This window comes from Camelus bactrianus, chromosome 10 (genome assembly GCF_048773025.1).
Source record: "Camelus bactrianus isolate YW-2024 breed Bactrian camel chromosome 10, ASM4877302v1, whole genome shotgun sequence".
In the NCBI taxonomy this organism is placed as follows: Eukaryota; Metazoa; Chordata; class Mammalia; order Artiodactyla; family Camelidae; genus Camelus; species Camelus bactrianus.
The window spans coordinates 13,679,403-13,918,412 of NC_133548.1; the positions used below are offsets into that span (position 1 = coordinate 13,679,403).

The following is a 239,010-nucleotide window of genomic DNA, read 5'->3' on the forward strand; positions in this document are numbered from 1 at the left end:
ATTTGCAGCAACATGGATGTCTCTGGAGAATGTCATTCTAAGTGAAATAAGCCAGAAAGAGAAATAAAAATACCATATAAGATTGCTTATATGTGGAATCTAAAAAAAAAAAAAAGAACATAAATACAAAACAGAAACAGACTCATAGACATAGAATACAAACTTGTGGTTGCCAGGGGGGAGGGGGGTGGGAAGGGACAGATGGGGGGTTTGAAATTTGTAGAGACTGACAGGTATATGTAGAATAGATAAACAAGATTATACTGTATAGCACAGGGAAATATATACAAGATCTTGTGGTAGCTCACAGTGAAAACGAATGCAACAATGAATATATGTATGTTCATGTATAACTGAAAAATTGTGCTCTACACTGGAAATCGACACAACATTGTAAACTGACTATAACACAATTTAAAAAAAAAAAAAGAAACAGAGGGAGCAGCCCCCCTGAACAGCATTCTTTGACACCAGAATTTATTAAATCCTGTAGGTCCTCTAACAACCTTCTGAAGCTGGTATTGTTACTGTCTCCATTTATAAATGTGCAAATTAAGACTCAACTAGACTAAATGACCCATGACTGATTAATTAAGCAGGACATTTAACCCTACTCTTCTAATTCCATCCTGCACAAAGTGGCTCTTTCTAGAGCAAAACAGAGCAAAGGAGGAGAGAGAGGACTGACCCTGCTAGACAGAGTGGACGACGTGCCAAAGTGTTCTCCCTGACTCTGCTTCCCATCACCCCAGGCTGCCATCAGTCCTCGGTCCTTCAAAACTTCCTGGTCCATCCTGCCTGGTATCCATTAACTCAACTTTTGTCAGGGAGTTCTGAGGTGGTAAGAACCCTGAAAGCAGAACTTAGGGAACCAGGATCCTAGTCCCCACCTTGCTCAAGACTTCTTGGGTGACTTTGGTAAATTCTTTAATCTCACTACATTTATTTATTCATCTGCCTACTGAGAGCATGAAATGAAGGAATATGAGTAACGTGCCTTGAATGTCGTAACAGAAAAGAGACTGAATTTCATCAAGCACCTTGTTAGCGACAATAGATGAATTATCTAGCGCTATTATCACCTGTGTGGATGAGACACCTGAACATTCAAGAGGCGCCCTCAACCTCTTGTAATTTTCCTGAACGAGCCTTTTGTGATCCCCTTCAGGGTAGAGATTACAACTTACTTTTATTTGTATCCAGTGCCTCACTCATTGCAGACACTCAATAAATATTTAATGACTGAAGGATTGTGAAAACACGTGGCTTATTCTTCCAAAAAGAGCTAAGAAGACAGTTGTCATTACAAACATCAGACTGGAGATGCAAAGCCTGTGTTAGATGCTACAAGATGGGACATCTCCCAGGTTCCAGGCTCGGAAGATTCCTTGGAGTGTCACTTCTCCCCTGAGGTCCCCTTGACCCCAAACAGTTTCCTCATGGCATTTGTCACCTCATTGTTCCTCAGCGTGTAGATGAGAGGGTTCAGCAAAGGTGGCATGACGATGTTAAAGAGGATGACAAGTTTGTCTGCAGCCAGGGTGGTGGAGGGACGAATGTACATGAACATGGGGGGCACAAGAACCAAAAGGACCGTGATGATATGTGAGCCACATGTGGACAGAGCCTTGCGCCGGCTCTCAGATGACCGGCTTCTCAGGTTCAGTAAGATGACCACGTAGGAGGTAATAAGGACGATGAAGGACACCAAAGAAATCATGCCACTGTTGGCCACCACAATGAGCCCCACCACATAGGTGTCTGCACAGGCCAGCTTCAGCAGGGGATGGACATCACAGAAGAAGTTGTCAATCTCACTGGGCCCACAAAAGGGCAGCTGGACTGTGAGGAGGGTCTGCAGGATGGAATGCAGGAAGCCAGCCACCCAGGAGGCCCCCGCCAACAGGCCACGCTTCCCCCGATCCATGATGGTCGTGTAGTGCAGGGGCCTACAGATGGCCACGTAGCGGTCATAGGCCATGGCTGTGAGGAGGAAGATCTCAGTGCCACCAAAGAAGTGGGCAGAGAAGAGCTGGGTCATGCAGCCATTGAAGGAGATGGTCTTGCGCTCGACGAAAGTGTCCGCAATCATCTTGGGTGTGGTGGCGGATGGATAGCACATGTCGGCAAAAGACAAGTGGCTGAGGAAGAAATACATGGGAGCATTCAGGGTCTTGCTGGCATTGATGGTGATGATGACCAGAAGGTTCCCCAGGACGGTGAGCACGTGGAACAGGGAGAAGACCAGGAAGCACACGTGCTGCATCTCTCGGCTCTGGAAGAGGCCGAACAGCACAAACTCTGTCACATTGTTCTTAGTGCCCATGGATTCTCTGCACCGAGCACTGGACAAGGTGGTTAGCTCTGCAAGGACACAGATTACACGAGATGAGAAAGCTTCCCAAACCCAGGAGTCAGAAAATTGTATTCAAATCTAATAATGACCCTGGTACCCTATTTAAACTGAGGGAGAGGGGTTCCCCACATCTAAAAGAACTTCCCAGACACCAGTTGGGTGTCCTACAATTCAACTCAGTTCTGACTCTACCTAGAGATAGTGTCAGATCCCACAGGGTAATGGCTCAGCCCTATAAGACTGCCTCCCACTCTCAGATGCCAGTTGCAAACCTGTGTTTCTGACATAATGGTTATAGATTGGAGGTTTCAGTGACCTCCTCAGTTAATTTGCTTGAATTGCCAACAGAACTTAGAGAAAGATTTTACTTACTAAACTACTGGTTTACTACAAAAGGATATAACCCAGAAACAGCCAGGTGGAAAAGATGCACAGGGCAAAGTATGTGCAAGGATGTGGAGATTCCATGCATCTCTCTGCCCAGTCTCCACCTGTTCAACAACCTGGAAGCTCTCCAAACCCCATCCTTTTATGGAGGCTTCATTACATAGGCATCGTTGATTAAATCATTGGCTATTGCTGAACAATTCAACTCCAGCCCCCCCCCCCCAGGTCTGTGCCAGACATGGACTTAACTCCTTGTTCATATCAGCTCAACCACCTTTGGAAATTCATTTTATTTATTCCCTCATTTTACATTGGCAGGATCTAAAACTCACAGAATTATTTTCTCAAGGTAACACACTGCAATAACTAATGTTCATAACTCCTCTATGCCAAAGCTAAAACACAGTATGCGGGAAGTATTTTGTTATCTAGAAACGGTGAGGTTCCATGCAGTGTCTACCGTAGAACGTGTACGGTGTCAGAACAGACCAAAGACAGACCTGGGACAATAATGAAAGCACATAAAACAAATGAATAAATAAATGAATAGATCTGAATACATAAACTAATGTCTCAAAGAAGTAATTTGGGAATAAAAGATTATAGGATTAAAAATGTATTAAATTCAACAAATTTGTTGAGCCCCCTAAGTGTCAACAAATACTGTCACTGATCCTAAGTGCCTAGGATCATATCAAATGCTTTTACCAACAGGGCTGTTTTAAGGATAAAATAAGATTTTTCTTAACGGGGGAAGATGAGAGATGTTGACATTAGGAAGCTGGGCTTCAGACTTTCTCTTCTGTGTATGTCAATCAGTAAATTTGGAAAGCTGCCATAAATTCTACTAAACACAGCAGCAACAACAGGTAAATGCTGGATGATTATTAATGGTTCGTAATTAAAGGCAGGTTGGTAGAGTGTGGAGACAAAGGAAAGGAAATCCCACAAGACTGAGCACTGGTTTTGATACTGTGGCTGCAAAAAAATAAAAAGTCAAATGACATTTATAAATAGCAGAACAGTAAAGAGAATCATATTTTACAAGGACTTAGATAACCTCCAGACCCTGCATTGCCAGGAAACGTAGGGTCCTGGAAAAGGTTCACAGAAGATTGGGAGGAAGAATTGAAATGTCTGCAGCATAAATTCATTGAGGTTGGCACAAAGGGTTTACATTCAGAGGCTTCTACCACTCGTTTCTACCTCCAAATCGAGGCCCCAAACATACTGCTTGTCCTCAAGCAGCTGGATCTACTTCAAGATGCAATCAAAAATGAGAATAATAAGCAATGACACTACCAGAATCAGAATGAGGAAATCATTGTCATGGACCGAGACATTCCCCAGGCTTATGAAGCATCTCCTTTTCCCAGAAATTTCCCAGCAGAAAGTATATGTATTTAACAGCAAAATTCTTCTTCTACTCCTGCTAAAATTCCAAAAATGGTTTACATTTATCCACAGTACAGAGAGGAGAGAGAGCCCTGGAAATAGCCAGCCAGTTCCTGCCCCTGAAGGAGAAGGCTATACCCCAAAATAATATAATCATTGTACACACTCCAAAAGAGACTTTGGTAGCAGACAAATAACCTAACCATTATTTCACACAAAAAAATTCTGCCATGTTTTGTCTTTCTCTAGTCTGACAGTAAGGGTACAACATGCACATTGTTTCTATCTGATCTTTTGGCAATACTCAAAAAAAAAAAAAAAAGCCAACAAGGACATTAAGATAAAATGCCTGCACAGAATTGCACAGATGGCGTTCAGGCCATCATCTGAACACTGCTCAGGGAGGCAGCATCATAGTCAGCAAGAACCAGGCACTAGAGCCAGATGCTGTGGGACCGAATCCCACTTCCGCCACTCCAGCGCAGCATGTCACTGGGCAGTTACTTCACCCCTCAGAAACTCAATTTCCTCGTAGGTCAGATGGAAGTAATGATACATATCCCCTAGAATGTCATTGTGGGATAATGTAAGAGTGTCTAGGTCAGTGCTCGGCCCAGAGTCAGTGCTCAGTAAAGATCAGCTGTTATTAGACCTCAGCGGTCGCACGTCAGACTCAGGTGGGAGATTGGTTTACAAGGGCAATGCCGTAGGATTTATTTCCAAGGTTATGTGCCATTTCCATTAATTTCAAGACATTTTTATTAGATTTCAAGTACATAAAACTTGGGATGTCAAGGCAGTTATCCACCAGCTCTTGGCGCCAACTCCTCTAAGGATAAAGCGACAACAAGGTGCTTGGGTGGTGCAAGTCAGGATTAATTCTCTCTTCCCTTCCACTCAAGGGATTCTATTCTGACCCAGACTCTCCCAAAGAAAATCATCATCTTCATCATCATTATTATCATCATTTCTATTTTACTTTTATGGTTTGTAATATAAAATAATAAAATAATGCACGCCTTATGTTATTTAATCCCCAAAACACTTCTATTATGCATTCACTCTTCTTATCCCCATTTTACAGATCAGGATAATTAGTCTCAGAGAGATTAACTAATTAGCCCAAGTTCATTAGAGATACTTTGGAAAGTAGAGAAAATACAATTCAAAATTAGAAATCATTACTGCTATGGTGAGTTTGTTTTGGTCGTTTTCTTTCAGTTATGAAAACATTTTTACAAATTTGAATGAGATGTATACATAGTTTTATATTCAGCATTTTCCCTTAATACTTTTCCCCTTAAGCCTTTCCCCAAGGTGATACTTTTCAAGAGACGTTTTCAATGGTGTGTTATGTAAAAGTACCCTAACTTATCTGACCATTTCTTTATTATGAGTTTTCATGTTACTCCCTATTTTGTACTCTAGTACATGACCTTCCTCTGTAAATATCTATACAGTTTTCCTTAAGATCAATTCCTTAGAGTGGGAAGACTGAGGTGAAGGGCATGGACATTTTTTAGGGTCGAGGGAGAATCTCATCCAGCTTGGAGACCACATCATTTGATATTTTGGGGATTAGAGAAAAAACTAATAAAACAAGAATGGTCATTAACTCCCAGCCCAGACTGCTTTTCCCCAACCTAAACATTTCAAAACACCTTCAACTTCTCTAAAGGCTCATTTCTCTCATTTCCTCCTCTCTGGTACTCTCCAAATTCCTCACACCATCCTTAAGCTATAAACACACCTTTGGACCCTGCAGTCTGTGAGGACCTCAGCAAGACTGAGTGGAGTGCAAAAGGGAGGTCTCACCTCCTGCAGCTCATGATGGAGCTGCTACGGGTCAGGCACAGCTCCTGGGCTTCACGCATTACCCTCGTCCACACTCATCACAACCCTTGACAGTAACTGTCAACACTCTCACTTCAGAGATGAGGAAAAGGAACCTCAAAATTTCAGTGTTTAAGTGACTTGCTCAAGGTCCCCAATAGCAAACACCGTAAGAGGAATTACAACCAACTCTGGGAGACATTTGTAGACCTGACTGTCAGACAGTCCTCCCTGGTACAGTAGTGTCTTCCCACCCTCTCCCCTTGCAATGCTTGTTTGCTATACCCTCCGACCTTCTCTAGTCGCACACGACTGAAAGATTTCAGAGAGATCAGCATTGACTTGACTGGGCTCAAAGGAGGCAGCTTGACACCATGAAAAGGGCACAGGTCTGGAAGCCAAAAGACCTCGGTTTCAGCCCAATTTTGTCACTTGGTAGCTGAGTGACATCAGCCAGCTCCCTCCCTCTGCCTGGCGCTCTATTTCCCCATCTCTGCAACATGACAGTAGGACCAAGTGCTGTGACTTTAAGCTGGAAAAGTTGAAGTCCACCCAAAAAATTAGTTTCACTGATAACGATCACCAATAGTTGATGAATTTAAAGATAACTAGAAAGCAAGTAGGCGCCCTTATGTGATCACTCATTCCTTTCACAGCTTTGCCTGAGGGTTGGTGGGGGCTGAGGTACGGGTTTTCACATCTGTCATACCTCACGTTGTATTTGCTCTCACACCAGTTTTCAGCTACGTTCTCTGTCTTGAAAGAGAAAGGAAGTCTGTAATGCAATTTAGAAACTCCTCTACCTTAGAAGATTAAATGTAAGTAAGTCTTTTAAGAGGGTTTCAAGCTTCAGACATCTGAGGAGTCATTTACAGGAAAGACCGCCTTGTCGGTGGGCTTGGGCTTGGGGAAAGGGTGTCAAGACTGTACCTCAGTGAAATTTGCTCTAATTTCCAAAAAGTTAATGTGGTGTCAGGGACCACACACCAGGACAGCCCATGGGAAAGGCTGGGGAACTCAGTCTGTTCTATAAACTCTGGTCCTTCCATTCTCCTGTGTCCTCAGCAGCCCCCAGCCATGGTCTGGGCATTCATATGGCAAATCTCTAAATAATAACGTGTGTGTAAAAGCACTCTATGTGTCTGAACATCTCCGTAAGTAGAAGGAACAGTAATCATAGCACCATGACTTTTGCTTGCCTTTATTAAGCAATGTTGTATGCCAGGCCCTGGGCAGAGCCCTTCAAATGCATCATCTCATTTAATCTGCTCACCACCACTTGGAGGAAACAACAGTGCTTGTTCCTCTTTCTTAGATGAGGAAAATGTGGATTACAGTGACCGAGAGACTTGGCCAAGTTCTCAGGCAGTGAGGGTTAGAGCCAGACATGCAACCCAGCGTAACTGGTTTCAAACTCTTAAGTCACTATACAGCACTCCTGACTGGGGACGTTGGTGCATCTGACCAGCCAAAGAGAACACGTTCTCAGCAGCTAAGGGGTGAGCAGGAAAATGACTGAAGGAGAAGCAGTCTAGCGATGCCCTGGGGAATCTGAAAATACATCAACTCACACTTGATGCATTTGAAGGCAAGAACCTGAGAAATACTCAGATACTGTACAGCAGGACATTGATCTGGGTTTTGAGGACAAAACAGAGAGCGGGCAGAGAAAGTGAGGATGTCTGTTTTCTACAAGGGTCCTTGGTCAGTTCAGGTTTTTTCGCAGCCATAGAGTCCCTCAAAAACCAAGACTGCACGACAACTGACCTTAGTGAGCTCCACCCTCCTCGCTGAGCAGTGGAAGTCAGGACTCTGGTAGGAGAAGTGAAGGGTTTCAGTAAACTTTTAAGCACAGAGGGTTCAGGGATTCTCGTGTGGAATCGCCCCAGGCAAAGCCACTACCAGACTTGAACACCTCTGCCTCGGAAGTCATAGCACATTCATGCTTAGCAAAAGTACCTTGAGATTTGCTAATGAGACCCCAGGGGCATCCCAATTAGAGGAGAGGGACACAGAGACAGCCATACCCCTTGTCACACTAAGGGTGGTTCAGACAAACTTCGGAGGCCAAGGACGTGGCTGTTTTCATCCTGACTTTGGGTTGCTATGACGACCCATCCCCAACTTACTCATTCAACAATATTTATTAAGCAGTGGCTGTCAGCAGGGCATAGTTATGTGCCATCTATTTGAGGAAATGAGCTGATGTTAAATATAAGCTGATCTGTTTTTTATTGTTGGGTTCTTTTTTTTTTTCCTTAAGTAGCAGGAACAAGTTTGAGCCAGCCTAGCTCCTTGACTGCTATGTATGTTAGCACAGCATTTTGAAAAGTGTTTCCACCCTGTGAGTAGGGCAAGCAGACAAGGGGCAGTAATATGGTGCTTAAAAGCACAGACCGAGGAGTTAAGTTGCCTTGTTTAAAGGCCAACTTTGTCACCTGGTAGATACAGAGCTTTTAACAAGTGGCTTACCATCTCCATTCTCCCACCGGTAATTTTTTTCTTTCTCTGATTTAAATGAATCAATATAAAATATTAACACCACCGCCACCGCTGCCGCCGCCACCACCACCACCGCCACCACCACCACCACCACCACCACCTGGAAGATACATAACCACCCCAGCAATTGGGAATATAATTCAAAATTTTAAAAATCAGTAAAAACATAGATCTAAAAAAAACACATGAGCCACCTTAACCTAACTGATATTTATAGAGTACCACACCCTAAAACTGAAAAATACAGATTCTTTCAAGTATACATGGTACACTCACCGAGACAAACTTTATATTGGACTTCGAAACAAATTTGAATGTACGTGTAAAAGGAATGGCATCACTCACAATGGAATTAAATTAAAAATCAGTAACAATTAGATATCAAGTAAAAACCCAAGTATTTGGAAAATAAACAACTTGTAAATTATCCATTGATCAAAGAAGAAATCACTTTTTAAAAAATTAGAATGCATTTTAATTGAATAATAAAAATACATGTGAAATTTTATGGGATGCAACTAAGACGTTACTTAAAGAAACTTTACAGTGTAAAATTTTCATATTAGAAATGAAGAAAGATCTAAAATCTATGAACCAAGTTTACAGCTTAAGAAATATTTTAAAAAGAGCAAATGTAAATACAAGGAAGGGAACAAGAAAGATAACAGAAATTAAATGCATAGAAAATTTAAAAACAGGAAAAATGATGGGCAAAAGCAAGATAATGGGTCTTTGAAGACGTCAAGAAAACCAGTAAGTCCCTAAATAGGCTGCTGAAGAAAAAACCAGAAAACACATAATTCTTTTATATGAGGAAGGAAAAAGATTAGCACTACAGATTTTGCAGAAAATTAAGTATAATGAAAGAATATTATGAACAATCTTAATTTTAATATCAATGTCATTTGTTGACCTAAAGCCATCAAATTCTACAACTTAGGTGAAAACAGTAAATTTCTAGAAAAATACAACTTACCTAATTGACCCTAATCTGAATAGCCCTATATTTGTTAAATAAATTGAATTCATAGTTGACAAACATTACACACACCAAAAACCTCCAAACCAACATGATTTCATTGGTTTCATCAAACACTTAAAGAAATAACACCAGATTTACACAAATGCTTTCAAAAATAGAAGAGAAAACCTCCCAAGTCATTTATGAGACCAGCATAACTCTGCCACCAAAACCTGACCAAAAAAAATTTTTTAAGAGAATCACAAACATCACTCCTGAACATATATGCAAAAAAAAATCCTTAATAAAACATATTTGAATTAAATGCAGCAATGTATACAAAGGATTATATATCATGACCAAGTGGGATTTATCCCAGGAATGCAAGATTGTTTTAACATTCAAAACTGAGAGAGGCATTTCAAGAGGGCAATGTAGAAAGACCCTGAACTTACCTCCTCCCACAGACACACTGAATCTACTGCTACATACAAGACAATTTCCTCTGAAAAAGACCTGGAAACTAGCTGAGCAACTCCTTCACATCAGGCAAATAAGAAAAAGGTCACTTTGAAGCCAGTAAGAAAGGCTGGGACACAGTCTCTCCATAAACCCCATTCCAGCACAGACCCACAATCAGAAGGGAACTCACAAGACTGGGGCTTCTCCCTGAGGAGTGAAGGGTTCATACCCCATACTGGACACCCCAGCTTTTAAGACCTGTACCTGAGAGACAAGCCCCCAGCACATCTGACTTTGAAAACCAACAGAACTCATGTCCATAAGACCCAAACTGCGAAACAGCTCTGAAGGGGCTCATGGCAGACTCACCCACTCCAGGGTCCAACTCAGAAACAGCCATTTGGGAGGGGAGGTTACAGCTCAGCCGTGGAGTGTGTGCTCAGCATGCACAAGGTCCTGGGTTCCATCCCCAGTACTTCCATTAAAGATAAATAAATAAATAAACCTAATTACCCCCTCAGAACAAAGCAAAACAAGACAAAATTTTTAAAAAGGAAAAGAAAAGAAACAGCCATTTGGAAAGTGCTCAGACTTTATGTAAAAGAGATTTATTTGCTAAACCTAAAGCATCAGCCAGAGGGGCAAGGGCCCCCAGGACCCTCTCTAGGGATGGTGGCTGGTGGGATCTATTTTTACACTTGCCCTCTGCCTTGCTAAAGCCAGAGGACACCATCTCTCTTTTTTTTAACTCTAGACTTTTTTCCCAGCAGGCGCCATTTTTACACTTTCTCTTTGTCGCACTCCAGAGCACCAATACTCCTGGGGAGGTGGGGTGTGGATTTAACACCCTTTTAGTGCCTCTGTTTTTGTGGCTGCCACCCAGGGGGTACCCCTTGATCACCTGGCTCTGGAGATCACGGGGCCTTGCACTCCTGGGTCCCGTGGGAATGTAATAATCAGAGACACAGTTCTTGGCCAACTGCCACCCCACCCAGGGCACTGCGCAGATAGCAGATGGAAACTCATTCCCAGACTTTGTGATAAAGAGGCCTATTTTCTCGTTCAGAAGATTTGGCCTGAGTGGGCAGGCTTCTAGTCTGGCACATTTCTACGCGTACATGGGGCTGCTCTTGGGGGACATAGCACAAGGGACATCATCTTTGCACACCCCCTGCCTCACTACAGCTTGCCTGTATCTTCCTGAAAGGACCATTTATATTTGTCTGGAGCCCCAATTTTTGCAACTGTCACCCAGGGAACACCTCCAGATTGCCTGGCTCTGGTGGCCAACAGGGCTTATGCTTATGATCCCACAGGACTCTACATGTATTTGCATAAAATATGTGTTCTTTTTTTTTTAAAGCTGCTGCCTGAGGGTTTGGCTTGCAGTCAGCTTCAGTCTAGGCACTGACTGAGATCCTCCTGTTTGGTTTCACCCAACGCAAGTGCTCAGCACGCACGAGGCCCTGGGTTCCATCCTCAGTGCTTCCATTAAAGATAAATAAATAAATAAACCTCATTACCCCCTCAAAACAAAACAAGACAAGACAAAATTTTTAAATTTTGGCAGGGATAATAGGAAGTTTCCATCGTATGTTGGCACACCCTCAACTACGGGGTGATTTTAGCCAAAGTTATCTGAGTTCACTGAATCCACATAAAACAGGGCAATAATTCTTCCTCCAGTGCCCACATTCCATGATGCCCTGAATATGGTAGTTATGACTAGGTCACTTCTAACACTGTGTATGATTCTCCAGAGTAGGTTTTCACCCACCATGAGAAAACCACCATTTCTAGAAGATACACAATGGTGCCCATTTATGTTATTCGTCCTGTTGCCAACACCTGGCTTTTCAGACTTTTTCCAAGAGAAGCCATATCTCCATCTGATCTCTCTGCTTCCCAGAACACCGCTGAATGTGGATGTTGAGCAAAGATACAAAGTAAGGGAACCAAGGAGATGTCTCCTGAGATGGCTTCTCAACTGGTAAAAGCCCTAACACCTAGAATTCTTAGAATGACTTAGGATGACCATGTTTCACCCGATTCGCTTGATGTGAACCACATGCATAAACAAAGTACAGAACGTCTAGTTCTAAACAAGTCACACTTTTTTTTAATTACGAAGAAGACTCTGAATGCTATGAGCCCCATGGCACAGTCTGAAATCGTAACAGAAAGAAGCAATCGTGGCCTCGTCCCAAAAAGTGAGGCAATTTCAAACCAGGCTGAGTCAACATTTCATGTTCAAGAGAGTCCCCCCCAATTGGACATGCTACATTTTCTGAGGCACGCCTTCACTCTCATTGATGAAGTTCCTGCCCTGACCCTCTGGACTTGAACTTTAGCCAAAGACTTGCCTCCGCTTTCCCTGTTCAGAATGGAGGTCATTTCCTAAAGTTTTCCAATCCATAACCAAGCCACAGGAGACCTGGCTACAACCAACCAAGAAAGAAGTGTAAGCATAGTATATGATAGTGGTTTTTAAACTTTTTGGGGATTTTAATACTTTTTATCAACATAAACATATAAAATAGATTTTTAAAAAGAGATAATCAGTTGTTTTGATTGAAGTCCCACACACGCCTGTTCGGCTGCCTCGTATCCTCTCCTGCTCTGCTCCTGCACCAACCCCTGTGGTACCTGAAGAATCCTGGACTCAATCCTGGCTCACAAACAGCTGGTACAGAAAAAGCATCAAGGGCTTTGGAAGCGTCTTTCACCTTCAGTTTCCTCAGCTGCAAAGTGAGCATTGTTCCCCCGACAGGGCAGTGACCTCCTGAGATTTAACTTTAGGAAATTTAGAGGAGGATGCTCAGTTCAGTTTTCTGATTCTTATTTTCTGATCTGTGTGATATTCTTAAGAATTGTGCCATTTTCAGCATTATGTCAGTAGGAAAATAATCTCTTCTTGGCGGACGCATTGGGTTTTGACCCCAAGGATTAGGTGACTCTCCCAGCTCAACGCCCAGGTTTTGGCTCCATGAGAAGAGGGGCCTGAGCAGACAGAAGCATCATACCTTCCTGCTTTCCTGCCCTCCACTTCCAGATCTGGGTCTCAGGTCCCGGTTTTCTGTGGACCCAGGAATACAGTGTGAACCTATATAGCATGAAGGCAGTTCATGCTACATTTTTAAAAATACTTTTTATTTACTCTGAATTGATTCCAGGGGAGAAAATCTGACAATTAAAAAAAATTATCAGGCCTCAGATTTGGAATTCAGAGACTTAGATGTGTTTATGTCCTGGTGATCTTTAAGAAAAGCAGAGGAATATACAGAGAGAGCAGGAGCTTAGAAATCAGGCAAATGGGTTTGAACTCAGGCTTTGTGGGTTAGTAACTCTGTGACCTTGATCAAGACACTGACCTACCAAAGATTCAGTCTCTTCGTCTGCAAAAGAGAGGATGCATACCCATCTCACCAGAGTGTTTTAGGGTCAAATGAGATAAAATACATGAAATCTCTCAGTTCATTGTAAAATACACACACACACATACATGTTGCTTCTTTGTTTATAAACATTATTCTCAGAAACAATGTAAGGAATGATTATTGATTTGTCTTAAGTGATGTGATATCAGTGTATTATTTAGAAAATTGAGACAAAAATAAAGCTGTAATAACTATTATTCACTTACAGTGTGAAGCACCAATGATTTCCAGAAATTTAATTGACCAAATATTTATTAAGTTTTACTGTATGTCACTTAAAGCAAGATACAAAGATAAATATGATTCAGGCCATATTCTCAAGAGTGGCATTCTGATGGAGGAAAATGAACACTGAAATAAAGCTAGTAAAGGCCTTACGGGATCCCTGCTGAGTGCTTTGGGAGTTCAAACAAGGAAAAGGACATATCCAGATAGGATGATCATGGAAGCTTCCCAAAGGCAGCAGCATTTCAGGTGCACATTGGAAGGTAGGTCAGATGTTGACCAGTAGAGATGGGAAAATATTTTAGATGGCAGGCACTAGGGGATGTTCAGAAAACAATGAGCTTTACCAGAGTGTAAGTGAACATCAAAATAGAACATTAAGAGTGGGTCATGCCTTAAGGTTGTTACAAGTCAAGTAGGAGTTTGTGGTTGATTCAGAAGGCAATTAGGGAGTCACTGAAGACTTTTGAGGAGGGGTGGTATATTCTTCTAAAGTGGGGTGATGGTTACATACAGTAGGACTCAAAAAAATGATTGAAGTATCATAGGACAAGAAGTGAGGACCCAAGGGCAGTTAAGTCCATACTGTAATCACCAGGCAGCTCCAGAATGAGGCATAGATAGGAGTGGGGTGCTCACAGCTAGAGAGCGACAAGGCACTGTGGCTGTGTAAGAGGGCAGGTTATTGGGGTGTGTTGTTGGAATGGCTGAGAAACTCAAGAAGGTAAGAGGCTGAAGACAGAGAAAATTAACGGGCCAAACAAAAGCATAAGGAAGGGAAACATGAGAATTAAAAAGACAGACAGGTATGAACAGAAGAGAATTTTAAACATCAAAAAGTAATGATACATGGAAAATAAAACTTGTGCCTGAGTAGATATCATTGACTAGTGTTTTCAAATCACTTAAAATCTCCTTGTGGTTCCATCTGATTCCTTGAACACCTGAATATAATGATGGCATGAGTTCATGGGAATCTCTATCAAAAGCCAAAATACTTCCTGTTCTGAGGACCAAATCCTGCTAACTCAGCTTGGCCTGCCCAGAACCCACTGGACAAATCCTCCTATGTCGGCTCCATAGAATTTCTAAGCATTGGCGTGACCCCTACTTCCTTCCTAAACTTTCACCTCCCCAAATCCAAAGGTCAGGCTCTTCAAACACAAAGGGCACTCAGACACTGTTCCCCGAAGTAGGTCCTTGTCCTCTCCCACCGACCTCTTCATTATTCCCAGAGGGCGCCTGGGTTTCTGGAGCGTTTGTTCTCTCGAAACTAGCCAATCTGCCTCAAGGTCACCATCAAATGTGGAAGTGCAGCACCAGAGGACCCCCTCCTAGACTTTATCCTAGAGACCCCATCAGTCCTATCCAAGCCCATAAAGATGAGGGAACTGAAACTTAAAGAAAGAAGGTGACTGGCCCAAGGCCACCTGGCCACTTAAAGGTAGAGGCAGCATGGGATCTCGGTGCCACAGTTCCCCGTCCCTTGCCCCTCCTGTTTTCCCTGACTAAATCCCCTATTTCTTGTCCCAAATCACTTTCCTCCCCATCAGTCTCCTCATGGCGTTTTTGACTTCAGCATTCCTGAAGGAGTAAATGACGGGGTTTAAGAGAGGTGTGACCACCGTGTAGAACACGGCGACTACCTTGTCTGCAGGGAGGGTGACACAGGGCCTCATGTAGACAAAGGAACAGGGGATGAAGAACAGGGCCGCCACTGCAACGTGAGAGGCGCAGGTGGAGAGGGCCTTGCGCCGGCCTTCTGAGGTCTGGGTCCTCAGGGACTGCAGGATGACCACGTAGGAAGCGAGCAGCCCAGTGAAGCTGGCCACGGAGATGGACCCGCCATTGGTGATGACGAGTATGCCGATGAGGAAAGTGTCCGAGCAGGCCAGCTTCAGCACCGGGTGAACGTCACAGAAGTAGTGGTCGAGGACCTGGGGGCCGCAGAAGGGCAGCTGGAAGATGAGGAAGGTTTGCCCGGCAGAATGCAGCAAGCCCCCACCCCACGCCACCCCCACCAGGAGGCCACACGCGCGCCGGCTCATGATGACAGTGTAGTGCAGGGGCTTGCAGATGGCCACGTAGCGGTCGTAGGCCATCACCGTCAGGAGAAAGATCTCGGCGCCACCAAAGAAATGGAGGAAAAATATCTGTGTGATGCAGCCCTTGAGGGAAATGACTTTCCTCCCCAAAAAAGAATCAAGGATGAGTCTGGGGACCGTGACAGAACAGTAACAGATCTCCACAAAGGATAAATAGCCAAGGAAGAAATACATGGGGGAGGTGAGCCCCCTGCTGGCCATGATGGTCACCACAATGAGGCCATTACCGAGCACAATGGCCGTGTACGTGAGGAGAAACACCACAGAAATTAACTTCTGCACATCCCGGTTCTGGGAAAATCCCAAGAATATGATTTCAGTCACATTGCTTGTAGCAGCCATGTTTTAAGGCGCTGGAGCTGAGACCTGCAATCACAGAAATCAAAGGTCGCCTCAATAATGAGAAACATCCTTTTCAGGTCTTGAGGACAATTGTCATTCTACTCTCTCTTGAGTCCCCTCTGTACCTTGAGTGTCTCCAAACACGTCCTCATTAGGGAGGAGGATACAGCTTAGTGGTAAAGCGCATATCTAGCATGCACAAGGTCCTGGGTTCAATTCCCAGTACCTCTGTTTAAAAAAATAAACAAATAAATAAACCTAAAATTATCCCCCCCCATTTAAAAAAATGCTCTCCTTGAGACAAATAGACAAAACAAAGGTCATCAGATGCTTGATATTATTCCCAAAATAGCATCTCAGTTTGTAATAATGCTTCCTTGAAGCGTTTTCCCTGATTCAGGCACATGCAATAGCTGACGAATCCTTATGATAAAAATAAGAGGAAATTTTATACATAAAAATTGAAACTCAGAGAGAGCTAGTCACTAATTCAAGGCCACACAGCTCATTTTTTAACTGAAGTCTGTATCTTTCAAAATGTAGATGTTCCTATTACATAGCCTAGCCCTGAAGTGTGCACTTGTATTTGGCTGCATGATAAGAGTTTTGATCAGTCTTGCCTCACACCATAATGTGGAACAAAATTTCTGCTGCCACTGCTAGGGTTTTTCAACCTTAGTTATTCTACAATTATTGAAACTAGCCTAGCTTCCTAACAGGCATGAGAGAGACTCTGGCTGAAAGGGGAAAGGACAGTCATCAAGCTTCAACCACTGTCCTTGGGGGTGGATACGGAGAGGAGGAGATGTGAGTCGGTCTTCAGGGGGCTCTGAGGACTGACGAAGGGTAATCAGACACAGAAAATCCACAACCACAGTTCTGAAGTCGTCACTCCCTCGGGGTGCAGCAAGCCCTCCCAGCAAAGCTGAGGGTCCCCTGAGTTGATATTCATACACCTCACAGCCAGCTTGCAGTCCAGGCCAGCCTGTGCCCGTCAACCTGGTGACAGGAACACCAGGTTTGAGGTCAGGAGACATGGCTTCAACACAACCGTTTAGTAGCTGTGTGACATTAACAAGTCTACCATTTGCCTCCATGCCTGTAATTTTCATCTGAAAAACAGAAATAAAAATACCTTTTCCATGGTGCTGTTGTGAGAACTGAATGAGCTCACAAGTTTTAAAACAAATAATAATTGTATAACAGGATAATTGATAAGAGTATCAGAGAATAACTGATTTAAGCTTTTACTCCGCCTTATCACCCTGTTAGTGCAGAATGTGATGGGGACTCATTAAGGTGCTCCTGCTTCAGAGGCAGCTGTGACACCCACCTTTGTTTGTATAGACTTGCAACATCCTGGGATTCTGATTGAAGCATCTCACAACTAGCTTATGGAATAGTGGGCTATGTAACAACACAGGGCCGAATACGCTGTGTGATGTGCTAAGCCAGTCACACAAAGAAAAAGACCGCATGAGCCCACTTGTATGGTGTCCACAGAGTAGGAAAATTCACAGAGGCGGAAAGTAGAAGGGTGTTCACCAGAGGCTGGGAGGAGGGGGAAAGTGGAGTTAGTGTTTAATGGGTGCAGGTACAGAATTTCAGTTTGCAACAACAAAAGGAGCTCTTGAGATGGATGGTGGTGATGGTTGCACAGCGATGTGAATGTTCTTTAATATACTGAATTGTACACGTAAAAGTGGTTAAAGTGGTACGTTTTATGTTATTTGTATTCTATCACAATTAGATAGATAGATAGATAGATAGATAGATAGATAGATAGATAGAGATTTATAGATAGATAAACTCAAATGACTCACATTTCCCTTTCTCCGTGCCCACCTCCAAGAATAATGGTGGAAGCTTGGCAACTTTGTCCTTTCCCCCCCTCCTCTCTCGTTTTTTAGCTTCTTTCTTATGCTTATTAGGGAGCCTGGTTCGTTTCAAAGGTTGCAGAATAACTGAGTTTGAGAAATTCTAGCACTTGTGGAGTGAAAGTCCACTCCACATTATGGTATAAAGCAAGATGGATATGACACCCTTGTTATGCGTTCAATATAGGCACACTTCAGAAGTAAGAGAGACAGTAGAAGAACCTACATTTTAGAAAATACAGATCTCAGTTCAAATATGAGCTGTGTGGCCTAGGGCAAGGACTAAACCTCTCTGAGCCTCAGTTTCCTAATGTATAAAATAGACATAAGACTATACTCGCGTTACTGTGCCCTTCCCTTACCTCCCCATCAGGCTCCTCTATGTATCCAGCTGATTCTCCTGCCATGGGCCAGTATTTCACACTCAGGATGCTTAGGCAAAGAGCAGAAGTTATAAGCGGGCATGTTTCACCTCAAAGCAAAGATGGCTGTATTAGAAATAGAAATATTTTTCACAAAAAATTAATTTCACAAATAATCTCTGTGAAATTTAGCTTTGAAAGTAAGTGCTCCCTGACTCTATAATTGCTTCTGATTTGGGGTGTCAGTGAGAGAGGGTGTCTCAGAAGATTTGTAAGGACCACTTTAGCTTTCGTATTTTAAAAAAATTAGTTGTATTTTTCTTTCCAAGTTGTTGAATGCTAACAGAGAAAGATATATATTTGGTATAATCAAATTTCACTAAAAAGTTAAACTTTTAAAGTCTTTATAATGGAGGAAAGAAAAGGAAATTAACATCTATCAAAACTCTGAGTGGGGGGAGAGTATAGCTCAGTGGTAGAGCGCATGCTTAGCATGCATGAGGTCCTGGGTTCAATCCCCAGTATCCCTTCTAAAAATAAATAAATAAGTAAACCTAATTACCTCCCACCACAAGATGAAAAATAAATTAATTAAAATTAAAAAATAAATAAACTTAAAAAAATACTCTGAGTAGAAATGGAAAATATTTGAGAAAGGATTTCATAAAAAGGTTATCAGACCTGTAAGCTATTGACAGTGGCACTGGCATTTTACCTGTGGGATAACGTTAATTCTGACTTTTTAATTGGCAGGACCAAGGAAGAGATTCTGAAAAATAAGTATGTGCTCTTATGAGACAGTAAGTAACTGCACATTTCTAAGGTTTGTGGCAAGAAAACCCAAAGAAGGATGAACATAGAAGCTAAAGATAGGTTGGCCCCAGTAAACAACTTCTGTGAAAATTCAATCTGATGCTTATCTGTGGTTTCTCATTATACCTTTCTTATTATAGAACTCCATGTCCTGGGAGTTCTGAAAAATAAGACTGGTCTGAACTGTGCCTCAGAGTTATCTGAGAGGCTGTATCCCAGGCTTAAGTCTTCAGTAAGTCCACAGAATAAAACATATTTCTCAACAAAAAAAAAAAAAAGAAAAGAAGAAGAAGGAGGAGGAGGAGAGGGAGAGGGGAGGGGAAGGAGGAGGAGAAGAAGAAGAAGGAGGAGGAGGAAGAAGAAAGAAAGAAGGAGAAGAGGGAGAAGGAGAAGAGGGAGAAGAGGAAGAAGAAGGAGGAGGAGATGAAGGAGAAGAAGGAGAAAGGGGGGGGGAGGACAACAAGGAGGACGAGGAGATCTGACTGCCCTGCTCTTTTCCAGCACTCCTTTTCTCCTACGTTTTCTCCAAAGATATTCTACCACCAGAGGGGTCAGATACAGGGCTTCTCCTTGCTAGTTTCCCTTACTGAGTAAATAAACTGTTAGATTTGGAAGGAAGTTCATGAACTCCTCCTCTTTTAGAAGGGAATCTGGGCCCAGAATCACACAGCTGTTTGGTGCAGAGCCCGGTAAGCTCCATGAATCCCCATCCAATACTTGCTCCATTGCTTATCTGATCCGTGGACTGCTCCCCCTGTACTTACCCAAAGTCCACTTCCAGATTGGAGGGAGAACATGGAGAGAGAAGAAAATCATGTTTATAACAGAAGGCAAAGCAAAACTGAAGAGTAAGATCCAAAAAAATAACAGTAACAGTGTGAACAAGAGTGTGGTCTGACTTCAGTGTCCCATCTTCCTCAGGTGTAACTTCTGCCCAGACAGCCTGTGCAGACCTTAGAGGTCCTGGAGAGGAGAGGGCGCTGCAGGTGTCAGCCAAAGCAGGTGGCCAGGGAAAGGGCCTTTGCAAGATCTGCCTTGGTGACTAGGGATCACAGCTCCAGCACTTGTCACCAAGGGTTATTTATTCTCTAGCTATTTCACATACATCTGTCTGGTCTCTCCAACAAAAGAGAATAGAACCTTTTGAAGGCTTTTACAGTGTCTCATACCCACTGCTGCACCTTACAGGGTGGGGGGCTCAGCAGAGTTAATAAGTGTCTGAGGTTTGATTCCAGAATCTCCCATCTGCTACTACATCTATTTCAAAACCAAGGTATCATTGTGGCGTCCTATAAACACCACAGAAGATAAAGTATATCCTCTCTACTGGGGGTATCTAGTGTTAAAAAAATAATAAGAGCTTCCTTTTGAAAAATATTCCAAATTATAACCCCATAGAGACAGCAAATGAGCCTACCTTGAATATTGTTCGTTGCCTTGCTTCTTAACTTTATCTTCTGAATCTTTTGGAGTCAGAAAACTGATTCATTTCCACAAGTCACCCCAGGAAAACAGAGATTTTTGTTTCACGAACACAAAGAAACATGGTGTGTTAGTGCTCACTGATCTAAAACTTGGAAATTTGGGGCAAAGATTGGCCCTCAACAAAATTTGAGTTTCTGTGCAGTGTAATCTCCACTCAGGCTTGAAGACAGCTAATGCTTTCATTTCTTCATGGTAGGAGTTTCTAGACATGAACATGTTTAAGCCAGGTCTCTTGAATTTTTCCAAAGCATGACTCGACAATTAATTGAAAATTGACTTTTCAAAGATCTCCACACTGACTGTGTTCCAAGTGGCTCTGGGAGGGTGACTGTGACATCTGCTCTAAGCCAAGCCACAGAGTCACTTTCTCACCCTGTCACTGAAGGAAGTTGGCAGGAGAGATTTAGTGGGGTGATATCTAAAGTCTGCCCCACCAGCTGAAAGAGAGCAAATCTAGAAAAGACTGCCCAGGTATGGAAGTGCATGGAAGCCGGAGTAACAAAAATGAAAGGTGCCAATGTGTGTGAAAGACTCTGCCTGAGTCTTTGTGGAAGACTTCACATGGCTCATGGTAAAGGCTCAGTGAATAAACTGAATCTGTTCCACACAGAAAGGCATTACTTAACACTTACCTTCCTCTTTGGACTCACCGGGTGCCATCAGTGCCACCACCTACATGTGCCAACTCCAGCACTTAATAACTTCCTCGTGAAGAAAATTACAAGGGACTAGATCTACCCTAAAAACCATCAAAATGAGGATTTAGAAAAATATTTGCTGGACTCTGAAGCTGTAAGTATTTAAAGTGAATGCAATGGAAAATTGAGACGAGAGAACTGAATTCCCTGACCTTTTCTAACATCTCCTGTCTGGGGAATTTCTGAGAACAGCAAATGTCAACTTCCCAGTCACTTCCTTTAGAGGTTAAAGAATCTCTAGTTAATCCAATTATAATGTCGGGACTCCTACTTGTGCGTTATGATTAGCAATTTCTTGTCCTGCCCCCTAGAGTATTCCCTCTGCATCCTCAAGCAAGTGATGGAAGACAATTCAATATCACATCATCCCTCTGTCCCCACCACAGACATGTTGGGCAGACTTTTCTTTCTAGCACCTCACATATAGTCAAAGTATACTGCAGAAACTAGTATTCCCATTTGACAGGTTAGGTAACTGGGGCTCAAAAAGATTAAGAGAATTGTTCAAACCTATACAAATAATAAATTGTTCTATTGTGTCAAATGATTAGGTGTAACATCTCCTGTCTATACAGAATATGTCACCAGGAGCTGGTGCCCCATTAGGAAGCAAAGAGATCAGCAGGAGACGGAGCTACAACATACCCCCAGTCTGCTTTTGCTCTGTGTAGCCACGCTACTTCTTCAGAGTTTTGTGTCTTTGGACAAGTGAATTATGAAACAATGGTATGAGTGTGGCATCTTCCCATAATGCATCTGAACTACTGCAAGAACTCAAACTCTATTTTTAAAGCCCCAGTAATTCTTGCAAAGGAAACATGTTAAATTCTTCTGTATGTACATCAATACCTTCCTCCATAACTTATTTGTTTCAAACTAAATGGCATTGGCTATTGCCATAGGCTCAGCCTTTCTCAACTTCTGACTAAAATATCTCTGGAAAAGAAAAAAAAAATGTTGCAAAACCACAATATTATTAACATCTGGCTTACATCCAGAACCTGGAAAGAACTTCTAAGAGTAACAGTGGCTGATGGAATGGAATGAAGAGATACAAACAATGGCCCATGCATGCATTTCTCTTGACCTAAAAATGTAGAAAGAGAGCACTTTCTTTCTGCCCCAGTTTGCACCTTCCTGTCATAGACCAATGCACATGTGTGCACATTGCACACATACACATACACATGCACACACAACATTTGCTTTGAAAGGTGGTAGAAATAATTAGTACTGGGTTTGTTTTAATTTTTCTAGCTTTATTGAAGCATTCATGACAAGTAAAATTTGTACATATTTAAAGTATAAAATCTGATGATCTGATACACATGTAAGTTGTGAAATGATTACCACAATCAAGCTAACCAAACAGAAAATCTGGAGCTGAGGACTACAATGAGTGAAAAGAAGAATTCAATAGAGAGCATCATTATAAGGACTGATCAAGCAGAAGAAAGAATCTGTGAAACAGAAGACAGAACCTTTGAAATTACTCTGTCAGAAAAAGAAGTTTAAAAAGAAAAAGAGTGAGGAATATGACAATTACATCTCAATAAAATTTGAAGGGAAAATAAAATAAAATATTATGTGATTGTAAAAGTCAAAAAAAAAAGAGTGGAGAAATCCTATGTGAATAACAGGATATTATTAAAAGAAATGATCTGTAAATTAACATAGTCCAGGAAGGAGATGAGACAGAGAAGTATAAAAAGGTCATTTAAAGAAATGGTAGTTGGGAATTTCCCAAGTCTGGGGAGATATTTGGACATCCAAGTTAATGAAGCTAATAGGTCATCCCCAAATTTCAATACAAAACAATCTTCTCCAAGTCCATTATAATAACAACTGTTTACAACCAAAGACAGAAAACATTTTGAAAGCACCAAGAGAAAAAATATTTCTCTCATACAAGGGATTTTCATGAGGCTATCAGTAGATTTCTCAGCAAAAAACTTACAGGCCAAGAGAGAGTAGGATAACTCAAGAAGATACATGCCCCTCAATGTTCATAGCAGCACTACTTACAATAGCCAAGACATGGAAGCAACCTAAATGTCCAAGGACAGATGACTGGATAAAGAAGTTGTGGTATATTTATACAATGGAATACTACTCAGCCATAAAAAAAAAAATAAAATAACGCCATTTGCAGCACCATGGATGGACCTGGAGAATGTCATTCTAAGTGAAGTAAGCCAGAAAGAGAAAGACAAATACCGTATGATATCACTTATATGTGGGATCTTTAAAAAAAAAAAAAAAAAAAAAAAAAGGCAAACAAACTTACTTATAAAACAGAAACAGACTCACAGACATAAAAAACAAACTTATGGTTTCCAGGGCGCAAAGGGGGTGGGAAGGGATAAATTGGGAGTTCAAGATTTGAAGACATTAACTATTATATATAAGATAGATAAACAACAAGATTATGCTGTATAGCACAGGGAACTATATTCAATATCTTGTAGTAACTTATGATGAAAAAGAACGTGAAAACAAATATATGTATGTTCCTATATGACTGAAGCATTTTGCTGTACACCAGAAGTTGACACAACATTATAAACTGACTATACTTCAACAAGAATATATTTTTAAAAAGAAGAGAGTAGATAATACAGGAATACCCCCATTTTATTGTGTTTTACTTTACTGTACACCACATACACACAGTGGAATACCAGTCATGAGAAAAAGGAAATTGTACCTTTTGCAACTTCACAAACAGTCCTTGAGGGCATCATGCTGAGTGAAATAAATCAGAAAGAGAAAGACAATACCTGTACGGCCTCACTGTACACCTTAAATTTACACAGTGTTGGATGTCAACAACATCTCAAACAGCTGGAAAGTTTTTAAAAGGACACAATTTTTTTAATTTTTTGAAACTTTAAAATACTGCTGAAGAACACAAAGGAAGATGTCAGCAAATGGAAGAACAAAACATGGTTTAGACAGGAAGACTTATATTAAGATATTCTTTCTAGATAAGTTTGTAAATGTAACACGATATTAATCAAAACAATAAGTTCTTTTGGGGGGATATAGAGCAGGAAGAGAAGCCAAACTAAATCCAAAGTTCACACTGGGAAACAACATCCTCTAGCCTTCTAGATGTTAACATATGTATAAAGCTTCCATAAAAAGCCACAGTGTGGTCCTGGCTCTTCTAGGCGGCATCATCATCATCATCATCAACATCAAACTACAAAGTCAAAAACAAATGACAAACAGGGGCAGGAAGAGGATCTATGGATCTATAAGTCATATCATAAATGACCAATCTTTACACGTAAATAGTTCGTGAAATATAATAAAAAGAACCACAATCTAAATACAGATGGGGAAATTATAAGAAGAGCTTACAGAAAATAGAAATAGCTCTTAAACATATGAAAAGATGTTCAACCTCATTTGAAATAAGAGAAATGTAAATGAAAATTATTTGACCTCCCACTTTTGCAACTATTGGATTAGCAAAATCCCAAAGTCAACAAAACATTTTACAAGAAAGACAAAATTGTTGGTGAGAGTGCAAGTAAGTATGACTGGTATGGAGGGCAGTTTGGTAATATCTATCAAACCACAAATACCCACACTCGATCAAGCGGTTTTATTTCTAGAAATATATCCTAGTTTAGCTGCACCCATTTACATCAAGGTTATTCACTGCAACATTTTGAAACAATCCAAATATTTCTCATCAGAAGATTGCTTAGGTAAGTGATGGCACATCCACTCAATGAATATGACAAAACTACAGGAAAAGAATGAGGAGGTTTTCCTTGTACTAATACAGAAAAATCTCCAAGACATATTGTTTAGTAAATAAAGCAAGTTTCAGATCTGTTTACATAGCATATTGTTGTCAATTTAAAAGGCAGAGATAAACGAGAACATATATAAACTAGTATTTGCTTAAAGAAACTCCAGAGAAAAACAGAAAACTAAGAGAAGTGTCGATCTAGTGGGGACATGGGAATGGGGAAAGGAATGGAATAAAACTTTTCACTTGCATACCGTTTTCTTTTTTTTTTTTTTTTTGGTGATGTTGTTAAACCTTATGAATATATTGTCTATGCACAAAATTAAATTTAAAATTTAAGTAACTTTAAAAGAAAATATAAATTACACTATTCTTAATTTGGTAAGATAATCTAAACAGACACGATGGAAGAAACGAAAAGAAAAAAACTGCTAAGTATTACCGTGTAGAAATATAAAGCTTTAAACATTAAAAGATTTGTAAACAAGACTCAAAGCGAAGTAAACACTAAAACTGCCCTCCTCACTCACAAAAAGAAATGCAAATTAAACAAGATGTCTATCTAATTTGCAAAATGTTATAACTTTATGCTTTAAAATCGTTTCTGACATCAAAAAGTTTGCAATAATAATAATACAAAGACTTCCTGTATATCCTTAATCCAAACTCCCTAAATATTAATATTTTGCCACATTTTCTTTATCATTCATTATCTCAGTTGAAAATAAGCCAAGTTTTTCTGAAATGTTTGAAAGTTGATGATAATGCACATTTGCCTTAGGTATCTTAGTAATTCCTCAATCTAAGGACATTTGAAGATACAAACACACTACAATTATCAACATCAGGAAATTAATTGTGAAATCATCTGCAGTGCTTTACTGGCTCATGGCCTTCATCCGGCATGCATCCAATCAGGGGTCACAGGTTGTATCTGGTTATCATCTGTCTGTAATCCAGAAACATTCTTCAATTCTTCTGTCTGGCACTTTAGAAGAACACAGGCCAGTAATTTTGCAGAATTTCTTCAGTTAGCATTTGCCTAATATTTTGTCATGATGAGACTCAGGTTATCATATTTTGGTAGGAATAACACAGTAATGAGACTGTGGGCCTCACCAGTCTCTGTCCTGATGGTGTCAACTTGCAGTAATTGTTTAAGGGAGTGTCCTCCACATTCTTCCACTGTAGAGTTACATTTTTAACTTTTGCAGTCAGTAAGAATGTTGTGGGGAAGTACTTTGAGATTGTTTGACATCTTATTTCTCACCAAGAAAACGGTAAATGATAATGTTCATTCTGTCAGGACTACTTTCACAAGGAAGATTAAGTATAACAACCTTTCTAAGAATCAATTTAACATTTTGCAGCAAAAGTTGCTATACCTTTTAAAACAAAAAAAGTTACTATAGCAAGTGAGCTTTTAAAAAAAATCAAAGTAGATTTAAAATTTTATATCCATGAATATTTAACCACAGTGTTATTTAATTAGTAAAAAATTAGAAATGATCTAAAACATCTAACAAAAAATAGCTAGTTAAATAATAGTACATCTATAAGAGAAATATTTTACAAGCGATTAGAATTAAGTTGTTGAAGATAGAAATCAGTTAGAATAACTCTAGAACTAACAAGTCCTGGGACCTGTCCCCCATCCCTTCTGCCCCTTCAGTTGGGATGCAGCATCATTCTAAATCCATGAAACACCACCAAGACTCAGCCTCTATTTCTCACCTAGTTTCATTGTCCTGATCCACAGCCTTCTCATGGCCTTCTTCACTTCAGCATTTCTGAAGGAGTAGATGACAGGGTTGAGGAGTGGGGTGATCACTGTGTAAAACACAGCCACCATCTTGTCCGCAGGCAGAGTGGTAGAGGTCCTCAGATAGATGAAGATGCAGGGCCCAAAGAACAAGGTGACCACAGTGATATGGGACCCACAGGTGGAGAGGGCCTTGCGCCGCCCCTCAGAGCTTTGGTTCTTCACATGGAGCAAAATGACCACGTAGGAGGCTACCAGGACCACGAAGCTGATCACAGACAGGGTCCCCCCATTAGCAACAATCAGGAGACCAATGAGGAAGGTGTCAGAACAGGCAAGTTTGAGCAGAGGAAGCACATCACAGAAGTAGTGGTCAATCACATTGGGGCCACAGAAAGGCAAGCGGAAGATGAGAAGGATTTGAGCCAAGGAATGCACAATGCCCCCCGCCCATGCTACTCCCACCAGGACAGCGCACACCTGCCGGTTCATGATGGTGGTGTAGTTGAGGGGCTTGCAGATGGCCACGTAGCGGTCGTAGGCCATCACAGTGAGCAGGAAAATCTCAGTGCCAGCAAAGAAGTGGATAAAGGAAAGCTGTGTCATGCAGCCCCAGAAAGATATGGCTTTCCTTTCAGCCAGCAAATCTGAGATGAGCTTGGGGACTGTGGTAGAGGAGTAGCAGATCTCCACAAAGGACAGGTAGCTGAGGAAGAAGTACATGGGGGAACCGAGGCTTCTGCTGGTCATGACAGTGAGCACAATGAGCAAATTGCCCAGCACAATTGCTGTGTATAAGAGCAGAAATATCACAAAGCAAACTTTCTGCACATCCCGATTAGGAGAAAGTCCCAGAAAAATGAATTCTGTCACATTGCGTGTGTCAGCCATGAAGTCACCACTAGAAGGCAATAATTTGGGTAGGGTGACCTGAAATGATACAAAAGACCACTTTGTTAAGCAGGTGAGTTGCATAATAATCCCCTGTGTATTTGAAATGCTAGCATTGAAACTGCAAATTCGGAGTCTTCTCAGAGACAGGAAATCCATCTTCCCAATCCATAGACCCTACAGTCAGTGGCCCTCTTCTCTCAGGACATTCCGGAAATGCAGCACTTGACACACTGACTTGGAATTGTTTTATGTGATCATCTGTCCCAGAAAACTGAACTTTCTCGGGGCAGAGATTGCAGCTTGTTCAACACTCCATCTCCAGTGCTAACTGAAGCACCTCTACAAAAGAGCTTTCAGTGAATGAACACAGAATGAGGGAATAGTAGATACAGATCTTCCCTTGCCTTTGTAGCACAGTATTTGGTACATTGCAAGCGTTCAGTAAATACTGCAAGAACAAAGGTCCCCGAGGACCAAGATCACACTTTTCTCCATCCCTGAATCCCATATCTAGCACTATGCTCGCCTTAAGCAAAGACCAAACCGATCTGAGAGCACTTTGTAAAATGCCATGGGCTTCCTGGCACCATTCCCTTTACCTTCAAAGTGGAACTGTAATCATCACATGAAAAAGAAGTGCATGCTCACAAGACAAAACTCACCCCAGTGTTTCTGTGGCTTTGCTGTTCTCACCACAGTTCCTATTTCTGTCCTGACCACAGATATGCAAATAATGCCCTGAGAACAGCCACCAGATCATGCAGGTCTCCCAGTTTTTCAGTCTGAAAGCAGTAAGGCCAAGCTGTCAACCAGAGCTCCTGCCTCTCAGAAGTTTCCAGATAGAGGATCTGCTCCTCCTGCAGCCTTGGGCTTAGGAATGGTGAAGACAAGACCACTGGGTCTACTTCACCTGATTTAAAACAAAAGAACACAATAGAATTGCATCCTATGTATTCCACAGAAAAATAAGAATTCTGGCAACTCAGCCTTGAGTTCACTCGGCTTAAGAGATACCAGGGGGAAGGCATGATGATCAAGTGAGAGAAGACTGGTCCCCAGAGAGCCATGCCTTTCCCTTTCCTAATCAGGCAGCTTACCTCGTGGGAAGCAGGACCTGGATACTAACAACTCAGACTTCCTTGTAGGTAACATAACTTCAGAAATCAATAGAAAATGTAAATTACTTTCACCCAGTGTCCACAGGGCAGCTGGGCTGTGCGGCTCTGCGCTGTTCAGTGGTCAGTTAGATACAGCTCTGGCTTATCATGGACTCAATTATGTGGCTTTACATGAAATGACACCACTGAGAGGATGGATCCAAGGAATACGGGCGACAAGTATCAGAAAACTGAAATAGCACTTCTCCTTGGCTTTGGTGTGGATGAAGGTACAGGTATTCCCCACTTTTCAAAAGTTCACTTCGAAAAAGCCACCTCACTTTTACATTAGTACCTGTTTTTTTGTGTGTGTGTGGACAGAAGGAGGATCCAAAGAGGATTTTTGGTTTTATGGAAAAGGGTAAAAAGCAAAAACAGCAGTGTTTGTCTTGCAGAGTTACAGAGCCCCCCCCCCCCGCCCCCAGCGGTGAGCCGCACTGCCCAGCTTCTCAGCATCAAGCTGCAGTAGCCTTCAGCTGTGACTGTGAGCATCCGTGCTTTATCCTGATTTGTTTTGTGTATTCATTAGCCGGATGCATCCGAAGGTTATCGTCTGTTCGCTTTACATCATTTACGTTTACAAAATGTCACGTCCTAAGGACAGTCTCCTTTTGGATAGCAGGAGAAATGTGCACAGATCGGTGGTTCTCAGTCAGGGGCAATGTCTCTCCTAGAGGACACTTGGCAATATCCGGAGACATTTTTCATTGTCACAAACTAGGTGGAGAAGAGAGCCTACTGGTATCTAGCAGGTAGAGGTCATGGTTTCTAGGACACATCCTACCAGGCACAGGACAGCCCCCCACAGCAAAGAATTATCTGATCCAAAATGTCAACAGTGCTACTGTCGAGGTACCCTAGTAGAGATATAACAGAATTTCTTCTGAGTTGAGTGGTACACGTGAGTGTATCTGGCACAGATTTTATACCATGTATTAGTGTGACCTCCTTTGCCTGGCAAAGAAAGAAAGCTGCCTTCTCTACTTCATCCAAAACTCTGTCCTCAAGTCTCAATTCAGTAAGCAGGTAAGGAGGCTGTGTTTCAGCAACAAGGGGACAGCCAGGAGAATGAAAGAGGCAGTCGCCAGGTGCCCCAGCATCAGAGAAGCAACAAAACCGCCCTGGAAACACTGGCCTCCAAATTTCTTGCTGAGCAAGCTAAAGTGTTATTATGGCTTAAACCAGGGCCTGGCAAACTTTTTCAGGAAAAGGTTAAATAGTAAATATATAAGCTTTGCAGACCGTACTGTCTCTGGCACAACTGCTTAACCAGGCCACCCTAACACGAAGTAAAATAGTGAGCATGACTACCGTCCAATAAAACCTTATTTATGGGCACTAGAACTTGAAGTTCATGTAAGTTTCATATGTCACAAAATACTATGCTACTTCGATTTTTTTTCAAGCACTTAAAAATGTGAAAGCCTTTCTTAGCTCACAGGCCATATGAAATGGGCTGGATTTGGCTTAAACCATATACCAGTGCTCAGATAACAACTGTCTAGAAAGGGAATGGTCCTGTAAAATTGTTCAGATTAACGTATTATGATAGGGGAGGACATATCTGACCCCATATTAGATCTGTTCCTTTAGCTCTAACCCTGTGCTCTGTTTCCTGGGCTGAGTCATGCTGGTTCTGCACCTTTTATAAAAGAATGTTTTCTGTAGCCTGAAATATACATTCAGCATCCTCAAGGCTCTACCCTTTAAGGGTACACTTTTCCATTCATATAGAAGTAAAAAGTTGCAGAACAGGGAATAGCAGTTGTCTTGTTGGCGGTTTACAGGGACATGATGACCTGACCCACATGGACAGCTGTAGGAATAAAGGATTCCAACACCAAGAAGTTTGCAACAACCAACCATACCCCCTCCCCCTTTTCAGTATAAAAGGAGCCTGAATTCTGACTTGGAGAAGATTGTTCTCTAGAACATTAGTTCCCTATTTTCTCAGTCTGCTGGCTTTCTGAATAAAGTTATTATTCCTTCCCCCAATACCTCACCTCCTGATTTATTGGCCTGTCGTGCGGTGAGCAGAACAAGTTTGGACTCAGTAACAATACTAATGGTTAACGATAGTTTTATTGTATTTCACCTTCAGAGACATTTCCCTTCTAACAATGCCTTCCTCTTGTGAAATAAAGCTTCTACCATGGAATTTCAGATATTATAATCATATTAATGTGGCAGGGGCTCCAATGAAGTAGAAAAGCCTTCCTGGGAGTCCAATAAGATCACATTGATGGGGGAGACAAAGCAAAGTGTAATCTTCTGTCTCCAGGTGCCACAGTCTTTCCACAAACCACAGCACGCTAACACCACGGAAAAGTGAATGAGCCCAAAGTTGTACAGGTAGAAGATGACACGGTGGGAATTCAAGTTCAGATGTTCCTTGCTGAAATCTGTGCACCTTGCACTATGGATCACCAAAGAAGAGAAGGAATTTTCAGCATTTTCCAAAATAGGCACAGTGAGGAAAGGGCTATGACTGATACCACGGAGTATAAGGAGCCCACTAAAATACAACACAGCACCCAACGTTGTAAACCGCCTACAGCGTCAATTGAAAAATAAAAAGAAAATAAAGAAAATAAAATTTCCTCAATTATAACCCCCCCCAATAAAATAAAATACAACATGGCATTACCTCCTCAGGTCTTACATGGAACAAGGTAGTATATGAGAAACCAAAAATATATGAGGTGCAAATACAATCTCAGATTCTCCATTAAGAATGCTAACAAAGTAGCGTTTCTAACTTAATCGCACTCACATTATGACTTTAAGTAGTGTTTCTTCTGTCATTACTGCTCAGGCTTATTGGGGAGCTTTTTCAGATTTTCATTTTTATTCCACTCCTGAATTCACTTTCTTACCCCACAACCTCCTCATGGCGATTCTCACCTCTGCGTTTCTGAGTGTGTAAATGATGGGGTTCAGCATGGGAGTGACCACTGTGTAGAACACGGCCACCAGTTTGTCCTCAGTGAAGGTGGAGGGTGGTCGCATGTAGAGGAAGATGGCAGGACCAAAGAACAACATGACCACTGTGATGTGAGAGGCACAGGTGGAGAGCGCTTTGCGTCTTCCCTCTGCTGAGTGGTTCCTCAGGTTGACCAGGATGACAACATAGGAGGACACCAGGAGAAGGAAGGAGAAGATAGAGAATAATCCACTGTTGGCCAACACAATAAGCCCCTCCACAGAGGTGTCAGTGCAGGCAAGCTTGAATAAGGGATGGAGGTCACAGAAGTAGTGGTCAATCACATTGGGACCACAAAAGGATAATTGGAGAGTGACAACAATCTGCACCATAGAGTGAAAAATTCCCCCCAGCCAGGAACCAGCCACCAGATGGTGACACACAGGCCGGCTCATGATGGTTGTGTAGTGAAGGGGTTTGCAGATGGCCACATAGCGGTCATAGGCCATCACCACAAGCAAGAGTATCTCAGTGACCCCAAAGAAGTGAAAGAAGAATATCTGAGCCACACAGCCCTCCAGGGAGATGGTTTTAATCTTGGCAAGTAAGTCTGTGATGAACTTAGGGACAACAGTGGAGGAATAGCTGATCTCCACCAGGGACAGGTAGCTAAGGAAGAAGTACATGGGGGAATGCAGCCTCTTACTGACTTTGACCATCAGAACGATGAGACCATTGCCCACCACCGTGGCCACGTACACAGGAAGAAACACCACAAAGCACACTCTCTGCACCTCTGGGTCCTGGAAAAGGCCGGTGATGATTAACTCGGTCACATTATTTGTATTTGCCATGGAAGTGATTCATAGGTACTGGGCAGGAAGTAATCAGAAACCTGCAATGAAACAAATACTGGTTGTAACCAATTCACCTCGTTCATAGCAAGTGAGACAGTGCAAACCACTTTACAATACAAACGTAGCGCGGACTCATTCATTCAGCCAACGTGTGCTCAATCAGCATTACAGATGACCACTCTAACAATTTTTATATTAGCAGATTAAGGCTCAGAGAAATGGTTATTTACCCAGGATCACACAGAAAGTAGCAAATTCTAGGACTCAGAACCAGACTTTCTGACTTCAGTCTGGGTTCTTTCTAATCCACTGTAAGATATTCTGAATTTGGGGAGCCACTCAAGTCCAGCACCCACATTTTTACCATCTTTATTGTATCTTGATAGCTCTCTCTTAACAGGGAATCTCCATAAAACACTTCTCCTGGATTCCTTCACTTCCCATAAATTTTATCTATAAACCCTCACACTTTCTCCCCAATCTTGCTGCCACCACCTTCACGCCTGCTGTCAGCCGATGTCTAAATTACCAAAGCCACTTAGTCTCCACAACCTCCCACTCCATCCATCGTGCACTCTGCAGCCAGAAAGTTGTTTCCTAGACCCTTCTTTCCTCAGATCCTCCACTGCTTGGGAGTAAATGGGGGAAACCCTGAGCTCCTCTGACTTACTGTTAAAGACTTTCATAACCTCACGCTCTCACTCACTAAACTTCCACTCACCTCTGTTTAATTCAGGGTCCTCTCCACATCCCACAAGCCCACTCTCCTCACTTCTACCACAGAGACCCCTTTCACCAGAAATGCCCTCTCCTTGTTCCTTCCAGTCCTACCCACCTTCCAACCCCAATTCCAGGCTTACGTGTTCAGTGAATCTTGCCATTAAAACTCCAACGCATATGTATCTTCTCTTCTCTGAGCATTGAAAAAATACTTTGGTGATTTTCCTTAAATGCGTATCAAATCAGTCTACTACTCTACCTAAAATCTATCAACACTTCCTCATTGCCCACAGCACAAACTCCAATAGTCTTAGCATGGATTCCAGATTCGTCCTAAACTGGCCATCGCCTATTTTTTTTGCAACCTTATTGTCATCCCTTAAATGCACATTATACAGCTATTTCCCAGTCCAAAATTTTCTTTCTCCTTTCTCTGTGTGAAATATTCTCTTCTTTCTAGATTGTGTGAGGAACCTCATTACCATGGGAATAATATATTCCATCCTTTGTTCTCTTACAGTAGTACTGTATCACAATTCTTTTTTAGCAATTAGCAGATTCTTTATAATTATGGTACTGTTTTTATATATATGCTACCAAGAAATACACTGTCCTAGTATTCAAAATTATCTGCTTGATATTTTTCTTACATCTTTATTATTAATTGCATTTTAGTTGACAATAATAGCTAGTACTTCAATAGCATCATATGTCACACATTTTTGAGTTGTAATTAACATACACTAGTCCATTTGTTTCAGGGATACAACATAGTATCACCACAATAAGACTAGTAATCATAAGTCACCATACGAAGTTGTCACAATATTGTTAACTATATTCCCTCTGTATACTCTACATGCCTGTGACTTACTTACTTTACAGCCGGAAGCTTGTACCTCTTAATACCCTTCACCTGTTTCATTCATCCCCCCCACACCCTTCCCCTCTGGCAGTCACCAGTTTGTTCTCTGTATCCAGGAGTCTGTTTCTGTTTTGTTTTGTTTGTTCTATACTCATCAATTAATTCCCAGAACAAACCTGTGTTGTGACTATTATAATTAACACCCCTTTTTACGTAAGAGGGAAAAAATAAATAAACACAGTTAAGTGAATTAACTGGCCTAAAGCTACACAGGAGTGGAGCCAGGATTTCAACCCAAGCAGGTGAACCACAGATCCTGTGCTCTTTGACCAGTATCTATACAACTTCTAGGTACACAACACGTCAGGGAAGAGTTAAAATTAAACATTCCCTTTTGTAAGAAGTCCAAGGTATATTTATCCGCCAATACAAATCTTTCTTGTATGAGTGTGAACTCAGTGGTTTTGGATCAACTAGAGAAACTAAGGAAAGTATTCTAGGACCGTTCTGAGAGATCACTCAGAGGCACGAGAGGGATCACAAAAGGTCCAGTTTTTCCAGCCTTCACCCCTAATGGAAGGAATAACTGATAGCCATTCTCTTTGTGGTTTTTTGATAAAGTACGGTTTATTTAACCATTCTCCTGTGCTGGACATTTAGATAGATTTTTATTGATTACTATAATCCTCACTATAATTAATATCTTTGTACAAATAAAGAGTTCACATTGATTATTTACAAAGTATCGGACACTGTTTCAAAATTTTACATATATCTAAAAAAATCTAAGTCTCATAGTTTTCTTTGGGGTTGGGGATTACTTTGTGCATATTTGTGTAAATATATCCATAAGGATTCTTGGTATAGGTGAAACTGCTGAATGTAAAGCATGCACAGTTTAAGCTTTAATAAATGTGTGATAGCCATTCTCTTTAAAAACCACATCTTCCTTTTCTGTCATCTCTGCCTTTCAGTGTTTATTCCTCTCTCTGCTACCCCACCTCTTAGCCCATTTCCACCATCTCTCCCGCTGGGCTGGCAAGAAATATCTCCTCTCTCCCCACAAGATTCCCTCAGCTAGAATCTGGGGGGGGGGGGGGGGGGATGTGACCAGTATATAAAAGCCTAAATCAGCCTTTGAGCATGTAGTCTCTACATCAGGTAACCTGCTGGGCTCTGGACCAGAGCATCATGATAGAATGCCAACAATGGCCAGAGGAAATATAATAGAAAGCTTCATATGCCAAGTGACTGATCTCAGAGTGATGTAATGAGGCCCCCATTCCAGTCCCACTTCCTAACTCCCAAACAGTACCTCACAGAATCCCAAAATTGTAAAGAACTTTAAATTCATCAAATTTCATGTTTTGTGTAATTTACCACAATAAAAATAAATAAACAAACTGAATTCATTACTCCCTTCCCCGCCTCATGAAAATAATCTTCAAACCCAACCAGATCATTTAACAAATGGACACTTGCAGCTGTAAGAGAGGAACTGACTTGCCCAATATCCTATGGCCGTTTAGAGACTTGGCACTTTACTTCCAGCCATGTCACCTACCTATCGGTAAAAAATATCCGGTGTGGTTCCTCCTGCCTTGGAGTGAGGAATTGAGTCAGATGGATCTCAGATGCACTCAAGTATCTCCAATTCAGCATGAAGTTAGCCACTCTGCTGGAATCGATCATTACTCAAAGAGATGATCTGGTTTGGTGAAACTACGATGGGATGGAGAATTGAATTCCTCTCTGGGCATCCTGGTCCCTGTGAAGCAAGGTGCCTTGGCTAAGATTACCAACTCAATTGATTTTTCACTGAGGTCCTCCAGTGAGCAAAGTCCTGGTCACACGCAGCTAAGCCACTGTGACTGGAGCTGAAAAGACTTAGAGACCTTTTACTGCGACCTCCTTTGCTTATAGATGAGCTGACAGAGGCCGAGAGAGATTAACTGGTTTCCCAAGACACACGCTAGTTATTCGCCGGGTTTCAGAAATCAGTGTTCTTTCAGCATTGATGACTAGGTGCTGGTTGCTACTGCCACTCAGGGGTCAAACTTTGTCTGCAAGAACAAATCACCAACAATCCTGGGAGCTTTTAGAAAACAAAGCAGATGGTGTCTAAGATGAATCACAAAAATAAAAGGGGGGAAATTCAGGGGATCTGGATCTGGGTTGATAACTGGATTCATAATACCTAGGAAATAACCAAATGCTACAGAAATCAGCAAGCCCAGAGATTTTAAATCCTGATTTTCATTGAAAAAAAAAAAACCTACGCACCCAGTGAAACTCCAAGTGTTGTAATTAAATGCTTAGATCCTTCAATAAGTTAAGATCCTTGAATACATTAAGCCACACACTATAATCAAGGAAACAACTTCCCCATGGAATTTCTTTTCTCTAGGGTAAAACTTTGTCTAATAAACCTTGACTTAGGAAAGGTTCAAAATCTTTTCAATTAGCTTAGTGAGATTTCCGTAAAGTTTTGTACCCAGTAATGAGCTCGTAAGAGAAGAAAGTTGAAAGAAAGACAAAAAGGGAACATTTTTTCCAGAACGGACTGCTGAGAATGAAAAGGAAAATTAATAGAGAATAAAGAGGACCGAATAGGGAGCCAGGACCCCTAGGCATTCACTCTGGTTCAGTAATTGATTAACTATCTGTCTTAATCACGTTGTTCCGCCTCTGCACCTCTCACACTCTCCTGTTTTCACTTCCAGATGAAATGATTGAGTTGGGCTAGACTATATCCATTGTTCTTTCCAATTCTAACATTTACGTATGAGTTGCTTAGACTCCCTGTGCCTCAGCCTCTCCATCAATAATAATGGTGATAATAATATAATAGAGTGAGAATTTCCTCAGAAAGAGATGCCATTCATCCATCCAGCCATTCATACTTTCACTCAGTGAATGGTATTGTGTCCTTTATATGCAGAGCACTGCTCTAGGTGCTAAAGATTTGGCAGTGAAAAAAAAAGTCCTTAAATCAAGGTGATTACACCCTTCATATTCCCACCAAGATGATGGAGGTAAAAATAATAACAACAATATAAGCAAATAAAACTTGATATGCAAGCCAATCGTTAATAAGCCCTATGAAGAAAAACAAAACAGGTTAAGGAGAATAGAGATTGCTAGTGGTAGTAAGGAAAGGCCGGCTCTTGTCAAGATCTCTGCTGTTATGAGAATAAGGAAGGGGACATGGGAAATATAAGGAAGCCAGTTAGGAGAACATCACAATAACACAGCCAATAGATGTTTATGTCTTTGCCAGGACTGTAGTATTGAAGATTTTAAGAAGTGGTCATATTCTGGACATTCTGAAAGCACAACTAGATTTGCTGATGTCTTCATTGAGAGGAGAGAAAGAAAGAGAAAATTCAAGAATACCTCCAGGTTAGACTTGAGCAATGAAAATTGAGTTACCATTACTGAGACTGGAATTACCATAGGAAAAGCATGGGACCTGGGAAGATTCAGAGTATGGATTTGGACATGTTAAGTGAAGTTTGCTTTTCAAAACACCAGTAGAGATGTTGACATGATAGTTGAATATATGAATCAAAGTTCAGGGGCAAGGTCAAGGTTGAGCTATAAGTTTGAGAGTTATAAACACATGAATGGTATTTAAAGCCATGAGACTCAATAAGATCTCCTTAGAGACTCAGACAGAATTAGCATGAGAACATAGCCCTACGGCATGCTGATGTTAAGAAATCGGAGGAACAAGAAAGAATCAGCAAAAGAAAAGAAAGGTGGTTAATGTGGTAGGGAAGGAACCAAGATGGTGGCATAAAGATAAAGTGAAGATATTGTTTCAAGGAAGGAATGGTCAGTTGGGTCTAATGCTGCAAAAAGTCGTTTTAGGAAGCAGTGAATCATAAAACAGGAAATCCCCCAGGCACAGTTCATTCCTGATCCATAGGTTGAGAGGCCAAGGCGAAGGGCTAGCTGAGCACAGCAGGTGACTGCTACTAGTGCCCCCTTCCTTCCAGCCACCCTGGCATCTCTGTGGGGACATGGGGTGGTGAGCATATGGCCATGTGAGGATGGGTTAGAAGAGCTGATTAGTGAGCGATGAGATTAAAAGTAGTCAGCCACAGAGGAACCAGGGTATTGAGGCACAAGAGCAATTTTGCCCCTAAGCCAGAGTAGTAACTATAAGTTTGTAGCACAAGTAAACACTGAAAAGCTGTAGGTGTATGCTGCCCAGTTTGGTAGCCAGAAGACACTTGTAGTTATTTAAACTTGCTAATTAAAATTAACTCAATTCTTTAGTCGAACTAGGGATATTTCCAGTGTTCACTAGCCACATGGCTAAGTTCTGCCATATATCAGCGCAGATACAGAACATTTCCATCATCACAGAAACAGAACATTTCCATCATCACAGAATGTTCTGTTCGCACTGCTGATCTAACCACAGCAGCTTCAGAAACAGAATGTTTACCTAGAACTTCATGAAGCTTCATGAAGACAGGTACCTTCTTTGTCTTAAGTATTGCTCTGTATCCGAGCAGTTAGAAAAATGCCTGTCTTTTTGAATAAATTATTAAATAAAGCAAAAAACCCTGAAATGGTTGAAAGATTAAGTAAATTATTCTACAGTTGGATTCTGTGATGTTACCAAGCCCTTACAGATCACCTTTATGGAAAAAAATGTTTAGTAAGCAGATGTGTTTTTTGAGATATAACTGACATATAACATTATATTAGTTTCAGGTGTACAACATAATGATTTGATTTTTGTGCTTATTATGAAATTATCACTACAATAAATCTAGTTAATATTCATCACCACACATAGTTTAAAAAAATGTTTATTGCCATAAGAACTTTTAAAATTAACTCTTTTAGCAACTTTCAAAAATACAATACAGTCATATTAACTATAGTCACCATGCTGTACATTACATCCCATGACTTTTTTATTTTATAACTAGAAGTTTGTACCTTTTCACCCCCTTGACCCATTTTACCCAACCCCTACCCACTGCTTCTGGCAATCACTGATCTGTTTTCTGTACCTGTGAGTTCCGTTCTGTTTGTTTTCTTAGATTCCATATATAAGTAAGATCATAACAGTATTTGTAGTTCTCTGTCTGACTTACTTCACTTAGCATAGTGGTCCACTCACGTTAGGTGAGTCCACTAGGTCCACTCACGTTATTGCAAATGGCAAGATTTCCTTCTTGTTTATGGCTGAATAATACCCCATTGTATGTATATACAACATTTTTTTATCCATTCATCCATGACAGACACTTCGGTTGCCTCCATGTCTTAGCTATTGTGAATAATGCTGCAGTGAACATTAGGGTGCATAAATCTTTTTGAGTTAGTGTTTCAGTTTCTTTCAGATAAATAGCCACAAATAAAATTGCTGGATCATATGGTAGTTTTATTTTTAATATCTTGAAAAACCTCTATACTGTTTTCCATAGTGACTGTAACAATTTACTTTACCACCAACAGTGTACAAGGGCACGCTTCTCACCATATCCTTGCCAACATGTTTTTTCTTGTCATTTTTCTGACAATAGCCATTCTAAAGGATGTGAGGTGGTATGTCAATGTGGTTCTGTTTTGCATCTCCCTGATAATTAGTGATGTTGAGCACATTTTCGTGTACCTGCTGGCCATTTGTATGTCTTCTCTGAAAAAGTGTCTAATCAGACCATCTGCCCCTTTTTAATCTAATTGTTTGGGGGTTTGCTATTGAGTGGTATGAGTTCTTCATATATTTTGGAATTAACCTCTTATCAGATATATGATCTGCAGATATTTTCTCCCATTATGTGGGCTGCCTTTTTATTTTGTTTATGGTTTTCTTTTCTGTGCAGAGGCTTTTTAGTTTGATATAGATCAACTTATATATTTTTGCTTTTGTTGTCTCTCCATTTAATGTCAAATCCAAAAAATATTCACCAAGATTGATGTCAAGAAAGATTTTTCCCTTTGCTTTCTTCTAAGAGTTTTAGTTTCAGGTCTTACATTCAAGTCTTTAGTCCATTTTGAGTTAATTTTTGTGTATGGTGTGAGAGAGTCATTTAGTTTCATTATTTTGCATGTGGCTGTCCAGTTTTCCCAAACCGTTTATTGAAGAGACCATCCTTCCTCCATTGTATACTCTTGGCACCTTTGTTGTAAATTAATTGACCCTATATGTGTAGGTTTATTTCTGAGCTCTCTATTCTGCTCCATTGACTTATGTGTCTGTTGTCACACAAATACCATACTATTTTGATTACTATAGCTTTGTAATATAGTTTGAAGTCATCGTGTATAATGCCCCCTGCTTTTTTCTCCTTTTTCAAGATTGCTTTTACTATTCTGGGTCTTTTGTGGTTCCACACAAATTTTACAATTGTTTGCTCTATTTCTGTGAAGAATATCACTGGAATTTTAATAAGAATTGCTTTGAATCTGCAGATTGCTTTGGGCAGTATGGACAGTTTAACAATATTAATTCTTCCAAATCCTGAGTAAAGTATATCTTTCAATAGATATTGAACCGTTCTTGCATCCTTGGAATAAATCCTACATGATTAGGATGTATGATTCCTTTGATGTATTGTTTAATTCAGTTTACTCTAATTTTTTTGAGGATTTTTGCTTCCAGTTTGATCAGGAATATTTATCTGTAATTTCTTTTTTTTTTTTTTTTTTTTTTTTTTTTTTTTTTGTAATGCCCCTTTCTGGTTTTGATATCAGGGAAATGCTGACCTCTTAAAATGAGTTTAGAAGTTCCCCCCCTGTTCTATTTTTTGGAAGAGTTTGAGTGAGGTTGGTATTCATATTTCTCTAAATGTTTGGTAGAATTCACCAGTGAAGCCATTTGGTCCTGGATTTTTGCTTGTTTGGGGAAGTTTTTGATGACTAATTTAGTCTTTTTACTAGTAATCTGTTCAGGTTTCCTCTTTCTTCCCAGTTCAGTCTAGGTGTATGTTTCTTAGAATTTATTCATTTCTTCCAGATTGTCCAATTTGTTGGCATATAATTGTTTATAGTAGTTTCTTATGATCCTTTTATTTCTGCAGTATCAGTTATAACATCTCTTTCATTACTAATTTTATTTGAATCCTCTCTCTTTTTTCTTGGTGAGTGTAGCTAAAGGCTTTTCTGTTTTGTTTATCTCTTGAAAAAAACAGTACTTAGTTCCATTGATCTTTTCTATTCTCCTCTTTGTCTATATTTCATTTATTTCTGCTCTGTTATTTCTTTTACTAACTTTGGGCTTCATTTGTTTGAAATCTTTCTTGTTTCTTGATTAAGGCATTTATTGTTATAAATTCCCCTCTTAGAACCGCTTCTGTTGCATTCCATGATTTTAATTTTTTTAATTACAAAATAAATTTTGTATAATAGAATGCTTCAGACAATATGCCAATCTTAACATCCATTCTCCCTTTTCTCTTTAAAAGGAGAACAGACTAAAACCTTGATTTTTAACAGAAAACAATTTCACACCGAATAAAATATTAGAATTTCCAGTCTCCCTTGTAATTAAGAGTGACCATGTGACATATTTCTGTTGAATAAGATGAAAGCAAAAGTGTTATGTGACACTTTTGAAACCTCTCCTAAAAACAAAAGTGATCAGTTTATCCTCTCCTCTTCCCCTTTACAGCCTCCTATGATATAGAGGAAATACTAGAGCTGTGCTGTCTAATATGGCATTCACTAGCTACATGTAGCTTTTTATATTAAAATTCAGTTCTTTGGTCTCACTAACCACATTTCTGCAGCTCAACAGCCACTACCATATTGGACCTCACAGATAAAGAACATCTTCAGTGTCACATAAGTTTTACTGAACAGTCTTGATATGTAGTATTAGATGCTCTTCAAGGTCATGAGGTTGAATCTACATGCTGAAGATAGCCGACTCTGAATTTCTGATAATATTGATGAAACACCCAAAGGTGTTGGACTTTTACTTCTGTATTTCTATAGTTCTCTCTCATTAAGTTGCTTTTTTTCCTACTGTATGCAGTCAAACCTATATCTAATATATGTATATATAAATAATAAATCGGTAAAGAATAAAAAATTGTATGTGTGTAGTAGTTTTTAGCCCTCTACCAACTTGTCCTTAATGAAATTATTTTATATTTATTGTGTAAAAAATACATTTTGGAGGGTTTCTTTCTTCCTTTCTTGATGCTGTGGCAGAATCAAAGGAGAGCTAACTAGCACAGTGTCCAACACTAAGTGGTATAACCAGAATTTTACTACTTCTGTGAATTAAGTAGACATTTTTAAATTTAAAAACAATATCTGGCTCTTAAAACAACTGAAAAGATGTTTTCCTTTGTCTCCTATGTTTTTTCCAGGGAGACTGTAACAAAGTAATTAGCCCTCAGTAGACTCACCCTCAGTAGGTAAAGTAATCCCTCAGAAAATCGACAATCTCATTAGAGCAGATGTTATCTGTCCATGAGTATCCAAGGCTCACAGTGTATTGATGATGTATTCCTAGCTTTCAATGAGGAAACAAAAGGTGCGCATGAGTGAGAGGCTTCTATCACAGCCTGCATCCTAAAGTCCTAGTCTGATACAATACAATCAAGGTAATAAGAAAAGGAATGGTAGCTGCACTGAGTTTAGTTCTGAACCGAATGCTTTCAAATATATATTACCAAAATATAAGTCATTCAGCATAAAAGATAGTGAGGCCATGTTGATAGTCAAATCTATTTAACAAATATTTATTGAACACCTACAATGTGCCAGGTACCATGCTGCTACACACTCAAAAGCAATTAAGAAACAGAGACTGTTTAGCCCAAAGAAGCCTCAAAACAAAAGGATTTAACTGCCTTTGACTTTTACCTGCCTGAAACTTTTGTTAGGATGTAATCAAGTGTATCCCCTCAAGACAGAAAGAAGTGCCATGTAGTCATCACACAAATGAAATGAATAATCAGCACTCATTATAATCACGATTATGATAGCTACTATTTGTTGAGTCCATGATACCAACCCTATACCATTCTTTTCTTAAACCTTTATGAATATTATCTTTTTTAATATTCAGAACACATATGAAGTTCATACTATTGTTAATCTTATTGTATTTATGATAAGCAGGTGTAGGGTGAAGTAAGTACTTCAATCATGGGTTGTGGGAGAGGGGCAACAGGAAGAACGTGATGAATTTCAGAGCCTGAGCTCTTCAGATTTTAGCAGGAAGAGATTCACTCCACACCATGAGACAAGCTCATTAAAAAAAAAAATCTGTAAAATGTGATCTAGAAAGGGCTGCTTATTCACAAGTGCTTACAAAGCACCAGGTGAGAGCATGATATTTAGAGCTGCAAAGAAGAGACAGTGGATAGTCCTGCCCTGGAGAATTCACAGTCTAATGAGAGAGAAAAACAAACAAAATAATACAATCAAAGTGATACGGACAATGATAAAATTATGTAAAAATTGTCATGGATAGGGGACACAAGTTCAACCCAAGGAGGAGGAAGGTCAGACAAGGACTCATAAGGGAGGTGACTTCAACCTAGGTCCTAAAGGATGTATAGGAGTTTGCCATATGAAAAGTGTGGCAAAGCAGTTCCAGGAAGAAGTGGTATTTTTTCAGGGCTTATTGGTGGCCATCCATGGGCATGATTACTGGGGACAATGAGGGAAGTGGGGAAGTTTCCCTGGTGCATTTAAAACCACCATTCATTACATGCTCCACCAGCACCTAGGAGAAAGGGAAAAGCCCTTAAGGCCTAAAGCATACAGTGATATTCCATGCCTCTGCAAGGAAGCTGCCCACATCATTTCCTCCAGTCCTCAAGGAGAGCTGGAAGGATGGAGGGAAAATGCAAAGACAGTCTGTAATTCCGAAGTCAATGGGGGCAAATGTTATGATATTCTCTAAATTTTTCACCATGATTAAGAGTCTGGTGAGAGGAATCTCTGAGAGAGAAAATAATAATGTAGGCACAGACTGTCCCATCCTGTTTCAACCAAAAAACACTAAGAGGCATGATAAAAAGTGGACTTGGCCTGATCAATCAGAATAAAGGACAGAAGTGCAGAGTAAATCTTCAGTATTATCTGCTTCCTCTTCATCCTTAAAGTTAGGTCTGATAAAATTTTTTTTACATTCTATATTTATTTGCATCTGGATAAGGCTAAAAGGGATGTCTTTTTCTTTAAAATGTTCGACTTGATCTTTCCCTGCTGATAGCTAGAATCTATACTGTTATCATCTTCTTTTCTAACTATGGAAGATGGACATTGTGAGAGGAGATCGAAGGACTATTGTGCCAACATGTCACAAGAACTGAAGTTGCTCCTGGGACCTTTCTGGGGCTTGTGATCAGGTGATCTAGAGCACAAGATGTCAAAACCACCAGAAGAATAGAGAAGTCCCTGGATGCAACTTCCCGTTTTCAATTTCCACACTTGTCCACATTAGAAGAGTAGATCAGATTGGTGCCCTCCTTCTCAAGTATCCCCTGATAATTCCTCTGGCTTCCTTTTTTTAACTAAATATAACTTATTATCATTAAGGAGGTTGAACAAAGAGGGGAGCATGAGGAAAGACGAAAGGAAGGAAAGAAGAGAAAAAGGAAGGGGGTAAGGAAGGAATGCAAGGAGATCATAGGACTAAGTGATCTATAATTTGATTTAACCTATAAAATACTTATTGAAATGTTCTCCTTTGTATTTGCACTTAGTTTGAGCCTTAGTGTTTCCTAATCCCATGATATTGCGGGAGATAATGAAGCCAATCTGACCTCTGTCCTTGGAACAATACCAGAATACACTAGGGAGTCTTTAGTTACTAAAGAGAACCATAGCAGCAGTAACATTAAGTCTTTACATTTGTTTCTGCCATTCATGAATGTCCCACTAAAATTAAAATCCACTTCAAGAACAGAAAAATCAGACACAATTTTTTAATCACTTTCTCATTTTCACTCCATCCCTGAGTTCTCCTTTTTGCCCCACAGTCTCCTCATGGCGATTTTCACCTCTGCGTTTCTGAGTGTGTAGATGATGGGGTTCAGCATGGGGGTGACCACCGTGTAGAACATGGCCACCAGTTTGTCCTCAGTGAAGGTGGAGGGTGGTCGCATGTAGAGGAAGATGGCAGGACCAAAAAACAACATGACCACTGTGATGTGAGAGGCACAGGTGGAGAGGGCTTTGCGTCTCCCCTCTGAAGAATGGTTCCTTAAGTTGACCAAGATGACAATATAGGAGGACACCAAAAGCAGGAAGGAGCACAGAGCAATTAAGCCACTGTTGGCCAACACAATAAGCCCCTCCACAGAGGTGTCGGTGCAGGCAAGCTTGAATAATGGCTCGAGGTCGCAGAAGTAGTGATCAATCACATTGGAGCCACAGAAGGGCAATCGAATGGTGATAAGAATCTGAATTATGGAATGAAAAAAGCCCCCAAACCAGGAACCAGCCACCAGATGGTGACACACAGGCCGGCTCATGATGGTTGTGTAGTGAAGGGGTTTGCAGATGGCCACATAGCGGTCATAGGCCATCACCACAAGCAAGAGTATCTCAGTGACCCCAAAGAAGTGAAAGAAGAATATCTGAGCCACACAGCCCTCCAGGGAGATGGTTTTAATCTTGGCAAGTAAGTCTGTGATGAACTTAGGGACAACAGTGGAGGAATAGCTGATCTCCACCAGGGACAGGTAGCTAAGGAAGAAGTACATGGGGGAATGCAGACTCTTACTGACTTTGACCATCAGAACGATGAGACCATTGCCCACCACCGTGGCCACGTACACAGGAAGAAACACCACAAAGCACACTCTCTGCACCTCTGGGTCCTGGAAAAGGCCAGTGAAAATTAACTCAGTCACATTATTCGTAGTGGCCATGGACGCCACTTGAAGGTGGATCAAAGAGAAGAGACCTGTAATGAAACAGACACAGCCCTAACACCAGTCCTTCATGTCTGTGTAGCACGTTGGTGGAACTGTTGGTGGAACTCCTTCACACATGATATCTGACTGGTTAATTTATTTATTTGTTTATTTGTTAATACATTAAATGTTTGTTCATTCGGTGCCCAGTGGTCCACTCTATGCAACACCAGATTCAATCCACCTCACAAAAACTCTGTGATCTCCATATTACAAGTGAGAAAACTGAGGCTCCGAGAGATTGTGAATCAGCCGAGCCTCCTAGTAAGAAAAGGATCCAGAACAAGAACCAGATCATTTTATTCTAACCAGTATGTTATTTCAAGAAACCACACTGAAAAAATAATTACCATTTGGGGGAGGGTATAGCTCAAGTGATAGAGTGCATGCTTAGCATGCACAAGGTCCTGGGTTCAATCCCCAGTACCTCGTCTAGAAATAAATAAACCTAATTACCTGCCCCCTGCCAAAATAAAATAATAATAATATTAATAATTAATTGATTGATAATTAATAGTAATAACATTTTCAGCATTAATAACCATCCATATTAATGACTAACAGTTATCCCAGCCCCATCTGCCTTTGTGTTAAAAATTCTCAAGTGAATTTCTGCTCCTGAGTCTCATCTCTTGTTTTCTCCTTTTATCCCTGAGAAATGCCAATCTCACTGATATTTCTTCCTTCCTAAAGAGTGTCTTCAATATTTTCTTTGGATGAACTATATAAGTTTCTGAATTACTTCAGTCTCTATGGCTTCACCCAATCTCACACCTTCATGAATTTTTACAAACTTTTTTTTAAATGTTTGACACCTGTGGTGGAAGCAAACTTCTGGAAGTTGTTGAGGGTATAACTCACCATCAAACAATAATTCAAATACAATAAACAGGGATTCACCAGTTTGCTGGTTTCTGTCTTCCAGTTTTCCTGCCATTGGCAAAGATTTTTGTCAGCAGGAGGTGAGGATTTATTTTAATTCAATTTTCTTGACCAAATGTTTTATTAAGCATCTACCACGTGCCTAGGTGATTCAGGACCTGTGAAAGAAGGAAGATGGCTCTCACCCTCAGGAAGCTTGCAACTTCATGCAATTAAACAGCACATTTATGAAATCCTGAGAGTTTTCTCTGCTTGTAAAATTACTTTGAAGAATCTCTTATTCCTCCTATTTTTCCTTCTGCTGCCTGTGCTTCCATGCTGAAATAGATTAATTATCTCCTTCCCCCCAGTTTTTCTCCTAATAAGAATTTGAAGACAGGGTAAAATATGCTGAGAGAATCCTCAGGAAGTTAACTGGCTAAAACAGGAGAAGAAATGGGCCATTGCATGGCGTAATAAAAAAGAGGAGGGGCACCCACGAAGAACAACTGAGCAGGCGAGATGAAGCATCTTACTGGTGCAGGGAAATGGAAAGAAGAAAGGCATCAAAAAACACCCAAAGAGGCTGTGAAATGGTCTGGTGGCCTGGAGCAAACTAAAGCACGTGGTCACCTGGCGTTCCCCACGTTCACTGTCATCCCAGCAACCACAGCAGCAGAGACTGCTGCCCTGTATTCAGCTTCCACTGAGTGTTGGACGGTGGTGAGCATGTTACAGTCATCTCCTTATTTAATTCTTCCTGTACAGCTCTGAGAAACCGCAATTCAGAGAGGTTAGGTTACTTGCAACAGAGAAACACAACTTAAGAGTGATTCAGTCAAGGCTGACACCCAGGCTTAACCAGAAAGGGAGGGAGAGGCTTCCTCAACACAAGTATTGGCTGAACTGGGGGAGAGAGCGAGCAAATCGGGACTGGAAGGAGCAGACATGAGTGACATTTTTCTAGTGATCATGAAAGAACTACATACCCTCCCTTGTGCGGCTCAAAGGGAAACCTAGCTTTAGTTACTGGCTCAGTCTCTCATGCCACAATATTGTTACAAGTGTGCCTGATCCTTGGGTGAAGAAATGTATCTACATACCTTACAGTCCAGAGTAGACACCACAGTCTTGGTGTAGTGAGGGCTAAAACAGGACGAAGACGCTCAAGAAAGACATAGGTCTGTTCCACCCCATTTTCCTCCAGTAGCCAACAAAGTTGGAGGAAGGACTAGGAAAGCAGTATTAAATCCTCAGGGGGAATTCCTGGAGCCCTTTATTGGTGGGCAATGGAATAAACAGTTAAATAAGTAACATCAAACTTCTTAATTGCCTCCAGAAGTAAAGAAAGCCAAATTTTAGAGAATAAAGCAACACCCAGGTTTCATAGAAAGTGATGCCTTCCCACGTGCCTTGTATGTCTATTTAACCTAGTCCAAGCCACCGTCATCTCGTGGCTGGGTTACTACCATAAGCTCCTAACTGTTCTCCCAGCTTCTACTCTTCTGTCCTGAGGTTTATCCTCCAGAGAACAGAGTCAGCAAGATCCTCTCAAAAGATCAATCAGATTGTGTCTCATACACACATTCTCAACAGAGGAAAAACAAAAAACAAAACAAAAAAAATCCCTACTAATGTCTTTCCTGGGTCCCACAGGAAAAACGGCTACAGAGTCCCCCTCACGGTCTATGTGACGTGGCCACTTACTCTTTCCTTGGTCAGTTATCCCACCTCTCTGCCGTTTTCTCAGTGCTTTTCAACTGCAGAATGTAGGGCACTATGGGGATTGTCAGGAAATCATCCTAGGGTCCCGACCAACGTGTAATGTCGTGGCATAGGAGAGAACGGTTGGTAAACTGCAGCTAAAAGTGATGAGCTTTTTGTTAAAATACCCGACTTGACCTTTCCATTCGGATAGCTAGAATCTATGCCATTATCATCTTTCAGTAGAGGGATCAGTCCCAGGTTCATGGATCTCTGAAGGGCTGAGGAAAACAACACAAGAACACCTAGTGGAGCTGACTCACTCTCCCCACGGACTGGTCTAGAGTAGTTGTTATAACAGAGAGCGTTGCAGGTGACCGCCGCATCTTGGCTCTGTCAGCCACACACCATGGTGTCCTTGTGAACAGGTTTTCTTATTTTCTTGGACTAGGGTAACAGTTCATTCTTGACACTGTGGTTGAAAAAATTAGATATGAGATAAAATATATACAGCACTTTACAGGGTTGCCTGGCAAACAGGAAGCTCTCAATAAATGGTAGCTATTATTAGCTCAGACATCCTAGTATTTGTTCACATTTCTCGCTGCTTTCTCTTTCCCCCTTGCCCAAGAGAAAGACAGTTAATTGGTAACTAATTACCTCATCTTCCTGCCAGAACTTCCCCCAGAAAAGCCCTCACTCTAAGGTCAAGGATTACAAGGTAACCCATGGATTATATGTAAGAGTCTAGGTAGGTGAGTAATGGTCTAGACCCTAACTAGGTAGAATTTCATCCTCTAACATAAAAAGCCCCAGCTAGAGAAATCTGACCAGGACGAGGCAATAAAGTGACAGAGAGCCTGGAAGACCTATTACGAGGCACTCAAAGCCGCACCACTGAGGTCTCATTCCCATGACTCACTTTGGGTCCCCAAGCAGTACTTCGTGGAACCCCAGAATGGGAATGCCAAAAAAAATTAGTTAATATCCTGTCTAGTCCTCCCCTTACAGAGGCAGAAACTGAGGCTCATGGCGGGGAAGTGACTCAGCCTAGATCACATGGTGGTCTGGAGCCTCGTACTCACCTGTGACATCCTCTGGGCGTGGCATGACCTACCTTGTTGGGTAATGTTCCGTCTTAGAGCGAGGAGTTGAGCATGAAGGCTCAGGAAATGTTTCTCCCTCCGTGGCAAGAACCCTTCACTCAAAGGGATGTCCTGGGCTGGGGAGACAGAAGGGGTGAGCCCTGGAGCACAGGGAGGCTCTCCTCCCAGCAAAACTCTCCCACGGGGCTTCCTCCTCTGCAGTGCAGACCCCCAGTGGTCCGAGCAGCTTCATCTCAGCTGAGGCACCAGGCGAAACTAAGGAAACTTTAGAGGCGAAAAGAGATTGGTAGACCGTTCATCCAATCTCCTTAGTTTACCCTCGAAGCAGCTGAGGGCCAGAGAGTTTTACTGGCTTCTCGGAGTCACACGGCTGCTTATTGGTCAGGTTGCTGGGTGCTGTCTCCGAGATACTGGGATTCTTTCTCGTGATTTTGATTTTGCGATTGTTGTTGCCAACTAACAGTGTCAGTTTTGCTACCATACAACAAAACTCCATAGGTTCCACAACCTTTTAGAGAACAAATAGCCTATGGCGATGTGAATAAATCACAAAAGGAAGGATTCAGGAAATCAGTCCCATGGCCAATCCTTAGATCAGCAATTTAGGAACAGAAAAATAGCTAAAGAATACAGCTAACCAGTAAGTTTTAGGTCCTGTTGTTGGTTTAGAAAACCCACTTACTCTCTAGAAGACCAAAGAATGTTTTTCAATATTGAGATGCTTGAACTATTTAAAATAAATTGAGCCACACGCTGTGATCAAGGGACCAAATTCCCCACAGAATTTTTTGTCTCTAGTGTGAAACATTTCCAAGAACCTGAGTTAGGAAAAGATTCAAAGTGTGTTCAAATTAATTCACTTAGAGAACTTTGTGAAGTTATAAATATCCAGTAATTGTGCACTGAGAGAGGGAAACTGAAAATATGACATTAGGAGAGTTTTTTGCCCCAATTTTCTGAGTTTCCATGGGTGTATGAGTCTGAAGGGAGAAGCGAAGAAAGGGCTGGCCAGGTGGGAGCTGTGAATGGGATGAATTCAGGCAAGCTCCTTCACCTCTGTGGTTTGCAGTTTACAGACATAGAACAGAATTGGACTAGATTATCTTTCATGTCCTTTCTAACCCTGACCGTCTATGCTTCAAGACCACTTAGACTTAAATACCCCAGAAGTGATGATGATTCATTGCCATTTACTGGGTACCTACCGTGTGCCAGGCACTATACCAGACACTTTGCAGCCATTATCTCCAATAGTCACGGCAATCCTGCAAGGCAAATTTTCTTATTGAGCACTTTTTGTTTCCTCCACAGCATCTATTTTCCTCTCTTCATGACAAAACCACCGAGATTTTGCTTTGGAGAAACCACACCACCCAGATCCCAGCCACGTAATGCGGGTGATGCTGTTCACCTAGAGACGGGTTTTGACTGGTTTAAGCAGGTGTCCATAAACCACCCCCTGAGCACAATATTAGTTCAGGGATGGAAAGTAACGCAGTCAGGAAGACAGGGAGACATCTGAGGGATTCACAGGAAAGCAGCTTACTCTGTCTTGGGCAGAACATATCAAAAGAGACAGATATATTTGCCTGAAGTGGTTTCGAGTGAGTCTGTGAGGTCTAGAACCGCAACAGCACATTTGTGACAAAGAAGAATCTTGAGCTTCCAGACACCCAGCACGTGAGACCTAGAAAGGCAGTCAGTATCACAAAAGGAAGGGTGAGGAGAGGGCAGAGTAACATTTGAGCCACTGCATCAAGTCTGTCTTGGAGCCTACCTTGCCTCGGATCTTTTCAGTCACAGGAGGTAATGACTTCCATTATTTTTTAAAATACATGGAATAGGATTTTCTGTCAGTTGAATCATAAAGAGTTCTAACTGGTACAATCTTATTATTTTTATCTTACTATTGGAATTCTGTGTCTAAGACTACCTATTTACTCAAGGTTACCCAAAGGTTGGGTTTATAGCTCTTCTCTCTCTCATTCCCAAAAAGTATTGTGACAAAAATGAGAACAAGAAGATGAAAATGCCTAAGTGCAAAAGTGAAGGTGTATTTAAACACGGGTAATATATTCATAAACAAGTGTTACTGTTTATCTCTAGGAGTCGTATTATAAGCGTGCTTAGAAATCTTTATTACTGGTAGCTTCCAAATGTGTCTCTGAAATAATATGTATGTGAAAAAACAATCTTTTAAAAAGTAGATTATTCCTAAAGATTCAGGAAATACTCTCTACAAAATAAATAAAAACTGCCCTGGGGAAAAAAAAAAAGGAAACAGAAACTTGTGACTCCCAGAACATAAATATAAACCCCAGGTTTGGAGATTATACTGTGCAAACTCAGGAAGGAAACATAGGTTAAAATCTCATAGGATTCTTCATTATGAGTTCACACTAATGACAGTCTCCTCCCTCCCACACCTGTTTCTGGTCATCGTAGACTGGTGAAAATGTCACCCACAATAGTCTCACGAATTCTCGGAGCTGCACCATTCTCTAACTTGAATTACACGTTGAGAAGAAGATGCCAATTCTTGGGTGCCATATGGGATGGCTTCTGTACTCATGAAGAAAGGAAACTTCTGGAACAAATTAATAGCACTGAGACACTATATTGCCATGACTTTAAAATTTTCAAAAAAAAAAGTTTAGTTTTAAAAGCAAGCATAGCATAATGGAGAGACTGCATCAGGAAAAGATGGTTTCAGATTCTATTTCCACCACTTCGTAGCTTTATAACCTTGTACAATTTAGTTAACAGCTTTTAGTGTCAGCTTTCTCACCTGTTAAATCGGGGTAATAACACATACCTTCAGGATTGTTAGACTATGGAATGAAATAACCTGTGTTAAAATGTTTATCTAGAAAATGCTTGATACGTGGTAGGTGTTCCATAAATGTTAATTAGGATTTTTAACTTTCGTAGGTGGACTATTACCCAGTTTAATGTGTAGGTCTTTGTGTCAAATTTTATAGGGGAGGCAGCACTAAATGAAAAATCAAATTAGTAGCACCAAAAATAATTACCAGTATTTCTTTGATGAAACAAAGTGTCTGATAAAAACATTTCTTCCTCCTCTTTGGTGGCAGATACTGCTAATACTTCACTTCCTTTATTCTCTTCTAATCTTGCTCACAGGAAAATAGTCACCTTCCCAGGCTCCCATACAGTTAGACATGACCTTATGATCCAAGTCTGGTCAATGAAGTGTGAGCAAAGTAACTGGTGGAGCTTTTGGAAATTTTTTTAAAGAGGTCATACTTAATTGGTGTGCCCAATTAGCACCTAATCTTATAATGTAGACCAACAGTGTCATGTAAAAAGTCCAGAGACACACACATACATATGTGGACACTTGCTTTATTACAAATGTGCACGGAAGAGCCATAGATGAAGGACACGCTTTACAATATATAGTGTTACTTTGACTGGCTATCCATACGAAAAAAAAATGTATCTTGGACCCTCCCTCAGAGAATACTCAAAAGTTAATTGCAGGGGGGTTTTAGATCTAAATTTGAAAAGTAAAACAATAAAGCATCTAGGGATTAATGTAGAGGAATATATTTCAAACTTGAAATAGGGAAGGATTTCTTAAAGAGGACACAAGTGGTATTATTGTCTTTTTCTTTAAGATACTGTAAAAAAAAATCAGAGAATGGTAAGTTATAAATAACAGAATTTTTTTTTTCTTACAGTTCTGAAGCCTGGGAAGTCCAAGATCAAGGTATCAGCAGATTCAGTGTCTGGTGAAGACCCAGTTTTGGGTTCACAGAAAGCACTTTGCTGTGTCCTCACACCGTATAAGGGATGAGCGCTAGGGTTTCTCACGGGGGCTCCACCCTTATGACCTAACCACCTCTTAAAGGTGCCACCCCCAATACCATCACATTGGGGGTTAAGATTACACAGATGAATTTTGAGGGACAAAAACATTCAGTCCATAACAACTATCATGATGAAAAAGATCAATAAGTTAGATTATGTTAAAATAAGAACTTCTGTTCCTCAAAAAATACCATTAAATGAGAAAAAGCAAGTTATAAAATTGGGAAAGGAGACAATATATATGTAGAGATAGAGACAGAAACATATATAGGTATGGCAAGGGGATTGTACCAAGATTATATAAAAAGGACTTCTACAGAAATAGCAGGAGAGATAACCTAATAATGGAATAAAAAACAGAACTTCATACAAAAACTATCAAAATGGCATGAAATTCATGAAACAGTGTTTGATATTAGCAAAATTCTAATTTGAAACAGTAAAATAGGATGGGCTAGGGAATGCATATAGAGATAGACATAAGTTATTCATAATGTCTAACACTGGGATTACATTTTGGTTTACAGGAATTTACTTATTAAACTAACTTATTAATTAATACTGAATAGGTCATGCATGGAACAATGATGACAGTCAGTCTCAAAACAACAATCTTAATTACTTCAATGCAGTTAAACCAAGGCCATGAGAACAAATCCAAAGAAACCATGCAATGCAACACAAAGTGCTTATAATAATGCAGGACACAAAGTATTTAACCAGTGGAATCCATTGTTGTTCAGTTTAAAAATGGGTACCAGATGTGAAATTCGAGGTGGTCTACCTCCAGGGACCATAAGAACCAGGGGACTCTGTTCTGAAAAGTCCCCTCCCAGCGGGTCCCCACACTTGATCGATGCAGCGGGGAAAATTATGTGAATCTTTAGTAGGAACTTTCAACAGAGGAAGCAACTGGGAAGGCTCAAGGGAACTCATTTCTCAGGACAGACACAGAGAACGCAGCATCCTCCTGGTATCAAGACGCCTTTCTTTCTCCTTCTCAAGCCGTAGACTTTGGATTTGAAAGAGCCTTAGACCAGGGCTCTTGGCTGAACTTACACTGAGCTGAGGAACAACTCTGGATCCCAGGGAGAGTGTAAGTTAACATTTTTTTAACATTTTTTATTGATTTATAATCATTTTACAATGTTGTGTCAAATTCCAGCGTTCAGCACAATTTTTCAGTCATTCATGGACATATACACACTCATTGTCACATTTTTTTCTCTGTGAGAGTTAACATTTGAAATGGTCTCAAAGTCATATATTTCTATGGTATCTACCCTCTGTCCTTACTGGTTTCTGAGCACCTACCGAGAACCTAACAGCATAAAACAGCTTTGCTTCAAGACAGATAACCTTTGCTTTTGACCAAGGCAGCAGTTCTAAGGAATGAATGGGGGACAGACGATTTTTCGAAGCAACATACATGCCCTCACCTACAGAAACCTAAGACTGTTGGAACAGGAATCGTGTTTGGAGGGGTCACAGCCTGACAGAGGATTCATGGGACCCGGACGTAGGGAAAAGATGGGAAGATTTTCACACTCTCCAGGGAAATAAAGTCACTTTTATTACCTTTCTTCTTGGAGTTATATTTCCCATCTCTATGATTTGTAGGGTAAAAAAATTAACATTTCTTAAGTACTTCCTATGGCACAGACTCTAGTATTACTAAGCTTTATAGATGTTAGCTGTTTTAATTCTCGCACCAACTCTATGAGGCAGGAACTGTTTATCCCTATTTTACCTGTGAGGACAATGATGAAGTAGATAAAATTACTTAGTTAAAGCCACACAGATGGTCATTGCTAGGGCTGGGGGTTGAAAACCCAGCTCTACATGATAAGCATTTGTGCTTTTAGACGTATTCCATTCTAGACAATGTTGCGGGGGGAATAGAGTGGGTGCCTAAAACTAACCCATCTAGAAAGATTTATAAACCAGAAACTCTTATTTCCTTTCTCCCCCTCTTCTTCCTTCCTATAAAGTTTACTCAGTATCCAATGCTTGTGTGCTAGTCAGTTCAAGAGTCAAGGACTGAGGATCTACACAGTCTATTGGGAGAAACACACAAGTAACCTACAAGCTGATGGTTTAAATATTATGATTGAAATAAAAAGCGGATACCTGGAGGGGTCAAAAAGTTCCTCTACTGGAGACTTCCAGAAAGCCACCTCTTTCAGGAAAAGTCTGCTGAATTTTTTTTCCCCCAGGGATTCAGCATTTAGTCAAAGGGGTGGAATTTAGCATTTGGTGAAGCCTAGAGCCTCATCCGTTGGGTGTTGCCTCCCTCCTTATTCAGCTACAGACTGACAGGTACTAGTGCCTTTCACAACGTAGAGCAATCCCTGCCTCATCACAGCTCCACACGGTAGGGACCATCGGGGTCGGGAAGGTGAGACGAAGGATCCTGCCGGAGTCCCAGACTCCGGCAGGATAACGGGAGAGTCTGAATATGCTTCTCCACCATCTGAACCATTTTCTAAGACTGTGCCTACCCCACAGCAGAAACCGCTGTTTGGTTATAAAGCCAGCGGCTCTTGCAACAGCACGGATATCAGGAGTCCGCTAACTTATCCCAGAGTGTTGGTGTCTGTCTTGGTTAATTACATTCTGTTGTTCGGATTGGTTAAAGTAGCGATGCCCGTCCCAGAGACCCTAGAACAGTATAGAAGGTCCCAAAGCTATTATCGGTATTTTTAAAAGGCCAATGGAAATAGACCATTTAAATGACAGAATGTAGCACAGGCTAAGACATATCAAGGTTGAAGCTCTGCTCCACCAGCGAGTAGCTATGTGATTGTGGATAAACTCAGTTTACCTTTCTGGGTTTTATTCCTTACGTGAATAGTGGGACTAGTTTTCCCACTATTCTTCTAACTAGAGTTACAAGAATTAAATTGGATGGTATAGTCAAGCACCTCAGTAGAGCACTGTGTACTAAAAACAGAATACAAGCCACACTGTCATTTTAAATGTTTTGGTAGCCACATAAGATGCAAAAGAAATAGGCAGAATTCACTTTTGTAATATTTAAGCATATTTTGTTTAACTCAAAATGTCCTAATTATTATGTCAAAATATTTTATATCACTTTAGCTTTGAATTTAAACTTAAATAAAATTAAAACTCTGTTTCTTAATCACACTGTACACGTTGCAAATGCTCAGTAGCCACAGTGGGCTACCACACCACACAGAACAGACCTAGTAGGCACTCACCTAAGCCCTGTAAGGAGAGGTGGGGACAAAACATGGCTCCAGCAGACCAGGAATTGAGGGATACCAGGAAACTGCTGGCAGTTACATTAGATGTGATCAAGGCCTCATGTTTATGGAAAGAAAGAAAGAAAAGAAAGAAAGAAAAGAAAGAAAGGAAAGAAAAGAAAGAAAGAAAGAAAAGAAAGAAAGAAAGAAAGAAAGAAAGAAAGAAAGAAAGAAAGAAAGAAAGAAAGAAAGAAAGAAAGAAAGAAAGAAGAAAGAAAAGAGAGAAGAAAGGAGAGAAAGAAGAAAGGAGAGAAAGAAGAAAGAAAGAAAGAAAGAAAGAAAGAAAGAAAGAAAGAAAGAAAGAAAGAAAGAAAGAAAGAAAGAAAGAAAGAAAGAAAGAAAGAAGAAAGAAAGAAGAAAGAAAAGAGAGAAAGAAGAAAGAAAAGAGAGAAAGAAAGAAAGAAAGAAAGAAAGAAAGAAAGAAAGAAAGAAAGATAGATAGAAAGAGAAGTCTTATTTTCAGAGACATGGATACTGAAGTTGAAATGACATGATGACTGAGATTTGCATTAAAATACGTTGGAACAAAAAAATAATGAAAAAGAGATGCATGAAGCATTGTGCTAAAACGTTAATCATTTTTTAATCTGAGTAAAGAATATATGAGCTCTTATCTCCATTTTGTACATATTTGAAATTTTTCATAATAAAACGTAAGTACTGGCAATCTAGTTGGAAAATAAAAAGGCATAATTCAGTGAGGACTTCCTATATGCTGGGTTAGGTCTGGTATTTGAAACAAATCTCTGAAGTAGTCGGTAGCATTTCCATTTGAAGGATAAAGAAACCGCGTTTCAAAGAGTTTAAATTCCCTGACAAGCTAATGGAAACAGTATTTGCACTCAGACAATAAAAAAAGACACACATTGTCTTTTTCTTCATACATCTTCTGGTTCAAAGGAATACAAAAATAATGAAAGAAAGAAGCCACATTAAATGGCAGGAATTCTTTGTATTGAAAAGATCATCCCAAATTTCACGATGTAGCATCAAAGCTGGAGGCGCCCTTGGTGTTCATGCAGTCACCCCAGTGGCCAAAGACGCTAGGCCTCAGCGACCTTGTCCCAGACCTTGCAGGTGGTCATTGTCACAGGCATATATAAACCACTCTGAGGACTGTTATCTCCCCATATCCTAGAACAACTAATGTCAGCTCATATGAAGTCTTGAGCATCTTGCAAATGGTAGTTCCCTTTTGTGAAGCCTCAAAGCATTTCCCCCAACTTTTAAACATAGAGTGACAAAAAGTGAATTCCCAGAATAATCTGAATAATGTGAAATAAGAGGAAGTCCATCAGGCTGTCAGTAATTTGGGAGGCCAAAGAGCCACATGAATGGCTAGTTACAGCCCAGGTCTGACTTAAAGTTGTACGTTTGAAGACATACTTTTGATATCAAGTGTGCATGCGTATGTGTGTGTGTGTGTGTATTTACATAGATTCCATAAATCAACAGAAATATAGGAAAAGAGCATCCCGGAGTAACGAGCATGGAGGTTATCACTTAGAATTTCAATTTAAAAGGAAGATACTTAAATTCTCAAGCAGCGGAAAGCAGAGGCCGCGGAGTGTCTTCCCGGATGCTGAGGGGCCAGAGGCAGTGGCGAGTCCCAGTCCGGCCGCCGGCACCGCCATGAACTCGGCCGAGGCGGAGTTCCTGGCCGAGAAGGAGCTGGTCACCATTATCCCGGACTTCAGTCTGGACAAGATCTACCTTATCGGGGGCGACCTGGGGCCTTTCAACCCTGGGTTACCCGTGGAATTGCCTCTGTGGCTGGCCGTCAACTTGAAACAAAGACAGAAGTGTCGGCTGGCTCCTCCCGAGTGGGTGGACGTGGAAAAGCTGGAGACAATGAGGGATCGTGAACGAAAGGAAGACTCTTTCACCCCGATGCCCAGCCCTTACTACGTGGAACTCACCGAACTCCTGTTAAACCATGCTTCGGACAGCATCCCGAAAGCAGATGAGATCTCAGGGATGTGTGGGACACTCACATAGCCAAGCTCCGGGTGTCTGCTGGCAGACTGGTGAGACAGCAAGTGCCACGCTGGACAACCTGACCTTGATGGAGGTCAACACCAGCGGGCTTTTCTTCACTCAAGCGCTCAATCACATGTACAAACTCCGCACAAACCTGCAGCCTCTGAAGGTGCCCAGTCTCAGGCCTTCTAGGGAGACTCCGGTTTGTAAAGGCCTCGTGTCTGCCGGCAGGAGGCTCGCCAGCTGGTGAGTGAGTGCTCAGGGTACGACAGAGGTACTCATATTTCTGGAGCGCAAGAACTACTTCTGAACATGTGGGGAATAAAAAGCGCCGTGAAGCAAGGAATGGATTTATAACGTTGGGAAGCAACAGGCTTGCGCTTAGCCCCCAAGACGCTCATTAATTCCCCGTCCGTATCTAGCAGCCAGCTGTCCTTGTATAGGGGCGGAGGAGAAAAAGAGCTTTGGCAAAACAAGTTATTTTCCCCAGCAGAGCCTCAGGTCTCCTGCACAGAACTGTCACAGGCAGGTGAGTGTTCACTGATGTCAGGCCTTGCTTTTAAAAGAGCCGTGGTAGGAGTGGCAATGGTGGCCTCAGCCTTTTTTCTTTCTTGCTATTGATCACTTGGACTCAATTTAGAATGTCCTACAGAGGTTATTCACACAGGATAGCAGATGAGTGGCTGGTGACAGCGAGCCATGTCCATCATCTGAGCCCTGAGACACAGTAAAGATGGATCGGCCCAAATCTCTGTTGGGTTCACTTCCTGCATAGCTACCCCCTGACAGGGCAAGCCAGGTGGCTAAAATGGCCTGACTGACCAAACAGAGAGGTGGGTAGCAGGCAGCTGTCAGCTTCAGCCCAAGACGCTGCACGTCTCGTTCTCTTGTCTACTCCCGGGTCGGGTCTAAAGGGTGGCTAGTCATCAAGGGGAAAGTCAGGGAAAAATTAATTCCGTGTTACCGAGTGCAAGGGTGAAGCTGAAACGCGACACCAGGAGGAAAAGTGGGGCCTGGGACGTGGCGCTGGATGGACCGTTACAGGTGGCGGTGGCTCGAAAGGTATTTTACTTTCTCCCTAGGAGAAAGACAAGCAGCTGCAGCCTTCTGGAATGGCCACGTTCCCTGTAGAAAGCGCCTGACCTGGAGAGGGGAGTGATGGTCTAGTCGCGCTCGCGTAGGTTCAGTGAGCAGCTGTTTGCGGCAGTAGCAGCGTAGGTCAAAGGCAGCGGCATGCCAGCTCGGGGGCTTTTTGAAGCGTGTATGTGCCTGATCAACTGAGCGTAAAGAGTACCTGCTGGTCTCTGCCCTTCAGTGTTTCGAGCTCAAACCTCAAGTTACTTGAGCACTTTTTCTCCAGCACAGAGTGGTACCCAGCTGTCCCTCCAACAAACAGCTGGTGGCTCTTACCTGAACACTGAAGGGCCCAGACGTGGAGGCATTAGGACCCAGAAGACCTAGTCCCACCTTGTCCACTCACTCTTATGCAGAATCCTTCAGAGGTACTTTGGAGAATCTTCTAGCATGAAACAAGTTACTGTGTAGGTTCACGAGCTGTGCGTGTCTCAGATCTCACCCCGAATACCCTTCGCTTAAAACTCGGCTGAGATACAATCCAATCTGTCTGCGTGTTTTACCTGTAAAGCTATAGAATTGTTGAGCTTTTATTTTTGATGGGCTTTATTATAACATAAAAAAAAAAGATTTTTGTCAACAAAAATAAATAAATAAATAAATTCTCAAGCAACTAAGGTTCAGACAACTGATAATTAAGTGGAGAGCCTACTCCATTCCTAAATATATTTAAAATCTATTAATTTTTCTTCTCTCTCCTCTTTCTCCCTCCATTCCTCCCTCAATCTCTAGTACTTTTAAGAAGTGGATTATGCCAAAACCAACATCTTAATGGAGGAATTCTATAAATAATTGTTTAAAAATAATAACCATACTGTTATGGCATTAAGTGCCCAAATCTAATTATCCTTTATACTTTTTCCCGTAGGTAAAGCCACACAGTGTTTCTCTCCTGTTAACTGCCCAGATTCCATGGAAAATAATGTTACTGAATTTATCCTCATGGGCCTTTCCCAAAATAAGGAAGTACAGCAGCTATGCTTCTTTTTGTTCCTACTGTTTTATATGATTCTCACGACTGGAAATTTTTTCATTATAATGACCATTCAAAGGAGCCCAAGTCTCAACTCTCCAATGTACTTCTTCCTTAGCTTCCTGTCCTTTGTCGACATCTGCTATTCCTCTGTTATAGCCCCCAGGCTGATTACTGACTTTCAAGCCAAGGTCAAAAGAATCTCTTTTGTGGGTTGTATGGTCCAGCTCTTTTTTGTCCATCTATTTGGCTGCACGGAGATCTTCATCCTCACGGCGATGGCCTACGACAGGCACGTAGCCATCTGTAAGCCTCTATGCTATTTGACCGCCATGGACTGGAAGGTCTGCTCCACACTGGTGGTGTCTTGTTGGTTAGGAGGGTTTCTGCATACCTTTATCCAGACCATGCTCACTGTACAACTGCCCTTCTGTGGCCCCAACCTGATTGACCACTACTTCTGTGACGTCCACCCTTTACTGAAGCTGGCTTGCACAGACACGTACGTGGTGGGGCTCATTGTGGTGGCCAACAGTGGCCTGATTTCACTCAGCTGCTTTGTCATCCTTGTGGGCTCTTACATCGTCATCTTGCTTTCCTTCAAGACCGCTGATCAGAGGGGAGGCGCAAGGCCCTGGCCATGTGCACTTCCCACATCACTGTGGTGATCTTGTTTTTCGTCCCTTGCGTCTTCATCTACTTGAGACCTTCCACCACTTTTACTGAGGACAAGATGGTGGCTGTATTTTACACCATCATCACACCCATGCTGAACCCTCTAATCTACACCCTGAGAAACACAGAGATGAAAAATGCCATGAAGAGACTGTGGATCAAGAGGTTTGGGGGAAGAAATACGAGAGATCCTGATGGGAAGTTCAGTGGGACTGGCACAGTCTCAGTTGTACCGATTTCCAAAAGAGTTGCTGGAAATGAGTCCATCATCATCCCTTAATCCTATCTCACAAATAAACAATTTGTATTGTATATTAATATCATAGAAAGAGTCTGGATTTGAAATGCAAAGATCTAGTTTGGATAGCCTACTCTACCAACCACGAGTAGGTTGACTTTAGAGATATTCTAAAGCTACTCTTATATCTGATGAGAGATAGTCCCTTCTGGGTGCCCTGGGTGGAATAAACACTGGTACAGAGAAATCTGACAGCCACAGTCTATTTGCTTACATATAGTGCTGTTGTCTCTGAGCAGGAGCCTCTAAGTGGTGTGGTATTATCATAAAGGAATGACACCAAAAATAAATGCTGGAGTTGATTTCACTGCCCTTTGCCTTTCCTGTGTCCTCACTTGAAGCTAGAGATGAAGCTACATTTCCCACCACTTCCCAGGGTTACACGAAGAATCAGACAAGAGGAAGTGGATTGAAATTTTGTCAGTGGTGGGAGCCGCATTCACTGATGTTGTTACTGTTAACTTGGCAACCCTAGACGTCTAGACAACACTCATTCGAAGGATTCATTTTGAGGTTAGAGGTTTCTCTCACATAATTTTCTTTAAACATTCCATAAACAGAAGTTGTTTATATGACATTACAGAAGCAGCTAAACTGGACTCAGAATTTTTAAAAAACATATTCAGTATAGGGCTATCTGAGCCAAGGAGAGGGTTTGTAATGGATGTTGCGGTGAGCCACGTAGCCTCCTTCAGGAGAGAGGTGCGCACTCCCTCAGCTGCCAGGAGGGATGGTTGCTCCTAACTCACTTCATTCCCCCGGATAGTGCCTTACCCCAGGGGAGCCCCAGTATCATGTCCTCTTCCTCCAGCAGGCTGGATCCAAGACTAGTCTACTTGCTGGGCAGAAAGACTTGAGCCTCTTGCCTCATCTTGAAACAACTCTGAAGGGTAATCCCAGCCTTAAATCTCCTTGGAGGACCATCTAAGATCCTTTTTGTAATTGTATCATGATTCAGCTTCCTCTGCCCAATTCTGCTCCTTTCACACTTTTACAAACGTTGATCTTGGGAGCACGTCCTGATAAATGTTTACACACAAACTCAATCTCAGAGGTGTTTCCTAGGGAACTCAACCTTTGACACAGATTTACAATAAGAAGGAAAAAACGTATGCAGATATTAAAATAATTGAATTTTTTTGGCATGACTTGAAGAGAGGAGAGTTCTTTCGAGCAGGCTTACCTAACTTGTATAACAATAGCATGAATGTACCAAAATGTACATTTTAATTTTTCAGATACAAGGTAAATTAATGCAATTGATTTATATCTAGCTGACTAGCACCTTCATAACCTCTCATCATTGAAAACCAAGAAATCTGAACAGTTCTGAGTGAATTGAGTGAGTGATCTTTTTCATTTTTCTCTCCTGATGAGTGAGGGAGTAAATCCTGGATTCCTCCAAGAATCGGTTGAGGACTTTAAAATTTTCAAGGAAGATGCTTAAAAAAATAAAAAGCGCAGGGGCTCCAACTGCTGTGTGCTGATTGTTTCTGTCCTCCCTTTTTTCTCCTACCCTTTATCAAGAGCACAGTAGTAGCTAATATTTTAGGACTCAGATCAGATAATGATTGACTTGACAGCATCCCACAGAACTATGACTACGTGTAGAGAATATAAACATTTTATACAAAATGAGGGCAAGGGTAGATTCTGAGCAGCATCACGGTGAAGTCCTGAACACTCTCTGTACTCCAGACCACTCTCCACTCTGATTCACCATGGTCTATGTCCCCTGAGGTGAACTTCATAGATGGCTGCAGTGGGTTCCCCTACACTGTAATAAATAAAAAGAAAACTGAGAAAAGACATCACTCCCTCGATCTTCTTGCCACATTTTTTACTTGTCGGCCAAACTGCTATTTGCCTCCACAAGTCTCAAGACCTCAGGAGAGCTGTAACATTGTTTGCCACTGAGATTGCTGTAGTTTTCAGCAATGACCCTGGGCGTGAAATTTTCCTCACTCAGATCCAAATAAAGTCAGCCCTCTCCAGAAGTGGGTGTGTGAGTGTGTGTGTGTGTGTGTGTGTGTTGTGTGTATGTATATATATATATATATATACATACACACATACTCCAACATAGTAATGGTGGTAAGTAAATCACTTATAACTCTAATATAATGGCTAAAACAATAAAAATATTAAAAATAACTAACTACAATAATTTTTTAACAGACACACAAGGTAAAAAGATGTAAATTGTGACATCAAAAACAAATGTAGGGGTTAGTAAAAATGTCAAGCTTTAGCATACATTTGAACTTAAGTTGTTATCAGCTAAAAATAGACTCTTATAAATTTGTTTTATGTAAGCCTCATGGCAAACACAAAGCAAAAACCTAGAGTAGACAAACAAGAGAAAAAAAAGGAAGGAATCTAGGCAAATCACTACAGAAAATCATCAAATCACAAAGGAAGAGCACAAGAGAAGAAAAAAGGAGCAAAGGTGTCACAAAACAGCCAGAAAACAATTAACAAAATGGCAATAGTAATTCCATACCAATTAATAATTACATTAAATACGAATGAACTAAATTCTCCAATCAAAAGAGATAGAGTGGATAAGTGAATTAAAAAAAAAAAAACCATGAGCCAACTACATGCAGCTTATATCCCTTCAACTTTAAGGACACATAAATGGAAAAGTGGAGGAATGGAAAAATATATTCCATGCAAATAGAAACCAAAAGAGCAGAGGCTGCTATTCTTAGATCAAAAAAAAATAGACTTTAAGTCAAAGAATGTAGCAAGAGAAAAAGTACATCATGATACAGTAATAAAGGAGTTAATATGTGGAATCTAGCAGAGAAGGAACCAGTGGTTACAGTCGGGAGAGGGAAGGGGGAGGGGCAAGATGGAGGTGGCGGGTTAAGAGGTACAAACTATCAGGTATAAAATAAGCTACAAGGATGGATTGTACAACATGAGGAATATAGCCAATATTTTATAATAACTGTAAATGGAGTATAATCTTTAAAAGTTGGGAATTACTGTATTATATGCCTATAACATAATATTGTACATCAACTATATTTCAATTTTTAAAATATGATATTGTAAAATAAATACATAAATACATAAATAAAATTTTTCTTAAATATATGTGGAATCTAAAATAAAAAGTCAAACTCAGAAACAGAGTAGAAAAGTGGTTTCCAGAGGCTGGAGGATGCAGGAAACAGGAAGAGGTTGGTAAAAAGATACAAATATTCAGCTGTAAGATGAATAAAGTCTGAGGATTTAATGCATAGCACGGTGACTATAGTTGACAACACCGTATTGTATAATTGAAATTCGCTATGAGAGTATAACTTAAATGTTCTCACCAAAAAAAAAAAAAAAAAAGGATACATGGATACATACGTGAGTTTGCTAAGTGATAGATGTGTCCATTAATTAGACAAGGGAATCTTTTCACAATGTATATGAATATCAAGTCACCACCATGTGCATGTTAATTATCTTACAATTTTCTTTGTCCATCATACCTCAATAAAGCTGAAATAAAAAATAAAATGTCAAATAGGAATTTTAAAAATGGTGCTAAGGACTGAATTGTGTCCATCAAAAATTCATTGGTTGAAGCCCAAATCGCTAATGCGATAGTATTTTGAGATGGAGCTTTTGGGAAGTAACTGAGGTTAGAGGAGATTATGAAGGTAAAATACTTGTAATGGGATTAACAGCTTTATAGGAAGAAGATTCTCTCTCTCTCTCCCTCTCCCTCCCTCTCTCTCTCTCTCTCCATCATGTCAGGACACAGCAAGAAGTCAGCCTCTACAGGCCAGGAAGATGTCCTTACCAGGGAACCAATTCCACCAGCACCTTGACCTTGGGCTTCTAGCCTCCAGAGCTATGAGAAATAAATCCCTGTTGTTTAAGCCACCCAGTCTGTGATGTTTTGTTATGGCAGACCAGACTGACTAATGCAAATGAGCACATCTAAGTACACTGATATTGAAAGAGCTCTGAAATGTACCATTAACTTCAAAAAAAAAAATAGTTGAAAAACAGTCTGTGTAATATAATAGCATAGATATAAAGAAAAAAGTGTTTATCAAATCTGTGTCTTCTCAGCTGTTTCCACTAACCCGCCATAACTCAGATAATGGCTTCTTTGCATTTAATAGAGTAAGTTCTCTGCTGCTACAATGATCATCAAGGGAAGAAAAAAAGCCAATTAGTTTCCTGTTCTGTGAGTTGGATGATCAGTCAGTCCTCCACTTTCTAGAGGCCACCCTCAGGCTTTATGGCAACCTCTGGCAACTAATTATGCCCTCAGGTGCTGAGGCAAAGAGTTAGGAAAAGTTTGCAAAGGAGCAAATTAGTGTCACCCCTTGGGGATTCTTCAGAGATGACTAAGAATTTCTTTTACCTCCTTGAGATCCCTGGGAGCTTCACGTAAGTAATTAAAGGCATGATTGAAGACTACAAGAATACATCTCTACTAGATGTTCAAACTGCTAATGAGCCAGAGCTCACATACTCCCGTAACCATACGGCGGACCCAAACCTGGACACAGCATCTCCCAGCATCCCTGTTAGGTCCACCAAACCATACGTTTAGAAGCAGCTGGGTCACCACGCCAATGCAGGAAAACAGAAGCCATTTCTTTCACATCTTCTCCTTCCCCAGATGGGTGGCTCTGGCAGGGAGGAGGATACCACCTTTATGGACTCCCTGCTAGGAGCCGGGCACTGTGCTAAGCCCTTGATCCACTGGCCTGCCCAGCGTGGCACAGAACGCCAGTGCACACCAAGACCCACGGTCCTCTCCTTCCTGGGTACGTGGCCAAATGCGACACCCCTTCCAGTGGAGTGTGGATGGAAGTGCCACACCTGGCCAATAGAAACCTCCCACACACTGTCTTCCAGTTCCCTTCCTCATCACCCACCTGGGCAGTGACACTCTGGGTGACCTTGACAGCCTTGGATTAAAGATGGCCTGTACCGGCCTACGTCCTTGAACAGTGCAGGCCACATTAAAGTGTGACATGGGTATGAGCTGTCACAATCTCGTAGTTGTTCGTTGTAACACTAGTCACTTTACTTAACTCATCCAATCTATGTCACTCTCTGTAAAATACAAATTAAATCACCTTTTTTATTTACCCAACTAATGGCTCAAGGACACTCCTGCCTTAATAGCAGAAATTCCTCAACCTCTCACATAATGCCAGACCCCATCTCCATCCCAAATTGTCCAAGAACAGGCCAGAGGGCTCCTGCTTCCAAAGACCATGCGGGGAACAGAAGAATTTAAGCTCGGTCATTACCATGTAAGCAGTTCTGCATGACCTGATATATGTGTGCTGACGCCCACAGCTAAGTCATAGTTAGAGTCCGTCCTGGAGCTCCAAGGTTGCAGTTACTTTTATTTTTTCATTGTCACAGGTTCAGCTGGTGCTCCCCTGAAACCCGTTCGTTCAGGATAGCTGAGATGTAAAGAGTGGTTAAGGCCTCAAGGACTTGTTGTACAAAACCAAGCCCCATACCCACCCAACTCCATGCTGAACCTACATCACCAAAACTGTTCCCCCTTACCCTCATGGTGGGCATCCTCTTGGGCTTTTAATATTCTTTTATGCTGATGGATCATGGTCAGTGTCACCATGAACCACCAAAACAGATTTCCTTAACTGCAAATCTCAGAGACCAAAAGCACAGGGGGTGGGGGGTTGGAATTTAGCTGTTTCCTTCCCAGAATGCCCCTTAAGCAATTTGCATGAAAACTGTGCACACCAAGCGGAGAGGCAGTTTATGCTTTGCCTCAGGAAAGACGTAATAATCATAAGTACCTATACTCACTACATCTGCGTAATTAAGCAGGGCACTCAGTTAACTTCTCAGAACAAAGACATCTACTCCAAGGAAACTTTCTCCCTCTGCCTATATAAATCTGGAATTCTGCACACACTGTCTCGCTTGAAGCTGTGACTAAATGCTATTACTCTCATTTTGCAGATGAAGAACCAGAGGTTCAAAGAAGTGGAGTGGCTTGTCTGCAGTCTCACAACTAGCAGGTGGTCAGCTAGGACACCAGTCAGGGCCACCTGACTCCAAAGCCTAGAGCAGGTTCTGAAGATCAGGAATCTGGGAGCGGCTTATCTGGGCGGTTCTGGCTCAAGGCCTCCCAGGAGCTTGCAGACAAGCTGTTGGCCTGAGGCAGCAGTCATCTGAAGGCTTGACAAGGGTTGGAGAAGCTGCTTCCAAGATCACTTGGCTGTGGGCAGGAGCATCAGCGCCTCCTTATAGAAATCTTCTTATAGGGTTGCTAGTGAGAGACAGAAAGACAGACAGACAGACAGACAGAAGCTGCAGAGTCTTTCAGAACATGATCGCAGAAGTAACGTAACATCACTTCTGCTGAATTCTCTTGGTCATGCGGGCCAACCCTGGAACAATGCAGGAGATCAGTGGCACAGTGGGGTGTGGACACCAGGAAGTAGGCAGCACTGGGGGCCTTCTGGGTTGGAGACCACATGGGATTTTTTTCCCCTTCTTTTTCTTATCTAAATGTCCTAAATTTGTTTTACCGTAAACATATATAATAAATTATAGGGGGAAAAGCTACCAGCTGCTAGCAAGGGCATTTTCCTTCGCCCTGCTGTTGACTTGAATGCATCCCGTATTCACCTCCGTGTTCCTTTTCCAATCCTGTTTTCCTCCATCGCCTGTTCACACCCTAACGGAGGATCGCTTTCTCAGCCTGGTCCTCTGGCGCCATCTCGTGGCAGCATCCAAAACAGCCGTCCTTGGCTGACAGCTGTTAACTCCTGGGTCAGATGGTCTTACCTGCCTACAGGAAGGTGACTTTGGTAGGATGTAACTATCATTTATTGGGGAAAGCCTAGGGTCTCTTTTTCCCCTTCAGTGGACGCAGGGATCTTCCACATTCATCCACAAAGGGAGCTGTGGGATCGCAGAAAGGATGGGAGGGCTATAAGAACTTTGGGGGGCAGGGCTAGTCCGCTTTTCTCCCTGCCTCCTTCTGCTCTCCAGATGCCGACAGGACCCTCCACCCTGGCAGACCCTCGCTCAGCCAGGAGCGAGAAGGTGGTCCCTTGTTTCACAGCTCAGCATCTAATCTCCAAAAACTAAGCTTTCGCTTTAACAAGCCACTGGCCACAGGAAGTACTCAAAGAAAGCCTGGGTTCACGCTCACTTTAAAGAGCTTTGTAAAACTGGACAAATATATTCTGAAATATGTTGTTGCTTATTGTATTGAGTCAAGAAGGGGAGAAATGTTAAGACTAATAAAAACTTTAGCCAAGTACTCTGTACTCATTGGGAAAAATTATAAAATGTAGGCAGGTAAAAATAAAACTAAAAGCCGCCTGTAACCCCACCATCACATTATTCCGGAGTTGTTCTTGTCTTCTTATGCACGTGTCTCATTTTTTAATGGAATTATTCCCTTATGGTTCCATAAATTGCTTTTCTCACTTCCACTTTAGCTGTTATAAGAGCCCAGGTGATCACTTGATTTTTATTTCCCATGATATCTCAGTTTCTAGGCTCCAAAGGGTAGTCTTTTTTTTTTTTCATCTATGTGTAATTTATTTTTTTAACATTTTTTATTGATTTATAATCATTTTACAGTGTTGTGTCAAATTCCAGTGTTCAGCACAATTTTTCAGTCATTCATGGACATATACACACTCATTGTCACCACAAGGGTAGTCTTTTATCAAATTAAGTGCTAGAAGCAGGAGACACTTGAGTGTCGGGCTAGATTTGGAACGAGTGCTGTCACTTCTGTGCACGTCCATGGTCCGAGGCAAATTGCACAGCCTTGTCTTAAGTGCAAGAGGAGAGGGGATACGTCAGCCCACCAGCATCACCCATCTCAGATCCACCCATCTCTCTGCAGATTCCCTGCCACAACCCTCCCACGTCACCATCATCTATTTCCAAAACCAGTGCTAAACCAGAGCCTCTGACAGACTTCCCTGCTTCCAGCCTCCCCTCCTGCATCTCTTTCTTCCTACAGTGACCAGCACCATCAGGACTCTTGTGGAAACCCTGATGGCCTCCCGCTGGCTGTCGACTAACCGCCCATCTCCTGACCACGGCTCACGAAGGCTGACTCGATCAGCCCCTGACAACCTCTCCGGCTTCATATGGTGCCCTTTGCTCCATCCCCAGCAAGGGCCCCAAGTCCATGGTCTTCTCACCACTCTTCAAAGTGCCAAGTTCATTCCCGCCTCCAGGTCTTGGCACACGCTGGCCCTCCTGCCCACGCCCTCCGGGGCTGCCTTCCCATTCCAGCCTCCACATGTCCGCAGACACACGTTCGATTCCTTCTTAGTTTCCTGTCTCTCCCGTGGGCCCTTAAATTCCACAAGGGCTGGGATCATGCCCGTTTTGTTCACAAACGTCTATCCTGAGGGCCCACTGCTGGCCTATGGTAGATGACCAACACAAATTTAAGCTGATAAATAAATAGCTACACTTACTGGGTGTTTAACGTGCCCTGGGCAATATGCTGAGTGTCTCAGCACGTTACCACATCAAGATCATAACCACGTGCCCACGTGCAGAAAACTTACCTGCCGTCTTCTTTCTTCCTGAACTTATCCTCTGCAGGGACATGACGCTGAAGCCTGGAAACTGCCCCGCAGAAGGTGTAGCAGTCAAAACACTCGGATGGATTCAAAACACATGTGGAAGATGCCCTCCTACGGAACTGAGGCTCTGAACTTCCTTGGCTCTAATAGGACGTCCACCTGCACCCACCTCTGCTCAGGCACATGGCGCTGTGTATTCAACAAGCCACAGATGCTGCCCGCCAGACACTCCAGGCAAACTTCAGCTCTCTGCACATACTGCTCATCAAAAGTAGAAAAGTTCTATGATTTCCACTTAGTTGGGGCAGGGAGAGAACTAAAAGCTCGGGCCTCCAAACTTTTGGACCCGCACCATCCTCTATACCATCATCCGTGCAGAAGCATCTCTTTCAAAGCAAACTATTTTCTACCCTCAGTGAGGGGAATAATCACGTCTGGAATAATTACACTGTCGTGTGCTCCAGATCTGTGCTTTTCTGCCTCATCAGAAAAATAATTACAGCAACAGACCTCAGGCAGACCTGAACAGACGAAGGGAATCCATGCCTGGAAAAGTGACCTGACTTCACCCAGGATTTCACAGTAAACAACTCAGGAATGTGCTGGAATTGTCACTGGTTATTTTGCAGTTGGCAAGCAGGCCAGCATTTAGCCTGTCGTCTCCAGATGGTTGGGACAGGCGAGGAGGACGACAGATAAAGAAAGAAAGGGAAGAGGAAGACAGAGATTGAGAGGGTGCAATCGGCAAGGCAAACGAAAGGTCTGATGTGACCCCTTCCTGATCTGCCCGATGGCACTGGCCGCTGAGGACCTAGTGCAGCCTGGAGGGAACATGTCTCCCATTGAACGTGCTACATGGAGCGTAGCCTGTGCTGTGGAGGAAATCATACCTTTTACTTTTATTACCCAGCCAAGTGTCTGGGGTGTCCTTCCTTCCATCCTGCTGTGGTCACTCACCCTTGCGACCTTCATGCTGTTTCCATCCAAAGACAGTAGTGAAGGCAAACGTGTGTGTATATGTCTGTGTGTCTGTTTACTTACGTACATACATACACACATACACACGCCTGGTGCAGCATCTTAAGGGTGAGACAGTTAGTCAACCAGGCATACAGTCCCAGGGCTGTCCCTTGCCAGGGTCATCAGCCACCACCTCCCCTCATCTCCCCCCTCCCCGCATGCTCACATCCCAGCCCCGCCCCTCACCGAAGTCCCTACCGTCCTCCAAGCAAAGCATGCACACCACCCCACCGTTTTGCTTCCCTGTGTCCTGCTGCGAAAATTCCGCTCAAGATTCTGCTCATGCGCCACCAACTCTTATTCTCCAGGGGTCCCTGCCACCTGTCCCTTCCAACCTCCTCTGGTATTTCTCGGGCTGCGTTTTACATGTGCATCACACGTGCTCCCGGACCCTCCCTCTGGACGGTCCACTCCTTACAGGCAGGACTTGTGCTGCACTTCCCTCTGTCTCCCCGACAGGCCGCAGGCGTGGGTACTGCCGTCCAGACAGCCTCTCTTCCCTTCCCCTCGAGCAAAAGTTGCCCCGCTGTCTCCCTGACACGGATTAACAGCTCTGCCCCATTGTGTGACAGCCACGAGCTGGTGCGTCAGGGCATGAGATGCTAATTTTCTCCATATTTCCCCCATCTAAGATCCTGAAGACTTTATTCACACACGTTGGCTGTCTGTCTCCTTTTATCAGAATGTAAGTTCCACGGGGCAGAGATTTCGGTCCACTTTGTTTGCAGTTGAACCCTCAGCCACTGAGGAATCGTGGCCAATGCACAGTAGGCACTCAGTACATCACTGCAGAATGGATTCACTGGTTCCAGAAGAGGCGGGGTGGGGGGTATAGCTCAGTGCTGCAGCGTGTGCTTAACATGCATGAGGTCCTGGGTTCGATCCCCAGTACCTCCGTAAAGAAGAAAAATAATAAAAATTCTATTTTTTTAATCTCAAAACAAAATCATCTCAGTCTGTTTAGACTTTGCATCAAAGGCATAAGGGAGTGAGATGAAAGGAAAACTACCACAGAATCCCAGCTATTCTGAGATTCCCTGAATCCATCAACCAAAACACTCTCTCAAAACCCTGGAGGCTTGTCTACGGCAAGGATGCACGACCAAGTGGTGCCTGTCCACCTGCAGACCCACACATCCGACCTCCGAGAGCACACGCAGTCACATCTTAGCTGCGCACTCACTTCTCCCCGTCTCCTCTCCACTTAACACCCCGGATGTGTGTTTTGTGTGAACTACGTCCCCCTCAGAGTTCATATGCTAAAATCCCAACCCCAGTGCCTCAGAACACAACTGTGTTTGGAGATGGGGGTCTTTCAAGAGGTAATTACGGTAAAATTAGGTCATTAGGGTGAGTTCTAATTCGCTTCAACTGGTGCCCTTTTAAGAAAGGAGACTGGGACACATAGAGGGAAGACTGTGGACAGACGCGGGGAGAAGATGGTCGTCTACAGGCCAAGGAGAGAGGCCTCAGGGGCAGCCTGCCTGCCAATGCCTGGATCTCGGACTTCTGGCCTCCGGAACCGTGAGTAAATAAATTTCTCTCGTTTAAGCCCCTCAGTCTGCCGTACCTTGTTACACCGGCCCCAGCAAACCGAAACCATGTGGAAAATCCCGCGGGAAATGTGTTTTTGTTAAAGGATGCCCCAGCTGGACGCAGGTCAGCAAACTGCTCGGTAAATGAAATGGTGGGGGTGTCAAGTAAGGGGGGGGCGGGGGGGACCAAACAAACAAACAAAGGCATAATGTGCTGACACTTTTTTATATTTGGTATTTGTAAGTCTTTTTAAAAAAATTTTTTTCAGGCCATTTTTTTTCCTTAAAAAACAAACAAACAAAAAAAGCAACCGACAGCAATGCTCTGTACAGGTATAACAAACATTAGAAATATGCATCATTCCAAAATAGTTACAAGAAAATTACAGTTTGAGAGTCCACACCAACACAGCCTATTCATAGGTGCCCCCAAGGCGGGGAGAAGCCACGGCATGTTGAGTACGCGGCTGCTCCACGTAGCCTGAACTCAGAGCGTGGACTTTGGAGGCAAGTCAACACCAGTCACCCACACTTGTTTAGTTCAACAAGTGCAATCCAGCATTTTGACAGAAAACCAGGCTTTTTCATCCCAGATGAAAAGCAGACATTAATCAGCTGCGGAGCTGGCCCCCGACCCCCAGGAGCTTCTGACTCGGGGATGCCCAAATCCAGGGGAGTCAATTATGCCAAAATCTAGCTGGAGGTCTTTCTATGGCCACAGGGAACAGACCCAAGCATCCTTTCCTCCTGGTGCTAATCATCACTAAATTCACCTTTGGAGGCAAGATGTCCCTGCTCTTGGGAGAAGATGTCAAGGGACTAAATCCCCTAAACCAACTAGTCCCACCCTGGCTGGCTCTCTGTACGCGGTTGTCAGATACTGAGCAGGCGCATTCACACCCTCCTCCAGTCTTCAGTCATCGTTCCTGGGAGGGTTTGGGGCAGGAGCTCAAAAGCACTGCCTCTTTTCTGTGACCAACCTCCAGCCCGTGTGTCCTTTATATTTACACATTCATCTTCCCTTTTCAATCACTGTGCTATAAATACCCTCACCACCCGCCTTGGCCCGTCCCCAGGCCTCTTCAGGATGCAGAGAAACATGGTGACCTTCGTGTGACCTGCCCATTTGGAACCCAGACCTCTGCACCGCAAGCCTTCCTCCCAGGACTGAGAGTGACGTCGGAGAGCAACTTGTGGCGCTGCTGCTCATTTCCCAAGCTCAATCCGGGCGGAAAGGCGGAGGATCTCTGTTTTTTGCATTTTTATACAATATGTTTATCATTATTGTTGCTTTTATCTTTTAAAGGAATCTTTCAAGTCCTTCCCTCTGACTTGATGACGTGGGCAGGGCGTAGTATCCATGTGGGATTTGACAGCTAGACACCCATCACCATGGTTTTCTGACAAACTGGAGTGGGAAAGGGTGTGACCCATGGAACTGCTGCCTGGAAGAAGTCTGGGAACTCTCCAAGATCTGCGTGCGAGGGGCAGACCAGCATGACGGTTTGGAAGCCACCCGCCCAAACCCAGCTTCACTCCACACCCCGGGAACAGCATGGTTTCCCTGATTCAGACCTTCTGAGCCAAAGGCCTCTTTGAAGTGGAGTCCAGGGGACCCAGCCTGGCCTGGCCAGCCCACTCCTTGAAGGGCCCGATACTGAACTGAACTGCTTACGACCCAAGAGAACAAAGGATTCAGCCAAAAAGTGCAATTTCTGCTCGGGAAGTAAGGTTGTCCCAACACACGACACCACCATCACCACCTCTCCTTTATTCCTTTAAGTACCTCACAGGGAAAGGGAGATGAGAGGCGTACAGCACTCAACCTCTGAGCCAAGTCAAGGGTCTTCAATACATTGTGGTTCATCCTTCATAACCCTAAGATACTCATTCTCCCTGTCCAGTCAGTCATCAAAGTGCCGGCGAGCTGAGGAGCATGGCAGGGTCGGGAGACGGGCTCTCCCAGGCCAACCATGGCCGGGGCCCTCGGAGGAGACCCCACTCCCATTTCCAGTAGGACACACTGTCCTAAGTTTACAGCAGGATCTACTACTGTGGAAAATGGCCACGGAGCTCCGGGGACCTGGTAATTCCTTCATAAGACCTGGACACTTCATTGCCTATCAGAGGATAAACTCAACACATCTTCAAAATAGAACCTGAGCCACAGTATAAAATAAAAAGAAACAAATCCTGTCATGTTAATGCCTTGAGAAGTTTACAGATTATGTACCAATAAAATAAATCCACATAAATTCAGAAATTCTTGGTAGAGACACAACTGAAAGCCAAAAAACACAATTAATCTACAGGTTTTTTTTTTAAAAATCAAAGTAATTACAGCAGCAGTAGAGTGAAAAGAGGTTTTAAAAATAAAAATTACATCTTTGATACAAATTCGAACTTTGTACACCTCATTTCAAAGGAATGACTGTTTTAAGAGTTTAGTGTATATATATATGTATATATATATATACAGTAGATACGGATATGTGTCATTGCAAATACAGACTAAAGCCAGTAGACTTTGAGGAAAGAGGGATTAATCTGACACTGTTTTCACACGCAAGTGTTCACAGATTGCCACGCTTTTAAAACACACACACACGCAACGCACATGGACACACAGAGACACATAAAATGCCAACCTGAGTAAAACGTGACTACCTACCAAGAGAGCCTCATGAATCACTAAGTCACATATTGCACCTTTAAATAATCCTTCTTACCAAACACAGAAATGAGAAAAAAGGTGGAGCGGGGATGACAAAAGATTATTGTGTCACCATGGGGTTCCTCTGTGTCCCCCCACAGAAATTCCTCGGCGGGGGATATTTAGTTTCCACTTGCACTCAACCAGTGGGCAGAAAATGTGGCCATCTGAAGCATCTTTGGGGAAGAAGAGGAGGGGAGAGGGGGAGAAAGAAGAGAACACAAAACAGGGGATGGGGAAGTTGGGGGGTTACGGGGGGAGACCTCCTCTAGATGAGGACAGGAATGTTACTGAGAAGGCTGAACCTCTGATACTAGACTACTGTTTAAATATTCCGCCTGTTCCAATTATGAGATTCAATACAAAAATAGAGATATCTACCGAGTTTTGCCTGTGGAAGCACAATTCAGAAAAGGCACATGTTCAAATAGAAAACCCAGGCAGAGGAGGCACCGGGTACCCCTCCCTCCATGATAAGCATCCACAATTACGTAATTTTCCACCAGCTAGATTCCAAGATACAGTAGGTAAAAATAGACCTCTGATACTTAAAATATATTCAACCCAACACAATCCTGGCTTTAGCGTGTGAATCATATAAAATAGTCTTTTAAAAAAAAAAATGTCTTGGAAAAGAAAAAAGAAAATCATAGCTCACTTTTCCTGGTGTTCTGTAATTCTCAAGAAAACAAAAACAGAAACAAAAACAAAAGTGAACCCATCCTGTCGGTAATCAGGAATGTAGATGATTCGCTCGCCACCCATTTACAGCCCGACAGCCCCAACTGCTCATCGGTCGTGTTTGACATGCGCAGCGTCACACTTTCAAGTTAGTTCTAACGAAACAGAACAAAGAATTAGGATATTAGACATAGAGAAACACGTCAACATCGGGGCATTTCCCTTCGCTGCGGGTGTGATGGTCTGGTTAAACTCCAGAAAGGTTTTTCCTTTGGAATTAGGCAATGTAACCGTTTGTCTTTCCAAATGCGGTCACTGGTGCGAGGTTTTCATAGATTGTCATTGCGGTCGTGTTCTGGTAGATGAGATCCACTTTTGAGTCCTTCTGGGATCTGATAATATCCAAAACACACTGATTGAGGAAAACATACTGGTCCTGTTAAAAAGAGAAAGAGAGAAAGCAAATGAGCCCAGGTCCCAGACATTAGTACCCCTCCAACCCTGCCCACTCCACAGAGAACACTTCCAGGTAACATGTGTCCAGAGGTAATAACATTCTGGTGAAATCTGAAACCACAGACGGCAAGATTCTCACCATTAATGATTCTCAACCAGGGGGCAGGGCACACTCCCTACAGGTCCCTTCCCCAAGAAGAAGGACCAGAATCTTGAGGGAAAGGCAAAGAAAGAACGTGGAGGAAATAACCCACACGTACATTCACTCAAAAGTCCAACCAGATTTTCTTGGCTAGTGAGGATGTGCAGAATGAGGAGTACACTCAGTAGAGGGGTGGGTTAAAGGGGGATGATCGAGGTTGAGCTGGGCGTCCCCCACCCACTGGGGGGTGGGGGGGGAGTGGAGAGACTGGAGTAACGGATCAGGGTAGCTCTTAAGGTAAGCACATCAGAATGTACAGGTGGCCACTAAAAAGAGGAGGAAGAGGTTATGCTGACACAGAAAGACATCCACACACTGTAAGAGGAAAAAAAAATCATCACAGGGCAGCATCATGTATAAAATAGGACCCAAGTTTTAAAATATGCTCCGTGCGTGTGTGTGTGTGTGTGTGTGTGTGCGTGTGCACATGTGGTCTTTCACAGATGTCCATAAAGAAGCCTGCAAAGATACATGTAACCGCAAACCTTGGCTACCTCTAGGGAGTGGGACTGGGAAAGAAAAAGTAAAAGAGAAAAATGTCCTCAATATAACCCTGTACTGTTAAATTCTTCGATATGAACAAATTTATGTTATTTTCAAAATATTTTTTAAAAGGATGAGAGAATCTGTAGGCAGGTATAAGATTTCTGTGTTCCTCAAAAGCAAATAAAAGACTGAGAACTATGATGCTATGTCAGAAAAAAAGATTATCTCTCTTCCGACCAGCATAGGAGGTGACTTCCACCCTTCCCACCACAGCCAGGCTGCTCAGCCCGAAGCACGCAATGTACCCAGGCCTCTAGGACACTCCCTGCTGGACCCAGAAGCACAGCGCATGTTCATAAAGTTGTAAATTGGTACACGGTGATGGCCTGATACGAGATTAGTATTCTGCTCTCATCCTGGTCAAGGTGGACTCAGCCCTACAGCTTTGAGGAAGGCTATTTCTCATCTACTTGCCAGGAATATGCCTTGAACACATTATTTATCAGGAACATTTCAGGGAAAGCCAAACCCAATAGTTCTACACAAGCAACACTGTAGATGTTAAGCATGCATTTTCTCAGTTGGTCACCATCCTCCTGCAGCCATGATCATTGAGGATCTTTAACAGTTACAAGGCGGGGTGAGGATACATTGCTGTGTTAATGCTTAAAGCAGAATTATGCTATTTCATATCATTAATATTTGATAAGTCCATTTCATTAGCTTATTTTAAGGATGGTGGTGGGTGGGTATAGCTCAGTGGTAGAGTGTATGCTTAGCATGCACAAGGTCTTGGGTTCAATCCTCAGTACCTCCATTAAAAAAGAAAAAAAAATTTAAAAAAAGGATGGTTAGGCCTTCTTAGAAACCAAGAGTGAAAAGACCACTTTTATGAGTTTAAACCCAAAGCCAAAGTTCAGAGACTTGCTAAGTTGGTGAGCCAGTGGCAGCAAGGTGAGAAATCTTGATACCATCCCAGTTTGCAGCTCCATCGCTGCTATCAGTACCACTGTGTCACTGTATCAGGTGGTTCAATCCCATAGCAGTTTAGGATCTTAAAAGAAATAAAGTGCTACTTCACAGCCGAGAGCCAGAAAGATCTGGAAGGTGGAATGTTTTAACACACGTGTGTGACCCGATGCCACGTTTAAAACACGAACAGGAAGGGGGAACTGTCCAACACAGGTGCTGGCCTCACCTCTGTCTGCACCATTAAAGGCCTGTGCATCCGAAGGTCGTACACAATCCCATACACGTCCACGGTGTTCTCATTCTCGATCTGGTAGATGAGACGGTCGATGGCAATGAATGTGCCCGTCCTCCCGACCCCAGCACTGAGTAAGAAAGGGAAATGAGCACATCAGCACGGGCTCTCTCTGCCGTAAAACTCTCCAGTTCCCCCATCTGTGTGCACACTTGCTCTCCTGCGTTATCAGGGTTCGAAGGGCAAGCCCAGGACTGTTAACCATCGGCCCAATGGAAACCTCTGTGAGTCAGATTGTACTAGCTTGGAACTAGGGCCCAAGTCCTAAAGCTACTTCCAAGTCCAAAGCCACGAATAAAACACCTCGTCAGAGCTTCTTGAATCTCAGTCCCATTCAAGTTGCCACCACAGTCGAGGATGGCAAGTTCCATCAATTTATTCCCCATAGGACAACAAGGGCCCTCCTTCCTTCTGTCCTAAATTAATTCCTTTCGCTTTAAATCTAACTTCTTATTGTTGTTGAGGAGAGGGTGGTGAATTTTTTCTGTTAAGGACCAGATAGGAAGTATCCTCAGCTTTGCAGACCAAGGGACCCTTTCTGCCACTGTAGCACAAAAGTAACTATAGACAACATGTAAACAAGCGGGCATGGCTGTGTTCCAATAAAACTTTATTTCAAAAACAGGCAGCCAAGTAGACTTGTGGTCATGGTTTTACGGGGATATACTTATCTCCAAACTCATCAGATTGTACACATTCATTGATGTACGATTTCCATATGTCAAAAAAAAAATATTCTTGGGAGAAGGTATAGCTCAAATGGTAGAGCACATGCTTAGCATGCGTGAGGTTCTGGGTTCAATCCCCAGTACCTCCTCTAAAAATAAATAAATAAACCTAATTACCTCCCCCAACAACAACAACAAAAATTCTCAAATAGATAAAATGAACTAGAGCTATGTGTTCCAACACTGTTAAATAACAAACCAAAATGCTAAAGAAAGCAGGCTGCAGAATAATGTAGACATTATAAAATCTGGTAAAAGTTTAAAGCTATATAAAACTATAGAGTTACATACGTATGTAATAAAATACGAAAGCACACAAGAGAAGAATAGAGATTAACTTTAGGACCACATTCACCTATGTAAGCAGGAGAAGGGGACAGGAGACTAGTAAGCAGAGACTTTAATTGCATCTGTAATGTATTATCAACAAATAAACATATATCATGCTTTATCAAATTATTGTTATTCTCTATATTTTTTGTAAGGTTGAAAGAGTTCATAAGAAAACATTATAAATAAGAAATAAATTAAAATATATTATGATTTAAAAAAAAATACCAAGCAAGCAGCCGAACTGGCCCACAGGCTACAGTTTGCCAACCCTTGTTCTAAAGTCTCAAGACTTAGGGAAGAATTTACAATAGCCAAGACATGGTCCCTATTTGGTCCCTATTTACAATAGCCAAGACATGGAAACAGCCTAAATGTCCATCAACAGATGACTGGATAAAGAAGAGGTGGTATATTTATACAATGGAATACTATTCAGCCATAAAAACCGACAACATAACGCCATTTGCAGCAACATGGATGTTACTGGAGAATGTCATTCTAAGTGAAGTAAGCCAGAAAGAGAAAGAAAAATACCATATGAGATTGCTCATATGTGGAATCTAAAAAAATAAATAAATACAAAACAGAAACAGACTCATAGACCTAGTATACAAACTTGTGGTTGCCAGGGGGACGGGGGGTGGGAAGGGACTAGGATTTCAAAATGTAGAATAGATAAACAGATTGTACTGTGTAGCACAGGGAAATATATACAGGATCTTGTGGTGGCTCACAGCGAAAGAGAATGTGACAATGAATGTACGTATGTTCATGTATAACTGAAAAATTGTGCTCTATACTGGAATTTAACACAACATTGTAAAATGACTATAAATCAATAAAAAAAAAAGTTTAAAAAAAAAACAAGAAATCCATAGTCCCTTATCCAAACCTTTATTGAATTTGTAAAACCTACCTACCGCAGTCCCTCTTAGGCTTTTTTTCCCCCAAAGTGTCCATCTTTATCATTACATTTGAAGTCCGTCACGCACGGAGCGCCACCTGCGTACCTGCAATGCACCAGGACTGGTGACTCAGGAGGGCTCTGCTTCATGTAGTCACGAACAAGGTACCGAAAGTTGATGAGCAGGTCAGTGGTGTCGGGAACACCGTGGTCAGGCCAGGAGGTGAAATGGAACTGACGCAGAGGGTGACTCTCACTTGTCTGGATCTAGAAGCCAAGAGAAGCGGTGAGATCCAGAGAGGAAGGCAAGCAAGATCCAGCAGCATCTGAAGGCTGAACTGCTCACAGTGAAAGCAACCAAGGATAAGCCAGTCTGTTTAAAACAGGTGAAATCTACAGACATAAGTATGACATCGTAAGGGATTCTCAATGGTTGTGAATCGCATTATTCATGTGGGCCGTTCAGTGCATGATTAACTGCTCTGACAGCATCTCCAGAGGAGGAACTGAAATACTGAGGCCAGAGCCTTTGAGACACAGCAATTAGTACAGAGTTAATAGCTGATACACTACAGCAGTGAGACTTATGAGATCTTTAAGGATAATTCTCATAAACCAGAGCCCAACCCACAACCCCCCATAAAATTCAACTCCACTGAATCTACTTCCAGGCTTTTCTTTCCATAATGTGCAAAAGTTTCATCTCCTAGTATGTTTCACTTAATTACACTCTAATTTCCCCTCATGGTAATTATGCATTCTCCACAGCCATCCCCTCTAATAGCTGAATAATTACAATGACCAGATAATCTATAGTTTAGTTACCTATTCTCCAAAAGCTAGATCTTTGTTTGCATGGTTTCCAAATTTTCCCTCCAGTATGGATAATGCTCAGATTCATCTTTCTAAATAACAAGGCTTCTGCTGTACTTAAGATTATTTCTTTAGGACAGATTCTCAAACTTGGAACCACCAGATCAAAAAGGAACAGATATTTTTATACCTTTGATGTAAACTGCAAAGGGTTATACTAATTTACATGGCCATCAAAAGATATCAGTGTCACTCATGACACGACTTCTATTTTTAAACACCCTTCAAAATATAAAAAGGATATATAAACTGACTTCCTAGAATGCCTACATAACTTAATTAGATTTGCTTTCATAACTTTTTGAGGGATGGGAGGCCATGTGTATATGCCCTGGAATCTTATTAATGTAACTGTCATCATAAACTGTTTCAACAGCAAATGGCCACTCCTGGTGTCATATTTCCAGCCAAACAGTCCAAAAGGGCCTTGTAACAAAAACTCTATGAGCAAGTCACCTGGAAGTGGACGGAAAGGAGTTACAGATGCTGAGCCATGCTCTTAAGATTCACTTTAAGAATATATGTGCAGTAAAAAAATTTTTTTAAAAAGTTCTATCAAGCCATGAAGACATGGAAGAAACTTAAAAGACCTATTAGTAAATGAAAGAAGCCAGTCTGAACAGGCGACAAACTGTACGATTCCAACCAAACAACATTCTGGAAAAGGCACAGCTACAGAAACAAAAAAAAGATCATGGTTTCCAGGGGTTCGGGGAGAGGAAGGGAGGGAGGAATGAACAGATGAAGCACAAGGGATTTTTAGGGCAATGAAATTATTCTGTATGATACTATAGTGGTGGCTACATGTCATTATGCATTTGTCAAAGCCCATAGAATGCACAACATCAAGAGTGAACCCTAATGTAAACTGTGGACTTCGGTTGATAATAATGTGCCTATGTTGGCTCATCGATTGTACCAAATATGCCACACTGATGAGGGATGTTGAGAGTAGGGGAGTATATATGGAGGGGGGGGGGGTTTATGTGAGGACTCTCTGTATTTTCTGCTCAATTCTGCTGTGAACCTGAAACTGCTCTAAAAGAATAAAGTCTATTAAAAAAGTTTTTTCAATTTTTTTAAAATTCATTTTAAGAATAACCTATGAACTTGTCCTTAAGAAAGTAAAGCTAAAGGGTTGCCCTAAAGGATAAGCAGATACAAATTGTTTTATTCTGTAGAGAAGAAAGCAAAAATATTTTTCTGATGCATAAAGAAAATTGGTTAATATCAACCGAAAACGTACCACCCCAAAATTAATATATGTTAATTTTGTGTAAGACCTATCCATCTGGACCTCTTACTTACATTTTTCACCGTGAAGTCTCTGATGGTCCATTCTGGAAGGACAATTTCTGACGTCATTGCCACAGTTATGTCCCCGTAGTCCTGAGCCTGCTTGGAGGGCCAGTACTCCTCACATTTGGTCTAGAAGAAAATTGCATTTTTATACAAGACTCCGATCCCATCACCTGCCATCACTGAAGCCTCCCAAGGGAGACCAGATACTGAAAACTAGCATCAGGGTTGAATTCATCCCTTAGTTGGGTTCTATCTGACCCTTGGAATTTGGGGATTTTTTTAAATTTACAGTTCCTGCCAACTCTTTCACATCTGGGAGTTTTCTCGTAAAAATCCAGATTTCTGGCTTCTCTTGAAAAATCAGAAGACCTGACCAACACTGAGCCCCCATTTCTGCATGAAAACTGATTTACAGGTAAGCAGCAGCTGCTCCTTCACAGGGGACCCCAAGCTCACCCAGCTCTCCAGGCCCCACAGCGGCCACTCCACTAACTGCTCGCTGAACTACACTTCTCCAACTGACCCACAACCCTAAGCAGCAGAAGAAATGAGAACCTTTCCCAATTCTTTTTTTTAAAGACATTTTTAAAATTTTTTTTATTTTTTAATTTGGGGGTGGGGGGTTAGGTTTATTTATGTATTTTTAGAAGAGGTACTGGGGATTGAACCCAGGACCTCATGCATGCCAAGCTCTACCACTTGAGCTATACCTCCCCCCCAATACTTTCAGATATACACTAACTGCAGCACAAATATACAAACACCAATAGAGAGAATCAGGTTACATCACTTGGGAGTATTTGATTTTTATAAAGTCAGTGGGCAGACGTGAACAAAAATAAAAATCAGGAAACAACTGCTTCCTAAGAATACCTGAATGCCCATTTGGTAATTGACTTTTTCAAAAATGGGAGGTTTGTTTCACTTTAAAAAGAGCTGCCTGGTAATAACATACAATGGAAAAGAATCTGAAAAGAAAAAATACATATGCATGTATATGTATAGCTGAGTCACTTTGCTGTACACCTGAAACTAACATTGTATCAACTACACTTCAACAAAAAAAATTTAAGAATAAATAAAAGAATGCCTGCTTCCCACCTCCAGAGAAACTGCCTCTGGCCCAAGGATCTGTTGTTTTGTTTTTTTTGTTTGTTTTTTTTTTTTTCAAAGATCCTGGTTTCTGGACCACCGCTCCAAGAAAGAACACAGAACTGGAACACTCATGGAGTTTTTGCCCAGCTTGGTCTCCTAGCAGCTGGATTTATGTTGCTAACCTCATAGGCAAGTTCTTAAACTCAAGCCTCAGTTTCCCCATCTATAAAATAAGAACACCTCACAGGGATGTTAAAGCTAAAAACAAAACAGATGGAGAATCTAGTGCAGAAAACACACTGGCTTCCCTCCCCTTTCACCCAGGCAGGAACATCCACTTCCCTCTCGACTTAAGACGAACAAGGACCCATCTAAATTCATCTTCTTGTTCTCTGTTCATTTAACCATGTCATTTTCATTTATCTAACAGATATTTATGAGAATGTTCCATGTGCGAGGTCCTGGGCTCAACAGCACCAAAAGGTTTATTTGCATTCATAAACAGTCGCCTTTCGTTTTTATAATTACCTGTTCTAATGCAAGAACCTTCTGAATCACAAGTAAACAAGAGGGTGGGAACCCCCTCTTACTGTTCTTCATTACCTTCCCCTCCCCAACTCCAGCCCCTAGCGCAGGGCCTTACACACACCTGGGGCTGGATAAACATCAGCTAAGTTAAGGTGAAAAAAAAAAAAAGGACTTAAACAACATCCAGTGGGTTCCCACAATCACCTGGACACCGCTATTCAGCGCCTGCACCCGGGGGCAGTGGAAGCAGCAGCATCGAGAATTATCGGAAATGCAACTCTGGGGTCCAGCACAGACCCTCTGAATTAGAAACTGTAGGCGGAGCCTCCTTCCCGGTGATGCTCATGCACGTTAAAGTTTCAGAATCACTGGCTTGGGGACTCGATTCCTGTCCTACTCAAGTAACGAACCAACATGAAAAGACTCACAGAGCACAAGAGATCCTACTCCTCAGGCACAGACTTTGTGAATTTAGCCCATGTTCTTCAATTCTCCTCGATATGGAAACAAAGGATTTTATGACTAGAAGAAAATCTTGTCTTTGATGGTAGTGGCTGAGGGGGTGGATTCTGGGCCATCACAGGGGAGCGGGAACTGCTGAGACTTACCTGGCAGTAAGTCTGAAATTTTGCATAAAGAAAGGGTCCTGATGCTAAAACCTGTTTGAAAATCACTGGGCTGATCAACTTGGTCATCTCAAATTGACACAACATTGTACACTGACTATACTTCAGTTATAAAAAAAAATTTTTTTAATAAAGCAACTCAAAAAAAAAAACTGTCATCTCACAGATGAGAAAGCTGGTTGCTTGGAGACGCAATGGGCTTGCGCTCAGTCCCAGAGGTGAAGCAGAACAGAGCTGTACCACGAGTTCTTCCATTACACTAACCCAACTCCTGTTTACTAACAGGAGCAGTGACTTAATAAATGGAGAATGTTGCTAGTTGTCCACAAAGGAAGGTAATGATAAAATTAATTTTTTAAATTTTTTTTTAACTTTTCTCTTAGAGGAGAAAAAGACAGAAAACACATTTCTAAGAACAGTGGTGCTAATGTTTGGCAGATTTTTTTTTTTAAAGACAAATGATTTTTAAGACATTTACTCTTCCACCATAGTAAGAATGAATAAATAAACTGAACTGAACAATAACAAAAATAAACGCTACTTACCCTTCCCTGTTCCACACATTTGGTCAACATGACAATGGCGTAGACATTTTTCTCCCAAACCATACGCCAAAAATCTTTCAAAGTGTTGGGTAAAGGTCCTTGCGTGGCAATAAAATCTTTCTTGGAATGGTAGCCCTAAAAATGGAAAGCAGCACATCTTCACCCTCAAAGAGACAGCAAGAGGAGCTCCAAGGACTTCATCCTCAGCAGCCAGCGCTACGAGAACCCCTCCCCACTTACAGGCATGTAGTTGGCGTTGATGTAGTCGTCAGCTGAATGGGTCTGGACTGAAAGTCTGACACGGGAAATGTCATCTGTGACATTCAAAGAAAAAAGGTCCTCATTAGAAGTGTACGTTTGAGGTGAGTTGCACACAAGAGAAAAAAAGAGGTAGAAAATGTCACACCTTAAAGTTGCAGAGCTTGGCATTTTACATACATGACCTGATTTCATTCTCACAGTCACCAGATGTGACTGTGGCACAGAGGAGGTACACGGTGACCTGGGCAAAGCCAGGAAGTGGCAGAGGCAGGGTTCAAACTAGGGCAGCCTGGCACCAGGGTCCAAGCTCTTAACCACCCCAGACGGCCTTCTCAGACAGAGCCAATTATTAGCATCCTTGGGTATGTGCCATGAGCCAGGGAAGGCCCTCAAAATTGTTATTTATTCCTCAAAAACCACCCTATAAGCTTCCGTGCCCATTTTACAGATGAGGAAACTGAGGGTCAGAGAGACTAAGTGACTTCTCCAAGCACTTTCATCTGGTGGATGGCAATCAGAATCCACATCCAGTGCCCTATCCACTGTGGCAAGGCAGATACTCAGGTTAAGCTCTTCACACTTCTGAAACCGAGCAGGACCCTATGGGGCTTTCCCAGGACAGAACAACGCCCCCTACCCCCATGTCCTCTGCCCACCTCTTGTCTGTAGAAAATCTTTAGTCAAAGAATAAGTTTAATCAGAGAAATAAGAACATATAGAAACAAATGGAAATAGTCAAGCAAAACAAAATAAAGATAGTTTAGACATTAAACAAAGTCAAGGACCTTTAGTTCCTCCTCAAGGGCGATAGAAAATATTCTGAGCCACATCCTTTGAACTGTTTTATAGATACTGAAACCCCCTCCGGGTGGAAAAGTTAACCACATGATGACCAGACTGTAGCCATGACATAAGCTGCCACAATTCCAAGAACTGGCCTCAAAGAAATGGGGACAAATCGACCCTGGGACTGAAGACTAACAGTACTTAAAGCTATCGAGATGATGCTGATCAGACCAAGGCATGACTAACTTCAAGATGACTGTCAGAACTGACTGCTGTTCTGCACGTAGCCCCTCCCTCCTCCCTCCGCCGACACACCCCGAAACTCCCCTTTAAAAGCTCTTGCCCAAGGATCAGCGAGGCAGGAAGAGGGGAGTTGGCCTCTGGACATGAGTCCACCCTCCTCTAATTACTGGCCTGTGGAATAAAGCAAACTTCCCTTTCTACTAACACTTGCCTCTCAAGTATTGGCTTTCAAGCAGTGAGCAGCCAGACCTGAGTTTCAGTAACATTTTATTCTCATAAAAAAGTTGTTATAAAAAGACAGTCCCAAATTCAAGAATAAACTGAAGACTACTATAAGTAGAAGGATCTAAAACATAAAACTCTCATGTTTTCTATTTACCGTCACCTTAAAAAGTACTCACACCAACTCGCCCAACCCCAGAAACGAAAGAATATCCTTAAAATTTCAAATGTCGTGCTGAGCTATGTTTCTCTGTCTTTGACTATCCACGATCTCTCCCTCCCCTGGACAAAATAATATAACAATTCTAAACCCAGTTACCAACATGAAGCTCAGCCTAAAATATTCCTGACAAAAAAACAATATCCAAACTCTGGATCTGAAAAATCTCCACAGACGTTCACAAAAACAGGCCAACACCCCTGAATTAACCCCAGAAGGGCAGAGCGGAGGCAGATCTCACCAGCCTGGTTTCTCTCAGAACGTGAGTTAACGTCCACTGTCCACACAAGGGGGAAAATGAAGACAAAGAAGGGAAGAGCCAGAAAATCCTGAATCTACGGAGAAATTAACGTTTTGGGCCAGGAAGGAAACACACAGCTTCAAGTAAAACAGACAATGCCTCTAAAGGTCCTAATGTAAAAATTATCAATAAAGCCTATAAATTTCAGCTAAATCTGAACACAGCTATGACCTACTGATCCTTCTTTCTGGGCCCTAATTCCCATCCAAAAGAGAGACTGCAAAGAACGTGCCACGATGAAGGGTTTACCTTTCATCCTAACAGATGATGAGTAAATAATTCTCACTTTAAACTCAATTTGTTGCCATCCCTGTCAGTAAGGCTACAGACATTGTTAATTCTCGAAAACAGGAATGAATCCAAACAGAATTCATTTTTAGGCGTGGAACATACTAGGCCAACCAGAGACATGTCTGGACGAGCAGAAGGTGTTAATTCCCCGCCTGACCTCCTGAGTGAAGCTGACAGACGTGGTCCAAGGTTGGTTCCATCACCACGATCTGTGTGTCTTTGGATAAATCACCTAACCACTCTGTGCCTCACTCTCCTCATCTGCAAAACGAATATTCTACTACTTATTTCATAAGGTTATGGCGAGGATTGAATTCAGTGGCACAATAGGTGACTGATGAATGGTTGTGGAAGTGGCCAGTTAGTATCCGGATTACCCTCCCCTCGACTCTTAGAGATGTGAGGCCAGTGACAGGAAAAAGGGAACGATAAGGTGGGAAAAAAACAACTTACAGGGCAGAACGTTATTATAGCGATTCTTTCCCCTGTTCTCAGCCAGTTCAGCTGCAAATTTAGGTAGACTGATTCCAACATGCTTCAGATCCTGGAAACAGAATACATGAGTTATCCATTTATTCCATGTTCAAATATTATTCATCCCGAGCAGAGAATATGAGAGAAAAAAGTGGGAAGGCAGAGGGGGGATGGGTTACGTTATGTCCCCCAAAAAGGTATGGAGAAGTTCTAACCCCCGGTACCTTTTTTTGGGGGGGGGGGATAGAGTCTCTAGATTATTATGAAAGGATCCTTCCAGTATGTACACAGGACCCAAAAATACCAGTTTATCCCTCCCACTCATCCCCCCACCCCCACAGGCATCCCGGCAGTAACAGAGCTCCTTCATGGTACCCAGGAAAACCGCAAAACTGCTGGAGAAAGACATCTATGCGCCTGTTTACACACTTCACATACTCGGAGGCAGCGGGCTAAAGATCTCCCAACACAGCGGTCTGTTCATTTAAGGTCATCAACCAGAGACCTTCTCCCAAGGCTGAGAGAGAACCTCATCTATTCCTTCCTTTACAGACGCGGACACTGAGGCAAGGGCCCACGTCAGTGGTTCTCACATCAGAATTACTGCGAGGCTTTAAACACCACAGCTCTGGGGCTCCAGTCCGAGTCAGAAGGTTTGCAAAGAACCAGCACTTATGAATCTTCTTTGAAATTATAGCTTTTTCAGATGTAATCACAGTAAGACGAGGTCATACTGGAGTGAGGGCCCTTAATCCAGTATCACTGATGTCTTTAGAACAGACATTGAGATACAGACACATGGGGAGACACGGGAAGACGGAGGTAGGTGATGGGGTGATGCTGCCTCAAGCCAGAACGCCGAGGGCTTCCACAAGGTGGATGACACAGGGGGGACCCTCCCCCAGAGGTTCCGAAGCAGGCCCTCAGGGGACACACAAGGGCATCTCCCTCCCCTCGAAGGGGGCGGCCTCCCACCCAAAGATTCACCACAAAACAGAAATAGGCAGTTTTCCACCTTTCAGGAAAAGCATGAAGCAAGTAGAAACACAGTCTGTACAAGCACGTACTTCGTATTCTTCTGCAAACCCACAGTTGGAGTCGGCTTGCTGTTTCTTAAAGTAGGCCTCGAAATTCTCCACTTTGATTAACTTGGATCTGGGAAAACAAAACAGCGTCTCAGGGTTTTCTGCATTCGATCAAGTTCGTACTCAAAATAGAAAAATACAAGTTATTTAAAAATAAAAAAAGCAAATAGTCTACTCACTTTTTAGGTCTTCATCATAGAAAGGGAAAAAAAAAATAGAATTCAGAAATTAGAATTAATTAGATTAGAAAAAAAGACTCAATTTTCAATTAGAAAAAATGACTCAACCATGACTCTGCAGACGATAGTAAACATCTCCCAAAATGAAGAAAAACTACAGTATAATCGGGGGCAGTCGGTATAAAGTTATTTACAAAACACTGAAACATAAATCAGGAAATCTGATTTCTAGACCCTGTTATTTAACTGACTGGCTTTGTGATTTTGGGCAAGTTCTCTCCTCCTAGAACTTGATAACCACTTTTTTTTTAAATCACAAAATGTAAGTTTCTTGGTAGAACAAGACAACTCCGGTGTGGCTTGCCACAGCAGAACATGACAAGGAAACCAGCTTCAGGAGATTAATAAACACAGACTCCTTGCAGAATAACAGAGCTAGTAAGGACTACCGGTTGACTAGGGCCAAACGTGCCAATCAGGAAAAATGACATCAGGTTCCATTAAAAAAAAAAAAAATCAGAACAGTCACTGAGCAGATTGGGGGGATTAAGTGTCTTAAAGCCACAACTCTAGAGACTTACTTAATCTGAGAAAAGGACACGTCATTGTTCTTTGCATCTTTCCTGTTTTGAAAGAAAAAAAGGACCCGTTAGACCAAAACAGTTTAATTCTGGGCTTTGTCCCCTTTGAGTAACTACAAAAAGCCTTTTCTCTGGGTACTAGTTCACAGGCGACATTAGATCCTACTCACAAATGCTAAGTGTAATGGTCTAAGCAGCAAATGCTGATTAAACCCCGTGAAGTCACTCTCCTGTATACCGTCTAACAGCATCCAAGAATCTCACTCAAGCAACTTGAAGGAATTTTTCTGGGTAAATACATTATCAGCAGTATTACCCTACTGTAAAGCCAGACTTGTTATTTTATTCTCTGTTTTTGGTTGGTTTTTCGTTTGTTTGTTTGTTTGTGGGGTTTTTGTTTTGAGAAAGCCTTTTTGATAAAGTTAATGGAATAAACCAGAAAATATACCTAGTGTTGGCAAGGGAGCAGAGCACCTGGCACCCTCCTGTATTGCTGACAAACCCCAAATTGGTGTTTTAAAAACACACACACACACTTTCTGGAAGGCAGTTTCGCAGTAAGTATCAAAACTGAAAACATGCCTACCCACTGATCCAGCAACTACCCAGCTTGGAATTTAGCCGAAAGCACTATTCATGAATACACCCAAAGATTTAGGCAAAAGGATAAGTAACTATGGGAAAAAAAAAAAAAAAACCTGAAAACATCAGGAAACTGGTTGAATAATTTCCACACACTTGAACATTTGATAGGCACTTAAAATGAAGTATTGAAGTTGTCACTAATGTCTTAAATGAACAAAGCTGGCCAGAAAATAATGCGTATAATATGATTCCGTTTGTGGGTATGTCTGTGTGTTTCGGGTACTAGTTCACATCAACATTGAGAGCAGTTGTATGTGGGTGTGACTATGGATTAAATATTTTCTCTGCTCTTCTGTATTTTTTTGTCATAAACATGTATAACTTTTATTTTAACAAGAAACAATAAAGCTGTTTTTGAACACCCTCCCTCACCAAAAAAAAAAAAAAAAAAAAACTCATAATCTAATGCAAAAAGCTGGAACACAGGCACTGCCTGTCAACCCACCAGGGCAAGGTGGAAGCAGGAGACCAGGCGTAGGACACTTTAGAAACCCTGGGCCAGAACGAAATCCCCCTGGCTGGCAGCACCTGACGACAGCGAATGAACCCCAGCTGATACACAGACTTCATGCCCCGCAAAGTCAGGCAAGAGGCTGTGCGATGAAGAGCAAAGACCAGGTTCAAGTCCATGTCCACACTTCCTACGCTCAGCTGCTGCATCCTTGCATACAGGGCTTAGGAGACACAGCCTCATGCAGGAGAGAATTCAGGGAAAGCACAAATCCAGTGCTCAGAACAGAGCTGTTATTTTTACTGTTTAACTGCTCACAAGGAGCAAGTGTACAGATAAAACAGTAATAGCATACAAGGCACGAGACAATGCCGAATCACTTCATTTAATGCTCCTCAGCGTCATGAGTTAGGCACTGTTACCACCCCCGTATCACAGATCATCAGAGACATTAAGGCCAAGCCCCCTAACAGCTAGTCAAGACGGAGTGTGTGTTCAAACTAAGCTAACTCTAAAATGACATCTATTAACACCCTGGTTAACCTAGAACACCTGTTTGAAAGCAACACCTTCCACTGCAGTGTTCACCACGACCTGATGCTTTAAGGCCCCCCAGCTCCCGGGCTGAGATAAAATAAGACTGGCCAGATGGTGAAGACTGTGGATGACGGGGACCTGGGGGCTCATGACAGCATCCCTCCCAATCGTGCAAATGTCTGAAACTATTCGTAATAAAAAAAAAAAAAAAAAAAACTCCCTTTAAAAGTAGGGTATTATTATTAATATAAGCAAGAGTCACCTTTTCTTTCTCCAGAAGATGAAGCCGCCCACAGCCACAATGACCAAGGCACCAAAGATGCAGCCAAAAACTGCTCCGCAGATGACACCTGGGAAAAGTCCAAGAGGGAGGTACTTCAAGAGATGCTCACGGACCATCAGTCTAGAGTCAAGAGTATGAGAGAGAGAGAGAGAGAGAGTGTTTGTGTGAGTGTGAATGTGTGTGTGTGAGTGAGTGAGTGTGTGTAGCAGAGGAGAGGTAAACAGCTCTGGACTTAAACTTGCACTTGGGAGCGAGTTCTCTGCTCCCAGCCCACCACTAACTGGGTGGTCTTGAGAAAGTAGCTGTTCCTCGCCAGGCTGCAGTTTCCTAAACTGCAAATAGAGGGAACTGAGCTATCGGGCTGTTCTTACCCACTGCTTTCTCTCTGCAAATGAAACTGTGTGCAGCAACCCCGTGTATAAGAGACAAAACCAGGCAGAAACGCTCTTGCTGAGGTCGGGGAGGGAGGGGCGGGGAGCATCTTAGGACTGAGCTCTTTGGTGAAGTGACTACTGCCTGAAAACCCCAAGATGAGATGTTCCACTGCCAACTTTTTGAGACTCACACCCACGTACAAGCAGAAGTAGCTACAGCACATAGTGACATAAAACCCATCTGTTTCCAGGGAAAGGCTATGGGGACCCCCTGAACTTTGAGGCTTCTTTTTTGAAGCCAACAACCACTGAGTAGGGAAACCAGACACACTAATGAAGCTGTCTGTCAGTCTGTCTCTGGCCTAAAGGTAGGGGACGTACCCTCCTTGGGTCCTTAAAGCTCCTAAATCACTTTGTTCTGGTTGATAAAGTACAGGAGCACTTGGCGAGGAGTCCAAGCCCTGCCTCGAAGGCACTGTGCAACCCTGGACAAAGACACTGTCCCTCTCTGGGTCTTAACAGCCTCATTTCTAAAAGGAGGGTTGGACGAGACGATTTCCTTGTCTCCTTCTAATCCTAATATTCAGGGGTGCCGCACACTAAAAGTCACATGCGTGTCTGGCACGTGGGCACACAAATGACTACACGGAGGAGAAAGGACCTGCAGTCTTTGCAGACTGGAAATGCAAGTGGGATTCAGAGAAGGCAGTGTGGTGGGCGGGGCTGTGGGGACCTCAAAAGAGGAAGCTGAGCTGGGTCCCAATGGCCAAGTGACATCTCAACTTCTGAGAGGAGAGACTGGGCTCTCCAACCCACTTGGGGCCCCAGGAAGGCGTGCAGACACCCATCCTTCTGCAGACACTGAAAGCAAAAGCCCAGTGAATTGCTAACAGCACTGATGCTCCTCTACCTGGATCCTGGGGCAAGAAAACAGCATCTGAATAGCGACTGAAGGACACATAGCTCTCGGCCCCATCGATGAGTCCGTCACCATGAGGGTTGAAGGTAATATTGGTGAAGCCAGCCACAGAAGCCCTGTGGGACGACAAGAGGAAAAAGAGGAGGCTGGAACGTGTCTGACACCCAAGGCAGGTAAAGCTTTGCACCTCCGGGCCCAGCCCCCAAAGAGCAAGGACCCCTAGGCGTTACCGATAGGAGCCCAGAGGCTCCAGTTTCCCGTTGTAGTAGCCGTGCGTGGTGGACTCATTCCCAACGTTGACTTCGTATTTCAAGGCTCCGGACAAGCCCGGAGAACGCCTCTTCTCCTCTGTCGTGATGAGGTAAGTCACATACGTATCCGAGGCCCCCTTTTTGAAGTCTTCGTATGTATATCTCAAGACATCTTCTGATGGCCAAATGTCTAAGAAAGGTCCACAGAAGGAAAGGGGTAAGAAAGTGATTGCAGAGATTTAAGTCTCCCGGGTATCCACTAATGACCTTGGCTCTGGGTGATGGTAGGGACAGGTACCATCCCTCATGTGTGCGCTCCCTGCCAGGTTTTCCTTATTGCTATGTTCTAAGTGCTTTGGTTACATTAACTCATTTAATCTCCATAATAACCTCATCACATAGGTTTACTACCCCCACTTTACAGATGGGAAGATGAAGGCACAGAAAGATAAAAGGACCTGGGCCCAAAGCTGCACTGTCTATAAGGTGGAGTCGAATTTCTAACCCAGACGATCTGACATGGAGCGTGTGGCCTCATCCACCACAGACTGGTACTGGCCAGACTGGTCACTGTGCAACACGGTCCCCCTCATTCGGCAAAGGTCTGAGCTTGGGATCTGCTGAAAATCTTCACAGCGAAAGGACAAGTATTTGAAACAGACCCAAAACAAAAGACAGAGGGAAAGAGATCTCAACATCTCTTTTTGGAATTTTGCCGCAGGTTTGTAACACCAGCAGATCCCTTGTCTTCCCGGATCCCGGCAGCCTTGACAGTGTGTCTGATCTCTGTCTTCCTCGAGAAGACGAGGCCACCATCACAGGCTGAGAGACTGGGCAGGGCCGGCACTGCATTTTCCACAGTTAAAGAATCACCAAAAACAGCAGCACTTGGCACTTTAAAGCCGGACCTGAGGCAAAGCCCCCACACACAGCTAACAAAGACACCCTCAAACATCCCCTTCTTCCTTCCAAGGGAGGTAATGGAGCCCTTTAAGGGAAAGCAGCCTTGAATCCACCTCCTCTCTCAGCTATGGCAATGCTCTCTGCAACTTCCCACTACCAGTGCAAATCCTTTTCTCTTTTCTTCCAAGAGAAAGTCACTCTTTGAGGATGATTTGAGCATGTGCCTTTGTGTGTGTGTGTGTGTGTGTGTGAGTGTGTGTGTGTGTGAATGACAGACTTGGTTAAGACTAACATTCTGCCACCTAAAAGACCCTATGAGGCAAAAAAAGATGAAAAATCTAGATCCGAGGTAAGCAAGTTACAGCCACGGGCCAAATCCAGCCAGCAACCCGTCTTAGTAAATATTGGAACAGTCACACTCACACTTTGCATATCTTCTACAGCGGCTTTCACGCCATGATGGCAGAGCTGACAAGCTGAGGAGACTGCAAGCTTGCAAAGCTTGGAGTATTTGCTGTCTGACCCTTTAAAGTTTGTCAACCTCTAACCTAACTCATCAGGCAAATGGCTTACCCCCACCCACCCCTGGGTGAGTGCCAAAGTGTGGGCCGCAGCATGAAGACATGTGTCCGTCCCACTGACGGGTTTCCGTGGCACAGAAATGGGGCCCGGTCACGCCATCATGCCCTGGCTGTTTAACCCGTAATGACCTCTCCTTACCTTTGCCGGTGGTGAGAATGAGAGCATAGGCTTTGATGGGTCCGTGGCTGGCTTCAAATTCGCTGAATTTGACCTTCACCGAATTGTGACTGATAGACGTAATATTAGGGGACCCATCTGGAGAAGGGGGGTCTGAGATAGAACAGAACAAAACACGATCACCCAACACGTAAAACCAAAGAAGGAACAAATGTGTTAAGGAGAGAATTTGCTGCAGGGTCCCCCTCAAGTTCTGCCCTTGCTCTGGAAGCTGCGTGCTGGGCTCATGCAAAGCTCTTCCAGTGCAGAGGGCAGGGAAGGGAACTGGTGGGGAACAGAGATGGTAGATGCTGGGGGAGCCTGCCTAGTTCACAAGGACCCCTCCAGTGGGTCCAGCCGCACCCCCGGGGTGGTGTCCTGGCAGCCTTGTTTGTAGACCATAACCTGCCTTTTCTATCTTCCCTCCTGACCCAGAGGGGCCAGGTTCCTTATCCTGAGAAAGGGGCGGGATGGGGGGGTAGCGGGGAGAGACTGTGTGGGTGGAACTCTAAAATGGGGACCTGGGAGCTGCACGTGGGCTCGGCACTGGGATCGCTCCGCTGAGAACAGGGATGGAGCAGACGACAGAGGGAAGCAAAGATAACACACAGGGGACACACCTTCTCCCAAGACCTGGCTGCACTCCTGCCTGTGCCCTTCACACTCAAGTCCTCAGTTTTGCTGGGGCTGGTTTAAAACTCCACCCAGAGAAACTCACCCGACCTTCTTCCCAGAAACCAGAAAAGCCCACACAGGAGAGGGTCTTCCCTGGGAGACCTTCGTGACCATGGGCCTCACCCTCCTGAGCTAAGCTTGGGGAGCCACTCTCTGAATTGACACACAAGGAAGAAAAAGCTGAATTATAGGTGAACCTAAGTTTGTCTCCCACATAGTTTGTTTTCATTGTTATAACCAAGATTCGGGGAGACTGAGAAAACTGAACTCCAAAAAAACCACAATGCAATTCTCCAAACATACACAATCCAATATTGCAACCACCGCCACACGGAGCTGCTCAGCCTCGAACAGTGACTGGTCCAAGTTTGGATGTAAAATATCTCACTAATAACTTACTCTACACAAGTTACATGTCAAAATGACAACGTTTTTAATATACTGAGTTAAATAAAATGTGATCAAAACTCATTTAGCTGCTCCTTTTTACATTTTCTTAATATGGCTCCTAGAAAAATTTTAATTATACAAGAAGCTCATATTATTTTCTTTTTTTAACTTTTTTAACATTTTTTTTAACTGAAGTATAACTGACTTACAATGTTGTGTTAGTTTCTGGTATATAGTACAGTGATTCAGTTATACATATATATATATATATATATATATATATTCCTTTTCATATTCCTTTTCTTTACAAGTTACTACAAGCCATTGAATATAGTTCCCTGTGTTATACTGCAGAACCTTGTTGTTTATCTATTCTGTACATGGTAGTTTGTATCTGCCAATCCCAAACTCCCAATTTATCCCTACCTCCCCCTTTCCCCACTGGTAACCATAAGTTTGTTTTCTATGCCTATGAGTCTCTTTCTGTTTTGTAAATAAGTTCATTTATGTCACTTTTTTTTAGATTCCACATATAAGTGATATCATATGATATTTGTCTTTCTCTATCTGACTTACTTCACTCAGTATGATAATCTCTAGGTTCATCTATGTTGCTGCAAATGGCAATATTTCATTCCTTTTTATGGTTGAGTAGTACTCCATTGTGTATATATACATTTTCTTTATCCATTCATCTGTTGATGGACATTAGGTTGCTTCCATGTTTTAGCTACTGTAAATAGTGCTGCTATGAACACTGGGGTGCAGTATCTTTTCAAATTGGAATTTTCTTTGGATATATGTCCAGGAGTGAGGTTGCTGGATCATAACTGTATTTTTACCTTTTTAAGGAACCTCCATACTGTTCTCCACAGCGGCTGCAGGCTCGCATTATTTTCCATTGGACAGCACAGCTCCAGACCATGCTTCCACATGTTCCTGTGTCTAAGTGTCAACTGCCTCAACAGAGACTTCCTAACCAGGGCTCCAACATTTCCTAGCAGCTCTATGCCTTTTAGCCACCAGCAAAGAGTCCTCACCCCAAGACTGCCCAGTTGGCAGGCTAGCTCACCCACCTCCAAGCCTGGAAATCCTTTGCTTCTCACTGCTTACATCAGTCCTGAGCTCCAGGGGCCCTGTCTTCATACCCCATACCCCCAGGACATCAACAAATGTTGGGTAAAAGACCATCACGCCAACGCTCCGAGATTTGCCCATCCTTCAGCACTTCCTACCTCTTAGAGAAAACACAGCTCCACTTTTACGTTAAAAGACACGTTAAATTTGTACATTTAAAAAGCATGCTAAATGTGTACATAAAAATTCATCTGAGGAAAGGGAGATACAGATTAAGGAGTGAGAAAATCACTGGACTAAATGGTAAGTGGTCATTATGCACCTTAACCACACATGGCTCAGCTTCAGAAACAACTAACTCTGACAAGCGCCTTCTCTTCATGAGGCACTGTGCTCAGCTCCGGTGATATCAAATTAAACACAGTTTATGTTCCTTAATAGCTTAGACCCACTGAGGTGACATCATAAAACAGAGAACTACAAAAAAGTACCTACAAGGTTCATGGTTTCTATTATGTTCTACAGTGCTGCAGAAACACAAAGGATTCTGACCCAGGGCCATCATAGACAGTTGTGAGCTACACAAGTCCAAGGAGCCCCATGCACACAGTAGACTATATGAACAATGGCCCATGGAATTGTGCAGTGCACAACCTGAGCAACCACACACGGCAGCTCTAAAGTGGTCTTTCACACATATTGTATCATCTAATTTGTATAACAGCCCTGTTATTTCCCATTTTTTACAACTAAGGAAAACAAGACTCAGAAAGATTATGCATCTTTTCTGAGATCACGCAGCTCGCAAAAGGCAGACTTTATAATCAAACCCAGGTCTGCCTAAGTCCAAGGCTCTGTCCATAGACTCCCTCAACCACTTTCCAAGTCAGTGTCCCTGAAGAAGGTTTTCCTTCTTACTTTTACCACTAATTCTTCAGAAATTATCCAGAAACATTCTGATACCCCACAGGAAATGTGGAGTCAAAAAGCACAAAGCAAAACCAACTCAACCAAGGTGATCTAAGACATAACTTTGGCAAAGACATGGGGAGCAAAAGATAGATAAAAATGAAGCACAGAATGAATGTAACGAAACAGAAACAGACTCACAGACAAAAAGAGAACAAACTAGTGGTTACCAGTCAGGTAAGGGAGGTGGGAGGGGCAAGATAGAGGCAGAGGATTAAGAGAAACAAAATACTGTGTATAAAATAAAAAGTGACAAGGATATATTGTACAGCACGGGAAATATAACCAATATTATATAATGGAGTATAATCTATAAAAATCATGAATCACTATGCTGTACACTTGAAACTAATATAATATTGTAAATCCACTCTACCACAATTTTTAAAAAAAGGAAAGAAGCAATTTCTTCCAAGTACAAAAAAAAAAAAAAAAAAACAAAAAAAAAAACCAGATGGTCACAAAAAGATTATCTAGAGGGATCCTCTGTGCAGTGAATAATCCCATTTCCCAAAACGGCTGGGGAACTTGTTAATACAGATTCTAGGGAAATGTGACTCTTGAATGAATATCTGATAACAGTGGGGAAAAAAAAAAGTAGCGTTAAATTTTTTAAGTGTAATGCTTAATAGTAATGCGGTTATGCTTGGAAGAAGGAGAAAAGGAGTCCCTATGTTGCAGCAGTACATGCTGAAATATTTACAAATAAAATTACAGAATAACCAGGACTGGTCTCAAATAAATACAGTAAGGGAGGAGAGGATATAAATGAAGAAAGATTGGTTAAGGGCTCACAAACATTCATCTGGGGGATGATGGCTACACGGGTTCCATTAAACTGTCCTTCACTTTCGTGTATATTTGCACATTTCTGTAAAAAAGCTTTGTTTTAATAGAGTAGGAGAACTTACTACTTAAAAGAAAACGTGGCAACAAATTATTCTGTAAAGCAAAGGAAACCTCTGGAATATAAAAAAAATAGTTCCCTCTTACTAGATTTCTACAAATTCTATAGAATATATAAACTAGACTTCTGTAGAACTGGGTCTATACCAACAGAAGCAAATATTTTAGGATACATTTTTTTTAAATAACAGGTTTCTAGGTCCACACTTGCAGACCCTGCGGGTCAGCTTTCCCGGGGTGCCCACAATGCCACCCGGCCACCCTGCCCTCCGTGAACCCCACCTGTGATGCCAGTGAGGCAGGTGTTTTGGGCGGGCAGTGTCGTCCTGTTACAGGACAAGGCAAAGACGCTGATGTTGTACACGGTAGAAAAATTCAAGTATGTGACCTCCGTCCTGTACTCAGAGCTGTTCTCCGAAGAGCAGCTCTCCAGGGACGTCAGATTCTTCCAGTCTCCACTGCTGACCTTCACCTTGAAGCCTGTGTTGGTGCCGACAGGGCAGTTCCACTTGAGGACTAAAGTTGGCTTTTTGGGGACCACTTCACAGTGGAAGGAGGCTACTGGTGCAGGATCTGCAAATCAAGCACAGCACATCACATCATCTAATTTAATAAAAAAAAAAAAAAAAAGAAAAGATTCTGGGGCTTTTGCCTTTGCAAACACTGAGCCTTGGGGAGCAGCAGAATCCTCGCCCACTGGTGATGAGAAAATAGCCGTGGGATACAGTAGAAGAGGCAGGGGCTGACCTTGAATCAGGCCTTACTAATTGTGTGACCTTGGGTCAGTCCCCCAACTGCTCTGAGCCTCAGCTGCAGTCCTATTCGAGGATTAAATGAAACAGTGGCAGGCTGGGCGAGAACAGGGCTCCGCGAGAGGTAGCTACAACACACGGGGTGGCAGCAACTCCTTCACCTGCGTCACCTCATTTGGGGGCCCTCTTGACAATCCTTCTGGAACAGGAAGAGCTAATACTGTCCCATTCTGCAGATGAATCAACTGAGGCTAAGAGAGATTAAGCAATTTGCAAAAAAGAAGGTGCAGATCAGTGATGAAGCCAAAACTGGATCCCAGATTTTTTTCTAAATCCAGCTCCAGGGCGCTTTCTATACACACAACGGGCTGAATAATCAATGGTAAATGGTATCAGTTTCTTTGTCTTTAAAATAGGGTATTATTTGTCTCCACCTATCTGAGGGCCAATAGAGTTTTACTGAGGGCCAACCAAAAACTGATACAAAGGGAAAACTCTGTGCCCATGCACTGAAGGAGAATATTATCATGGCTTTAATGGTGCAGTATTTGAACGCAGGAAAAGCTACAAGGAGTCACCTAGTGCAACTCCCACATTCTCCACCTGACCCCTGGGAAGGTAACCTGGCCAGTGCACACCTGTTCCCACAGCTCTTGTTCCATCCACCCTCAGTCATAAATGCTTGTGTGTATTTTTTCCCCTCCTGCTCTAGGGAAGCCACCCACATGCCAAAAGTCAGAGTCTAGACCAGATGGATGGAGCCTGAGTTAGCAGAGGTAACTCAAAGCTGCAGGGATTCTTCAGCCACTCCACATGCAAGGTCAGGGGTCAACAAGGTGCCAGGTCCCACATTCCCAGGGAGGAGGATCCAGTGAGACCCCTGCCCTCCCTTCCAAATCAGCCTGAAGGCACTTGAAAGTCTTGGCCTAAGGAAGAGATGAGGCAGGTGCAGAGAGGGTGGGGAATGAGATGGTTCAGAAGTGATAAATGCACCAGAACTGCGAGCAGAAGTACTCATAACCACCCGCCAAACATTCTCCAGGTTACCCTCTGAAAGCTCCCTCCCTCAGTTAAACACAGGGTTCCTCTTTTCTTTATCACCCTTTTTGCATTGAGACATAAGGATCAAAAAGGGTAAAAAAGCTGACATCTGTTTTAACAATATCATCTCTGTCTTCTTCAGTGTAAAAGCCCAGCTATGCACCTGCACTACAAGCCTGGACATCTCCCGCACCCTGGCCCAGCCTTCTCGGGCCTCACTTCCAGCCCCTCGCCCTCCTGCTCCCCTGGATCCACTTCTGCCACCCGGACCTCCTGCCCGTTCTTCAACACAGCAGGCACACTCCAGCCTCAGGGCCTTTGCACTGGCTGCCCCTCTGCCTGTAACACTCTGTGCCCTGATATCCACATAGCTGGCTTTTTTCTTCCTTCAAATCTTTGCTCAAAAGTCACCTTTTCACTGAAGGCTTCCCAAAATAAACATCTCATTTCCCCTGTCCTTGTTTATTTCCATCTCCTTAGCAGTAATCATTATCCAATAACTTGTTTATCCAATAACTTACTTATCTAGTTTATTATGTCTTCTCCACCAGAACAAAAGTTCCATAAAGGCAGGGATTTGTCTGTGTCATCTAACAGTGCCTGGCAGAGAGTACGTGCTCAATACAAAGCTGTTGACTGAATAAATGATGGGGTTAAATAAGACGAAACTAATAAACTAACAGGATCCTCAGAAAGCTCAGTGTCTATTATCACACCCCACACAAAAACTAATCAACTAAAGTTTACTACGAGGATCTACATGCAGGACCACATCACACAAGGTGTCCAAGACACACCTGGGACTACGCACCTGTACAGAATGACTGCCAGCCAGGTGCCAGTGACTCGGTGACATCCCCCACCTGTGTGAAGATCTCTACTGTGTATGAGGAGCCAGGTGTCAATTCGGTGACCGTAGCACTGGTGATGCCGAGGCCCGTGACTATTTGCGTTGTGTTGCCGGAATTTCCATCCTGATTAATTAGAAGGCGGTAGGTGTACCTGGAAGAGGCTTCATCAGAGTTCTGCCACCTTAAGGTTGCTGCTGTGGTGTTGGTACTTATTTTAATGTTGAACACATCACTGGGCCCTTAGTTTAAGGGGGGGAAGAAAAGCATGGGTTAGCTGGAATTCCAGGACCATTTTATTAACTGCATCTAAAAATAGCCTGAAAATTAATTAATTTAATTTAATCTAATAAAAAATAAAAAGAGCCTAGCTCCTTTTGGGAAAGAATAAATAAAGTTTATATTTGCTGGCTCAAAAGATGGAAGGCTTCCCAAAAAGACATTAAGAAAATAATTATACAGATTAAATCTCAAAAGAGGAAGGTTTTTCAGGTTTCTTTTAATACTTTGAGTTTATCTGAAATACATTTTCAAGATGGAGTTTCCTATCTGTTTTTGAAATATGATTAATGAAAGAGAAAAGTATATGAAAAAGATGTTATAAACTACCATCTCTACCATGTATTTAGGTCAAGTATTTGCAAAGCACCTCCCTCACTGTTACACTCACAGCACCTCATCTGAACAGCGTCTTCCAATGCCAACACGACAAGGTGACCCCCTTCTAGTCTGTTTTCCCAAGGAATGAATGCAATCATCAGGTTTTCCCTGCTTGTGGGATCACTTTCTGCTTCTGAAGACAATTCCAAGTCCTCGTGGCTCAGCACCAGTGCGCCACGAGCATAACAAAAAGTTTGCTGACACCAATGTTTTCAGCACACAGTTTCACGTTCTACCTGGAGCCTTGGAACCCAAGAGCCCCTCACCCCAGCATTTAACCAAAGCTCACTTCCTATCCTCCAAGTGAAAGTCGGGGGGAACACTCCCTTAGGAGGGCGTCCTAAGACACTTACGTGTGTACTGTGCAGTGGAGCTGGAGATCCCCTGGACATGGTCCACTGCTGGGAAGATGGTGATGTTATAGAAGGTGCCCGGGATCAGGTCCCTGAGCGTGATCCCTTCGTAAGAACTGTTTGTCCAGTTAGAGCCATGCTCTGACTTTATAATTACACGGTAGACGTAATCAGAAGCATTGTCTGTATTCCTCCACTCCAGCTGCATGCCAGTCGTGCTGACACTGACCACGCGGATGTCAAACACTGCACTGGAGTCTGTTCGGAGGAAAGGAAGGAAAAAGAGAAGTCTGTAAATGACCATCATAATATCCAGCTCTATTCCAAAGTGTCTATCAAGAGAACTTCCTCTTTTGTCATCAGACTCTCCAATGAGTTCACAAATGGCAAACTCCAAAACTTTGGTGAAAAACACACACGCTCAGTTCTTCCAAGAATTTTGGCTGTTCCATAATAGATGAACCTACCAGTGCATTCTACCGGTTTTCTGGTCTTTTGCTTTTGTCATAAAGATGCCCCATTTCAGGGGTCTTCTGGGGTGGAAATCCTGTTCAGTTCCTTGACCTGAGTGCTGTGACCAGATGGGTTCAATTCATCGAACTACGCACTTAGGATACGTGTGCTTCTCCGTGTGTGTATTGTATCTCAATAAAGTTTTTTTTAATCACTCCCTCAAAAGTAAATATCTTTCTATTAACATAGTCAGGCATACTGAAGAGAAAAACTGAAATGGAGAGTTGGCACTTACTAAGCGGGAGCATCTGAGGCTGGAATTGGGAAGGGAATGAAGCACACGCGCCCCGCCCTCAGAGCTGGGAGTCAGAAGCGAGGTCACCCGCGTGAGTCCTCCGGGGACTGTCCTCAGACCACCACACCTCCCCACCCTGAACCAACTGTAAGATAATTGCACAGAGCGAGGCCCAGGCATAACCAGCCCTACAAGAGGGCTTCTTTTCTGCCCTTGCTTTCACAACTTTTTTCTCTTGACCAGTAACCCAGGTCACCTCTAACAAGAGGAGTTGGGTGGATAAAGAGAAAAGAAGGAAACAGTTTCACTGTAAGATCCTTTTTTTTTTTTTAATTTTGCACCACATGCATGTGCTATCTGCACCCAAATTCATTTTTAAGTGGGTTCTCCCCTAAAAGAAAGCAACTTTGGAAGTCTTCTTTCCCTACCCACCAGATGCCTGATGTCAAAGGGATTCCACAGACAAAAGACCACGAAAGGCAACAATTTTCTATAAACATACTAGTAGAAATAACCTAAATAGTTCGTAAAAAGAGAAGGGCTAAAGGCACTGTGATCTGGCTATAGGATGAAATAACCTGCAGCCTCTAAAAATGTGAAGACATAATAACCATGGGAAGGAAGTTACAGTATATACCAAGTTCAAATGCAAAGTAAAGTGATTCATACAATTTTTGCAATGATATAAACTAAATGTATGTCTGTGGATACAGACAAAAAAGGAATTCAGTTGGGTCAGAAGAGCAGAGTTAAATTTTTAAGGGAGGAGGGGATAGCTCAGTGGTAGAACGTGTACTCAGCATGCACGAGGTCCTGGGTTCAATCCCCGGTACCTCCATTAAATAAATAAATCAAATTCCACCCCCCCCCCAAAAAAAGATTTTTAAAAAATCCTAAAATATATTTTAAAAACAACAGTGGAGTTATTGCTGTTTCCCTTTTTATGGTACTAAAATAAACACAACATAATATTTTATCATTTTAACCATTGCCAAATGTACAACTCAGTAGTATTGAACTTTCACAATGTTGTGTCACTAAAACCATTATCTATACCCAAACATTTCATCATCCCCAACACGAACTCTGTTCCTGTTAAACGACAACTCCTTGTTCCTCTGTCCTCCCAGCCAGAAGGTAACCTCTCTTCGACTTTTTGTCTCTATGAGCATGCCTATTCTAGGCATCTCACAGAAGTGGAATCATAGGGTATCTGTCCTTTTATGTCTGGCTTATATGTCTGGTTACCTCCACCTTTTAGTTAGTGTGAATCATGTTACTTTGAACACTGGTGTACAGATAACTGTTCAAGTCCCTGCTTTCAATTCTTTTGGAAATATATACATGTAGGAGTGGAATTACTGCATCGTACGGTATTTGTTTCCCTTGTTCAAAATTGCCTTTCATCCTATCGCATTGCTTCTCCCTCAGTAATAATGAACATTGTTCAATAGTAGAATGGTAATACCCCTGAGAGCCTAGTGCCTTGTTACAGCTCTTCCTGATTTCCATTCAATGGGACAATCATAGGCAACAGTACAGGAGACGCCTTCTCCTTATGAATAGTCCAAAATTACTTTTGCAGCTGCACCACATCAAAGTGTCATTCACTCCATACTGTGGTGACGACCCCAGTCTTCAAAGCCAGATGGAGATCAGTTCACTACCTTGTCCCTGTGGGCCAGGCACTTAAGTTCACAGAGTCCCCATTCCCTACTCTGTAAAACAGAGATGATAGATAGTAATACCTACCTCATGATGTCGTGTTAAAAAATGCTTAAATACAGGATGAGAACCCAGCACTTTGCAGACCCCCAGTATATTATATTATTACTATATTAAATTCTGAACATTGGCAAATCACACAATACCAAGGGACCCCACAGTGGTGATCCTCTTACCACTATCGACATTCTCAAAACAAAAGAAAAAAATATATACGTTGATATCACAACCCTAACTCAACAGTTGAATCTAAAATTCAGACTTGAAAAGGAACTACTGCACTTCATCTGAGGGATGCGTTTGAGCCCTTCCCTTATTTTAGAAGGTCTTCCAAGTAACTATCAGTGCTTAACCCAACCAACAGAGCTGAGGAAATCCACACAGAGAATCTCAAGAGCCCAAATGACTGCACATACGGCTCAAGGAATCGGTCTCGTTTCTTTATTATTCCCTTCCGTGGAGAGGATTCCAATTCCCTTGCAAGCCAAGATCAAAGAATACTGTATGTTTTCCAAGCTTTCCCAAAAATTTCATTTCAAATTTTAAAACAATGAAAAATAAATTGTTTTCATGAACTATTTTTTATCACTATCAATTAGCTTTATAGAACTAACAAAACTATTGTATCACAATATTGTTTAAGAAAAATTGTAAATAATCCACCTGGCCAACAACAGGGGAGTAATTACATAATTTGTAATACATTCAGATCAGGGGTTCTTAAACATCAAGGTCTCAGGACCCTTCTGCCTTCTTAAATGTTACTGAGGTTCTCAGAGAATTTTTATTTATTTAGGTTATATTTATGTTTGCTGTAATGAAATTTTTCAATGAGGAAAATTTTAAAACATAAAAATACACAAGCATGCATTTCATTACTAGCCAAAAGAAAAACAATGCTATCCCGTATCATACAGCCATTAGAAAACTCCACTGTGAGTTGAGAGAATGAGCGAAAAAGCCAAATAGCGCTCCAGTTTTATTATGAGAATGAAACTCTCAGAGATCCCTGGACCACACTTTGAGAACCACCGACCTAACCAAGGGGTCAGCAAACTTTTTCTATAAGGGCCATAGAATATTTTAGGTTTTGCAGGCTATGTGTTCTCTGTTGCAACTACTCATTTCTAGCACAAAAGAAGCCATAGACATTATATAAAGAAATGAGCATGATTGTGTTCCAATAAAACTGTGTTTATAAAAACAGGCAGTGGGCCAGATTTGGCCCATGGGCTATTATTGTCTGCTGACCTCTGATTCTGACAGTGGAATGTCAGACAGGTATTAAAATCATCTTGCAGATATATTCATACTGATGAGGAAGCCTACTGATAATAAACTTTTAAGTGAAGAAAAAGCAGATTATAAAAAGCATGTACAGGATGACTTCAATATTTATAAAAGAAATACATACACACACATACGCCAGTATATACCTTAAACTTCCTAAACATCTCACATCAGAGGTTACCAGCGATTATCTCTGGCTGATGGTTTACCTGTGATTTTTCTCTTTTTGCTTGTCTGTATTTTATATAACGAATATGCATTGCTGTCATAAATTTTTTTGAAGATTTTCCTTAGACAAAAGAAAAGCAATATTTGGAAAACCTGACATTTATAAATTATATTCATATCCCTTAAGAAATATGACTATTTCACAGAAAACACAGCTTATCTGCTTACCAGTTCTACTGTAAACTGTCCGGGATTCCCCTTTAGTCCCATTTGGTCCTTCTGGCACTATGTCAAAACGGTACTTGGTCCCAGGGTCTAAGCCACCAATGACAATACTCTGGTTGGTAGTTGTCTCCACCTGAGGTTTTCCAGTTCCATTGCGAGTGGCAGATATCTCAAAGAAATTAGAGTCATTGCTGCTCCATGCTAAGCCAACTTCCCTTGTGCTGACATTTGTCACTCGAAAGTCAAAAACTGGACTAGGGTCTGTAGGAAGAAAATAAATGACTAGATTAACAATCTATTTCTCCAGAAAACAAGGGTTACTGACCCTCATAAAATATTTATACTGAGATTAAATGCACACTTGGGACACCCAACCTCTCCCTTTCTCTTCTCTGTATTATTACCTACAACACAAGCCCCTCAGAAACTAGTGTTTCTAAGCATGAAGGGAACACTCGCAGGAAGGGTATAGCTCAAGTGGTAGAGCACATGCTTAGTATGCATGAGGCCCTGGGTTCAATCCTCAGTACCTCCTCTAAAGATAAATAAATAAATGTAATTACCCCTCTTCCCCAAAAGAAATCCTAAAAAGTAAGAAAGAAACAGAACTTAAAAAAGAGAGAGAGAGAGAGAGAACCCTTGACCACAGAAGTGCAGAAACTGGTGTTTAAGTTGTGCAAAGTCATTCACAGGAAATGAGAATTCTCGTGGGTCAAGGGCTCACGCTCTGAAAAAGGACTGTGGCCATTGCTGGCTGCTGCTTTATCTTGCACACATCATTAAGCCTCCAGAGTCTCTGTTTAAGGATGTGCAGCACAGGCTGCTACTGACCCCCAAAATGGACCCCCCTTGCCTTTTTCCTTAATCATACACTCCCAGAGTTTTAGCAGTATACACAGCTGTTGGGAATAAAAACTACATTTCCCAGCCTCACTTGCTACTAAGTAGCCATGTGACTAAGTTCTGGCCAATCGGATGTGAGCAGAAGTACCCATAAGGCTTCCAGGAAGTATCCTTAAAGGGTGAAGCACTATTTTCTGTCCTTCCTTCTTGTAGCTGGAATGTGACGTGATGCCTGGTGCTCAGTCTGGCCAGCTCTAGAACCAACAACGTGGTGTTGGCTGCAGCTTCCTGATACCAGGACAGCAGCTGAACATTTCTGGAGCCAACACTACAGCTGAGGCTGCTGACTGTTTCACAGCTGGGGATTCCCTGGGAAGGGAGTCATTTCTGGGTCCCAGCCGAAAGCCTGCTCCCCAGCTGTTATGAGTTGAATTGTGTCCCCCTCAAAATTCATAGGTTGAAGTCCTAACCTCCAGTACCTCAGAATCTGACTATATTTCGAGATAGGATTTTTAAAGAGGTGATTAAGTTAAAATGAGGACATTAAGTAGACCCTAACCCCATATGACTAGTATCCTTATAAGAAGAGGAGATTCGGACACAGACATGCACAGACCAGAGGGTAACAACCTGAAGACACAGGAAGAAGACGGCCAGTACAAACCAAGAAGGGAGGCCTCCAAAGAAACCAACCCTGAGTCACTTTGTCACCTTGATCTCAGACTTCTGGCCTCCAGCACTGTGAGAGAATAGATTTCTGTAGTTTAAGCCTCCCGGTCTGTGACCTGTTACAGCAGCCCCAGCAAACTAACACCCCAGCCCTTCCAGGGATTCTGTAAAGCCTCCGCTCCTGAGATTAAGTCCCTTTCAGCTTCAAATAGCTCAGCTTCTGTTTCCTGCAACTGAACCACAGCTGACACGCTCCCACCCCATCCTGCCTGGCGCTGGGCTTCTTTTAAAATGAGAGAGAAATAAACTCCTGCCTTGGATACTTGGGGACTGTTTTGTTACTTACCACAAAAAAAATCCTAACAGATTAAACAGTGAAAAAGCAAAAGGTAAAGAAAAGGAAGCGGGTTCTATTTACCCCCAAGACCCAGTCAGAAGATGGTTGTAAGAACGCCTGAAGTGTGTACTTCTTGGGAAGCAGGAGACCCTCGAATAAAGCATTCTGGTGGGATGAGCCCTGGGTCCAGAGCCAGGCAGCCCCTGGGCTCAAGTCTCGGCTCTGCCACTTGCCAGCTCTGCGGTCCTGGGCAAACTGTTCAGCTGTGCTGGGCTGCAGTTTTCTCACCCTAGAACAGGGATCCTGACACCTCCCATGAAGGCCACTGGACACATGTCCAGCTCCTGGCACAGTGTGACACTGATACCATTACCCACTAAATTACTCTACTCCTGGGACACCATCATTGTGTTTTTTTTCAATTATTAGACCTTCCTTGGAACAGAAAGCTTTTCATTTACTGCCTATCATCTCATCTTCAAGGGACAGTTGGATGAGAAGGAAGAAAAGACGAGATGCAGCTATGGCTGCTTCATGAGAATGCCAGCCAGCATCCAAAGGACAAAGGGACATGAATATGCAGGTTCTTTATGTCTCTGTGGATCAATTTGCTCTCCACCTCCACCACACTAGAGTGGCCAGCAAAGCACAGGCTGTGACACTTACAAGGTATGACACCGGCTCTTGACACCCCTCTCCACCTGGGCTTCCTCATCCATAAAACTAGGCTGATGCCAACCTTGTCACAGATTTGAGGACATTAAATGAGACCACACAAGGAAAGCACGTCACACGATGCTGGGCATGTGGGCCGGGTCAAGCCATGATCACTGTTACTGTACCACACGTCTGAAGCAAGTAAGAGTCCCTGAGGACCCACATGCTGAGCTGTGCCCTCCTCGAGTGCAGGAACAGTCTATCTTGTATCTGGGCCTGGCGCACAGCAGGCAGGTAAGAAAGGTTAGCAAAGCAAGGAGCAGACTCACGGGTGTACACTTGGAGAAAGCCTGGAGTGCCCTCAGATCCGTCACTGAGCAAAGGCCACACAGTGATGTTGTATAAGGTGCTGGAGCTGAGTGCAGTGATGACAGCATGAGTTTCACTGACAGTGAGATTGAAGGAATCGGTCCTGCCAGCAACTTGTATCTTGTAGGAGTAGACAGAGGATGACTCATTATCACTGATCTTCCAGGTCAGGGTCAAGCTTGTGGCACTGATGTTCACGACTTGAAGGTCAAATACCCGGATAGACTCTGTGAAGACACAAGACAAGTTAACAACCACCAGAATGGCCAAGCTACAGAGAGAGAGAGAGAGAGAGAGAGAGAGAGAGAGAGAGAGAGAGAGAAGCTGTCATCACAGCACATCCTCTCATCTAAGAAACACTCTTAGTGATTCTTCCTTCCAACTCTACACCATTTAACCACAACCACAACATGCCCAAGTGCATGGGGGGAGCATCTTCAGTGAAGGAACAATCTGGCCAATTGCAACTCTTTGTTCTTCTTGTGAGTTGACTTCAAGATGTGACAGACTCCTCAGACAACAACATGGACCCTACTCATGTCCCCTACGGGCTGGATGACCCAGAAAGGCCGCAAGTACGTATCCATCTAAGAATGAACACTATACTCTACGTGACCAAATAAGGACCGCAGACTTCAGCACGAGGCAGGTCTTGGTTCCAAGGTCAGCTCTGCTTTAATAGCCAGGTGGACCTTAGGAAAATCACCAGGCTCAGTTTCCTCATCTCTAAAATCAGGGTAGCAAACCGAACTCAAGAAAAGGCAACACCAGAGTGCTAGGTCCTCCCATTTGCCCACCCCACCCTCCCAACCCACCCTCTGCCCCTCTCCTGCCTGCTCTGTGCCCCGGGAGGCTGACTCCTGCACACTGCATCACTGGGGCACAGGTGTGCAGAGACCCTGCCAGGTGGCCTGGGACCAGGCTCCACCACTGAATGATACGGGCAGGCGACTGGGCGGCTGGAAAAGAAAGCAATTGGAATCGTTCTCCCCTCTGCCTCCTGCTCTGTTGCCTGTTCTGGCATGACTGGCTCCTCCATTGCCCCGACCCTCACTGGGCTCCAGAAACACCATTCCCTTCCCCTTGCTCTTCAGCCTTGGAGGTTGATTTTCTACCACAACAAGTTTCAGGGGTCTCAACACCCTGTGATGGTTTCCTTAACTCCGTCCCACCTAACTAGTCACTTGACAAGTGCCTGATACCATATATGTGTGTGTGGTGTGTGTATACAATACAGAGAGGGTTATGGCAATAATAAAATTATGACAATATAATAATTACATGTATTATATAATGATTATTTATTACGTGCTAGGACAGCCAACACAAACCAGGCTCTGCTGTGTATCTATATGAACACAAGCCTAAGACACAATCACTATTACTTTGATTCCACTTAAATCACTTTAAAAAGCAGGGAACCCCAGGCACACACTAAGCCACGTGAACCGTATTAGCAAATCAGGCAAACAGAACCTCCTCTGGACGGCTCTGCCCTGGGGTGCAGGGCTTGGTGAGGCGCCAACAGGCTAGAGTTCAGCCCCCACTTACCCACCCCCCGCACAAGCATCCTGTGTGTAGGGCAGTCCCTCCACTGTCACTGGCACCCCTGGAGGGGCCCCTTCCTCTCCTCTCTCTTGCCCCTCCTCTCCCAGCCAATAATTGCCTCCAAGTAACCTACAGCATATCCCCCAGGTCCCCACAAAAGAGCGAAACATACATATAACATCTCTCTAGGAATTAAATCAACCCCTCTAGAATCATCAGAGTCCTTGAGACGTCACGGAGTCCCAGAGCCTCCCCACATTCATACCTCAGTGTCCATGATCTGCACTTTCACTCACAATGTTTCCTCAATGGACACGTCCCCCTCCTCCTCTCTATTTATCCAAATCCAACCCCTCCCCCCGCCACATCAAAGCCTCTCCTCCCTGCAGAGAGGCCTTCCTTTGGGATTTGAGGTTAAACTCATGCTCCAGTCTTCCAATGTCACAGCACTTACTGGGCTGCTACAGTGGACAGTGGCCATGTGTTACCTGTGCAGCACCCAACCTCCTTTTCCAAAAGGCATCTCAATCTCTCTTGCAGAGAGGAAGTACTGGCACCCATAGAGAAGCTGGGGGCCAGCGGCTCCCTTCACCAGCACAGCCATCCAGAAAGCTACATGGAGAAAAAGTATGTGGCACCCTCTCCACCTTAGAATCCTGAGGGAGTGTCACCAAGGTCCAGAGTGGTCCAGCCCTCCAGAGCATCCTGGATGCCAGTCTGTTTTCTGTCCTTGGTCCTCCAGCCCCCACCCTCTCTCCCTCCGTTCTATGGGTCTACAACAGCCTTTCAGAATAGATATATTTTTGGATAAAATAACCAAAGTCAGTCTATGTGGCCTGCAACCTAGCCCCCGGGGGCTACAAGTCTACAGCATTTCTTCCTGAACCCACAGAGCCTGACCATGTACTTCTCCAAGACTGTTTATCTCGGCTCCTCACCTATATTGAAATTCCCTGAGGGTAGGAACCATGTGTTTCTTAACCCCCTAATCAGCACCTCCGAAAAAGCTTCTAAATATTGGCCAATTTACAGAGTGGGAGTGCTGACAAATTACAGGTAGAAGGCAGCAACGTGCGTGTCAGCAAGTGTCACAGGAAGGTCAGAATGCCTTCCAAGTTCAGGCCAAAAAAGGAAACGTGTTTTCTTCTCTCAAGGGGAAAATACTTAACCACTATGGGCAAAATGAGTATCAATCAAGTTATAAGAGAAAGACAGTACACCAGTTTGTCTCACTGGCCAGTACGCAGAGATATGAAAGAAAGACATGAGGTAGCGCCCAGTGTCTGCACATGGTAGTGGCTCAATATGCTGTACTGACACATAGCCAACAGGCACGTGAAGAGATGCTCAATATCACTAATCATCAGAGAAATGCAAATCAAAACTACAGGTGACGCCTCACAGCATCATTAAAATGTCCACAAATGATAAATGCTGGAGAGGGTGTGAAGAAAAGGGAACCCTCTTTCACTGCTAGTGGGAATGTAGTTTGATGCAGCCATTATGGAAAACCACAGTCCCACTCCTGGGCATATATCCAGAGGGAACTCTAATTTAAAAGGATACATGTACCTCAATGTTCATAGCAGCACTATTTAAAATAGTCAAGGCATGGAAGCAACCTAAATGTCCATCGACAGATGAGTGGATAAAGAAAATGTATATATACACAATGGAATACTACTCAGCCATAAAAAAGAATAAAATAATGCCATTTGCAGCAATATGGATGAACCTGGAAACTGTCATTCTAAGTAAAGTAAGCCAGAAAGAGAAAGAAAAATACCATATGATGTCACTTATATGTGGAATCTTAAAAAAAAAAAAAAGTGGACACTAATGAACTCATCTACAAAAGAAACAGACTTACAGACATAGTAAATGATCTTATGGTTACTAGGGAAAGAGGCTGGAAAGGGATAAATTTGGGAGTTTGAGATTTCCAAATGTTAACCACTATATATAAAAATAGATTAAAAAAACAAATGTCTTCTGTATAGCAAAGGGAACTATATTCAATATCTTGTAATAACCTTTAATGAAAAAGAATTTGAAAACAAATATATGTATATACATACATGACTGGGACACTATCCTGTACACCAGAAATTGACACATTGTAACTGACTATACTTCAATTTTTTTTTTAAGTTTTAAAAAATTACAGAAATGAACTTATTTACAAAACAGAGACAGATTCACAGACATAGAAAACAAACTTATGGTTACCAGTGGGGAAAGGAGGTGGGGACGGATACGTTGGAAGTTCGAAATTTGCAGATATTAACTACTACATATAAAATAAACAACAAGGTCCTACTGTATAGCACAGGGAACAATACTCAACACCTTGTAATGGCCTATAATGAAAAAGAATATGAGAAGGAATATATATATACACACACATACAACTGAATCACTGCTGTACAGCAGAAATTAACACAGCATTGTAAATCGACTATATCTCAATTTTTAAAAATACGGTGTATTGAGCTCAATGAAAGAAAAGTCTTGGCCACAGAGTTAAGAAGAAACTCACTGGATCTGCTCTGTCCGAAATCCCTTCTGGAAAACTCCCTCTGACAACAAAACTACTTATGAAGCAAGAGATAACCCAGAACCAGAATCACAGAAAACAAACTTTGTGCTAAAAAACAAAAAAAAAAAAAAAAAAAAAAAACCTCTGGCTGAAGCCATTTTACACAATTCAACATACTTATTTTGAACTCTGTGGACTGGGGCTGTCCTTCGGTGCCGTCTTCTGCTTGAGGATAAACAGTGGCCTTGTACAGTGTGTCAGACTTTAACCCCAAAAGCTGGACTTGGGTCAGAGAAGGGTCAGAGGACTGGTCTGCAGATTCGGGTGGGTATTTGCACTGGGGAGTGAGGATCCTGGGTGGCTGGGACCGGCTGTCCGCGTTGCTGGCGTCTGTTTCAAACACAAAAGGCAAAGGTGTTACCTGCAACAGGAGCACGTCCGTGTCTTCTGCCAGCGCCACTGCCCTCCCCGCCGGAAGATGGCACGTCAGACAGCAGCCCCGGTCGGGACTCCACGAGTGTCCATTCCCTTCCCACCCCACACAGAGATGCGTGCTCCTGCAAGGGGCCTGATGTGGGGCAGGTATTCCGCCCTGTACTTTTATCCCAGGTAGCACTGCAGGTATCTGGGCTTCTCTCTCCAGCTCAGCTCTTTGCATCCCTCCCCAGCTTCTTTCGAGAAACCATTTTCTCCCACCCAACTCCAGACATGGGTTTCCCGGGGCAGCCACGTGACACACGCTGGGCTAATCAGAGTCCACCCAAGGAATTCTTTCCCGGGACCAGACCCCGGCTGAAGGCACGCAAAACAGACAGAACTGCTGAACTAGGAGGCAAACCGGTGAAAAGAAAGAAGCAGGGAGGAGAGACAAGAATCACCTCATCTCTTCAAGGCCTTGCTGCCCATGGGAGGGAAATACACATGAGCTTGTAAATTGCTCTTTTGTCTAAGCTATTTGAAGTTTGGTTTCGGTCACCTGCCATCAGGAATTCTCACAACTACTTTGGAGTTCTGTTTCCTTATGTGTAAAAGGGCGGTCCTTCTTCTCAATTCACAGGTTACCCCTGAAAATCCTATGAAGTCTGCAAATGACTACTCCACTGTCGATGCAGAAGACATCTGCTAGATTTGCCTGGGAAGCACCCCCTTTTCTCAGTGGACATGGTAAGTTCTGCCAATGGGCCTCCTTGTATTAACACAGCTGTTATCTGCGCTGCTGAAAGCTTAGAGAGCTAAAGGGGCCAGCTACTTTCCTGGATGCCAGAGTCCAAAGAGCTTCAACCCTCAATGTGCTGACCTGTAAAATAAGAACATTTCTCCCTCCTTCCTCATATACGTGTGGGGTCACGCTGAAATCTGGAGAAGACCTCTATAAATTCTAAAACACTATACAAATATAAGAAGTTACTAAAAGTCAAACCAGCAGATCAGAAGCCCGCTTCTGTAACTCACCTAAGCCATTTTCTGTAACCAGGGCATTTCTCTGTGTCTCATTTGATTCTGAAAAATACGGGGTGACCTCGTATTGACACCTTGGCTTCAGGTCTGTTATATTGACCAACTCCTGGCTTCCAACGTCTTCAAGGAGCATCCAGTAGGTGGCAATGATGTTATCATTCTCCCAGGTAAGAACAACTTGCGTCACATTCACGAAGGCAACACGAAGACCAAAAGTTTGACTCGGCTCTATTTTAAAAACACACAGTGGGCATTGATGGAATATGATATTTGTAGCCACATTTCATTAAGAATGACTGGGGACACTGATGTCTCAATGTGACCCACTAAAAATAATTCCTTTATACCAGAGTCCAGTGCCATTCCACCATCTCACAGCAGGAAGAAAACTTATCATTATACAGAAAAGAGGAAAAAAGAATAAACCTTAAAGCCAAAAATTTTTAGGCTGGGTACTATTCTCCAAAATGGTTAACTCCAACAGTGATTTTGATACTCTTCTCAATTGCCCCTTCAGACAGAAACATTTAACATTTGTTTCAGACTTCAGGAAGAAGGCGTCAAATAAAGTGGTCATTTGCTACATCTAAAGGTCTCAATTCAAGATAATACAAATAATGTTTCAGAGTACCAAGACATTTCAACCAAGACACTCATCCCTGTATTCCAACCCCACGGGGACTTATCAGAAGACTTTCAATCTCTACTATCGCCCCACTGCTCTTTCCATCACTTTATTTGGCTGCTTGTGACATAAACCAAATCATTTTAGCCACCACCTTCAGTCTTGAGAATAGCAGAATGACTTGCTCAAGAACGCCCACTACTGGTAGCATGGGGGAAAAACAAGAACCCAGGGCTCCAGCTTTAGGCAGACACAAGCACAAGCAGCATTGCAGACGGAGCCCCAACCCTTCTTGAGGTGGCTGAACTCAAAGACACTGGCCTGGATAACTCAGCTCTGAAGTGAGCTGATCCACACAACGATTCCATCCTTCAAGTTAAATGTATCTGTTGCAAAGATTTCTAAATCGGGTCACTCGTGTCTTTTTTAAGGAAATACAACACCAATAAATCAGCCAGCTCAATGGTCTGGGTGACTGTTAGGAGCATCACTGTATCACTGCGCTCTGGAATCAGGCTCCTGGGTTCCCACCATGTGATGCTCAGTAATTCCAGGAGCACAGAAGAAACTTAACTTCTCAGCACTGCAGTTTCCTCCACTGTAGACCTCGAGGTTACTGTGAGGATGCCCTGATGTAGGAAGGACAGCTAAGCACATAGTACATGCTCAGTGAATAGCAGCTGATAAACACAGCCCTGACATCGGGGGCTTGAAGTTGGACTGAGGATACCTGGCTCCTGGGCTGGGTGCTTTTGGCCACCTGTCCACCTCCTCTTTCCTGCAGTCACCAATTGTACATCATCTTGTCCCATCACCATTTCTAAATTCTGTCCTCTTCTTCCTCCTTAATTCTCATCTCTCTGCTCTCTCCTTCATTTCATCTCTTTCACAATATAATATAGCAAATCTTTACTGTGGGTTTTTTTTTCCTTGGAAACTGTGCTCTGAGGACCTCCAGGAGTTTTTTGAAGATACCTGTGATCTTCCCTCCCCAGTTCTTTTTTACTTACTGGGCTTCTGGGCAAGATTTTATTTAAAGAAATAGTTTCCTGGCTTAAAAAAAAAAGTTGAAAACCACTGGTTTAGTGTTGGCCTGCTTCGTGTGCAGAAGGCGCTGGGCCAGGCAGTCACTTCAAGCCGCGGGCTCAAGAGATCAGGTTTCCATGGCCGTGACCAGCCAATGAGACCACACTCCCAGATCAGAAAGCTAACACAGGACCTCTTTTTTAAATTTTATCTTTTTCTCAGCTTAAAAAGAGCTTCTCATCTCTTTTTTATATTTTTGGTTCTTTTTAGCTAAAAAAAAAAAAAGCTGTATTTGCAGCTGTAACAGGTGGCTCAAGATATTGACATCTAAGCTAAATAAAAATCTAAGCTTAATTGAATATCACTGGGCTCTTATTTCATTTGAAACACATACTCCTCTATAAAACTTTCATGCCCAAAAGAAGCTCCTGGGAATATAAACACAGCATTGACTTCCCTGGGGAGCCTAAAAGAAGCCTAGTAATTACCGACACCATCAAGACACACTTCTAACAGGGTCTCTCTTCCCAAGTCTTAGCAGAAAAGTATTAGCCAATACTAATAAAAGATTTTTAAAACCAAACAGTTAGAAGCAGTTAAAATATCCCAAAATACACAAGACCTTAATATTGAATGATCCTGCCACCTGAACATCTGGGCTTGAAACAACACAGAATCTTTCCTCCTCTTCCACAGTCAATGAAAACCAATCTCTTTGCAAAAGGTGAGTTGAACGCACAAGGCTCTAGGATACAGGATGAGAAGGATGGTTCACAATCGTCCCTGGGAGCTACTCATCTTACTTGTTGTGGCATTTCCTGAAGTCCCACTGACTATTTCCGGAGTTGAGTCTGTGCTGACACCACTTGTTTGATTTGAAAGACTTATCTGCCCATTTTCTGTCCCACTCTTGACTCCATGTGTGTAATCAGAAGCAGTTGCATCGTTTTTCCAGGTTGGGGTCACGTGGGTTGTACTGATGATAACAGCTTCCAGAGGACTGGATTCTATTTTAACATCATTTCCCAAAAAACAAAAAAGAAAGAAAGAAAAAAGTTATACTTCAGGGTGGGGAGGGCATAGCTCAAGTGGTAGAGTCCATGCTTAGCATGCACAAGGTCCTGGGTTCAATCCCCAGTACTTCCTCTGGGGGAAAAAAAAAAAAGTTATATTTCAAAAAGAAATATAAGACTAAGGACTGCTCTGTATGTTTCCTTTCCAGAAGTGAATTTTGCAATCCTAGAATTTCACTTCTCTTTATTTGCCTCCTGGACTCCCAACAAAATACACTTAAGATTCCCATATATACGTGTGTGCATGTGTTAGTGAAACAGAAGGCTGCAAAAAGGAGACAAAAACGATACAGGTTGGCCTTGTTAGCTACGACTTGAACTTGGAGTTAAATCTGTACAGAAAATGACACAAAAGAGACCTAAGATGGAAAAAGAGTCTGTCTCCTGAATCTCAGAAAACAGGGCAGGTTGAGAGGCATATATGGTGCAGAAGCAGGTGATCATTTTTTTTTTGACAAACCCTGATATCAGGAGGACACTCCACAACTCTCTGACATAAAGATGCTACAGGACAGAGTAGCATAAAGAGAGAAGGACTGGTCTCGGAATCCAGACCTGGACGTAAGGACCTGCTCCGCCCCCTAGCCATGTGACCCAGAATTTGTCCCTTAAAACCTCTCAGTCTCGGTTTCCTCTGTTGACAGCTCTAAGACACTACATTAAACACAAAGGATTACTATTAAGGCACCAGGATTTGGTAAACAAAGTCACTGGACTGGAACATTCGAAAACCTGGGCTCAGAGTCCAATCCTGCTAGGCATGAGTATGTGATTTACTAAAGGTCCTCCCGTCACGCTGAACCTCACTTGCATCATCTGTCAAATTGCACAAGTACAGGATTGTAACACCGCGGAAGCCGCTGCGGTTAGTAACAATAACTAGAACGTCAAAACGGACGCATCCCAATTGCATTCAGGATGGAGTGGTAACAACTAGAAACAGAAGAGTAATAAGCACAGGCAATAAGAGAGTCCTTCTCCTCAAGGACCTGGGGGTTGATTCCAGAAGATTAAAGGTGATGCAGATAACACCACTTCAGCACGCACCTGGCCTTCAGATGACAGCATGAAGAGTGTGCCTTACCTGGAACCTGGGAGATGCAAACATTTACCTAATCAATGAAGAAGGGCAGGAGAAGAAACCAGAGAAGGGAAAAGGGACCAGGCACAGAAGAATCTGGTGACCCACAATGCAATAAACTTCATGTCAGGAAGTCCCCCCGGACTTGAGCTTCCTCTTTATAAAGTGCCCAGTTCACAGCTTCAGAGGAGCATTTTGGGCAGCTTGTCACTGCAGTGCCATTTGCAATCAGTGATGATGATGGTGATGAAGATAAAGATAAAGCAAGGGCAGCATTAGCCCTGTTCTGGGTGCTGACCACGTGCTGTACACACATTTTCTCATTTATGCTTCACAATGACTTCATAAAGAAGGCTATGGCACCATTTTAAAGAAGGAGAAATGTGTTAACGACTCAATTTTGTTGGTTCATACAGGGATCCTGGGGAGGTTTTGCAAAAAGCAGATTCTTAACTTTCAACAGTTCAGAAAATAAAGTACACCTTAAAATACCTTTTTCAAATATGTTTGTGTATATACATGTACTATTTGGTAATAAAGAGGAAGAAACCGAGGTCTAAGAGGACCAATGACTTGCCCTCGGTCATGCAGTGAGAAACTGACAGACCCAGGAAGCAAACCTGAGTCTCTGATTCTCAGTCAATGCTCTGACCTGCCACACCATTGTAGTATTGCTCAAAGGACAGACAGAGAAGTGTCAGAGCAGCTCCCAGAGGAGCCAGGCTACCCCTCGAGCCAGGCAACAGGGCCAAGAATGGGGAGCAAAGCGATCCAAGAAGTAGTTGCTTTTTACTGTTGAAGCTGAGATACACTGTTCTTCAATACACCGCAAATACGAAGACACTGGCATTCTCTAAAACCCACCATCCCTTCCAAAAGAAAAGTCTCGCTCACTTGTCTGTACTTGTTGGCAGCAGGTACTAGAGTTACCTGAAAAGGTGAAATAAGGTTGCTTCCCAGAAGTCACTCCCAAAACTGAAGTGTTCCCATCACTGTCTGCCGGGGAAAACTGCTGAATCTGGCCACTCGAATTGGTTACACTTGTTACTGGAAAGTTTTCTTGTGCCTTGGTTGTAGACAACTCACAGTTGGAGCCTAGAACACAGGAAAGAAAAACAAAACATAAGCTAATAAAAGGACACCGCCTACCATACACTGGCCATTCAACAGACTTTTTTTTTTTTTACTATAATTATTAAAACGTATCATAGTTCCCTCATCAACCCCCTTCCCCACTTTACAATATCGCCTCTATGCATAGATGTTTTCTTCTTTTGCACCAGTGATTCAAGCCTGCAGAAGGATCCTAGCAGCTTATTTAACCAAAGTGATTAACAAGGAAGAAAAAGCAACTGGAGAATCCTCCCTATTGTTTGCACAGGCTTTGCATAATTACTGTTATTAACTGAGACTTTCTTTATTAGAAGGTTTCAGCAAGGTCTGCCCCCTTGCTATGGCACTGTGAGAGCATTCTAATTATTTCATCTCTATGGTTCACAGACCTTGAGATTTTACCAACCAGGAAAAAAAAAAAGTCCCCAAATTTTGAGAACAAACAAAAGCTACCAATTTTTATTTTTTCAAAGAGGTGCATTTTAAAAATTACCAAATACTATTAATTTTATTTCTTATAAAACAAATTATGATCAAAAAATTAGTAAGGACATAATCCCAGAATAAATGCTTCTGACTGAATATATTCAGGGTCATTAAAAACTCACTATACTATCCTTATTTTTCTCAATTTCCTATAGACCCAGGAGGACTTCAGTGGACTAGCCCTAGTTAGCAACTGGGACTCAGCCTTCCACATGGAAGCAAAATACACAGGAGGCTATGTCTGATTTGCCCGAGGTTATACAAACCCCGGACACTATTTTTTTTTTTAATGGAGGTACCGGGGATTGAACCCAGGACCTCGTGCATGCTAAGCACGCACTCTCCCACTGAGCTATACCCTCCCCCCACCTCCATACACCGTTTTAAAAATCATGGGGTAATACAGCACCCAAGAAAAGACTGATGTGATAACAGTACATGAAATACATATAAAGCATACTGCATTATGAAAACTAAGGGTTTTTTTTTTTAATCACCCATAGATATAAGCTAGGGAGAAAAAAAATCACAGAAAAAAAATTTTTTTATTTCCCAGGATTGCACAATTGATCAAATCTTTTCTTTCACTTGCCTCCGTGACACTCACCCCACATCTAAAGAAAAACTGGAAACTAATTAACAAATTAGCATTTTCTGTGATTTTTTCACATGGCTGTTAATGTCACTGTGTCCATCGGGGGGCAGTTGCGAACAACACAAGAGTAATGGGAAGTGGTACTTACAGTTACCTTCGCACACGATCTGCAACAGAAAAAGAAAACGGAAGTCAGCAGATTCATTCAGCCATGGCAAATGCAAATCAGAAATAAAGCAGTTGAGAATTTAATAACTGGGGCAGGCTGTTAAGTCCATTAAGCAAAGGGCCTGCTGGCCAGGGTTAGGGTGTGGGGCCACTGACTAGGGGAATTCAGTGTAACTGCGGGTCAGTTACAAACAATGGATTAACTCAGTTATATGGAGACTAAACGGCTGTTGGCTGCCTGGTGTTTTTTCCCACAGAAACACCCCACAAAAGCAACTCCCCAGGTCAGCACTCCTTCTTGTCCCTACATTGTGCATAAAGGCAGAAGGACACCAGAACAAGAGTTGAGATTCTCTGGGCCAGAAAGAAAGGAAAGTAGGACCATCACCACATCACCCCTTCCCCAGAGCCACTGCAGGTCAAGAAAGGAGGGTGTAAAACCAGACAGAAATCCACCAGGTTTGAAATTTTCATTGTGCAAAAATTCATCTTCTTCCTTCTACCAGTAGGTGGCAGTAAACTTTTTTTTTCCTAAATCATATGGCAAAGAGCTTCAAGAATAAATGTTTGAAACAGAAGGGACCTTAAAGATTCTTTAGTTGACAGTGTCTCAATCTGCCATCTTTAGATCCCTGGGAATCCTCACACAAATTTATTGTGATCCATAAATTATTTACCCATACTTGAAAAACCTAAAATAAGTCAAGATTGTTCATTCTGTTGCATAGTAAGGACACTTTTTGGTTAACAGGATGTTTCAGAGTATGGTTCTTGTGATGAGGGAAATTTTCAGAAGGGCTCTAGGGGAAAAAATGTCCTCCAGCCTCCCATCACACTTATAATGAGATGCAAACTTGACCACAGCCTACGTGGCCCCTCTGACCTCATCACCCCTCATGCCCTTTGAGACCTTGAAGCTGGTTCTCCCTTAGAGCCTTCATATAGTGGTTCCCTTCTCCAGAAGCAATCTGCTCCTAGACCTTCCCAGATCGTGGCCTGAAATGCCACCTCTTCAAGGAGTCCTTGTCCAACCAACCAATAGAAATAAGCCCCCTCACTCTCCATCACATCCCTGGTGTGTTTTCCCCTCCCCATTTACTTCAGTTATTGTCAGTCTCCTCCCACTAAACCGTAGCCTCCACTAGGATGGAAACCTCGTCTGTGCCTGTGCCTAGAGTACTGCGCACAGTAGGCACTCAATAAATGCCACTGAAGGAAAGAACGAGCCTCTCGTTCTAGAGAGGCAGCGATCCCGAAGACCCAGAGAAGGTTCCCCAGCAAAGGTACGGCCAAGGCCAAGGCCAAGACCGGTCAGGTCCAGGAGTCGAACAATCCAGCCCAGGATTCCCTCCCCTTATCCCGCCATTTGCACTTATCAAAGGGAAGCGACAAGGACAACGTTCATTCTCATCTCTTGAAGGGCAGAGAAGGAAGGGCCTGTTCCCTGTCCCAGCTCCCAGTGACCCAGGCACCGTACTCAAAGGAATCCGGTACTTCCCCCTCTCCACTCCCTGCAAGCCCAGTGGGGGCAGGGTAAGCCCTGTTCATTCTCCTTTCCCTCTCGCCCCCCACCGACTCTCAAACTTCCCATTCCCACCACCGCACTCAACCCTCAAGCCCTCCTCACCTCAGCCTAAACTTCCCCAGCTCATCTTCCTGCCTCCAGCCCCGGCCCTCAGCCTGCATCCACCTATTCCAGGATGGGTACACACCAGCTGGTGTCTCTCTGAAGCTCATCATGAAACAGTAGCCAGAGTGATAACCCACTGCATCGTATGGCTTCCCGTCTTTCCTGGCCTCACCCCCACTTCTTTTCCCTCATCTTGACCTCACTGGCCCAGACTTCCCAAATAAAGCATCAGCAGTTTAATCTTTGCCTCAGGACCCAGGGGACCTAAAGGACCCAGACTAAAACAAGGGACAAGGGAACCTAAGAGAAGTCTGCAAGGGGTCTCTTGGGGGAGAGCTTCTTCACTAATAAAAAGGAATTACATGGAAAGAAATCCCATCCTGCTTTGCTGGACTTCATCAGATCTGCCCATGGTGCCTGGAGCTGCTGCAGCCACTATGTGATAAGGAGGGGAGGAAACCTGCTGAGAATCGCTGATGAAAAGAGGGAAAACACCTGGATCCTTGCATGGCTAAATGAAGCAATCCTAGTCCCTTCCCACCTCCAGACTTCTTGTCTGGGGAGAGGCAATATGCCTTATTATTCAACTACTTTTGTTTGGACTGTCTAGTATCTGCAACCAAAAGAATACTATTTGACACAACAAAAGCAAAGCAAGGCGAATAATTTTCACATTAACCTTCATTGTTATAAAGAAAGTGAAGGGTCAGTGATCTGTCATCCAGAGTTACAGAGCTGGTCAGTGGGAGGTAAAGCCAGGAGGCAAGTCCAAGTCTGCTGGGCCCCCAGACTCTTCCACCGACCACAGTCAGGGAGAAAAAGTCCCTTGCAAACAGCACCCTCACAAGATACCTACCATGGGGTTCCTCATAAGTACTTTTTAAAAGAATACAATCAACAGAAAGTTCATCTTTCTCAAGTTAGCTCATTGCATAGCGGTGCCTGGGGGTGAAATGGGAGAAAATCAATTCCCACAGATCCCATCACTGAGCACCAAAGTTAAACTGCAGAAAAAGGAAGTTAGGGACAACTTTTCAGCAGTGACAGCTGAACATGGCAACAAGAATAACCTCAGCTCCTTCCCCTTCTAAGAGGACCCAAAAAGGCACTAGTGGCTGTTAATCAAGGATTCCACAGAAGCTGCCCTGCTTGCGAGTGCCCTTCTTCCACCACTGGTCCCTAACCCAGAGCTCCAAATCTGGGCAGGGTAAGAGGCGAGCATCCCACCGGCTCCATCTCATTCAGTCCCCACAACAGCTCTGTAAAGCAGGAATGATCATCTCCACTTTACAGATGAGGACACTGAGGCTCAGAGTACAGAACCTCCGGTCTCAGAGCTGAGGAATTTCCAGGCTAGTATGAACTTGCTCCAGGCACAGGAGGGAAAAGTGCTTCTGGGTAGAGAAAAACCAGCACTTTCCACTCTCTACTTCTCTCTGGGCAGAAATTAAACCAGACAAAGTATGCAGAGCCAAGCCCAGGGCCAGGGGCACATCAGGCTCCCAGCCTTCTCCCTCCTGGCTTCAGCAGACCCACCCGGCAATCAGAGGGTTCTGCACGAGCCCACCCTGTGGCTAGGACTCAGGCAACACCAGAAGTCACAGCTCCCGTACTGAATCAGGGGCAGTGTTTGCCTAAAAGACAGTGGGTGTCACAGCAGCACAACTGACGACAGCCAAAAGGTGGAAACAACTGAACTGTCCATCAGCAGATGGATGGATGAGCAAAATGCGCCGCACACGCACGACAGAATACGATTCAGCCATGAAAATGAAATTCTGGTGCACGCTACAATGTGGATGAACCTGGAAAACATTATGCTAAATAAAAGGCAAACACAGAAGTGTCTGTGTCTGTGGGCACACATAGTGTGCTTCCATTCACGTGAAATGTCCAGAATGGGGAAATCCATCAAAACAGAAAGCAGCCTGGCAGTTGCCAGGGGCGAGGAAAAGGGGGATGGGATTGTGATTGCTAACAGGTACTGCATTTTCTTTTGGGTAATGAAAATGTTTGGAACTAGACAGAGGTCATGGTTGCACAACATTGTGAATGCACCAAATGCCACTGAATGGTGTATTTTAACATGGTTAATTTTATCCTGTGTGAATTTTGTCTCAATTGAAAAAAAAATAAAGATAGTAGGTAAGTGGCTTTATCATCAAGTTCAGCCACTGGGAGGGAGGGGCGAAAGGAAGCTTCCTGAAGGAAGAGGTTGGGGTGGGTGGGCCGGGGTCTGCAGGGGCACACAGCACAGAGCTCACGTCCCATCAAGAGCCTGTGAATCCAGCAGGCACGGCCCAGCAGGGTGACTGAGAAGTTTAGGTTCAACTTCCTCTGACACTCGTGAGCTCTGGGACTTGGGGGTCTCGCCAAGCCATCCATTTCATCAGTCACAAAATGACAGAAGCACGGATGCAATACCGACCCTACGTCTGAGTTCTCCTGGGGCTCTGACAAAACAAGGTTCTATGCTCCCAGCCTCACAGCCTCCCTCCTGCCTCAGCTGGCGTGCTGCCCTTCCAGCCCAGGAGACACCCAGGCTCTGAGCCCCTTCGGGTCCATGCCTCTTCCCGCAGCAGGCTCTAGGCTAGATGCCAAAGACACCAAGGCACAAAAGGTGGTTCTGACTCACCGAGAGCTCGTGGGCAAGAGCAGCACAAAGGCAAAGACAGGGCAGAAAGGGAGCCAGAAGCCACCCGGTGAGGAGGCAGGGGGTGCCCAGGCACATGGTGAGTCTGGGGGACAGAGAAGGAGGGGCGTGGTGGCTTGAGAGCGATCTCATGCGGGAACTTAATGCTAGTTGGTTCTACTTGTTATAATGTTGACTGAGCCTTAACTATCAGCCAGTCACGGCACTACAGCTGTTACACTCATCATCTCCCTTAAGCCTGACAACCAGGACCCAGGAGGCAGCAACTGTGTTCATCCCCATTTTACAGATATAGAAACTAAGCCCTGGAAAAGTGAAGTTCCTGACCCAAATCTTCCAGCTAGTAAGTCTAAGATTCCAGCCCAAGTCTGCCTGACTCTGAAGCTCTTGACCTTAACCATTCCTGGGAGCACTAAGCTGCTTCACCCCTGGACAAATCTCATCTGAGACCACGGAACCCAAAGGCAATTGCAGGGCTGCTCGTCACAAGCCCCTGCTTGTCCTGGGCCTAGGGGACAGGTTCCATCAACCCATTTAAATTGACTGAATTAAGAAGGCTGGGCATTGTTCTCAAAAGGAGCAGAGTTTGAGGGTAAATTCACAGAACCTGGATTTTAGCAACTGACAAAGCTTAAGGTTTTCTATGCTACACGTTGGGTTTTCAGGGATGGGTAGTAAGTGACTGAATAACACAATGGGTAACAATAGACTATGCTTCTAAAACCAAGCCCACACACCATATGACAATAGTTATTTTTACCCACTGACGTAATTAACCAAAATGCGAACCACTTCAAGCAATTTTCAAAATCAAGTCGCATTTTATGGGATTTGCAACATGCACGGATTTCAATACTGAAAGGTCATCATTCTTCCTTCCATTTATCTCTCTTGTGAAAATTACCCAACAGCTCCCTATAAAATTGGTATAAAAAGGTAAATCATTAGTCATGAAAATGGCAGATAGGGTGGGCACTCCCTCGGAACCCAGAAGCCAGGCAATAAACACCTTTATGGGAAACTTCCCAGAAGGCAGATGTGGCATCATGGGGCAGCCTGAATACCTGGCATCCCTTTCCACCCTCAAGTCCATAGGCAGGAGATAGACAGACGAACAGGCAGCTTGGCAAGTGGTACCCACAGCACAGGTCATCAGGCAAAGATAAGAATATGTTGACTTTCCGCCTCATTTGCGGATATATGACCCTCTGAATGCAATGCTGTCATCAAAAGGACTGTGGAGAAGGGTCAATAAGATCCGTAATTTTGTGAACCCAAAAAGTCAGGTGAGGCTTTGAAGGAAGGAATGACCAGCTGGCTCACTCACCCCTTCCTCTAGCGGCAGTTGGAGCCATGATGAACATTTCCCTTCCAAATGCACAGAGGAAAAAAGTAACCAGAGGGGCTATTTTGGTGAGTCTCCGTGAACTCTATGGTGCAGGACTGAGGACGACCTTGGAAATCCCAGGCCAGAAGTTTCCATGGGTATTTTTAGTGGAACTTATTTTTTTTTCCAAAAAGAATACACTAAAGAGCTATATGTACAGAGTTCCCCATTTCACATATATCTACATATGTATAAAGTCTGTGTGTGTATACGTACACTCAGACAAAAGCCATTATATGTTTTTTGTTGTTGTTGTTATATATTTAAAGTTATAGATTTCCTTGTTCTTATTTCGGTTTTTTTTTTCTTTTTAGTTTTTCTTTTGTGGGGGAGGGGTAATTAGGTTTATTCATTTATTTTTAGAGGTACTGGGGGCTGGACCCAGGATCTCGTGCATGCTAAGCATGCGCTCTACCACTTGAGCTATACCCTCCCCCTACTTTGTTATTTCTTATTTTCAATATAATAGATGCATAACCAAATTAAGACACGGGTCTTAACCTGTATTCTCCAATGTATTAAAATTTGGTATAACACACATTTGGGCAAGCATTTTCATTACAATTTTAAACCCAGCCAAACTAGAAGGGGCAGTTGGTGGGGGGCATGTTTTTAATGAAACTCAAAGGAAACGTTTACGGAACCCCCGATGCACCTCGAGGAACACAGTTTGTAAACTAGGGATCTACCTACCCTTTGACTCTATGAAGGAAAAAAGTAAGTCCCAGAGTGGAGCAGCAACTCAGCCCAGATCACCCGGCCCTGAGACTAACGCACAAATCTGTGGGCTCCTTGGCAGCGTTCGTCTCCTCATCTTATGAGAAGATCAGGGTTGGCAGGACCCAGGCCCCTGTCTGAACCCTTTCTCCACATCATATGATAAATCTGGAGGTTCTAAATTGGAGTTCCACGGTCCAAATCTAGCCCACTGACATGTTTTGGTCTATCCACAGTGTTGGTTTTGTTGTTGTTTTCTTAACTCGCCTCCAATAGAACACTGTCCTATTTTCCCCGTTGTACTTTTTTCCAACTTTGAGACACTGTGACTTCATTATTTGGCCCATTCCATTTAGTTATGTTCCCATCTGTCTCTGACTTTCTGACCATTGACTGGAGTGCACCTTGCAAAATTCACAGGTTGCAATTATTGATTGTTTACTTTCTAAGTTTCTCTATCAGGAAAAGAGCTCTGGCCAGTGTCAGACATGAATAACATACACGATGAGGATCTAAAATGCACCACATTGCCTGCCCCTCAATCCACACTCATCCCCTGACCTGCTCCCCCATGTCACCACCACCCACCAAAAGGATCAAAAACAGGGTAAAGTGTTCTGATCTTTTAGTTGAAGACTTTGATTTTCTACTCCTGAATCTGAATAAAACCACTCCATAAATCCCACCAATTTCCTCTTGCACTGCCCATCCACTTTAGAGTTTGGATAAAAATAGCTAACAGACACCATTTACCAAGCGCCTGCTATGTCCAGGGCCAGCTCCTCATGAAATCCTCCTCTTTCCCACCGCCCACCGCCCAGCCAGGAGCATCCACAATCCATGCCTTCCTGGCTCCCCAGGCCCCCACAGCCCTCCCCCTTCCTCCCAGAGGAGGACTGAACACCAGGACTCCAGGTTCCAACTTGGCAAGCTCTGCCTTCAACTGACCACAGAAAGCTAGGGGGTCTCTCACCATCTATGAACGCCAGCCAAGAAGCCAAGGGTGGATTCTATCTCCAAGGTCACAAGGGCCAGCAGTGATTTCAACAGACCCAGAAGCTTCTCACGCCCTCTTCGAGCGCATCCTGAAGAACCCTACATTCTTCCAAGGTTTGCAAACGGAGGTTCCCACCAGCCAAACCACCACCTCACTCATTCCCGCTGCACTGTGGAATCGAGGCGGACAGAGAACAGGGTTGGGTAGGAAACCAACAGGGCCTGGAGTCAGCTCTGGGTGTGAATTTTGGCACCGCTACTTATTTGCAAGGAGTCCATAGGCCAGCGACCTCACTTCTTGATCTGTTTCACCTGTAAGTCGCCATCTCTCTGTAGGCTCGATGTGGGGACTAAGCGGCACGCAGTAAGTGCTCCACAAACAGCAGGAAACATGAGTCACCAAGGTGGGAGGGCACAGGAATTCAGAGAAGACACTCTGGTGTCCAGCCCTATCAGCTGCACGCGCCTGAGCCAGCTCCTCGTCCTCTTTCAGCAACAACCCCAACAGTGCCCACCTGAGCAAGGGGGGAAGTGAAAGAGCGGTAAGTACAAAACCCAAGAGAGGGGAACCTGGGAGTTCGTTTGTGTGCATCCGATAACTTTCATAACTAAAGAAATAAATGGTATAAAGAGTATTTCTCTCACAGGATTGCTGTAACAAGTCTTAAATGATATAACCCATGTGATGCACTTAACATATACAGCAGGTGCACAGTACATATTAGCTATTATTACACTTATTACCACGAGCAGGAACTGGGACTGCAGGGTTCAAGGTGTGAAGCATGGGGAGGGGAGAGCTGTCACAACAAAAACTAAGAAAAAGCAGAACCAGAAGGGATTTCTGCTAACACAGAAGCAAGAACAGCAGAGCAGGGCCAGCCGGTATCTTGCATTCGGTTGCATGATGAGTGGAACATGGGGGGAAATTCTCAGACTGGCCGAATTCTCATCTCCTGCCACCCATCACGGCCAGAGCTGCACGGAGGCCATCCTGCATCCACCCCAGGAGAAAGATGCTGGGGTGGAAAGAAACCCATCGCCAGCCCCACTCCCCACTCTGCCATCGGGATGAGAGCCCAGGTCCCAGGACAGTCGAAGGGTGACCTCAACAATCACAGGTGATGGTGACAGGTCACTTCTTACAGAGATTCTTCTTTTTTCTTTTTAACTGAAGCACAGTCAGTTTACAATGTTGTGTCCATTTCTGGTGTAATGTTTCAGTCCTACATATGCATACATATATTCCTTTTCATATTCTTTTTTATGAAATATTGAATGTAGTTCCCTGTGCTATACAGTAGGACCTTGTTATTTATCTATTTTATATACAGTAGTTAGTATCTGCAATTCTCCAACTCCCTATTTATGCTTCCCCACCCTCTTTCCTCCCTGGTAACCATAAGTTTGTTTTCTATGTCCTTTTACAGATTCTTCTGCCTCCAATATTCTCTTTCAATTGAAAAGTGCATCACTGAGGGGGCTGGGTATAGCTCCGTGGTAGAGCACATACTCAGCACGCACAAGGTCCTGGGTTCAGTCCCTGGTACCGCCATTAAAATATATAAACAAACAAACCTAATTACCTCCTCCCACCAAAAAAAAAAATGCATCACTGAAACATCCAGACAACACAGGAAATGTCAACTGTTCTCCAATCAGCTCTTAACAATAACCAGAATACAACCACACCCACCCCCCAAAAAAACTTAAGGCAAGGCCATGCCATCATCCTCTCTAAGAGACTGATCTTTGATAAAATGGCAGCCTGGCAAATCACCTGGGGCAAGTACTGTCAAGCCAGTGATGCCACAAAGTAAACACGTGTATTTGATATCCAAGCAATGAAAAGAGAAAACTGAGTCATTAAACACTGGATAATCAGCAGAGCCTACCCACAAATGGCGAGGGCAGCCATGGGAGGTGACAGGTGATTATCAATATCTCATAAAGCCTAATGAATGCCCCAAATCACAGATCGGCAAACCACTTCTGTCAAATGCCAGACAGTATATATTTTAGGCTCTGCAGGTCTTATGACTCCACTGTTGTGATGTGAAATGAGCCACAGACAATGCGTAAGCTGACGACCATGGCCGTGTTTCAATAAAATTTTATTTATGAGCATTAAATTTCTATTTCATATAATGTTTGCATGTCACAAAATATTTTTCTCTTGATTTTTTTTGAACCACTTAAAAATGTAAAAAACCACTCTTGGCCCACCAGCCATCCCAAAACAAGCAGCAGCTGGACTTGGCCCGCTGGATGGTAGTCAGCCAACCACTGTTCTAAATCACTTATTTACCCTGGATGGGCTGCAGGCACAGGCCCAGAGCAGGTCAGAGCATGAGCCCACGGTCTGGGTCTGGGTCTGTGTCCTGGTTCTGACAATTACTAGCTTGGGTACGAAGCTAAAGTTTAATCTTCTCACCAGAAGGTGGGGATCACAAGAGTACCCTCCTTGAAGACTTAAGATAATTAAATGAAATAACCTCTGGCACGAGGCAAATGTTCAAGAGGGGATCACTCTATCATCACTGCCATTGTTTCTTTGCTTTTGGCTAAATGCCGATCAACTCTGTTTAAGAACACAGGATCTCACAATGTAGGTCCGAATTCCCCGTTGGCTGGTAAGACGGGAAAGAACAAAATTTGCCTTAATGAACACAGGGTATTTGAGAGACAAAATCTCTCTCAATATGGGTCCAACGGCGACAGAGGATGATGCCTGACGGTCAAAACACAATGGCCACAGAACTGCTTTCTCAGAGCAGCCCCTCTGGTACCCTGGACATTTGCAATCCGACCCTGACCTTTGGCACCTGGCATAAGCCAATTTATTTTTCCATGTATTTAACTTATGTCTCTAACTAGACAATAAACTCTCTTAGGGTAGGGGGAGTCGCACACTTATATCCAGGCATGCCCAGCACATGGCCTTCCCTGTGACGTACTCATTCAGCACTGGTCAATTGGTGGATATTAACTGGATCTCCGGGGTCTGGAACAGAGCTGGCCTGGACATTAGTGGGTAAAATTGGATGGACGTGTGTGAACTTCAGGGCCTTAAGAGCAAGCAATCAGGATATAGGTGGTTAATCACAAAGTAGGCTAAAATCTTAGGGATCGCCTGTACCGATCCACCTCTACTTAGGGCTGAGGAAACAAGGCCCAGAGAGGTAAAGGGATTTGTCCAAAGTTTCTGGGTCTGAAGCTGTTCACTGACCGCATTCTATAGGCCAGGCCCCATGATCATTCTAGGGACAGAGAGACGAACGTCTCCTGGTCTCAAGCTGCCTAAAGACTGGCAAGGCAGACAAAGAAATAAACTGATTTTTTTTCCTCCTTTTAAGTGGAACTGTTTAATTTGGTGAGTGTTTCAACTTTTCACATTCTACCTCTTTAGTGTTCTAAATTTTTCAACATACACACCTTTTTTTTTTTACGTTGCAACCGATGCCCTCTATTAAGGAAAGCGTGAGTCATAAAAACAGAATTCACACTTCATATCCATTTTCCCAGGTATCGACATAACCTCAAATCCCCTGAATAATCAGTGCTGTCACCCCTGCTTTGACTCGTCCTGTCCCACAACCTAGAAGGCGAGAGCTGTCTCCCTTCCTCCTTTGCCCGAATAACTCCTGCTCATTCTTCTACCGAGACAACTTTGCCAAACTCCGTTCCCCAGCACAGCATACGCTTTCTTCTGAGGGTACGCTCAGCACCTCACCTCTCCTCTTCCTGCTCATTACTGTGACAGTCTATTTGGCCAGAAACTCCTTGAGGTTGGGGCCTCTAACTCCGCGCCTAGCACAGTGCCTGCACCGGCTGACTGCTGGTCGTCTGCATGGTAAGTTTAGTTGCTAAAAGGGTGACACTGGGGAGATGGTCTAAGCATGAAAATCAGTTTTAATTTGGACAGCAGAAGAGAACGGAAGAGAGCATTCAAGCTAAGACTAGTGTGAGGAAAGAAAAAAAAAAAAAACAATGCAAGAAGGCGCATGGAAGTGATTCTCACGCTCTGGTAAGTATCAGGACTGTCTAAGGAACTTAGTAAAAATACAGAGGCCCAGCCTCATCCTGCTTTGGACAGCCTGGGCCTCTGTGTCCTTTACCAGCTCTTTAGGTGACATTTGAAATCCACTGGATGAAGGTATTTTAAAGGGACATTGAGGGAGGGTGATGGAACCCAGAATCCCCTCTGGTCAGAAGTAGCCACACCCCTAAGCTCCCAGGAAAGCCCTCAGCAGCTCACTCCAGGGAGCGAGCCGAGAATGGTTTAGTTTGAGGAAACTCAATCCAGAATAAACTAAAGACACACTTTAACGGTCTTTAAACAAGAAAAGGGCCAGGTCTTCCGGAATCCAGGCTGAGTCTGCTCCGGAAGTTCCAGCTGGACTAAAACCAGACTATACTCGGTGGAGAAGGTGGGTCACAGGGAGGGTTTTTCTTAGATGCACTGCAAACTTCCGGCAGCTTCTTCCTGCTCTCCCGTAACAAATCCGTCAAGCCAACAAATCTTAGAAAGTAATCGCTTCAGCCTATGCAGGGATTTGGACTAACAGGGACCAAGGACTTAAACCGTCCTCATAGCAAGATGAGGAAGCACAATGCCCTTTCACTCAGCCCTTGGTAAATCCTTTTCCTGCCCGTTGACTGCCACCATCCAGCCACACAGCGCGTTACTGGTCCCATTCGTGGGTCCCTTGCTTTTCCTGGTGTGCTTTCAGGAAATAAGATTCGGCACTGAAGAGACTTGATGGATGTAAACACATTCTGTAAACTGCTGTGAGCTGGGCTGTGTTCCAGCCAGACCTGACGTGAATGAGTTGGCCTTTTCCAGAAGCACGAGAATGGTTGTGGAAGTCAGAGCCGAGTTCAGCCGCCCACCCCACACCCAACCATCTGGGTGACACTGGGTGAGTCATCAATTCTCCTGAAGCTTTAATTTCCATATATTCAGGTGGGGAACGATGCTGCCTGACCTCTCACGGTTGTGACAAGCAGGAACTTCCATGGGGTCTTGTGCAAAGTAGCTGCTTAGCAAATGTTAGCTCGCTGAATCCCTGAAGTAAACTCAACATCAGAAGTAGTCATATTTAGCGTTGAATGAAAGATAAACACACATGCACACTGGTATTTTACCAGTTGAAAATAATTATTAACTATCAGCCATGTTGCACAAATACATTGCATTATATAAAAAGTCACTCTCTTCCAAAGTTTGCACTGACAAAGAAAAAGCCAAAATTCTCAAAGTCTCCTAAGTCCAGTCCATCTTTCTTTGCCATCTAATAAAACACTTTTTATTTCCTTTCATGGGCTTAAACTTCACTAAAAGGCAGATTGTCTGAGGGCATGCCTCTGAGACAACAGGACTCTGTGTGTGCTCAAATAATCCCCTGTTCCAGTTGACTGTTTTCTATTTTTCTGAATAGACACTGTACAGAATCAGGAATCAGAAACGGTCCTGTGATCTCCCTAATTGCTTCCACAGACGAGTCCAAAATGGGTAAATTTTTTTTCAAAGACACAACTGACTCAAACCCCAAACGCTCCTCTAAAAGCCCTTATCAGCCTTCTCTCCCACAATGGCCTGGACCCCCACCCCCCACCCCCCACCAACCCTCACCCCAGGGCTCGGCAAGAACTCAAACAGCAGAAAGGGCTCCCCCTCCAGACAAGACCCATCTCTGCCCAAGAAAGGCCAGCACTGAGAAGAGGAAGGCTCTTTGGAAGTCAAAGACAACATGTTCTTGGGCGTCCATCCTCTTACTACCCTGAATTTCACCCCAAGTCTGATCCAGAATCTTAGCCTTCAGGAAGCCACTGTGCTACCAAGGACTTCTACACCCCCAGATCATCCTTTACAGCCACATACAAGCTTCAGATACACACATTCATCCCAGTAGACACCAAAAACCAGCCCACTCAACCTCAGATTTGACAGATCACAGTGGAGATTAGTGTCTCCATCTTCTTGGCATTCTACTGGAGTTCTCCAAATTCTTTATATAAGATCATTAAGGAAACAGCCAGCTCCTGTTAATCAAAAAGTTGAACCAACAAGACCAAGCAGAAGCTAAAGTCTCATCAGTAAATAGTTAAAAGATCCAAATTCCCAGCAGGTTTGACATCAGACAACATTTGTCGGTCAACCTCTGTCAAAGTTTTTAAAGAAATTTAATATGCCAGGAATATTTCACTATGATAGTTGGTAAGCTTGATAAAATGATTTTATTGCCTTAAAAAAAAAATGAATATAGTAAGAAACTCCGGGAAGGTCATTTTGGCAAGATCCGTGGGTGGCAGTCTATTTGGGATCTAAGAGAGACTGTTCCACACTTACGTGTTTTAACAAATTAAATATCAGGAAAACAATTTTATTTGGTCCTCGCTGTTCAAAGGAAAATTTCCCTGCTTGCATTGTGGCTTTTGACATCCTGCCAAGTTTCAGACACTGAAATATGAATGGGATTAAAAAGGATTAAGACAGAGTAAATGCTATTAACAGCTCTTCTATTGCATGCATCTATCTTACTCAGGAGCCAATGACCCACCAGGGAAAAAGAAGAGCTGAGAAGGAACTGAGCTCATTCAACACCTGCTCACTTGGGATGGCGAGGTCAGCAGTTAATGCTGGGCTCTCTCCAGCCACAGTCTGTGTCTGTCAAAGATTTGCACCATTCATCTTGACACATAATCAAAGAACACTTCATCACGGGTCGTCAGCGCTGCAGGAGCCATCAGCAATCAGTGGCTTCCCTTTTTATTATTTGAGAACAGCAAAATCCTCTTGACAAATTAAATCTTACGGGAAACCCAAATAAAACCAGTTAAGAGGGATAACATTATATTAGTAAGCCTTAATTTTTAAAGATCGCATCTACATCATTTCTTTATTGTGGAGTACCAATTTTTTTAAAAAATGGCAACTTGGGCAAACACAAAAATCTGAAATCACATGTTAGTTACATCACATCCATTTCTGGGTTTCATTTGTTTGCACAAAAATCAATAAAATTCTGATTCACAGAGCTGTGGAGCTGCAAATGGTAAAAGTTTAACAATTCATCTCAATTAAACAGAGAGCAGAGGTTTTATTCCTAAGGGCATCATAAAAAAAAAATTAAGCTGGCGGTACAAAGGAGCACACGAGTAACCTCCAATGTTAAAGGTTTTTAATTCTCTTCCTAGCTTTATTGAGAAGTAATTGACACGTAACATTGTGTGAGTTTAAGGTATACAACATGGTGACTTGATAGACGTATTATATATTGCAAAATTACTACCACCTGAAGGTAAGTTAGTACATCAATTACCTCACATAGATACTTTTTGGGGAGAGAACATTTGAGATCTACTCTCTTAGCAACTTTCAAGTATAAAATACAGTATTGTGTTAAAAGTTTTAAATAATAAAAAATAATTTTCTTTTCATTTGAACCAAGCATTTAACAGAATTCCTGAAACATTTCAGAAAATGTTTCCTTGGGAGAGTTTTAAACTACTCCTCTGTATTCTAATCTTATACAAACTCTACTAAAGGATTTTTTTTTTAAAGGAGGAACACTCCTTGATTCTATAAAGTCAATATAATCTTGATACTTAGACAAGGACAAAATGAGAAAGGAAAATTATAGGTCAACCTGATACATGATCACAGATGCAAAAAATCCCAAACAAAATATTAGTACACATGAATCCAGCAATGTATCGTAACCAAGTTGACTTATCCCAGAAATGCAACAGTGGTTTCATTAGAAATAGAAAATACGTGTCATTTATTACATACCAGATTAAAGAAAAAAAAGCCGCAAGTTTGTCTCAATAGATACAGAAAAAGCATCTGATAATATTTAACACTCATACAAGAGAAGTTCTTAGCAAATTCAGAGTAGAAAGGAACTTTAACTCAATGATGGCCAGCAACATTTTGAACCCAGGTGAAACTGAGAAGGATTCCCTTTAAAATCAGGACCAAGACATTAATTGTCAACTACAGCTCAGTAAAGTTGGGGGCGGGGCAGCAGGGGTGGGAGGAGCGGAATCAAGACAAGGATGATCACTGTGACCACTTTAGTTTACATAACAGACAAGAAAGGAAGAAATAAAACTCTCATTGCTTACAGAAAATGAGATAAGATTGGTCATATATTTAAATCTACAGATACATTATTAGAAATAATCAGAGAATTTAATCCAGCTCAGTTACTAAATCAAATGTGTTTCCATATATCAGCCATAAAGAGAAGAGGTGATCTTTTTAAAGTTATCATTTACAATAACAGCAAAAGCCTGAGGAATCTAAGACTCCATCTAATAAACAGGTGTAAGCTCTGGAGGGAGATAATCATCAAACTTTTTTAGCCGTCAAGGAGCAGAGATACACCCTGTTCCACACTGGAAGACTCAACATGGAGCGATGTCAGTTCTCATCAAGCTAATTATCGATTCAATGCAATCCCAACCAAAATCCAAATGAGGTGGGTTTTTTCCACAAAGTTGATCCTAAAACATACGTGGAAGTGCAGAAAGCCAGGAACTGCCAAGACTTCCTGAAGAATTTGGGGGAGGGGTTTCCTCTAGCACCTCTCAACACTTCTTATGATTAGAAAGAAAAAAGACTTATTATGATGCCAATAGTGATTAATACAGCGTGGTGCTGGTACAGAAACAGACACAGGGACCAGTGAAACAGAGTAAAGAACCCAGGGAGAAGAGGGGAGGGTATAGCTCAGTGGTAGAGTACATGCCTAGCATGCATGAAGTCCTGGGTTCAATCCCTAGTACCGCCATTAAAAATTAATAAATAAGAAAAGGGGCATGAGAAGTATTTTTGGAGAAGTGGAAATGTTCTAGATCTTGATCTGAATGGTGGTTACTGAGGTGTATACATCAAAATTTGAGCTGTACACCAAATCCTTACATATTTAACTATGTAAGTTACACTTAGAAGAACAAGGACAACAACAAAAATGTGGGGTCTTGCCCCACTTCTGTCATTAGTTTATACTTTTATTGCATTTGGCCAGTAAACTTATTTAAATACAATCAGCTTCTTAATATTTGAGATTTCTTTGAATCATAGTAGGTACATCTCTGTTATTGTTCCATGAGTATTTGAGAGAATATGTTATCTCTGCTATCTAGCTGTGTGACACTGAATATGCTACTCAGCTTCTCTGTGCCCCAGTTTTTATGTCATTAAAATGTGGCTAACATAGTACCTGAAATAAACAAACAAACCTAATTACCTCCTCCCTCCCCCCCCTAAAAAAGAACCCAGGGAGAAACCCACTCATCTATGGAACCTTGTGATATGGCTCACATGGCACTGAAGTTCATTGACAAGAGGGAAGAATCTATCAAATGGAGAAAATGTTGGTGTCTACATGGAAAACTGTGGATCTGGATCTCTACCACCATACCTACCGTACACCAAAGCCACTTCCAAACAGATTACAGACATAACTAGGAAGGGCAAAACCCTGCAGCTTTTAGACTGAACTACAGGAGAATATAACTTCAAGGTAAGGAAGTATTTCTTAAACAAAACCCAAAAGCATAACCATAAAAAAGTGACTGATACATCTGATGCCGTTAAAACTAAGAACTTCAGTTCCCCAAAAGATATCTTGAAGCAAGTGAAGACAGCCACAAACTAAGACGATACAATGCATATAGCCAAGAGAGAATTAATCCTTAGAACATATAAAGAGCTTCAATAAATCAATAAGATAAAGCAAATAACCCAACAGAAAAAAACAACGGAATGACCTGAACAATGTTTCACAGAAGAAATACAAGTGACCGATAAAGCCAGGAATAGTTGTTCAGATCAACACTACAGAAGTACATCATTTACACCCACTGGATTTGCAAAAATTAATAACTCTGATAACAGCCAGTAATGGAGAAGCAGTGGGTCAACAGGACCTCTTACACAGTGCCGACAGCGGGGGAGAATGGCCACAATCACTCTGGAAAACAATTTGGCAGTTTGGTGAGGTTAAACTTCATCACAGTGATTCCATTCACAGGACTGAGCCACACAGAAATCCTCTCTGCATATGAACCAGGAGACACGAGCTGGAATGTTCATACAGCAATACCATAGGCAATAATCAAAAAAGTGGGAAAAGCCAAATGCCCATCATTCGGGAGAACAGATAAATGACTGCAGAATAACACACTGATCAACAGTTCATGCCTATAAAGCTGAATGAATTGCAGCCACACACAGTATGGATGCACAATAGACAATACTGAGTGAAAAAAGTAAGTCACAGAGTGTGACATGTACCCTTAATAAGCAAAACTAAAAAACATATTGCTTAGGTATGTGCACATATATGTTTAAAATTTTTTTAATGTTGAAAACGGATCCATGTAATTCAGGATAGTGGTGATCTGACTGCTGGGTAGGCCAGGGATAGGCTCAAAAGGAACCCAGGTAGATGAAATGGCTGGGTGGTGGAGTCACAGGGGTACACTTCATTACCATACTTGTAGCTCAACTAGGTTCTTCCAAACGATCAAACATGATCTGATAAGAATGACTAAACCACCAACACAATCCACTGTCATCACCGTCCATGACGCTGACAGCAGCCGACACTTACCAGGCGATCGCTGGAGGCCCGGCGCCACTCCAGTTACACAGATGAAGGACAGAGGTCAGGGGATCTGCCAAAGCAGGGCAGCCAGGTGGGAGGCCAGAACCGGACGGCAAAGCCAGACCGCCTCACTCTCCGCCAGTGCTCTTCCCACTGGGCTCGAGCCCTCACTCCACCACCAGCCTGTGAGTATCTGGTGTTCGCTTCCCTTCCCACTGCAGTGTAAGTTAAGGAGCATGCCTTATCAGTGCCTTTGCTCCCCTCTGAGCGCCTAGCACATAGCAGGTGCCCAGTCAGCACCTACAGGCTGGAGATGTAAGTCAAGTCCACCGGGGCTTGTGTTACTGGAGTCACGTGCTCTGTCATTTCATGCAGGCAGTCATAAGCTGACCCATGCACAACCACGGACACTCCAAAACCAATTGCTTTATCGAATTAGCACCTAATCACTAGCTTCTAGAAAAATGTTTCTCAGTTGACAAGGTGGCAACGGAAGGGGGGATGGTCCTCCATTGTGAGAAATACTGCTCGTAATTTGTTTCTAAGAAGCGTACACATGGCTGGTATCTTGTCCAAGCAGAGCAAATCCAAAGCTTTCTCCTAATGGCCATCACCTGCAGGGTTCAACGGGCCTTCTTCACGAAGAGTTAAAGGGGCAAGTTTATAGCCGGGCCGGGGCCTCAGGCCTACGTGCAGGATGGAGGTCTTGAGGACCACTACTGACCTCGAAGGAAAAAGAGAGAAAAAGGGATAAAGAAAGGGAAGTGAGAGAAGAGGGGGACAGAGAAGAGGAAGAGGGAGAGAAAGAGGACTCAGGAGCCGGCTGGAGGCGGCCGGCCCACTGTTCGGTTAGATCGGTGGTTACCTGATGAGGTCATAACAAGACAGTGCAGGAGGCTGCTGGAAACAGAGCAGAGGCCACCCTCCCAGCCCAGAACTGATCTAAAGGAAAGGGGAAGCTATTCCTGTGGGTCTGGAGTCCTAGATCGAACCACCTGTTCCACCCCTGGAGTCAAGACACCTCGCCTTGTTTCGGCCTCCGTTCTTCTGTCCATCAAATGATATTGTCACCCCTGCCTTCTAACTTCACAGAACTGTTCAAAGATCCAATGAGATGGCATATCCAAGCCCTCTGCAGACTTCAAATTTTTCCTGTCTACAAGAGCACACTCTTAAGACAGTTTTTCAGAAGTAAGTGGCCCACCGTGATCACGTTGGCATCTCCCACAGCAGCGGGGAGAAGCACCAGCATTTCTCATTTCTGAACAGCACCCACGGGAGTCCAGAAATAATGATGTTTGCTGCCAAAGACTACAACCTGCAGGCTGCACAGGGGAGATTCAACTCTACCCAACAGACCAGCTGTTCTCCAGGCTCCACTTCAATCCCTAGCAACCCGAGCACCAGAAAGCAAACTTCATCCCTTCGTGTGGCTGGCGGCCCAGAGACACCACCCTCTGACTGACAACCCTGAGCAGACGCGGGCTCTGGAGCAGACTCCACCTGCTTGGCTCACTTAGTCTCATCTTGACACCAGTCCTAAGGAAGCAGGTGCCTTTGAGAAATTTTTCAATCACCTAAAGGAAGGAAAGGTCAAGTCTGGGGCAAAGAAGGGAAAGAAAGTCACATAAACAATGCCAGGTTTTTCACTTAGAGGAGGACAGTCGAGACCTGCCTTTAAGAAGAGGGCCGGGCCTGCGACTTTCCCCTCATCAGCAAACACTGCTACGGAATCTACCTAAACAAGACCCACCCTGCCCTAAGGTTTAGAAAGAGTTTTATTTTGTAGCCTAACTTTTTAAATACACACACACTTAACGCCTCATGGGGAAATAATAAAGATGCAAAGTTCTGACAATGCCAATAATATTATGACAACAGCCTATGTGCCAGGACTCTGTCTTCCTATGTCGTAAGTCATCCTAGTAACACTCTAAGAGATAAGGGACGCTCTTATCTCCATCTTACCAATTGGAAATTGAGGTTCAAACACCAGAAGCAAATTGCCCAAGACCATATGGTTAGTCTGCAGCCTGCTGGGATGCTTTCTACAGGCCCCCTTTCCTCCTCCAGGCATGACTGGTCCAACTCAGAGCCCACATCCTCCCACTTGATAGCAAGGAGGAATTGGCTCAATTGCAGACTGAAGAAATCCTCCAAGGCAAACAGGGAAATGCCCAGCCCCAGCTCTGCGTGTCAACCTTCGTGATGTGGTCTCACAAACAGCCCTTGGTGGGGGAAACACGTCACCGCCCGCCCCAGACACTCACCCTCTAGAGTGGGGCAATCTGGTAGTGTTTGCTAAAATGCTGGAAGTCGTGGGGAGAATGCAGCAGCGGGACAAAGACAACACTCGAAATGCAAAGCACCGGCCACCTGCTCACAGCCAAGCAGAGCTGAGGCTGCAGGGCTGACAGCTCATGCGGGCACCAGAGGAAACCCGGCAGGGCAAGCTGGGCCCCAGACCACAGCACGCAGAGCATCCCTGGCCACCTGAACCAAACTTCCTGAACACTGAGGTGTGATGGATCAGAAACAGTGGTGGGGCTCCAGTGCTCAGTAAAACCACCAGCCAGGCCAGGCAGGTCGGGGTGGGTCTGGGGGCCAGCGCCCACCTCTCACAGTTGGTGAGGATACAGAGGTGCTCCAGGCTGCGCCGTCAGGCCCCTACCTGTCTCTGAGGAAGGCCACTGTGCCAGCTCTGGTCAGGGACATGACACCAAAGCCTCCTCCTTATGGGTGACCTGCAGGGACGGGGCAGAAGTGAAAGCCACCAGGCCAGTCTCTGATTAGGCGCCAGGAGCTCTTCAAGAAGGGAGGCCAGTATGGGCCCGGGGTCCTGGGAAGGACAGACCATCTTTACTTCCTCCCTGAGGCTTGGGTGACAGGAGGATGGAGGAGAGAAAGGGTATGTCAGGAAGAAGGGGAAGATGCATAGCATCTGGGGCTGTGAGTCTCGCCCACGTGGGCCGGGGCGCGTGGGACACAAAGACAGTGGTGCTCTGTGTCCGCCCTCAAAGGCGGCTCCCAGCTGACCCAGGCTGCTCAACAGGCTGCATATTAAACAGCGTTTCCTTGACCCACGAGGACCAGGTGGGTAGGGAGGAGGGGACTGAACACCTACTTTGTATAACAATGGGTTTCCCCACATTTCACTTGAATAATAACAGTATTTACTGAGAGCTGGTCATAAGGCAGCACTGCTCCCAGGATCTTTTATGTGACAGCCGGGGGCACGCTAGGGTTAGCCCCCATCATAGGTGAGGAAATGAAGGTGCTGTACTTCAATGGCTGGTACAAGGCCCTAGAGGTAGGATGTGCCAGAGCCAGGCCTGAGGCCCCCTCTTTACTCTATCCCCCAGAAAAATCCCTCTCATTTACTGAAGATCACTAGGTGCCAGGCCCGGGCTAAGCAGATCACATCTGTTCTCTCATTAAACCCTCACGGTAGCCCTCTGAATTAAATGCATCATCTCCATTTAAGAATCTGTATGTGAGAAATTATACCACAATAAAGTTGTTTAAAAAAACTAAAAGAATTTATATGTGTACAGTATGACATCGACTGGATTAGCTTATTGCATTAAAAAAAAAAAAAACTGAAAAGACACCGGATCATTAACAGTGGTCTCCCTGGGTAGTCAGTTACAGGCAACGTTTTTTGTTTGCTTGTTTCTGTACCGGACATCATTTCCAAGCTTCCTTTTACAAATGAAAAAAAAATGGGATTTTAATTCCATGTAACACACAGCTGGGAATAATAACAACCCAAATAAAAATGTTCAAAGCCGTCTCCAACACAGGAGACGGCTTCCTGGCTGCACGAGGCAGGGATGACACACAGAACAGGGCGGCACCGAAGTGAAGAGATACCGCGTGTCACCTGAACGCGTAATAGCTGATAAAGCTCCATAAGCAAAGCATGTCGGCCGACTTGGCTGATGCCAACACAACGTAAATTTTCTTAATGTGACCCACCAGGATGGAAACTGCATTTGCTAAGATTGCCCCAAGCCAAGCATAACAAGCCTGGGTACAGAAGCCACAGGGACTCCTGCCCCTGCACACAGACATCTAACACATCCACCCTGGAGGACGCAGGAGATTTCAGACGACAACGCTCAAATGACGTGGCAGAGAGAAGACCTGAGGACTGTCTAGAGTCGGGAAGCCCAGCAGTGATCACCACCCCCAGTGGGGGCCCCGCTGAAGGCCAAGAGCAAAGGTGGGCATCCTTCAAACACCACTTGGCCCAGGTCTCTAGGAGAAGCCTGTGGCAGCAAGCTAGGGGCACGTGGGGCCAGTTGCCAAGTTCTGCGCTTCCTTCATCTGTGAACATATGGAGTCACTAAACTGTCACTAGGAGAGCCTGGGACAGCTCGGCAGAGGCCGGGCCGTTCCCTTCCCACAGATAATTTATGTCAGTCATTACAGGGCTTAGGGAAGGAGCATGGGATGGTCTCTGGTCTTTAAATCTGACAGTGCGTCATGAGAATTTCCACATGCTTGCGACTCTGTGGTCTCTTTGTTAAAAGGCTGCCTCGCCATGCTCCCAGATGAGAGAGAAAATGCCTGTCAGTCATCTTGGAAGAGGCAGGCAGGCCCTCTCGAGAAAGGGAAGAGCCCCCAAGCCGTGTGCGGAGCACTGGACCCTGGGCAGATCCCCCTCATCCCAGCCTCCAAGGACCCGAGCCTGGGACGGGGACTCAAATTAGATCTGTGAAATCCTTCAACAGCTGAAGCGCAAGATCACAACAGAGGGCTAGGAAGCCAGCACAAGTGACGGCTGCTGTTACTCAGAATCACAGGTAGTAAAGGTAGGAACCCTGCTAAAAATAAAACTGACGGGTGTCACTCACTGACGTATCATGAGAGCCTATTTACTAGTGGGCGCAGGGGGGAAGAGAAGAGGGTTTCCTTGGCTCTTGACCCAAAATCTCTCCTAAACCGACTCATCTCGTTAAGTCCACATGTTAACTCCTTAGGTAGGTGCCCCAATTTCACAGACAAGAGATCGGCTCCTAAGTGGCAGAGGCAGAATCTGAACACAGGTGTGGTTAGCTCTAAACCGGTGCTCACGGCCATCCTCTCTGGGTGTTAGGGGCGTCGCCTCAGCTTTGCTGTGTGACCTTGGGCAAGTCACATGCTTTCTCTGAGTCTCATGTTCCTCATCCGTAAAATAAGGAGAACAGGCCTTGACTGATTTCTAAGGCCCCTTCTAGCTCTGACGTTTCATGGATTTACCTACCAGGGGTTTGGGTTTCGCAGGTCAACGCAGTTTCAAACATTAAACACACAAAGCATGAAGGGTCAACCCAAGGGTCAGAACTTCTTACTTTGCCAAAGGGCACTTACTGCCTACTTGTTTCACAAGAGGAAATACCTCCCCCTAAAAATATAGGAAGGACATAATTCTGATGAAAGAATGATCCTCTGAACTGAGTTAGGGTCATGAGAACCTCAGTACATTAGCCTTACTTTTCTCTTTTTAACACAGAAACTTTTAACTGGAAACTTTTCACAGACTGCGTTGGTCTGTAGACCAGTGTCTGGGAACCACAATCATATGTATTTCTAAGCACATTAATCTTAGGACAAAAAATTAAGTTGCTTTGCCTGGCACACTGGAAAAACTCAATGCATCTTAGTTGCAGAATAAACTGATATAATGTGAATTGTATAAGTTAATTATCAAGACTGGTAAAGAGAAATAGCACTGATCATAATAATAATGCATTACTTTAATTTTTCTGTTGTTGTTGAAGCAGGCAAGACACTTGGTGCTTTGCATGGTTTGGTTCATTTAATTCTCCATATTCGATTTTTGCTCTTTTTCTATCAACGTGTGCAGTTCTCCAGGGGCACAATGATAGGGAAATCGTTTCAGATTGGTAAAAACAGATTTCAGCATATTTCATGGGCTCAGCATGGAGAAACACACACACAGACACTCTTTTAAAAAGCACTGTTGCACTGAGAAGAGGAGCAGGAAGTTATAGAGGAGCAATAAAAACAAACACACACGTCCAGTGTCTTCCTGCAGACTAGCTGCTCAGCCGGGAAGGCCAGGTGGCCCCAGGCCACTGACTCCGGTTGCTCAGTAAATCCCAGGAAAGGGCCGAGGTGAGGTCAGGGTTGCAGCATGGAGTGAGCAGGACAAGAAGCTGCAGTCTGCAGGCTGGAGACAGGCTGGGACCCAGAATCAAAGCCGTGTGACTTGCCTCGGGGCTCACGTAGAAAGCCTCAGGTTGCCCAAATGCAAGATGCGTCACTCCCTGCCTCCCAGGAAAAGCTTGTTCAGCTTTAAGCCTCATCTTCTCCCTGAACCTTCTCTCCCTGTTTCAAGTCTCATAGGTCTTTTGGAGAGGGGCGAACAGAGCTAACCCATGGAGGAAACCAGAGGAGACCCAACACGTTCTCTTCCACCCACTCCCAGGAGCCAGTTTTCAACACATGAGAAAAGCAAAGCCCAGAGAGACAGCAACTTTCCCAAAGCCATGCGGCTGGAAGGCACACATTTCATTCAGAGAGGTACCCCTGCCACAGGGAATGCTCGATAAACCCCCGCTGCTCACCTGGACAAGAATCATGCACGAGCTACAGGATCAGCACAGATCCTTCCACAACCTGGGGGCTCTGTCTAGACCAGCGCTTCATTTTTTTGGAGGGAGGGGGAGGCAAGCAATTTTTTTTTAATTGAAGTATAGTCAATTTGCAATACTGTGTTAATTTCTGGTGTACAGCATAGTGATTCAGTTAGACATATATATATTCCTTCTCATATTCTTTTTCATTATAGGCCATTACAAGGTATTAAATATAGTTCCCTGCATTACATAGCAGGACCTTGTTGTTTATCTATTTTATATATAGTAGTTAGTATCTGCAAATCTCGAACTCCCAATTTATCCCTCCCCACCCCCTTTCCCCCCTGGTAACCACAAGTTTGTTTTCTATGTCTGTGATAGACTAGCACTTCTTAAACTGTTCGGACCCCTTAATGTTTTTAAAAATGATTAAGGACCCCAAAGAGCTTTTGTTTATAATAAACCTATTACCTGTTAACAAAAATAACATCGTTATGGAAATGGTATTTTCTAATACGGGGGAAAAAATGTATGAGAGGAGCAGCGTTATTTTAGATTCGTGCAAGTCTCTTTAATGTCTGGCTGCACAAGAGAAGCTGGATTCCCATGTGTGTTTCTGCAATCCTTGTATTACAATACGGTTTGAGGGGGCTGAAGTGGGTGCAGAAATCCTGGCCTCATCCACAAACACGTAGTCGGGAAAAAGCGTTTTCACGGTCTTTTCTGTACTTGTGGATGTTTTTCTTTGATACTACACAAAAACTCGACAAGTAGTAGGCAGTTTCTTAAAAGTCAGCTGCAAAGTGGAATCTGAAACCATGTCAGTGATTTTTTAAATTTATATTTAAATGTTATTTTACTTTTTTTTTTTTTTTTTTTTTTTTAGTGGAGGTACCGGGGGTCAAACCCAGGACCTCGTGCATGCTAAACACACAGTCTACCACTGAGCTGTACCGTCCCTCCATCGGTGATCTTTCATATTCTGTTACGTGAAAACCCATTGCTCTTTGCACCCACTACACTTTGCATAGCTATTTTTAGCCCACATGGCCTTGCGCCATCCTGTGTTGGTTACTTGGAAAATACTGATTCACCGAGATTTGCACTTAGGAGAGATTTGCACTCTCAAGTGAAAGGGCGACAGTTTCATATTATTATGGAAACAGTTTTGACCACGCAGATCTGCTGAAAGGGTCCCAAGAACGCCCAGCTGTCCCAGGACCACTCTTCGAAAACCAATGGTAAGACGTTCACACCCAGTGAATGTAAGTGTCCATTCGTTCATTCACTCCACAGCTGTTTACTGGACACCCACTACATCTGATCCAGGTGCTGGGAATTCTGCAGTGAACAAAACAAAGCCCTGCCCAGTGCAGCTCACAGCCTCACGGAGAAGGCAGACCATACATAAGGAAACAAGTAAACGCACACGACAACGTCAGGAGGTGGGAAGTGCTGATGGGAAAAGGAAGCACTGAACCAGACGTTTGCACGGGGGCATGCGGTCTCCCTGGGAAGCCTAATTCAGCCAGCCTGGGATTTGCTAATTTAAGGGTTTCACAACAAAATATGGGATTTTTTTTTTTTAATACCAAAATACTTGTGGACACAGGCGGGGGCGGGAGTCAGGGGGACGACCTACCCTAGAAGAACTGAAAGCTCACCACTGAGGCTGGATTCCTTTCCAACTGCTCCAGGAGGGGCAAACCTCAGAAGTCGCCTCACTGGGAGGCTTCAGCCCCTCCAGCAGGCTGTCCACACCCTCCCCGCTGCCACACTTCATCGCTCGGGCAGCCTCTTGCACGTAGAGCACATTCATTGTTGTGCACGAGCCTCACATGACTCCTTGAGAGGTGGGTATCATTCAGTTCTTCTACAGATGAGGATACTGAATCTGGGAGAGGTTAATAAGGAACACGCCTATTACGTAACGAACTCAGAACTTGAACCCAAGTCCCCAGGCTCCTCTGTCCCGTTTGTTCTACCCTACAGATTGTTACCATTTCCTTAACCTCTGATCATCCTTCACGGATGGGTTGGCATTACTGGCCACATGTTCCCTAAAAGGGTTAACTCCAAAAGTCAAGCTTCCTGAGCCTTCATCAGTTGCATCAGACCAACAACAGAACCCTGTGCTCAATCTTGGCCCTTTCAGGAGAGGAAACAAGCTTTATTACTCTGCCCCTTCACCCCACCCATTTTACAGATGGAAAAGCCAGCCCGGAACCCAGAAGCCACTCCCCGAATCTCACAATGAGTCAGAGGTGTGACCCGGGCCAAAGCCAGTTCTCTTGTCTTCCTGCAAAGCCCTGGCCACAGCCCGGCCCAATTCTCTCTTTTTAACATCCCAGGAGGCCCCGTTGAACAAGAGCCACACATTTGTGGCAGCCAATCCACACATAACCCAGCCAGGGAAGTGACTATTTCAAGAGAAAAGGGGCATATATAGCCATGGCCCTCGGCGGCCACCCAGAGTACAGCCAGCCCTGCGACGTCCGCCAACCCCAAACCCCACATCGAGCTTCCTCCCCTCCCAGTCCGCCTGGCCAGCGCAGTTCCCACCAAGGTTTAAAAAAGAAGTAACAGTTCCCTTCTGCCTGACTGGCCGGCACATTCCACTGACTCAGACTGTTCTGGGCACCACGGAGAAGACACTGTTCATCTTCCCCGGGCTGAGAACTGGCCCACATCCGGACCTGTCACTAGCAGGAGGGGGCACTTGGCGTCTCAGCAGAAGCAAATGAATGGAGTGCTATTTTTAACCTTGGGTTCCCGTCTTTCCTCCAGAAGGCGCAGCACCTGTGCCAGAGCTGCTCCACATGTGGCCTGCAGACCACCCGCAAATACACCTGGCGCTTCAGGAAAACTCAGATGCTGGGATCTCCCCTCGCCCACTGCAAACCTAGGAGTAGTCACCAGGGGTGGAACTCAGGAGTCTGAATCTTTAACAGGGTCCTCAAGTGACTCTTTTGCAAAATAAAGTTTGAGAACCATGGACAATCTGGGTCCGTATTAATTCACTCACTAAGCATTTGCCAAGTGCCCGTGAAGTAGGAATACAAAAATAAATGCATGTGCTCTTAGCCTGGGAGTCCAAGGGAGTCACAAAAGAGCACAAATTTTTGCTGAAGACAGAGCATAAAGTACCAAAGGAATACAGAGGTGGGAGAAATCAATTCTGCTGGGGGTGGAGGGCAGGAGGGTCACAGGCAGCTTCACAAAAAAGGGAATCCTGGAGCTGAGGTCAAGAGAGTGGGGACGAGGATGCTCTGGAACCATCAGTCTTCACCCTGACTGGCCTTTAGCATTCCCTTTGGCTTGACCAAAACCAAGATGGTGTCCCACCTATCCTCACCTAACCCAGCATCCTCCTGACTTCTCGAAGGCACATGGTACGTTTCTGATGAATGAACAGAAATAGAGGACAGATTGAACACTATGGAAACAGGAGCTAGGAAGCCGCTCAGAAGTTTTCTGTGCACCTGTTGAAGAAGAACACAGCCTCTAGAGTGAGACTAGGGTCTGATGAGCATTTCCAGTTATTGGGTCATAGGCAGTTTGCCTTTCTAAGCCTCGCTCTCCTCATCTGTAAAATGGGGACAGTAACTACTTCCCATCGTGACAGGGAAGAGGAAGTCAGCATATGAAGGATCCGGCTCATAGCCTGGCACATGGTACAAGTTCAAAAAACGTTAAGAGTTGTTTGGTAATAATAATAAGAAAAGGCCTGTGATTAAACCCAAGTACCATCACTAACCAGCGGTGGTAACCAGATCCTTCCTGGGCCTCAGGTGTCCCACCTGCAAAACGAGAGGCTTAGACCAGACCCTCTCTAACAGCTCTTCGAGGAATAGGATCCATTTTTCTACCAGTGCTAAGAGACTGTAAGTCCTCACGGTCTGCCCTGGACTGCTGGGCATGCTCACGCTGACTCGCAGCTTCAGAGACGCCCGGCCGGCACTCCTAAGGCTGGGTGGAAGTCATGCCTTTTCCCTGATGAGGGCCATGCCTCAGGGTATTTGCTTTCCTCTCCAGCCTCCCTTTTCACCCGGGCTTCTCCTTTGTATCTTTTCCTACTCAAAGAGCTCTGGAGGTGACACTCCCCGCAGCAGGTAGGCACAGGACAGAGGGGAAGCTGACCTCCCAGCCTTCCTCACTCGGGGCTACAGGGAGTCATCGGCTTCCTATCTCATCCCCAGAGGCAGGGAAAACATGTGTCAACACCAGCCAGAGACAAGAGCTCTGACTGCCGAGGTCACATACAAACACACCCTGGAGAAGCAGCAGCTGGGGAGCAAAGCAGCCTCCCGAGGGCTGCTCCCCTTCCACTGCTCCTCCTGCCCTCTCTGGAGAACCGGTGCCCCCCAGAACCCTCCATCAGTCAAGTGTGGGCCTCTCAGCTTCACTCCTTTCTTGTCCTGCCCCATCAGCAGCTGACAAGCTACCCAGCATGCTGTCCTCGGTCTGGGTGTGAGGAACCCCGCATTGGGCTCGGAGCCCCGCGGGTGGTGTGGAGTTTCTCTAAGACTAACCCAGGTCCCCCATCACACAGCACAGTCCTTTTACTTTTCCACGCTCCCTGCCCTAGCAATGCCCACATTTAGGGTGCTGCCACCAAGACACAGAGTCACACAGAAGCAGGCAACAGCAACTACTTAGAAATAACACTCCTACATAGCATCTTCCTCTAAAACGTCCCTTGGTCCTGTCCATCCCTCCCTTTCCAGCCTCTCGCATCTTGGTTGATCGACTCCAGGGCTCAGCAAGCTCATTCTGTGCAGGGCTGGAGAGTAAATACTTTAGCCCTTGCGGGCCACACGGTCACGGTTGCAGCTACTCAAGGCTGACGTGCTTGTATGGAAGCAGCCACAGAAAATATGCAGACAAATAAGCCTGGTTGTGTTCCAACAAGACTGCACTTACGACACTGACATCTCAACTTCATGCAACTCCCACCTGTCATGGCGTATCTTCTTAGCCCTCTGGCCATGCATAAACAGGTGGCAGGCCTGGTCTACACCCTGTCACTTCATCCACCGGAGACCTCGCCAACGTTCTCCTACCTGGCCTTCCCAGCACATTTTACGGATGCCCCTTAAATCCATCCTGCTCACTCCTACCCAGGCAGATCTTCTGATAAATTCCACCTTAGTCATCTCATTCCCCTTCTACAAATGGCCCAACATCTTGGCTGGCATATGAGGACTATCCTCAAGGCTCCAAAACACCTTTCACCCTTGTCTCCTAATCAGACTGAACTGCCTAAGTCCCTCCTCTTCAATTTTTCAAATAAACTGTCTCATCTGTCTAGATTTGACTCAGACCGCGTCCTTAAAACCTTCCCTGATCACCTAACCTCAGCTGAGTCTCAATTCCTACAGCAGCTGTTTATGCCACTCACTTAGCCCCCAAAGGGCTTAAAATTAGCAGGGATAAGAGTGTAAATAGATAATTACCAAAGAACAAAGTGAACATTCTAATTGGTGTTCGCAGAGTCATCCTGGAGAAGAAAGCAACCAGCTGAGGGAAAATTGGAGGAAGGCTCTATAAAAGACTTAACCCTCAAACCAGGTCTTGAAGGGTGAGCCAGCCAGTAAGACGTAAGGGTTTGGGAGCACGGAAGGAAGCATTCCAGGCTGGGAAGATTAGTGCAAAGGCCTGGGTGGGGCGGGGGTGTAAGGGCAGGTGGCAAATGTCTGATCACGAGGAGCTTCTTGGCTCAGGAACATGCCCGCTAAGGCTGCTAGGTGAGGCTCGGCATGTTGCTGACGCACAGTAGGCCTTCAGTAAGTATACCTGGGGACTACCGTAGACACTGGGAGGGTTCCAGTTCTCATTCCTGGAAGAGTCAGTCACTCCAAGCCTCAGAAAGTCAACAATCGAGAGCATCAAAGGGTTGATGACGGGAGAACCCTGGTCTCTAATCTCCTGCTCCCTGGCTCAGCCCACACCCACAGCTCAAAGGAGAACTGAGTGTGAGGTCTCATGAGGCCCAAGCCCCGTTCTCTGCTATGTAACCTGCAAACCCACTTGGCCATTTTGGAAAATGTTGCACATAAGACTATATTTCCATCCTCAGCTCTTGCAACTAGGACAAAACAGCAGAAGTCTTTTTTTTTTTTTTTCCTTTTAAGAAAAAGATTTGTTCTTTTTCACCAATTGTAAACTTGCTTTCATTTTATTTAAGATAGTGTAACTTTTTTTGGAATTACACTGGCTTATATTTGATTTTTTTTTTTAAAGAAGCAGATGTTTCTGTAACCCTCCCCCCTTCCCCTTTAAAAGGATTATAAAAATAGAAGTCCCAAAAAACTCTTAAATGCAACCAAAACAAGGTCTTCCATTGATGCCAACTCCTATAAGCTTCAGTGGCGAGCAATTCTCGGCCCAGGGGGCTTTGAAGTCAACTCTTTGAAGTGAGCTTGGTGCTTTCTCCATTAAAGAAGTAAAAATGGAAGCTAAAAGATAGAGGAAGGCAGAAATACAAGGATGAAAAGGGGGAAGAAGGCCCTTTTGAACACAAGCGCTCTCCAATTTTATCCCTTAACTGGAATAACTCCAGATCAACTTGACTGTATGGAAACTGGCAACAAAAAGCCCTATTTATGTAAAAGCACTGTGTGCTAGGCACTCCTGGGGAAACAAAGACAAGACATTCTTCTTTCATAAGATTATAATTTATAAAAACAAAATAAGACAAAAACAAAACTCTAACACAATAGCAAATGTAAAAGCCATTAGGATAACAGAAGAGATGACACCAATGCTTGGGGAGAAGCTAAGAGGGGAAGTCAGTTACACTGTGTGGTGGAAATTAGGTATTCTATGGCTCTGAGAACATGAATTGATCATTCCTCAGATAAACACACAGGCGGTAATGTGAACACAGGTCAAGCTGCCATGTTCTCCCCAGAGTAGTCTCAGCAAAAGGAAAAGTATGCCCGGCTGGGTGGGAAAGACCATCAGAGGTTTCATGAACAAGGGGCCTTCGAGATGGACAGCAGATGACGGGGACTTTCGGAGACAGAGGGGGAAAGGGAGAACATTCCACGCAGAAGGCCCCACACCTGACACTTAGGAAACAATGAGCAGGCTGGCTGACCTAGAACTTGGCCTGCGTCTAGGGGAGTGAGGCTGGGTCAGGGCTCACGGGAGAGGGCATGGGGCACCAAGGTGAAATGTGACAGCAGCCACTAAGGGCTGCAGAGCAGGTAAGGGACACGGTCAGACCTCAAAATACTCTCTTCGAGTTCTCTGGAAAAGCTGTAAGGGGCTAGAGCACAGGTGCAGGTTGAAAACAGAAACCACAGAATCTTAAGAGATTCACTGTCTCAAAGATTCTGTTTTCCTCAAGCAAATGCCGCATCTGGCACGTTCTCGCTAACTCCTGTTTGCAAAGAAAACCCCTGTCTGACAGCAGTCACTGTTGCCCTGGCTCTGCCTTTACTGTGCCTGCTTCACGTGTCAAACCTGCATAAAATGCACAGAAGGCGAGATTCTCCCCTGCAGAGAGCACTGAGTCCTAACCCTCGTTCAGCAAAATTGCATATTTTCATCAATTATTCCAGTAAGTGCCTTACTATTCACAAAAATACCTTAAAACTATGCCAGATTGCACCTGAGAGAACATCAAACAAGCCACTCAAAATTTGAAGCCCTGACCCAAGGACTAAGGTTCAAAGTCTCCACGACAGTCGCATTAACACTAGACTTTAGTTTCGCCCAAACCGCCCAGTGAGTTACAAGGAGAAAGGGTCCAATGACCCCACTCGATAAAGAAGGAAACTGAGGCTCAGAAAGGTGCCCTGCCCAAGTTCACAGGACAGGTGGGAAGAGACTGTACCACGACCAAAATAATGCTCATTAATATAATGCATTCTTGCCTAGAATCTAAACACTGAATATTAATTTGGGTCCCATGCTAGACAGTTACAATTCAGGCATGCTATACGTGATTCTTATTTAGTAAAAGGCTCTAAATATACCGACACATGAATTCATCCAATGTTCCAACACACAAATACTAAATGCCTCTGAAAGAATTACTACCGCGAAAATAAACTGGGAACACAGAACACTGAACGTGTCTTAAATACAATACCCTCCAGACGTACAAAGTGAAGGGGTCAATTAAAAATGCAAGGAAAAAAATTTGGACGCTTTCAGCTACACTGGCTTCTTTTCTATCTCATGTACATAGCGTTTTTTAAAATAATAACTTCAACCATCACCCAGAAAAAAGGAGAAGAGAGAAACTGAACTCGAAAGTGAAAAGATGTTAAACATCCTTTTTTTTTTTTTTTAATTTGAAAGGAAAAGCTGATCAAGTGAATTGGGAAGGGGTCCTTTCACTTTGAGACCAGAAGTCTTACATGTGTAAATTTTTTAGGTTACAGTGAACTCGTTCATATTCAAGAAAAGCACCAGTGAATATGACCCATGAGCAGCAAAGAAGTGACTTGACAGCAGCAACAAGAATTTGCGTAAACACTGTGCTCAGCCCTTTATGTTCTCTCCCCATTTTACAGGTGAGAAAGCTGAGGTCAGTGGATCCTAAGAAAAACATCAAGCAGTGGGGCAATGGGCGGGAGGTCAGATTGCCCTGGAGCAGCTGCTAAAGGTCACCATCGTAGAAGCAGCATTTCCAGAGATGCCAGGAGGTGATCTGATCTCATGTGGGATGCTCACGTTTTAGAAGAAACGCAATTGGGAAGGAATGGCTGGGGCAGGAATGCACAAGGCACACGGAGAATGGTTCAGAGGGCAGGGGACCCTTAACCAGGAGAAGAAAACACCAACGGGAATGAGAAAAATGTATGCAGGCTCCCTGTGTGTGGCTCCAGGGGAAACAAACAGAACTAGGGGGCAAAAGGTGCAGGCAAGGAGGCTACCCCATTGTAAGAACGTTATTTTTTTCTTTTCTTTCTTTTTTTCTTTCTTTTTTTTTTTTTTTTTTTTTTGGAGTTATATTACAGGTTTATCAAAGTCAAGGATTCATACCACTCACGTTTTCAAGAAATATTTCCCCCAGCACAATGTCAGTTCTGGCAACTTGATGGAGAGCAAGCAACTTTGGCTTGTTTGTTTGACTCTTTTAAGTGTTTTGTACAAAAAGTGTATTTTTTTTCCTGTATTTTTAAAACACAGGGTATAGGGGAAGGATGCAAACAAATAACAAAAAAAGATGCTTTTATAACATGATGTCCCTGTTTAGAAAAGAAAAAAAAAATCACTCAATAGTATTTAGAAGTCCAAAGATGAAATAATTTCATTTTCTTCTCTGATGGCTAAAAAAGGCCTCTGCCTATTGATTCCATCCTCCTGTGCCCAGGGGAGCCATGTTACCCCTCAGCGGCCCAGGTTCACAATTACAGAAAGATCAGGTCAGGTTTCTGGGCACACAGCCTTAACAGAAAGGTGGAACCACATTAACCACGGAACAGTGTCTACAGGCAAATGCACCACTGAAATTACTCGTTTAAGTACCGCCCCCATCATTTTTGCCATAGTCACAAACCACCCACATTTTTATCTGTTTAATTTTTTTTTCTTTAAACTGATCTATAGATTTTTTACGGAAATAAATTTAGCTTCACCCCATGCAATACTATTCAAGAAAGCATGAGGTTCATTGTTCTCTGGGTTCTTTCTTAATACATATTAAAAAATAGATGGCTATTAAAATAAATACTCAATCTGTGCAGCACCTAAAATCATCTCACATACCAGTAGTTGAAGGACCACCACATTTAGAACCATGGATCAAAAAAAGTCAAGCAAAACAGAAGATCATTGTCTTCTGAATTAGATAACTTTAGGTTTAAAACTCCTGACTGTCTCCGTATTTCCTCACCTGCGTGTGGGTATGACATGCTATCTCCATTACGGTGGTTGCTGGGATTGTTGAAAAAATACACCCAGTATGAAGCCCAGTGCCAAGGGCACAGCAGTCTGATACTTCTCACCACTTCTACTGGTATTTCCCACCGTGTTTTGCAGAAGAGCTCCACAGACGTCTAGTCATTGGTGTGCTGGCCTATTGTATCTGTGCAGAACCCTGCAGATGGTTCCCTGCCCTGGAAGGAGCTGAACTAGATGGTCTCTCACCCTTTTCTCTCATGTGTCTGCAGTTCCAGGGAACCAATAACTATGCAAGCCCGGGAAAACCAAGTCCCTCTTCCTCTCAGAAACCAGGAAACAAGATACCTGCATGGCAGTCAGGACAGTCATGTGACCTTCAGGGCAGCCGTCACGTAACACCCAACCATCCAAGTTCCCTCTGCAGTTGAAAATGTCAGTCACTTTCGATTGAAAAATATAAAAATAGTCTGCTCCTCTGAACAATCACAATGGACGATATTTGCTGTTATCGCCAGGAGATAAACACTGAAGTATACATTAAGAAATGTTCCACAGAGGATAATACATAGAACAAAAACTCTTAAGCAATGACATATTCATATTTAAAAGCAGATCACCAACAGCAGCAAAAACAAAAGCCCATGATGACATCCCATCACTTAAGAATTTTACTTGGATGAATTATAAACAGGAAGGTCCTACTATACAACACAGGGAACTATAGTCAATATCTTGTAATAACCTATAATGAAAAAGAACATTTTATATATATATATATATATATATATATATATATATATATATATATATATATATATATATGTATCTCACTGAATGACTATGCTGTACACCAGAAACTAACACAACATTGTAAATCAACTATGCTTCAATAAAAATATAAATAAATAAAAAGAATATTACTTGGATGAATTAAACTATATCTGCTGAAAGGGAGGGGAGAATAGAAAGAAAAATAATTTAAATGGCACCAGCTAATCCATCAACACTCTGTTGGGAGACCCAAATCTGCTGCTGGGAAATCCTCAGTGAGTCCCAGGTCCCCACGGGCTATTCCCTCACCATCCATGTAATGATCTAACACTTAAGGATACAGATTTTCCACTCCACGTAGACCCTAAATATAATATTTTATCTGATACTCAAGCACAGATGGCACCTTTTCAACCACGGAGGAATAACTAGCTAAGGGAGGCTTACTAAGAGACGGCCTGTGTTCCTCAGTGCAATACATACACACCGCTTTGGGCACTGTATTTTGGGATGGCTCAAGGAATGGTTTCCATTCGTGATTTTAACTAAACATCATCTCTGCCACGGCACTGACTTACAATCAAGAACCCGTGCTCCAACTGGGATGCGATTCCATTCGGCATCACTAACGATGATCTGAAAAGTACTGTACGGGCAGCTCGCATTGTCCCACCATCAGCAGGCAATGTGCGAGTCCGTATGAACAAATTAACCATGGCCTACTTTTTAATCACAACCATTTAGAATTATTCTTAGCTTGTGTCATCTCCTTTGCACCCACTATAGGGACCTCAAGACTGGATTCAAGGATCACTTCCTCTCCAAAGCCGTCCCGGAATTCCCCGGGGGGCAGATTTGGAACATAAGAACTAAAGGAGAGGAGCAGCTACCAGGCCACGCCAGTCGGTGTGCAAAGGCAGCGTCCGTGCCTTTTCTCGTTTCATCTTCGCGGGGGGCCTCTGAGGGGAGAACTTTCATAGTCTTCGTTTCACATATGAGCAAAGCGAGGACTAGGGAGGAAGGGACCCAGCCGCTGGGTAAGGGGAGCAGCAGGACCAGCCTCAGGGTCGGGCTCCCCGGACCCCCCCCACCCCACCCTCGCCCCAATCACACAGTTCTCAAGGTCACTAAAGGGCCAGCTCCCTGCTGCCAAGTCCACGTCATTTCACCTACCTATTCCCAGCAACATGAACACTTCTTGACTTGTATTCAGTGACGAATGAATGTTTAACTCAGTGTTCTCACTGCCTAGAGCAGGCCAGTAATCAATCAATTGAGCCATTGCTCCCGTGTCTCTCACAACTGTGGGAGAGTAAAGAAAGGAATATGAAAACGAACGTGTGTATGTATATGCATGACTGGGACGTTATGCTGACACCAGAAATTGACACATTGTAACTGATCATACATCAATTTTAAAAAAAAGAAAGGAAGGAAGGAAAAAGAAACGAGGAAGTCTGTACAGACCAAAGCAAACTGAGCTTCTCAAACTGAGCACCCTGGGTTTGGTAACGTCACACCCTGGTCATCACTGCATCTCCTGAGGATGCCCAGCCATCCTACCAGCAGCCTGGACCTACCGTGCTGGATAACTGTTTCCCAGGCTGGTGGAGGTATGGCCCTTCTACACTCTCAGCAGACACCAAGCACCTCAGGGTCCCAGGGGCTGCAGAGGTGTCAATGCACCCGCTTCTCCTCCTCCCTGGTTTCCTCCACCTCCACCCTGGAGCTGCTCCATAAGCTTCTCCTATCCCTTCTCACATCCTGCTTGCCTGCTGTGGGGTAGGGAGCCAGAAGAACGACACTGACTCGACCAGTCTTTCAAACCTGAATCAAATACTCCACTCTGAGAAAAACATGAATGCCTATTTTCACTGCTGTTCAAATTTCTTCTTCCTGTGGCTGGCCTCTTGGTGCAGAGCTGTGGTTTGGATAATGTGCTGTTGCCTGACCAGTCAACTCCAGAAAAGGAGAGAGGCTTCCTAGGATCAGGTTCCCTTCCCTTTCAAGTTTCCAGATGAATTCACGGCCGGAGGGCCTGTCCCTGCCGTCTGACACACGTTCCTTCCCGGACAATAGGATGTGGAGAGTGAAAGTAAACCCTATACGTGTGTCCTACAGGGGGGCCTCCCAGCAGGGGTTTTCTAAGCCCGAGTCTTGCATTGAGGAAGTCCTCTGCACCATTGGCAAAGGCATTGCTTTCCTTTCCTTCCCCCCATTGTTTGTAGAAAGGTATCTCCTCCAGGCTGGCGAGGATGCTTCCAGGGTTCCAGGCCAGAGGCTCTGTAATTGCCCTGGGCGGGGGGCTGGTTTTATCACAGGAAAGGACTCTCCTGGACTCCTCTGCAGGAGGCCTCCTAATCCTTTCTCTCTGGAAGAGAGGAAGAAGGGAGAGGGAAATAACAGAATCATGCTACTTCCTTATTTTCTATATCCCCACCGCAGGTTTCAGATTTTCTAAACCGAAACTGTAGATTTGCATTTTTCTGTCTTTGCCTGAAGCCTATTCCCTTTTTAATTGTGATCCTGGAAGGTGCCCACAACTATGTCAAACACCATCTGTCAACAATACAAGCCAGAGGATTAGCATAAAACCAGACCCTGACCAGCGCCCCCGGAGGCAGGTTACAGTGGAGAGGGGCTTAGGGTTCTGGTCAAGACTTCTTCTTTTTTTGGTCATTGTTGGTTTACAATGTTGTATTAGTTTCAGGTGCACAGCAAAGTGATTCAATTATACATACGCATATATATTCCTTTCCAGATTCTTTTCCATGATAGGTTATTACAAAACATTGAATATAGATCCCTGTGCTCTACAATAGGTCCTTGCTGTTTATCTGGAGTCTAGACTTCCTGGGCATTGCCGTGTGCCCTGGAGTAGAGTCAGCCCCAGAGCTGACATCCCACCACCTGCAGGACGCTAGTGGGAGCCCGTTAGTGTATTATACGTGTTATGATACTTCCTGTATAAAATACATAAGGACACCAAATGGATAGTCTGTAAGGACATCCCGCTAGCAGTCTGGTCTCTCCCAAGAGCACTGAGAGTGGGTTGGTGGGGGGAGGGAAGTTCTATCTGCTTTTATGCATCGTGTAAGTTTTTCCTGCAGCGTTACTTTTGAATCTTTTAAGAAAAGGTGTTTTTTGAGAAAGAAGAATGATAAGTCCTAATCCTGCTGGCTACTACAAAGGCCAGTGTGGTGCAGGGGTTAAACACCAGGATTCTGGAGCTCACCTGCCTGGGTTATAATCCCAGCTCTCTATTTGGAGAGTCTCCTCTAACCTCTCTCTGGCTTAGTTCTCCCCGCTGTACAACAGGGCTGCTGGCAGCGCAATGGGCGGCATGAGGATGAGTTAGCAGGTACAAAGTCCTCAGATCAGAGCCAGGCACTGTGGCAGTGTCTGCCATTCTTCCTGTCTATTCTTGAGATAAGGCATGAAAGTCCTTTGTAATCTGCAACGTGCTACACACTACAAACAGAGCACGGCACACAGAAAGACACTGACTTTACAAAGTTTAGAATTGAACAGAGGACACGCAATTTACAAACAGGAAAAAGAAAAAGACTTGCAAATGTTTCCAGAACTTATACATGCAAATCTGGGTATTGGGGAAAAGCTGACGGGCACCACAGGCAGAAAGAATGAAGACAAGAAGAGTGCAGAACAGGGTAGGGGGTCCTGGGAGGGACACCTCCTCCCAGGAGGGACACATGTTGAGGGGGCCTGGAAGACTGGGCAGGGCTAAGCGCCCCCCAAGGCTGGGGAGAACCCTTCCCCTGGCTCCTCTTTTAGACTGGCTGACCAGTGGGGTTGATTCTCCTCCACCCCTTGCTTATTAGGAAAACATTCTGAGGATTCTGGAGTAGCAGGGAGGGCTTGGGCAGCCTCGCCTGACCTGGCAATGCCTGGGGAGTGGACCCTGCAGCCCCGACTGCTGCTGGGCTGCTGCCCAGGCTCCGCCCCGCCACTCAGCCCCCATGGCACCTGCCCCCTCAAAGTGCCAGCACTTCCCACTTTCTGAACTGAGCCCTGAAGGGAAGAGAACTCCAGTTCCCCAGGGGAGGGGCTGTGATGGCACCAGGGCTCAGGAGACTTCACCACCTCCCCCCAAAAACTTACACATGAAGGAGAGAGAGAACTCTCTTGACTCGCAGTCCTTAAAAACAAAACGGGGGTGGAGGGGTAGGCAGAAGGGCCCAGGTACTCTGAAAGACCCTGTCCCCCGGATCAGCGAAGAAGAGAAGAAACAGAAGCTGGAGCAGCACCTAGAAGGCTTTGGAAAATGGTTTTTAAGTCACCTCTGAAACTGAAAGTGAACCCCAGGCACCCACTTCAGAGCCGGCCTTTCAAGGAGCAGAAAATCAACTCTAAGGCAGCAAAAAAAAAAAAAAAAAAAAAAGTAACTAAGAATCAAAACTAAAGCCAAACATGAGCCCTTTTAAAAAAAAAAAAAAACATACATAAACTGAGAATTTTCTACAACAAATGTCAGATCTTAGCTTGGGAGAAAAACAGAAGCCTTTGGGTAAAATAAACAGAAGGGGGAATGCATTCCCTTCGCATAAACCAAGGGGAACCTCCTTCCTGCAGATCAAGTTCTGACCTTCATGTGAACTCGAAATAACTAGCTCATGATTTCGCAAAGCGAGAGGAATGGCAGGCATTTTGAATGATGCTAAAAAATCTTAGTTCTTCTCTGGCTTTTTGTTAGGCAGCCAAGTGTATCAGTCAGAGCAAAAGTAGCTAAAAAATGTGCACTTCCCTCTGTCGGGAAAGACTGGCCAGGCAATCACAGAAAGCCACCCTCTGGCAGCCTGTCCACGACGCTGGCCTCTATGTGAAAACTGAATCTTCATGAGAACTGAGCAAAGAGGGCCCATTCCTCTCATCACTCATTCAGCAAGTATGTACTGAGCACCTATACTGTGAGCCAGTTGCTATTCTGGAGCAGTGGACAAAATGGACAAAAACCTCCCTCCTTGGGGGGCTAACTTCTCCAAAGGTGGATTTTTAAATAAAGAAATCCGTTCTCTACTTCTCACAACAGAAATGACACCTAAGACATTTCCCCTCGCCCTCATTCCGGCCCGTACACCCACTCGTACCTGGCTCCTGTTTCTGCACGGCTAGTAAGCAGCCAGGAGTTCATGCCCACCTGCTGCCCCTGCATCCATCCAGGTGTGGGCACTGACAAGCTGCCCAGGAACGCATCTCAGCCCAGGCTGCTAAGGGGTAGCTTTACCTGGGGATGTGCTGGTTGGGAAAGCTGGCAAGGAGGAGATGAAATGGGAAAATATACGAGAAAGAGCTTCAGAAACAGAGCTGTCCAACAGCCAAGTGGTCTTACTGTTCAGTACTTGACCGTCTTCCTCAGTGCTGCTCCGGCACCCTGACTGTCCCTCACGGGCTATTTCTGTCTCCCTATTGCTGAGCTTCGTACAGAGCAGATCAGCAGTTGTTGGATTCACTGCCAGTGCTGTTGATGACGATGATAAGCAGTAACAACGGGGCGTGAGTCCACGCCAGGCACTATTCTAAAGAACCTATGAGTTGGCACCAATGCTAACCCCATTTTACAGATGAAAAGACCGAGACAAAGAAAGGTCAAGGACTATGCCCAAAGTCACACAACATGGAGTGTTTCCCTCAATTCTGTAAAGCATCGGCCCTTGGTAACAAGTAAGGGGTCTATTTTTCTCAAGTAACAAGCGCTCCAGAAGCAGGTAGCCCAGGACACTCACAGGTGCTCAAGGCTCCATCCTGCTTGCGTTCTTCAGGGCAGGACTTGCACCGCGTGCGAGGCAGCAGATCGGAGAGGGGCAGATGTGAGTTCTGGTGCCAGGGTCCCACCTCTACCACCTACTCCATCTGAGGCCCTGGCGGGGGGCGTCCATTATTCTTTCCTCAGCCTCAGCTTCCTCATCTCTCTGGTGGAGATTACATTACGTATCCTAAACCAGTTAATAAAAGGGGCTCAGAAAGTGCTTGACACACAGACTCACTGCCTTAGTATTTACTGTTAGTAGCAGCAGTAGCATCACTACCACACCTCCAAGCACAGCATCCAAACTCCAGTCAGGAGGGCACCGTGGCGGGGCGGGTATAGGTCAGTGGTAGAGCGCGTGCTTAGCATGCACAAGGTCCTGGGTTCAAACCCCCCAGTACCTCCATTTAAAAAAAAATTAGTAAATAAACCTAATTACCCCATTCAGGGCTCTCCCAGGAGCCCAACCCAGTGACCCAACACACAGCCGTTTCCCAGGACGTGGCCCCCGACACGCGAGCGAGACTGGGAAAAGCAGCTTCTACCAGGTAGGAAATGGGATGACTGGAAATTGAGTAGGAGTCCACCAGCGCCCACCACGAGGGCGGAGCCAGGATGGACCCCAGGCGGCCCGCGGCCCGCAGCCCACGCCCCACAGAGGAGGGCTCCCGGGGCGAGTCTGAGCAGTAAGCAGCCTCCTGCCTCCGAGGCTCCCAGAGCAGCCACTCGTCACGTGGAACTCAAAAGCTCCTTGGCCACACGTTGTTCTGGAGAAGTGGGGATGAGGAGGCAGGGCTGGGAGAAACCTTCCTGCCTGTTAAGGGGCTGGAGGGGTCCCAGCTGCTCAAGGAACTCAGAACCCAGTGAATCTCCACAGTAGCAGTTTTCCTAACAAATTTGTTGAGGCGGTGGTTCTAATAAAAACATTCAAAAGCTTAAGAGCTTCTTCCAGACCGACTAAAATTAACAGGAGCTCCTAAAACAATCTGGCACTACCTCCCTGGCTTCCGACTTCTTCAATCCTCCTTTCCAAGGCTGTGGGTGGGGAAAGCCAATATTTGTTCTTGGAACATACTGGTTTATTTTGTTGTTTGTGTGGCAACATGAGTTTGGATCCTTTTAAAAAAAATTGCTTCTCTGAGTTATGAAAAAGCAGCTTACAGGAGCTCGGCCTTTGTTTACAGCGTGCCATACACACTTTCATGGAAAAGAAAGTTTCATGAAGCCTGCTTCCTGGTTATAAACAGGGCTTCTCAAACATGTTTTTCAAAAGATAAAGTTGCAATCAAATGTCATTTTGTTACTCCATCTCTTGAATTCTCAGCAACTCTAGGGCTTGGTCATTTTTAACTTTTCTCATAGCAAAAATCTACTTCCTAGACCTTGAGAAACAAAACAGACATATCTCTCCTTTTGAAAGCCTGATGTATTACAGTTAATTCAAAAAGCAAGCTGCTGGGGGGTGGGAGATTATTCCACTTACCCAGGTCGCCCTCACTGTACAAGACACCCCTTCCCCAGACAAGACTTCCCAGAACCCCTTGACCACAGAGCACCCCACTAACCACGTGCAAAGCTCCTCTACAGCCTCCATCAAAACTGGGCTTGATGGTTCTTGCTGTGATTCAGGTTTGTGTTTGTGGACACGGGAGGGGCCGTGGCTAAGAGCACAGACTCGTGGGGCTGACGCCAGATGTGTCACCTGGGGTCAGTTACTTATCCTTTTCCTGTCTCAGTTTCCTCACCTGTAAAACGGAGGTTACAACAGTAGCTGCCTTATTGAGTGGCGGCGAGGGAGCATGGAAGAGCATCCAATCACGGAGCCCGTCAATGGAGGAAGGGATGGGGGCAGTGTGTGCCCCCTCCGGCTCTATCCCCAAGCGCACGTGGCACCATCTCCAGCATCTGTTACAGAGTCACACTCTGGACCGACTTTGTCCCAGGCACTGCGCGGGAGGCTAGAGGTGCATCCCACAACATCACAGATCAGATCCTCCTGGAGACTAAATTCTGATTCTGAGAGGGCGCCACAGGCTACTGGAGGTGGTAAGTGCGATGGATCAAATGCAGAGCAGGGCGAGGGGAGGTCAGGGGTCCTGGGGGAGCTGCTGTGAATGGTGCTGTCAAAACAGGCCTCTCTGGAAGCTGCAGGACGCGGGTGAACCCTGGGAGTACTTGGGGAGAGGCAGTTCTGAGCAGAAAGAGCCACCAGTACGAAGCCCTGGGGTAGGCGTGAGGGCCGCTGTGCAGAGGGGTGGAGGGAGAAGAGGGGAAGGGCCAGGGAGCCGGGACGGGACAGCGGTCAGGTGCACAGCCCCTTCCTCTGGGTCAAACAGGGAATCCCTGCAGGTTCAGAGCAAAGGAAGGTCACGATCCAACTTCGGTTTTTTAAAGGGATCCTTCTGGCTGCCTCACTGACAACAGACTGAAAAGAGAACAAGGTGGAAGTGGGGAGACCAGTGGGGGGGCCCCGTGGTAACCCAGGTGAGGGACAGTGGGGCCTGGGATTCTGGATCTGCCTTGAGGGTCAGGGGACAGACGCAGGGTGTGAGGGAGTGGAGTCAAGGATGACTCCAAGGCTTGGGGTGTGAACTGTGCTGGGGAAAGTGGGCAGAACCAGGAGCACGTGTGGGTTTGGGCTACTGGGCTTTCTGTGGAGGGAGAAGGGAAACACTCCTCTAAATAGTCATTGCAGCCAGGGTGCTTATTCCCTACTTCGGGGCACCAAAAGAGTCTCCTTCAAAACTCCTGGCTTCCGTCTGCCTCTCCCCCGAGGTCTCCGGAGTCCAGAGGTGATTTATCTCGCCCAGGTGGTCCGCTCCTCCACCTGGGAGCCGCCACTCCACCCAAGAGGAGGCCTCCGGGTGCTCAAGGCTGCCCATGACTGAGTGGGCACGCTGCTCTAATACCAGGTTCCTATCAGGAAGCTCATGCTGCCCCACAACTAAGCCACATCCTCCAATCAAGCCGTTATCAGTAAGAAAGGTGATATTTTGATTTTTACTTTTTTTACTCTCAGCCTCTCTCTTAAGTGCTTCAGAGATCTGAAAAACAAATATGCTGCATAAACCCAAAAAATAAGACCTCGGGGCATTTAAAACAACAACTAACTTTGTCCCGAGTTTTGCAGCTCATTGGAACCTCATAATGACCCCCTCCCCTCGTCAGTTAACAAGCAAATGATTCCTCTGCCCCTATTATTAATTAAACACTCACCATCAGCACCAGGCTAAGACAAGAAGGGTGGGGGAGGCGAGGGAGGTCTGAATCAGGCATATCTTCTTATAGGTGAGAAGGCTACTCCGAGCGGTAAGTACTTCGCAAAAGGCCACACCATCGGATGACAAACAGGCCGGCCGCCAAGGTCCTTCAGTGGGTAAGTCTGTGCTCTTTTCATATTTATGAGCTGGGTGACTTCGGGCGAGTTACTTAACCTCTCTATGCCTGAGTTTTATCATCTATAAAACAGAGATGATGACAACACCTGCCTCACTGGGTTATTGTGAGGATTAAATGAGTTAATTGATGCAAAATATTTGGAAGAATAACTGACACACAGCAAGCGCTCAGTAACTGCCATCATCACTATTATTATTATTATTATTATTATTATTATTATTATTATTATTAATTTACTATCCTACTAAGCTGCCCAATAATTAGGATAATAACTATCATTACTCTGTGCCAAGAATTGTACACTAAGTGCTTTACATGCAGTAACTCACTGAAACCTTACAACAATCTCTGAGTTTTGTCCCATTTATACACTCGAGAAACTAAAATTCAGAGAGCTCACATAACCACTAAGGGTCAAAGCTGAATTCAGGTCTTAACAAGTTAGGTGCCAGAAACATATTTGCTGCATAAAATAAAAAGCAACAAGTGTGCTTCTAACTTCTATACAAATGTTTAAAATACATGCAGAATCAAGGGCGCCTCCCTCATACACAAAGCTCCTTGGGAGAAGCCTTAGCTCCAAAGTACAAAAGGGAAAATGGTCCACAATTCTTGTTAACTTCATCCAGTGTGATGCTAATCACCCCAGACCACATCCTAGATCCACTGCAACCTAAAAACCCACTTCCTCCCCAGAACACATCCCAGGGAGCAAAAGGCAACATCCAGCCCCAGCTTCTCCGAGAACACCTTGTATATTGACCTATGTATGCCAGCAAATTACCGAGCTGGAACAACATTCTCCCAACGCCTGGAAAGGGATCAGAGTGACTTGGCTTGAAATGCATCGTGTCTTCGATGCTGCTTATAATTCCCAGCACCAGGCAAGCCGAGCCAAGCAAGCTAGCAGCATCCTGCTGGATCCTGAGATCGGCATCAGAGACCAAGAGAAGTTGGCCCCAGCGGCCTTTCCTGAACCTGACTTCAAGGGCCTACCTCCATCAGCTGACCCTGAGGCCTACAGGTGGAATGGGACCCTCGGGTCCCCAGGACTGCCCGTGGAGCAACAGAAGGGACATCTGACAGCCAGCCCTGGAAACTAACCCGCCTTGAAGTATGGAGCCTAGGGGCCCAACCAAGGACGGGGATGGGGTGATACTGTCCTTCACATGTTGGTCATGAGACTAGCCCTCAAGCTTCCCAAGGCGCGAATTCATCAGCAACATTCTAGAGAGGATGTGACTGTCACACTGGTGGGAGGAGGAGGTGAAGGGAACAGAGGCTAAGAAAAAAAGCAAGGCGTGGACTACGAGTTAACCCCAGAGACCTGGCGGGAGATTTAGGGCCCCTCAGACTCCATGAATCACTGTATCAAAAGCTCCGTGCTGGCAGGCAACCCGCCAGGCAGAAGTGCGGTCCACTGGGACCAGAAGAATTCACGGTCCATAAATGACACATCCTGACCACTCTGGATGGGTGTCTGCCGCATACCCTCCACGTGCCAGGCACCATGCTAGAAAAGAGTATTTCCCATAAAAATAGAAGGTCCTGCTCTTCTCAGGGGAAGAAAAGCAAAAGATCTGGCATGACAACCAGGACTGTGGCTGAGTAGCGGTGGCCTCCTGGGGGGCTTGACTCCTCAGACTCAATACCAGTGCCCCCAGTCCATGGCCCTCGTTATTGCAGGCTGGTGGCCCCCGTGTTGCTAGAGGAAGCAAGCACTGCATCAAGCAAGGTGTCGTGAGATGGCACAACTGCAGGGCCTTCCCCAGCTCCTACGATTCTGCCGAGCCCTTACTTCCTTGTCCATGACTTTTGGTATCACTTCCTTGTTACTGGGGGATGCATGAAGGGCATTCCATTGACGACGGTAATGTGGAGCCAGCCCCCTTGGGCAAGCATGCTTGATGCTGCCCCAGGCCCTTCTCTGAGCCCTGGATCCATCTGTCCCACCCTTTAAGGTCTCAGCTCCCCCTGAAAGTATCAGGATGCAGACACATGAGATCCCCAGCCTCCCCTGGCCTCGGAGGCTCCTCCACCCCACAAAGGGCATGAGCCTTTGCCAAGCAGGGTGAAGGTGCCCGGGGGCCTTGCCGCCACAACACTGGCACTGACAAAGGGGCTGGACCGGTGAGCACCTCAGTTCCAGGCCGAAGCCAGGAGGGAGTAGGCCATCCATGGGCTCCAGAGGATGGCCCGCATCTCCTGAAGTCCTGACAGGCTAAAGAGAAAGACAAGTGCCCGCCCCAAGGGAACCATATTCCCACGTTTCAGGAACCTGAAGGTGGTCCCCCTCTGCTCCCAGTGCACACTCACAGTTGGATCACAACTCCATTACACTGCAGACTGAGAATAAACACCAAGCCTGGCACCCCTGGAGATGCGCTAGCTTGTGTCTTTCTAAACTCAGCCCTACACTGACGGGATCCAGGGGGCGAACCTACAGGCAACTCTAGACACTAGAGAGAGAGCACAGGACAAGACAAACCCTGCCCTCAGGAAGCACAGGCCCTTGGCCTTCAGACCTGGCGAAGCACCATCTTCGCCCCGTCACTGTGATCAAGGCGCTAACGTTTGCCGTGCTCACTCCGTCTCAGCTGACGTGTTGTTACACGTTTCACTCTCATTATCACATCTGGGTGTGCACATTATCTGCCTGTTTAACAGATGAGAAAACAGAGGCTTGGCGAAGTTAAAGCAACTTGCTCAAAGTCACAGAAGGAACTAGAATGCAAACCCAGGAAGTCTGACTCCTGAACTCATGCTAGAAATGCCAGTCAAGCATCAGTTCCTGATTTTCAGATGAGGAAGCTGACCTCAGAAAGTGTATGTAATTCGTCCAAGACGATAAAACTAGGAAAACCAGGAAGAGGGCTGACTTCCAAGCCCACTTTCTTCTACCCCTTCCCGGCAGCCCCCCGAGAAGCCTGTGTTTTCTTGGTCGTTTCCCCTTACAGCAGGAATTCTCGACGTCCACACTGCTGGCTCTGGGGCCAGACAGTGCACCCCTGCGGGGAGCCGTCCTGTGCATGTGGGGTTTCTACCAGCATGCCTGGACTTTACCCTTTAGATGCCAAAGCAACTTTAGAATCCTCTGCCCCCCACTCATGACATCAGAGGGTCTCCTGATGTGGCCAGATGTCCCCTGGAGGCAAAATCGCCCCCGGTTGTGACCTGCACAGAATACCAGGGACACACAGCCCACGACCCAAGAGCCCTGGGTACGAGCCTGGCGTTAGATCCCAGCCCTGCCCCCGGGCGGGGGCCTCGGTCTCCTCCTTTGTGACACAGGCAGTCCCTCACGGGGCTGAAGTGGAGGGTAAATGAAACTGGTTATGCAAAGCAGCTGGCTCGGTGGCTGGCTCACTGCCCTGGGTGACCAACTGCTCTTAGTGGTTGTCAGCAAAATGAGTCTGGTCATCCAGTGCAGACCCAACTCACAGGGCCCTGAAAAACCTCTCTGAAAACCAGGAGCAGGTTTTTCCACATTTACAGAGAAACACAACCATCACAAACACCATTTTCCGGGGGAGGGTATAGCTCAGTGGTAGAGCACATGCTTAGCATGCATGAGGTCCTGGGTTCAATCCCTAGTACCTCCTCTAAAAATAAATAAACCTAATTACATTCCCCCCACCATAAATAAATAAAAATTAACACAAAACAAAACAAAAAAACACCTGACAAAAAAAAAAAAAAAACCACCCTTTTCCTTATGCCATGGTTGGGGGGGTGACCACATGACCAAGTGACTTCCCCTAAACCAAGAGCAAGAAAGAAAGACAGAAAACCTCAGCAGCTTGGCCTGGAGGTCAAATGTAAGAATCTTCCAGCTCGAGCCTGGATCCCAGTGGCCCATCATACAGCCTTCACACCGTGAGTCAGTTTGCACAAACTTGCACACAAGCACACACATACACACACACGCACAAACTAATGTCCCAAACATCAGAGCAGCACCTTAGGATAATGAAATACATAAACTAAATGCTTGGCGGGGAGGGTATAGCTCAATGATAGAGCACGTGCTCAGCAAGCATGAGGTCCTGGGTTCAATCCCCAGAACCTGCATTAATAAACAAACAAACAAACCAACAAACCTAATTACCTCCACTGCTCCCCCCCAAAAATAGGGGAAGGCAAATAGCTCAGTGGTAGAGCACATGCTTAGCTGCAGGCACGTGGTCCTGGGTTCAATCCCCACTTATCTCCATTAAAAAATAATAATAAATAAATGCTCAGTAATAGAAGAGTTACATAAAATATATTACAAAAGACACTGGGATATGATGCAGTTTACCAAATGATGCTTTAAAAGAACAATTATCAACATGAGAAAGTGTTCATGAGAAGACACAAAGTGAGGCAGATGAGACATAAACAATATGCAATATGACATGTTTTATAACTTACGTATCCTGGGGGATAAAGTCATAAGGAAACGGTAAAATGTTAACAATGTTGATCTCAAGGTAGCAGATTAAGGGATTTCTATTTCTTCTTTATTTGTTCCTTGTTTCCCCAGTTCCCTATCTACAGTGACTCAGAGGCAGGAAAGCCCTGAGGGTAAGTGCAGGTTGGAATCCCAGCTCTGCCGGTCACCTGCCGTGTGACCCTGTGCTGAATCTCTAACTTTTCCCAGGTGATAATACTAACAACAGCAGGGACCCCAGATGGTAGCTTTATTATTACTCTTTCTCCTGGAGGAGGGAGTTCAGCCCTGGGAATACAAATAATGGATATTATGGGTAAAAAAAAAGTTGTCATCAGTTCATTAGATGTCTCCCCTGAAAGGGTTTATATTAAGACTACAAAAAGACAGAAATGTTCACCAGGTGCTTTTGCAAAATTCCTCTGAGTTACCAAGACTGACACGTGAACCATTTCCTGAAAACCAGCCACTCTCATGAACTGCGCTAAACATAAGACCAGTAGTACGTCCCCCAAAGGTCACCTGCTACCGCAAAGGGGCACGTGACACCTCGGCTTAAATAGGTGTTTCTGGAAAAGTGCACGAAAGGGGTGCTGCAAGCTGAACCCTGTTTATGGCATAGCAGGAGGGAGCTCTGTTTCAAAGAATCCAAGAAATAAAGTTATAATCTGCTTGTATCGTCTGAAGAAAAAAATCTTCCCAAATGTTACTGTTTTATTTGAGGTTTGGATAAATTGGATTTTCTCAGCACAAGGCATCTCGGCAAACCACATGCTCTAATGTTTAACTAACTCTGCAAATAGATGCTCCGAGGCTTCAGGGACAGCCTGGCACAAGGTCGGCACCGGTGCACCCTGAGGGCAGATGTGTGAACCAATGGGAACCAGTCCACGGAGGAAAAGAAATCTCATTTGACAAAACGTGCCAGGTTTGCCAGCCGCGTGTGTGGAAAACAAGCTCACGCGGGCTTGGGTCCGCACACCAGCAAACACCCGGCTCTGAAACCACACGGCTGGAGCGGCTGTGGAACCTGCAGGGTGGGCTCACCAGGGGCACAGACAGCACGGAAATGCTCTGCTCATTGTCTGTTCTCCACGTGTCGGGGCTCAGGGGAGGCCCTTCTCATTTGCACCCAGTTCCTTTCAGCAAAAAGTGCCTTTAATCACAAACCTTCAATAAATCTAAGATTACAGTTTTTCCCCGCCAGTTCTCACTGCATAACAAGTGCATAACAATGAAATATGTTACGGGGGCTCCACGGGGCCTCTGAGAGGTACGCAGAGCCATTAAAAATCATCCCACATAAAGCCCAAGGTCAGTCTGTCCTCCCACATTGAGGGCTGCACTTAAAGCAGCACCTTCAAGTTTTCTAAGACAGTCCTGATTTGAAATGTTCTCCCTTTCCTTGTCTCCATACGCTGTACCGACTGGTTTAGGGCTTGCGATGGTCACTATAACTCAGTGGTTCTCATTGGGTGCAGTTCTGTCCCCCAGGGGGCACCTGCCAATGTCTGGAGACATTTCTGGTGGTCTCGGTTGGGCGAGGTGACACGGGTTCCGGACAGGGGAGGCACCCAGTCAGGAGAGGCCAGATGCTCCCATGGCAAAGAAAGACCTGGCCCCAAACAGCAGGAGTGCTGAGGCTGGGAGGCCCTACCATCATTAGAAGGCTCAAGAAGGGAAAGCTGAAGTGGGAGGGTGTAGCTCAGTGGTAAAGAGAGTGCTTAGCATGCACAAGGTCCTGGGTTCAATTCCCAGTTCCTCTATTTAAATAAATAAACAAACAAACCTAATTTCCTTCCTCCCCCACAAAAAAAAAAAAAAAATTAGGGAAAGCTGAAGGAGATTTAAACTAAATACTCCTACCTCAGGACTGCAAGTGCAGTTTCGGGGAGGCGTAGCCCTGCATCATTGGCTATATGAGCTGGGGTAGTGATTTACTCCATCCAAGCCTGTTTCTTCAGCTGTACCATGGGGACGCTAACACTACCTGCCTTCCAGGATTTTTGGTGGCAACAATGTGAGGTTCTGCCCACAAAGGGTTCACAGCGCTCCCACAAGGCCCTGCACACGGCCACCACCAATTGCACAAGAGACTCGTCAGCAGAGCTGAGACGTCTTCAGGAAGGTGACAGTCATCACTGCCATCAGCTGGGGAGCAGCCAGGCCGAGGAAGCCTCGGGCAGAGGGAGGAGTCTTCCCAGGAGCCAGGCAGAGCCACTTAGGACACTGAGCAATTCGGGGCAGCTCAAGGTTCTCTGAGTAGAGTTTCTTGCAGTCACCTGTACTCCCAAAGATGTCCTGGATGCGGGCAATGGGACCAGACCAGTTCCAGGTCAGCATCTGGTGGCAGACGCCAAAAATCATCAAAGAAAATGATTAGCCAGGGTTCTTCTGTAGACCTCACAAGAAAGAATATCAGACGAAACCACAAACACCCCCACTTCAATCTGCCCTTTAAATAACGTGACAAAAACAACTCAGAATGCAGTGTTCAGGGACCTCAGAGTCCCCCAAAATGCTGGCTAATTGCAAGGCATCCCCCAGGAAAGCCACTAACGGCCAGAACCAAATAGAGTTAGCCACAACCAAGCCGAGAGAGTGGGGGCCCCACAACAGCCTGAGCAGAGGTGAGAGCTGCGTGTGCACGGGGACTTCTGCTTCTACAGAGAAGCACCAAGGCACCCGCCCCAGGCCGCGTCATCCTCCCCGACCCCATGTCACACTCATGCTCACGTGCGCCAGGAGGTCACTGGTGGCTCAACTCGGAATTTCCAGACTTCTGTTTTCTAGAAGATTTAGAAGGGCTTCAAAGTTAATATAGGTTCATGTTGGCAACAAATGTGAGGGCTTTATTTTGAGTGTTTAACCCCAACCCTGATAAAACACAATTCTGAGACATGGCCAAGCCCCTGTCTTCAGACAGACACCCGCTCTGACCCTCAGACCAGTAACACCCCACATCCCTGAGTCCAGATTACAAGATGAGACACAGGGCTTCATCTTCACATATGAGCAACTTTGAATTTTTTTAAATGTATTTGAGAGTTCACCAAAATGACTGGTTATTCTGCAAAACTCATTTATTTTTATGGGAACACATTATTCTGAGGTGGGCAGCATACGATAGAACTCAAACCAGAGTCTGTTCAGATTCCAGCTCATCTACTGTGTGACCCTAGAGAAGCACCCCAGCCTCTCTGAGCCTACATTTATACATATGTAAACTGTGCTAATAATGCATATTTAGGGGAAGGGGGAACACACAGGGAGAACGGTGGTAACAGGGTTTTTAAGATTTTACTAAACTTTGTTTTACTAAATTTTTTACTAAATTTTTAGGATTTTACTAAACTTCTCCCCCAGCCTCCAATCCCTGCTCGCCGTTTCTCACTCATACCACCTCAATAAGGGATGCCCACCCCTAGGCTCTCAGCTCTACGTGAACAGGGACTTTGTCGGTCTCATCCATGAAGGCCAAGTTTACGGCGGGGCTCAGCACAAAGCAGACACTCAGTAACTACAGACTGAATGAAAGTAACACCCCCCCCAACCCCAAGCAAAGGGCTCTGTTTCTTCTCTATACGACATGAGATATTCTCCCCCCGCATTACTGAGAAGATTACATGAGTTAACGGAGGGGAAGGTGCCAGGCGCAGGGCCCCCACAGGTGCTGATAAGCAGCAATCCACCCCGCACTCAGCTCGGATGAGATCACATATAGAGCCAGGCTTTGAAACGGTCACACACAATGTGCACACGATCAGGTGGCATTCTCATTTTCTCCTCGATGCACAAGAACACACGTAGAGCCGCACTTGTAAGTGCCAGGTGGCCAGCACCTCCACCCTCCAGGGAGAGGCAGGGCGGGCGTGGCCTGCACACTCAGACCAGACGTCGCCAGGCAGCCTGGACCACAACCATCTGCACCCGCCCAAGGGGTCTGAGAATCAGCGCCACACGCAAATACTCCTCCGGTTCCCCTCCACCCATCTCCACCCGGGCAGCCAAGAGGGACTCAAACACAAGGTGGGTCAAGAAAAGGGAGGTGGAAGGAAGGGGAGAAAACCAAACAACAAAAAGAAAAATCCCGGGGAGCTCCTGATCCGAGTAAGAGCTGCAAGAGTCTTGAGCAAACGGTCCCAAGCTTTTACCTAGACAGAGACATCCCACTACCCTTCTGCACTAAAGGCAAGTTCTCCTGCTCAGCTCTGAAGGGCAGAAACCAGAAAGACTTAAATCTCGAAAGACTTCCAAGGTCGCCCACTGGGATGTGGGGCAAAAGGGCATAACACAGAGAATGCCTTGCAGTGAAAATGCAGGTTCAAGTCCAGCTCTGCCCCTGCTCACCAGGGGGACCCAGGCAGCTCCTAAAACCTCCCTGGGACCCAGTCTCCCCAGCTGTCAAAACAAAGAGGTTACAAGGACACCCTTCCAGACCAAAAGTGGCCTATGTGCATCAGAAGTCAGCTACAAAATTCAGACCTCAAGTTAATGCACTGAGCCAAAAAGCTCTCTTTCTCCCAAAGAACAATCCCAAGTCCCATAATTTGTGGGAAAAAGGAAAAGCTGGGTGGGTATCTCAAAGGTGCTGCTCAGAGGCCATCCCACTGGTGGGGTAAGAAGCATTATCACAGAGGGAAGGGGAAAATTCTGAAAGGTGCTGAGTGGGTGAGCAAAACCACCCCCTACATCTAAGAAATTCCTCCATGGTCTCACTAACTATTTATTGAGAATCTACTTCGGCCAGACCCTGGCAGAAGCTGGGGACACAGCAGTGATGGCTTCCTCTCTGCCTTCGGTCACTGCTAAGTCCACAGCCCTTCCCTCCCTTGTAGCTTTGGTCACTAAAGGCCTGACTTGGCCCATGTCCTCACCCTGGTTTTCACAGAGTAGTGGAAGGAATACCAGCCTTGGGAGAGTAGCTAAGTTCCAAGTACTTTGTGATCTTAAACAAGTCTCCATTTTCTCCTGCCTGAAATGGGGGAGACCTGACCCGACCTCTTCACCTGCCGGGTTCCCATAATACGTAGCAAAATCCCACTGAGGCCAATAAAAGCGTTATGCAAATGCGTTATTCCTTTGTCCATCATCACTAGCAAGCCAGCCAGTGCTGGAGATCCCAGCCTCTGCTGAAAATCACAGGCAACCCGCCTAGCCCCAGCCTGGTCCCTGGGCGATCCAGTTCCTCTTTGGCCCCCACCAGCCCCTCAGGCTTGACCTCTGAGCAGCTGTGAATCTGCCCAACCATGCGAGGGCTCTAACCAGAGATCCCACTTCCCACCCCCCAGCTGGGGCCCAGGGAGGAAGTCAGCCCTCCGTCCAGCTGGGCGAGGAACCAGTTCACCCCCACTTGAGCAAGAAGCGTGTATGCCTCAAAACACACACGGGTGAGAAGCACAAGCCTGGACCTCCCCGTCCCAGAGAAGGCCGTGCAGGCCGAGGCCAGTGCCTCGCACAGCCTGGCACACCAGGTTCCCGCTCCTGCCCCGCACAGCCAGCCCCCGACGTGGGGGGAAAGGAGCCCCGCACTGGGGAGCCCTCTGAGCAAACTGATCTCTCAGTTCTGGGACTCCCCAGAGCGTCAAAGTCACAGTCAGGGATTAAGGGTCCCTTCCAGGGGAGGGGAGAGGCGCCACACAACTGCCCCTCTGAATATGGCAAAGGCTTCTCCCACCTGCCCACCAGCATGGATTTGAAGGCCACTTAGGAGCTGTGAGAGCATGGGGACTCGCCCTCACAAATCCCTCACTTCCTCGACCCGCAGGATGGTCAGGAGGACTCGGAATGGGGCTGGCGCAGACCAAGCACTCAGTGAACGGCAGCTACAGCCTCCTGCCAACTACAGCTGAGCCGGCCCCTTCCAAGACCCCATCCCACAGGCCTTGGGACCCATGTCACTGGACTTGGCCAGCTTTGAAATACCCTTCTTGACAGAGAGAGAAGGAAAAAAACTCTAAAAAAGGAAAAAAAAAAAAAAAAAACCAGAGTTATTCAACCATTTCCTTCCCTATTCTGCTTTGACCTTCCACAATGTCACACAGGTGGCACTGGTTCTAGTCAACTGAACACTGAACTTTCTCTGAAGACAAGAACCTTCTGTTCTTCCTGCACTTGTTTGTCCTCAGCTCTCACTGACGTCCAGGCCAGAGGTGCTGGTCTCCCTGGGGCTCTGCCTGGGTCTCCCTGGTCTGAGGGGTGTGGTTCTGTTCTTCCTGGAAAAGAAAAAGGCCTCAGACTAAATGTCACCCCGCCTATGACTATCAGGCTGGCAGAGCAGTTTCCACCCAAGAGGGAGCTGATCAAAGACTGAAGACCATTGTCTGCACTTGTACCAGGTTGTGGGTCCCACCCCACCCTGGACGGGTTTATTCTTTCTCATAAAACAGTCTACCAGTTGCATTTTTCCAGTTTTGTGAGGCTTTTCATATTAATATGTTCACAAATCATACGAAAAACTATTATCAGAACTTGAGCCTGATTCAAGGGCTGAAAAACATGATTCCTATGGTATCTCTTTGGGGCCTGTGTTTCAAGAAGTCTTGTGCTTTTCCATGTGACAGCCTCCTCCTAACTGATCAATCTCTCTCTCTCTCTCCCTCTCTCTCTATATCACACACACACACACACACACACACACACACACACACACACACACACACAACAGATAAAAGAATCAGAGCCCAGGAGCTGGGGATATAGCTCAGTGGTAGAATGCATGCTTAGCATGCATGAGGTCCTAAGCTCAGTCCTTACTACCTCCGTCTAAAAAAAAAAAAAAAAAATCAGAGCCCAGGGCCATAGATTTACTCTTAAAAATGCCTCCACTATTCTGAACTGCTGTCCTCTGGATCTGAATACCTCCTGATTCCAGTCTGCAGTCCTGTTCTGATGTGGGAGAATGGAGCAGAGTAAAACAAAATCAGAGTAAGAAATCAGAGTAAGGAATTTCCCATCATTGGCAGAACACTAATTTCTAGTAAATATGCTAAGATGAGTCATGCAACTCAAAATATACTTTTTCACACCCAAGAACAGAAGGGAAAGAGAGAGAAAAGAGATGCTTTCCTTGCCACACAGGAGCACCAGAAAAATCTTTACCTGGATTGCCCCAAAACGAAAAAGCCTGTTGGTTCCAACAGGAGGAAAACACACCACGTGCCGGCCCCAGTGGAGCAACAGTTCAGGACAACAGAGTGTTCTGTTCATGAGAAAAACATAAGAGAGATGTTTTCTTTGACTATTCAGAGCTTCAGTCACGTCCTCCTGGGCAAATAAAATTCATATGACCGAGACAACACTGAAGAGTCCCCTTCCAAGATGAGCCACCAGCAATGCGCAGCCAGTAGCCCCGTGTCTCTCAGAAAAGGAGAACTCAAATAGGGAAATCAGATTCTAAATTATTCAAAGAGATAGTATCTTTATTGATTCAATAAACAAGTCCAATTTGGCTTTCATGTAAATGCAAACTATGTGAGAGAGAAAACACCCTCTCCTCTTTGCACGCAGGAGCTTGGCAACTGGCAAACTCTCGGGGCCGACACAAGCACCTAAAATTCTGTTTGAAATACCGTCACAATATTGTCACAATCTCCCTGAGTCTCCGTGGTGGTGTTCTTCAGCTTTAAATCCAGAAACTGCCTTGAAATGCTCAGCTGCCATGGTCTATGGACTTCTCATCTGAGAAACAGAGACCCAGCCTCTTTGCTTTTGTGATGGAGTCAGGACGGGGGTAACAATAAACTATAAAAAGCACGCAGAATGCACACAGCGGGCATCTGATAAATGGTAGAGTGTATTATCCTTATCATGCAAATTTGAGAACCTCAAGGAAATGCTTCGATTTCCCACCTCCCAGCATTTTCATAGGAAATAAACTCATGTGACTAATCCTTCATTCAGTAGTTATCGAGCTCCAATCATGTGCCAGGGACAGAGATGAAGGCGAGAGGTGAATGATCTAGCTGAGGGAGACACAAAGAAATGAACCGGAGCCCGGTGAGCTGAGTGACGCAACAGAAGGACAGACTCGGGATGCATCTGGCTGGGCGCAGATTTCCAGACGCAGCCAACAGGAATCAGCCAGGTGGAGGCGAAGAGTGACAAGGACAGAGGCTGCAGCCGGCTGGGAAGGCCTAGAGAAGAGAGAGGAAAAAACCACACGCACGCGGGAACAATCTGGAATACACCACAGCTGGAGCACACTCAGGTGAAGAACATAAAAGAAGCTGGAGAGGTGGGCAGCCAACGAGCCATTCACCGCAAGGGCTCCAGAGAGGCAAAGAAGGATTTTTAGCTGCGGAATGACCTAGTCAGACCTGCATTTCGGAAACACCTCTCCTGTTGGTGGTAGCAGTATAGAAAATAGATTAGTGGAGGCTGCAGAAATGTAAAGGTGAACAGAACGTATGGAATCACCGTCAAAGCTGGGTACATAAGGAGACTATCCAAATCTGGGCTCTGGGGAAAGAATGTCTTTTATTCCCTGTAAATGTTTCATCTCACCAGGCACACACGCACACACACAGCATCACGGGGTTCTTGTGATCGCTCCTGGTACCGGGCTGTTTAGCAAGGCCTGTGTTATCTGGGACCTTCGGTAAGAAGCAACACCTGCCTGCAGTCTGTATCCAAGGAAAACAAATCTGAGACCTGGAGCCGGGAAAGACTCGGGGACAGGGGGCATCGGTGACGCTAAGAAAGGGCAAAAGGCAGACCGGGGTTGGGGTGCAAGGCGACCCTTAACTGTCAATACCAAACCTGACACTGGGGTCCCTTTCGTCTCCCATCAGCCAGTTTCTCAGTAAAGCTCCCAAAATAAGAGGGGTGAGGGAAGAAGCAGAATTAAGAAAACTTGTAAAACTGCGTAAATCAGTCACACTTAAATCCACAGGTACGATGCCCAGAAGTGACAAAGAAATGATGTTATTCAGAAAGAGGAGGAGGGCAGGGAGGGGGAAGGATGGCTCCAGGATCAGTTCAACAAATCAATAAATGCCACCTCACCACACCCCACCTCACCCCACCCCACAGCACAGCACAGAATCTGTTATATTTGGTGAGAGGCAATACAGCCATGTGGTGAGATGACTCTGGAGTCAGACCCAAGCTTAATTCCCAGCACTGCCACTTGCTATGTAACCTTGCTTGAGCCTAGTTTTTTAAAACTCTCTGGGCCACAGCTTTTGACATTGCCTGAAAAACAAACCCTAACTCACTGGGTAGATACAAGGATTAAAGAGAGAATGTGCATAAAGCAGTTAGCACCTAGTATGTGCTTGGAAAAGTGAAGGCTGTTACCATTAGTATCACAGATGAAACCCTCATGAAACTGATCAGAAAAAGATCAGAAGCAAAGCTGTGCTCCCCAGAGATGCTGACTGGAAGAGACGGCAGATTCTGCATCTCATGCAGTGACCTGTTTTTGAGGTTGGCATAGAAACTGCTGTGGGGACATCTCCACTGGCACCACTGTTATCAGGCCCTCCCTCCACGGAGTATTAATCGACATCATGAACATCCATTCGGCAAGCATTTACTGAGCACTTACTACGTGGTAGGCAATGTGACAGCCCATACTGGAGCAATGGCAGGAAGACCCGCCCTGTCTTCAAGGAGGTGAATCACTCAAAAAGACATAGACACAAATAAATGTAACACCAGACAGGAAATCATGCCACACAGCAGACACAGGGAACAGTTGTAAGGATGCAGAAGGCCCGGGGGCCAATTATACAGAGAACATACCAGGGTAAAGCAAACAAAGGAGGGCCTGAACTGAGTCTTGCAAAGGGAGCTGAACTTGGCATCTGGAGACACCAGGAAGGTCACTGCAGGCAGAAGCAATGGTGAATATAGATGCATAGAGGCCAGAAAGGACAGGACATGGAAAGGTGGCAGCAGGGATGGGGGGCTGGAAAGGTATGAGTCTGGACGTGAACCCTTAGCTCAGCATTGTTCCATGTGCTGATGCTACAGGATATCAACAGATGTCTTGGGGGGCAGATTGGCTTCCACAGAACCAAACAGGCTTTCTGACCGTGGTGCATGTCTGAGCCTCCGAGAGTTTTAAGGGCTTTGGGAATCTCTTTAGAATAGAGCTTTCACCCAGCATGTTTGACCAAAGGGCCCCCTTTTTACCCCCATATTCTCTCCAGGGTCTGAGAGAAGGCACAGCATGGGAAAGACAGTTGTGGGGACCAGGGCTGTGCTTCAGAAAGTCTATTTTATACATTGTAAAACAGATCAACAATTCCTACTGTCTAGCACAGGGAAATACATTCAATATCTTGTAATAACTTATAATGAAAAAGAATATATATATGTATAACTGAATCACTATGCTGTATACCAGAAACTAACACAACACTGTATATCAACTATACTTCAATTACAAAGAAAGAAAGAAAGAAAGAAAGAAAAAAGGAAGGAAGAAAAAAAAGAAGAAAGAAAGAAAGGAAGGAAGGAAGGAAGAAAAGGAAAGGATAAGATAGGAAAGGAAAGGAGAGGAAAGAGAAGAGAAGAGAAGAGAAGAGAAGAGAAGAGAAGAGAAGAGAAGAGAAGAGAAGAGAAGAGAAGAGAAGAGAAGAGAAGAGAAAAGAAAGTTACTACACCGACTGAAAAACTGAGAACGGATGTTTTCCAACAGGCACGATGGGGGTCTGCATAGGGTCGGCGCTAGGAGGACTAAATCACATGTGATTCGGCCACCCAACTATCTTTGACTCTTTCAAGTGCCCTCTCTTCACAACGTGGCATTCTTTAACGTGTGCACTTTGCATGTGCCGTGCAGGACAGCCTGTGCTCCTGCCAGGTGAAGGACAGGCCCCAGTGCTGCTCCAGAGACCGGTTCACCACTGCCAAAGTCAACAAAGAAGAGGGAGAGGAAGACCTCCAGAGTTCCCTCACTCTGGACCATCCAGGTGAGAAGTGGATGAGCTCAGGGAGAGCTCAGGGAGAGCAGGGCGTGCCTGGCTCCTCCGGGCAGGCTCTGGGGCAGGCTCTGGAGGTCCGACAGGAGAAAGACAGGAGAACAAAGAATGGCCGAAGGAGCACTGGGTTTGGAGGCAAATGGACCTGGGTTTAAATGCTTTCTTCTACTTTTAAGTTCACACTCTCAGTAAACTCATTTCTAGGAATCTGTCCTAGGCTGGTTGCCAATACAGTGTGACTTACAGTAGCAAAAAAAAAAAAAAAAAAAAAAAAAAAAGACTCAGCCTAAACATCCAAAAGTGGCAAGGTGGGTAAATAAACAAGCATATGTACACATGATAAACTAGGAGGCCACTGCTAAAAACCACTCTTCATAATTATATTCACAGCCCACACAACCTATGAAAGGAGGGGAAATGTTGATTTAGACGGGATGTAAGTAATATGAAATTTACAGACAAAAGAAAAGGGGGAAAGGAATGCAGGAAGTTTACAATCAGGAATGACTCTGAAAGAGCAAAGGTCTGCGATTAAAACAAGGCAGAGGAGTTGAGAGCAGGAGACCTGAGAGGGCCCGCCTCAGGCCTCAGCCGGATTCAGATTCGCTTGCAGGTTGCGTGCGGAATGCCAAGAAGGGGCAGGACGCAGATAGAGGCGTCTATCTGTTTCAGCCAAGATATAGGTCAGTGTGTCATTTCTTCAAAGAGGTGAGTCGGGATCAGAGTAGCCGGTAATTCAAAGGCAGGAGAGATGAGAGCTCAATTAAAGGGGCCTCTCTAGAGGGTCGGGCACTCCCCTAAGACTTCAATCCTTTCCACCCAGCGAGTGACTAAGAAGAATGTGCTATGAAGCAGATGATTCTCCCCCTCTCCAGCCATCCCATAAATTGGTCCTGTGTTTCCCAACACCAGAAGGGGTAGTAACTCACGCAGAGCAAAATGCCAGTAAGTACAAATTTAGAACATGGGTTCAACAATACTCTGATCAGACCTCCAGCAGCAACCCCACAGAGACGGGGGGGGGGGGGGCAAGAACCCAGCTCTCCCTGCAACTTAATTCTATGCTCTAATTCAGAGCAGTATAATTAACCCCGAGTTTCACTGCTAACACTGAACTTTTTCAGCCTGATGAGAATATCATTTAGAACCCTGCCATCGCCAATAATAGCAATATGACACAATAGTGCCTATTGAGGCTCTAATCAGGGCGCATAGTCATTTACATAGAACATTTTCTGTGACTCTCTGTAATACAACGCCACAAAGGCTCGATTGAGACACGTCTCCCTTTCCCATAAACGAAAAGAGAAAAAAAGAGAAAAGGAAAGAAAGAAACCACAATTTCCTTTACAGGACAGCACAGATGGTCCCCACCCTTCCCGAGGGTTCTCCAGGCCCCGGCACTTCACTAGAAACTGCTCATCCTGACGCTGACCAGAAACTAGACGCTTGCGCATTACGGGGTCTGGACGTTGGCCTAATCTCTTTCCCCCAGAAAAGGAGATGTGTGGTGCCGTAGGAAAGCCCTGGGCTTAACAGAACGGAGCAAGGGACGTGGAGGGGCCCAGCTGGATTAACAGCTTTCAAATCCAAGCTCCAGCTTCACCGGCTTCCTTGGGGGAGGGGTCTCACGTGGCCTTGGATTGAGGCCTGGAGACACATGGGCCACTGTCCCATCCTGCGGCCCCACAGGTGCCACGGGCCACAGAGTGAGTCTGCAAGGAGATGACTGGGTGCCGTGAGTCACCAGGGAAAGACAGTGCTGTGTGCACAGTGCAGGATGGTCCCTGTGCTGAGGAAACCAGCAGGATTCGGGGGCCAGACAGACCAGAGTCTCAATCCTGGAGCAATTCTTTACACTCTGAGCAGTTACTTAACTGCTTGGAGCCTTTGCTTCCTCCTCTGGAGAATGGGCTTTGAAGACCGCACAGGGATCAAGCATCTGAGATACACAACAGTGCCCAGCATGAAAAGAGCAACAACTACGGGTGTGGCCGTGGTCGTTGCTCTTTAGGAACGATTTGTGGAAAAACCAACAGGCCTTGGAGTGTTGTGTTGAAAGGCCTGGACCTGGAGCCAGGCTCCCCTGGGTTCAAATCTGAGCTCTACCACTTGCCAACTGAGTGACCTTATTTAACCTCTGCGCCTATGTCCTCATCTGTAAAATGGGCAAAATAATAGCACCTACCTCCTAGGGCTGATATGGGGATTAAATGAGTTAATATATATACAGCATTTATACAGTGTGTGTGTGTGTGTGTGTGTGTCTGTGTGTGTGTGTGTGTCTGTGTGTGTGTGCGTGTGTCTGTGTGTCTGTGTGTCTGTGTGTCTGTGTGTGTGTGTGTATATATGCCAGGCATTATTCTAAGGATGTGTTATATAAATAAGATGACTCAATAGGGATCTGGGGAAAGGGGTGTCCTTTAATTTAACAGGACAGGTTACTAATATCTATATTGTACCTGCATATTCATATCCACCAAGTTATTTAAGCCTTTAATTGAAACAAACAAACAAACAAAAAACAGATCTATGATATGCAATTGGGGCCTAAATTCTAATGATGTCCTAGGAATCTTCCTTTCTTGAAGGTTTCCTTTAAGAAGAAGGGGAAGAAAAAAAAAAAACACCCTGATTAATGGGAAGCACCGAATGAATGACCATTTGTTCTTTTTCTAGCTCAAGTCTTTGCCTGTACAGCCAAGGTCTCCCCAGCTGATCACATCCTTCTCACGAGCCATCTAGAGGGGATGGCCAGCAGGAAGGTCCCAGCCAGCGTCCAGCACCAGGACAAGATGGGCTGAAAGAGAGGACGAGGGAGTTTGGGCCAAGCTTATATGTTACTTTCCAAGCGAGAAGAGCTCCACTTGGTGACCATTAATAGTGTCAGTACTTAGTTCAGACTAAGAAGTTCTCCCGAGTCCCTATTCTGTGCGTGCCCAAATTTGCCTTGGAGAGAAGCCTTTCAGTAAATAAAGCATGTGTCAAATACTCAGCTGGCTAGTGCAGGTCAAGTGCTCTGTTTCTGCTGACAAACCCCAACAGGGCCACCATCAGCAGTACCACCCACCAAACAGCGATCAAGGCCAGACCTCAAGTACAGACTCACCACTGACTGTCTTCTCCACCGTACTAGTCTCATCATTCTGAAGGGCTGCCACACCAGACTGGGAGCAACACAGGGACTGGTCCTTGGTCACTCGTCCAGATGCAAACCCAAGGCCAACGAGGCAGACAGGCACTTGCATCTTGAATATCCGCCAAGACTGGGCACGTGCACCACCTGGCCAGTACCGCCGATCTAACATGATGTCAGTGATCTCATCCAGTCCCACAGCGTTGTATAGCTGATGCCTCTCAAATTTATCTTTCCAGCCCCAATGTCTTCTCTGAACTCTGGGCACCTGTTACCAGCACCTTGCTCAACATCTCTACATGAATGTCTAAAAGCATCTCCACAACCCCTGCCCAGTTCATTCCACTCCCCGATAGAGCTGCCTCTTGTCATTCCACAAACAAGCCAACCGGGGCATTTGCACCTAATATTCCCTTTGCCCCCTTGGGCAGGCTTTGTCTGACCACCAGTGTGAAACAGCACCTGCCCACCATCACCCTGTTCTATTTCTCTTCACAGCCTGAAGTCTACCTGTCTTCCCCACCACATGTAAGTTCCATGAGGAAGGTACAGCCATACCCCCAGCACACAAACGGGGTTTGGCACAGAGTAGGTATTGGATAAATTGTGTGTGCTGAATGAATCCATTCATTGGTTTATTAATTAATGAATCCATTAATCGGTTTATTGATTAACTGCCAAGGTAGACAAAGAGAGGGTCAAAAAGCAAAATGGCATCTGGGGCTGAACTTAAAAGAAAGTTTTCAAGAAGCACTTGAAGTCCAACCAAGGAGTCTCGGGGAGGCGCTTGGCAGCCAGTGAGGCTGGGCTGTCAGCGTCTCTTCTCTCCCTTCCCCCCTCTGTATTTTACTTCATGTTTTGAAACTGATGGTACATCAAAGTCCACAGCTGAGACACATGAGAATTTCATCAAACAAAGGGACCAAGCCGGGGGAACAGCCTGCCAGGGGGCAAGAAGAGAGGCTGGGGAGCAGTCACTCTCTGCCACCTGGCCTGACCTGGCCGGCCAGACGCAGCCATGGCAGTGGTGACTTGCTGAGCCTTGACCAAGAGCCAGGCACCTAGCTGGACACTCATTCTCATGACAACCCAGGATACAGTTACAGGGACGCCATCTCTACATGGCGCTAATGTCACCGGGGGATGGGGCAGACCCAGGCATAAGCGTAATAACCCTTGAAATGTGTCGACCTAGGCATTTTGGTGGGGAAGGACACGCCGTTCCCTTGAGCTCCAGCACTGGACAGGTGAAGTCATGGGCTCACAGCTTACACAGAGGACCTGCACTCCTCCTAAAATGGAAAATGAAAATTATGCATTTTAATCGCTAGAACCACATTCACATGGCAGGATGACCACACTGTGAGAGGCACCAGGACACCAGGAAGGAAGATCACATGCATGTCTCCAATTCCCTGCAGGTCAAATCTAGATATACAGTTGGACATAAAGAACAGAGCCGAGTCTGATCCCGCCCCTCCAGCATGTTGAGCCAGACTCAGGCTGGACCTCACCTGTGTTGTCCTTGACCCCACGGCACCTGCCACCCTACGGGTGCTTCCCAAATGCCTGCTGGAGGCACTGCAGCCAAGCAGAGTATTAACAACCATTCACATCATGCTTTCAAGTCCACAGCAGGTGTCTGCAGGCTTCAGCAGCCCCGTAAGGTGGTGCTACTCCTTGGCTCACTTGATGAGAAAAGCTCAGAGAGGTAAGAGGAGGAACGGAGTTGACCCAGGTTTTCTGACACCAGGGCCCGGGCTCTTTCTACAACTCGACACGATTTACCTTCTGCCCTCCTACTTTTTCAGGCTCCCTGCATCCTCATCCCGCCATTTATGAAAAGGAAGAGGAGGCTAGGAGTCTGTACACCTACACACTAACAGGCGATGGTCCCTGGGCAGAACAATGAGCTGGTCCTTTGCTTAGAGGCGAGCAGAAGAGTTGGAAGGAGGTCAGTTCACAAATTTCTACAACGTACCAACATTCTTTAAAACCCTGCGTGCTGGCCACGTCCATAACACCCAGGCTCCCCCTCCTCCTTCAAAAAAGACCTTTGTTTTTAATTGTACAAACTGCACTGGGGACAAAAAGGCGACACTTCCCAGCCTCCCTTACAGCTAGCTGTGTGTATGTGACGAAGTCACCACCAGTGAGACGTAAGCAGCAGTGTCTGGGGGACTCCAGAAAAGAGCTGAGAGAGAGAGCTGATTCGGCAGAGAAGGTGCCTCCTTTTAGGCCTGTGCTTTTTCTTCCTCCTGCCAGCACACGGCTCGGACAGGAGAGCGGGGATTCCAGAACACCCCGGACTGAAGGGGACCTGGAAGACGGAGGCCTGGGTCTCAGATGGTACTCTGGGGCCCTAAGGGCCCTAAACTGCTCCCTCCAACCTACTGTCATGAGAGATATAACCCTTTACACATCACTTAAGCGTCTTTTAAATTACTGTTAATCTGAAATTTGGGGGGCAGGAGGGTGGCTGTTTTATATGCAGCTATATCTGATCTTAACTAACATGAGCTTAAAGCAAAAATAAAACACCAACCAAACACTGCCCCCGTCTTTACTCCCAACCAGCTCCATAAAAAGCAAAACATCTGTCCAGACAAAAGTCCAACATTCCTACAAATTAATCTGTTTTACATTTGAATGTCCAGAACCTCCTATACCATCCTCTCTATCACTAGCCCCAAAGAACATACAGACAAGATTCTATGTCCTTTTCTAGTTAACAGAAAAATGTCCTGCGGTCTCACTGAGAGGTACTCATCACAGGTCTTCGTGAGTCTGGGGGAGGAAAGGGTATGGAAAGCAGTCTGAAGCTCCTGGGGGGTTGGGGGGTTGAGGGGGGGCGCAGAGCAGGACATGGAGCTGAAAATAGTGCTGCTCATCTTTAACATTTTTATTCTCTCTCCTATGCTGCTCAACATGCATGTTTATCAGATACAAACTGCACAGTAATTATAAAGGGGATTGCCAAAGAAATCCTCAACACACAAAAAAGAAAAAAAAATCCACGTGCTTAGGATTGGGGGAATTTCGTATCACCTCATTTAATTCACGCTGAAAATAATTATAATAACAAGCTAGGTTCTTTACTCCATCACATATAAGGAAATTGTGTTTGGAGAGGTGAGAGGAGTTGTCTGAGGCCACATAAATAGTCAGACAGTCTTATTAAAACAACTGGGAGGGGAAGAGAGGAAAGGGCAAAGAGCAATTCTATTTCATAAATCTTTCCAATCTGAATTTTTTTTCTTTTTTTTTATTGAAGTATAGTTGGCTTACAATGTTTCAGGTGTACAGTAAAGTGATTCAATTATACACATATAAATTCTTTTTCAGGTTCTTTTCCATTATAGGTTATGTATAATCTGAATTTTATACAACTATGTACATGTATTGAAATTTCTTTTCCCTTTCAAAAAAATTGTTATTTTTCCTGGCTCTGGAAAGGGAAGAGTAATTAGACCAATCTGCATGAGGTCACAAGGGCTAAGCAATGCACACCAGGGTGAGGCTCACCTGACCCAGGAGGACCAGCCCACACCCGCGAGGCATGGGTAGGGATGTTGGATGAGGTGGGACCTGGTCCACTGTGCTCCCTGCAGCAGCTGGCGCTCTCAGCAGAGGGCCTGGGGCACGCACAGGAAGCCCACCGCCAATGCTGTGCTCAAAACCACGGTTCCACACAGGGATAAACCTGGGTCACACAGCACTGGAATGTGCTGTAAAATCGTACATTTATCATTGAAAATCTCTTTGGCTTTAGATTCTGTTCCAAACTACCCTTTATTTGCAGGAGTCCTGACTTGCAGCTTTAACCTCCCTCCCTGTTATGGACCTAAGCACGGCCAAGGACAGGAAGGCTACCGGCTGAATCAGGCTCACAGAGGAGGCCGGTTCATCCACACAATATTTTGAAACAAATCTAAGTTAACTTTAACACTTAACAGATTTCACATTAAAAGCCCAGATTTCTAGTTTTTCATGAAGAACTGGGTGATGTAGCAACATGAGGTCCCCATTCTTGGGATGGCCATGGGGGGAGATGGCAGATGGAGAAAGGGGGCCTGGAGAGGTCCCCAGAGCTGCTCCCGGCACCCCCGCTGCTGAGGCCAGCACCCATCGGCAAGCCTATTTCTCCACCATAAGACAAGCATTTCTTGGTGTCCAGGCCTCTATCAAAAGCACAACATGGAAAGATAAACCAAGAAGACTTTGCGTTTCAAGAAAGGTGAGAGAGCATACGACTCGGCAGCAGGGAAGACCTTTGCTCTGGCTAGTGTGCAAGCCAAGTACAACTGTGAGGAAAGACTGCTAACTTAGGATGCTTGTTCTTTTGCCTGGGGAGCCCCTCCCATTTTCACTCACTGCCTGGACCCTGGATGCACGTGAGCTCGGGACCTAAGAGATCTCTGAAGAAGAGTTTTTAGGGACAAAAAGGAACAAACTTGACAACACTGGAGGCAGCCCCTGAGCTGAATTCCACAAAGACCATCAGACAGCAAAGGCCACTGCCAAGTATGCGATGTATACCGCAGCTGCACAGAGAGATAGCTAAACTCAGGCCCTTAATATTACTCTAGGAGCCACAGGAGGCCCTCCTAGGCCCAGCTTTGGGGGCCAGACAGTGATCCAAGCAGCCCTGAAGCAGCCCCCAGCCAAGGGAAGGCAGCCAGGCCGCCCCAAAGAGCTCAGAGTCTCATCCTAGAAAGTGTCTGAACCAGACTTCTGGTTGCCCCCTGCCCTTTGGATATGCCTGAATGAACAGTCACTAAAATGCTCAGGACAGGGATGTGAATGACACCACACCTGAGGGCTGGGAAGAACATTAGGAGGGCAGGAACCTCCATGATTTTTTTTTTTAATTGAAGTATAGTTTATTTATAATGTTGTGTTAGTTTCCGATGTACAGCATAGTGATTCAGTCATACATATATACACATACATTCTTTTTCATAGTAGGTTATTACAAACTATTGAATAGAGTTCACTATGCTATAGAGTAGGTCCTTGTTGTTTATGTATTTTATATATAGTAGTTTGTATCTGCTAATCCCAACCTCCTAACTTACCCCCCTTCCTCTTTCCCCTTTGGTAACCGTAAGTTTGTTTTCTATGCCTGTGAGTCTATTTCTGTTTTGTAAATAAGTTCATTAGTGTCAATTTTTTAGATTCCACATACAAGTGATATCATGTGCTATTTGTCTTTCTTTAACTTACATCATGTAGTATGATAATCTCTAGGTCCATACATGTTGCTGCAAATGCCATTATTTCATTCTTTTTATGGCTGAGTAATATTCCATTGCATGTATATACCACGTCTTCTTTATCCAGTCATCTGTCTGTGGACATTCAGGTTGCTCCCATGACTTCGCTATTTTAACAAACACACTGCAAATCAACTATACTTCAATTAAATAATACTTTTTAAAAAGAACCTAATCACAGAATCTCAGACAGGTCTGAGACATTTGCTCCAACTGAGATCAAACAATTGAAGACCTCCAGGGCGAATCCCATTAGAAATACTCATCAAGGGACTGTCTCCTATTCCTCTCAACAGAAACCAAAGCCAAAGGCAACTACTGTACCCCAAATTTCTCAGCAACTTGCCCAGTTTTAGGAGGAAGAGGGTTTCAATTACACCTTCTTAGCAGCGACATGGGCGTTCTAATCCAACTTGTATCACAACCAACTTGTACATCCTGCCTGGTGTGGTGGCCCTTCCTTTTATGGGAAGATTCTGCGTCCTGGGATCTCACCTTTTCTGGTGATGACACCTCAAGGGGATTCCAAGGCTCGTCCATATCAGATCACTGGCATGAAACCCTGTTGAAAAGGACCCTTTCACAAAGTGTTTCCTCTAAATCATCCCAATGTGGCCCCATGTCAGGTCAGTACATAACTCTGTGTGTGGACAGAGAATGACAAAGAGGTTCATGAACCTACAATGATGACCACTTGATGCAACAAAACCCTGAGTCATGGGATGTCAGGATCCAAAGGACTCTAGAAATTGCTTAAACTAGGTGTGGAAATAACTCAGTGGTTAAGAGTCTTGCTCAAAGTCACTCACTTGGAAGAGGCAGACCTGGCACTAGAATCTACTTCTCCACACTCTGGAACCGGGATCCCCCTAGAGTACATGGCCTCTTCTTGTTCTCCTGGAAAGTGGGCCTCCACCTTCTTGCACCCCCTAGGCCCTTTCCACCCCCTCACCACCTCAAGGAACTCTGGAATGACTGTCAAGGTGGGCAGGAAGAAATACACCTTGCGGGGAGCCATCCTGGCTGGGGTTAAGGATGGACTTGGATCTGTTTTGTTCTGTCTCTGCCTTCAGCTTCTTGCCGATGTAAAGGATTAAAATCCCACTATTCAAGTCAGGCCCACAAGGGGCTCATCACCACATGGAGGAAGGCACGCAGGACACTGCCCTCCCAAGTCAGAGCGATGGCATTGGGTATTGCTTTAGGCTAAAGAGGAGCTAGACCCAGCCTTACCTGCTCCCCTCACATCCTCTGTTCCAGCCAACTGTCCCCCTTTCCATGCTCCCTGTAGACCTTAAGAAGCTTCCTCTTGAGGATCAGTAGTTCATACCCCAACATGAAGTGTCTAGTTCAATAAACCCCTGTTGACTGTCGCCCTGAGCCAAACGCTCCAGGGACAGAGTGATGAGTAAGACTGGAGCCCTCCCACAGTGATCTTATCATCTACCCCGGGAGACAGAACTCTGTGAACAGCTGTGAGCCAAGGATGGGTGGAGATGGAGGGAAAGTTCCACGGAAGCTAAAAGGAACAAGTGATCTCTTCCAAATTGACAGAGTGGGGCAGGCAACGCACTTCAGGGAGAATGTGCCTTGTGAGCAGAGCCTCTGGAAAGATGAGTGGGAAGCAGGGTTCCCATAAACTGGAGGGATGAGCGTGCCAGGAAGAGGGAACAGATGAGTAAAATGGGGAGGGAGGAAGCCGTGGGCAGACCCCGGGAGCCCCCAGCAGAGACAGCTGCAGCCTGGGGTCTGCAGGAACTCCGGGAGAAAACCCCACCGTGTAAGCTAAGGCCACACGTTGGAGCGAAAGCACCGTTTATGGGGTAACAAATGTCCGCTGCTCAAGGAAGACCCTGAATGCCAAATGGAAAATTCAAACGCTACAGGAGGCAGGGGGGAGCCCTGGAAGGCGTGGAGGAGGGCAGGAGACAAGGAACAGAGGCTTTCTCGTAGGCAAAGAACTTGACCTTTGTCATCAACGTCTCCTTGATGCCAACTTTTGGCATCTGCCCCACCCACCGGGCATGTCAAGTCCATTTCCACAGCAATCCCAGTATCTGACCATCTGGATGGTGACTGACACCCACTACACTGACCCTGCGGCATGTGCGTGTCCCCCGATGGCCTCTGGCACTCACCAGCCTTGCCTCCCACTCAGAGGCCAGCAGGCATGATTTTGTTGTTGAATTGATTGCCAACATTTGCAAATTAGGAGACGCGGCATTAAGAAAATCTGAATTTTTCCAGGACAACGCTTCCCCGTGGCGAGAAAGAAGCTGACAGGCAGCAGCCCCCTCTGGGCTGAGTTTGCCACCACCGGTTTTCCATACCATCACCTCTTTTTAATCTCCGAGCCTGAGTATAAACACCCAGTGTCCACTTATCTTTCAGCAGGCCACCTACCACACCCACAAAGGCCTCTTAGTTTGCCACATCAGGCACATTTACGCTGGATTTATGGGTCTCCTAGATTTCTGATCTCTCTAGCCCCAGGTCCTAATCCCTCCTCCAGATCCCACAGCTCACCCACAAGACCCAGCACCTACTTCACTCCTCCCCGTAAACTCTCAGGCCCTGGCAGACGGCACTGCGGAAAGAAATCAGAAGGCCCCTCAAGAGAGCTGGCTTAGAAGAAATTCAATATATCTTTATTTTCCCTTCTATTACCAACCCAGCCCTTCCCAATGACCCACTGTGTGTCAGGCCTTCTAAGCAGGGCTTCAGGAATTCAGCTGAAGAAGATGAGATCCCTGCCTGGGCCAGGTCTGGTGAGCCTGGACATACTCCAGGGAGACCTGGCTTGGCTGCCACTCAGAATGAACGAAATAACAACGCAGCTCAGGCATGAAACTTAGCAATCCACATACATTTTGCGACCAAATGTTCAACAAGCTAGTAAATGAGGCAGCAGGGGCAGTCTTTCAGAATAGGGTGGATGTTCAGTCCCCAACACTTTATGCTTCTCAGAATCAGCTGTTTGTGACATGTGCAAGGAAATTTACTCTGGTGCTTTGATCTTAGAGACACAGAGACAGAGAAAGAGAAGGTTGGTCATGGTAGAAAAATAGAAAAGAAATGTAAGTGTGATTCCTGTCTTCGGTGAGTAAACAGCCTAGTTGAGGATCAAAACATTGAACCCTGCAGATTAATGAAGTCACTAATACAGGTGTGGGAGGAATGTGAACACAGGCTGGGGTCCAGGCGGGAAGCCAGCTGGATGAGGTGCACTGGAGCTGGATTTGGAAAGATTATCTGAACCGAGGAGGTGGGCTGAGGGGCCCAAATAACCAAAATTCTGTTCGATTAATCATCAGGGCCTCCCCCTGGAAAAAAATACTGTAGACCTAATAAGATTACAATTGAAGAAATGGAAGGAAGCATTAAATCCCACTTTGGTAAGAATGAACGTCCAAAATCCCATGGAACACTCTGGTTCAGAAAGCCAGAGATTTAGCCTGTGAATGGGTTTTCCACTTGGCAAGACAGCTCCTCATCTCTCAGTGATAATACAAAGGAATGAATGGGCATTCGTATCAGGGAAATTCCTGGTGATTATTAGGATGGAAAAGAAAGAGATGCGGGTGGAGGAAGCAAGAGTATTAACTGGCGGCAGGCACCCTCTGGTTTTAATTCTGACCAAGGCAACAACTGTTTTGCTCAAGTTGGGGTGAGTTCCAGCAAGGGCTACCAAGCTGCAACAACACTGAATTACTACACTTTTAATAGTCATTTTTCTTGATTTTCTTACTCTTAATTTCTCCTCCAAACTCCAGTCACCGTTTAACACACAGCCATTTTTTCCTCCCCAATAAGTAAATCAACCCGTACCACTTGGATAAAACTGATGACAGCATGTCCCCACTGCTCTGTCCCACAATGTATTCAGCCCCGTCTCATACCACGTGACCCCAAGCCGCCACACCCCTCTCCCCGCCCCGTTACCCCCGCCAGGCCCACCCCCACCAACCTCCTCTCGGCTCACCCACTCCCCCTGCACCTTCCCCAGGAAGGGTCCGGGATTCAGCCATTTCCATACTTCTTTCTTTGTCTGTCACTCACACACACACACACACACACACACACACACACACACACACACATATGCAGAGGAACTCTCCTCCTTGAACCAAAATCCATAAATGAAATGAACCCAAGCTACTCCAGAGAAAGCAAAGATGGAGGTCTACCAGCCTCTGTCACTTTGTCTTGGGGCAGCCCCCACCTCCACCCCTGACCACGGAGTCTCAAAAAAGCACTATTCAAGTCAAACATCTTCAGCTTACAGGTGCAGAATCAGAACCCCAGAGAGGGAAAGTGTCTGGCCCAAGGACACACAGTACCTGAGAATCAGGCCGGAAGCCAAGTTCTCAACTCACCCGACCAGTCCTCTTTCCACTGCCCTCATCTTAACCATCTGACATAACCAGCGCTCACACAGAATGACCAGGTACGTCTCTAAGACCTCTCCACAGAGGAACATGTTTAATCCCCACAACAGTCTGAGGTCATAGGTTCTCTGAACTCTCCTCATCTCACAGAGTAGGTAACTGAGGCACAGAGAGATTATGGAGCTTGGCCAAGGTCATGGAGCTGGTAAATGGCAGAGCAGGGGGTCTGAGCCCAGGCAGCCCGGCTCCATCCATACCCATGGTCCTTAAGCAGTTTGCCAGGAGGAATCACTTGTTGCCTTTAGGCAGAAAGGGAATATTGTATTCTCAACCATTTTACAAATAAAGTATATCCAGTGTTTCCCTTAAAAAGCAAAGCAAAGACCCACAAAAATGAAAATTTTAAACAAGAACACGGGAGACTGCAGTGGAAGCCTAGCCGTGAGGTTTCCTCCTCAGGGCACTGCGTACCTGGGGTTGGGGAGGGTGGAGCGGAGCGACTACATGTTAATTTACACAGGAGCCCCAATTTTTTTAACCTGTCCACAATGCATCTGTCCTTTGCGCACTTGCATTTTGGCTTCATCCCCACCCCTGGTGCCCCAAACCCAGTGACCAGCCTGCCCTTTGGGGATATTTCTCTGAATCTGGGGATCCTTCTTCATCCAACTCTGGCATGTGCCCCTCAAAGTGAAATCAGGTAAACCAGAGGAGAGCCATCCAAACCCCCCGCTTCTTTACTGTTTCATTCACTTGGCCACAGAGCCTGATGGTAGCGCATGGGCATGTCCACACCAAGGGCCCCTCCAAAAGCCCCAAGCAGCGGGCAACGGCCAAACCGACACATGGCTTGGTTTTCAGAGGGTTTTGAAACCTCTGCCCGCTCAGCCGCTGAGCCATGTTGGGCACCTGGGCTGCGCTGGCTGCATGCACCAAGCATTTGCTCTGCACCCAGACGGCACCAAGCTCAGTTGTGAGACTTTCAGATGTGAGCTCAGTGGCGGACAGACGTGGACAAGGTCTCATGCTCCGGGGAACCCCAGATGTCCTAAGAAGGAAAGGGGGCCACACCCAACAAGAGGTTGGGAGAGACGAGACAATCCCACAGCAGCAACGGACAAAGAGCATCCTTCTTTTCCATGCCCAGCCCTCCACCACCACCACCAAAAACTAGGGGATGTCAAGCCACAAGCCAAGGTGACTGACTCAAATCCGGCCACTTTCACATTTGCATAATGCGTTCTGATATTTGGCTACCATTTAACGGTCACCATATAAGATACGAGGTGGAGACCTCCCCACAAAGCAAAATTTGTTGTCTTTGGATCACCACTGGCTAAAACCTCCTGAAATTTCACCAAACTCAGTTCTGTAAAACAAACAGAAAAGAATGCCACTATAAATCACAGTCGAACCAGGATCTCAGGACCTGCCCATACTTTGTACTTTCTCATTTTTATATAAATATTGGAACAGTACGGAAACAGGGTGATCTCAGAAACCATGCCATTTTGATACTCACATGACAAAACCCAATTATTTATCTCACTTTATACTAATTATCTCAAATACACAGTTCCCTTGCCTTTAACAAAAATATCCCTCTTTTAAACAATATGTGATGTAAAGCGAAAAGAACAGGGTACCAAAACAAACTCTTTCCTGCAAAATTTATGGTTCCTTTTCTGTCACCAGTTGTACACCCAGGTTTGTTGCTATGTTCACAACACAGGCTACAAATTCTAAAGACCTGTATTAATCTCTCAACTGTATGCAGTGAGACGAGGCATGCTTAGCTGCTGATTTTTAAAAGCAAATCAACCTTTCACAAATAATTTATTAAGATGAATAATTAGTTAGGAAAAGCTGGCAACATTCAACACCATCGCAGGGGATGGGGGGTGGGGAACCGAAATGTTCCTACGTCGCGCGGTTGACGCCTTGGAAGAGGGAACACACTGTCGGTACCCTAGCAAAATGCCAATCACAATGCTTTTTTTACCCCTTCACCTGGGTCAGCAGATCTTACTTTAAGGCTTGGGCAAAGGAGTTTGCTGAACGGTCAACATCGGGAGTCAGGCAGCTTACTGAAGGCTCTTTGGTCCACTCAACGCAATTAACTCCTCTCCGTCTCAGAGAAAAGAAGTGGTTGTTGGTTTGAGGGCCATGGCGGGGGAGGTCCTCAAATCTTTTTGCCACTCTTTAATTTAGTTTTTTTAAAATTTGAGGAGCTCATTTAATAATGGACAGCTATCAGATAACTACAAACGTGCACAATATTCTCTAAGCCCAAAGACGTCTTCCAAAAATAACACTTCTTAGGGTCACTACCTTAAGTCAGAATCAGTTAACATGAGGGCAGGAAGTTACCCCAGGTTTGCAACTTTCTTTGCTATGGTCCCTGATTTTTGCAATCAGGGCTCTGGGGGGTGTGGGGGAGAGACTGGGCGGGAGGGGTGAGGGTGGTGGGGGACAGACTCTAGACTGGTGAAGTGAGAGGTCTCGAGTCAGACAGGCCCTGCCCAGCAGGGTCAGGTTAGATGAGAATGAACCACGAAGGTGAAGGCCAAGTGCCCACCTCACCCCTGCCACCTCCACGTTCCTGAACAGAGGTTGCCCCACAGGCAGGACAAGAACAGGGAGACTGGGAGCGAACAGCCTGACCCGAAAGGTCCCCTGGGAGGGGCCTCCCCACCCCCAACACACACACCCCCCAGGAAGCGTGGAGAGACGGGTAACTTGACTCCGGAGAGGCAGGGGAAAGGGAGGCCTCGGCCTTACTCTCCCAGGTATCTGACCCTCCCCCTGCGGCAGCTGCCAGGTGCCATTTGCATGAATGAAGACCGCGGTCAATTTGTACCTGCGAGCGAACAAAGCAGGAAGTACGAGGGCTGTCTGTCACTTAGGCAAAGCCAAAGCTCACGAAACTTAACTAAAGGGAGAGCCCTGTCCCCGCCCTTCAGAAGGAGGGGCTTGCCAGCCCCGCCCCTCCCCCTCACCGGCACTTACAAAGGATCTTGTTCCCGCTGAAACTGTTTCTCGTGCGCCTGTCTCGAGTCTCCAAGGGGATTGGATTTATATTTTTAATTAGCTGCTTTTCACATAATTTTTTTAAGTTTTAGTATTACCCGTATGTGGGAAGAAAATAGATATAAACCATGGAAAGAGAAGTCCCCCTCCCACCTCAGAGCCCCGGGACCCCACAGCCTCACCCCAGGGTCTTCACTGCTAAGATTCCTGCCAACTCTCCCAAGGCAGGCCCGGGGCTTCATGCCGCTCACGTGCCGCCCCCGCCCCGGCCCCGGGCCCCCGCCCCCAGGACCCCACCTCAGCAGCATCCCTGGGTGTGTAACATGGGCCTGGCACTCTGCTCAGGCTTTGCAAAATGGGTTCTCAACTAACTGATTGAACAGAGGATCTGCATACTCGGGGTGATCAAGCCATCTCAGCAAGGAAGGTGATTTTAAAAAAAAACAGAGGTGGCCACTCCAACTAATTACTTCTACTCTCCATGTCTGCAGAACATTATCCACAAATCACAGACATTTTTTTTAATTTACTAAACAATTATTCTTATTTTGGGGGTAGGTGGTAATTAGGCTTATTTATTTATTTTTAAATGCAGGTACTGGGGATTGAACCCAGGATCTCGTGCACGCTAAGCACGCAGTCTACCACTGAGCAATACCCTCCCCATCACAGACATTTTTATAGCAAGGAGCAAGCACCTATAGCATCTATGCATTCCTATTTCATTTAGCCCATGAGGCATATTTTTATCTCCTCATCTTAGAGGTGAGAAAGGGGAAACTCAGAGATGATCGCCCAGGGCTGTTATCCAGCTGAGTCCCAGGTTCTACTGCCCCTCCAGGGATCATTCACACCCACTCCCTGCCCCAGGGGGTCCTTACTGCCCCTGCCACACTGATCTGCATTAATGCCATTACCCAAAAAGGTCCCAGGCTTCTGTCCTTTCCTACGATAGTGGTGATAATAAAGTTAGCTTGTAGGGTCAGCTGCCTGGGCTCAAATCTCGGATCTACCACTTAATACTTTGTGACCTTGAGCAAATGACTTAATCTTTTTAAGGCACATTACTTAATCTTTTTCACCTGTATAAAGAGTGTGTCTCTTATCTGTCTGCCTTGTGCATTCATTAAGATAATGTACATAAAGTTTACCATGGTGAGGGGTACAGAGTCAGTATTCCTGTAACATCCACCATCATCATCATTATTATTATTACCATCACCTTCATCCTTAGCACAATGCAGACAGAGCCAAGCACACAGGCACAGTGATTAACACCAGACAAATGCTTCCATGCTCATCTTCATTTTCTCATGAGGATCCTGTGAGGCTGGCAGTGCAGGAGTCAGGGTACCCATTTTAAAGACGAGGCTACTGAGATGCAGAAAAGTGACTTACACAGTTGTGGCCAGAACTCAAGCCCCACATGATCCAAATCCCAAGTCCCAAGCTCTTCCCCCTTCCCATGCTGTCTTCTACCCCACGAGGGTTCCAGAAGCTCCCGTTAGAGCTGTCTGGTTTTATGTTGGGGCACAGGATCAGGCATCACCCAGTGGGGGAAGTCCTTTAGCCTCTCCCTCCAGGCCCGTTTCTTCATCAATACCATCTGCTCCTCCTCTCTGACACTCTCCAGAGTTGCCACGAAGATAAAGAATGAGAAGTAGCTGCAAAGAGCAAATAGTGCTCACTGGTCTGTCCACGGCGGGCGGTCTGTCCCCACCCCAGGAACCCTAAAAACCGCAAGCAGGAAGGGGAGCTTTGCTCAAACCACGTGTGTGACATGAAGGTCAATTCAAGCCACTCAAGACCTCCAATTGAGCCAGCCTAGCTTCCTTTGAAACCCACAAAACGGTGGCTGCAAAAGCAAACAGACCTGTCTCCTGGTGGATCCTAATCCGGAAAGGCATGCCGTGTGGTGGACACAGGGTGGAGCCTGCCTCCCCACAAACTAGATGGAGGATCTTACATAAGTCATCTTACCATTATTTCAAAATTGAGCTATACTCTGCTCCATCCACCAAATATTTACAGTGGCTTAGAATAATACAAACAACACAAAAGAATAAATAGTCAAGGGAATCGGGCCGAGAGAAAAATAAGTGAAAGGAAAATAATAAAGCCAGGGTGAGATGAGCACAGAGAAATCCGTTCCATACGGTTCCTTCCTGCAGAAGTGTCAAGATGGGACCCAGACCTAGCTCTCAGGTGCTTGGTAACCAAAGCCGAAGGGAAACGCGATCAGCCACGAGATTCTCGGTGCCCAGACCAGGAAAACAGACCAGTTGCTCTGGAGAAGCACATCTTCCCCTGCCTGATTCAGAGCCTCAGAAAGGTTTCTCCATCAGACCTTCCCAAAGGGACATAACAGCAGAGCAACAAGTCCCCACCCCAGACCCCAGCATCTCTGCCAGGAGCTCCCTACTTCACCTGCTCCTCTTGCAACTCAAAGGCATAATCCGAAATGGACAATTCAGCCAATGTGGGCATGTCACTTTACTCCTTAGCACCTCAGTTACCTAATCTGTACAATGGTCCATCTCACTGACCAGGCTGTCGTGAGGGTTATACAGGATAACGTGCGGTAACTCACACACCTGACACAGAGCAGGTCCTCCATAAAAGTCAGTTCATCGCTTTTACAAGAAGGAAAGTTCCTCCAGGGTAGGGCTCTTAGTCTGAATTGGTCATTGATTTATTCCAAGCACCTAGCATGGTCACTGGCATATAGTAATTATTCAATAAGCGTTTGTTGAATTAATTAATTTTCTGCAGCGGGTTCCTGAAAACACTAGTCTCATGAGATACTTCTAAAAGGAAAGAGAAACAGATACAAAGTAAAACAAAAATCTAGGGGAAAGGACGGTTTTATACCCCCCTACCTCTCAAAGAGTCATAAGCATACAGAATGTTCTTAGAAGTCTTTTAAGAAAGACATCTTCATTTTGTTTCATTTCATTTAGCCCAAAGTTCTCAAAATTTGCTTGATCACAAACCTCCTCTTTATCTTCCACAGAATGGGAAACAGACCCACAAGTGTTCTCAAGACCCTTGGGGGACTCTAACTGACCCTAAGAAGGAAAGGGGGCACCCCAGAGATATGACATGGTCCCATAACAGCCAAGGAACAAAGAGCATCCCCCCCTGTCAAGCGAAACCCCTCTGTCTGGACACATGGACATTCTGGCTAACCCTGAACCTTCCAGAACCCACTTGTTCAGCCAGACCAACCCCCAGCCTCCTGGCTCAGGGTCACCTGCATGCAGAGAAACACCCAATTCAAAGCAAGGATTCCAGAGTCTAGGACAGGGGGAGAGCCCTCACCACTCCAGGGAAGGCAGCCCTTTCTTGGAAGAGGGTGCGGGAGGAGGATCTGGGTATGTGTCGGTCCAGGAGTCCCTGGGTGGCAGCCCGCAGGGTGATCACATGTTTCTGTTTAGCTCACTAAGCTGAGAGGCCACCTGGCAACGGGCTCTCCTCGCTGACACCCTCACTGCCCGCCTCTGTAGGTGCCACTACACCAGCTCCCAGAGAGCAGGGGGTGGGAGGGCACAGGAGGTCAGGCCATCCGAATAACTAGCAGCCCCTCCCCCACGCGACCCAGGGCTCTCCTGGGCACCCACAGGGCTTGCCAGGCCGGAAATGATTAACAAATGTTTACTGAGCACTTCCAGGCAGCAGAGGGCTGCTCCCAGCCTCAGCTCCACCCCGGCATGTTCTGGTGCCCACTCAGTCATTCGTGAAACAATTGTTAAGTATCTACCTAGTACCGAGTACCAAGTACCCACACAGGCTTCCCTCTGAACCGTGTCCTTGACCTCGGACTGCCTGCTGTCCACCCCTAACGTGGACCTACACAGGGCCAGGATCATGGTCCTCCTAGTTCTAGCTGCCCAGTCCATGTGTCTGAAAGACATTAACGTGGCCCAGAGGTGAACATGGGCCCAAACGTTGTTTTAACACCACTTGTCATTACCTTCTGCCCCACAGGGCTTGACATCTTGAATGCAACCCTGAACGGCACGGTCAGCAACCCCGTGTGCAGGTACAGGCTACGTGCCGGGGATCGGAAGGTGAGTGAGACCCCGGAGGCCTCTTCTCCCAAGGCCATTCCAGTTCCCATCTCTGCCCCACCCCCACCCTGTGTTGTTCTGCCGTCTGGGAGGTCCTCCCTGAAGGTGGCATCTGCTGTTACAACGGGCAGAGCGGCTGCCCTTCCTCTACCCTCTACATCATGAGGTCCCTGACTGCAGGGACCACATCCTCCATCCCTGCTCCCCAGGGACTGAGCACAGGGCTTGGCACGGAGCAGGCGCAGGGGAGGGACCGTGCTGACTGAACAGGAGGGGCAGTCAACACTGTGGGTGGTGGACCTTCCAGCAAAGCCTCCTAGATGCCAACCTTGCCAACAGCACCTCAGGGCTGTGGCTGATTCGATTAGCATCACTCAGAGGGAGGGTGCGGATCCAAGCAAGCTGATCTGCAAGGTTGTTACTAGCAAAGCATTCACAGAAAAAGAAATGAGGGGCAAACTGGGGCCGCACAGCACTCACCCAGTTACATGTGCTTCAGTGCTCCCCACCGCACACCCCCGGCAACTGCTGTCGACCTGGACTCACATGACTCCCAAGGAGCCACCTAAACACACAAACACACACACACACACATAAACGCACGCGAAGGGAAACGGCTACGCCTCTCAGTCACGTCGACAGAGGTGACCTAAACCTTCCTGCCTGCACTTTCCAGCACTCTCCCCTTCAGTAGATATTTTTTTAAAAACTGAAAATCGGTTGATTACTACCTTCCAGTGTAGAGGAAAGAATACTGTAAGCTTTGCATCTCTCAGAAACAAGTTCAAATCCTGGCTTTACCACTCCCTCCCTGTGTGACCTTGGCAAGTCACTAGACCTCTCTGAGCCTCAGTTTCCACCTGTGTAATATAAGAAACCCTACCATAGCCTTGAGGGTGTTGTGAGTGTTCAATGAAACAGTCAGAGAAGACGCCTGGCAGGGAGTCTGGCCTCAGTCTGGGCTTCATAGATGCTCACCGCTTCCCCCTCCCGGGTCATTCTTCAGAGCTGGGCCCAAACAAAGGCAAGAAGCCCAGTGGGAAGAGCCCCACTCTGGAGCCCACTGCCCAGGTTCTAATCCTGAGTCACCACTCCCAGCTGTGTGACGTGAGATGAGGTACCTGACCTCTCTGGGCCTCCTCTGCAAAAGGAGGGTAATGATACCCAGACCTTGGAGTGCTCTCGTGATAATGAGAGTTCTGAGAACAGGGCTTGGCACACAGGAAGCCCTCAATATGCATATCAGCTACAATAACTAACCCCAAACCAGGCGTGTTGCTCTCCACAGGTAACAGAAGGTTTCCGCTTACGTTATCTCCCTGGGTCCACCCAACTCCTCCTGGAGGCAGGCGGGGTGGGTGTCAGTGAGTTCCTGGGAGAACTGCCCACCCTACAGTGGAGCGGCTGTCCTCTGGCCCCAAATGTGTTTTGTTTGGTTAATTTGAGTCAATCGTTTTTAAAAGCAGGAGTTTCAACATTAAAAACTATTTCCAGCTTTCCTTGGAAAAAGAATCATAACTGACCACTCTAGGATCCCTAGGGTTCAAATCCCACATGGACTAGTTGTGTGTCGTCCCAGATTCCTCAACTCTCAAATGCGGATTAAAAATCAGAGATTCCTCATCAGGTTGCAGTGAGGATTGAGTGAGGTGGTATTTGTAAAGCAGAAACAGCAGTGCTTGAACAGACACGGGTGATGAGTGCACAACACTATGGGCGTACACAATGCCACTGAATGACACACATAAAACGACTAAAATCAGACAGAGAAAGGAAAACACCACATGATATCACTTACATGTAGAATCTAAAAAAAGAAAACCGACACAACTTAACTTATTTACAGAACAGAGACAGACTCACAGGCACAGAAAACAAACTTATGGTTACCAGGAGGAAAAAGGGGTGGGTTGGGATAAAATGGGAGTTAGGGATTTGCAGATACTGACTACTGACTACTGACACTATATATAAAACAGATAAACCACAAGGTCCTAATGGACAGCACAGGGAACTATATTCAATACCTTGTAATGGCCTATAATGAAAAAGAACATGAAAAGGAATATATGTGTGTGTGTAAATAAATCACCATGCTATACACTAGAAATTAACACAACACTGTGAATCGACTATACTTCAACTAAAATAATTTTTAATGGCTAAAATGCTAAATTTTATGTTATGTATATTTTACTACAATTAAAAACAACAACAAACACAGTACCCAACACATTTTAAATTACTGTGTCAATTTAAAGGCAGGTGTGCTCCAGACACAGAATACAACCTTATGGTTACCTATGGGGAATAGGAATGGGGGAGGGATAAATTAGGAGTTTGGGATTGGCAGATACAAACTACTATACACAAAACAGGTAAACAACAAGGTCCTACCATATAGCACAGGGAATCATAGGCAATGTCCTATAATAAACCATAATGGAAAAGAATATGAAAAAGAATATGTACGTATCTGTATAACCGAATCATTTTGCTGTGCCCAGAAACTAACACAACATTGTAAACCAACTATATTTCAACTTTAAAATTTTTTAAATAAAAATAAAACTATTTGGAAGTACAACACTCTTACAGAAAAGCGTTAAAAAAAAAAAAAAAGGAGGGGCAATGTTCTCCTTCAAACAAGGCATAGTCTGAGTCTGCCAGAGTCCCCACTACTCCCTACTGCCTCATTAACACCAATCACATGTGCGGCCCAGTTGTTTTCTGAGCTGCACCACCGCCGTAAGAACTAGATGAGAATACTGTGTGTAAAGGCACTTGGAACACTCTGGTAAGCATCACTTTCCTTCGTTAAGTCACTCCACAATCTGGAGGGGTGGGTATAGCTCAGTGATAGAGCACCTGTTTAGCAAGCACAACGTCCTGGGTTCAATCCCCAATACCTCCATTTAAAAACAAACAAAAAACCTGGACTTAATTTTTAAAAAAAAGAAAGAAAGAAAGAAAAAACGATCTACTATGGGGTAAGGCCAGACACAGAACTCAGGCTGCCACTGCCTCCAAGTCCAGCTCTTGGGTCACCATCAGCAGGATGCTGGCAGCCTCAGGACATACATGATCACCACACAGGTTCCATCTTGATAGGTCTCTCTTATGAAGATGCACACACAGCCCAGAGCTATACAAGGTAGCAAAACTGACCAAGCCTGAGATTAAATCTTATAATGTGTGGTGACACCCACGTGACAAAGAACACTAAAAGGCAGTGTCTCTGTCCATCTGCCGTGCCCGGTGCGTCTGGTCCCTGAACAGGCGGTAATGACCACCACTGCCTTCTGCCCTACCCGCCTCCTAGAACGATGCTCCTATCCTGATCACCAAGCCCCACTTCTTGTTTAGAAGTCCAATTCAAGTCCCACCTCTTCAATTCATTCGACAAACACTGAGTGAGCACCTACTGGATACCAGGCCCTGTCACATGGTGCCCTTGGGGAACCCAGTCCATTTAGGGAGACAACACAAGAGCTGCTTCAGCACGGGTAAGGGCCTGGTGGCAAGAAAGAGCATGGCACACTGGGAGGAACTGCAAGAAACGTGATGCTGTGAGCCCACACAGTGTGTCGGTCCAGGGTCCGGAAGGCACTGGGAGCTCTGAAGGGCTTGAAGCAGCAGATAACAAGGTCTGGTCTGCTCATCAGCCACAGTAAGATGCCTCCAAGATGACTTGGGAGCTCCCAGGCCAGAGGCAAGCCCCATCTCTGAAGGCTCAGGTATCCCATTTAATTCCTACAGCAACCCAGAGGCAAGGTCCTTCTCCCACATCACAGAACGAGAAGCTCGGAAGGTCCAGTGATGTGCCCGAGGGCACACAGCCATCAAGGGGCGGAGCCCGGCCTTGGCCTAGGGCTGCCTAACCTGCTTTTTTTAAAAAACCGCACTAGAGTACACTCCCCTATCCTGGCAAAACATGTTTTTGAGATGGAAGTCTGGTTGATCGTTTTACCCAATTGAGTTTCCCACATCTTTAAATGTCTCATATTATGAACACCCTCCCATACCATGAAGCATTCTTTCAAAACATCTGGGATGACTGCGTCCACGATTTTAGCCATCCCCCACGCCTTAACATCTCAGTTATTTCTAACCCATGGCTCCTTGTTTTTCTCTTAACAGACCAGACCACACAAAGTTCATCTCATTTTGTTCTCACTGGGGAAACTCTGCGCCCCTGATACCACCCATTGTGTGACTTATCTCGGATGAGGATGAGTAAGACAATGACTTTCAACGTTATATCAGCAAGTTTTATTCTAAAAAGAACACCACTCTTTTTCCTCTCCCACTTACCTCCCAAACTCAACCTCCCAGTTTTAATTACTGGGTTGGTTTCTCTCTTGGGTGTAAATGCAATAAACGGGGGTAGCAGGTGGAGACCATCTGGCAGCCAATAATACCTCCAGATGCTCACCCTTCCCTTGCTCGGGTGGCCAAAAACAGGAGATGCCAGACTCCAGCAGACACCTGCAACACTTTCCAAAAAGCAGTGGATTTCCCCCCCAGCCGATTACCAAGCCCACATCAGAATTCAACCCCAGAAAACCAATTCTGCATCCACTAGAGAAACAGGTGACATGGTGCCCTTCATGTTCCCTGAATGCCCAGGGTGCCCACTATTGGAATTTTGCTGTCCAGAAGAAAAGAGTGGTGGAGTCAGGAAGCTGGGCTCCCACTGTGATGAGCTGTGAGGTCTTGGGTAAGTGGCTTCTCTTCTCTGAGCCTCAGTTTCAACATCTGCAAAGTGGAAGGTCTGGATTAGGTGATCCTTGGGGTCCCTTCCTGCTGTGAAGGAGGCCCTTGGGCCAGGCCAATTATATAAGGGAACAGTGACTACACTTCAGGATGCAACCTGATTAAGTTCAACCCCGGACCAACCGCTGCTGCCTGGAGGCAAGTGAGCAGAAACACAGAGAGGACAGTTAGGGCACCTAAGTCCTCTTATGTCTTCACAGGTCAGGATAAAAGAGAACACATCAGATCACTCTCTGATAGCAGGCAGGGGCAGGATTCTGACTTAATCTAAGAAAAAATAAATCACCTAACTTGCATCCATAAGCCTAGCTTCTCATATTAAGACAAATATGCTTGCCACACATTAAAAAAAAAAAAATTGAGTGACGGATTCATAAAGCAGCAGCAAAATACTAGAGTCAGAACAAGAGCAAGTCATTGCAGCACCAGCTCCGAAGGGGAGGTTTCTGTCTTTATTTTCTAACTGGTAATGACGAGCTTTCACAAAGCCCAGGCAAGCTGCAAGTCACTGATAAAGGGGGCAGCCAGCTCTGCCACTTGAACAGAGACAGGTCCAGATAGGAGGTGCCGCTTGAGTGACCACTAGGACCCACGAGAGCCTCACTAGTCTGAGGTGATGCCCAGGCAGCCCGAGGGAAAGGATGCACTGGGGGGAGGCGGTGGATGCTGCAGGGCGGGGGGGTGGGGGGGTATCAACGCCAGACTCTTCCCAGAAACAAAGGCTCGGATTCAAATACTAGGAAAAATCAATAGCCTCAGGATTACAACCAGCGTGCTAGCCTCGGGGTGGGAGTGTTCACAGGGTGCAGAACTCCCCAAGAAGGGTAGGGATGTACGTCCTCCTGGCCCAGCTGGCAACCTCCTCCCGAACCTGCCTGCACCTGCTGCGTGTCCCTCTCCGCCTCCCAGATCGTCAGCCCCACATGTTCCAGCAAGTTCTGGTCCCCTGCTTCCTTTCTCCCCACCCCTCCCCACACCTTGTTCATATCAGCCTTGAGAGAGGCAGGAGGCTGGGAGAGGAGCCCCAGGTTCCCGATGAGGAAGGAAATGTTCAAAGGAGATGAAATCAGCCCACGGTCACAAAGATTGTGCCAAGAATCCAACCCGCTCTCCTAACTCCAAAATCGGTGTTCCTTCCACCTTCGTAGCTACACACCAGGTCCCTCCGATGCTGCCTCTGAAACCTGTCCCCTCAGCGCACACCCCGCTCACCCACACACACACACACAGACACCACTCCGCCCAGCTCACAGCCACTCTGCAACACCACTCAGCCTCTAGGCCCTGCCAGCACGCAGGAAGGGCGGTGAGGAGGCCTGTGTGTGTGTCCGCCCTGGCAACCACCAACTTGCTTTCTGTTTCTAAGCATTCACCTATTCTGTGTGTTTCATATAAGAGGAATCATACAATATTTGTCCTCCTGTACCTGGCTTAGTTCACCTAGCATTACGTTTTCAAGGTCGATCCTTACTAGGGTAGAATCAGTACTTCATTCCTTTTCGTGGCCGAATAATATTTCACCATAGGGCTATACCATGCGTTATTTCTCCTTTCATGAGTTGATGGGTGTTTGAGTTAGTTCCTCTTACTGGCTATTGCAAATAATGCTCCTGTGAACACCTGTGCACAGGTTTTTATGTGGACATATGTTTTCATTGTGGGAGGAATTCTGAACTGGGGAATGACATGTGGAGCCACTAGAATCAGGAATGATGGCTAGTGGGTATGGGGTTTCTTTGGGGGGCAACGAAAAGATTCTGGAACAAGATAATGGTGATGGTTGCCTCTGAAGATACTAAAGGCCAGAGTTGTATACTTTAGAAGAGTGAATCTTAAGGTATATGAATTATACCTCAGTAAAGCTATTTTTTAATTGCTGTAAAAAATATAACACAATGGTTAATATTTAAAATTATTATTTCTGAAAAGAAAACCCTCCTATAACGCCGCATTCTCTACAAGACAGAGTCTAACTCACGCAGACACCCCAGGAGCTCTGAGCCCAGGCCCAGCCTCCCTTGCCACAAACACGTTGAATTTGCCAAGCATGACCCCAACCCTGGACCCAGAATGAGTCTTCCCTCCCATGGATCTGGGCTCCCCACATTCACCCCCAAACAGCAGCCAAGGTTACTCGCGTGGCCCCACTTCTGTCTCCGCTCCTGGCTGTTGCCCAGAGGCCAGCCCCATCTGTGACTTGAAACTGACCCAGCAGCCCACCTTCTCTCCCCAGTGACACCAGAACCTCCCAAAGGAAAGAGACCGAGACCAGCCTGTTTTCCTCCTCTTCTGTCCCCACCCCTCTGGCCACCGTTGTGTCAATACCAAGCACAGACCCCGTGACCTCCTGTGTGCGAAAGTCCTTGATTACACGCTCTTAATCCTGATCTTGGCCCTCCAGTGACAGGCACTATCAGACTGATTTGCAGGTGGGGAAACAAAGGCAGGTGGAGAAGGGGGAGGGAGGAGTCTGGAGGCCAGGAGGCAAGGGGCAAAGCTGGGCTTTGACCTCAACCTCTTCCCACCACGTTAGCACACGCTGCCACTTTCAAGGCTAGTTATCTCAGAGGCACTCAGTAATACTTCCTTCTGCAAATGTCCATCCACCCATCACATAATTTGAGTTTAAGGTCAGATACGTCAGAGCAGGACCCCCTACAACTAGCTCTAAACATGACACGAATACACCTGATTGTCTCTACCATCAGGTAATACACAACTAGGCCCAGCTGGTTTCTGGCTGCACTTAGAATTGTTCCAGGTACCACCAGGCAAATGTAGACTGTAGCACAAAACACAGGCAGTAACTTGACATTTTTCCCTGAGCATTAAAAAAAAAAATTAACGGATATCTTTTTTTTTTTTAAGATGACACAAAACAGGTTCTACGTGAGTCAGTGAGTCACCCACGGTCAAAAGGTGAGGCAGCCACCACGCAGCCCAGTTGGCATGTCTGCAAATGCAAATATTAAATCTGTTTTTAAAAAATGATAACACCCAGTGCCAGTGTGGGCGTCATAAAACAGGCAGTCTCATACATTCTAATGGCAACGGAAACAATGCGCTCCTTTTGGAAAGCCATTTGGCAAGTGGTGTCAGAGATCACAAAGATGCCTGGAAATTAATCCGGAAGAAATCATTTCTGTTTCACAGAAAATGTGATATGCGTGAAGATCTTCATCCCTGCATTACTTATAACAGTGAAAATCTGGCTGCTCTTGAAATCTCTAAATTGGAGAAAGGGTAAGTGAATGACAATACATACACTCCATGCAGTACCCTGAGCTACGAAAAATTCTGGTTATATCACCACAGGAAAAAAAATGTGCTCTTCATTTAACCTTTTGGCACTGGAAGGAACCAAAACTGTCCCTGTCTGTGATCACCATTATTTTAAATAAGAAGCCACCTGGAATAATTTGTAACTGTAACTACTTTAAAATTATAATAGTTCTGTGATGAAGGGAGATATATGGCTTCCCCTCCTTCCTCTAGTTTCTAAATTTCTTTTAATGTTATTCTTATACAATTAGGAAAAATAAATTAAATAAGCTAAAAAAAAAAAAAAGACCAAACTCATTTTGAGGCTGTTTGGTCTCACCTCCACCCTGAGGCAGGCCTGCCCCAGCACAGAGCAGCCACTTGAAAGGCAGCCTTGACGGTACACTCTTCTGTTTATCAAAACAGGGCAAATCCTCCCAGAAAATGCCTCAGCAAGGGTGACACCAAACCCAGCCCCATCAATCCCAAACCTGCCTCTCCAGTTAAAACAATCACCACCCAGAAAAGTGTCCAAGTAACTGGACATGGCAAATGAAGGGCTGATGAAGTTGGGGTGACAGGACTGAGAATTATTGTTTTAGTTGTTTTTATTGGTCATAGTCACAACGCCTGGCACAAAGTAGGCACTCAACAAATATTAGAGGCAGAAGGTGTTTTTTTCAAATGAGAAATGCACTCACTCACCTGCACTCCCTGAATGCCAGGGCCCTCCCACCGTGCATACCCCTCCCGGCCCACAAAGTGTGCTCCCCAAGGTCCTGTCAACAGAGACTGTGTTTGGAGGTGAGCACCTCCAGCAAACAGGAAACTGGTAATTTTGTCACCAACTTGAGAACAAAAACGGTAAGAAAACTTAAATGTCACTATGAGAGTAAAGGTCAAAGCGGGAGGAGGGGCTCACACGTGCTGAGGGCCTCAGCACCACCACCCATCCGGGGCCATCCGGATGAGCTTTCCTAAATTCCTGACACCCTGACTCTAGAGCCAAGCTGCAGAAGCTTGAACCCTGGTTCCTCGACTGATTCACTGTGTGACCTCAGGCTGGTTGCTGAACCTCTATCTCGTTTTCCTTTCCTGTACAATGAAGGCAAGAAGAGAACCACCTCCTTCGGTGGTTGTGAGGATTCACTCAGTGCAAATATATAAAGGGTTTAACACAGTGCCTGGCACACAGAGGGCATTCAGTCAATGTCAGCTCATCATTGGAATTCTGATTCCATTGTACAGACAAGAGAAGTTCAGTAATTTGCCAACATCACAGTGTTAGTAAGAGGCAGTGCTGGGATTCAAATTTAAGTCCAAAGGACTTCAAAATCTGTGCTCTTCTTACTAGAATAAGCCGAGAAGGAGCCCGGAGGATCTGGGGAATACTGCGGTAAGGGCCCTGAGAGGGAGAGGGCGGGGTGGGTGCCAGTGTTGGCTCGAATAGAGCCAGTGTGACTGGAGGTGGTAACAAGGGACAGGTGGACAGGGGAAGGTGGGAGGGGAAGGATGGGTCTGGTCATCGGGATCCAAGGTTTAGGGTCTTGCAGGACCCCATTTGGGTTTACACTAAGGGTGATATTAAGCCACACAGGGTTTAAGCAGTGGAATTACACAACATTGTGGGACAAGAAGAGTCTTGGCATGAATGTAAAAGAGCCTAGCATATGGCTGGCCCTTGATAAAGGTTTTTTTCCCCTACTTTCCTTCTCCCAGTGTTACTAACCCTTCATAACCCTGGACAATCATCCCTTTCTCGGCCTCTGTTTCCAAAAAAAGGTTTGGCCTCAGTGGTTCTCAACCCCAGAGACTCATAAATATCACACGAGGAGTCTGGAAAAAGAAAAAAAAACACACAATGCCGGGGATGACATGTGCCCACCCACCCAGGTATTCAAATCCCACCGGTCAGGAGTGGGCGCCTCCAGTCGGCATTTTCTAAAAGCTCCCCAGGTTCAGCCACGGTTGAGAAGTGCCCACCTAAAGTGGCTTCCAAGACCTTCTCCCTCTCTGTGGCGTCAGCACTACCTGGGAGAGGTACCCAAAGACAGAACCTTTGGAGATGGCGGGTTCCTTCTCGCTGAAGACAGTTAAGCAAAAACCACTTTCTCAGAGATGAAACCCCAGAATTGGACACCCTGAAAAGTTTCCTTCCAAAAAAGATTTGTGTGGTTTTACAACTTACTGGATGACCCGCTAGTGGGTTTTAGCAAGTCTTAGTTCTCAGCCTCTCAGCTGAGGCCAAAGAGAGCAAATAAATAGCATGTCTGGTCACCCTGTGCCTTTCTTGCAGCCATAGCAGACATCACTAATTGATCCCAGCACTCTCGCCTGATGAGCTCGTGTCCCAAGTGGTCTGAGACTCCCTTCTAGGCAGGGCTGGAGCAGCCACAATCAATCGCTTCAAGATGGACACAAACTGGAACCCATTTGTCTCCACGCATCTAATGTCCCGAAGGTCCTTTCTCACCCAGACATTCTTTGAGGTGATAATCCTTTTTATCTCCTTACAGGCAATGATTAACTACCAAGTTGCAGGGCGATGAGCTCAGCTGGTTTGACGTGAGATCACATCCCTGAGGGCAGGTTTTACTTTATTCTCTCAACCTCAGATGCTTTGTCCTCCCCGGATTACGTCTCCCTCCTCCCTCTAGGCAGTTGGACCCCTAAACATTTACTGAACGAGGCCTGAGATAGGCAGCACGATTAGATCAGGACAAACTCGTCCCATTCCTGGAAAAGCTCATCAAAGCCGGTGCCCTCTGCTGCTACTGATGGTTGAAACAACACCAATAACAGCAGCTGACATTTATGGAGCACTTCTACGTGTGCCAGGCGTATGCGTAATGCTAGGGGCTCCCCGGGCATTTCCTCACGGAATCTCCATCACAATCCTCGGAGGTGTTTATGATCCCCATTTGGCACACAAGAAAATTTCAGGCTTTGAAAGCTACTAAATTGCTGTTGATCACAAAGCAGCAAAGATTAGGGAACAGCCCCGTTTCTGGCTCTGTGCAAGTCCCTTCACCTCTCTGGACCTCAGCTCTAAAATGGCCACGATAATTCCAAGGATGAAATGAGAGTTCCAGCCACACAACGTGTGGCAGGACAGTGCACGGCTGGGAAGAACTTGATGGAATCTGGGCAAAAGAATCGAGCCCCTAGAGAGTGTATATCCTGACCAGGGTGATCAACACTGAGGGGGGGAGCTGTTTTTTGGCTTCACAAAGTGATGAGTTCCTCCAAAGCTGTGTGAACAGCAAGCTTTCAGAAAGCTAACCCTCCTAGCCCCCATGGCTGGCGCCAGCAGTTCAGTGGGTTTCCTGGGTTCCTCCTCCTGCCTCACTCCAGCTGGACTCCCGGTCACTGGCTCTGAAGGCATTATCTCCAGGCTTATGCCCTGGGGCCTCTAAACACTCTAAAAGCTGAAAATTGCTCCAGGGAGGTGGTGGGAGGGGGAACTTGGCAATGAATCTCTTTGTAATGGGATCTCCCTTTGACTGGGTCCATCTCCTGTGTGGAACTTGGCACATCTGGCCTCACTGCTCCTAATAAACACTAAGCCTTTCTTGCAACTTCACATCCCCCACAGCAGAGCTTAGCACCACACAGACCACATTAACACGAGCTTCCTGTCCCACTGGGCAGGGTGGGAAAAGTGTCTGTTATTCCCATTTTGTGGAGGAGGAAATTGAGGCTGAGAACACAGGGAGAAGCTTGGCCCGGGAATCGACACCTGGGTGCCGAGATGCCCAGCCCAGTGCTTGCTACAGCATCCCTAAAAAGTCCTCACTGAACAAGCAGAGGTCGGATGGGAATCCTCGTCTGAGACCCAGCAATGTGGATCTCTGCACTTGTTAGTTTAGACCTACTGTCTCATGAGAGGAAGTCAGTTCCACAATCGCCTGGGAATGGAAGGACAGCTGGGCCCCTACTAAGACTGCCAGGCACAGGCAACCTACAGCCTTCCCTCAAAGCAGGCACCACCTAAGCAATGGCTCTCAACCAGGGTGTGTTCCCCCTCGGGGGACAGTTGGCTACACTGGAGACATTTTTGATTGTCACAAGTTGGCGGAGGTGGGTACTGGGGTCTATTGGGCAGAGGCCAGGGACTCTGCTTAACACCCTACTGTGCACAGGACAGCCCCCAAAACAAGGAATTACCAGGCCCCAAGGGAGGTTGACAAGCCTTGGTCTACAGGAAAAGAAGTCATCCCCACTCACTCCAACCACACTGGGCAACAGGGGACAGCAGAGTCGAAGGAGCTACACATGCATCTTCCAGAAGAGATCAAGAAGCTGGTCACAAGTTCTGTGGTCAGACCAGATAGCCCTGCCCAACACAGGATCCTTTTCCTTTTTTAATGTTTACTGGTGTTTAATATGTGCTGAACAATTCTCTGCGATACATACCTTACCTTACTTTATGGACTTCCTATTACAGCCCGAGAGCTGAGTCATTTTATCACCACTATTTAATACAGGAGAAAAATGATGCATGGAAAGGTTAAACACGGTAAGACAAGGAACGCCCACACCGGCTTCCTACTCCAGAGCCCAAGCTCTTAACCACTGCACCCACCATCTCTCAGTCCCATGAACAAGCCCAGAGTGAGACTGCCAACCAAGGTGCCTTCCAGCCGTCTGATGCCCACCCTCATAGGGAGGGACTCCCGGTAGCCAGACACAATGGAACTAAATAGGAGGTTGTGATTGACTTGAGAGATGCACGGGTCTGAACAATGACACAACTTCAACATCAGGTCTAAACTATGAGAACGCAGGATCAGAGAATAAGGGGAAAGGTGGTACCGGGTAGAGTGGTTTGCAGGAGGAGACAACCTCAAGGAATGGGTTGAGGCACGAAGTCAGAAGGTGGACATTTGATGATGCAGCCAAGCTAAATTAGCAGGGATAAGTGTAGCACCTAACAGAGACAGGCTAGGCTGGAGAGTGCTAGGGCCAAAAGACGTGGTTAGTGCTTGTTAAATATTTCCTGCCTGAAGCAAGGATGTGGTGGATTGGGACGGCCTCACCAGCAGGGAGAGAAGGCAAGCGGGGCCATCACTCTCCTCCAGGAAAGGCTGGCTCTGCCTGGATGTGTGTGATCCCTCTCATGACCTCCAGCTCTAGCTTAATTAACATTATTCTCTTTTAGAGACTGTTAGTTTTCAAAGGGAATTTAGGCCCACATCTCCAGACATGTCAGCATGGCATCTGAGGTGAGAGCTCCCATCCTGCACCCCCAACAATTTCTCTCCACATGGTAGGATTTGGTGACCACTCTAGACAGTACCCCAGGCACAAAGGCAGAAGTTGTCTGAACCCCTGCAGGGCAGGTCTCCTTAACCTTGGGCGTGTGGCAACCGCAGCCCCAAAGTCAGGAGGCATTGTGTTAATGTGAGTGAGCTGGGAGTGAACATTTAAGTCACAATCTGGATTGGGTGCCTTATGCACCTTCCCTCATTTAACCCTAATAACATGTGGCCCAGCAACTATGACCCATTTTTCAGATGACACAACAGGTTCCAAGACATGGCTGTAGAAGCAAAACATGGGTTTGGATCTGTGCTTCTGCTGACATCAAAGCCCATGTCCTTTTTCATGTTTCTCTTCTTATGGGACACCCTGAGGTCAGGCCATCCACGTCCAAATTTAAGCTCTATGAAATCCAAATTCATTACAACAGGAAGGCCAAGACCCCAACAAGATGACATGATGTCATTCATGTGACCTGGGCCAAGGCCCCAAAGTTTCAGGCAGCCTTTCTCATTTATGACTCCAGGATCAAAAATTCACAGAAAAGACACTCTTATCTTCTGGGGTTTGGGGAATCGTTTCATTCCTGCCATGTCATGGCTGTGAGCAGCAAGTGTCAATGTGCCACCCATTCCATAGGACAACACCCTCCCACCTGTGAGAATGGCCCTCAAGCCCAGTCGTTCTTCCAGGAGACCCACACATGCCCTGGCCCATGTAGGCAATCCTGTCGGATCTCCTTTGAGCTCCAAGGAAACCTACAACGAGCTGGTGGAGGTTCTGGCACAGCATGTGGCCACGGACCAGATCATAACTCTCTGGCCTCAGTTTCCTTCCCTGGACTTACATCATAGGATTACATGAGTTAATACACACAAAGTGCTGACAACAATTCATAATAAATATTCAACCTATAGGAGCTATTATTTTCATTATCTCCACTTACCCTGAGGCCATCATCAGAGATTCAATCACAAAGTCATCTGAATAACTTTCATCATGGCAAAAGAAATTTTGGAAACAAACAAGAGGACTAATCACAGGACAAATGAGATAAATTAAGGTACCTTCATATAATGTAATGGGATGCAACACCTGAAAGTTAGAGAAGGGAAGAATATTTACTCTCAAGGGGAAAATGTTTGCAACATATTATCACTACTTCACAAAATGCCCCTGAGAATAGCAGAGGAGAATGAACTCACACCCCTACAAGGTCTGCAGGGTAGAGATTTCTTTGTTGTCTCTGTACTGGCGGAAAATATTCTGGATGCAAATTTGGTATCTAACCTATAATATGTCCATGTTTGTTTGTCTATTTCCAAAAAACATTTCAGAAGACTTTGCTCTGAGGAGCTGTGACCTGCCCCTACCCAGGAACTAGCCTCATGTTTATGTTGTGGCCTCCAGGGGCACCCCGAGGGATGCATCTACCCTCGGAACTTAAAAATTTGAAAAATACACATTACATAGCATGCGTAGCAGGCAACCCTACTTTAGTAGAACTAGACAGCTAGAACAAGAATTAAAAAAGACAAAGATCACCCATCAAAACGCTACCGGGAGTTAATTTCAGGAGAGTGGGGATTACAGATAATTTTGCTTTCTTCTTTCACTTGTGTATATTTTCCAATTTTTTATACTAAAAAAAACTGAACTGACTCATACGGGAATTGAATGAACCTCTGGATGGAGAGGTCCAGCCAAGTGGGCTAACAGCCCCCAGCTGGGGATCAGCATGAGTCTGGTGAATACAGTAGATCAGCATGAGTGGACGAGAGGGCAGGACAGCCTAGAGGTTAAAAAAAAAAAAAAAAAAGTCTGGGCTGTGAGTCCAAGTCCCCTACCACTCACCAGATGAGTGACAACGACTCCTCGGTGCCTCAGCTCCCCTGAGGAGGCCCCAGGTTCTCCTTCAAAGTACATAACATGCTAGATGCTAAGTGTTAGCTTCCTACCAAATCTATCTACCAAAGAATGTTGGGCATGGCCAGCGGCTTTTCCCACTGCGGTGGTCCCCCTGAAGTTTCCAGAAGGGCAACTACTAAAAGTCAGGCCTCCTCAGCTGTCAGTCAAACCCCTCTCCTCGGAAGGGACCTCTCCAGAAGTCAGGCCTTCCTGTACCAGCCGCTGCAGAATGGTTTCCACCTGTATGTGGGGGCACTGGTGATGCATGCCTGGGGACCTGACACTAGTTTTCCACTGCCTCTAGAAACAGAGCCCACCTCCACCTCCCACCCCACACCTTCCATCACTCCATTCTCTACAATAGTGGCTTTCAGTTTTTTTGGCCGTGACTGAAGACATGATCAATGCATTTTATACGCCATTCAGTACGTACATACACACACACACACAATACATATAACTGAAACAAACCTCATAAAGCAAGTAGACACTGCTATTTTCTGTTCTATCATTTTTTAATGCTGGTCATAACACACTAAATGATTTTATGACCCACGGTTTTAACTATACTGTTTTACAGCATGCAAGTCTATGATTCGGTTTTCTAAATTTACTTTAAAAGCATTTTTTTCTAGAACATATTAGGTGGAACCATATACAACTGCCAGTATTCAAAGGGCCCAAAACAGTAATTTCACGTGGTTCAACCTAATAATTATGTATGAACCGAACTAGGGGACTCAACTGCCCATCTCACCTTTTGAAAGCTAAGTCTAAATTTCACTAATTTGAAAAACTGGGCTACACAATGAATGTACATTACTATTGTGCAAAAAAATAGATGGCACCTGAAATGGACAAGTCACTTAGAGACAATCTGAGCACACCTTAAATGAGAATGACAATGACAAACTCACAAGGATGCTGTGAGAATTAAATGAGTTCTTATTCATTGAAGGCCTTGCAAACTATAAGGTAAAAATAATATTTCAGCTTTCATAAGGAGTAAAGTACACCAGTGTCTCAGCAAAATAAGATACTAAAACAACAGCCAATATCTTGCGAAGTTTATTTCATACTAAGAACTTGTTACGCAGACGAATTTAGTCCTTCACAACAACACTATGAGGTAGGTGTTCTTGGAGTCCCCATTTTCCAGATAAGAACAAGTGAGGCTCTGAACATTCGAATTGCTGGCCCAAGGTCATACCACTAAGAAGCAAAGGAGTCAGGTCTGTCTGACTCCAAAGCCAGAGCACTAAGCACCGGCATGCAATCTGCCTCTATACCCACAACAACTTTCCTGCAAGTGTCCCTCTGCGGGCCTCAGGAACAGGACCATAAGTGTGGTCCATGCTCAGTGGAAAAAGAATAAGCCCCACAAAACAAAGACATGAAAACATGGTGCCCCCCCAGCCAGCAGCAGGAAATGCAGCATCACCGTGCTGCCATGGAAACAAGGGGCACCATCAGCAAAGACTCCCTGGGCTTCTCATCTCCTGAAATCAGAGCCAAGGATTATGTCTTTAAATGTTCAGTTAGCGGCATATAATAACTCCTCTTGGCCCCACAGAAAATGTACCCAGAGATAGGAGGCAGCCACAGCCAGAGCTGGCCACGTCACAAGATAAAGAGAGATGCTCAAAAAGGACCCTGTTTCTTTAAGGGACATGGTCAATATTCCTGTGCTCTTTGGGGGTGAGGACCACACTGGCCACTCTTCAGTCACATCTTGTGACCATTTAACCTATATTAATTCAATTACATTAACTTGTCAAAACAGAAACATAATTTGAATTATGTTCTCAGAGAAGCCTACACTGCTTCAAATCATATATTTTAATTTATACACACGCAAATGTATACAATCCATTGTGGATTTAATCTCTTAAATCCTATTTTAAAATTTTTGTAACACAATTTTTATAATTCATAATGATGGACTTTTGCCCTAACTTTAAAATCTAACTCTTGGGTAGATGAAATAATGTTCTTATAGCCCTATAACAACTTACAAGGACCTTTAATATAATGCGATCTCTTTTGATTTATCCAACTTCCCTGTGTGAGAGGTACTACTATTATTATTAGCATTTTAAAAATGTGAAGGTCAAGGATCAGGAAGGTTAAGGCACTTGCCCAAGATCACACAGCTAGTTAGGTGGTGGAGCTAATATTTCAACCAGGCAGCCCAGCTCCAAATTCTACACTCTCTTCACCACCCAGGGGTCTTATTAATCTCTGCGTTCCTAAGGAACAAGGGCTAAATCTAAAATAGTTGGGAAAAATATATATTTGCAACAAAAATGAGAGCCAAAGGACTAACTTCCTTAATTTCCAAAGAACTTTGACAAATCAATAACAAAAAGACAATTTTTTTTAAATGAACAGGGAGCTAACCAAAAACAAAAAAAGGAAGAAATGCAAATATATTGCCCAAAACAAAGGAAAAAAATGCCCAACTAACTCAAAATTTAACATATAAATAAAAGTAGCAGCATACATGTTTTTTATCTCTTTAAAATGCACACGTTTTACATTTTTAACAATCCTCAGTTCAGCTTATAGTATGGAGAAATAGACATTCTCTAAGCCTGTGGGTGCAGGTACAAACTGGGGGAAATGTAACAGCTATGAAAATTTTAAAAGCATGAACCCACTAATCCTGCCATCCTAAAATTAGAAATCTACCCTGTGGATGGTCCTCATGCAGGCTGCAAGGAATATGTACCAAAGACACTCTCCGAAACATGATTTATAAAAGGGGCAGGGTGGGGGTGTCTAAAAACAACTAAAATGTCCATTGACAGAGGAATGGTCAAATAAATATGGTAAAGTCCCACATCAGAGTATTAGGCAGTCATTTAAAAGCATGAGTTAAAACTTATACAGATATGAAATAATCTCCAAGATAACTAAGAAAATCAAAAGGGAAAACAATGTATGTATAATGTTTTCTTTAATGTAACTTTTTGAAAAGATGAACATGGATACTTGCATATACTACACAGAAACATTTTTTTTCTCCCCACCCCGGGGAGGAAACCAAGAATACCCATGGTGTTATCTCTTTGAAGAGGATTGATACTTTCTAAATGCTGCACAGTTGTAGACTGGAGACTTTTTAACCTGGGCTTTAAAAAGAGCCCATGAAACCCCTGAAATTGTATATTAATTTGTAAATACGTGCCTTTCTTTTAGGGAGAAGATTCTTCCCTTTTAAATACTGGGTAAGAGTCTTAAACCTCTCCCTCCCCTGGAAGATTAAGAACCACTGTGTTAGGTGCGTACTGGTGCTAAGTTTTAATATTCACTCACTTCTTTCTCAGAAGCCATGAAATAACACTGGGCTGGGGACAGGCACAGGCACCCAGAAAAACACCACCCTATTCCTGCCCTGGAGGAGATAGTTTGTGGCATAATAACGACATTGTCTGCTCAAGCCTCAGAAATGGCAACAGGGTACAGCTTCCTTCAAACAGGAAGAAGGAAAAGTGGAACTGAAAATTATTTGCATGTTTAAAATTAGACCTTCTGTGGGAGCTGACACTCCTTCACTTTCAGAGTGCCCCCCATCTGCTGCCTCATTACCACCACCCTTCACCCAGGCATTTACATGCCATGGAAATTCTGAGACAACAGAATGGCTATTAAGGAATCCTATCACTAATAAGGAAGTAATAACAAATTTCCTACAGCTCCTGGCGGGGGTGGGGGGGTGGGGGGGGCAGGGTGTTACCAGAAAAGCCACTGGAAAGCCACACGAAGAGGTGACAGAATTGCTATGGACTTCCCTGGTCTGACACCTGCGCATCCCAGGGAACTCCTTAGATTCTCTGCCTCTCGCCTCGCCTCACCTCGGCTGGCAAATGCAGTGCTGCCCTTTCTCTGGAAGGGCACAGCCTATGTCACAACTGTGATGGGGTAGCTGGGGGTGATCGGAATAAAGTCATCCCCAGAGCCTGGAAGAGTCATGAAGACAGCTGCCTCCACTCAGCACCTGTCCCACCTCCTGTCTGTCCCCAGTGTAAGCAATTTATCACATTTACAGGTTTGCCATAACTACACCATCTTTATATAATTATTTACTCAATATTTTTCTCTAGCTCAGCTTTTTACTAAATTTATCATTTTTTTTATTTTTTAGTTTGGTTTTTGGGGGGAGGTAATTAGGTTTATTAATTTCTAACGGAGGTACTGAGGATTGAACCCAGGGCCTTGTGCATGCTAGGCATGCACTCTACCACTGAGCTATATCCTCCCCACTTACTAAATTTAAATAAACTTATTTACTGGGATACTACAGGTAGCCTCACTCTATCTATAAAGTAATGGGCTTGATATGCAACTTGGAAATCTTTTTTTACTAACGCTCCCTCTAAAATACTTATTAAGATTTAAAAAAATGTGTTGTGAACTAAGTTCATCTTGCACACCCCCAGGGTTAATCCACACCACTTCGTGGGAAACACTTAATAAGTATTTGTTACATGAATTAATGATTTGAAGCCCCACACCTTCTCCCCAGGTAACAGAGGCAGCCACAACTAGAGACTGAATTGTGCCTTTAGATTTTACGTAGCAGTTCCTCCTCATCTCATCTGATCCTCTCAACCACCCAGTGAAGCAGGAAATATTAGTCCCATTTTCCAGATAAGGAAATGAGGAGTCACAGAGGTTAAGTGGCTTGCCCAAGTTTATGCAGCTACTAAGTGGCCGAACAAGGACCTAAACTCAAGTCTTTCCATCCCAGCTCCACTAAAGCAGCCCTACCTCACAAATTCAGGCTCCCAAAGAAACACGAGCAGGAAAGAGGGCACCTGGGCTGCCCGTGTCACAGTGGAACAGACTACAGGGTTTGGGGAGCAGAAACCCAAAATAACTCCCCGCCCCATTAGAGGTCAGGCCCCACAAGCCTGTCCTTCACCACAAAAGTCTGTTACCTCCTCTCAGTTGTACACTGAAGACTTTTTCTAAAACATATGACTTCTTACAACCCAGGACAGTAAACTGGGGCGGCAGAGATGGCAGACCTGGCTCTACCACATACTAGTTATGAATCTTTGGTAAGTTCCACACCTCAGTTTTCTCCCAGATAAAAGAAGAACATGAACAGCACCTACGTCTTAATTATTCTGAAATGTTCTAATGAGATAATGCATTAGAACTCTTAGCACAGGGAGAGGGGCAGGTGTAGCCCAGTGGTAGATGTCCTGCGTAGCATGCACAAGGTCCTGGGTTCAATCCCCAGTACCCCCATTAAAATAAATAAATAAACCTAATTACCCTCCAAAAAAACCAAACAAACAATAAGGACCTACTATAGAGTACAGGAAGCTATATTCAATATCTTATAGTAACTCATATTGGAAAAGAATCTGAAGAATAATATTTTATATATATTCACTTTGCTGTACACCTGACTCATTGTAAATCAACTATACTTCAATTTTTAAAATAAATTAAAATTTTTTAAATGTTGAGAAGAAATATTTGCAAATTACTGATTTTGGTGAAAAGCTATTTAGGCAAATAAACACAAGAAAATATAAAGTTAAAAAAAACCCTTAGTACAGTGCCTGCCACATATAATGTTACCTATTAATTATAATATTATCAGCAACAGTCTGCTAGAAGGGAAACACACAGAAAATTGCCTCTTACCCTGCACTCAAAATAATTCCCCTGGCCAAGCAGTGAATGAAGTAAGTAAGTAATTGCTGATGATGTACTGGCTAAACCCAGGCCTACAGGCATCCAGCAATTCTGCCTGGGCCTCAACCCCAGGCAAAAATTACTTTTAGGAGCTAAATAACCTCTTTGCTGACCGAAATTGCTCACTCGGGAGCCAGGATTCTCTCTGCTTAGGAAACCTAACCTATTCCGTGGTTACCTTTATCATGGGCTAAACTTGAAATCAGCTCAAAGTCACAATCTAACCATAAACCAATTTGCTCTGTTTTCTTAAACTGTCTGCAAACAAAACATAGTTGTTTGGTTTTTCCATTGTTATCCTGAAGCAAAACAAAAATATTTAAAGTCACCCCTATGAGAATTTAACTAGCAATTTCAAGGAGAGTCAAAATAGTTTTTGTACCCTTGATGAAACAGGTAGGTAAGCAGGCTTAAGGATTAACTACAGCAGATAATAAACACAGTTACTATTCATCAGGAAAAAAGAAAATTAAGGAAAAGCAAATCTGAAACACTCTAAGACCAACAAAACTGCTATCAGTCACCAGCTTTTTTTCATTTTAAAGCAGCCCACTATCAAGCTGATTTTACAAAGAATCTGTCAGGACTATTTTTCTCGAGACAAGGAGGCAAGGGGGGAAAATTGCCTTGTCACGTTGCCCAAAACATACACATAAACCAAAATTAGTGTGCAAAAATGCTACAAGAATGGGTGAAGTCATTGCAATCAGCAAAGTCCTCATGTTAGAAGCATCTCCGGCCATTCTTTCTATCTTGGAGGAGGGGAATGGATGCCTGGTTCAAAAATTGCTTTTCCAGCCCTACTAAGCACTGAGCCTTCCCAGCTTCCAAACCCACCCTCATTAATGCCCCAACAGAGCTACATCTTTTCAATGACCTGTCCATTTTTTTAAGCTGCTACAGTTGATTCCTTTTTAAAATAGACACACACACAATCCAAGGCTTACAAAACCAATCAAATGTTGGGGAAGCAGTCAGATACCTTCCCCCACATCTCCTAAATGAACAAGCTTCAGAAATCTCAAATATGACTTTCAATCTCAAATATGATTCGACTTTGAAAAACTCAATTTACACCCCCAGTTTCAGGAGTACATAGTGCCTATAGTAAAATTAAGAGCAAAGTGAAAACATGACCCTCCTCCACCCCAAAAAAGCATCAAAAAAAAAAAAAAAATCCAAGGCACAGGCAGGTGATGCAGGTTCCAATCTCAGCTCCACTACTGTCCTGTCAGGGGACCTCAGCCCAATCACTGTCTTCCACGGGCCTCAATATACTTAACTTTAGGGGGAAAAAAAAAAAAGAGGGGTCTGAGCTATCTTCAATTCTGGTCCAGCTCAAAAATGCACTGATCCCTTGAAATATCCAATATCAAAATATACTGTTGAAAATGGATTTTGAAGATGCTTTTTCAGAGAGCCTTTTAGATTTCCTATTTTATAATGTATCCAAAAACGAGAAATAAAGAGCCCTCTTGAGTTTCTACATAACAAATTAGAGAGGAAGGAAATATCTGAATAAGGGACAAGTGTAGCGTGGCAAGATTCTATTGAAATACAAGGAAGGATTGAGCAAGAAATAAATTTACCTAAGAAACTTTTCACTGATTCAAAGCATAGCTAACAACCACCATAGCCCAGGCAAAACAATAAATAATAAAATATATACACTAAAGTAAACTAAAAAATAAATTAAAGTCAAGTATTTCTTTAGTGTTAACTTTGGTACAGAGATCTTCAATATGAGGCAATATTTTTTTTAATCTCATACACTGTTCTTCATGAACTTCCCTACAGGGACAGGGAGAAGATACACTGCACCTTAATGATAATCCCAATCAGACACTGTTTAATGTTTCCAAAGCTCTTTCAGACACTGGCCAGTGAAAGCCACTCAAACAACTATGGGGCAGGTGGTGTCACATCCACTCTACAGATGCTGTTAACTGAGGATGGTGGATACTGAAGAGCAAGTCCGGCCTGAACCTGGCCCTGGAGCTGGTTGGTCTTCTGACACCTAATGCAGTATTCTCTGCAGGAGGTCACAGCGGCTCCTAGGCCTTCAGGAGAGCCTGTTCAAAGCCGGCTGAGGAAAACTGGGAAGGGACCTTAGCAATCGGAGGGCCATTGGGTGCTCAGAGTTACCATAGCCCCCAGGCCCCAGCTGCCTGCTGGTCCTGCCTGCTGGGCGGCATTGCTGCCCCAAGGCTGATATTTCTGCTCTCAGACAAACCTCTGTTTGTGCCTGAAAAGTTTTCCCAGAAACCAGGTTCTATCCCCAGCCAATAATTCACTTCCCAGGTTTCAAACATCCTGTCCTCAGAGCTACTGTCTGTATACAATCAAGATTTTCGTTTACAAAACGCACAACAGGGGTATCACGAGGGCCCTTTCCACCGCGGGTTCGAGACCCTAGCAGGCTCCTAGAAGGCTGTGAGGACGAACGCGCTGGCTCAGCTCCCGCTGCAGGGCTAGGCGGTTCTGCTCTTTCACTTCTCCCCCTCTAGTTCCCTATCCGTGAAATGGGGACGTCTCCCAGCTGCCCTGCCTCACCCCCTGATGGGAACACCAGGAAGGAGAAACGGCGCTTTCGGAAAGGTCGGTCACCAAAATGCCAGGCACAGCATTATCTGAAAACAGAAGCTAGAAAACCGGGCGGGGGGGGGGGGGACGCGGCGCCCACAAAGCACGAATTAAGCACCCACGGAAGCAAGCAGCTTCCCCGAGAGGAGGATTGCCGCCCCGAGGCACGTCTGCGAGTGGCCACCTTCTCCCGGCGCTGGGAACTTTCCCCAGAAGCATCGCCCTCGGCCCGGAGGCCCCGCGCCAGGCCCTGGCCCGGCTCCCCTAGGTCGCCGCCGCTGACCTCCGTCCCTGCCCCTCGGGCCCCCGCCGACCAGGTCGGAGGTTGGCCCTGGCGCGGCCAGGCCCGCCCGGCTCCGCGTAGGGAGCCCTCCGCAAACACGCCCCCTCCGGCCGCCTCGGGCGGGCGAGCGGGGCCCGCGCCGGCCAGATGTGACCAGCTCCGGGCAGGGCCGGGCGGGAGACGGCCTGCAGCCCGCGCGAGGGCGGCCACCGGAAGGCTCAGGGTAGCCCGGGACCCCGGATCCCGCCACCCTCCCTCGGGCACCGGGCCGCCAAGGAAGGGGCTCGGTCGCCGGCGTGCGAGGCCGGCCTCCAACAGGGAGGCTCCGAGGTCGCACCGGGCCCCCAGCCAACTCCCCCGATCCCCGCAGGCGGGGCGCACCCGGGCAGGTGCAGGAGATGCCAGTCCCGCCCCCACCGTCCTCACCTCCCCCGACCCTCGCCCAGGCCCACCCCGCCGCTCACCTGGCCCAGGCGCAACAGCAGCAGCAGCGGCGGCAGCGCCCAGCGCAGCCCCAGCGAGTGCGGAGGCGGCCGCGCCTCCCGCGCCGCCGGCTTCATGCCCCGCGCGCCCTGGAACGTGCCCGGGACGCGCGAGTCAGGCCCCGCCGTGCGCCCAAGCTCCGGCGCCCTTGTCGCCGCCTCCGGCCTCCGCCTCCGCCTCCTCCTCCTCCAGCCGGTCCGCCTCGTCCCCGCTCCGCCCGCCCCGGGCTTCCCCGGGGACATGGCAGCGGCGGCGGCGGCGGCGGCCACACGGCGGAGCCCGGCGCGGCTGCCGCGGGGGGGATGCGTCCCTGGGCGCGCAGGGGCTTCGCGGGGCGGAGCGAGCGGCGCCCACCCCTCGCGCGCGGCGCCCTGATCCCGGCTCCTGCGGCTCCGGTGGCTCCCGCTGCCTCCTCCGCGCGTCATGCGGCTCGGGCTGCAGGGAGCCGCGGCGAGCGCACAGCCCCCTCCCTTCCCCTCCCCCTCTGAATATTCATCGCTTCCTCCCGCCCGGGCCGGCCGGGCGGCTGCAGATCTCCGCGGCCCCTCGCCGCCCTCCCGCGGCAGCCCCCGCCCCCGCCGAGACGGCGGGGCGGCGGGGAGGGGGCGGTGGCGCGCCCCGCGCGCGCCCGGGCGGCTCCCCTCCGGCGGGCAGAGGAAGCGCCCCCGCCTCGCCCGCCCTCTCCGCCCAGCCCTCCCACATTCCTAGGACTCGGCACCCGGGATGCGGCTCTGCCGCTCCCGAGCCACGAGCCCGTATCCCTCGCCCCGCTCCGTGGCCCTGGGTCACCAGATGTTGACTGCGATCCCTGCCGAGGGCAGAGCCAGGCCTGCGTTAAGACAGCGAAGGCCTGGTTGATCCGGCCGGTGGGTGGGCTTGGAGGCGCATGAACCCCTGAATTGTAGGGGATGTGCAGTGTGTTGTGTTCTCCCCGCCCCCATTCCGGGGCCAGGGAGGCAGAGAGCCGGCCTTGGAGCGGGTGCCGTGATTAGGACCCCAACTCTGGCAGATGGTAAACCTGGCTCTGCTAGTAGTACTAGCTGTGTGACCTCGAGAGAGGCATCTCACCTCTCTGGGCCTCTTTTCCTCATCTGTGAAGAGAGGATAATACCAGTACCCAGCTAAAGAGACTTGGCTATCACGTGAAATAATGAACAGAAAAGTCTTAAACCCCGGGCTTGACGCTGACACACAGTGGGCCTCGGTAAACATGAGCTACTCTAGCAGCTTCATCACATCTTCGAGGAAGTCCATGATCCGATAGCGGGCAAAGATTACTGCAAATGTTACTGTTCAGCCCATGCACTCAGGAGGGACCTGGGGACCTGGGAGGCTAAGCCTCTTGCCCAAGGAAAAGTAATGAGAGAAAGGGCCAGAGCAAGGAGTGCTGGGGAGGGAAAGATGAATTCCAACCAGAAGAGCTAACACCAGAGCTGAGCTTTGAAGGATGGCTTGAATTTCTCCAGACAGGTAGAGGGGGACAGTGTATCCAGAAGTGGGAGCAACTTGGTAAAAAAAAAAAAAAAAAACCAGAAAGTGGGTGCCTCAGGCTTGGCCTTCTGAAAAGCAGGGAGGTTGGGGGTTCATAGGTAGAGGAGAATTTGAAAGGCAGAATAAGTCTGGGTTGGATTCGATGTGCAGCAAGGTGCAAACCCTCAGGTGCCCAACACTGCCTCCCGGCACCCCATGTACCTCAGGCTCCCCACCTGTGAGATGGGAACACACCTTCACTTAAAGGGTCTAAGTAGCTCCTACCAGGCCCACACACGGAGGAGAACAGAAGGTAAGGGGACCTCAACTGTTGACTTACACACCTTGCTGTCTTTTGTTTAAACGTGATGTAATCATCATAATTCTCCAGGAATTCCGTTCCTTCCTGACTCCTCCCCTTCGGGCAGAGACAGGTGGTTTGAAAGGCGTTCCTGTCCATGACGGCCAGAGGGAAGGAGAGCTTGACTTAGTGCAGGTGCCACCAGGTCTTTGGACTTCCCAGGATGCTCAGACCCTACGGACCCTAAGGGTGCATCCAGGCCTCCACAACTTCATGACTTGGGTCTGCAGACAGCTCCGGGAACTCCAGCATGCACTTTGATTTTCTCTGGGACAAAATGTATGTTCACGATTGTGTTGGTTGGAACCGGATTTCCCCACTGCGTGGTGATGAAAGAGAATAAACAGCCTTTTCAGTAAAGGGAGTTACAACCTGAATAATAAACTACCCGTTTGATCATAAACAGATCACACTGGATTAACGACCTGTATGAGACGTGAAATTAATGCTGAGTAGGGGTGGTGTGAACTCCCTAAGGGCAGGGATTGTGCCTTTCTCCCCCTGGCTACTCTGTGAAGCCTCACTCAGTGCCTTCCCCTAGCAGGAAATTTAGTATTTAACCAGCTTCATGATTGTTATCGATGCATCCAGGGTAGCACGATGTAAAAGTTCATTTTTCCACAAGGATAAATTAGGGAGGGGTCATTCATTTTGCAAAAGGGTTTGAAACTAGGTTCTAATTTACAGGTCTCAGATGTCACTTCCCCTAAAACTTCCCAGATGCCCCAACCCAGGGTTGGGTACTCTTCCCCCTCATAGCTCCCTGTGCTAACTTAACTAACCACAGTGTTGTAATCACCCGTTATTTGACCGTCTTCCTCAAAGGACTCTAAATAAGGCCCTTGAAGACAGGGCCTGCATCTTGTTTGTCATTGTATCCCCAGCGCATGGTAGGCAGTCAAATACTACTTATTTAGCTGAATTGAATACATTCCTTTGAATAACAAACTAAGGTGTTAAATATATGTCTGTTCATACACATAGGCACACACACACCCCAAATTCCATTTGCGAACAGCTTTTCAGGAATAAATCTACTGTGCAAAGTTCAGGGCACATTCTCTTTGAGAATATATAATGATATTTGACCTCTTAATCATGCCCACCTTCAAGCAAAAGCTAAAGCTTTACTGAATAGGGGGCCAGGTGCATAAAGAACAAAAGGGTCAAAGCAAGAGGTTGGAGGGGAGGGTTCTTGAATGTGTTCCAAAATTGCCTGATAACAATCATCCAGTGGCTTATTATAATATACATCCCCGTGCCTTTCCTTAGACTGCAGAGGCTGTGGCCTGGGAATCTGTATTTTTACCCAGCTCCTTGGGTAATTCTTGCTGTGAGCAGGATTGGAAAATACTGTTTATCCTAAGGCTGGCCTGCATTGCATCCCTGATAATAATAAAGACCATTGATCAGGTACTTCCTAGGTGCCAGGCACCACTCTAGGTATTTTACATCCATCATTTCTACTCCGTGTAACAACTCTACAGAATAAGTATCATTAGCAATATTTGATGAAAAATAAACTATGTCTCAGAGAGGTTCAGTTACTTACACAAAATCACACAGCTTCAGAGAGGCAAAACCAGAATCTGAAACCATACCTTTCTTGCCTCTATACCATGGAATCCCTCCCCTTGACATCTGTAGATAAGTTAATATAAAGTGTTCTATGTGTTGGCTGTTCTTATTGCTTTTATCATTCCTCTCTTGGGCCTCAGTTTCCCCAGTTTTAAAATAGGAAGGGACAGAAGGTACAAGACTTTCTACTTCATCCCCCAAGAAAGGGAAACAGGCAAGGCAACCGTGTTTAATGACAGGTCCACCATCCCAGCGGGAGGCAAGCCTGCTGGGCACCAGCCTGGAACCAGGTCACCGGCCCCGCAGGGAGTCCATTCAGCCTGGCAACCCTCAGTTTATTTTAAAAGCCACCATGAGCAAACCATTCTCCAAAGCCCTCCTAAGCGGAATGGAATGTTTCTTGGGAGTCTGATTAGCTAATGTTGCAGGCATGGCTGCCCTGAGAGCTTCCTGCCTCATAGACTTGAACTGAATCAGAAATGGAAAAGAAGACTTTTAGAAAGTTCTTAAAAAAAAAAAAAAAAGTTGCACTTCATCTTTATAACAGTAACAGGATGTTTCCTGTGGACTAATAACTGGGCTGTGGTTAGAACTCCATGTTTGTGCACCATACCTCAGTTCCTCCCTAAACAGTGCCTTAATCACCTGCCCATGCACCTTGCTTGGCATGGCCTTTTTCATTTCTGACTTCAAGCACTTGAAACATTAAGCATTTTCATATTTCTGTTTGTGTGTGTGTCGTATGTTGAGATAGGAAACAAAATTTACTTACAAAGAAACAGTAGCATGTGATAGATTTTCAGAGTGTAGAGAGCAGAGACAGAGCCATTGCTCTCAAGAGTCCTCGCCCTTTCCCAAGTTGAGGCACCCACAGGGATGAGCCCACTGGCTTCTAACACTCCCAGCTGTTAGGTCCTGAGTCAAGCTCCCAGGGAGCCCAGTACCTTCGTGTTCCGGCAGAACAGGTCCCAGACCCAGGGTATCTGGAAACACAAGGAGTGGGTGGCATGGAGACTTGGGGTCTAGGGGATCAGGGTTTCTTGTCCAGGGCTTGAGAATGACTTCTGCACAAAGACCAGAAGTACCAGGCGGGGGCAGGAGGCAGTCAAGCCTGCAGCAGAAGCATCACCTCTGACAAAGAAAGGGCCAAGAGGCATAAAGACAAGAAGAGGGAGAGAGAGCAGGAGGCCTAGAGTCCAGGGCTTCTTGGCAGCTGGGTCCTTCCAGGCTTGTTAAAAATAAATTCATTTTTTTCAGGTTTGAAAAAGAAACTTATTTTTTTCAGGTTGAAAATAAAATCGTAATCACATTGGGCTGGATGTCTACAGCACCTGGGTTCCTAGAGTTAGGGCAAAAAAATCAAATTGTGTAGGAACAATTGTGTAGTGGACTCTTGCTAGTACAGAAGAAAATACCCTGAAAATCCAAATATGCAAATAAAAATCATACAGGATAATATAGTTACATTATGTATTTAAATGATATATAAACACGTGTACATATATATTACATTAGGTAGATACATGCATGAGCTTTGTTCTTGGCAATAAATCATAATGGCTGTGAGTATGGACTCTGGATTCAGCTGCCTGGTTTAAATCCTGGTCCTGCCATGTATTCGCTGTGTGACCCTGGACAAGTTGCTTAAGTTCTCTGTGCATCAATATCCTTATCTCTCAATGAGGATGTTCTTGATGATAATATCGACCTCATAGGATTTTTATAAGCACTAAAATAGTTAAAACATTTACAATACTGCCTGGAATAAAGTAAATACCATGTAAGTGTTTGCCATTATTCAAATTATATTTTTGGCAGATCTGAGGCAGATTAGTGTAATGGGGAGAATGTGCACTTTGGAACAGATGGTCAGAGGTTCAAGTCCTATGTTTGCTATGCAGTTTGGGCCTCCATTTCCTCATGTGAAGGATGGGATAATAATTCATCCTTGTGAAGATGAAAGGAAATGACACACACAAAGGAGACCCAAGTGGTAAAGGCACAGTAATTGATGGAAAAAAACAAGAAGATTGGGAGTCAGAACTGTAATATTTCATTAACAAGTGTCAGAGCACAGTCAAGTCACTTCATTTGGGCTTAGTTTCTTATGCTGTGAAACAGGGGTGAGATGAGTCTATCAGTCAGGATGGGCTAGGTTATGCTGCAGTAATGAACATCTCCTCAAATCTCAGTGACTGAAAAAAACACAAACAAGCTATGTCTTGTTCACACTACATGTCCTCACAGGTCAGCTGAGGGCTGGGCTCCACGTCATCTTCACCCCAGGAACCATCTGCTAGAACAGTGGCTCTCGGAAACGTTGTCAACTGCTGTGGCAAACAGAAAAAGAGCTTTGCAGAGGCTTGCACAGGCAATTAAATACTCCATCCTGGAAATGACACTAATTTGTTTCACTCACAGATCGTTAGCCAGAGCTGGTCATGTGGCTCCATGCAACCACAAGGGGGCCAGGAAGGGCAGTCCTACCAAGTGCCCAGAAAGCAGAGCTAGAAACGTCTAGTGAACCATACTCATGACCATCGCAGTGACAGAGCCTCCACAATCCTGCTGTTGGAAGTGTGGTCCACTGAGCAGCAGCACAACATCCCGTGGGAACTTGTTAGAAATGCAGGCTTTCTGGCCCAACCCCAAGACCTCCTGCAATGGTGACTTTTATGAGTGGGCCCTGGGATGCCCAGATAGCTGGTTAACACTCTCTCTGGATGTGCCTGTTGGGGTGCTTCCGGAAGAGACTCCCACATGAATTGGTAAGCTGAATGAAGCAGACGGCCCTCCCCAGTGTGGGTGGGCCTCAGCCAATCTGCTGAGGGCTTGAATGGAACACAAAGGCGGAGGAGGGTTGAATTCTCTCCCTGCCTGACTGCTGAAGCTGGACGATGATTGTCTCCTGCCCCAGCGCTCCTGTTCTCAGGCCTTCAGACTCAGACTGAAATCTACACCCTTAGCTCTCAGGCCTTTGAATGACACCACCAGCTTCCCTGGGGCTCCAGCTTGCAGATGGCCGATCATGGGGGTCCTCAGCCTCCATGATCACAGGAGCCAACTCCTTATTTTATTTGTAAATATATATTTTTTCATATATATATTTTTTTCTATTGGTCCTGTTTCTCTGAAGAACCCTAATATACCCACTAAATCAGAATCTGCATCTTAACAAGCTCTCCAGTAGGTTCCTATATACCTTAAAGTTTGAGAAGCACTGGCCTAGGTGGATGGCAGGACAGCGTGCTCCCTAAGCGTTGGCGCTCAGCCTCAATGGGTGACTTGTCTGACATGCTTATTTCTGGGCCATCCTCAGAGACTTGGAATTCAGGTTCTAGTTCTAATTAGAACTCAGGGCCCAGAATTAAGAAGCTCCCAGGTGATCCAGACGCAGTTACCTTCCTGCAGACACACTTTGGGAAAATACTCTCACGTTTGTTCTCCACCTGTGGGATTTTTTTTTCCCTAGGAAGCAAAATGAATTTTGAAAGGTCTAGACTAGCACATAGAAGCAGAATATGTTTAAAGAGTTTCTTTTTAGTTACTTAGATACTACAATCCAAGATCAGGAGAGGGTAAGGCCTAAGATATAACACTTACCTCCACTATTGGCAGCTATGTACCGGGCTATGTGCAAGCTACTTTCTACACTTTGTCTCATTTAATCCTTATTTATCTGTATATTTATAACCACAACTCTATACCATAGGCTTGATTCCTATTCTCATGATTCCCATTTTATGATTAAGGAAACAACAGCACGTACAGTTTAAATAACTTGCTCAAAAGCACACAAGAGGCAGACACAAATCTGGCTGAAGTCAAGGCTTGTGTTAACCACTTTGTGATTGCTTCCCAGGGCAGATAGCCTGGCCTAAGGAGGTCCCTCTGCAGAATTCCTTCCCTACCCCTAGTGGTAGTCAGTGATGGTCTAAGGCCCCACGCGGTCCTTTAACCTTCAGCCTCTTGCCAAGGGCAGCGTGATACAGATGCCCCTGAATTCCCTGCACATACACAGTAAGTGAATGATTTCAAGATGGGGACATAGAGACGAATTCCTCATCTCCCTTGATTCTTGTTCATCTGCTGCTGTCATTTTCCTCTGTTGTCATTCTCGTCACTTGGTTGAAAGACGCCGTTGCTGCTCTCAGGGTTTATCACTCTGAGACTCAGAGAACTGTAAAATGTAACACACAACAAAGAACCTTGGAGGCCATCCAGTCCAACCAGCTCATTCTACAGATGAAGAAATTGATGAAGGAACTGAGGCTCAGAGAGGCTGAGTAACTGGTGAATGGTAACACAGCCTGTCTGTGTATCAGCAGTGTTTCAGTAACAAGGCTTCTGTCTTGCAATCTTTCTTGACAGGCTCCCTTTCCTCTGGATAACTGATAGGGAAGAAAACAAGATCTCTCACATTCCAGGTTTCCACCCTTCTCAAATGACCTCCATTAATTTCTGGGCTGTGAAGAGATGTCAATATGCCAAGCCTTGAAGCTTGCAGCCACCAAAGACATACAGAACCTGAAGCATTTTTGTCTCAAGCCCCTGAGCCCTGGCCAGAGGCTCAAGGCAAAAAGCCAGCAAAAAGCCAGCTGGGCTGGGCTGGGCTGATCTGGGCTCTGGGTCTGACTTGGCCATCGTCCTGAGCAGAGGCATCCAGCAGAGAGGAGTTTGTAGACCAGCTGTAACCCTGCTGCAGGTAAGGCTACACCCAGATGCAGGAAAAGCTACAACCAGTGTCCTCAAGGTATTGGCTTTTCTGGCAAAGCTAGATTTTCTTTACTCTGGTCCCTGCTGACACAGTGACAACCTAGAGACTCATTATGCCTGAAGCAAGACAGCCACATAGCAGAAGCATAAACCTAGACAGGGCAGAGAAGTGACGGAATATAGCCCAGCTCCCTAATGCAATCTGGCATTTGTTACCTGGGAGGATGTCTGGCTCCTGGCCTCCTGGCCTTCAGCATCAACCTGGGGCAGGTGTGTTCTCTGCACACCTGGAGCATACCCAGGTATTAGCCGGCCAGCTCGACCTTCCACTCCTAGAACCAGAAGGGAGTTTAGAGGTCATGCATTCAGCCCCTGATTTTACAGGTAAATAAATGAAGGCCTCAAAGAAGGTCAGTGATGGTCTAAGGCCCTGGAGAAGTTTGTAGGAAAAGTCAGCATGAGGATTCGGTTGGGAGGTGGCGTGTATAGAGAGGTGGACACACGTGCACACGCACACATGTACACACAGCATTATGTCATTTTAAAGTTTACAGAGTTCTTTCACATACCGTCAAGGGTGATGCTCACAATAGTTTAACTCATCAGGCACAGGTTCTGGTGACAGACACCGGCCCACAGCCCTACAAACAGAAATACATCCCGCCCTCTCGACACCCCTGAGAAGTGGGCTCCGTTACTCTTTCCATCATACAGATTAGATGGAGGCTCAGAAAGACTGATATTTCTCCTTGTTCACACCTTAAGTAAGACTTGTGTTTGCTTGTTTGCAGATTACAGAAATAGCTTAAGCAAAAAGGAGGTTTTATGAGGAGAACTCCAGGGTGTCTCACAGACTCCCAAGGCAGGATTCCTGGGTATTACCCAGGGCCTCCCCGGCCTGGCACCAAGACCTGCAAAACCACCCACAAAGAGCCTGGGCCAGGACTCCTGCACATCTGCCTCTTGCCCGTCTCCTGCAGGCCGCCCTGCGCTGCATCTCTGGGTACTTCTTTCCAGTTTTGCTCACTTCTGTTTCATGTTCTTATAGTGACTCCGAGACCATGTCCAATCCCACTTCCCAGAAGGAACCTGATTAGCTGGCTCAGATCCCATGCCCACCTCTGGTCTAATTAATGTAGCTGAGGGGACAGGGTCGCATTATCTAACAATCGCTACCAAAGACCCTTCCCACTGCGGGGCAGCTGCACAGACAGGGGTAGCAGTGAACTGAGCAGATTCCCCAAAGGTCGTCTGCTATGGTCACACAGGACACACAGAGCCAGTGCTCAGACCCAGGGACTCTCAGAACAGAATGCCTTCCCATAGGACCACTAATCCCTCTGTTCCCAAGGCCACGTCCAAATACATGGCTGCTCACGCTGCACTAATCCCTGGAAGCCAAGGGACTTCCCTGCTACCCTGGAAGGATTTGGGCACGGGCTGAGATTCAATACCAGCTATTCCTGCACACAGATCAGGGGAGGCCCCCTGATTGGTTCCTGAGGGTACTGATGCAATTAGACAGAGAAGCAAAGGGAAGATAAAACCTGCCTTCAGCTGTGGAGCCCCCGCTTCCTGCCTGCTTCTTGTCCTCTTGTCTGAGCCCTCCATTGGGGGCCCTAAAAGTGGTGGCTGACTCCGTGGGGAGCACTGCATGGGGCCATGGCAGGTGGAGGAAATCTCTGCAGGGAACCTCAAAATTAAAGGCGTGTTCAGAGGCAGACAGGAAGTTAGGGTCATGGAGCCAGAGAAGGCGGGGACAAAAGGCCAGAGCTGATACTGAAAGGGCAGTGGGTATGGCCAAGAAAAGAACCCGAAGCAGGAGGAGAGCAGGGAACGGGTGCCGGGCACACTGCTGGACGCCTCCCTGGCCCTGAAGGACCACGGCGGGATGGAGCGTGGGACACACACATTGTAGAAGGGAATGGAAACCAGTCCAGTCTCTCTGGAAGCAGGTGGGCAATAAGTATTAAAAGTCTTTAATGATAATAACAATAATAATAAAGGTATATTTACCCCCAGAAAACCCACTGTGGTAGTTTTTCCACTGCCTAGAAAAGAGCCTGACACATAGAAGGGACTCAGTAAAAACCTATTTAATGAATCACTGGATGATTGACATGCATAAAAAGAGATGTAAGCAAGTATGTTCAGTACAGGAGCAAATTAGAACCACCTGAAATGCCTGCCATAGGCACTAGGTAAGTATGGTAAGTCTTATAAGAGAACACTTCATGGATACTAAAAATAATGGCATTGAAGTATACCTATTGATTTGGAAGAATATTCTCAATATTTTGTTGGGAAAGAAAGCAGGATAAAAATAATGCTATTTTATGGAGAGAAAAACTTTTTGGGGGGCTTTTCTTTTTTTATATAAGTATAGTTGCCTTACAATGTTGTGTTAGTTTCAGGTGTATAGCAACGTGATTCAGTTATATATTTTTTTCAGACTGTTTTCCATTATAGGTTATCACAAGATATTGAATCTATTTCCCTGTGCTATGAAGTAAATCCTTGTTGCTCATCTATTTTATACATAGTAGTGTGTATATATTAATCCCATACTCCTAATTTATCCCCATTCCCTCCCTTTCCCCTTTGGTAACCATAAGTTTTATTTTCTATATCTGTGAGTCTGTTTCTGTTTTGTAAATAAGTTCATTGGTGTAAATTTTTAGATTGCACATGTAAGTGATATCATATGATATTTGTCTTTCTCTGACTTACTTCAACGAGTGTGATACTGTCTAGGTCCATTCATGTCACTGCAAATGGCAATGTTTCATTCTTTTTTATGGCTGAGTAATATTCCATTATATATATATATACATGTATGTGTGTATATATATACACACATACCACATCTTTATCCATTCATGTCAATGGACATTTAGGTTGCTTCTGCCTTGGCCATTGTAAATCGTGCTGCTATAAACATTGGGGTGCTTGTATGTTTTCAAATCAGTGGGGGTTTTCTAATTTAAAAAAATGTTACTGGAGGTACTATGGATTGAACCCAGGACCTCATGAATGCTAAGCACGTACTTTACCATTGTGTATACCCCAACCCATTTCAAATGAGTGTTTTTGTTTTTTCTCCAGATATATACTCAGGAGTGGAATTGCTGGATTATATGGAGTTCAATTTTTAGTTTTTTAAGGAACCTCCATACTGCTTTCACAGTGGCTGCACCAATTACATTCCCACCGACAGTGCACAAGTTTCCCTAAGAGAAAAACCCTTTAATGTATGCACAAAGAAAAGTTAATAATGCATGAAAATGCTAACAATGGGAGATAAGATTTCAGATCATTTTAATCCTTTCTCTTTTCATTTATTTCTGTCTTCTAAAATTTCTGCCATGACCGTGTGTTACTTGTATAATTAAAAATAATAGGAGAAAAGAAAGTGACATGGGAAAATATCTCTCATCAAAGAAGAATGAAGTTAGGCCCAGGGGGGATGCATACAAGTAACCAATCAGCAAATGATTTCAGAGCACTGGGTGTGTGTGGTTCGGCTTCAGCAAGGACCGAGCAGTGTCAAGCCAAGTCCCTGCCCTGCAGGAGCCAACAGTGTGAGGGCAGCAGAATCAGGGGAGGGTGGGAGACAGCTGCAGGCTCGTGCTGAGACTCTGGTGACATGAGGGCCAACGGCAGTCTTTTGCTTCCTGTGACCAGGGATCAACCAAGACAAGGTCGGGGAGGGCTAGGGATGGGGGTACCTGGAGACCATGAGATGCAGCCAGAACCAGGGAGAACCAAAACAAAGGCCAGGAATGAAGGAGGAGAGCCAGGAACATCAGTGAGAATTGAGTTTAGCAGGGAAAAAAAAGTAAATCCAACCGTGTCTAGGTACTGTGTTAGGGGCTATGTTAGGATCCAGGTGCCAAGGTCCCTGTTTCCACAGACTGACAGTCACGGGGATGGGGGTGGGGGTGGAAATTGACTGATCAGTCAGTCAATAAACAAACAAGGCAAGAGAGATACCCGACCGTAATAAGCACTATTCATTCTTGAGCCTCATCGAGATATTCCCATTGTCTTACTTCAAACACTAAATGTCATGGGGAAAAAAAATAATATAATGAACATCCTCATACTTCTTACCTACATTCAACTGTTCTTAATATTCTGCCAAGTTTGCTTCATCTATTTTTCTGTTGCTGTTTTTGTTGTCGATGTGTCTTAAAGCACAAACAGGATGACATTTCACCCCAAAATACTCCAATACACGTCTCTAAAAACCAAAGACAGTCGTCTACTTGGTCACACTGCTATCACACCCAACACAAATCATAATAATTCCTTAATATAACCAAATACTCCGCCTATGCTCAAATATATAAATTGTTTCTAAAACTTTTTTTTTTATTGCTGGTTTTTCAAAGGAGGATCCACTCAGCATCTACTCATTGTGTTTGATTATCTCTCTTTTTAAAAATTTATTTATTTTACATCATCTTGCGGGGGGGAGGTAATGAGGTTTTATTTTTATTTCTTTACTTTTTTTTTCTTTAACGGAGGTACTGGGGATTGAACCCAGGACTTCGTGCATGCTAAGCATGTGCTCTACCACTGAGCTATATCCTCCTCTCTGAAGTCTCTCTTTAATATCTGTATCTACATCTCATCTACATCAACATCTGTATCTATACCCAGATCTCCATTGTCAGAATGATTGCTCCCCAAAGCCATGTACCCAGAAGAGGACACATTAGAGCCAGACCCAGCCAAAAGAAACCCAGGCTATTGGCAAGTAGCAAATTCTGTGGCCTGGTCCCCTCCCATCCACTAGTAGGAGGTGACCTGAGTATGAGTGAAATCTCTAGCCCTGGAGAAAACTAAACTATACTCTATGTGTGAGTCAGCCCCATATGAGAAGGACTGGTGACCCTCTCTCCCCTCGCCTTTCTTGGCTAGTTCAAAGAGGCAGGTGGGTGTAATGGAAGAACATAGGTAGAAAGGCCTCAACTCTGGCTCCCTGACAGTAGAGCAATGCAGCCTTG

General features: G+C 44.9%; 7 protein-coding genes and 1 pseudogene across 7 annotated transcripts; 2 read left to right on the forward strand and 6 right to left on the reverse strand.

The window, feature by feature from the left end:
* Positions 1-1,396: 1,396 nt before the first annotated feature.
* Positions 1,397-2,326, reverse strand: LOC105076426 (olfactory receptor 4S1). Its single transcript, XM_010964521.1, has one exon. It carries the CDS (start codon positions 2,324-2,326, stop codon positions 1,397-1,399), a length of 930 nt encoding a protein of 309 aa, XP_010962823.1.
* A 12,749-nt stretch (positions 2,327-15,075) lies between these two features.
* Positions 15,076-16,005, reverse strand: OR4X1 (olfactory receptor family 4 subfamily X member 1). Its single transcript, XM_010964523.2, has one exon. The coding sequence runs from the start codon at positions 16,003-16,005 to the stop codon at positions 15,076-15,078; it is 930 nt and encodes a 309-aa protein (XP_010962825.2).
* Positions 16,006-26,729: 10,724 nt separating this feature from the next.
* LOC105076430 (olfactory receptor 4X2) lies at positions 26,730-27,659 on the reverse strand. The gene has a single exon (XM_010964524.2). It carries the CDS (start codon positions 27,657-27,659, stop codon positions 26,730-26,732), a length of 930 nt encoding a protein of 309 aa, XP_010962826.1.
* Positions 27,660-31,666: 4,007 nt separating this feature from the next.
* On the reverse strand, positions 31,667-32,596 carry LOC105076431 (olfactory receptor 4B1-like). Its single transcript, XM_010964526.1, has one exon. It carries the CDS (start codon positions 32,594-32,596, stop codon positions 31,667-31,669), a length of 930 nt encoding a protein of 309 aa, XP_010962828.1.
* Positions 32,597-45,118: 12,522 nt separating this feature from the next.
* LOC105076432 (olfactory receptor 4B1) lies at positions 45,119-46,048 on the reverse strand. The gene has a single exon (XM_010964527.2). The coding sequence runs from the start codon at positions 46,046-46,048 to the stop codon at positions 45,119-45,121; it is 930 nt and encodes a 309-aa protein (XP_010962829.2).
* Positions 46,049-57,457: 11,409 nt separating this feature from the next.
* Positions 57,458-59,039, forward strand: LOC105076765 (DNA replication complex GINS protein PSF2 pseudogene; annotated as a pseudogene).
* Positions 59,040-60,819: 1,780 nt separating this feature from the next.
* Positions 60,820-61,909, forward strand: LOC105076767 (olfactory receptor 4S2-like). The gene is given in 2 exon segments (XM_010965022.2): positions 60,820-61,563; positions 61,566-61,909. Coding segments are annotated over 2 exon segments (1,014 nt in total). The 5' UTR covers positions 60,820-60,893.
* An 11,358-nt stretch (positions 61,910-73,267) lies between these two features.
* On the reverse strand, positions 73,268-226,316 carry PTPRJ (protein tyrosine phosphatase receptor type J). The gene is made up of 25 exons (XM_074372004.1): positions 225,855-226,316; positions 121,930-121,948; positions 120,518-120,682; positions 118,237-118,440; positions 115,777-116,010; positions 114,502-114,714; positions 110,198-110,464; positions 107,366-107,623; positions 103,207-103,464; positions 102,157-102,435; positions 99,835-100,125; positions 95,518-95,649; positions 93,874-94,084; positions 93,635-93,759; positions 92,330-92,417; positions 90,435-90,476; positions 89,854-89,862; positions 89,657-89,744; positions 88,569-88,659; positions 86,032-86,105; positions 85,792-85,926; positions 83,004-83,123; positions 80,929-81,089; positions 78,792-78,927; positions 73,268-76,885 (listed from the first exon to the last, which is right to left on the reverse strand). Exons 1-25 carry the CDS (start codon positions 226,296-226,298, stop codon positions 76,727-76,729), a joined length of 4,203 nt encoding a protein of 1,400 aa, XP_074228105.1. The 5' UTR covers positions 226,299-226,316; the 3' UTR covers positions 73,268-76,726.
* Between the last annotated feature and the right edge of the window lie 12,694 nt (positions 226,317-239,010).

What these genes read in the sequence shown, in the direction of transcription:
- OR4X1 (XM_010964523.2), bottom strand. Translation starts at nt 16,005, where the DNA reads ATGGCTGCTACAAGCAATGTGACTGAAATCATATTCTTGGGATTTTCC.
- PTPRJ (XM_074372004.1), bottom strand. Translation starts at nt 226,298, where the DNA reads ATGACGCGCGGAGGAGGCAGCGGGAGCCACCGGAGCCGCAGGAGCCGG. An exon ending in ACCTTATTTCACCTTTTCAG is followed by an intron (nt 118,441 to 120,517) that starts GTAACTCTAGTA and finishes ATGTTAAAATAG; the next exon opens with AATCCAGTCCTCTGGAAGCT. An exon ending in GAGACTTCACGGTGAAAAAT is followed by an intron (nt 81,090 to 83,003) that starts GTAAGTAAGAGG and finishes CTTGGCTTCTAG; the next exon opens with ATCCAGACAAGTGAGAGTCA.
- LOC105076431 (XM_010964526.1), bottom strand. Translation starts at nt 32,596, where the DNA reads ATGGCAAATACAAATAATGTGACCGAGTTAATCATCACCGGCCTTTTC.
- LOC105076426 (XM_010964521.1), bottom strand. Translation starts at nt 2,326, where the DNA reads ATGGGCACTAAGAACAATGTGACAGAGTTTGTGCTGTTCGGCCTCTTC.
- LOC105076432 (XM_010964527.2), bottom strand. Translation starts at nt 46,048, where the DNA reads ATGGCCACTACGAATAATGTGACTGAGTTAATTTTCACTGGCCTTTTC.
- LOC105076430 (XM_010964524.2), bottom strand. Translation starts at nt 27,659, where the DNA reads ATGGCTGACACACGCAATGTGACAGAATTCATTTTTCTGGGACTTTCT.